General features: G+C 41.3%; 1 protein-coding gene and 3 long non-coding RNA genes across 10 annotated transcripts; 3 read left to right on the top strand and 1 right to left on the bottom strand.

Moving 5' to 3' along the window:
* The first annotated feature begins 9,848 nt into the window (after positions 1–9,848).
* Positions 9,849–15,328, top strand: LOC111946970. Its single transcript, XR_002872838.1, has 3 exons — positions 9,849–11,377; positions 13,835–13,932; positions 14,482–15,328. It is a non-coding gene; the product is annotated as an uncharacterized LOC111946970 (long non-coding RNA).
* Positions 15,329–19,080: 3,752 nt separating this feature from the next.
* Positions 19,081–27,666, top strand: gata3 (GATA binding protein 3). Of its 6 annotated transcripts, none has more exons than XM_023952072.1 (6): positions 19,081–19,394; positions 21,996–22,346; positions 22,596–23,123; positions 24,388–24,533; positions 25,446–25,571; positions 26,598–27,666. In XM_023952072.1, the coding sequence occupies exons 2-6, from the start codon at positions 22,115–22,117 to the stop codon at positions 26,886–26,888; spliced, it is 1,323 nt and encodes a 440-aa protein (XP_023807840.1). In that variant the 5' UTR covers positions 19,081–19,394; positions 21,996–22,114; the 3' UTR covers positions 26,889–27,666.
* Positions 27,667–38,770: 11,104 nt separating this feature from the next.
* On the top strand, positions 38,771–208,507 carry LOC110017623. The gene is made up of 4 exons (XR_002872815.1): positions 38,771–38,958; positions 39,892–39,950; positions 118,115–118,215; positions 207,961–208,507. It is a non-coding gene; the product is annotated as an uncharacterized LOC110017623 (long non-coding RNA).
* A 5,623-nt stretch (positions 208,508–214,130) lies between these two features.
* On the bottom strand, positions 214,131–215,763 carry LOC111946935. Of its 2 annotated transcripts, XR_002872764.1 has the most exons (4): positions 215,639–215,763; positions 215,349–215,482; positions 214,449–214,574; positions 214,131–214,155 (listed from the first exon to the last, which is right to left on the bottom strand). It is a non-coding gene; the product is annotated as an uncharacterized LOC111946935 (long non-coding RNA). The 2 variants fall into 2 exon arrangements; XR_002872763.1 differs by having other exon boundaries at positions 215,349–215,763.
* Between the last annotated feature and the right edge of the window lie 24,526 nt (positions 215,764–240,289).

The raw sequence follows: 240,289 nt of genomic DNA, 5'->3' as shown, positions 1-240,289 counted from the left end.
GTCTGTTGTCTTCAGTGTGGAGGACTTTGGCCTTTTCCCAGTCCATGATCTAGTTTTCCTGGTTGCAGTGGTCCGTTATGGCTGATTTCATATTTTCTTGAACTGCCTGTTGTCGTCTGGCTCTTGTTAGTATTTTCTTTGTTTCCTTTTCGCTTTGTTTTTGATGTTCTGTTTTTCTTGTGATGAAGGTGCGTCCTGTTTCTCCGATGTATGTTTTATTGCAGGTGTGACGTGGTATTTCATAAATGACGTTGCATTTGCTATTTTGCTCGATCTTGTCTTTGGATGAACCAGTGGTGAGTTTTTTCTACGGTTTAACTGGGGGGCTGATGTGATATTTTTTCATGGCCCTTTGGATGCGTTCTGTTATTCCTCAGATGTACGGCAATGTGACCATTCCTTTGTTTTCTGTCTTCTTTGTATTTCCTTGTATTCCTTGTATTTCTTCTGCTCCACCTGTTTTTGTCCCTTTTTTATATTACCAGCGGACAAAGGCAGAACCACAGTCACCCTGGACGCAGAAAAATGAAGGTAATTGACCGCGTTTTGGCACCGAGCGTCCAAATGGCTCCAAAGAGTGTCTCCTATGACAAATTAAATTGAACTAGGTCAGAGGTCAGGCAAACCGATTTTGTTTCGTCGAGCCTCTTGCAGAGTCTGTGTATAAATGTTAATGACTCTCTGTAAACGTTTACGTTGTTTGAAATGTGGCGTTTGCCCGTTTGCCACCAAAATGGCGGGCAATATGTGGGTCAAAGGTCATCTCCAGAATGATCTTTAATCTATGTTTGGATGTGTCTGACATGGTCAAGGGGGTTTTTACTGAAAGAAGGGTCAGATCCCTCCCATAAGCGTTTTCATTAACTCAGCGGAAAGCAGGTGTTTGACACCACTGCTGGGTCATCGCTTGGGGGGGGGGGTACTGTAAATGAAATGATGGGAAAAATTACATAAGGCAAAAAAAACTGATTTTATCTAACAATGTGGAGCAAACAGAACTAGTTTGCACTAAAAACAAAGTCCAAACTTCAACGAATTTAAGAACAAATCTAGAAATATGATTACATCGATAAACTGTGATGTATCTGAAAATATTTAGGATTAGAAATGTAATTAGTGTGGGGGATGCATTCGGGGTGTGTTGGGGAATTAAGATCTAAAAACGAACTAAATTAGCGTTTACATGCGAGAATACGCATATGTTCAGATGTTTCCATGAGTGTATTTACCTATTTACACGCGTGTAGGTAAATACATACATGTAGGTCCTGTATGTCTGACTTTGCAGCCTCATGGCTGGGAAGTGGACCCTGTTGCTGTCGCTCCTGGTATGAACAGATTCCCAAATACTGTTTCCTCCCAACTCTTCCTTAATTTGAATTTTACTTAATAAAGGATTAGTTGATTGTGTGTGGAAATGGAGGGAGGGGGGGTGGGTAAAGGGTGGACTGGGTTTCTCCTTTTTTATTGATTGATTAATTTATTGTCTGATTCTATTTTTAATTGTAAAGCGCCTCGACTTGCACAAGTATAAGAAGCCCTTTTTTTTTATAAATAAAGTTTGATTGATTGTTATATGCGTGTATTTAAAACTGAAAGTGTCCTCATTAGAACAGGGCTACAGATGGAGGGTCTTCAGTAATAAACTTGGTCTAGGACACGGTGTGAATTTATTACTTTTTACTTTTATTATTTTTTTCTATCTTTCCTTCTAAAGTAAATGAAATATCATCATCATCATTAGAGGATAATGGCTCTCGCTGCACAACTGAAGTATCAGAGCTCCAGAATCATCTTTGAGACCCCTCATATTTAGGTTTCCGCTTTATGACCACATAAACCTCAAGAAGGTGACGTCAATTCATATCAGGGTGGAACATCAATGTAGTAGACCGCTTGGCAAACCTGAAGACAGGAAATGTCCGTGTAGATTTCTTTTTTCTACATGCATGCTGTGGGCAACAGGTCCTTGTGAACGCTAACACAACACATGAGGTTGAAGTAGGCATGTCGTACCGATTTACCTATCACGTGCACACCCCGTGCATTGGTGGTGCACACCAACGTGCACACTCTCTTGGTGCGCGTTCTCTCACCTTACTGACGACTAGAGTGTGGCGTCACCTCTACACGTGACTTCCATTACCCTTACGAATATTTCACGACACACTTACCCCACGCACAACGTTCCATTATCGCGACGTCCCTCAAGAGCTTGTGACCAACTAGCAAATGTCACCTCAGTAAGCACACAGGTGTCCCTGTCGTTGGCGTTTCGCCCCGAGGTTTGTGTTTGTCGGTGTGCGTACGTTTGTCGTTTCAATCAAAACACGGTCTTTTGTTTCAGGACCGTAACAGGTTTAATTCAGCCCGGTCTGTGACATCTGAGCCCGCCCTGCGTGAACCGATGCGGGTCATTAAAGGACTCTGCGGGCCGGCGTTTGGAGTGGGCCCTTCAGCCTTAACCGTCTGTCATCGTTGCGATTACGCCTCGCTTTCGACAACAGCTCAGAAGGACATGGAAAGGAAGGGACGCTGGACCTCCTGCTGCCTGTGTGGTCACTCTCAACTTTCAGTTCCAGTTTGCTCCAAATGTGTGTGTGTTCGCTCAAGCCCCCCCCCCCCCCCCATCCAGTGGCGTCTACGGCGTACATCCGACTCAATGGCTCCAGTGTTCGTATGTGTGTGTGTGTGTCTGCGTGTGGGTGTATGACTATGGCACTTAACCCTGTGACCGGCTGGAGAATGATCTCCACAGAAATTGTGGCTAAGCCGGTCACCCCCCTCCACCCCCCACTCCTCCACGGTGTGTGTTACCACCCCAAGAGAGGCCAACAAGCTCACACACACACACACACACAGGCAGACACACAAGCGTTTTCCGTGTTCTTCAAGGCGGGCGGTGGTGGCGTACGGCCCCATGTTTAGACTCTGCGTCTTTGTTCGTCCCTCATGGCGCCTCCCATACCTGCATATGAGGGAGGAAGTCTCTGCTGTTTCCACTTTAAAGCCAGGAAGTGTTTGATTCCCTCGGCTTCCGCGGCTCCTAAAAGCCCATTTCATCTGAGTCTGCAAACCTCAGAGTGACAAAACGCTTTTATTGCCGCAGTCTGCGTCCTCTTTGTTGTGGGCTTTGATTAAACCTGCCGATGGCTCTGTTGAGCCCCGCCGCTGCACGCACACAACAGGAACACCTGCCGATGCCCCACGAGTCACAAACCCAGGCGGGTGTCCTGTTGGTCCGTAGAATCTGCAGGTATGGCTCGACCTGCAGTTCAGCTGTTTGGTTTCATCTTAATATCTCAGAAGAATTCACTTCATAAATACTGCTTGTGTCGTTGCCTTAAACATGTAAACTGTCTGGAATTTTTCACAAAGACCCCAAAGTTGAGGAAGGAGGGCCGCGTTTGATTTCTTTTTTCTTTTCTTCTTCTCTTAATTCAACTAATTTTCAAACACTTGGAATAGAAGGAAACCCAAATATTGAAGAAAGACTTTAGGCTGGATTTAACCCTTTAACACCACAGCTCTAGCTTACATTCTTTCGGCTACCGTAACTCTGATGCTGAGGGTGTATTCAGACAGGAAAAATCTGTGTGTCCGGACCGAGTCCGCTTAATTTGGCCCAGATCGAGTCATGAACCTTGCATTTGTTCTGTATTCAGGGGAGTTTCCTGTTCTGGACCAAAGCTTGTAAACAAAACCATGTGACTAAAGATCTCTTCAGTCATTGGCCAGGAACTACGAGGGCCGGTCAAAACAACTTGAGGTAGAAATTATGGAAGTCCAGCGCTTTCCAGTCCTTGGCAGGATAGTTGACACTGAATCTCACTTTATATTTCGCCGACCAATTTGATGCGTCAGGTACAACACTTTTATCTGGTTGAGGCAAACTGGCAAGAAGACGACTAAGAAGCTGCACTGATAAGTATTTATGACAAGAAGATTGTCGGGAAAACAGTGAGAAACAATGTGCGTCACGGTAAAAGTTGTTTTAATGAGCCTGAATTCATCCGACCATGTTTCAGTGAGTTGCTGTGTCTCATCGTTGTGGTGTTAAGACATTGTTTTGAGAGAATTCTGTTGAGGAACTACAAGGTAGCTTTTAGGATGATGTCACAGCAGCGCCGCCTGCATTGGTCAGAATGGTGATCCTGACCAATGGACTGAGTAACAGTTGTGCATTTCTCTATAGAAGTCTATAAAGCTTCTTGGAGCCAGCAGATACTTCCTGTTTGGAGCCCCAGGGGGGAGGGGTCACTCAGTCCAGTTCTCAGATACAGTCACTGGGAAAAGCAAGCAGCAGAAGGTAATTCAGTCCTGATTAAGATTAAAACTTTATTTCTCGGGGATTACTTTCCTATAAATTCTGCAAACTTTCCCTCCAGTGTTTTATGTTGCAGCAGACTTTTCCTGTTCCTTCACTAATCAATAAAAAAAGTCTTCTCTGCTGTTGCTGATCTATAATTACCAACCAGGAGTCTGCAGCTGACTGAGACCTTCTCTTTCAACATCGTAACCCAACTCTCCATTGATACCTTGTTAACCTAGAGCAGCTCAGGGAGCCCCAGCCCCACCTTCTAACCTACGCCCTCCTGAGGTCAGATGACTGACACTTCGACAGCCAGATGCCCCCCCCCCCCCACTCTCTGAGGATGGGTGCTTATCTGCCGCAGAGGGTCAAAGAGCTGTCAGACGTCTGAGCCCAGTGTTGTGTGTGTTTAAGTAAAATGATATGCTTGCGGCGTGATGCTCAGCTAAGGTGATGTGTTAAGCTGGGACCAGCGCCATGGCAACAAGGACATCCAGCCGCATGTGTTAAAGAGTCGTGAAATCATGAAAGTTTAGATGACTGTAGTTGGGGAAAAAGGAAGGAAAAGGAGATCCACCTGGTTGCTTCATGCAGGATTTTTTTTCCAACATCAGCAGTTGTTTGTTCAGACCTGACCTGCATTTCCATGTCCAGATGCTCCGCCCACACCTCCACAGCTCCATCAGATAAAGTCAGGTCCTATCTGCACTTTTCTTTCCTTTCCTTCCTTTATTTTTAAATCAATTTTCAATTTTTTTCTTTTCTTTTAAAGTAAATTTTATTTTGATTATTTCTATGATGTATTGTGATTTTAATGCATTTTTTTGTTTTGGGAAGCACCTTGAATTACTCTGTGTACGAATTGTGCTATACAAATAAACTTGCCTTGCCTTGCCACTGGGACTCAAAATGTTTGCAAAAACAAGGTGTAAAGAGCTCAGAACTGGAGTCCATTCAGCAAAAGTGGGTTTTTCTTTGTCTGAAAACATTTGATTTGGTGCAATTGTGTTTCCATGGTGCCAAAATTTAAGTCCAGCCAATAACCTGTATCATGCTGCTCAAAGTATTTAACTTTTTTTACTTTTTAATCATTCTAGGTGTATTTGAGGCGGTAAAACCCCTCTCTACACACTTTTCTCAGACAGACATGAACATTCTCACACTCCTCTTTCTTGTTTAAACTCTCAAAGTACAAACCTGAGTAGTAAAATAAGAATCAAAACTTATATTTATATAGTGCTTCCCCAGTCACCCACACCAACCTGAAGCCACCAGGAGAATTGTGGAGTTCAGAGTTTGACACTTCAGCAAATAGGTGAAAACTGAACCTGCAACCTTCCGATCAGCGGTGAATTTTGAGTTCTGAATGTGCAAGCGTGAAACGAGCGTTTTGACACGTTTACATTGACTTTACATTGAACAGGCTGCTTGAACTTTCGATGCTGAGGGCAGTGTGAACGTAGTTTAAGGCAGTGGAGTCGGCATCACTGTGTATTTGAATGTGTGTGGGTGAATGGGACTGACTGTGAAGCGCTTTGGGCCTCAAAGGAAGATAGAAAAGCGTTATAGAAGTATATGGCATTTACCATTTATGAAGAATTCACTTAAAGGGCTTATGTCATACTGAACCTTTCAGAGTTAACTATATCCATACAGCGGTATAAGATCATATATTACCTTTGGCACTATAAAAAAATTTAAAAAAAAAAGAGTTATTTTCGCAACTCATTTTTCCAACCCGGAAGTAAGACAACTTGATCTCTGAGGCTCCGCCTTTCCCTCCATGTGGGTTCATGACATGACATTTCACCCACGAAAGCAAAGAACATCCGAACTTTTACAAAGATGGATGTGTAGATCGTCCATTTAAAAAGAAAGTGTTTAGCCGATCACCGCTAGCTCCACTGAGAAAGTGGGCGTGTCTGTTAGCCTGGGGGCGGAACTGGCAGCACAGACTCTTTCTGGAAGGCGCTGTTCTTTACTTTGTGATGTCACAATGTGAGGACCCACTCATTTTCGTGGATTGGGAGGGGCTGATGCTCAGGTTTTAGAGGAATACTCGCAGAAGCATGAATGGATCAAAATACAGTTTGGGATTATTTATAGTGAGGAAAGAGCATTATGATCCAAATAAAAGCTCAATAAAGTTGATTTTGCATGTCCTGTAAAAGTTATCTAGGAGTCGTGTTACGCAGTTCTAACTTCTGATGGTTTGGAAAGCAACTTGCACAGCAGTGTTAGTAAGTTTCATGACTGCAGAGACGTCTGCTCACTTTGATGCTTCCAACATAAACCAATCCGACTGTGTGATGAGTTTATGCATATCAGCAGCAGGAAATTCCATTTCTTCTTTGACTTTGACTATCACGACTGTCACTATAAAAAGGTGAACCTGTCAGTAAAAGCTGCTCCCCTTTTTTGTTTTTGTTTTTTCAGTCGTGTTTGACGGCGTCCACCTCTGCTCTTTTTGCAGCACGAGGACGCTTTTCTGCCGCTGCATTTCATTCCTGACCTTCTCACTTCCCTCATGATGACTGAGGCCCATTCAATCCCATTTCTGATGCATCAGTGCTGACTGGCTGCAGACGCCATTCTGCTACGTTCCATTCTTCCGCACCGTCTCCCGATCCATTTTGTGCCACAAAAAAAAAAGGTGCTGGCGTCCTGATCTTGGCTGCGTGCTGATGACGCTCTTATTGCTCTGATATTTCTCAGCTTAATGAAATCTGCTCTGCCTCACACTGATGGAACTCTGTTAACTTTGATCTCACAATTAAGTCTGCGTGAACAGCTAATAAAGCATAATCTGCCCTGTATCTGCTTGCCTGCGCCCGAGGCTCGGGGGGCCTTTTAGCATATCTGCGCCGCTGCTCCTGACTGACACTTTGTTGCTCTCGGCTGCAACAGTGACTTATTTTATCACGCCCCAGATAATACAATCAAGTATTAAGAAGCTGAAAATCAAACCAGATCTGCATCAGTGGAGTGGCAGATGAGTGGCAGATGCCTGCAGGGCTTCTAGTTGTTCAAGTTTTTATCCCTTTACTTTTAAGCAGCTCCCCTGAACTGAAGGATGAAAGGAGGAGGGAGACTGTTTTTTTTTTGCCATCTCCTCATTTGTGCAGTTTGGAAACATTTATGCCACATATTGTTCATTACCGAAGCGCTGGCGTCACTCCCGACCTCCTGATCCCTCTCATAACCTTTACGTGCATTTGGTTGATCAGACGGAACAATGGGCCAAAGCAAGATTTGTGCTTTAGGATAAGAACAAAGTGAAATTGCAGTCCAGGACCGAATCCACGGACAGACGGTAGCAGTTTGGTTCTGGAGAATTGATAAGGAATGTTTTCCACATGAGTTTTGCTGCTGATTGGAGCTGCTGTTGTCCTCTCCTTCTAACCTCACAGTTATGGACATGGGCCAGATCTGCAGACCTGGTCGACTCTTGATGTTTGAGTCCTGTTTCCTCTTAAATTTGTCTTTCTTTCCAGGATCAAACTAAATCCTGAACTAAATCAAAGTCCTTCCTGTTTCAGCAGAGGCATAAAGAGCCTTTTCCAAATGCACTTTCAGCATTCAGTGTTCACACCGATTTGTCGCTGCCTGACACTAGCGCATGTCCACCAGCCACAGTTAGAAAAGTCTCGGTGTGAAATGTTAAAGTGGTACAAATCTGGTGAATGTTGCTTTCACAGCTCTATTCTGATAAATTAAAGGCCTCTCCAGAGGCTCCACTAAAACACGGTGTACCCCAGGGCTCTGTTTTAGGCCCTCTTTTATTCTCGCTGTATCTGCTGCCATTTGTAGGAAATATAATGTGTCGTTCAACTGATATGCTGATGACATCCAGATCTATGTTCCTTTCAAATCTGGAGGAGCTGAGGGTCTTGACAATCTACAGAGGTGCTTAGCATACATCAAATCTTGGATGGAGCTTAACTTCCTCTGTCTGATTGAAAAATCTGCTTTGATCTTCTCCAGACTGGACTACTGTAACTCTCTGTACAGTGGCATTGACCGGTCTCTGCTCCGCCGGCTCCAGCTGGTTTAAAATTCAGCGTCCCACCTGTCAACCAGACGTTGCGAGCATATTACTCCAATATTGCACTCTCCTCACTGGCTGCCTGTGTCTTTTAGAAACATTTTTAAGATTTCACTTCTGATTTTACCACATCTGCTATTTTCTCCTTGGTACATCCATGAGTTAAAAGGGTGACCATCCACGAGTCCCTGATTGATCGAAGTTCAACTGGTTTAATTTTCAATGCACGTTCAATGGCCGCGCATTTTTGTAAGTAGAGCGTGAAGGCGGACTTAAAAACCTGCATAGTGACGACGCTGGGACGCAAGAGTTTTGAAGGTGGAAGCATACACATGTCTAGAAGATGGAAGACTAATCTTCAACTGTTACAGATTTCAGCCACACGCGTGCTGACGAAGACCACGGGAACACATTACACCCTTTTTGAAATCATGGCATTCCCTGTGCATTTAATGGATTTTAAAGTTCTTTTCTTTGTTTAATAAATTCTGTTGTGGTCTAGGGCCGTCATATCTGTCTGATTGTATTTTAAAGTAGGAGCCCTTGCAGACCCTGTGGTCCTCTGACACGGGCCTTTTGGTTATTCCAAAAGTCAGAACTAAAACTTACGGCAAGGCCTCTATCAATAATTGTTTTGGGTTTTTTTAACTTTAAGGTGAAAATAAGTCATCTTTTGCTATTCATGTTTTTAAATGACAACTTGCTGTATTGAAAAAAATGAAACATTTGTTGATAATTAAATGTTTATAATCCACCACTCTAAAAAAGTCTGTATCAAAATTGAGACGGTGGGTATAAATAAGGAGCTTTTTTCCTGAACATTCATGTCAATATTTTTGCATTCTTAACAATGTTGTGAGCGAAAATGTATCTCATGAAAAAATTGTTGTTTTTTTTGTGTGGAATTTATCAAAAGATTTCAATTCCAAATCCAATTGAATTTCATGTCAATTCTATGATGTAGTGGACTTTAAAGGGTTGAAGATTTTGTGTTTTTCTTTTGTTTTCCTAACTTCAGCTGTTTTAATTAAACAGGGATAACACAAGCCTCATATAAACCAATTTCAGTTTTCTCTCTGTTGTGCTGTTTTTCTGGATATTTTTCTTTTAAAAACTGTAAAACTTTTAGATTAACTTAATCTCAGTTAACTGTGATTTTTGCTGAAAATGAAAATGTTTTTTTTTTGGTGTTTTTAACATGTTCTTGTAGCTTTTTATTCCTGACGGAGGACATAGATAAAATAATTTAGGTTTAAAACTGCGTTTCTGAGTATTTCTTTATTTAAATCGTGTTGGGTCAGGAGCAGAGGAAGAAGCTCGGGTTTGCAACTGCTGTTGATGGGCCAAAGTCATGGAGGTATTTTTGTGCCATTATTCCAAGCAGGACCCTCGCTGTTCAGAGCGTAAAAAGTTTAAAAAAAATCTGTGTGCTCAAAAATTAGCTTCCACTTAAAACAGAAAAATGCACTCAAGAGAAATTCTCTTTTCTTCTGTGCTCGAAACAAAGTGCACCATGTGACAAAAGTGCCACAAAAGTCAGCCAATCACAGACATGGACACGAAGGTGATGCTGATTGGTCAGAAATCCTTCCTGATCCCGTCTATGAGCTGATTGGGGGGATTTAGTGGCACAATTGTAATGTTGCCACATAAGAAGAGAAGTTCTCTTGAGTGAAAGTTAATTTGATTGCACATATTTTAGGTTTCAAGAGTAAAATTGTTTTGCTTGCAACGATTTTTGAGTTTCAAGTGCAAAATCAGTTTTGAGCGCACAACATTTTGTAGAGTTTTAAGCGCCAAACAGAGACAAAAATCCCATCAACTTGTTGACAAATAAATCCATGAACGTCCTCATTTTCTTCGCCCAAGCTGACACTTGGCTCAAAACTGTACAGCTGGACATCCCCGATATTTTTCTCTGTTTTTTTATGCTAGGCTAATGTTAGCTGAGGCTTGTGAGGTGTTGTAAGCTAGCGTGACAGAGTGTAAACAAAGGACTGATGGGAAATTAGTGGAGCCAATTTCAGTGGCAAAAGTCCCGCCCACAACTCGGAGGCAAATTTCTGATGAGCTCCTGCTGCGCTGCAGAAAATACACCATCAGTTTGACTAAAAATGGCATAATCTTGGGTAAAAGACCACTGGGGAAAAAATATAGCTGAAGTGGGCCTTTACTTTAATTTCCTAAAGTCTAATTTACAATAAAAAAAAATCATTATTGTCATTATTGTCTATACTGTAAATGTAGTGTTTAGATATTTAATATAAAGATATTAACCTCTAAACATTAACCAAACCCTCATTATTGCTTTTTCACTTGTTATTGTTCTGGTTTTGACAGCTCAGCTTAACTGTGTGGTTTTCTTGTGTAACTTTTGTCAGTTGTGTAACGGGAAACAGTTTTGGTAAATTGACACCGTTTGTGACAGAACTACCCATTTCTGATGCCAGGTTGTATTTCCATTCCACTTTGTGTCAGCCCTTTAAATCTGTGAGCTGCTCTCACCGTCTTCCTGCTCCCCGGTCCAAATGAAGACGCTCTCATTTGCATGTTTTCAGTTTCTGTCGTGAAACAGTGAAATTGTGAATAGAAAAAGGCGCCTCGTGGTTTGCTGCACACCAACTGTTTCTGGGTTTGCAGTTGCTGATTTCCTTTCAGCAAAAAAAAAAAAAAAGTGAAAAGACTGACCGTTCTTTGCTGGATTTACAAAACAAACAAACACAAAAACAGCAGTTGTTTTGCTTGAGAACATTTTTGTGAAGCAACACTTTCAGTCACCCACGAACTGCTGCTGCAATCTTCCTGTACTTTAGTCCCCGGCGCAGCTTTTACTCAGCCACTCTGGAGATGACTGGTTCATGCTGGTAACTGAAATTTGATGTTTAGGATTAACCTGGTTTTTAGTCACAATACCTAGAAGTTTGTGCCAGAGCAAGAGTCAAAGCTGAAGCATGAAAGAGGCGCCGGTTCCTGTGCGACGCAGAATCCAGCTCAACCCGACACAACAGGAAAACTTGAAGGTCAGTGTCTGTTAACAGCAAAAACTTCTCATGGAAGCTGATTTCCTGCAGTGAACATGAACTTTTATTTGCTATAAAACTCTAATAAGATATTGGAAAATCCCAAAAAATTATCCCTTTATTATTTTAAAAGGCTCACAAACTGTGGCCAAATGCTTATGGTGTTCATTTCTGATAAGACTACAGACCCACACAGAAGAAAAATTGTACTTTTGGTGTTTTGAACAATTTTTTCTAATGATGGACATATATAGCGAAAATAAAATTAAAATTACATTTTTTGAGTGTTTATTCAGCCGTTCAGACTAATTTTTTTTGAAAAGATCGTATGTATGACGCACAAAATTCGCCGGGCGGGGTACAGTCTCCATGCTCCGCCCCTTTCTGATCATCCACCTGCAGACAAACAGATCCATGACCGTCTCTGTTCTCCTCGTCTGAACTGGAATCTGGATCAGAACTGGACGGCTGGATAGATCCGACATTACTGCCATTTTTGTTGCCCCGCTAATGTTAAGTTGGGGGTGTGAGGGGCTGTAAGGTAGCAGGAGAGCGTGTAAACGGAGAGGGGTCCCGTCCCCAACTTAGAGGGGAATTTCTAATGAAGTCCTGCCGCTCTGCAGAAAATGTGTCCCAGAAAACTACACAGGTTTTTGGATTTTGGCTAAAAACTGCGAAATCAATTTTAAATTTAACTAGGAACGTTTTTAGAATAATTCGGAGTGGGTCTTTAAAATAAAAATATTTGTCAAAGAGTATTTATTTCAAAAAATCGGTCCAAATTATTTAAAATTGTAACCTGCAGATCTTAGAACTTTTGGATCTGCTGGTGACTCTTGAAAATCACATGAGAAGGTTTTTGTGAGTCTCATGTTATCCAAGTTTAATCTTTCTATAAAGAAAAAAATCCTGTGTTGCAGATAAAAATGTCTCCAGTGATGTAAAGTTTTCTTTGAGATTTTAGTTTCTGTAAAAAAAATTTAAAAAAAATAAAGTACCAAGGGCGCCATTTACAGATCAGTGGGAAACAACAGGTTAGCCTAGTGAAGAGGCTAGCTGGGAATTCTACTGTATTTAAATGTAAATTTCTAATTTTTGTCATTTAAAATAAATAAGTACATGTTTATTTATTGTTGATTAATGGTTCTAAATTGTGAAAGTGTGAAAGTTTGCTAGTGCGGGGCCCTGCAATAGACTGGTGACCTGTACAGGTGTAGCTGGTGTAGCTCCAGCAACCCCATGACCAAGAAAGGGATTCAGCGGGTTCTGAAACTGGATGGTTGGATGGATGGATGGCATTTTTCTACCCATGTGTCGAAGTGTCCTTGGGCAAGACACTAAACCCCACCTTGCCTCTGGTGGCTTTGGCCCCAGTGTTCAGCAGCAGTGTTTGAATGGGTGTGTTTATAGGTGAACAGGAATGTGACTGTAAAACATTTTGCGCCTTCTAAGAAGATAGTAAAGCGTGATATAAGTGTACGCCACTGAGACTACAGTCCCGTATACCAAAATGCCACCGCAGAGCGAAATGGATGCTAGTTTTTTGGCACATTAGGCAGGTGGCCGCGCGGTAGTGTTTGTAATCGGGAGGCGAATGTCACATTTGTACATACCGCACGGTCAAAGCTGTGTCTTAAAGAAAAAGCTTATAGTGACCAGACAGTTTCTAGACATCAGTCAGTGGCCGCCCGGGCCCATTTGAGGGGCAGTCCGGTGACGGGTGGTTGGTTGGCAGGAAGATAACTAACTAATAGGGGGGTCTCCAAGGTCCCCAAAATCGTCTGGTGATTGGTTGAATTCAGACTGCCACCCTACAGCCACCCCCCCACCCCCCCAGCCCCCCCACTGCCACCGTCTGATTGTGGTTGGACCGCTCGGACCTTTGTTCTGGAGCGCTGGGTTTCTTGGGAGGCGTGTTGTCTCAAAATGAGTAGATTTAAAAATTGACAAGACTGAATGTGAGCTCAAAATCTGAGTTGCGAATGACCAGTGGTCCAGAATGGCCCACTTATACCCCCGGTTATACCCCTGGGCTAATGGACGTTATATGGACGTTATGTGGACGTTATGTGGACGTCCGCCTTCCAGAGACATTTACACGCCATCCAATCAGAGCAACTGCTGGGCGGCTGCCACCGATTTCATGATGGTGTCATCCACGCCTGACAGCCGCCGTCAACATTCATGACCACGCCAACGAGTTTTCAAAAAACATGGGGTGGCGGCAGCTAATCTTGAAGATTCTGCGGATGCCTCTCCACCGGAACGTGACCGAGGCCTCGCCAGATGACACTTTGAGACTCGCCATGTTCACCTGCAGCATCCGACCGCCTGCTACCAACCTGAAGGCGCGCCGTGGCCAGGCGGCGCTGCTCATCCGTTAAGCTAGTGTTCATGTTTGTTTGAATGATGAAATTGGAACGACTTACTGGCTAAATCAGCTTTTTCAACCCACAGAATGTTGACACTGATGCCACATCCAGACGGTTTGAAATCTGGGACACCAACGCTGTGGACGACGTCCACTGAGATTTTCACAACATCTCTCACTTATTGTGAGTATTTAATGTCGGTAACTTTCTTTCAGCTGCTCAAGCAGAGCCTTCTTCCTCCTGAAATCTCCATAAAACATATTGCTTATGCGGCTAATTCTTGAAACAAAGTCCCGACCTTTCATCAGATGTGTCGACGGAGACAGAACTTTTCCCGCCTGAGAGCACGTCTATCTGCTCTGCCTGTGGATCTCCTATCAATTCTTTTTAAAACATCAGCTTTTCAGTAGCTGGTAGGAACACGAAGGGAAGTTTTTAAATACTGTTTTTTTTTTTTCCAAAGATGGGCCTACAGCATGATCTGCAATTACATTGCTCAAAAATGTTTGCATATTCAATATAATAGAAAAAAAGGAAGCAGGGCTCCTGGATGTGACTTAATTTAAACAGCCCTCATAGGCACCATGCGAACTCTACAACAATGTGCTGCAGAGAGATACCTTATTAGTCCTATTATCATTATTCCTCCTGATCAGACCCCCCCCCCCCCCCCCCCCCCCCGCCAGATTGTCGTCCCTCACCTAACTTTTCCCTTTTATCGTGCAAACACAGACCGAACGCCGCCTGCAGACGCGCTCCGCCTGGGAAGGAAGTTGTGGAAATGAGACTGCGGCCGCCGATGCCAGGACCGGCGGAGGGAGAGTGGGCCTGCTTCTGACAGACGTGGCAGGCGTGGGGTAAAAAGATGTGTGGAATTAATGAGGCCAGGTGATGGAGGGAGGCAGCCAGGCGCTCCGGCCTGCCTGCAGTTCACCTGCAGAGCTGCTCGTCTGAAAACCCGCCTGCATCTGCATCATCACTTGGCTGAAGGCGACTTAATTAAAGCTAACAAGCAGTGCATCGACGGCACGCTGACGCCGGGGGGGGGGAGGGGGGGCAGTATTGTGCATGCAGGTGAAGCACACTGTTGATTTAAAAAGTGAAGGCTGGCTGACAGCATGGCTATCAGGAAGTAGACGAGTCTTCCTCATCCCCGGAGGAGATGAAGAAGACGCATCTTTAAATGGCTGCAAATATCTAAACCTTTACAAGATGCAAACGTCTACCTTTAATATTATATCCCTTTTTATTTTCTCTAAAGATTCTCCAGAATTTTCTGTCTCTTCACAACAGTAAATGAGCCCGGGGTGTAAACACTTTCTCCAAATGGATGAGTTTTAAATCAGAGCCTCAGCAGCTGCTTTTATCAACATGGATTTGGTTTGCAGAAAGACTCACTGAAGTCTTTCTAGATGAGATTATAAAACCTGTTTATTGAATTTCTTGAAAAAATAGTGATTTAAAAAGTACAAATTTACTTTTATGACTTTAATTATCTAAATTCCAAACCTTTTTTTGCAGGTTTTTGTCTAAAATCTTCTGATTTTTCATGAATTTGATGTTGGAGCAGATGTTGTTTTTTGTCTTTTATGAATGTCAGTGACATTTATAAAATATATTTAAAACCTGATTCTGATTGTAATTTATTTTAGTTTGAAGGTCAGATTATAAATGTCTTTATTCTGGAATTAAAATCTATATTCAGTAAGAAAAGAGAGTTCAAATTTAATCTGAAAGTTCCTTGTGAAGGAGAAGTGCTATCTTGATTGAAGTGGAAGATTAACAGAATTTTAAATCAACATAATCTGACAGTCCTGAGATTAAAAAAGGTCTAAAGAGATAAATAAGCTTTGATTGGGAATGAGGTCAAAGTTCTTAATTTAATCTATCAATTATTATTTTTTTGGTGTCACTTTTGGCATTGAAGCTCAAAATGTTGGTTTTAATCTTTAAATGATCTGAGATTATTTTGGGATTCACACCTGTAATCCGTGAAAAAGTCAGATTTTAGTAATTTCATTTTCTTTTCCAAACTCAGTTTCTTTGCTGAAAAACAAAATTTTCTCTCAAGTTTGATGTTTTGGTCAAATGGGGGGGCGGAGGGGGGTGATACTGAGTAACGGTAACTGTAACGGACTACTTCAGCCTCGCGGCCTTTAAGCTGCGTGACTTTGTGACGACCTTTGCTCCCCCCCCCCTCCCATCCCTACTGCCCCCCCCAGCACTCGCTTCATTCGCAGTAAATGGAAAAGGTTTAGCGCTATCGCCGTTGCCATAGCAACCATCGGAGTGCCCCCCCCCCCCCCCCCACCCCTCAGCAGCCTCCTCCAGCGGAGAAGAAATGAGTTCTGAACAGGCGCGAGAGAGGCAAGGATTAAACATGATCCCGCGCGGACGGACTGTCAGTCAGACCCCCCCCGCCTCTCTCTTTCCCTCTACCCCCATGAAGGGCAAATAATTCTTCCGCGTGCGTCTTTTGTTTTTTTTTTTGCTTTGGAGCATCGTTGATCAAAAGGGATAATAAATGAACCCCCTCTTCTCTGTACCCCCCCCCCCCCCCTCCATCCAGGCTCGGTTCTGACTCCTGATGTGGTCGTGATGCTCCTGAGCCAAACAGTTGATGGTTCCTTTAATTAGCACGCGGAAGATTAATGACAAAGCGCGCGCGGGGGCCGCTCTGTTTCCACACTGAGACAAAACTGGAAGTGTGGCTTAAGGTAACCCCCCCCCCTCCCCCATTAAAATGAGTGGCCTCTGCTGCAGATTTTCTGCTCCTCATTCTGCGTTTATCCCCTCAGACTGAAGCGCTTTCGCTCCTTTTCTCTGTTTATTCTCTCCGTGAAACAAAGAAAATCTAGATTCCTGCACGTGCGCGGACAGACGAATCTGTAAACAGTTTCCGGTCAGACTGACAACAAATTCTGCACCGATTTGGTTTTTAGATGCAAAATATTCCAACGTTTTTGGATTTAGTTTGAAATAACATATATATATATAAATATATAATAAATGTCAGTTCATTTTCACAGTTTTTGGAGCAAATCTGCAGAAATGATCAGAAGCTTAAAGCTAAAATCACTAAAAACAAATGGAATTATTGAAATCTGGGATTTGAAAATGTAATTTAATCTTTGAACCCAAACAAACTCGGTTCCTGATGAGAAAACAGTCTCATTCAGATGTAAATTTGAACCCTCAGTGAACTGCAGCTTTTTTTATTTTAAATCTTATTTTTCCATAAAACTCATATTCTCAGGCTTTGTTCATTGTTGTGGTTAAAACGCGCACAGGTTCACAGTTAAAGAGGAGCACGTGCCCCAGGAACCGGGTAATCACGTTACAGTAACGCAGTGCTGGTGCCAGGCTGGCAGAGAGGGGGGGGGGTGTTAATGCAATTCGATATTTGCCCCATTGCCATTTGAAGAAGGGGAGGGGGGGGACCCGATAGCGGGGTAACTGACACCCCCGATCGGCCTTGTAGCGCCACAAAGTCTCACGCAGGAAAACATGGATGTAAAACTCTCCAATTAATGACTTTTTGGTCTATTGTGGTCGCGCATGTCGATGTACGCGCACGCTCGTGTGTGACCGTGTATTTGCTTACTATTGGTGGGGGGGGTGTAATCATAGAGCACAAACAGAATCAAACAGAATAAACACAAGTGTATCATTAATAAAATAACAATAAAATAAAAATGCACGCGGCCCCCCAGCACTGCTACCTGCAGAAATGTGTGCGCGCGTGATGTTGGAGGGGGCCGCTGGGGGGAGCGGGGGCAGGATGCATGATCAAAAGTGATTCTTTACGTTTGATAATAGTTTTAGTTTCACTAAAATTTTCGAAGACTTTCTGAGGTTTCAGAATAAATTCATGAGAGTACAGGGGGCGGGGGGGGCGGGGGGGGGTGTCCATCCCCGGTTTGTTTGACATGGCGGCCTCCCCGGGTATAAAAATCCAGATAAACATCTGTTGGCGCTGCCAGGACGTTGGAAAATGAAGGATTGAGGGAGGAAGAGGAGGAAGACAAAAAATAATGAAAAAGAAAAAGATGCGGGGAGGGGGTGGGGGGGGGCAGTAGGGAGATGGTGATCAGCTAATTACAGCTGCAAATAAATTGCTCGTTTATCCTGATCACCCCCCACCCCACCCACCCCCTTCCTTTTCGTCCTTACAAATAAAACTACAGGACTAATCCATCAATTTCATTATGATCAATATTATTGCCCCCCCCCAAAAAAAACCACACTTTACAATCCAATCATTAAAGAAAACCCCCTGGACCACGTATATAGAGGTGGTGGTGGTGGGGGCTACTTCCTGATGGTTTTGTACTAACAAACTAATTAAAGTAGATTTTTATTTTTATTTATCTGATCCACCCCCCTCCCTCCATCCCTCCTCCTGCACCTTTTTAAACATGTTTTACCATTTTAGAAAGGGAGCATTTGAGCCCCCCCCCCCCCCATCAGATTCATTGTGATGTATTAGATGCAATAAATTATCCCGTGTAACAAAACATGGCGCGCTGAAAGGCTGATAATCTGCAGAGGGGAGATAAGGATTCATTATTCCGAATCATTATGAATCCGGCGTTGGCTCTGACTTCTTTCTTAATCAGCTTCTGTGATCCTGAAGGGAGCAGATAAGAGCGGACTCGTTCAGCATTCTCCCCACCTAATATTTTAAAATAAAACACACGTGCACATATATATATTTATATTTTAGAGAGGAGGGGGCAGTGAAAGAAATAAATAGATAACGCCTCCTTTCTGGCCGCGGTTTGTCTCAGAAATGATGTTTTACTGCAAAAAAAAAAAAAAAAGGACAAAAATCAGAATTTGGAGGCGCTCCTTTGACGGGGGGGGTTGGCCTCTGCGCACGCTCCGCTCCTGTGGAGGCAGAGGACCACGCCGCGCGCGCGGGAGCGACAGGTTTTAAATGGATGATTTCAGAATCAATTTCACCAAAATAAAAAGACATTTGAGAATCTAAATAATCTGGTTTTGATGCGTCAAATCCATCCGCGTTTATCAATAACAGCAGATTATTAAATCAGGGAGGGATTCAAACCCCCCCACCCGCAACCTAAAAAAAATCTGCGTAATTATATTTTATTTACTACCTAAATTGATCCCTCCCACCACACACACGCACGTATGCGCACGCAGGCGCGCAGGGTTGCTAGTGATCAGTTTTTGAGCCTCCTCTGTGTTCAATTTTGCGTCAGATGCGATTTGCGCAGAATTTGTGAAACTGGGGGGGTGGGGGTGGGAGGGGAGTTCAAATGTAAATAATAAATAAAAACAAAGAGGAGTGGCTGCTGCTGCCGCGCGCTCTGTACGCGGAGCTGGAAGAGCCGCGAGTCTATCAGGCCGCCTATGGTTTGGCCCGTGCGCGCGTGCACCCGTGCCCCGGTAGCCTGTGCGTGCTCGCGCTTCTCCTGGCGGTGACTTTTCGAAGATGATGATGTGACTCCGGGCCCGCGGGCGCGCGCACCTTCTCCTCCTCCTCCTGCAGCAGCAGCAGCAGCAGCAGCTCTCCTCTCCCCTAAAGGCCCCCGGCCCCCCACCTCCATGTCCCACTTTCTCCACATCTGCAGGGGAAGGAAACGGAAGAGCCTCGCGCCGTACAGCGTCCACACCAGGTCAGTAAACGTTTGCCTGTGAAAGTCCCGCGCGCATCCTCCGCGCGGCGGCTCTGCATGTCTGATGTTCGCTGCCGATAGTATCGATCCAGATTATTAATAATAACGTTTTACCTCCTGATCGGATTTCTGTGTTAAAGCCGCCGCCATTGTTGCCGTCCCCCCACCCACTCTTAAAAAAATAATAATACAACTCTCGTCTATGTCCTTCATTATTTCAACAATTACCCCCTCCCCCCTTCTAAAAAAACGCAAAAATGAGAGACTTTAACGAGCCATTACGTCGCGCGGGTTCCGACAGAATCTCGTGAAGCCGTGAAATCGATCTGATTACCTTTGCGCGCGGGGAGGAGGAGGAGGAGGAGGAGGGGGGCGGAAAGAGGAGCCACCACGGCTCCCTCCATCATGTCCGCGTCGATGTCTTCATGTGGCGCAGAGAAGAGAATCAAGAGGCAAATTAATATGTGAGTGCGCGCGGGAGAAGGGCACGAGCCCACATTTTCACAATAATAAATATGCTTTTTTTTCTGCAGCTTTGAACTTAAACGCAAAATTTGAACGACACAAATGAACCCTGAAAATGTGTCTGCTGACTTAAACAATGTAACAAATTACTTTGTGGGAAAAATGACACATTTACGTAGCTTTTTTTTGTTTCGTTCCCTGAAAGAAAACAGAAAATAATTTATTCTGTTTGTTTGAAATCATTCTAGGAACCCGCGCAGACTTTCACCCCCAGTTTTGTTCTGAGAAGTCGGCTCGGTTCTCATGCTGACAGAACTGCAGCCTTTTTCTTGAAAAGATCTGCAGGACACAGATGACTCAGGATGATGGAACAAATAGATTACCTGCGGTGCCACGGCGGTTTCGAAATGCATGAAAGACTCCCCAACCCGTAAAATAATTCACTTTTTGTGTCTTTTAAGTCGCTTTACAGCTATCTAAAAAATTCCGCCTCTTTTTCTCTAAATTTGAAACATTTTCCTAAATTTCAAATCTAAAAAATATGCGCAAAAATGTTGATCCAGAAGCGAAAATTGTTCTGCGTAAAAACGCAAAATTAGATCGTTTTTAACTTGTGCTTTTACTGTAATTTTTTTAATCCTCTTTGAGTGATGTTGGTTTTTTTCTCTTTAGATTTTTATCTCCCCTAACCTTGTATTCATCAGCTGACGGAAGGAAACTTTTATTTAAAGCAAGCACACGCGCACGCGGACAGACCACTAAATCAGATTTTGGCAGCAGAAGAATCTTCTATCCGGTTCCGACTTACAAAGCTTCAAAAAAAAATATATACATATATTTTTTGTTTGAATCAAACTGGACCGAGCACAGAGTCCACGTCAAATGAAATTTTGGAGGCCTTCAATAAACCAAAATGAAGCACAAATTGATTTAATAGGATAAAAATATTTCTAATTTTACTGTAATCCTATAATTTTTTGTTTATTAGTAAACAAAATTAATTTGCAACCCCCACGTGCCACAAAACAACTAATAAAAAGCATTTCTGCGCGCGCGTGTGGGAATAATTGAAGATGGAGGCGTCAAATGGGGCCGCGGGCTGGTTCAATCTCACTCTGATCCACTCTCCTTCACCTGACGTGGGTGCCACAGCGTGCGCGCTCCCGCGACAAGAGGCTTTCATTTCCTGGCTTTGGGCACAAGGACGTGACGTCACATCCAGTGCCACTCACACGCCAAAAAAAGAGATCATTTTAACCACAAACTATTAGTTTGACTAAAACAGCAAAAGGCGCACAGTCAGAAAAGTACGCTTTCTTTCTTTTTTTGGAGAGTTTGGAGACTTGGTCGCGCGCATTTTAAAAATGAGTAATCTGCCTGTTACCGCGAGAGGACGCACTGCCCCAAATTTAAGAGCCGCAGAGCTGCCAGAGGGCCTCTGAGCAACAGGCTCCTTCTGCAGCCTTCCGCCCTCTTTTATGTGCGTCAAAGAAAAATGATTTTAACAAAGTTTGGATGATAATTTTAAAAAATATGTTTAAACAAAAAATTATTTTACAAACGAAACGTTTAAAGTCAGCACTTCTGCATCTCTCCGGTACCCCCTCCCTCAACAAGCTTCACTCAATTAAGGCAGGCCCCTCCCCTAGCTGATGACACTGACGGACCCTCCTTAAGTTGCGTCGCGCCGCAGCTGTCTGCGAGCATTGAGCCGCCTGGCGCCATCCTGAAAGAATGCCTTCACTGTAAAAAAAAAAAAAAAGAGTGAGAGAGCTACAGGGCACACAGGAGAGAGAGAGTGACAGAGGGGGGGCAGAAAGAGGAGTTAATGGAGAGGGCTTCAACTGCGCACCAACTCAGATTTGATCAGAGAGTTTAAGTTGCTGAAGCTGCGCGCTGCACACGGGCTGAACCGGGCCGAGACAGTCATCTGTTTGTGAGAGGCGAGCAAGATCTGGAGTTCTGCTGGGACCGGACCTTTTCCTTACTTTATTTTTGGACGGATTTCTGTGACACCTTCGCCTCACGTGTAGATGTTCGTAAAAAGCCGAAGTGAAGCGAAGCGACGCGCGGTGCTGCACGCGAACTGAGCCCAGAGACCCGCACGAGCTCTGAAACTGTGCCCTCTGTCTCCAGGTTTTTCGAAACCCGGCTGTGGATTTATCGCAAAGGGATTTTTCTGGTCTCGTAGCTGCGCGCGGCTGCTGCGGCGCACATGAACATTTGCTGAAGAGGCAGAAGACGCAGAGAAGGCGATGGAAGTGAGCGCGGATCAGCCGCGGTGGATGAGCCACCATCCGGCGGTGCTGAACGAGCAGCATCCCGGCTCCCATCACCCGGGCCTCGGCCACTCATACATGGACCCGCAGTACCAGCTGCCTGAAGATGTGGATGTAATCTTTAATATCGATGGACAGGGGAACCACGTTTCTCCTTATTATGGAAACTCAGTCCGGGCCGTCCAGAGGTATCCTCCACCTCCGCACAGTAAGTCAGCTCTTTTGGTTCTTTCCATTTTTCACATTTCATAACAAAGCAACTGTGCGTAATTTGGGTATGGGTATACCTGACGCTGTGCCATGACTTCCTGATCTCCAAAGGATTTTCAAACGTGTTTTTTTTTTTGTTTTGTTTTTTGGTAAAATAAACCTTGAGCTGGTGCGTAAAATGCGCCGTTTGGGGGCCTCTCGCCGGTTCAGTGATTGTGATCTGCATTTGACATCTCCTCCGCCGCAGGTAGCCAGGTGTGCCGTCCCTCCCTGCTGCCCAGCTCCCTGCCCTGGCTCGAGGGGAGCAAAGGAATCGGCCCCCACCACAGCAGCTCACCCTGGAACCTGAGTCCCTTCCCCAAGAACCCGCTGCACCACGGATCCCCGGCCAGCCTGTCCGTCTACCCCCCGGCTTCCTCCACCTCCCTGTCCACGGGCCACTCCAGCCCGCACCTCTTCACGTTTCCCCCGACCCCTCCCAAAGACGTGTCCCCGGATCCAGGCATCTCCACCCCGGGCTCCAGCAGCTCCGGGCGCCAGGAGGACAAAGAGTGCATAAAGTACCAGGTGACCCTGGCCGACAGTATGAAACTCGAATCCGCACACAGCCGGAGCGTGGCGTCAATCGGAGCAGGGTCAGCCTCTGCCCACCACCCCATCGCCCCATACCCACCCTATGAATACGGGCCAGGCCTCTTCCCACCGAGTGGCCTGATAGGTGGGTCATCTTCTAGTTATGGTTCCAAAACAAGACCAAAAACAAGGTCCTGTTCAGGTAGGCGTGCGCTTTATTACATTCCCTTTTGATCTAACATGATTCCCCAGATTTACAGCCTCGACACTTGTTCAGTCTATAAAAATAAATTAAAGATAAAACAAAAAAAGGCCCAAACAGAAAAATTCTCCCACAAACGAACAACTGCTGGTGAACAATTTTGAACAGGCGCAGCGTCAGCAACTCACAGAACAACAATTCCAATAAATTCAAAAATATTCAAAACGTTTTCTGATCATAGCAAATATTTAATTTAATTTATTTTATAGGTTTTAGTTCATTTTCTTGTTAATATCTTTACATTTTATCCTATTTTTTAAATTTAAATTAGGGGAAATCCAAAAATAGAAATTAATTTAGAAACCAAATGTTTTTCCGTCCCTCCTGAATTTTCCTGCGCGCGCTCAGGCACGCAGAAAGGAAGTCTGCCCTCCGTTTATGTGTTTAAGTAATCCCATTACTGTCAGGCCATCGCGCGCCACAGTTGCATTGTTTACCCAGCGGCGGAGCAACCGGACGAACGAAGCGCGAGCGTCGCGGCGGCGCAGCGCGCGGGGAGACAGGCGGGTGTTTGCGGGACTCTTTTGTGAACAACGAAAGAGACGTTTTAACTAAAAAAAAACTCTTCATTGCAACATTTTGAAGGTATTTTATAATTTTAAAAGTAAAATGTACTTTAAAAAAGTAAATTTATGTTTTGTAATTTAAATATTGCGGAATAAAAAGCACTAAAAACTGGATCAGTTCCTGGTTGGTTGGGTTTCAAAACTCTCCTCTTCTGTGCCAAAACCAGAGCGCTGCATGCAAGTGCCGGCCTGTTTCTTCTTCTTTTTCTTCTTCCTGTCTTTTTGCTCTTTTTTTCTTCTTTTTTTTTGAGAAAAAACTGCAGCGTGAAAAATAAAGAGGGAAGTGCGTGAAAACGCTTATGTGATCACACAGGCGCGCTGCGTGGACCTGGGTTTCGTCATGGGCGTGCACGAGCGTGACTGTTGTTTCACTTTCACCCCCCACCCCCTCCCCCGAAAAGCAGTAACATGCTAACACAGGAAAAACGGCGTGCGCTTTAACAACAAATCTGTTGTTGTTTTTTTAATTATGAAAAAATAATCGGTTGCTGAGATAAAAAATAAAGAAATAAATAAATTGTTTTTATGGACCTTCTCACATTTATTCTGATATATGTTTATTTTTCTGCATTTTTTTAATGTGTTGTTGTTGATGCGTGGGTTTTTGATCGTGTCTGTCCCTGTGTTCCCGCATGCAGAAGGCCGGGAGTGCGTCAACTGCGGGGCCACGTCGACGCCGCTGTGGAGGCGGGACGGTACGGGTCACTATCTGTGTAACGCCTGCGGCCTGTATCACAAGATGAACGGGCAGAATCGCCCTCTCATCAAGCCCAAGCGGCGGCTGGTATGTCCCCCCCCCAACCACCTGACATTTCCCTCCAGCTGATGACGTTTCCGTCTCTCTCTGTGTCTGTTCTTCCCCCCCTCTCCAGGAAGAAGTATTAGCTGCAGGAAATTGACTCGACAAGTGCAGGTCTCTGCTTTCAGATACTACCTTAGCAAAACTGCACCGTTTCTCTTTTGCCTTTTTATTTTTTTTTAAATATATTTATGATTTGTGGAAATTGTCGCGCGCATGGGTGTTTTTCTGCAGCTGCAGCTTAACGCGCAGCTGCAGCCTCACGCGCACAAAAACACCATCCTCTCTAATAGCAGCATTTTTTTGTTGGTTGCATTTCTGTGCAGGTATTCATGCAACCTTAATTTACAGGAGCAGTAGGGCCCCCCCCCCTTCCTTTAAAATCTAAAGAAGCCCCCACTTCCCCCCTTTTTTCAATTAAAAAAAAAACTTGAAGCCTCGACTCCCCAGGAAAGAGCAAGATCTTAGTGCGCCTGCGCCATCTCTGCATGTTTGTGAATATTTGTGTTTCTGGAGGAAATCTTCAGCGGATGATTGACAGCTCAGCTTTATTTCAGGGTTGTTAGGCCGCCACGCGCGCGCAATTGGGAATCCTTTGGCGAGATAAGGTGGTCCCGCGCGCTCTCTTCACGCGATGTATTTTCAGATTTACAGATTTAAAGATGAAGAATCCGTTTTGTGTCTTCTGTCATATTTGTGTTGTTTAGTCTCTTTGTTAAAAAAACATCTGGATTTGTTTGCAAAAAAAGAAAAGAAATCTTTTATCACGACCTTCTTCTCCCTGTTTCCTCCTTTAAAAGATGATGTCTTCCATCCTGATTGGCTCATTTCTTCAGGTGACGTTTCCTTCCGTTTTGTATTGACGTGTTTGTTTGTCTTTTGGCCTCTTTTCTGCAGTCTGCAGCCAGGCGGGCGGGGACGTCCTGCGCCAACTGCCAGACGACAACGACGACGCTGTGGCGGAGAAACGCCAACGGGGACCCGGTGTGCAACGCCTGCGGCCTCTACTTCAAACTGCACAATGTAAGTCAAAGCCCCCCCCCTCCCACCCACCCCCGCCCTTTTATTATTATTTTTTTCATTTCTCCGAATCCCATCCAGACTCCTCATCTGACTTTCCGGAGCAGACAGATAACAGAATTAATGTGATTCATTGGCAGCAGGAGGGAATTTAAAATGTGCAAAACCTTAGTGAACTATGGCTGCTCTGGATATGAATATTAAATAAGATCTACGAATGTGTGTGTGTGTGTGGAGGGGGGGGTATTAATTTTAATTCCACTAATTTCTAGGCCCTGTTTTTATTTCTGCTTTTTCTCCAGTAGAACCTTTCAGCAAACTGGATTTCAGGCAAAAAATGTAATTGTAGCACAATAATAATAATAATAATAATACAATTAATGCTTAATGGGTCACAAACGCCCCCACATTTATTTCTAAACGCTGCAGTTTAATGATTATTTATTTTGATCCGATTTCAGTCTCAGTTTAATCGTCACACAATCTCATTTTGATGAAATCCAGATTTTTGTCTCCTTTTTTCGTTTTTTTTCACCACCTTGCTGAGCTTTGACACCTTTGAGGTTTCAGCGAAGGAGGATGTGAGTCCACGCCCCCCCCCCCCCCCCCCCCCCCCTCTGCGGCGGTCATTGACTCTAGCATTTTGGCGAGGCTTTTTGTTTGATGTCGTGGGGGGAGGCCGGCATCAAAGACAGCAGGCCCGGCTGGCTTCAGAGCTCCGCGGCGTGGAGCGTAGTCAGCAAAAAGCGGGCAGAGAAAGCCGAGGGAAGAAATCCCTGCTCCCATTTCGCCGGGGAAGAATCCTTCACTCGTAATCCAGGCTCAAGCCTCCTTTCTCTCCCTCCTGGCTCTGACACAGTCCAGCTCAGACTCCCATGTATAAACAGCCAGGCATCTCCTCGCGGGTCTCCGTTGTGTATCTTTGGATCTGTCTAAACGCTGAACTCTTAAAAGCTTTTCCACCAGCCACTCGGGGAAAGGGGGAAAACCGGCTAACGTGAAATCTTTTCTGTCCCCTTTTGAGAGCAGATTAACCGACCTCTGACCATGAAGAAGGAGGGCATCCAGACCCGGAACAGGAAGATGTCCAGCAAGTCCAAGAAGAGCAAAAAGTCCCAGGACAGCATGGACGACTTCTCCAAAAGCCTGATGGACAAGAGCAGCTCCTTCAGCCCGGCCGCCCTGTCCCGCCACATGTCCTCCTTCCCGCCCTTCTCGCACTCCGGCCACATGCTGACCACCCCCACACCCATGCACCCCTCCTCCAGCCTCCCCTTTGCCCCCCACCACCCCTCCAGTATGGTCACAGCCATGGGTTAAGCCCCCCCCCTCCCAGCTTAAACACCTCCATCTGAAGGCTCCTTTTCCCTCCGCTGTATTTTAGTTTTTCTACAAGGAGCTCCATCTGTGTACAAAATCCTCCTCGAACCCACCTCACCCTTCACCTGTGTAACAGGACCCCCCCCCCCCCCCCATGGGCCCCCATTTATCCCAAAACTGGGGTATTAAAGAGAGCGGGGGGTGGAACTGAATATATTTGTACAAATTGTATGAAATACATGAAATGAAGACTTTTTAATTAAGAAAAAAAAGGAGACTTGGCCGTGGGCAGCTAACGACCAGAAGGGTACGAGTCGCAGCAGGATGGGACTTTTCTGGAAAGGGTGGGCCTCGGATTCGCCTGCGTGAATTGTGTTGCATTAAGTTTGCAGAGAGCCGTCTCTCTCCTTCTTCTTTTTTTTGCAAAATTATTTTATTTGATTTTTCTGGATGTGCTATAAGTCTCGGGCAGATGTGTTGAAGCTCACATGCACGTACGTGCACACACACACACACACACACACACACACACACAAAGACTTTCATCCTGCCCTCAGATTATATGCATTGTGAGAAAAAAGTTCCTGTATTTGTTATTTGTATGTATAAAAATCAGAGTACCAAAAATACAAAAGAAGCAAAGATGTTGAATTATTTCTTTATGTTATGCAGACTGAATAGTTGTAAAAATTTAATAATAATCACTAGTGTAAAATATGACTGCTTCTTTTTTCCTCTTTGAAAATAATAAACTAGTTTAATCTCTGTTGACATGCTAGCGTTGTGGTCGGCGGCCGTCTTTTCTGTCTCTTTTGCACCCCGCCCACGTACACGCCCTCTACAACCACAAGCTTTGATGCTTCCAACTCCGCCTCGCCGCTCGCAGGACCAGCTCTGACGGTCAGTCCAGCACAAACAGGAAGACACAAAATAAACGACGGAGGAGCAAATCAAGACGGCGTTTGCTTCGTCCTGTTTACCCCCCCCCCCCCACCACCGCCACAAACAAAGGTTGGAGGATCAGACTGAAAAGTTTAAAAAAAAAAAAAACGCCTCGAGAGCTCAGCAGCAGGGGGAAGAAAAAAAAGAAGCAGAACCTGCAGAGTGGACGCAGCTTCCCCAAACTTCAGTGATGCTCCTCGATGGCAAGTCAGACTAGTGCGGCTGTGAAATGAAGCTGGGGGTGGGGGGGTGGGGGGGGTTCATCAGTTTGCATCCGAGACAAATATCTGCAGTGAACTGACATAAACTAATCACTAAGAAAATAACAACAAAAACAGTTTAGAAGATTCAGGGCATTGATAAAAGATAAAGAATCACAAGACGGGAATGTAGATCAACTAATCCTAGCTTTTGTTTTGCATCATCCACACTGTTATGTTCCTTTTCATTTCTGCAAATGACCTTAACCCTTGTTCTATCTTAGATGACCCCCCCCCCCTTACATTGACCTGTTCTCCCTACCATGACAAAGGTGGATAAAGGTGGAAAGATTTCATGTAATCTATGGACACCAGTGAAGATCACAAATCATTGAAGAAAAAAGGTTCAGAGCACTGTATAGTGGGTCTAGATGACCCAACTCCCAACGTGAAAGTGCCCAGGATAGCATAAGGTTTACAGATGTTTTTTTTTCCCGTCTCTAAATGATTGTTTGGACTTCAGCTGCAGAAAAGTGTAAAATCCCAGAACCTGTCTGGTTCTGGGCTGCAGAGGAGGCCAAACAGATGTCAACTATTTGACATCATTTGTTTTTGAGCCGCTGTGACCAATCGGGAGATTGGCTCCTGTGTTTTAAGAGGGAGGTCAGCGGGGCGGCAGGATGAAAACGGGAGCCGTGTGCATATGAAGGGATTGAGGGGGCAGCTTAGACCCCGTGCTGGGACCCCCCTGGCCTCTGGCTGACCTTCTTCTCTCAGATGTTTGGCCGTCTCAGGTGAGGATGGAGCTGTGTCTCTTCTGCCTCTTGCCTTTCAGGTGAGGATGATGACGGATTTGCGTTGCAGCGGTCCATCCTCATTGGTCGCTATTGGGTCAAGCTCGGGGTCATGAAGGAGACGACATGCGAAAAAAAGTCCTCTCAGAGCTGAAAACGATGAACATCCCACCACAGGAAGCAGGAGTTTATTCGAACAGGATGTGTCAGACGCTCCACCACAGTCTTCTCTGCAATACTTATGGTTTCAGTCAAACTTTTCATCTCGCTTTAGGTACGCTCCGCTCTCTTTTCATGTGCGAAATTCAGAGGCTCGAATTAGTAATACTGGTTTGACGAGGGACCGATCTGTGTCAGTGTGGTCATGTGTGGGGAAGCTGGTTATGTTTTGTGGCCTAATGATGCTTCTCCTGTCCCAAAATTCAAAAACAGCACAGCTGAAAAGACGGCCACACGAGTCTGCAGAAGCAGCTCTGACGACGTTTACAGAGGACGGCGGCGGAGACGCGTCAGATTCACCCGAAGCTCTCCAAAAACATGAACTCCGTTTGATTCTGATTTAAATGAAAGGCAAGCTCCCTAAATCAAAAAAGCACTAAAGTCCTTGTAGAAAAAAATTGTCCAATATTAATTTTTTTCACATTTTCTTCTGACTCAAACAGGAGAAACTCAATTTCAAGTATTTTTCACTGGAAAACACACTACAGACAAAAAGCAGGAGTGAGAACTTGATGCATAGATGACGTAAAACTCAGAACAAACCCCCAAAGTACTCAAAATTCCACCAAAGCCTAAGAGTTTTCCACACCAGAGCAGCTTGAATCAAAGTTTTAAGAAGTTCTGAATGTCCTCAGGTTTTACCACAGCATATATACCCCCCCCCCCCCATCACCTCCTCTTGACCATTTGGATTGATGGTGGCTCCATAAAGCCAACCATCATATTTTTTCATGTCCATGGCTCATAAATACTAGGGACGCCATAATTCTTGCTTTAAAACCAATGTTACACTGTTGCTGGGGAAAGTGAATTGTTGCATCCCTACTGCACAGGTTATACGCATACATATGTATACATTAAAAGTGTCAAATAAGTGTGTGGTGCTAAATCTAACATATTCAGTGTTATTTTATCACATTGGAATGTGCTTGGTATGAGCCAACTGAAGGGTTTTTCTTCATTGCTTTTGGCTTATTTGCAAAAAAAGAGTTTTTTCGGAATTCTGAAATTTTTGTTGTTATTTTGTAACACGCCAACCATATATTAAACCAAAACAAAACCCAAAAATCAAAGTTGGAACCAAATTGCGGGGAAAGTGAATCATTGCATCTTTAATAAAAACGTCCACCTTTTCCCACTTTCTGTTTTTGTTGAGCAGATGTGATTCCAAGAGTTCCAAGGATTGTGTTATTCCTGATCTTCCTGGCATCCAAGAAAATGAGTTTATGAGATTAGCTGTTTATTAGCTGTGATCATACTGTGAACACACTGAGGTCTGGTGTGAATATCAATTTTCTAACGGTTGCACTTCCGTGTCTCCAAAAGGACGGCATCCATACGTCACTACAATCTCTGAGTCCCTGATTGGTCAAAGTTCAACTGGTTTTGTAAGTGTAGCCTGAGTCTTAGCGATGCTTAAACGTTAGAATTTTGAATTTACATAGACATTTCATGGCTGCACTGTGGAACAGTGGTTAGCGCTCTTCACAGCAAAAAGGACCCCGGTTCAAGTCCCGGCTGAGGGACCAGAATACCAATGGGGGACCTTTCTGTATGGAGTTAGCATGCTCTCCCCGTGCATACGTGGATTTTCTCTGACTCCGGCTTCCTCCCACCGTCCAAAAACATGCTTCATTGGTTAATTGGTGACTCTAAATTGTGTGAATGGGATAGTGCATGGGTGTATGATAGACTGGCGACCACAAGCGGCTGGTGATAGGCTCCAGGAAGGGATAAAACGGAATAAAACGGAATAATGACTGATATACATTTCATTGGTCAAAGGCTCAAACACATATTTCCGAGCCCGTTGTGAACGTAGCATGAAGATGAGTCTTTACATCATGTCGCTCTTTGACTGGTGACTCTGGAAGGTCCAGAGTCACACCAGTAAAGGATCTGTTCCAGGACTTCTCATGGCAAACCAAGTACAGTTCGATTGATTGAAAGATTGCAGGTTTGGTTCCCGCTATGTGTTGAAGTGTCCTTGGGCAAGACACTAAACCCTATATTGCCTCTGGTGGTTATGGGTTGGCGTCAGTGTGTGGATGTGTGTTGGGACTGGGACTGGAAAACACTTTGGGCCTTCAAGGAAGGCAGAAAAGCAGTACAAAAATATACGCCATTTACCGTTGACCATTCGTTTGGTTGCTGTGATCGCTCTTGTCACAAGGACATGGACAACTCCAACAACCATCCACTCATCAAATCTAAGAGGCCTTTAGTAGCTAAACACCAAAGCTGGGGCAGATATCAACGTTCTGGGTTGATAGTTGGTGACACCAAAGTTCTGACAGTAAGTTTAGTTTTATTAGATTAACCCTTGTGCTGTCCTAGGCACTTTACCATTGGGAGTTGGGTCATCTAGACCCACTAGACAGTGCTCTGAACCTTTTTTCTTCAATGATTTGTGATCTTCACTGGTGTCCATGGATTAAATGAAATCTTTCCACCTCCATCCACCTTTGTCATGGTAGGGAGAACACGTCAATGTAAGGGGGGGGGTCATCTAAGATAGCACAAGGGTTAATGGGAAATGATCAACACTAGCTGAACCCCCACATGCATGAATGAATTGTGCCATTGTGTGCAGCCCACAATTCTGTGAGATGACATCACAAAATATCCTCTAGAATGTTTGAATGGAACGATACCTGCTCAGGAAAATGACAAAATTTTTGTTGTCAATCAGATAAATCAATCAAACTGTGGTTGGACAACAAGAATTCAATTCTTTTTGGGAGACTAACCAATGTTTTCTTAACCAGATTCCACCTTCGTCATATGCACCCATACGGGCGCATATGACGGAGGCTTTAGCCTGTGGGCTGCTGCGTCTAATTTTGGGGTTGTCCAGGTCCATGGAAGGTCGTGAAGAGGAGTGGGTGCATCTTAAGAGGAGCACAGATGTTTTTCAAGGCTTGTACAACCACCTCAAGGGACGTCGTGAAAATGGAACGTACCATTGTCAAGTGTGTGGTAAGTGTATCGGGAAGTATTTGTCAGGGTAATTGAAGTTTGTCGAACTTATGATGGGTAATCTTGTCGTATGTTGTCCTTATAGCACACTCTAGCCTTTAGTTTGTTGTGGGTACTGGCTCCTGGCTGACCACACTTAAATGCTGCACACACAGGGTGTGCATGTGATATAGGATGTCCACACAAACTACACTCCGATTGTCCAGTTTCTTGCATCGTCAAGGAGTGCGCTCTTATCGAGTTAACGGCACTGACAGGCCCCCTGTGGAGTCTGCAGGATTTTGGGGGGGGTTGAATAAAGGAAAAATTCGCCTGTGTGTTGTGCGGATTCACTGCGACCTTTTGCGTGCGGCATGCCCCAAGAAGTGCGCATGAACATCAATGCTCAAATTTTACGACCTTTGAATTTCATGTCCCGTACGGGTTTGCCCAATTTTAGCCTGCAACCTTTTTATTCTTAGCAATGATTTAAAAGTTAAGTTTTCCATTTTTAATTTAAGACACAAAATTGGCAGGCTAATCGCTGCGTTTTTGGATTCATCGAGTCTCTTTTGGTTGCAACAAAATGCTAAAGGAATAAAAGCAAATTTGAAAAAACAGACAGTAATAACAGTGACCGAGGCCACTTTTATTTACCGAGGCAAAACTAATCGAGAGCTTGGCTAACTTTATGCTTTAATTCAAAATAGCCCACCTGCCTTTAAAGTCTCTGCATTTTCAGGTTTCTGTGTTTTCATAATCATATTTCAGGTCGTAATGAGGATTTTTGAGTTATAAAACCAGAAGAAATACACCCAAAAAAATCATTGTGGGATTTGTGTATCGATGTAAAGCACCCTTTGCCTGATCTGTTTCCCTTTGTTATTAAGACCTAAAGCCCCTGAAACATGAGGAAAGGGCTTCTCAGACAATGTGGGAGTTCTCTCACATGTTCAAGACCCCCTTGCCACTTTGAGAAGAGCTGACTCGTGCTGCATTGTCTCCTTAACAATCGTAAATTTGAACCATAATCTCCCGTCACAACACAGCAGATAAAAGATAATTATCTCTTTTACTGGGGTGCCCTGAAGCTTCTTGGACGGCCTCGCAGACAACGTGCCTAAACCCTGCCCTCCCACACACACACACAAACATACACACACTACAGAGGCAACGATTCCCTGTTATGTACACATCAACAGGCTTGGATCTGGTGGAGTCAGAGCCACTGCCGAGCCTACCTCACAGTCTAAATTCAAGTGATTCGCTTTGAAAAGAGGCGTGGGCATGTAAAGAAGCCCAGTCATGACGGCCAAAGGAATGAGAGAGTGATGGCTGGAGACAGTGGAAAATGTCAGAGGTGAAGCGTTTAAGGGAAAGGTTGAGGTGTGGCAAGAAGGATTTGGGTTAAACGAGGTGGACTGGGGAATGCTCACTTCAGGGAAAGTTGCAGGGTGAAATTGGTCAACAGCTTGAGAGCATCGACGTGAAAACAGTTGGAGGTAAGCAGAAGTAAAAAGCCATTTGCATACAACCCCCTTGTTCAGGTTTTTAATACAATGGAATGGCTGCAGTGCCCAAGGCTGTTTGAGTTTTTGTGTCATTAGGTTACAACTGCGCCAAAGCTCTTTTAAAAACAACAACAGTTCGGTTCAGTTTGACTCCACTGCTGTAGGGGGCGATAGTGTGTGCAGAGTGTGCATGACAATGCACCAAAGTCAGCTCAGGCTAGGCGTCAGTCACGTTACTCTAAAAATGACTGAAAATGACTTGTTACAGTTGTGCAATGTTAAGGCAGCTGCAATAATACAAAATGAGCCCAGAGGCACAAAATGCCTTCTTGATGATAGCAGGAGCTTTCTTTAAAAGTCATTCAGCGTGATATTACACACATTTTTACATCATTTAATTTTTTTTAAACCCTTGTAATTTACCTGAAATTCTCTGCATAAAAATGCAGAAACGTCTGTTTTAAAAAAATGAATTTAGCAACATGTTTGTGTGTTCGCAATATCAGAACGGCTGCTTAGAATTCTGAAAGAAATGATCGAAATGTAGAAACATCTCTGAGCTTCTTTGTTGGCCCAAAACATGAACAGAAGTGGATGTTTGCTATGGACCTCTAAGTGCTGCAAACACACGCTTTTATTGTGTTTTTTTACACATTTGTCACAACCTTTCAGACCAACAGGAAGTGTTCATGGAAAACAACAGTAACTTGATCCGAACGGAGATTTTAAACTGATTAATGAGGAGAAATGGGTTGTTAGTCAAACCATGAAACACAATGTCAACCAGATTTTAACTTTAAAAAGACAAATTGATCCATTACGAGTTAAACTTTTAGAACCATTATGATCATTGTCTTACAGAACCTGAGTTCTCATGTACTAATGGTGAGTTTTCAAGAGCACAGAAGTTCTATCAAAGCAGCTAAAACATTTATTTTCCCAAAATTATGTGTTGGTTTAAGACCAGCTCCTAAAAACGTGTTTTTAAAATGTTCTTGTGGCATCTTTCTGATGACGGAGGACATATGTTAAAAAGAATCAATCTCTAAACTGCATTTCTGTGTATTTCTTTATTCAAGTCGTTGTGAATAAGATGCAGATGAAAAATGAAAAAGATTGTGATAGTGACATGGAAAATACGCTGGGCGGGCCACAAGCTTCCTGCTCTGCTCCATTCTGATGCGTCCACTTGCAGACAAACAGATCCATGAACGTTTTTGTTTTCCTTGTCTGAGCTGGAATCTGGCTCTAAACTGTACAGCTGGATGGCTCAGAATTTGCTCGCCATTTTTGTTGCACCGCTAGAGTTAAGGTTGAGGGTGTGAGGGGCTGTAAGCTAGTGGGAGAGCGTGTAAATAGATGGGTGACGGGAAGGGGGATTGTTGATGAACTCCAGCCGCTCTGCAGAAACTAAGTTCTAAAAACGACAGGTTTTTTACGTTTTGGCTTAAAACAGCATCACCATGATTAAAAGGCCAATGGGAACGCTTTGAATATAGATCAAAAGATGATTAAAGTGAGACTTCAAGTTCAGATGGAACAGGACCCACACCTATGTAGAGTTCCTTTTGTATCCCACCAATACATGGAACATTTGTCCAGATGTTTTGGAGAGGATCCAGATGTTTCTTTGTGTTGTTGCTCACCAGCTTGTTTCTCGTGAACACTTCTGTCACGGTCTTGGTTTCTTTGCTTTTGTGTTCTAGTTGTTTTTTGTTCTGTGATGCTTTGAGGTAACTTCCTGTTTTATTTTGTAGGATTTCCTGTTTTGTGTTGGTTTCAAGTTTGACCTTTTCCCCATCTGCCCTGATTGTGTTCACCTGTGTCTCGTCTTGTCTGTGTGTATTTAAGTCTTGTCTTTCCCTTCCTCCTGTGCTGTTGTATAGTTTGTTAATATGGTCTTCCCCTGTTTCGAGTGTTATGAGTGTTTCAAGTTTTGGTTTGTCTGCTTAAGCACTGGTTTTTGATTTGTAGTTTTGTTACTTTACTAACCCATCCTGACACATACTGTGGTAAAAAAGTGACTTTGTTTAATCCATGAAAGTCAAGAAAAGAGCTGGAAATGCCGCTATTTAGTTAGCTAGCATGCTAACACGGGAGAACAATGGTGATAGTTTGTCATGCAACGTCTTACTTTCTAACATCTTTTTTCACAACAGCTACTGGTGGAGCTCCTCATCTGACTGTGCTGGCGTCCTCTGGTTACATAAAGTACACGATTGATATTTTAATATAGTAAAAGATTTGAAAACATGAAAAACTTACCGGCACATTCTAAACTGGTCTGTTGACGTAAGACTCTGTGTTGTTCGGTAGCCTATGAGCTTCTGGATGTGGGGATGTCCCGCCTCCCCTCCCCTTGACGGACATGTCGATGTTTTTATGTGTCGACAGGTTTCAGAATCAAAAGCGCAACTCAAAAAAGACAATTTCGAAATAAAACTGCAACTCAAAAACAGGATTTCAGAATGGCGAGAAAACAAATCGGGAACTGAGAAATAGGATTGTGCTTTGGTTATAGCTTTTGGTTGCAAATTATGGGTTTTGGTTTTCAATTTATGAATTTTGATTCTCAGATTTGTGATGCGCGGTTTTACTGTTTTGCTGCGCAATTCTTTAGGTGCTGTATTGACACCATATGGAACCTTCTGCCTCCTCTTCGTCTCTGCGCCTTTGTACTTTCTCAACCCCGGTTCGTAACGCTCTTCCATGGATCCTTGTTTGTCTACAAGTCTCTTCCTCACGGTTGAATCATGAACTCCGACCTGATCTGAGTCAAGTGATCCCTGCACTTTTTTGCATCTTCTGTATTTGTTACATTTAAATTTTATTATGATCTGATTAACCTAAGTCAAAGTCCAACACTATCTCACATTTGTTTCTGTAGTTAGTTTCAATTAGCATAAAAAGATAAATAATAAAGATACAAACTAGCTGTGTACGTTATCCTAATGCCAAAAAATGGGAGATAAAGCAATCTGTGCCCCCAGAGAATAATGGAAAGGCATTTGGAATGGTTGATCTGAAATATGACAAATTGCTCCATTCTGTTTTTAAATGTATAACATCTCTTTACTTCACTTTCCTTCTCTCAGCACCTTCAGGTTCTGTCTAGGTTCACTGATCTCCACTTCAGGGCTCTGTGGGTACATTTTACAGGGCCGTCCCATCTTGGCCCAGGATAACGGACAGCCATCTCTCCCAGCCCCCAGGCAAAACTGAACATCTCCTGTCAAAACCTCTGCTGCACATTTGCATGGGCTTGCATCCACAAACTGTCACTGGGATTTACCCGACCCCGTTCTAAAGCTTCGGCAGCTCTTCACACGGAGCGGAACACGCAGCCAAATCACCTGAGCTGGGCGGCAGTCGACTGATAGCTGCCTGGCACATCTCAGCGGCATCACAAATCCACAGAGAAGTGGAGCAGACAGGTGTTTGTGTGCTGTTCATCTGGCTCCTCTGCCAGGGAACACGCACTAGTTAAACTATGTTTGATGACATGATCTTGGCAGCGCTTGCAAAGGCCTGTTTCAGGAGGCTGCATTGCATTGCATTTGGTTTATATCAGGGCTAAGCTAATTACCTTTATCTAAATAAGCTAAAAGTTGATATTTTTGACAAATCTCTGTGAGTCATATCTTCAAAAAGGTGAAGTTTTAGGTATAAATGCGGTCTTTGCATGAAAAGTTTGTCTAAAGACTCAGTCCGATCATCTTTTGATCTCTTTTTAAAAGCGTTCCCAGTTGTCTTTTGATTATTATTATGCCTTTTTTAGCCAAAAAAAAAAAACCTGTGTTGCTTCCTAGGACATAGTTTCTGCAGAGTGGTAGGATTTCATCAGAAATTCACCTTTGAGTTGTAGGTGGGACTGTTGGCAAAGACTAACTCCACCCCCACTTCCCGTGACCCAACTATTCATCCGTGTTCTCTCTAGCTTATGACAGCTATGACATCACCGGTGCAACAAAAAATAATGAGCAGTTTTGGAGACTGCATCATTGGGAAACTGCAATCAGACGTTTTATGACACCCCAAATCACAAATGAGCAGACGCCGGTGCCTCAGCCACGTTGGAGAAAACGTGCAGACACTAACGTAGATCATTCCCATAACACCGACTCAGCAGGAATGGGAAAAAATTGTGAAGGAAAGAAATGTGACTGAACTGCTGGATCATGTGACAGGAACTCAGGGAGAACGTTTCCAAGAACAGTGGGAGAAATAGATTATACACATCATAAGGACTCTTCCATGAAGACTGTTCCAAAGACTTACTTGTACAGCCAAGGCAAACTGCTGTGTTATTTTTGCTCTGTTTTATGTTGCAGATTTGTTTTACATTTTTAATGTCCTTTTGCAATTTGTCAAATATGTGTGTCTGTTTCAACTGTGTGTTAAAAATACAATAAAAGAAAGTGACAAAAATAAAAAATAAATAATAAGAAAAGGATCATCAATATTGGAATCTACAGTTTTCATCCAGATTCTAAATGAGGAAAACCAAGACGCACATGGATCTAGTCCTAGACAGGGTAGATGCATCAGAAGGGAACAGAACAGGGAGCTTGTGGGCTGACCAGGGTATTTTTGGAGCCACAAATACAATATTTTTCTTAAGGCATTTTTGTCTTTTGATCTGGGTTCAAACCAATTTAAATAAAGAAATACTCAGAAATGAAGTTTTGAGCTTAATTTTATTTGTAAAACCTTAAAATGCCACAAGAACACGTTAAAAACATCAAAAACACAGTTTTCATCTGAGTGGGACTTTGAAATTAAAAAAGGAACAACAACTTGTTCTGCTAACCCTTTCACTTTCCTATATTGATAAAGGCCCCCTTTTCAGAAATGCTTATTTTTGTCCGATTAACAAAAAAGTGAATTATATATTAATAAGGCTGCATAAAAATTGCATATAATTAATTAAAACTGTTGCATTTGGTTCTTTCCATCAATAATTGAACAGCCAGTTACTTTAGCAAACACTCATCAAGCGACACTTTCACTACAAAAAGTACAGGCGATACATTAGAACATTTTTCTCTTTGGAGTTAAGATTTTTAAAATTTTTATTATTTTATTTTATTTTATTTCATGACATAAAGTAAAAAAAAAACAAAGAACAAAAAACTGTACATGTAAATCAAATTTTCCTAGCACTTTTGATTTTCATTTCCGGTTTCTGACTTCATGACGTCATGGAGAAAAAAAAACGTTTGTCAATAAAGTTCTTTGAAAAAAAGGGGCGCCTTTTAAATGTCAGTATGGCGGAGCGAAGAGAATGCGCAGCAAAACTTAAACAAACACAGATGTGTTTTTATGTAGACTGATAGTTTTACAGTAAAATATAATTAGAACGAACTTCTTTCAATTCTATAGCGACACTGAAGGTTTTTGGATGATTCCAAGAAGCATCAAAGAGAAAATCGAATGGCTATGCTAGGTAAGCTAACGTTTGTTATGCTAACATTCTGCAGCTGCTACTTGTTACTTAAGTTTTGCTTTTAGTAGTACTAACTACAAATATGCGTTTTTGTGAGAAGATATACGAACATTATAGGTTTTAGAAATGTTGGGTTGTTAAATGACTTTTTTTAACCTAATTATTGTGCTTAAGTTAATGGAAAGTTTTTATTTTTATTTGTTGTGGCTATTCTAGCTATTTCTAAAGTTTCACACAAGCCAAGTATAGTATTAGTAAAAGACAAAAGCAACTGAATTAAAATGCATCATAAGTATGATAACTATATATTTTCCCAATAATATATTCCTAAAAGCTAAACAAACAGATAAATAAATTCCAATTACTATCAATTTTGTTTTGTATAAAAATATATAAATAAATGCTATTTGAATGGCTTTTTCTTTACTGCATTTGTTTAATAAATTGATTTGGCTTTTAGTGTATTCTGTATTTGTTTGTTCCATCTTGGTTTCACAAATACTTACTCCATTTTATATATTTTTTACTTCTTTTAAATGTACGCATATTTCCAGTTTTCGGTTCTTTATATGTTTTTAAACAGTTTTTAAAGTTTAGACTTATATTTTACTTGAAACGGATCACATTTAGCTTAATCTAGAAACTTTAGTTTTTTTTTTTTAAATGAGGACTTAATAAAACCAACAGATTTCTGTGTCCGTATGTGTTTCTTTTTTCCTCAAGACTTAATTTTGTAAAATATTTATTGACCCTAAAGTGAAAAAAAAACAAGTGTTGTCACCAGTTCTTATAACTTTATTTTTGGATAATTAGAGATAAAGAAACAGTTTTTTTTTCTTTTACTTTTTTAACTAAAATGTAGACAAAAATCCCAAAAGTTTAATGATAAGAATGTGAATCAATATGATCATAATTCTGCTGCCTTCATATCAGAGGCCAGAAGGGGAAGAGCAGCTGGGGAGAAGAGGACGGTGAGAAGTACAAACTTAAAGGTAAGTCTTCTGCTGTACGAAAGACCTGGGCTTAAACATAATTAATGGAAAGAAAACCGATAAAGTAAGAAAAAAATTACTAATCTTGAACAGGTTTGATTTCTGTCCTGGAGTCGCTCCAGGACAGAGAAACGTGGTCTGCTCAAGACTTTGAGGTATATGATGTTACATATGTGTAACGTGTGTACATCACATTACATTAAAGTTTAAAAATGAAAAATAAAAGGTTTGATTAATGATGGTTATCTCAAAATTTGTTAGAGCGTGCAGCATGTTAAGAATGGTTTTCTTGGTTTGGTCTGTTCTGGGTCACCAAACTGGAGCTGCTTGAGTTCTTCAGAAATATCAGTTTTAAAATCTAAATTTTAAAAAGATGTAGTATAAAGCTTTAAGACTTGTTTGCTTCTCCACAGTTTAACAGATGATCCTAACATGTGCAAAATTTTACTTAACCTGTCCAGCCTTTGCATAGAACATTAAAGTCCTACTTCCAATCATCTTTTTATCTATTGTAAAAGCAGGCCCAGCCTTTTTTTTTTTTTTTTTAAATGATAATGTAGTTTTCAGCCTAAATCAAAAAAGCCGTTGTTTTCTAGAACATGCTTTCTACAGAGCGACGGGAGTTCATCAGGAACTTTCCTCTGAGATGCGATGGGAATTAAGCCTCCGTTTTTGTCCAATGATCCCTTTGTTCACACTCTGTCCCGCTAGCTTACAGCTCCTCACAAAGCAAGGACGAAACATCGTCCATTATGAGAAAAATGCTACAAGAACATGTGAAAAACTCAAAAAAAACCTTCATGATTTAATTATGTGAGCTTTTGCAGAGTTTGTTTGCTCTTTGTTTTGTTCTGTTGTGTTGTAAATTTAGCAAACATAATTTTATTGAAGTTTCAGCTTCGTTTTTCACATATGATTCAGTTTTTGTTCCGCTTGTTTTGTTTTTCTTTTTCTTTGTTTTAATGTTACTCAATATTGTTTAGTTTCCAGGTATTACAGCGGTGTTTTAGCAAATTCAACATAAATTTTAACATTGTGATTACTAACAAGCTTAAAATGTTTTGTATTTTTAACATAAATGTATTTTATTCTTTAAAAACATAATTTTGAATTATAGTGTTGCTCAGCAGCAACTTTTAGCATACATGGTCTGTAACTCCTTTATTTATTTAAAAAGCATTTTTAGGTAAATGTAAAGCAGTAAAGGCAAAAAGTCCATTGAAGCCCTTTATATATTTCTTATCTATATTATGAGTACGCTTTATATTTTATTGTTAGGGCATGAATCACTGTCCGTTTTAATGTCAAAGACAAATGGAAATAAGTAAAATGTATTGGACGGCAACAATACTTGTCGTTTCACACAAATTAGAATTTTTATTCCAGACATTTATATCAAAACTTTAACCAAATGGAACTGTAGTCTCTGGAACCAATGTGCCAGTTTCATTAGTGAGTTTAAACCAAACTTTTTTTTTAAACATAATAAACAAGGATTCATCATGTATTAAACATCCAGCTTTGTGATGCAGAGTTTTCTGCTACTTCACAAAGACTCCAGGCTGATTTTAACAAAAAAAAAAAAAATCTTCTGCAACCCAAAATCTACGTTATGTAAAGATTGGCACCAGATGAAGAAACTTTGATCGGATGCTGTATGTCAAATTTGATAAATTTGTAGTTTATTGCATTGTTTGCTATTCATTCATTCCTCTTCTAAACCAGTGTCATCCCTTTTGGGGTCACTGGGCTCCTCGTTGGCAAAGGCAGGGAACATCCTGGATAGGTCGCCAGTCTGCAGGGCCACAAATCACACACCCATGCACTCTCACATTCACACCTAAGGGGCAATTTAGAGTATCCAATGAACCAATGAAGCATGTTGGCTTACAATATATATCTTAAACCTAATTTAACTTTTAGCTTCCTAGGACAGCTTACTGGCTGAGATACTCCCTCATTTCCAGCTGTACGCCGTAAAACCCACTTTAACTCCGTCTGTAAGTGCAACCAGTGAGTGTGTGTTCATGCATGCACTGACTGCATAGAGTGAAGAGCAGCTCCTTCCTAACAAAGGGACTGCTATGTTGGTCGACTGTCCAGAGCCCTGTGGCTGTTTGCACAAGCCATTGTCTCATGCGGGCCAATCAGACAAACCTTTTAGCTAAATAAGCTTGCAGGAACCAATCGCTGGCAAGCCCACAATCTGGGTTGTTTATCCACACCAATCCTGGAAGTTGGAGAAATAATGAGGAAAATGACAATACACATTGCGCACACTATTTTTAAACTGCTAACCCCCCCCCCAGCTATCTGCCTCATATCTCCAAGGTTTAATTCATGTGGTTGACTCTGTTCTGATTGTGAGGTCGATATCTCTCTGCTCGCTCATTGTCTGTGGACGATGGATTTCACAAAGCGGTTTAAGCGTTGTTGATTACAGATGGAACGTTTGAAGGAGGGGAAACACTTCGGAGAAGCTCTGGCCAACACAGACGCGTGTTTTACATGTTTCTTTTTAAAAATTTTAAACAAGGAGTGTTAAAAAAAGATTGTTTTTTCCTGTTTTTTTGGTAGGAGCTTTGAATGAGCTACTTTAAAACAAACATAAAAACATTCATGTTCTTATGAAGAAGCAGAAAAGTTAAACGATAACCAGGTAACTATTAGTTCGCCTGCAGACCAGTGGTTTAATCCAAATTGTATTGCTTTATCATGTAAGAAAAGTGCTGTCAGAAAAACTTTGCTCATCTGAATAAAAGACCGATTAAAGCAAACAGGAACAAACTAATTTACTAGTTTAGATGTATTTTGGAGATTACCCTACAAAAGGCTTATCAAGTAAAGTGATGATAAATGACCAAATGGGATCATAAACTTGAGTGTGGCGCCATTTCCTGAGCATCAAGGTAGATTGAAAGGATTCGGTCAGCATGATTTAAAGAAATGAAATGCGTCCATGTTTGGCTGTAAACATTCTGAAGTCTGTGTATGTAATGTGTGATTCATGTAATGGAATGGAAAAAAAACTCATCACTAGAATTGGACAATAGGACGTCATAGAAGCTTTCTCAGAGTTTACCAAATTGTTTGTATGTTGTATGTTTTTGATTAAAAATCCACTCCAATCATCTTTTGATTTATTTCAAAGTGTCCCAGTGGTCTTTTTTTAATTACTATTTTTTTAGGAAAAATAAAAAAACTAGTTTCGTTTTTTGTTTGTGCAGGGCGGGAGTAGTTCATTAGATTTGCCTCCTGAGTTGTGGGTGCAACCCCGCCACCCTTTCCTTTTAGTATGCTCCACATTTGTTTACATTTTTGTTAAAACAGGTAGAAGGAATAAAATATGGAGACTTCATTGAAATTTTAAAATTTGGTATTACCGCGAGGAGTTAAAGCAATTGGTGGAGTCTGCGATTCTGAAATTTTCAAACCAAGTTATATTTAGATTTTTCTACCTGATCAGGGGGTCACTTTTTGATTGTTTTTTGGGAAAATAAGTTAAAAAAAAAGTGCAAATAATAAAAATCCATACAGTAGTTAGTTGCAGGAAATGTTTTTTTAGCTAAGTAACAACATTACAGAATTCATCCTTTTTGTGTACAGTTTCCACTGGCCACTCAATTGCTGCTCCTTAGAAATCGGGTTTTCCCCTCATCATTGAAGCTTGTCCCCCTGTCATGGTTAGCGTTGTCCAGTCGACCCAGTGTTTGTGCCCGAGGCATCCAACAGGGACGGCTGGTGTTGGTAAACCTTGCTCCTGACGTTGTGCAGGCTTGACTTGACCAGGAACGTGTGTGATCACAAACCCGTAGAACTTTAGAGCTTAATGTTTAGCAGCTAATATTTGCCCTGTGACTGCTTCCAGATGCATGGCGTTTACTGACCTGCAGAGTCAAATTAAAGCAATTAAAAAACATTCAGGAGATTATCTTCTAACCTTTTGGGTCTTTTTTTTCCCCAACTAAGTAAAATGTTCAATTAAGATGACGTTTCCGTTAAGTACACTTTTAATCTGAGAGTCTTGTTTTTTTATTTTTATTTTTAGAAAATGCACACAAAAGAAATTCAATATTTTAACACATGAAACAAAATACATATAAAGTGTTACCTTAATAAATATTTAAACAATTTAGGTTGCGTTTTCAGGCAAACGTTTCAGAACCCCCATGCCCCAAGGAAATCTTTACAACAAATCCTCTTCTTAGTTTGTTTGAGTTTGGTTTATTTTTTAAGAGTTAAACAGACTTTATAATCTTTCTTTACTTCAGATACAAATATAATGCTGAATAAACCTTTTGCTCTGTTATGTGATTCATATTGAAGGTTATAAAAAGTTCACGTCTATTTTATTCATTTCAAATGACTTGTCAAGATTGTTCAGATTAATCCAAATGTTTACATGAAGCAACTTTTTAACTCAAATATTTACTTTCTTCAGTTACAGGAATTTTTTATATTAAAGCATTTCAGTTCTTAACTTGATTTGTTTTTAAATTAAGTGGTAAATAAATATATCTATTGTTGTTGTTGTTTCTCTTTCGGCTTTTCCCATCTGGGGTCGCCACAGCGAACGAGTCGCATGGGAAACTTGGCAATGTTTTACGCCGGATGCCCTTCCTGACGCAACCCTCTCAAAGCAACCGGGCTTGGGACCGGCATAGAAGTAGAGAAGGGAACAGGGAGCAGCCCGGAGTTGAACCTGGGTTTCACGGATGGAAGGCACCGCAAACCAGCACGAGCTAAACCGGCTCCCGGCTCTCTCTATTACTTTTATCAATTACTTATATAATAATTCTTGTGCATGGACTAAAATTCTTGAATGCGGGTCAGAGGTCGCTGTGTACATAGCTTCAGAGTTATGACATCATGAGTCTTGTCCTGTCAAGCAAACAGATCAGAGCTGAAGGCCTCTTGTGTTGGACATACTTTACTGTTACATTAAGGGGGTTATGAATCTTCTGACACACGAGGTGTATATGTGTATAAACCCCTTTTGTATTTGAGGTCAAACTTTATGCATATTAATTCTATTTGTATACATTTCTTGTTTGATCGGACAGAAAAGACAAGAGAGAAGGATAGAGTGGGACGTTAGAAATGGGGGATGGAATGGAATTAGAAAAGGAGGCAACACGTTGCTGAAAGTTTCATCATTACTGTCAAATGTAGATGTAGCTTTAGGACAATCTTTATATCCCTTGTGCTATCCTAGGCACTTTAACATTGGGAGGTGGGTCATCTAGACCCACTAGACAGTGCGCTGAACCTTTTTTCTTCAATGATTTGTGATCTTCACTGGTGTCCATGGATTACATGAAATCTTTCCACCTTTATCCACCTTTGTCATGGTAGGGAGAACAGGTCAATGTAAGGGGGGGGGGGGGGGTCATCTAAGATAGCACAAGGGTTACCCCTTGTGCTGTCCTTGGCACTCTAACATTGGGAGTTGGGTCATGTAGACCCCACAAGACAGTGCGCTAAACCTTTTTTCTTCAATGATATGTGATCTTCACTTGTGTCCATGGGTTACATGAAATCCTCTTCACCTTTGTCATGGTAGGTTTAACACGTCAATGTAAGGATCGGGTCATCTGGACCCCATAGAATAGCACAAGGAATATTATCAAAAAACGAAGTTTGTGACCCTTTTGATGAATAAGCTTGAAGGCTGAGTAAAGGTAATTCTTTAAGTCCTTTTTGCACCTGTACAGAAAGACAGGGAATTATACACCATCATCATATTTAAGCTTTGAGTAGCATCTCTACTGTTGTCTAAACTTAAAGGAACCTGGGTTTCCAGTGAGGAAGGACAGCGCCTGTTAACTGTGGCCTGTAATTTATGTAAGTGCAGTTTAAATAGTGAGGCAGAGATAAGAATGTTGCTAATAGACCTTGACCCCTAATGACAATTGCGCCAAACAGGCAGACAAAGAAACCTTCGTTACGTCTCTTTAAGGTTTCTCCTCGAGAATAGACAGAGCGCTGAAAACATGAGCCCTCCTCAGAAGCACTAAAACATTCTTTAAAGTCATTAGTAAGTTTGATTTGTAGGCTCCTTGGGCCCCTCAGGCCCAAATGCCTTTGATGATTCACCTTGGTTAACTTGCTGTTAACTGGGTTCATAGAATTTCTTACATCGGAGTCTTATTCACATTAAATAACAGTGGGTGTGGTTTAAAATTTAATAGAAAAAATGTAATCTCTTTTCTGCTTTAGGGAAGTTTTTTTTTTTTTTTACTTAAGAATTGTCTGCATAAAAAAGCAAAGACTAGGACTGCAGCAGAAATGTGGGCAGAGCTGCAGTTCAGTTTGGAGTTGCGTAAGAGGAGTGGATGGATGGAAGGCGGGAATACCTCGCTGTCAACACCGAGCCAAACGAGACTCAGTTTGTTTATCTGAGCTCGCTTCTCGAACGCCGGCCGTGAACCAGGAAGCGGCAGGTGCCTCGCTCCAACGGCACAGCCCTCATTGTTGGCAGTGGATAAACAGGTTACGATGAAGTAGCTAAAAGAAAGAAAGAGGCTGGGGGGTTATTGGGAGTTAGTGTTTTGCCCCAAACACTGAAAACAGAATTAGCTTTGACTAGTACAGTGTAAAATTTGAAAAGTGTTTGTTTGTTTTTCTGCGGCTGCTGTTTTATTAGTGTTGTCTTATTGTGGCTCCGCTGAACAGGCCTGGCCTGCATTCTCGTCTGGCAGGGGCGACAGCGGGATAAAACAACCAGCGAGGGGAGATGGTTGGCATTGGGGGGGAAGGAGAGCCTCCATTGTGTTGCCATTGTGGCTCTGTCACTCTCTGCTGCCCTGGCTGCGTGTCCCCTTTAAGCAGCCCGTCCATGTCAGCAGAAATGAGCTTTTTCCTCCTCTTTCATCATGGCCCTTTTCTTTTCTTCCTCTGCAATTCACTCGGCTGTTTCTTCAAATGTCTTAAAAAAGCCGATCACACAGTCTTAGCGCATCTGCAGCTTAACCTTGAGAGCTGGCCTGTTGTCACCAAGAGCAGCGACACAAACAGAAGTTTGGATTGTCTTTCTCATGCATGGGTTCTTTTTAGGACTAAATTATTGGAAATCCTCAAAGAAACAAAGTTGTTTTATGTAGAAACTTTCGCTTAATAGCAGTCTTTGTTTAGGTACTGTTTCATCACTGCAAAGCATACTGCTCAAAGCTCCTTCGGTTTTCCTTGTTCTTACTCATAGTGCCAGATGGAGGGGGAGGTTTGCCTCGGGGCAGGTGAGCAAAAGGGGAGATGGAGGTGGGGTAAGATGAAGGGGAGGACTTGGCTGACCAGTTTTACCTGGGCTTGACTTGAGCCCGTCCGGACATGCATACGACCATCCAGCCTCGGGGGGAGGGGGGCAGGAAAGAGAACAGTAGCTTGAGTCTTGAGAGGAAGCAAAAATACCAACTATACTTTCTTTTTTTTGGCTTTCTTTCATGTTCTTATTGTTATGTCGTTCATCCATTTCCATCAATTGATTAGGTTTCTGTTTAGCTCGGAAACTGGGTTTTTTCTTTTGATACATTTCCACTTTTCCCCTCCAATCAGAACTTTTTTTTTTAAATGCCAAGAGTATAAAAATGTTCCTCCAATTGTTAGCTTGCCATGAAAAAAAAGCTGAATAACCCCCAAGTATTGGCTAATGGTCAGATAATTAGTTGGTATCAGATTAAATGTTCACACCAGGTAGGTTTGTTGGTGTTCTTTTGGTAGTTTGCTCTTTTTGTTTGGTTGAGTTCCTATTCTCACTGCACTATTTGCAAGTGGACTACATTTTGTAAACATAGCACATGTGTGACTATTGCTGCACCCATTGGCTAAAAATCTCAGGGGTGGTGCTATTTAACTAAGCAACAGTCAACCATGAAGATCCTGAGTGCTACTCCTCTTGGATCATTATTTTCTTTTTATAAATGTATTCAAACGGAGCGTTGTTAAAGTCAGCTTTAGCAACGTTTGTGGGCAAAGCTTCGTCTGGAAGGCTGTTGGTCTCTACAATATCTATGGGATGAAAAACGGGTTTTGTTTCAAGAATCCTATCAAGTTTGCCAAATGATGGGCATTCTCTGAAGGTTTTATACCTTTTATCTGGGTTAGACAAAATGTTTTCACTTCAGTGTGGCACTCTTCAGGAGTTTGAAACCTTGCGTCTTTTTTTTGCCAAACAAGAGAAATGTGTCGCGGTTAACCGCGACACCGTGACTCCTCCTGCTGCTTCATCACCATGGTGATCAAAAATCCCACACCGTCACAGCTCTACATTTGTATCTCCTGCCCCTGGTTTGTCCACGAGTCCGATTTTAGCTTCGCTTTTACAGTTCTTTATTACTTAAGAGCTCTGCAGAGCTAGTACCAAAAAATCTGATAACCTTTGAAGTTGAGCTGGATTTGGGCTGGTTTATATTTAAATTGTTAGTGAACTAAAGAGAAGTTTGTTTGGAAACAGACAGACGCAACCTTTCAGTCGGCTTTTTTGGTCTGGACCAGAGCTCGCGTGTATTCTATTTTCACCTGTGTACACTTCCCACAGAGAAACATGAGAGGTGTGGGAAACTATACAAAGTAGGTGTGAAAATAGCAGGCATCTTAAGTTGTGGATAGTGATGTTTTCAAACCTTTACTGACACATTACTACTCTTAGCCTTAGTCACTACTGCCCTTATGGGTGGATACGAACACAACATGTAAGGGTAAGTCGGGGAGACGCAGGTGTGCCTTACACATTTGTAATTATTTCCACTCTCACCCTCCAAAACCTTTAGGACTGCGCAAGGAGCCCAGTAGTGCTGTTCATTATCAGGCACAGTCACAAAGGGGCCAGTACTTGCATCCTAATGTCAACTAGGGTGTGCAGTAAGGACACCGTAGAGCAGCATCACCCGTACGCAATACATGCAACTTATATCAGCCTTACAGATGCTTAAACTGCAAGAACTGCAAGACACACCAGTGCCCCCACTAAGATATGACTCCTCCTCTCTATGACCCTCCATCGATCTGGACACCTCAAAAACCTACAGTTCCTGTAGTGAAAAAAAATTACAGATACGACGTTATGATAAAGACACTAGCCGACACCTTAACATTAGGCCTGACTAACATGCAATATGGAAAAGAAAACAGAAGAAAAATAGACAGTGACCCCTGAAATAATAATGAAAACACACATACAGTATAGACTGTTTGTGTTAGAAAAAGGCTTTGTGCGTTAAGGAATGTCTCCCAGCTGGTTAAGCCTATGGTGGCAAAACCAAAGGTATCATTGAGTTTTAGCTATGTATTTGCTCCAAATTCCACACAGTGTTGTGCAGTTACTTAAACTGTTAAGCTGCAAAGACGAGTGACATCATCTTCCCTGTTTCCAGGTTACAAACAAAAGAAAAATACATTGATGGGAACTCCAAGAAACTTTAAACACACCTCTTTCTGTTAAGTACTTTCGTTTTACGACAACTTGCCCATTGCTTCCTGTTCTTTATTCATTTTAAATTTAATTTATTGAAACAATCAGTGAAACCTTTATTTAAAATCTTAAATAGTCTAATTTTTTAGGTGCTGAAAGGTGGAATTCCACACGCTAAACTTAAAAAAATTGACTTTTAGTATGTACAGTCTTTTTTTACTTGTGATTTTATTTTTTCCAGTTGTTATGTAGACTACTTGTATTTCAATTGCACATTTGAAAGAAAAAAAGAAAAAAAGTGAAACCAATATTTATTTACTTAAAAAGTTGTAAAAAGTATTTCAACACATGATTACTTGCAGAGAAACAGAATATACTTTGAGGGGAATATCCAGAGATTTTTGTCCCCCATATCTCTGCCGTTCTTTTGTTTAAATGAGCAAGTTTTTTCGAGCCTAAAGAAATGTCATAATGCAACATAAACAGATTTTTTCAAATTAAGAAAATTGAAAGATTGTGCTGGGGTTTGTCTTGAAGGGGCTGAAAGTGGTAGGATAACCGGTGAGGCAGGTTACTTATCAAACAGAATAGTGATCTGGCTCACTGATTTGGTAGCTAATGAGTTTGTCAAGTTCATAATCAGTTGCAAGCACAACTGAATAAACTCTCCTGGAGTATGTACAGATTTTACCCATGATTCTCTGTACTATTATCTTTCCATCGGTTTGTCAATTGGATTTTGTTTTGGTTACTTTTGGTTTTGCTTTAGTATTTTCCCCTAATGCAAGGGAGTTTTGAAATAAGAGTCATCATAATTGCGTGCTACTGACTGTATTTACATACTTTTTTTTAATGTTAAAATCATTTGTGGTTTGTCCGACATTGAGTTAATGTTAATCTTATATAAACTCCTTTTATTTATTCCTATTTTGAATTTGCTTATATAATTTACTTCCTGTGTTCCTTTTTGTTTGTTTTCAGGTGTAAAAGTTGTATGAGTCTTTTATTGTTTTAACTCCTTTAACACCAGAGCTATAGCTCCCGTGTTGATGTATTTTGAGTTGTTGAACTTTTGCATATGAGCCCAAAACATGTTAGCTGTGCAAATGTTTCAAGAGTTACAGTAATTCAAACAGTGTGTTATTTCCTGTCCACGAGGACAGCTGCGGTGTTAAAGAGCCAACCAGTGAGATGGCAACACTAAACCATGGGATTTTTAGTCTATTGACAACATTACCAGGTTAGCTGTCATGATGGCCCTTGAGTTAGCCACTCAGCTAACCTGCTTAAGAACAAACCGTCTGTGGCTAGTCATAGTAGTAGGTTTTGGGGCTGTCATCTGGACTTGGTTTTTAAAGTTGAAAGTTCTAACTTTAAAAACCAAGTCCAGATGACAGCCCCTAAACCTACTACTATGGTGGAATCAACCTATGAGAGTCTTCATAGAGATGTCTGTGGCTAGCTAAAATAATAGCAAGTAAATTGGATAACTTGGTAGATAGCTTGTTTCTGACATGGCCTTCAACTTTAGGTCACAAATTGCAAGCTTTTAAAAAATATTAGACCAAGTTATATTAGTTTTTTTTTCAGTTAGTGTCAACATTATAATTTTGGCTCTCTTGTAGCATCCCTGTCACATGGCTAGTGTCACAACTATCCATAAAAAGGTTCCCATACTTGAGTTTAATATGTTGAACTTTGGTTATGATGTTTTGTCAGGCAGAGAAAGTAAACCTATCTGAACTTTACTTCACCTGAACATTAAAACCTCGTGGCATTTTTATAAAAAAAGATGGAGTGAGATATTTATGAGCTAGTAACACATCTACAGGTGCTATATAAATAGATTTTCCGTGCTCAGTTTCCTGCTAACTTTTTGAGAGCAATCCCACCTCAGCTTTCACCGTTAATGCCTCTTCCCTGGAATCTAGCTACAAAACCTGTTGAGAATCCTCCCCCCACTCCTTTCCAAGTCACAGTTTGAACAGTAGAATATGTGGATGAGGCTTTTTAAAATTAATTTTAATTTGTTTGCCCCCCCCCCCCCCCCCCCTGTTTTTTCCCTCACGCCTATGCAAACAAGAACATAAAGTGAGATTACTGGGATCTGGTGGTCAACATCCAGAAGTTTACATGGAAAGAAAAGCTTGTTTTGCTATGCGGTTGCAACGACAGAGGATAGCATTTTGCTAAATGCAAAAATAAAAGCAGCAGCCCGTCATGCTCAGCTGCCCGTCACCTCCTCCCTCCAGGTAAACTGTAAAAATGTGCCTTTCAGTTGAAACATTACTCAATCGTAGTCTAATAAATGCTTTCAGTGCTTGCAGTCTGAGTGGAAAATGTGACATGGAGATGAGATTTCTTCACATTTGTTGTTGGATTGGAAGGACATGCTGTAGATTGTATTTCCTGTTAGGTTGAATGTTTGTTCTTTGATGGACAAATATTTCATGTCTTGTGTGATTTTTGTAAAAGTTCCACTCTGGTCATCTATTTTGGAAGTGTTCCCAGTGGTCTCTTAATTATGATTATGCCATTTTCAGCCAAAATATAAAAACCTGTGTCATTTCCTAGGACATGGTTTCTGCATTGCTCAGTTCATAAAAAATTTCGCCTATAAGTTATGGTTGGGACCATTGGTGCAGAGGAACCCCACATCCTTACCCCTCCCCAATTACTGAAGGCTGTCTATTTTACTCAATTCCCAGCTAGCGTAACCCCCCCCCCCCCCCCCCCCAGCCTAACAGCGGTACAACAAAAATAGCAATATCAGAGCCATACAGCCGTACCGTTTAGATCCAGATTCCAGCTCAGACGAGAAAAATGAAGACCTACATGGATCTAGTCGTCTAGTAGTGGATGGATCAGGATGGGGCGGAGCAGGAAGCTTGTGGCCCTCCCTAGTGTATTTTCTGTGTCATGAATTTGATCTTTTCCATACGGCATTATTTCGTCTGCCCTTGATGACAACAATGTGAATAAAGCAATATTCAGAAAATCAATTTTGAGCGTAATTTTCTTAATATTTGTCCATCATCAGAAAGATGCTATAAGAACATGTAAAAAAAAAACACTAAAAATTAGATTTTTATCAGAGTGGGTCTTAAAAGTTTCTGCATTGTAGAATAGCAGATTTAATTAGTTGCTTCAGAACAAACTCTCTGCATAAGTGCATCCACTTGAAGTCCTGTCTTTGGACTACTACCATGAAAAGAGCAATTCTAGTAATCCTATACGTGCACTTGTCGGCCTGTCCCTTGGGGGCAATTTGACACTGAGCTCTCTGTGAAGAAAACATATTTGTTGTATTTAAATTGTGTCCTTATAGTCTGAACTGTTAGATTGATTGGGCAGTGAGTTGTGAGTCCCCTGGGTGTTATTTAAACATTTTATTTTTTTTGTTACACAATAAACCCATGTGTTTTGGGGAGAATGTGGAAGCCTGTGTGTGGGAAGTATGTAGGTTTTTGAATGTGTACGAGAGGGACTGATGCCAAAACGGACTTAAATCTATATTTTCCCACCAAATCTGCGTTGGGTAATTCCAAAGCGGGACATTAAAACCGGATCGACTAATGAAAATGCTATGACAAGTTTCAACAGCATTAGTTTGTTTGTTGACATACTGAAACATCTCCACACATGCTGCTGAGGGTTGTAAATTCCTGCTTGTTCTATTAAATTAGAATGGTGAAGCTGGAACAAATGACTTCCACTAGCACAAAAGGGAGGTTTAAATCTTGTCAATAAAACAGCTCACGGCCCACCCCTCCTGCATCTCTTCGTTCTGCTTGGTCGACCCAGTGTGACCAGGAGGTCTGGAGAGCCAAGGTGGATCTGGGATGAAAGCTGGGATTGTTACTGGATGGGGCAGGTTCCTGTGTAGCACCTGGCCATCTGGACATTACATACCCCTGAGCCGTAATGGATGCCCTCCTCCCCCTTCCATCTCCTGGCTGAAGACCCATAATGGGCACCCCCGTCAGCCCCTTTGGGACTTCAGTTTGAGAGGTTGCACAACTGGACAAAAGCTCTGTTCATGGTGAGATTGGAGAAGTGCAGGGGACTGAGGAGTTGACGATGGTTGGGACTTGATTGTCAATGACAGCTCATACCATTACCTGCCTTCTGCCACGGTGGAGACAGGTGTAAAGAGGAGGGGCTTAGGGTTCAGGTTACCTAGGCAGGCATGCTAGCTGATCGCTTAAAAACATAAACAAAATTAAATCTAAGCTCTTATACATCCGTTATACAGGGTTCGTACAGTCATGAAAAACGGGGAATAGTTTGGGAAAATGAAAATGCAATTTCCAGGTCCTTGAAAAGTTTGTGAAAATCGAAATCATGAAATTTTAACATTTTTGATGCAAAAAAGCATTTATTCAAGATGAAACACTCAGTCTGTATTGGACCTGGGACAAAAACAAGACCCAGCTTGGACTTAAAAAAAAAAAACAAACAAGCAAAAAAAAAAGGTACATGGCTAGACTTGACATATTGGATTTAGAGAAAATGATTTATGAAATCTTGTGATATGTGCCAATGAACGGAAAGTAAGATTCTATTTGAGTCCATCTTTCCATCTTTAAGTAGACATTGAAATCATGTTGTTGGATAAAAGAGGACATTTGTTTTCTTCTGAAACCTTTTAGAACTTCTTGTGAAACATTGAGGCAAATCTAAGTGGAGAAGTTTTTGTCTGACACTATCTGATTTAGCAAACTTTTTGGTAAGCTTTTATTTTATGAAGTGCAATCATTGTTAAAGTTGTAGAATCTTTTGGGCTTCACATTCCTCAAGAGGTGAAACAGGCGAGGCAAGATTTGACGTGAAGTAAAGCAAAGCAAAGCAGAGAGGGAGGCTTTCCCTGGAAGAGATAAAGTATTGTCTCTTTAATTAATCCAAACACACACTATCTACTTCAGGGAGTTAAGTTGTTCATCTCACCTGTCTGGCCCTACACCACCAGGATGAGCAATCTCACTGCTTCACCTAATTGCTGAACCTGTCAGCTTTGGTTTGAGTCGCACAAACTCAAGCCAGCTACAAACCTCGAACCCACCAAGTACCCCTAAAGTTAACCTGTAACCCACTGTTTTATTCACCATCACATTGACTGATATTTAAAAATGGCAGTCGTCTTTCATCTTTAATGGATGATCGCTTACAGTTAAAAGTTAAGTAAAAGAAGAATCAACGGAAGAATTACTTGAAATATATTAAGATCTATATTTTGAAAATGAAATGGATTTTTTTTTTTTTATATATATTGCCCACAGGCTGGGAAAAGTAGTTTGTCCAGCAAAACCATTTCACACCTGCCATGAGTCTGTGACTGTGGAGGATCTTAAGAAGAAGCAAAGTTTTTTATTTTTCTAATTTTGAAAGTTGATAGAAACCCATCTAAATTGAAAGACACACACCAGAGACGTTTATGTTGACTAGAATCATGACATTTCTCCTTATATTTTGTCACTCTAACAATTGTGTTTTGTATCGCACTCTACAAAGTTGAAGGGAAAAAAAAAAAAAACATTTTTGCTAACAGCCAAAGAAACTGGTAGCCACGTCAGTCACATCAAAACATAAATCTCCAATAAGTTCGTCCTATGACATCGTGGTATTTGTGGAGTGGAGGCAAATGTCAAACCTCTTGTTATACTACATTGAATTTTTACAGTCATAGAGGATTTTTTTTGTAGAATTATTGACCACTAATCTTAATTTAGATACATAGACCATTATATTTTTTAAAGAATAAGACATCACTCAATATATCCATGATGACATCACAATGGCATCTAAGTAATTGTTACAAAATACTGACCAACAGACATGAAAGGTGGTACATACATTTATTAATTCCAACAAAACAAAAAAACAATGGTTGTTTATACTGGAGTTGAAATCATAGTTCAGGTTCAGTGTCATACCTGTGGCTTATATTACGTAAATGAATTGCACAAAGTGTGGCAGAAGAGACACTCTGCAACAAATTCAATAACTCCAATTTAATTATCCAGGAAACTGCAGTTTCTTAATGTAAATGCAATATTTTTCTTAAACCAGTAAAATCTTTATTTTATTTTATTTTTTTTAACTTGTCCTGTCCAACAGCTGGGCAGGCATATGAGAACTGAGGGCCTCTTGTGTTGGACATATTTTACTTTAACAAGAGGGGTTGTTAATCTTCAGACAAACCAGAGGTATGTCTGAATAAACCCCTTTTGTAATTGAGGCCAAACTTTATTAATTTCAATCATGTTTGAAAATCTTTGGTGTTGGACCGGACGGAAAAGGAAAGAAGGGAAGAAGAGAGAGGGATGTTAGAGGGGGGGGGGGGGGTGATAGTGAGAGGGGGGGGGGGGAAAGACCATGAAGCAGCATAGATCAACAAGTTTACTGGTTGTATATCATTACGGTAAGGTTCAAATGTAGTACTAAAAGGGCGGGGCCTGTCCACACACCAATCAAATGTTATCAACACACCTGCTAGCTGCAAAAATGTCCACATGTCAACATGTACACAAAACAGATAGTGTCCACACACGCATACTTATGCCTTCAAACCAACTAGTGTGAAATATTTCATTCGTTCAATCATGCAAACTATTAGTGCAAAGGTGAACTAAAAAATAAAAATACAAAACCAGTAAAATCTGCTTTCTACAATTGACTGTATATGAAAACTGTACCAAGTGACTTCCTGGCCCTCGAGCATTCCAAATAGGAAGTACCTGGTGGAAGCATTCACTCAGACTAACTAGAATTGATCACTGCTTACTGATGATTTCTGGTTCAAACATATTGCGAAAAAATGGCGACTAAATTAACTTCATTCCACTGGAGCAGGAAGCAAGCTATTTTTTATGGGTGACGTCACACTCATACAGTCAATGGTTCCTACACATCGTCAGTTCTTCACTGTTCTTTAACTTTAATCTAAATTTTTTTTTAATACCAGTGATATCTTTGTAAATAAATATTTAAAAAAAGCCCATAATAACTTTCTTCCATTTGCTGAACGTCTAAGTTTTTACCTGGAGCTAGATTCCTGCACCTTTGTGCATCTGTGTATGTGTGCTTCCACCTACATCTTGTAAACAATGGTTTTTACACTGCCTCACCTTCTCAGATGCACATTTTAATTTAAGATTTAAAACCTGCTGCATGTTTTGAAAAACCTTAGTTGTTACATAAAAATGTAACTTTTGTGTATTTTAACCACATTACTGTTTATTTTAAAGGACATTGTGCTGTATGTTTAAAATAACTTCTAAAATTGTTTTATACTGTCCTTGTGTGGACAATCGTTTAGAGAGGGAAAACATTTTAGTTTCGTTTTAATTTGTCCTTTTTTCTACTGTAGTAAAAAACCATAAGGCCACTTCCCTCCAAGAGTCTAAGATGACATGTTGGCATGTCAAACTCTTGGCGCACGCCTCTAAAGTTTTCCTGACACATTTTGTCAACTTTTCTGGGGCAAGGTGACGCTATCAGTCCAGGAATCTTATCAGCTGTGTAATGTGTAATAAGTGGTAATGTAGCTGAGGGAGGTGTCTGTCTGCTTGAGTTGGGCAGATGTGTGGCACAGTGATGGTGGTGTTGATAGTCGGGATAAATGTGTCAATGTGCCACTCATTACTGATTCCCCGCAGGGATGACAGATAAATTCATGTGGGAGAGATTCCATCTACAAACAAGGAAAACATTTGATTTCTGATTTTGGAGGGCTGCCATTTGTGATTTCCTGGCATTGACACTTGTGCAAAGTGGCAGAGGGCAGGAAGAGCAGGGTGTTATTTTATTAACTTGAATGTCCAAGAGGGCAAAAAAGGCAGGTCTTGCATGGATTAGATATAAGCAGTTGTCTTCCCACTCCTTGCTTTAGTGCGAGGAATGTTTCTGTACCTGCATGAACAGGTCGCTCTTCTTTTCTACCTGTCAAACCCGCGGGGCCGGGTCAGGGCTTGGATTATGTGTCTCATGAGGCCCAATGTGTGTGTGGATGTGGACTGGAAGATGTTTTCAGGTGTGGGTGCTCTTGATGTAATACTGAGGTACTTTTGCCTTTGAGATGCTGTTGAGAGACACGTTTAACATACTTTGCATTAAGTTTAAATCAAAAAGCACAAGCTGAAACTAAACTAATGTATACAAAAAAAGGAGAGCTTTTTAAATGTTTGGCTTAGTCCTGGCTTCCTGTTGCATATTTGCATTGAGGCTAGGTCTACACAATAACTCGCAAATTTATCATTATCGCAATATCAAGCTGTGCAATACGCATATCGCAAAAGATGGCCAACATTGCAATAAATGTTTACCTTAAATGTGCTAAAACAGTCTACTTTTTTTTTACATTTTTCATTCTTGTATAATTGCTATTCGTTATTTTACTTTATTACTTTATTTATTTTATTTCCCAACTAATGAATCATCCGCGATGATCCAGTATAAACTGAGGGAAGTGACTTTAACAAAAAAAGTAACAAACAAAATAGACAAGAAGTGGTCCGCTCCCGCACTTAACTAGTCAAGTGGACCGGCGGAGCGCGGACTTACAGCTTTGTGTTTGATGGGACGGGGGGGCCTTTGTTACATGAGCGGTATGTGTGGGAGTTTTAAGACTGCGATCCGTCCCGCAGCTCTAGGGGTACGAGCTACGGAACTCAGAACCGGGTCTAAAAGTGTGTGTCTGAGCACAGCTCGGATCGTCAGCACACACACACAGCGGTTTGAGCTTCAAAGCAGAAATGTCGCTCAGTCCTTAGAAAACATTCAAACAATCACGTGGATTTGTGTTTCCAGTCGTGTCCCGACTAAATAAAGGCTGATGTTATTCCCACATGTTTACATGCAGCCAAGATGCAGCGCCACCCAAAGCTAATGCTAATAGCCCGTGTTATACTGCTAATTCCGGCTCCGTTCTTCGACAGAAAAAGCACTGACCACGCGGATTAAAATTCAAATGATGAGCGAACAGGTGTTTCATAATAACCGTAACATTATTAAAAGGACGTTTAGAAGATCGTCTCGTATGTTACCGAGCTGACATGTCAATGTATATAGCCGCTCGGCGCTGTTTAACATTGTTTTGAATTGAATTGTTACATTCAATAAAGTTTGAAAAAAAAATAGCCGGTCGGCCGAACTTGTATCCTCTTACGGTTTTTCAAACCTTATTGCGCATGTGCCTATGATTTATTCCGACGGAAAGTGTGACCTTAGTGAACGTTTGTTATATTCTGAAAACATTTTTCTGGAACCACGTACACAGTTGGATTCTAATCCGACCATTGATCCCATCAAGATATTTTTCACATGTAACCGCGGCTTATGGTGTCGACTCGCAACTTGCCGGGGGCGTGGCATCACGATGGAGAGACACCATCGTGATGTCACTCACCCATCACGATGGACGATGGTATCGGCCATCGGCACAACCCTAGTGTCATGGTGACATTTTAAGGGGTGGCGTCAAGATCCACGTCTGGGTAACTTTTACATAGATTTTTGTTTAAACCTTATGGTTCGTTTTAAGTCCACTAAAGCATGAAACATGGTCATTGTTTTTTTTTTTTTTTTTTTTTTTTAAAAGAAAAAGACATGAACGTTTAAAGAATATATTGTACTTTGCTTTTTTAGTATTGAGTAACAGGTGGTGAGTATGTTGCAGAGGTGCTTTCAGTTTCTTCTACAGCCATCTTGAGTTTTTAGTGTTTCTCTTTCAGGGATCCAGTGTTGCTTGCTCTATAGACAGCCTTGTTTCTAGACATGTATTGTCTTACCGGATCGCCCATTGTGCTCTCAGACAGATCGGGGTGGGGATGGGGGTGGGTGGCCTGGTGCCAGTTGAAGCCAAATTAGCTGCCAGCCTACTTGCACACACATGGAAACAGTGGAACTGAGAACCCCTAGAGTGAACATGTACGGCCCATGGATGGCTCCAAACCAGCACATTTGCAACCAGGACTGAGTCACAGATGCACAAAAGAAATAGACCCTTTCTCAGAAAAATTCTTGTTTATAAACGCTTCAGCAAAGTTGCAATGTGTTTTTGTCCTTTAACTCTCAATATTATTGTCTGATAAATAGCTTCTTCCAGGACAACAATATTTTTACCCCGTAAAGATGACTTTCTTTGACGTCATTCACACTGCAGTAAAGATTCTGGAACTCAGAGCTGCTTATGGCTAATTTTAGATCATAGTTTCTGTAAGTAAGTTTTTGAAAATCCGCTTTCATTGGCTGCTGCACAGTGTTTACATTTTTAAAGACCCACTCGAATCAAAATCGTGTTTTTAACAAATTTAACTTTAAATTGTGTTTCTGAGTATTTCTTTGTTCAAATCGTTGTTAATCAGGAGCTGACGAAAAAATACTGTTGGAAAAAGCCTGTAGCAGTGACGTAGGCGCTACAGTTGGTAACATCCAACTGATGCATCCACTTGCAGACGACTAGATCCATTTACGTCTTTGTTTTCCTCGTCTGAGCTGGCATCTGGCTTAAAAGTGTAAGGCTGTTTAGCTCCAATATTGCTCGCGAGTTTTGTTGCCCTGGTTGGGGTTGTGAGGGTCTGTAAGCTAGCGGGATAGAAAGTAAACAAAGGCATGATGGGAAATGAGCACAGGCTTACTCCGTGCATAGGGGAGTTTTTAATGAACTACTGTTGCTCTGCAGAAACTATGTCCTCGAAAACGAAACAAGTTCTCAGATTTGGCTGAAAACGGCAATATCAGAATTAAAAGACCACTGGGAACACTTTGAAAATAGATCAACAGATGATCGAAGTGAAACATTAACATTCCTCTCTGCAAACTGCCTACCAATACAGAACAGCTAAAAATGTATCATTTAAAATGGCATGAATTGGATGAACTAACTGTTCATCCATCCATCATCCGTCTTCTGTTCCTGCTTAGTCTAGCGGACCCTATCCTAGCTCCTGAACGGTGAAGGGGGTGTCCACAAATACCGACTCGCATTAACTCATAAGGGACTGTTTATACATCGAATAGCTTTAGGCTGTTAGAAAAAAGCCAGAGTATCTGGAGAAAATTCACACATGCACAAGAACTTTATACAGAAAAGACCCAGCTGGATTCAAACCAGTGCCTTATGGCTGTGAAACAACAGTAGGCACCCCTGAAAGTTGTCTTTTAGAAAAAATTACTACATAACAAATTAAGTTTAATTTTATATTACAAGATATTTAGATATACAAGGATGATCTTCACTACATACACCCATAACACCTTGATTACTTAAAGGCTGCAATTGGCACTTTTGGGAGACATGTTTTTATATTACAAAATAATCTAGACAGGTGTGGATTTGTCAGATAAGCTAACCCTTTCTTAATGAAGAGTTTTAATGTCCTTTTTTTGACAAAAAAATGACCTGTTTTTTAAGTCAATTTTAATTAAAGAGTGAGAAAATGTAATCCAAAAGGAAATGACCAAAATTAAGTAAATACATCTCCAAACTACAAGGTGCAAAAGTGAAGATTACATGTGAAATTACAATAAAGTGTAAAATTAGTTTTGCATGTTGTCACACTAAAATAAAGTTGAAAGGAAGCATTTACTTAACTCCTTATGAAATATCACACTTTAGTCATCCAATAAATTCTTAATTTATACTGCGCATTTTTAGGCATAGACCTAATTATTTCCCTAAGTCAGTTTTTTTTTTCCCCTATTAGTCAGTTTTGTTTATAAATTAATGCAAGTATGGAGAAAATGTTATTTATTCTATATTGACCCACTTCAATACAAATACGCCATGCATATCCTCTGTCCAGTGTAAACAGCCCGTAACAAAGACTGGTAGTGCCTTTTTTTAATATCTTGTTATATCTGAGGACCCAAACCCGTTTTTAACAGAAGTCTGCTTTATTGTGTATCTACATACAGTGGGCCAAAGAAGGATTTAGTCAGCCAGCAATTGTGCAGATTCTCCAACTTAAAAAGATGAGAGAGGCCTGAAGTTTCATCATAGGTATACCTCAACTATAAGAGACAGAAAATCACATTGTCTAATTTTTAAAGAATTTATTTGCAAATTATGTTGGAAAATAAGTATTTGGTCACCTACAAACAAGCAAGATTTCTACCTCACGTTTTTTCCCCTTTAATTGTACTTTAAATATGTAACCACTTTTATTTAAATAACAAAAAAACTTTTAACTTTAAAAAACTATTTGATGTGTGGTTTTGTCTAAATATGAAAAAAAACATTAAAATAAGAAGTCCAAACCATCCTATCAAAACATTTTTTCTGCTTCAACTTCTAGCTGAAATATGATAGATTGTGTGTCTGAGTGGGAGTGTGGGAGGTCTGACTCATGCAATCAAACATGCCAGGTTTTATTAGGATTAATAAAGATATAATGATAGCCTTCCTGCAATGGCAAAATACCCGGTTTGGGCAATGTTCCAGAGGGAATCTTCCACTGACAAATCATTGTCGAGTTACATGCAGCGATCTGTCTGTCACTATTCATTTTCTACAAACTCCTTTTTTCTTCAGACGACTTTGATCTTCCTGTCACTCTGTCTTTGAGATTACTTTCTCACCAAGATGGAAGGCGGCTTCATCTTAATGAAACTGGACTGTGATGTGATTCAGCAGAAGCTCATTCGAAACCATGAACGATGCTTGTCTATCATTTCTAGTTTCCACCCTTTGCGTCGTGACATATGCTGTCTTTTTTTTCTCTCTGTTCTAAGCCTCAAACCCTGGCAGCTTCTTCAAAAAAAACGTTCTTCTTTTAGCACACTGGTAGGTGTAACTACGACAGGTTGTTGCTAAAATAAGGTTTCTTGAATGTGCTTTCTTCTTCCACAGAAGGAACTTGAATTGAGATGCAAATAAGTCTGTAAAGATAGAGCAGAAATGACTAGGGAAACAAGCTTGGGCTGGTAGATGGATTTTGTAAAGACAGATTGTTGATTGATTACTGAAAAAAATTAAGAAGGTGAAACTGCAGGTGTGAAATAATTTTTAACTGTAAACTGAAGAAGCAACTTTGACAAAGTTGAATCAAGAGAAAAAAAGGACATGTTGAGAATGGCAGTTTAAAGTGAAACACAACAGAAATATAATTTGCAACGCTTTTTAATCTGTGTGCAAACATGGCAGAACTTTGAAAGAGCAGAAAATATTCAAGATTGTGTTTGGAATTTTGTCTAATAAAACAATACTAATGGTTATTTATAGATGATCAATTCTGCTGAAGATATTGACTTTCTTTGTTGCAAGTTTAATTGAAATACAAAATCCTTGATGAAGTTACTCAAGTCTTTAAGAGGCAGAAGTGCATAAATGGCCAAGTCTATTATCACTACTTTAAGTCTACTTTTTAAGTATTTTAGCTATACTCCAAGATTGAAGTCACCATGAATTGTTTTGCTTGCTTTCCATCCACCAACATATGGAAATTAGAAACTGTTTTAAACCCTTGGCCCCTATTGCATGGAAAATTACAGACCTGTTTTATTCCATTTGTAGCCGAAAGTTGTAAACAAGCTGAATTTAACCAACTTTCACATTTTTCTGATGCTAAGCAACCTCTTTGATGTTCCCTAAAGTAGATATATCACAAAAACTGTCCTCTTTACACAGTTAAAGCAAGAACTGTTGGTCCTAAATCCTTTTTGGTTTCTATATCTTTCAACACAGGAAATCACCATATCTTTTTTTCTAGTCTTTTTTTAACCGGGTACGTGTAGCACAATTGTAGACCGGCTTTTAAGCAAGGAGACGATTCCCCATTCTCTTCTTAACCTAGATCACACCTTCTTTGCTCTCAAGCGTTTTGTTATAATTCTATGCTGATGACACACAGCTCTTCCTGTCTTTTTCACTAGATGCCGTGACATTGTCTCTACTTATATTTTCATGTCTCACAAACATACACTATATTGCCAAAAGTATTCGCTCACCTGCCTTTACTCACATGTGAACTGAAGTGCCATCCCATTCCTAACTCAGAGTTCAATATGATGTCAGTCCACCTTTTACAGCTATAACAGCTTCAACTCTTTTGTGAAAGCTGTCCACAAGGTTGATGAGTGTGCTTGTAGGATTTTTTAACTTTTCTTCCAGGCCAAGTGATTAGGACACCTGATTCTGAACATTTGGATGGGTGAGTGAATATTTTTGGTATTATAGTGTTTTTGCTAACAGAAAAAAAAACATTATTTGTTTCATCCCTCAATGACTGAAGTCCGGATGTTTCCAACCAGCCATACACAGCTGCAACGTCAACAAACGAAGCAAAACAAAGAGGACACTAAAAATTGAAATGGTCAGCATCTTATTGGACGGGTAGTACAGTCATAGGACATTGACCAACAACATTAGATCTGCACACGTGCCACGGTATCAATATCAGTATTTTTATTTGCCCTTTGTGGAGATATGGGGATGGCTCATTGAACAATAGGGATCCACGATAACATGAATGAGGAGATCTTTTGAGTCCCACAGTTTGTACACATCTACTGTTAACACAATGATTGGACAGGCTAGTTAATTGAACTGTATTAGAATTGATATAGCTTGTAGCTATAGTTGTATAAGGTTGCATTCTTCAGGCTGTTCACTTGCGACCCTTTCTTGTTGTACTACTCTTGTGTGCATCTTCTTTGGTGGTAAACTATAGCAGTAATAAAGAAATCTCTTGACTAACGGCTGAGAAGCAAGTGAATGGTTTCTGAGCGGTACAATAAACATGTGAAATGCTTGCACAATAAAGCACGTCTAAATCTGCGCTTGGGGGCAATGAGGAGGTGCAAAGAGCTTGGCAGACTCCTCTTTTGTCTCATCTTTCTCATTTCTTCGGTGTCTGTGCTTTTTTCTGTCTGGGTGAGAGTAACAGTGATAGATGAGCCTGAACAGAGAACATAACCCTCTTATAAAAGAGAAATGGAGGCTGTGAACCTTGGAAAAGTTTGCAGGTCCTTGTGCATATGTTATGTGCTGGGGTGTACTGTGATATCCTTTATAGAGATTGCTTTCACTATGTACACACATGTATTTGATTTGTTTATGTACTGATTGGTCTTTCTTCTCATTGGTATTGAAAGACCATTTATAGTTTTTCTTTTAAAACTTACATATTCCTAATTTAAAACTAACAAGTACTATGTATATATTAAAGATGCAAATTAATGCATAATGCATGCCTTGAGAAGAGCGCACTTGGATCTTTCAACCCAGCATGCAAAAATAATGAACCTGAGGAAAACTACTGCAGCCAAACTGGTAAAAAACACACCTTCATGCAAAACCTCAGTGCAACTGTTTCAGGTTATCAGCATATTTTTCTGAGGGACAAATATTTGTGTTCTTCGTGCTCAAGCACTGACAGGAAGAGACTTTTCAGGGCTGCATTTCAGGTGCTTGAGAAAAAAACAGACTTCACTGTTATCAAGATGAGTCTGCCGTCTTTCTTTAAATAGTTCACAGAACTTTAATGTGGTTATTATACATTCATAATGGGCTTATCTGTCATTGCACATGTGTATGTACTTGACATTTTCTTAACAGCCTACTGTAAGGTAAGGCATATTTGTTTGTTTTTATCACACTGTTTTCTTGTAGGACAACAAAGATAAACAAATATAATTAAAAAGTTTGAAAGGCATTTAAAAAAACAAAGAAATATTTGTATAAATATTTTTGAAATGGGGAAATAAAGGTTTTGAGTTCCATGTATGTCTGCATTAGTACAAACATTTTGTATAAATGCAGTTGCCAAATGTTTTCATATTTTAGTTTTTGGGTAAATAAAGAGAGTCTTAATCCGTATTTCCCTTTATACAAATGCATTGAACAGTTTTTGAAACTTGAACTTCAGAAGCACATCTGAAGTTCACTAAGAGCACAGAAATCAAAGCTTCAGTGGCATACAGATGTGTTTGCTGCAGAAAACAACAAAGCCTTTTCAAGGAGATTAGAATACATGTGATGGAGGAAGTTGTGGGATCTCTATCCCGTAGAACCTCATTCAAGCGCCATGTAAGACCACATTGTTTTTGGTCTCACTTTCACTGATAAAGATAAAAAAAAAAATCATAAACAAAAATAGTATCATGTAGTAAGGAGAACTGCAAAGGGAACAAGCTCATAAAGCCAATGATATTGCAGTTGTGGGACATATGTCTTGGCTCCTTTAGTTTCACATAGATTATATCTTGCATGCTCAAGAACATATAAACTACAACTTTTTAAAGCCAATTTGTCTTATTTTCCAACAGTCATAACTGCTGTTTCACTAAATCTCATTGTTAGATCAATTTAAGGTGCTAATGCTTATAAAAGTTAGATATTTTTCAAATACTTTACAAGCAAATGTGAGCCTAAGCAGTGAAATTTAAAAGTCAGTCTTATCAAACAGCTATTTAACATTTTTGGACAAAGAATAGGATAAAAATATAGGATAGAGGTGTAAAGATTAACTTGGGTAGTGTAGATCATTTACTTAAGATTTGAAGTTGAACTTTTTGACCATAGCTTGATGTCTTAACTTAAGGTAAAAGTTTAGAGGACTTAAATTTGGTGTTGTATAATTTTATGACTTTTGACAAAAACGATGAACTGGACTCGGACTTGCAACTATCAAGAATCCATTCAGTTTTCAATCCATTGAGTTTGCCTCTCAAAGACTTTGTTTAGACTTCATATTCATTGCTTAAAACTTGACTAAAGCCTCGAGATCATAAAGTTAAGACTTGGGAAAGACTTGTTATCTATAGATGAAGGTTCTTTATTATCCAGACAATATTTCATTGAAATTCGACCTAGTGTGATGTAGGGCTGCACGATATGAACAAAACTTGCGATATACGATATTAGTGATCAATATTGTGATAACGATATAAATTCCGGTATATAAACAAATGGCAAAACAACCAAAAACAACATTACCATTTCATTGCAACAGGTTAAAAATTATACTCCAAATGGCCCTCGTTGACGTAGGAGGAAGACATCTAACATGAAAGGGCTCATCTGATTGGTCAACAACATGAAAGGGTCCATCCAATTGGTCAAATGCATAAATGGATTTGATTCGTTAAATGCTTCAAGCTGCCATAGGATGTTTTAGCACATCTAAGGTAACCATTTATTGTGATTTTTGCTGACTTTTGCGATATGGATATTGCGCTGCTTGATATTGCGATAACGATAAATTTGCGGTATATTGTGCATGCCTAGTGTGATGAAACACTTCACGAAAGATTTTAAGTCCAGATGACTTGTTTCCTGGTTCAAACTTGGCCTCAATTTGTTGCAATAAGACTTGTGTTGTGACTTTTAATCTTGATAATAATTCTAAACTAATGGTAGATGAAAGTCTTTAACGTTGAGTTCAACTCTAGTTCAACAATTTGGGAGTATGTTGTCTTTTAAGACTTATGATGATTATGTTAACTAGCCCATGTTGTTCCAAACAGGAAGTGCCTGCTGGCTCCAAGAAGCAAAAATTCTATAGAGCTTGTAGAAATCTGAAGGAACTGTGTTTTTGTTTTGAAAAAGTCTAGTTTATAAACTAAACTCATGTTGCATCACCAAACATGAAAAGTTTTTTATTTTTGCCAAATAAACTGAGATGTGTTTTAGGCATCTCTTCCATGAACATTCCTATAAACCACAGCCATGTCAGTGCCTCCTGTTTGACACTCCAACATTTGCTGTCTTTGGCCAGAATGCTTAATTACAGGTGTGGATGTTTAAGTGATTGATGTCTGAGTGTCCCTGAGTGAGGGATCAGCCTGTCACTTAAGCACTCTAGTTGCCTTTCACCCATTCTCTTTAAGGAGGCTGCTGCTGTTGCTTGCTTATTGTCTTCTGCACACTCCTCTGGTTAGTTTTGCAAACTTTTTTACTTAAAAATAGAAGCAGATCCCTCCCAGGCTTACTGCTTCGGTGTGTGGCTCGGCCTGCATCAGAGGGGTGTCAGCTTCCATAAACCTGGCCTTAGGAATCCAGCAGACTTTCCACATGGTAACACAACACAGTCTAGACACACTAGCCTCCACCAGCTTTAACAATATGGATCCTTCCTCCAAACCTCACATATAATTTATTAACAGGCTGAGACTAAAGGCCGCATCGATGCTGTGCTCCATGCAGAAAAGAGGTCTCCTCTCAGATGACTGGGTGTTTGTTATGCTGGCTAATCTCTAAACTGAACTTTTTAACCGCTGTGGAGGAAGTCATTGTGTTCAAGAAAAAAAAAAAAAAGGCCACTCAATGTAAATGAATGGGGGATCAGAGTTAACCACCCCAAGCAAAGCTCTGTGTGATGAATGCATGTGTGTGGATCTAGTTCAGCCATCTTAATCCAGAAACCAGACTCTTGGCTCCTTGGCTCATCAAAGTGGGTAGCCCAGATTTAATCTTTGAGTGTTTGTGTGTGTGATTGTATTTGTTAATAGTATTGTGGCCTTTTTGTACACTTAGAGGCTAAGCGGTGTGAAAGTAAACATGTCTTTTCAGGATTGAAGAGAGAAATGAACTTCCTAAAAGACTGTCTAAGGTTAAAGTTGCATATTTTATTCCTAATAAATACAATTAATCCCAAGGCAGACCCTTCTTTTTCCTTTTATTATTAGATTTGTCTTAATAATTAAAAATTAAGGTAAAAGTAAAACTTTGAATCTAACTAAATTATGAAATTTTTCAAACTTGTTGGTTTAAGTTTTAGAAATCCAGAAAACTGTTAACATCCAAAAAAATCACCTCTTCATCTGGACATTAAAAGTAAAAAATAAAATGTCGCAAAATAGTAATTAACTGCTAAGGTTATTGGTTATTTACTAAAGAAAATTGCAATATTTTAAACCATTCAATCTAAGGTGCGATTTTTAAGACAGGTTTTCTTTTCTTTTTTTAAAATTTATAACACTAAATCTTTCATTCGTTTTCTATACCATTTTTCCCTTTCGGGGTCACGGGGCTGCTGGAGCCTATCCCGGCCACTTGTGGGCGGAGGCGGGGGACAACCTGGACAGGTCGCCAGTCTGTTGCATGGTAGAATGTCCACAATCACACACCCATTCACTCTCACACTCACACCTAGGGACGCTTTAGAGTTGCCAATTAACCTATGAAGCATGTTTTTGGAAGGTGGGAGGGAGCCGGAGACCCCGGAGAGAACCCACGCATGCACGGGGAGAACATGCAAACTCCACACAGAATCCCATTGATGTTGTGTTTTTCATGTCCCCCAGCCGGGACTTGAACCAGGGGCCTTCTTGCTGTGAGGCAAGAGCGCTAACCACTGCCCCACCGTGCAGCCCAATACACTACACAACAAATCTGTTTTAAAAAAACTCTAAAGCTATGGTCACACCAAACGCCATTTGCCTGTCAGGGGCGTTCGGTTTTAATGTTAAGTCAATGTACAGACACGATAAAAGGTCTTGTGACTCGTTTTGGGCGGCGTTTCCAGAGTTCAAAGATCTAAACTTTGGCAAAGAATTGATGTTGCATGAACTCAGCTTTGGCCAATGATGTGTTGATAATATGATCAGCGGGTGGAGTCCAACACCAACATGGAGGAGAATCAGATCGTTCTCCTCCCGAACTTTAATTTATTATTTTGCTCTAATTTTATTCTTATTCTACTATTCCTTATCTTTTATGAACACCTGATTTATTAATTCCATTTCTTCTTGTGAAAATATTATAATAGAAGGTCCGAATTTGCAGAGTAGAAGACAAACGCAAACTTAATTCAGATGGATTTAAAGATGAGGACTAAGGTACTTGATATGCCGGCTACGCAAAAAGCAATGTTAAACCCAAATACCTAAAAGATCTTGTGTTCATAATTGATATGATTTGATATGTTATGAAAGGAGAAAGGTAGTTTGCCATCTCTCGGTGGGTGGAGTGTCCTTGCCCCAGTTGGAGGAGTTTAAATACCTTGGGGTTTTGTTCACGAGTGAGGGAAGATCGGAGCGGCGTCCGTAGTTATGCGGTCGCTCTATCGGTCCGTCGTGGTGAAGAGAGAGCTGAGCCGAAAAGCAAAACTCTCAATTTACCGGTCGATCTACGTTCCAGTACTCACCTATGGTCATGAGCTATGGGTCATGACCGAAAGAACGAGGTCCCGAATACAAGCGGCTGAAATGAGCTTCCTCCGCAGGGTGGCTGGGTGCTCCCTTAGAGATAGGGTGAGAAGCTCGGTCACCCGCGGAGAGCTCGGAGTAGAACCGCTTCTCCTCCACATCGAAAGGAGCCAGTTGAGGTGGCTCGGGCATCTAGTCCGGATGCCTCCTGGACACCTCCCTGGAGAGGTGTTCCGGGCATGTCCCACTGGGCGGAGGCCCCGGGGAAGACCCAGGACACGCTGGAGAGACTACGTCTCTCGGCTGGCCAGGGAACGTCTCGGGGTTCCCCCAGAGGAGCTGGAGGAAGTGGCTGGGGTGAGGGAAGTCTGGGCATCTCTGCTCAGTCTGCTGCCCCCGCGACCCGGTCCCGGATAAGCGGAGGAAGATGGATGGATGGATGTTATGAAAGGATTTAATTTCCGACATTTACGTTAAAGGAAAGATGGGACAAGGTAAAACGATTAAAAATATATATATATATATATCTGAAATGAAACGCAGCCAAGTCTTTGCAAAACAAAACAACATTTTTTCGGACACAATATTATACAAGATTAATATGTCAAAAATTTCTTTGCATTTTTCCTTAGCCAAAACAAAAAAATCAGCAAACTAAATTAGAAACCTTCATAAAACCAAGATGCCGCTTTAGCTTTTAGTGTTTTGTGGCTGCAGGTGTGCTGCAATGCAAATGCAAATGCTCACATCAAGCATTTCGTCATACTACGTAGTTGCCAAGATACATAGATCACTTTATATTAAATTTCCCTCCAGAGACCTGACACACAGCAGTAAATCACAGCATGAAAGGAGCTAATCTGTCTGACTCATTTTTTTTTTTCCTTTCCACAACTTTAATGTCTTTTAGCCAATATGCCAAATATTCAAGAACTGTTTTTTGCATGTTGAAGCATTGGAGTTTGTAAAGGTCAAACCACTTACAAGGTCTCTGATTTCTTTTTTTAATTTTGTTTTTTGGTCAATTTTGGTGTGGTTCCCTACTCTGACAAATTCTGTCTGCCTTTTTGTCTGCATATAATTAAGTTTAAAACATTTGGGTTGAAATGTGCTCCGTTAACTTCCCAGCATTCCTGAGAGTGCAAGTTTTTGCAACTTTCATGCTAAAACTTCAACAACAAATCTTGGTCATTTAAATCAATTATGGTGTACAGAATACACATTTAAAAAAACAGGAGGAAAATGTTTAAGAGACCTCTATAAAATAAGTTTCAATATTTTGCTGATTAGGATGGATCCATATATTATTTTTTCTTTTCATTTTTTTGGTTCACCTTTTTTACTACAGACAAATTAATGTGGTAGAAAATGTAAACGTTGCAAATAACCAGATGTTTTTTAACAACGAGGAAAAACAGACATCAGACCAAAATGTTGGTGCAAACTTTTGCAGATGACTGTATTCTGTGTAAAGACAAATACCAAAAACATTCTAAATCATATACGGTTTGCAAATCTAAATCTTTTTATGGTGACACAAAAAGAGTTAGAACATTGCCAATGGTGTCTGTAGAAACTATTTGCTACCTGACTTTATTTATTCTTTATGAATGCTCTTGTTTGCATATTTACGCTCTGTGGAAAATCATGCCACTAGAGAGTTCCTGCTTAGTCTGTTACTATGGATGCAGGGTAAACGATGAACTGTAAACAATCAACTGCAGAGACATGAAGTTCTTGTTCATAACAAAGCAGACTGTACATTGATGCAAAACTACTTTAGGTTAGCCAAAGACCCTTTATCTATTATGTATTGAAACCTAAATTACAGATCTGCTGCTCATATCTTAAACCTGTTGGATCATTTCCACGTTTGGTGGCTTCTGGTCTTTTGTTTGCTCCCATTTTTTCCCCCACTTGATATCTGCATCTGATGACACTTCCGAAGCCCTTATCTCCTCGTCCAGGTTGTTTTTCACTCTAATGAAGGAAAGCGGTGACACAAAGAGCACGCTGCTATCTCTGATTCCCACCTCTTTGCATCCAGCTGTTTTTAAAGGCTCATTCCGTTCAGCATCGAACCTGTTGTCAGGCTCTCCCTTTCTCCAGAGAACTGTTTGGGGGTCCTGGTTCCCAGCCCTTCTGATGCTCTCTGGAGACCACTACGGACTGATGGCCAGATAACATGACCACTGAAAAGAGGGGTGGGAGGGGCAGTTAATGAGACTCAATGAGGGCCAGAAGAGGCTTAATTGAGATCAAAAGACTTTAATACATTTTTGTTTTTATTTTGTATTGAATTTACCCGTTTATTTACTTATTTTTGACATAGTTCACATCGTAAAACCAGGTGAATCATTTGCAGATTTTTAGTTCGGTGAAAATGTGTAAATTAAAAACCTCTGAGAAAGTCATTTAATGCATTACAATTCTAATTTAATTAAAATATTCCAAAAATATTCAATGATACTTATTCGTGCTGCCATGTTTTCATGATCAAATATAGTTTTGATAGAAGATATGGCAATGTCCAGACTCGCATTCCAGCTTTCTTGCTGTAAATGAACAGGTCACCTCTACAAACCATTAACCTCATCAGTCTACATCACCTATTCATGGGGAGAAATTAGTTTCTTTTATGAAGGCTGGGGCACAAACGGGCATTCTCCGTTGTGACTAGACTCCCGTGTGGTCCCAGTTTGTATCGGGGAGCATTCAGAGCTCCCAGAGGACCTCCTCGTTTGTCGAAGCTCAGAGGAGTTAAATCGTATATAAAACAAATTAATTGCCCCCCGTTAGATCACTCAAGCACTCACCCAGGGGAGCATGTGCTTATCACACACTCGGGGCTCGCACACAGACACACACACACTGTTGGCGTTCCTGCGCTTGCCAGCTACAGTCCTCCATGGAATTGTGATGGGTGTGGGAGGTGTTACTCCTCTCCATCTGTTGGCCTCCTCAGTCCTGACTCCTGCTTTAATCACACACATCCTTCTCTGCTGAGCACATCGCCGCGGTCCATCTGTCCCGGCCGCTGTGGCTGATAGGGACCCCTCCTGCTGTTGTTTATGGGGCCAATCCTTGTGGCTCTTTAGAGTGGAGTACAGTGATGGGGAGGGATTTTACAGCCCCTTCATTCAGCCTGGTTCTGTACTGTAGAGGTCACTCTGATTACAACCAAACGCTAACGGCCGTCAGAGCGGGCCGTGCAGCCGGCCTGCTCGCTGCTGTTTATGGCCTGCGTGTGCATTCGGATGATTGTGCTCTTCCTTTGGTGCCTGTTGAGGCGTTTATTACCTTGTATAAGAGTGTGTTTGACAGAATGAGGCAGATGTAAGGTGTACAGATAGGTGGGGAACCTTTTAAGCATTATATTGTACCAACTAAACAGGAAGCCATCTTCAATTGAACCCATTACACTTTTAGACTTATATGTAATGCCATATTGTATGAGAGGAGCCAGTGTAACTGTATATATTAGCTTTGTTTAAAGACCGATAAAGTGTCGCCTATGCAAAACATTTTGAGTTTCACTTTTCTATTTGGTTTGGGTGAGAGACTATTCAAATATAGCATCCTAGTCTAAAACTAATTTTTAATAAAAATCTATAGTTTTAAACCATACTAATATATTATACTTTTATAACATGCTTATTCAAATACATGTAAAATCAATGGCTGAAATTTAGAACTGGAGAAACTGTAGTCACCTGTGGCCCCCAGCAGGACTAAACAAACTCCCCAGTCAAAACCTTACCAATGCAAATGCATGTAAATACCATAAACCTGTGTATACTAACCTACTAACAAAAGGACCTGCCCCAGGGGGCTAACATACCCCTGTAATCAGCTGACCCTGCAGTTGTGTTTGTGTGTGTGTGGTGGGTTGGGGTGGGGTTGTTTCTATGTTTGAGTGGGTGTGTGTGTTCCTGCTTGCCTAATAAGCTCATTTATCCCACAGGCCATGAGCTGGTGCTTATCAAAGACATTCTTCTGTCTCAACCATCCATTTCTAAACTCTGAGTCTTTAGGAGAATTTCAAACAGATCAACAAACAGAAGGCACAACATCACAGAGGCTTTGAATGAATGAATGTTTGTACATTCTGATCCCAGGAACCAAAAAGAAATTTGAAGCTGCCCAGAAACCTGAACTACAGTACAGTTTTCCCTCGTGGAAGGTGTGCTCTAAAAATAACCCGAGATAGGTGAAATCCACAAAGTAGCGTTTTGAGGTTGTAAAACCCCTTAATATGCACTTTCTGCACTATTTTCAGACATTTTCATATGTTTTTCTCTTGTTTAAACTCTTAAATGTGAAACCATTATAGAAAAATAGGTCAAGGATTATAAAACGAAAACAAAGATTTGCTTGTGATGAAAGATTTGGAGCATGTAGATTTCGCAAGCTGAACACATCCTGTACAGGACACACGGCAGAAAGGAGATTGATTGACAGTGGTCTACTGCCAATCAGGATGCAGAACACAAGGTGGTTAACAAAAAAGCATGCAAAACTGCACTGAAAAAAATCTTTGAAACAGGACTAACAAAGGCAAAACATGAGATTGTGAGGTAACACTATACATTGAACTGGTCTGGTTGAGTTTGAAATCATTGATTGTCTGTGCTGTCCAATCATTCTTTGTCTGAATGATGAAATTGGGCGGTATAAACTGTATTTCCTAAATTGACTGATGCCCATGATTACATTCTGGTGTAAATATGTCTTTTATGACAAGTTGATTGCCTTTTACCACTGTTACACTATTACTATTACTATTAATGTTACCTTATTGACTTTACTTTTCATTTATAATTCTTTTTTTAATAACAGGAATGCAGATTAAAATCGTCGTCAACCTGCTTGCTTCATTAGTTAGGAATAAAGGAAATATGGGAACGGTGTGAGGAACAGTAGCGTAATTTGGGATTAGGGCAAAGGTCAAATGTTAATGCCCCGCTTTCTGTTTTAAAGCTGCACACATGGAAGCAGTGTGTGTTTAACTTGACAGGCTAGTTTTTTGCAGGGAGGGGTCTTGGAAGCATGTTCCCCGTAAAGATTCTGGATCACATGCCGGAATGTGAGTTATTAACTTACCTGTGCTGCCTGCAGGCGGTAAAGCAGGACGGAAATGTTACTGCTTATGACTTTTTTCTATTTTGTGGAGTAAATAAACTAAGACCAACTTTCTTCCTCTAAAAACAAAACTTGTATGTCTTATTTGGCAAAAAAAAGCACAATTCTTATACTTCCTGTCGCTTCAATATATTACAGATTATAATTTTTGTTTAAGTGTTGCATGCAGAATTGCTCAACTTTGTCTACATTAAAAAAACAAAAAAACTTTTCTACCCTAGGGCACTTTTCTCACCTCTCATTTCAAAACAACCACTTCCTCCCAACCATTTATAGACCTGTTTTCATGTATAAATTGAAAGGTAAAAGCAAAGTTGGCACAGTCAGTTGTAATTCTTATTCTTTTTTCATTTCTGCTGCTTTCAGTTCTATTTGCATTTGATTGACAGTCTCTGCATTAAAACCACTACTGATGTAAAACTTAATCTGGTTGTTATAATCTAAAGTAAAAGTAAACACTTGAACTGTTGCCAAAAATATTTTGTTTTATTTTGGCAACACTTTTTCAGTATGTTTGTACAACACGCAGTTATGATCTTAAATGGAGCTTCATTAAAATAAAAAAATAAAAAATCGAAGGAAACAATATAAACAGATTTGCCAATTGGTTCGCTGTCAGGACATAATTGGGCGTGTTTAAATTTTAGCTGTGGGAAAAAACAGTATTTCTAACACACACAAAAACCTAACTAAAGAAAGATCAAACATATAAATGAGAATACAAACAATAAAAAACCCTTAGTGGTTTTAAAAGAGCATCGACAATTTATAACCATTCAATCTCATAATATACGTCATTGGACAATACACAAGTCTGTGTCATCAATAAACAATTAAATGAACATTTCAATAATGAAAAAAATGTACATAAAGGAAAATTATTCAATACGAAGTAAAGGACTAGAAATGACATTCTGAGCTGTCAGCGCAGTTATTTGCAACTCCATTTTCCATCCTAACATTTATGCTAACACTCTGGGCGTGCTAGGAGGTTATTGAGGTCTTCGGGTGAAAACCTTCTCAAAACCTCTCTGTGTTGGTCCACGGCATCATGATCATAAGATTAGCCAGCAACAGGCAATTTCTAACAACTAGTTAACCCGAATCCCTGTCATGAAGACTCCTGGTCTCCAACATTGAGATTAAATGGAGAGTGAATGAAGATGCTGAAGAGAGAAGTGCAGGCAGATTAAACTTCAAGATAACTGGTAAGGGCAATAATGCCAGAGATGAGTCAGTGAACAGAAGGCCGTTTAAGGAACACCGGTCAAGACGTAAAATAGCTAAAAGCAACACAGCTCAAACTCTTTAACACCAGAGATGTCGCTGGTTACACCTAAATTACACGCTCTTTGAACTACTGTAACTCTTTGACCGTTCAAGCCACCAATGTGAATCGTCTGAATCCAACACAAAGAAAAGCAGCTATGCATACCTGCTATGCGCCAATATGCATCAGAATGAGTTGATGTACGTTGATTGCGTAAGCACTTACCTAAGATGACACACTAAGTGTTGATGGAATTGCGTATATTGCGTAAATGGTTGAAGAGTTGTGGTAAAAGAATACAGTAATTAAGAATGTCTGTATGGGAAATAAAGCTCAGGTGTTAAAGGGTTAAACAACCAGCTGGACATCTCTTCTTTCCCCAAAACCACCAAACCAAGTAGATGAACTAGTGCAAAAAGAATCACAGCTTTATTTTTTATACTACTAATAAAAACAATTCCACTTTATTGCAAAAACACAAGAAACTAAAAGATGATAAAATAAGCCCTTAGAGCTGAAATAGTTAAAAGATTTTTTTATTACTTCTGATTTATCCTTTACACTAAATAGTAGATTTCATATATCATTTAATTTTTGACTTGATCTCAGTCAGAAAGGCTTTTCCTAGTCGCAGTAGACCAAGAACTTGGACTAAAATACTGTTCATGTTCACACTCTGCACACACAGTGGTCCTTATCATACAATTCACTAACAACTCAATTAGAATGGAAAACTTATTATCACTCCCATAATGTTTCCAGACTCAGTCAGACTCATGATTAGTATATAACTGTGTCTCGGTATGTCACTTCAACTATATTTTTTAAAATCGTTCCCAGTGGTCTATTAATTACTATTATGCATTAATTTTAGGACATTTTCTGAGCAGTAGGATAAATTGGGCTCTGAGTTGTGGGCGGGACTGTTGGCGTAACCCTCTAGCTTAAAGCCCCTCACAACCCCAAACTAACATTAGCGGTGCAACAAAATATCAAAGACGTACAGTTTTAAGCCGGATGCCGGCTTAGATGAGGAAAACGTAGATGTTAAAGTACTTGTCTGTAAGTAGTTGCATCAGAATGGAGCAGGGCAGGGAGACTTTGGCCCGCCATTTTAGTTGATGCGTCACAACGGAGAGCTTTTTCAAGCGGCGGGTTTTGTTCTGCTTCTGATTGGAAAAAAGAAATCCTCAGAAATGCAATTTTAATCTTAAATGCTTTCACACGTCCTCCATCATATAAATAAATGCTACAGGCACACGTTAAAAACCACAAAAGAAACATTTTCAGTGGAGTGGGTCTTAAAGACTCACAATAGGAATTCTGCTCATTTTTACACATGAATTGGATCTTTTTTTATTTTTTGGTTCTTTAACTTTTTAACATTTTAAAAGTGTTTAAAAGTTTTGACTCGCATATCTTGCGGTCTAAATCATATGTTTATCACCAGTTTGAGTCACAAATGGGACATAAAACTATGAGTTGGGCTTTAACACAATTAAAAAAACAAAAACCCCTATTTTTTTTTTTACTTGTTGAAATATTGCCTGCCTTTTTTCAATCTGTTTCATCCTGCCCCCTTGCTTTTGCTAATCTTTCCTCCCTTAAAGCCCTGGTAATGACTCTGAAAAACCCAGATCAGAGACAAACAAGCTTTCCCATGCACCCAACACGAACCCCACTGGACCTCTTCATCCCCTCCCCATCGCTCCATCCATCAGCCCACTGAGGAACAAACCGCAAGTTGCCTCAAAGCTTCCTTCCTTCTCTTCCCATCTTTCTGTAATGACCGTGATTATCAATCCAAACAATTGTTACAATAATTGCGGCATTAAAGAGTAGCCATCTCCCAGGCACTTCCTGTTTGGGGATGACTGACATGTGAGCAACTTCCTGCTTCCTCTCTGTGTGACTGGGGGCACAGGAAAGGGCGGGTCCTTCCATGACTAATCGCTCTCACTGTGAGAAGGTAATGAGCTAATGAGTTTCAGTAATGTAGCATGGCATTATGTCGGTTCACAAATGCAGAGTGTGAAATGGTCTTATCAGTTTTGCAGCTTTCAAGGATTTTTTCCCCATCTAATTTACTTCGAAAGCGGCTATATTTCATCTGTAAAGTGCATCATCTTTATCTTGTTTGATCCCAGTTTCAGGCTAATGATGGAAAATATAGATTTTTGTTTCCAGAAAGTCTACAGTGCTTGCATTTGGTCGTTTTTTTTTTTTTAAGTGGCTGTCAACAGAGTTGTAGAACAAAAAGATCTCTTGGAGTCTGTCTCTCTGGACAGACCAGTTCTCAAAGCAACGTCCGTAACCAATTGCACACTCACAAATGCGTTGAAGGTAACCTGGTTCATCATTAGCTGATATTACCCTGAGAAACAAAACAAGAGCCCCTAGACGTCTTGCACTTAGAGGCTTTCTCACACTTTCTGACATGTTTGAAATCCAAACAAAACAAAAACGAGCTGCTGAGAACAACTTGAGTCAGCAGCTCGCCCGCTTTGCTGAGCCTTCACTCATCTTACATTCACCAACCTCACCGCTTTTAAAGATCGAGACAAATGTTAACACACCTTGAATAATTAACTAATGCACGTTCTTCAGTTCATCTCAGGCATCTGCACGCCTTTCTGTTGGCTGAATGTGTTGGTCCTGAAGTGTTGCATGGTCAGAAGCTGGTGCCTACTCTTGAATGCCATCATGATGTAATGGCAAGGGCACAAGGGGATTAATCACTCTTCAGCCTTCACAGGAGCATGCAGGAAGTGCTTGTAGAGTGTGTTTTACTTTGTAAAGAATGAAGCGCTAATTACAGGAACTGCATACGCGAGACAACAGACGAGACGAGAAGAATTTCAGTACTAAAAGTAAGGCATACAAGTTTTGTGCTAGAGGTACTGTCTGGCATATAGATGGGAATTTCTATTTAATTTAAGCATTAGACATTTTTGAGAACAACCACTTAGAAAAAAACTCAGAATAAAATAAAAAACCTTTTCATTGTGAAAATTTGCCAATAAACAGTGATTCACCACTACCATAAGTCAGAAAAATGAGTGAATCTTTAATGAAGTATGTTGGTCTTTTTGGGTTTAGTACTTTTGGTATTATTTCATTGAGAAATAAAAAAAATTGTTGTTGTTTTGATCAGAACTGATCCATATTATTTCAATTAGACTAATTTAAATAAATGCATTTACACAATGGTAATAATTGTTCATAAATGGTAATAAATGTTTGTGTGGCTTGCCTCCATGCGTCCCTCCCACAGTCCAAGAACATGCGTCATATGTTTGTTGGTGACTCTACTGTCCCTTAGGTGTGCATTTGTGTTGTCTTCGGGTGTCTCTACAATGGTCTGGCAAACCCTTTGGGGTTTACACACTTTTGCCCTTCAGTAACGGGATTTGGCACCAGCATCCCCGTGATCCTACACAGGAAAGATGGGGAGATGGGTTCTGTGTGCTAGTTAGAACTACAGAAGAAAAACATGTCTAAATATAGGGGAAAATTAAAAAATACTCTAAAAAAAATTAAATTGACATTGATCCAATGACCATTAATTGATTTGATTTAAGCTGAATTGATATTTAAATTAGGGGATGCAGAATTTTGTTGGACTTTAATGTTGAACACAGATATTTGTTTATTTAAATCACACTAAACAAGTTTGATCTGAATCAATGGTATTTAAATTAATTAAATCCAAAGTAAATATAACCAAATTCTACAAACTAGAGGTAAACACAAAGAGCAGATCAAAGAGAACTTAACTGCGACAGACGTAGGTTGAACTGCAGTTTCCTCACTTAGACTGAAACATGCAAGTTAAGCCAGTTTACACTAGAAACAATTGAACTGAATTGAAATGATGTGAACCAACCTGAATAGTACTAAAACAGCTTGACCTAAGGCTACATTTAAAGCCTTAGTCACATGCACCAAAAAGGGGGGTTGACCAGTGTTAAATGGTGCTGTGGGTTTGTGCGTTGTCCGGGTCCGTGGAGAGGAGTGGATGTGTCTTGCACTTCCTTTGAGGTTTCTGATGGCCATCTCAAGGGCCATCTCAAAATGGAATGTACCATGGTACATGCGGATAAGTGTATTGTGAAGTATTTGTAAGGATAATAAAGTAGCACGCGCTGATGACGTATGAGTGATGCTGTCGTGCGGTGCCTTTATGCCACACTGATTGTTAGTGAGGTGCGAGTACTGGCTTCTCACTGCTGCATCCAGGGGATGTGCCTGTAGGATGCTCACACAAAACTACACTCCAATTACATCATTTCCAAAATTCACGTGAACAGCACTAACGGGCTCCTTGCGCAGGATTTGGTGGGGTTAAAAACCTGTACGACACACCTGCGTCCCACTTAATTCACTCTTACTTACCTTTAAGTGTTATATATGTGTTTACTACAACCTGTCCCCAGCAGCATGCCATTAAAGAAAATTTAGATTAACATTTTCCCTTTACAGGTATACAAAGCCGTCTATGACCTTGATATTTCCTGCGTGCCCCATACAGGTTTGACCATTTTTGCCCGCAGACAGCCCATATCCATCCGTAAGGTCAGTTGTGACCAAGACCTAACCCCAAAACTGAAATGACCCTAACGATAATAAATGGACCTGATGTGCTGTTTTGAGGTTTGCCAAGTATAATCAGCCTTTGAGCATAATTTGATAGAAACTTTTCAAATGAATAAAACTAGGTGCAAACCAAACGTTTTTTTAATCACTACGCAGTGCAACTTTCAGTACGGTATGTACAATTTTTATTTCCTAAAATATTGTTTGCAGTTTTATGTTTTCATCCCTTTTATCCACCCATTTGTCTTCCAATAATTTCTATCGGAACAGTTTTGGGTGATTTTTATTGCAGCCCAGCAAGGCCCCCCCCCCCCCCCCACTACATTGCCCCCCCCCCCCCCTCTCCTAAACAGCTTGTCTGCATTCAGGTTCTAAGTGGGGTGTCCAGAGTATCGCATCACATATGATTACCGACTAATCTTGTTCTTGCTCCGGGTTTCCTCGTGCGATCTGACCAGAGATAACTTGGCATCATGCTACCGTAACACTAGTCACCCATTTACCCGTCTGCAGTGTCATTGAGTCAAACCGGCTCTACCCCCCCCAGCCCTCCTCATCCGCTGTCCTCCTTCCTTCCCCATGCTTCATTAACCATGCAGTGTACAATAGAAAGATCCGCCACTCATGTGTCATCACTGCTCGTTGACGAATTGCTGTTTAACTTCAACATTCCAGAGACATTTTTTCTGTGCCAATGAAAACAAACATTTGAGTGAGTCTTTGTGAAGATTCCTTCTTGAGGCTGAAACCCTGCATATGAGGCAGCCTACATTATGTTTCACTTTTTTACAGATTTGCACTTGACTCAGCAAGGCTGACAGGTATGCAGTTGTGCAAGCCAAGGTACACAGAGCAGTTGGTGCTGCCGTTGGAAGAGAATTGTTAAATCCTGTAATTGGCTGCTTGGGATTGTTGTCTAGAAATACACGAGTGCAAGGCAGCGCGGTCGCTGCAGACAGTCACTCTGTAAACGTGACATACTTTAAACTTCCTGGTGCTTGAGACAGGGTGGGTTCTGTATTTGCAGTTTGAGCCATTTATTAACCACAGCAACTGGAGAGACTTTATTCTTGGGTTTCAAGAACCTTGGAAGGCCTCAAGGTGATGCTCAGAAACGAACAAAACTTGAATGAAAATGTGTGAAATGGAACTTTTTTTTTTCTTTCGGTCTCGCGTGCAACATCTGTTCGTGTGGGTTGCTGGCAAAGTAGAGCAGTGCACGTGAATATACTGTACAGGCGTGTGTCTGTAAAAAGGGAGGATGGGTAAGCAGTGGGAGTTTTAAAAGCATGCGTCGGTAAGAATATCAACCTCCAAACCACACCTATTTTTAGAGTGGCGTAAACTGAAAAATAACCAAGCTAGCAAAATAGAAAGTATATCAAAGGCAGTAGCACAGTCTGCACCCCAAATTCACCAAAAAAACAAACAACCCACAACAACATTGCATCCTTTATTGCCATAAATAGATTAATACAGAGGATGTGGTTTGTCTAAAGGAGAAAACGACAATTACACGACAAACACCTAAAATTAGCCTAAATGTCACAAACAACAATAAGCTGCAAGTTGACACTTGTGAATTTTTGAGGCCAACTTCCCATCATTTTCTATTCATCTGACGAATCTTTCTTTATAACCTTCATCCACTCTGGCGTGTCTAATTCACAGTACAGTAGCAGGCGCAGCGAGCCACTTCAATGAGTGTGAAAGTGGCTTTTGAGAGAAAAAAAAACTTCCATTCAGCATCTCAGACGCCCCGTGAGTGTCAAAAACCAGACTTCTCGACGTTTTTTTCTACTTTTTTTCTTTGCAGGAAGTTGTGGTTGAGTCATTTTCTTCAACCTACCCTAAAATCTTTTATAACAGTAAAAACTGTCACCTGTATTTTACAGTACCAAGACTGTACTGTGAAATATTTTGAATTTTTTAAGCATTTCTTAATTATACTGTGACGAATTAAATGAACAAGAAAAAAAGCAGCACCTGGACTAACTTCGAGTCTTTGTATCATTTTTTTCCAAAGACTGCACAGATTAAGAACCAGAATGGGATTGTGATATTTCTGAACATACTCCTCTTGTTGGTGTGTGGAGAAGGCATTTCCCTATAAACTAATGTGGACTTAACTTGAGCAAATACAATTTTTGATAAATTTTAAATCTGGCCCAAAAAAACACAACCATTACTGCATTAATTCAGCAGCTTCTTTTATAATAAAATTGCCTCATCAGCCTCACATCATAGTTCCTCTGTAGTTTTTAAGGAAAGTTTTCTGCAAGCACAGACGATGCTTTTCAGAAGTTGGCACTGTTTCTTGAGGTCTTGATGTATGTGACCTGGTTTGGTCAAAGAAGACCGCAAAGTAAGTACAACAACGTGCTTGTCTGCCATCCCTTTATAGTATCCGGTTTTGGGGGTTACTACCTCTACCCCATCCTGTTATAAAATTACATCAGTTCTGACTTTTAAGCTCAGAGTTTCAATAACTGTTCTCTATTAACTTTTACGGTTTTTTCTACTGACATGCTAATGTCTACTTTTTACTGAGTATAATTAACACTATAAGTAAAAAAAAAAAGGCTCCTATTTTAAAGTCTAAAAAGTAAGTATTGCTGAATATCCAGCTCCTGACTATGGACGGCTGCATTGAAGTATCTACATCGTAAAAGATCATTACTGAGCTGATTGTGCCCAGCTTTAGTTGGACTTTTTTTTTTATCACAATCAGCTTTGTTTGATTTCCTGATACACCTAAAGTTCACATTTTACCTAAGTAATGCTAATCTACTATGCTAACAGATGCTCACTAAAAGTCACCCCTTTAACATTAGAGATGTTCCTGGTGATTCCTAAAATAACACGTTCTTTGACCATTCACACGATCCCTTTGCAATCAAATGTTGGATAAATGGTCAAAGAATTACTATACTTTTTACTACTGTAAAGTGTTTCATAATGGTGCAAAGCTTCTATTCTTAGTGTCACAATTAGCTGATTAACAGTGATACGTTTTTGTTGTGGATATAGTCATAGCAACCACATAAGGCCTTTTATTTTTAAATGACAAAACATTTGTTTGTTTTTTTAGTGGCTGCTCATACACACAACTCCTGAGGACCGGTTTTTTGAAGTTTGTCTAAATTTGCAGTGAAGTAAGCTGAGACACAGTATGTTAGCAGGGGCAAATATTTGGCATTTGCTTTGAAGACTTGCTGTCTGTTATTTGTACGGATAGATAGACAGATGGATAAATGGGTATGTCTTTTTTTGTAACTGCCCTCATGTACAGTAAGATTAAAAGCTGTCATCTGTTCCGTGCCAAATAAGTACAGAATATAGATATAAACATAAAACATTCAAAATGGTCTTGTTGTTTTTTTTTCCCTTCAAACTTCGGCACCATCTCAATGTGGTTGGGCTTGTTATAGTAAAGGAGGGAAAAGTCAAACACCTTCTCTTGTCTTCTGCTCTCATCGTTGTCCGTAAATCAGTTCAACTTGGTTTGGTTGGAACCGAAAGTTTTGATTTACTAAAAAGAAAAGGTGCAGAGCAGGATGCTAGCTTTTGCAATTGCTTTAAATTCAAGCAGATTTAGACTGTGCTGCGCTGACTCTATGCTAATAAAAATTCACTTGTCCTAAGCAGACCAGGGTTCACTCGGTTCAAAGGAAAGCAAATCAATTTTGTATTTTGGTTGATGTAGTCAGCCCTCATCCTTCTACAACCACTTATCATAGCATAATTATTTCTATGCTTCCAATTTTGATTTACAGCTGAGTTTTTGTTTCTATGTGTAGAATGATGTCAATGACAGCTGTCAATCAGAGGCCATGCTTTGATATTAAATAAAAAGATGTGGTTTGAATTTTAAATGTGCCATTTTCTAGCAACCAAAACACAAGAGATTACATGATGGAAATGAGAACCTCAGCCAACATTTGACAAACTGAACTAAACTGTGACTGACTGGAGATAAATATGGGGATTTTGACATTGCGTGCATCACCAAACCCAGGAACGTGTTCACCTTTTGGTGTTGTATCCCAGTGAAGCGTTTAATGATCCGCTCTCATGAAAATTGTGTTTTTAACATGTCCTCGTTGCATTTTTGTCATAATGGAAGACTATTTTTAAAAATTAAGCTCAAAATTAGGTGGCTGTGGTGCAACAGTAGAGTGATCGACCTCTCATCAGAAAATCACAGGTCTGTTTCCGCCCTGCCTGCCTATCAGTGTTGAAGTGTCCTTGGGCAAGACACTGAACCCCACATTGCTCCTGGTGGTTATAGGTCAGCATAAGTGTGTGAGTGTGAAATTTATCATTTTAAGTATTTATTTTTCAAATCACTATGAATCAGGGGCAGACAAAAAAATTAAGTTTAAAAAAAATTGTATTTGTGACGTAGAAAATACATTGGGCTGCTTGCTCCGCTAAATCCATGTGCGTTTTTGTTTTCCTTGTCTGAGCTGGCATCGGAGTTAATTTGTACGACTGGATAGCCCCAATATTGCTGGCCATTTTTGTAATAGCGGTAATGTTAGGTTTATTTATTTATGTTTACCAGGAAGTCACGTGAGATAAATTCTCTGTTCCAAGAGACCTAGCCAAGAGGCATAGGCACACACAAAAACAAAGGCTAGAGGTGTAAGTGGCTGTAAGGTAGCAGGAGAGCATAACAGAGAGCTCTGTTATGGGTGACGGAAGGGGGGGGGGTGAGGTTGCTCCACGCCAACGTTCCCACTCACAACTCTGATGAACTGCCGCTGAGCTGAAACTGTCTTTGAAAACGACAGGTTGTTAGATTTTGACTGAGAACTGCACATAGTTAAGACCACTGGAAAGGCTTTGAAAATAGATCAAAAGATGATCAGAGTGGGTCTGTAAAATCTATCTTGTTTACTGCAGTGTTGGTACTGTTGACATTTTAGCTTGCTTGATTGCCTTTTTAATAAAGCAGAGCTTAATGATAATTAATTGCCTTTTTAGCTTTAAGTTTTATTCCAGAAAAAAGTCAGACACTTTAGGAGATTACATATTTAACGTTGTAGTGTATTGGCATTTCTGATGTAAACTAATCTGTAACCAGAACGTTGTTGCGCCTTTTTGAGTCAAATACATGGAACATGAGTTTAACTTTGCCAGTAAAGCTTAGTGTTTTTCCAAAACCAAAAGAAAAAGTAGATTTATTGTTGTTAGTTTAGGAGATTCCAGGTCAGGAATATCCCTCAATAATATTGAAGTTCCTGTATGTGGATGCATGCATCCCTGCTGAGTACAAAGAGACAAATTTCCAGCATTAGTATGGTTGATGTAGCAAAGCCAAATCTCATAGAGACCGAGTCCAGTGAAAGAGGAAGAGTGATATAGATGAGGAGGAGGAGAGGCGGGCATATACGGAGAGCTTCAGAGAAATTAAAATAATATCCGTCTCCCTCAGCAGCGGCTGATATTTCATTTACCAGCAGGGACTGAGGTGCTGCCGCCCCCTTCCACACCCCCATCGCCACCACCACCACCACCCCAATGGCTCTGTCTGTCAGTGGCCGGACCCGACACTCCCCTGCAGGTGATAACAGATTAAACCTATTCCATTTCATGCCTCAGGCGCCCAAATACAATCCATGTGGGGCTTCTGCAGGCCCTCTGGCTCCCCCATGTACCCTCCCTCAGGGCCCCCCGCCCTGGGTAGAGAGCTGGCAATGGCTGCCCCAGTCCACTGGGCTAAGCCGGCAAGATGGAGGGCTGCAGAGATTACAGCCCATCTGTGGAAATGACTGTGTGTGTGTCTGAGAATATGTGTGTATAATGGGGTTATGTCAGCTTAGATGGTCGACTTGCAGCATTTAGAGCCAAATTCACTTCTATTTCTAAGTTTTTAAAGTATCTCAGAGACGTAATTGTGTCTGCTGATTGTTAGGTGCCTCCTAAGAGTGGCAGTTGTGGTCTGCTGTGCTGATGTCTTATTTTTGGGAGTCAGGAAATATTCACTGGACACTGCTGAAGTACTTCCCTGGCTGCATTCCTGCACCCCAACCAGGAACGGTGTCAGAGGAGGAAATGAGAGAAATCGAACCCACAGAGCTTCCTCAAAAGCCGGCTTCCTGAGCACAGGAAATGGAATGGCCCCCTGGTGTTTATAGGTAGCCCTGAGCGATCGGACCTCTCTGCTTCCCTGAGGCCTCTTTGCCCCTTCAGCGCATTTGGAGCGACATCAAAGTGTCAAAGTGTTAAGAGAAAACACATTATGAAAAAAAATGAACACAAACTGATGCCAACCAACTTTTCCAATCCTTTTTTTCCTCTGATTCTCCTGGACTTTGTAGGCACGTCTATCTCCTCCATCTATCCTGGTCAGGTTGGGGATGTAATTTGTCACGAAGTAGGTGTTGATGATGGCGACAGATAGCTGGCTACACAACTCAGATGTTGTCAAACCTTATCTCACATGAAACTCAGGCGTAGTACTAAAATATTGCACTTAATTTATTTATTTTACAAATAATCCTCTCTTATTTATTTAGGAGTTATTAACTTTTGGCCAGGATCAAAAAATGTGGCTGTAAAGCGTAGGTTGTGACCAAGTCATCCTCAGACTTCATGGTTTTTAGGATTTTTGGATACTAAAACATATCATCAGGTTTGGTTTTGAACATTTAATGAGTGGTGCATTGTATAGAAGAGAATTGATCACGGAGGAGGACTTGTTAATCTCGGTTTGTGCCCGGACCGAATCACGCGACACCTCGTCTTTCATGTATCAGAATAGATCTGTGAAAGAAGAAGCCTGGAGCAAGATTCACCAAATTTACACTGCGACGACATTTCGCACCAAGCCTCTTGCAACTGTGAGTGTACAGGTACTAGTATTGGGTAGCAACAGTCCAGTGTGAAGACCAATACTGAATGCACGTTCTTGAATGCGTGTAAAATGCCGTGTGTGTACGTAGCATCAGAAATAACGAGAAAAAACGATTGCCACCCAAAAAAATACTGACATCTAGACGAGATTTAGTTCCTTTATTAAACAAGAGTAAGTTCCTGATGGTTAGGTTTGAACAAAAACAAATGCATGTAAAATGTAGAAAGTATTGAGATGTCAAAGTAATATGTTGGTGACCTTTCACTTCCTGTTGTTTTTTTTTTGTAAGAATAATAGTAACATTTAGTCCTTTTTATACTATGAAGTCCTAAAACACAATTTTAGTACTTTTGTACTCTTTAAGCACTTCAGAAAATCTTTTAAAGTATTTCCATGTTGTTCCAGTAACTCAAACTTTCATGCATCACTGAGATTAAAACCCCATCATGCCAACACAAAGAAAACTGTTTCCACTTCAGATCAACTTTCTGTGAATGCCAACAGTAAAGAAAATATTCTTAACTGGTTCTGATGCGTGAGATTAAGACACCAGTTTGGAGTCTCCAATGGAGATGGGATGTTTTTGTTTTGGATTTCTAAACAAGCTCCCCTTTTTACTTTTTCGTAGTTCTGCAGAGCTTTAATTCTGAAAGTCATTGCACGATAACAAAAATGTTGAACTACTATTTTTACTGGAGAAACAGCTATTTTCCTCTACGCTCTTTCGTTTCCTTTTAAAGACACGCCTTGCTGGAGGTACACAATAGCAGGCTTGGGTAAACCTGCTCTGTGCTTCTCAAGAGCCAAGCACCAATTCCTCCAATGACCCTTTAATCGCTCCAGAAATGAGAAACTCCGATTACGGCTATATTTACAACTTACTTATCCCCTTTAAGTATTAGCAGCCAAAAGAGAAATATGAGAAAATATAGATTTATTGCCTGCTTTGGTAACCAAGCCTGGATCATCTGTGATTATACCATATTTCTTTTACAAGCTGGAATATTGCAGAAAATACCCATTTTTTTTTTTTTTATTATTTGGAAGGGAGAAAAAGTTCAGCTGTAGTTTGGGACCAAATTTATGCGCAATATCCTGCAAGGAAGTCTCTCAATCTTTGTGTGCATATGTGAGGAGAAAAACGAGTGAGCTCTCCACAGCTTAAAAGTCTTCAGACAGAGAAGCAAGAAGCAAACACTTCCATTTCTAAGAGGCTGGGCATTGATGTGGGATTGTGATGTGTAACTGCAGAACTGATGCATAACTGAGCGGAGTGGAAAATAGCGAAACGGAGGGAAGATTTAGAAAGAAATCAAGAAATGGAGATGTGTATTTATACTGTATCTCAGCTCTGCACATTGGAGTGTGTTTGTGAGAGTGATTTCTCTCATGTATCGCTCACACTAAGAAGAGCTGGCTGATGATAAACAGGATTAGCGGATTATTAGAGGGTGCTGAGGTGTGTGTAGTCTGAGAGTGAGTGTGTTTGTGTCTGTGGGCATTCGCAGTTTGCCTATTTTTTTTGCTTTTCCTCAGTCACACCCACACTAAACTTGTCCCACTATCAATGCGTTTGGAAAATCCCTGGAAATAACTGTCCAATCAATGCTTGACCCATTTCTGAATCAACCCTACGCATCTACTGCTGCTCTTTTCTAGCCTGCATGTTTTATTGAAGTATCTGTGTCACTGGCCTAGCACCTTCACAGAGGAACCCCTCTCAGGAGTCTTAAAAGAACCGTGAAAAAGATAATTGAGTCATTGGCCTAACCTGTATTTTTTTCCATCATCCTTTACTTTTACACCAGTGGGAGAGAAACTATAACCAAATTTGCATTAACTTCACAGATGGGGAGGATAGGTTGGGGTGAGAGCAAAGATCTGTTCATTACCAGGTAATGGAGAGCGATGAAAGGGAAAGTGTGAAATGGCAGATAGGGATTTGGTCCTGCGCATTTAAGGAAAGAAAGAGACAGGCTAGAGGGAGGACGGCGGCTATCGCACTCTGATAAATGACTGATCGAAACTCCGTTAACTAAAACCTCACAGAAACTGTCATGTTGCGCCTCAAGTGATTGGGCTGATGTGGATTATGTGAGAAGGTATTGTGCTGCAACCTACATGAGTAAAATTACTGGATGGTAATTTGTGTTTTTTGTTTTCATAGACTGAACTTAATGTATGGAAATTCTTAAAGATCAATACTAGGTATTCGTAAATACATAGGTTAGGTTGTAAAGCATTTTACGTGAAACCTTAGACACAACTGCCCTCATGGGTGGAAACGGTGTGTCTGCATGAAAAACATTGGCAAACCAGTTTGGGGCACGCAGGTAGAGCTATAAAAGTATACGCCATTTACCATTTAGGTATAAAAGTACGCCATTTGTGTATGGTCAGTACTTTGCACCTTACTTAGGGGATCATATATCATCAGTGCGTGTAACTTTCATTGGCCTTACAAATACATCACGATACACTTACCACACACACGACACACAGTCACTCCTCTCTACGACCCTACACAGACTCAGACAACCCAAAAACTCGCAGCACCTGTACGGCTCATGCGACTAAAGCTCCAACTGGGCTTTTTTATGATATAAAGCAATTCAACTTTACTAAAAATCTGAAATTATTTTATTTTTTTTTATAGTAAAGATGAATGAAGCTGTATTGATATAGAACTTTAAAACTCTTTCAGGATACCAAGGTGGTGGACAATAGAAGAAAGACAAAAGAAAGTTTAACATTTTGCAGATTAATATGCAAAGGTTTTTGTTGTAGTTTTAAACTGAGCAAGTAGGAAATAAAGTTACACCTAAATAATATGTTAAATTGTTTGCTAATGTTTAACATTAGTAAATAGTTGTGATTTTTATCCAAACATTATCTGCTAAAAAAATTAAATAATTGTAAGATTTGAATGTGTACGGTAGCATTTTTTGTGTGTGAATGAAAACTGGCATTTTCACTTGCTAAAAAGGGCTATTTCCAAAATATTTATTTAAATTGGATAAAACAAAAGCACGAAGTGGTAACTATATTTATATTTACAATGTCGTTCTTTACCTTTTTTAAGATGGGTTGGTCCACAATAATTGGGTTTTTATGCTCAAAATGAAGACGTTCTGAATGCTTTAATGTAAATGAGTAGCTTTGAACTGAACTATCTGCAGGTTTTAACCCATGGTAGTAGTCTTCATGGAGTTTATCTCAGTGTGTTAAGTTTTATAATATTCAACGTATTCTTTCTTCTATAATTGAAGGCCTAAAAACCTAAAAATGAGAAAATACGAAATAAATGATTTTGATTGTCAAAAGTATCCGTCTGGTTTTAAGATGGATTGCGTTAAATAAAAGTACATTTCTAAACATGAAGAAAATCTTGCGAATAAAAACCAACCGATTATTTTTTTTTTACGTCGTATCTTCGTATCTTTAACTGTGAATACAATTTTCTGAGTGCTAAACGTCTGTAGTAGGTGCAGCTTCCTGATGAAATGTGGTTTTGAGAACCATGATACAAGTAGCGGCAAAAGCACACATTTGTGTCGGGTTCTGATCTTAATTCATTATAATAAAAGTAATAATTTAATGAAAGCTAATGTCACAAGGAGAAAAATGAAAGCTTTATAATCTACTTTTTGGGATTCTTGCCAGGATTCAAAGCAGTTTTAGGTTTTGGCAAATATTTAGCACGCACACTCCAGAACAAACACACACGCCTGCATGGGAAACCAGACTTTCAGTTGGTGGTCTTTCCTGTCTGTGCAGCACAGGTGTGTGTGGTGTGTGTGCACTCTCCCTCTCAGTTTTGAAGCTAATTATACCACAAACTGACAACCGTACATCTCTCTCCAGTGCAGCGCAGAAACATGGAAACATCTCATCTGTAACTCGAAGTCCCGAACACTTTCTGAGCCACCATGAGCCTGCAAATCTCACAACAGTCAATGCTGCTGAGTGCAGTTTCCACAACGCACACCGGCGCTCTGTGGGCCCCCCGCAGACTCGCAAACACCCACAGTCCCTCTCGCCTCTCAGAGCATCCTGTTCACAAACACCTCGAGAGCAAAGTTATTTTGTGCTACTCTGGCTCACTCGTACAAAGACCGAATTAGGGAACTTATTTGTGTTGTAGCGTGCGCTCACTTCTACAAAGGGGGAATTAGGAAGTTATTTGTGTAGCTCATGTTCACTTTTTAAGAGAGCAAGCCATCATTGGAGCTGTTTATCTGTGCCTGTACAAAGCCAGGATTAGGGCCTGTCTTTGAGGCCTGCTCCGTAATCCCTTTATGGATGTCACCTGTCATCTCCCACTAATCACCCTCCAACTTTCTCCACCTCTGCTTCCACTATCTGCCCATCACGACTGCCTTTTACTTGTTTCCCTGGGACGAAGAAAGGAAGGCGAAAAGGCAGAGTTCAACAGTGAAGGATGGCGAGAGATTTGGGAAATCAGATTTCACAGAAGGAGAGGAGTGTGGCAGAAAGACGAAAAAAGAGGAAAAAAAAACCCAGCCTGGCATCTAGCCTAATACCCCCCCAGGGCCATGATCTGTCTTTCCTCTTCCTCTCCATCTTTTTTGTCTCAGTCTTTTTCCTCATCTGTTCCATCACCGTCATACTTTGTTCATTTCAGTGTGCTGTACATGCCCATCTTTCCATCTATCTATCCATCCCGTCCTATCTGTCCATCCATCTCAGCTCATCTCCTCTCAGCTTGCATGTTTAATGTGATGTATTTATCCTGCATGTAATGTAAGCCGCAGCTGGCCATTAGTCAATTATGAAATTTAATCGTAACAATTATGAGAATCCATAACGATTAACGCAGCATTTCCTCTTTCATTTACCCCCTGATAATTTTGTAGTGAGGCCATGATTTCTAACTTCCTTATCTCTGTCTTCTTTTAAAAATCCCTTTCTTTTCTTGAAGCACCAACTTTTCCCCAACAAGTTCTCAGTGCGAGCTCACAGCCAGCTGGACCAAGCTGCGAGTGAAAGTGCAATTTAAAGAAGCAAAGGAAAAGTGTATCTCATTAGGCCTCGACTGGCCTCCATCACATTAAGCCTTTTCCCTGTCTTTCTGTTTATGGGCAGTGGAGCAGCGCAAGACTGTGTGCAGGGCCAGGGACTGAGGAATCTGATAGGGATAAACCAATTTACCGTCCACACAAACATCCCAGCAGGCGTACACCCCGCCCTGGCTCCCATTGCTCATTTAAAATGGTGGTCGGAGAGGCCAGCAATTAAGTTTTAATTAGGTGGGGTAATTATTGCCGGGCAGGAAGTATCAGACGCCAGGCTGATTGTTCTCTGGCCCGATGAGGAGGAGATGCAAGCTAATGGGGGCGAGATGTGGGGCAGCAGGGCCGAGGAGTTGAGGATTGGGGGACCCCTACAGCCCTTCTGGTCTCCCTTTACCACTCCAATCCACACTGTTCATTACCTTCAGTGCTTACTGCAGGTGAAGGTTTCCCTTTGACAAGTCAAGCTTCTGGATGCAGTACGACATCCTAAAGGATCCCTGGAACAGCTGTAAGGGGTTGATGCATAATATTGGTGATTAAAGAAGACATTTGTTAGATATTAGAGTATTAGAAGAAAGGTAATTTTTGCTCATATTCCTAAATACCCTTGGAAAATAAAGTTTTCTGGAGAACTTGTCTTAAAGAAAGCCATCTATATTTTTTAGTAAAAAACCCCTTGATTCATAAGTAATTTACCCAAATCTTCACTGATTTCTTCAGATACTTGTAATAAGCAGCTGTTTAAAAGTAAATTTTTAAAAAAGTGAATCTGACCAGTTAAATAAAGGTTTAATTATAAAAATGTCCGCCTTTTTCTTTTTTCAGAACCTGTTTGTAAGTGAATGTGAACTTGGACATTTGTTTCATTCCAGACTGACGACATTTATCACATCAAACTGATATTTCATTAAAGGTCTCAAATACTTTGAAATACTGTTAATTCTTAAACTAGTAGCCTCAGTGTTTTTCTACCATTTATATTTATTTTAATTGTTTTTTAAATATTATTTTGTGTTTAATGATTTTCTATTGTTTTAACTTATGTTTTTATGTCTTTAATGTCAAGTACCTCTGGTTCTTATTCATGTTGACGAAAGGTGAACTGCAAATAGTTATTGATTGATCGTTTATGCCGTTTTTCAGTCTTAAATCAGCTGTTTGTTTACTGGTCCTTGCTTTTTTAAATTATTGCCAAATATGCTAGCAGTTTTACTGACAAGTCAATGGCTCCAGTTTAGAGTATGAGAGGTCTGTCAACCTACGTAAGGAGAGATAATGAAGAACAAAGAGCATGTTAGGTGCAGTTTGAAGACACAGAACATAGAAGGGGACTTGGTATTTTTTGTGGAAAAAACATGGAGATGGTAGAACCTCAAAGACTACTAAGTATTCAAATACTTTTACTAACAGGCAGATAGACATATGTTTAGTCTGTGATCTTTCTAAATGAAACCGATGTTTCATAACAAGTTATGTTAATGAATAATTACGTTTCAAACACCGATTGCTTTAGAGAAACATGGAACATTAAATATTAGCAATAAAAAAAAATTAAAGACCAACAGACAGACGGACAACAGACAAACTAAGAGTAAATTAACATGAAGTGTTTCCAAGAATTGGAAAAGAAAAAAAGCATTAAGTTGCGTATTTTATTTAAACATAGAAAAGCTACTCTAACCTCATTTTGGCAATTTTGTTCTATTTAAATATGTCTTTGGCAATAACATAATGTTAGTCATATTTTAACTAAATGTACTAAACATGCTGCTGTTGCAGTTGCTCTTACACAATCTTGACAAATAAAACTTTGATTTCTTGAAATAAATCTGTTAAATAAGGAATTTTCTCTGATGTTTAGTTTTTTAGGCTGCATAAAACTGTACTTCAATACATTGAGGGCAAAAAACACCAGTTTTACTACTCAAACTTACACTGCAATTTTTTAGAAAACCTTTTTTAGAAAAGGTTTTTTGTCTTGCAAAAAACATAAAAAAACGCCCTAAAAATGCCAAAGAGACTGATTATAGTGCAACATGCAGCTTCATAAATTAGAAAAGACAGAAGGGCTAAAAAAAAACAACGCATCAGAAACTGGTACAAGTAATCACCAACCTTAATTTTGAAAAAAAATGTCCGGTTGTTTTGGCCATATACCTTTTATATGGCTACTAGGATTGGGCGATATCCCTTAAATTGGCCGTTGACGATGTTTGCTGTCAGCCATCGGGATGGACGATGATATCGTCGGGGGGGGGCTATTTTTAAATTTTTCGTTCTTATATAATTGCTATTCGTTATTTTACTTTATTACTTTATTTATTTTATTTCCCAACTAATGACTCATCCGCGATGATCCAGTATAAACTGAGGGAAGTGACTTTAACAAAAGAAGTAACAAACAAAATAGAAAGAAGTGGTCCGCTCCCGCACTTAACTAGACTAGTGGACCGGTGGAGCGCGGACTTACAGCTTTGTGTTTGAAGGGGGGGCTTTGTTACGTGTGCGATATGTGTGGGAGATTTAAGACTGCGATCCGTCCCGCAGCTCTAGGGGTACGAGCTACCGAACTCAGAACCGGGTCTAAAAGTGTGTGTCTCAGAGCACAGCTCGGATCGTCAGCACACACACACAGCGGCAGTGTGAGCTTCAAAGCAGAAATGTCGCTCAGTCCTTAGAAACTGTTCAAACAATCACGTGGATTTGTGTTTCCAGTCGTGTCCCGACTAAATAAAGGCTGATGTTATTCCCACGTTTACGTGCAGATTGCAGCGCCACCCAAAGCTAATGTTGTTAGCCCGTGTTAGCATACTGCTAATCCTGGCTTCTTTCTGGCTCCCTTTAGAAAAAGCACTGACCACACGGATTAAAATTCAAATGATGAGCGAACAGGTGTTTCATAATAACCGTAACATTATTAAAAGCACGTTTAGAAGATCGTCTCGTATATTACCGAGCTGACATGTCAATGTATATAGCCGCTCGCCGCTGTTTAACATTGTTTTGTATTGACTTGTTACATTCAATAATGTTTGAAAAAAAAAATAGCCGCTGGTCTGAATTTATATCCTCTTACGGTTTTTCAAACCCTACTCCGCATGTGCGAGTGATTTATTCCAACCGAAAGTGTGACCTTAGTGAACATTTGTTATATTCTGAAAACATTTTTCTGGGCCCATCTACACGGTTGGATTCTAATCCGACCTTTGATCCCATCAAGATATTTTGCAGATGTAACCGCGGCTTATGGTGTCGACTCGCAGCGTGCCGGGGGCGTGGCATCACGATGGTGGTCTCTCCATCGGGATGTCACTCACCCATGATGATGGATGATGGTATCGTCCATCGGCACAACCCTAATGGCTACATCTACTTTTAATCAAAACAATATTATTTCTATAAGAGAAGATTAACAAGTACTGGATTAGGGTAAATCTGGGAAGTCAAAAATGCATTTGAGGCTAATGAGAGCTTGATGTTATTTATGCATTTGGTGGTCATACCAAAGTTTTTATTTAAATTCCAATTAACAGCCTAAAATAACTTGATGCATGTTTTAATTGTGTGCGTAGCTTTAAAATGGAGCAAAGACTTTAAAGTCGGGTATCTAGGAGAGAGTAATGCAGTGTTTTTTTGTGTTAAAGGAGTCTAGACTTTTGAGTGATTGATACCAGATTAACAAGGGAGGGACATTCCTAATTCTGCATAAATTTGTTGAATATAATTTAGCAGAACATACAAACAAAGGATACGTATGTGTGAGCTCATTCTCACACATGTAAAAGGGGAAATGGGGGGGCACCAATCGACCTTATTAGTAAGCATCATCCGCTGGGGAGTGGGGGATTCATCTACACAAGCCCTGACAGCCCCCCCATACCATCTCTTATCAGCACACAACACCAACTCTCTCTAGACTCACACACGGACCATCAATGATGTCACGAGGCTAATCTCGTCGCGCCTCGGAACCCAATTAAAAACAGAGATGTGTGGCTGCCAACATCAGGAATCTAATCACATTCCAGGAAAAGGCGCGTAATTTCCTTGGCTTTCTGCAGGGGTCGAGATACAGATTGGGGAGAGGAGCGGGTGCAGATCATCACACTCCAGCCCCAGAGGTAGGCCTGACAGGTGCTGGGCTCCAGCTCGGGGTGTCTCTGAAAGCACGAGTGTGTATTTGTACGCAAGTACAGAGGAGAAAGGAGGGCTCAGAGACGCTGCCAGGCTGAAAAAGAAACGGAACGAGTTAACAACAACAACAACACATTAATCCATCTCAACAGCCCACTCACAGGCACAACAATTGCAACATAAGGAGACAGTAATCCATAGGGATGCTGCATTTGAAAGCAGTGGAAAGTTAGAACGCAATTATTTTGTTGATAGACCATTAAGAGATTGGAAACAAAGATAATTGTGTTCATGAAAATGTTTGAGGTTTTTTTTGTTTTTTATTCATTTTCATTTGTAGCCAATCCAAAATCCTAAGTTATTATTATCAATGCATTTTTTGTGATTACCACCACAGAAGACTAACAGGAGGGTAGGAAGCATCAACCAGTTCTTCAGGTTTTTTTAATAATGTTTACAGCTGTTTTTAACACTACACACACATAATCTGATTAAAAGGAATAGTTTTTAAATGAAAGATCTCATTATTAAAAAAAATCTGTACTGGCCCAACCAGAACTAAAACTTCCAAGGAATGGCTGGATAATTAAAATGAGTCCAAAAATGTTTTTTTTTATTCAAACATATTAATAAGCCATGAAAAGATTCGTCCCTTGAGATGCCACATCTACTTTTCAAGGGGTTCTTTATAAAAAAGATTTATAAAGATGACAAAGTAGAGTTTAAGAATAAACAAAGAGAAACAGACAAAGAAATTACAAATTATGAGATAATTTAGGTATTTAACCAAAACAAACTCACAAACGCACACACATGCACGCACATACACAAAAATAGAGCAAGGAGTTCTCCAATAGGACCATGAAAAGCAGAAGAACATGGAAAAAAATGCAAGCCTTACTGGTCTCAGTTAAGATCGGAGTTCTTCAATAAAAACTCAATACTTTTGGAGAAAATTGAGATATGGAATAGTTTAAGGAGAAAGTCACTGTTGAGCAACAAGAACACAAATAACATCAGGGTTCTCCTCAGAACTTTTGCACATATATTAAGTAGACAATTGATACAAAAAAGATATTTAAAGGAGTGTGTTTGTTACATTTGTAATAAATACCCGGCGTTTGAAGGAAACCATGGCAACAGAAACCTGGTGTTGATGTGATGGTATTATTTTGCTTTGTCATAGTTGATGGAACCCTATCAGCAAAATTCAGCACATACACATTTTGTTCAGTTTGCTCACTGTAATTTAATTCATATTTTTGGTTTAGTGACATAATTTGTGTACAGTAGTCTCTCGTTTATCACGGAAGTTACATTCTAAGAACAACACACAATAGGTGAAATCTGCAAGGTGGATATAGACGCTTTATGGCTGTAAAACTCCTCATTACACACTTAATTTTTCTCAAACATGAACATTTTTACACTTTTTCCTCTTGTTTAAACTCCCAAAGTTAAAACCTTCGTAGAAAATAAGTCAAGGATTATAGAATGGAAACAAAGCTTTCTAGCTGGGATATGGCAAATTAAACACATTCTGTACATGATGGCACAGAGATTGATTGACGAGGTCTACAGCCAATCAGGGCTCAAACCCAATGAGCTGTAGAAAAAAAAACCATGCAAAATTTAACTGAGACAGATTTACGAAACTGCAACAGCATGAGAAGTGGACTGCCATAAAGCGAGGGACCACTGTATGTTTTATTTTAAAACCTGAAAACAGTTTAAAGCTGTAAAGTAATACTGTGGTTTTTGATAACCCAGTGTTTTGTGTGATGATTAAATAACCCTTTAGACAAAGCAGGAGGTGCAATATCCTCCAATGTTAGCATAGTGCAGTGCATAGTGTATATATATATCTATATATATATAGATATAGATATATATCTATATATAAATATATATCTAGATATAGATATAGATATCTATACATATAGATATATAAATAGATATATAAATAGATATAGATGTATAAAATTGGACCCAAGATGGGGCCCTCTACAAAGAACGGGGTGACAATGATGGTAGTCTTCAAAGTACTGATGTGACAAACGTAACACTTACGGTAATCAATCATTAAATTTATCTAAAAATCAATATTTCCTCACACTTTTTTGATTATTGAGTATTTTAAGAAGCTTAAATTGGACAAGTTGGGCCTTTAAAAAAGAAGTCACGAGAAGAAATTAAAATATGACTCATCATTTTTGCTTGGGCCAGAAATATTAGCTAAAATGTACTGTCCAAGTACACGAGTCAGCAAATAGAGAAGGTAAATTCTGCTGCCTCAATGGGGGTTTGGTTTTGGCTTTAGGAAAGCTTTTAGTGGTAAAGGTGGGCAGTTCATGACCTGGTCAGGAATGTGGTCACCCTTTGGTGGACGGCCACAGGGATTTTACACCAGGGGGGAAATTCTAAACCTCAAGTAGAAAGCCTGTCAATCACCTCTGAGTCTTGGCAGAGAGGCCCAGTTTCCCATGTAGACAGATGCAGACCAAACGGAGTCGAAGAAATATCCGTCCTCTTGTTCCTGATTTTCAGTGTTCAGAAATGTACTGTGCACTGGTTTGAGTTTGTCTTTGTTTTTGGTGGTGGGGGAAGTTGGGTGGATAGCAGTTGCTTGCTGAGATGGGGCAAACATAGTTGACAGCTTCCTTCCTCACCGTAAACATTGCAGCGCCACTTAGACATGGGTCAGGGACAAGAACACCCATGCACCTCCCACCCACTGCCCTAGACCAGAACGGAGTCTCTTCAACATGCAACCCGCCCTCCACCCTTTTACAAGTTCAGAAAGGTAACCCTTCCTGGCTCTTCGTCATGCAGCCAGACATGTGACCTGATGGTCTGCATTACCTTTCATGTCTCCACAAACAAACCCCAAGAATCACCCCGTATCTATGCACTCCCTCACCTCATCCATGTACACTCTCATTAAGGCCTCTCAGCTCAGCCTCAGAGAACACTAAAGAGTCTTTCAATGGATGAATCAACATGGTAAGAACAGCTCTTAACTGAGCTGAAAGATGCTAGAGATGTGGGCTGCTTTGTAGACGAACCCGTTTGGATGCAGATGCTTTTTGAGTAGCAAAGTTGCATCGTTTCTAGAATCTAAATAATGCAGGTAATACAAATTTAGAAATAGATTCTGAAGATGAAAAAAGTCTAACGGAGGTTGTGTTACAAGACAGTAATCAACATTTTCATCACGTAAGAAAATAAGCAGATCAACTGGATCCTTGCCATTTGGAATTCTGTTGCAAGAGTTGATATGCACTGAATAATTTCAAAGTGACTAATACAGAATGTTTAGTTTACTTTTCCTGGGTAATTCAGGGTGTACTACGCCTTTTTCCGACACTGGTTGGCAGCATCCTTGTATTCTATAATACTGGACTGATTTTACTATATAGGTTTGAACTCTGGGTGTGAAAATGTTTATGTCAGTCTGAGAAAAGGGTATAAAGTTTGAAGTAATGAGTTTTACAACCTTTCTTACTATGTGGATTTCACCTATCACAGGTTATATTTAGAATGTAACTCCTGCGATAAATGAGGGACGACTATGGATAAAAAGAAAAAGAAAACTCTTCTCTCATAACAAAATGTTTATTTAGCATTTTAAGGGTGTAAATTCTGAAGAATAGAGACCTGAACATCGGTCCATATGGGTTGCGATGTCCAGAGGAACCAACAAGAATGACTCCTCAATGCTCCGCTTAGACTCAGTTATGGAATAATGACTTTTCATGTTTCAAGATTTGTTTAATTCTGGACTAATTCGTGGATTTAATTGCTGAGCTTTCATCCTTGTTTTCAGTACAATGCTTATTTATTTATGCTGAATATTGTTCCTGGCATGTCAATTAATTATCATATTTGTTGGTAAGATTCAGTTTGTGTGGGTGTATGTGTGTGTGTATATGTGCATTTGTGTGTGTCGTTGACTGACGTTGCCTCCGCAGGGAGCTTGTGGATTGGACTGCTGGTTCTAGATGCAGTTTCCACATCCTAATTGAAGTTGGTCTTTTGAAGTAATTAAGATAAGGGTGTGGAGACAAAATAATTGGTATAATGCGACAGTAATTAAGCCATCCCCCCAGCCTTAATTTAGCAGTGCTGGCTCTTCTTCACAAACAGTACGTCATTCTGCAGCTGTTGTGTTGAGTCTGCACTTTGCTTTCATCTCTGTTTTCAACTGCAACCCTTAGATGACCCTATTGACCACAAGGCCAGAGAAATATGGAGGAAAACGGTTAATAAACATCTTAATTTTAATGTAAACAACTTTAAGTTATTTCCTGATTTACCTGAAAATTCATTTATAGTAAAACTTCTAAGTGAAAAAGTTTCGGTTCATTCTCTTAAAATCATAAATTCTTTTATAGACTGAACTCAAAAATACTTTTTTCAAGTTTTAAAGAGTCAGTTATTGGTCAAATTGTGCAGAGTAGAATGTCTTTCTATCTCATTTTAAATTTGAGATATCTGAAGTCAAAAGAAACGGGCCATCCAGCACAGCAAAGGTGTGATGACATGTGTGAAGGGATGAAAAAACAAAGTAAGAAATGTGGTACAGCTGGTCCAAGAAGAGCTTTGTGGAACAACCTGATTCCTTCTTCCTTGAAAGTTTGTCCAATCGCAAAGGCCGCATGTTTATGTAGTGCAGACCCATTCCAATCATCCTCTGAGCTTCAATGAATGGTCGACTTTCGAACGTATATCATATAGAAGGCGGACCAATCTAGAAGGCACATTAGGCTAGATGATTCAGAGATAAATCTGTCAGTCAGTCTATATGAACAGTCTAGAACAGTGTTTGCTTATTCACAATATTTGTAGCTCCCAAACATGTTTGCAACACGTGACAAAACAGAATACTGACGCTAAAACAAACGTTACTGTGACTACGTTAACTCCCAACCTTTTTACAACATAAAAAAAAAAGAAAACAGTTGTACAAATTAACCGTGTTAACGTATGTATAATACCTGACCTTGTTTGCAATCGTTAAAGAAAAATATCCGGCTTACGTTTTGACAGAGCATATTTTTTTCTGTTTTTAGACTAAGTCAAAATCCTGTGTTCTTTTCTAGGACGTAGTTTCTGCAGAGCAGCAGTAGTTCAGTAGAAATTTGCCCCTGAATAGTACTAGGACCACTGGTGTGGAGCAACCCCAACCCCCTTCCCCTTCGCCGTTGTGGAGTGGGGCAGGGAGCTTGTGGCCCACCCAGTGTATTTTATTACACCACAAATAAGATTTTTTTCATTTTTTTCATCTGCATCTAATTCACTACAATTAAAGAGATACTCAGAAATGCAATTTAAAGCTTAAGTTTCTTTATATATGTCTGGCATAATCAGAAAATTCCTCAAAAAGACTTTAAAAACTACAAAAATACAGTGAAATGGGTCTTTAAGGTGAACATGGGTTCAAATGTGGTCACTAGTTTTTTTTTAAATCAGTAAGGAGGAAACGAGGAAACAAAAGTTTGTGCTTTTTTTAGTTAGAGTAACTAACAAAAGCACATACAAGCTTCTTGTAAGGTCTGACAAATATGTTATGTGTAAATTGTGTCTGTGTATAAGTTACACTGAACTCTCTGTGGGCAGAAAAGAACTTCACTCCAAACCGCATAGCTCAAAAAACACCACTTTAAGCTAATGGTATTCCCTTTTAACATCATGTAATTTCACATCTTTCACAGGAAACTGGACACCCTCCCTAGATACACACAAACACACACGCACAGACAGACACACACAGACACACACACACACACATTTAACCTCCAAAGAAAAATTTGGTTAAACATTTTTCCTACTAGATTATGTCTAAAGTGGTACAAAAATGTGCAGACTTTTGAAGGCTTATAAGTGCACAGACAGGCATGAACAAAAGCATTATTTTTGGACGTGTGTGTTCACGTGCGTGCTTTGAGAATGTGTGTGAACATTTGTGTTGGCTCAACGTCAGGCAGTCGGCTTAATCCTGCCCCCACCTCTTTCCTGAGCCTGGCCACAGCTATAACAGGTAATACACACTGTGTCCTGCTAAAGCGCCACCCTCAAGCAGAACCAAATCGTTCAAGGGTGTGTGTGCTTGTGTGTATTAAGGGTTCGAACAGGTTTTTTGGAGAGGGATGCTACAGCTAAATAAGGGGGAACATCTCACAGCAGTGCAGGTGCCACCAACAGTCTTGGACGCTGTCCAAGTCAGTGGCAGGCTGTTTGTCTCCTGTGTGTTTCTGAGTGTGCGTCTTTTTATTGCCATATGGGGCATGACCTAGCTGTGGTTACAAGCAGGAGTTGTCAGTAGAGTTAATGAAGGCTTTTGGAGCAGCATCTTCCTATGGTGGTTTGAACCCCCCTCCTCCATTCCAACCCCCCACGCATCATAGTTTTGCGTTTCCCGTGTCTGAATGTGTGCGTGCAACAGCAAGGTTCTGGTCTTCACCTAATCTGAGGTTCTGGGGGCCTCAGATTGGGTTTTGTTTCCAACCTGTTTTGATCAGTTTTAGTAGAAACTTGTCTGGACGTTTCTGACAGGCTTGGATTGATCAGTTTCATCAGATGCATTAAAAAGTTCTGCTTGTTTACCTTTTTTTGGTTCAATATTCTTGAACATTTATAACACTAAGGATTGGCATCTTTAAAACAAACTTTGGTGTACACCTACAGAGTACCTTTCCACCGTCCCGGACAGCCAAAAGTGCTTTACAGTCGCAGTCCCATTCACGCACTGATGGCGACTCCGCTGTCTAAAATTGGCGCCATCCTATTACCACCAGGGTTCAGTGTCTTGCCCAAGGACACTACAACACATGGGTGTGCAGAACAGGAACCAAACCTGGACTCTTCTGATCAGATCGTCCGCTTTACCTCTAAGACCTTGTTTTTACAGTCTTTACCAACTGTAACCCATTTCACGATAATTGTTTTTCTCTTGTTGTTTTGCATCCTGTTCACTTCAAAGAGTTCTTTATACACACAAAAACACAAATCCAAAGCTTATGTACACAAACATTTGTTAGTATGCCTGAACCTACTCACTATCTATCAGTTAGGACATCTTTCTCTTATCTTGTTTTTCTTCCCTTAGGCTCAATGATGGTAAACCGAAAAAGCCGCGCTGAAAAGTTTCTTGATGCCGCTAATCAGAAATGATTATGCCCCCCTAAAAAAAACTGTTTGGCTGCTTGCCTCCAATGCATTTTCCATTTCTTGCTTACCTGAACAGGTAGCAGCAGGGCAAAAAATGCAGCTCTGCCTGCCTCCTGCAGCTCTCCATAAATCATTGTAGAATAAAAGAAAACTGTTGGGTAACTTTTAGAAAAACCACTGCTGAACCCTGGAGTGATGAATCAATCCAAAGTAATAGTTTTTTTCAAAGCTACTAAATGATAACACAGCATTAGCAAACAGATTAGAAGTAAGGGTATAAAATAAACACCTGCAGTGCTTAAGTGGTGTGTAATTATACAACATACGTTTAGTGTGAGAACCTACAGCACCTGGTTGCCTGTTAAGATTTATCGCTGTAGACTTTTGTAAGTGTCTTTGATGTTCTGATGAACTGTAATAAACATGCAAAAGGTTAACAAACAAATTTAGAATTAAGGGTCACCAGCTACCCCTTCGCCCACATGACTGTCCGATCTCTATCTTTCCTTAGGGTTACAGCTTTAACTGATTATTTTGTAACCGTATGTGTTTTGGACTACTGTACTCTGTTTGGATTTGTTTATTTATTCAGTATCCTAATGACATCTACTAGTCGGATGATTCTACACTCATTGACAATACAGTAACTAGAGCCAACATTGTACATCTTGGGCCTTTTGCCAGCATATCACATGTCTATCATGTGAAGAAATGACAAGCAATTGTTTAGCAATTAAGTTTCAAATTCTGGAAAAGGGTATTTATAATTTTTGCCCTAAAGTCTTAGTCCCAATTTTCTTTACGGGTGGAAACAGGTTGTCTGTTGGTTAGAAATGGGAAAACCTGAATGGGGCAGGCAGGTGGCCCGCAAAAAATATCAAGATCATAGACATAGAGTGTAAATGTTTATGTACACTGTTTTTTCTTTGGCAAATGCTGAGGGCGACAGGTCATAGTGAACACTTACACAATAGGTAGGGTGAGTAAGGGTGAAGTGGATGAAATGCAGGCGTGTTGTACGGATTTTCATTTTTCAACCCCCTGTACGGATGCATACGTCTAAGGCTTTAATTCATAGCAAGTTCTGAACAGTAAATTTTTTTTAAGTATTTGAGCCAGTTTTACCATTTTACTGGAATACCACAGTTAAGCACAGAAGTCTGGAGATGTCGAGCAAATGTTATCCAAATAGGGTGCAAACTGATAACGTGTTTTGTTACATTGCGTTTTGGTTGTTGCTTGTGGTGTAACAATTCATTTTAACAATTCTATTCATATAATTTGTGGTTGACCATACGATCCTTGTCGATTTTGTTTCATTTTGAACGATACGTTTGTGTACTGAACAGTGCAGGTGAAGTTTTCCAGCCCGCTGTTGTTTTTTCCACATTTTCCCCATCCAAAGAAAGAATCCAAAGTGAACATTCTTAGAACATTTTTAGCACACTGTATGGTCACGTGTTTGCTAAATTCAAAGTGTTTCCACACATTGGACTGGAATGATGGTTGATCAGTGTTTGCTGTCATCACGTGTTGTCTGCCGTTGTCCGCTATAACCGATGTATTTCTTTTCTTTCTTTTTGAAACGATTTTATAACTATATAGTTTGATTCGATTAACAGCTTGCCTCAGACAAATTGATCTAGTTGGATAAATCGACTCATTGATTAAGTCAATTTATCGTTACACCCCAAGTTTTTAGCCATTTTTGGGGCAGAAAAATCTTGACTGATTTTTGTCTCCATTTAGTTTAGTTTGATAGCAAGTTTACCAATTTAAAAAGTTGCTGTCACACCACTTTTTCTCTTTGACCTGTGACTGTGACTCCTCCACCGTAGATCTGGGTCCCCTGACTCCACATTTAAAACAGGCTGGGCTCTAAAATGGTCATTGATTTAGAACCTCAGTGTTGAATGGAGATCTGTGGTAAATGTTTGAGGCAGTTAGTGAAGGTAAAGCCATTTATATCAAAGTAGCAGTTTGAGACAGTGATCAATTTTTGATTTGGACTACTGGAACTTTCTTAATTTCAGAGTAAGCAAGTCATCTCTCTTGCGTCTCCAGCAGGTCCAGAATGCTGCTGCTTGTGTTCTGGTTGGAGCGCGAAGGAGAAACCTGCTTCTAATAGACAACTGGATGCCAACAGTTTTGGCTTTTCTGCAGTATGCCCAGATTTTTGAGTAGGAGATTCATTTTTCTTTCTGACAATGTACAGATTTACTCCTTGTTTGAGAGAGACCCATCATAAAATATTAACCATGCATTCAAAAACCTTTGCTAAACAGTACATTTATCAGACAAATCATTTGAGAGTGTTTTGTTTGGATCCAAGGTTCTTTATGCAATCCAATAATTGAAACTGTAAAACAGCGAATTAAAGACGAGACACAGTACGTCACTTTTGTTGGTCTAAATCCAACTTTTTGTGTTGACATGATGAAAGTTGATATGACATTACTTTAGGAGGACACTCACCTCACTATGAGACAACAGAATTCCAACCATGTAAGTGAAAAGCTAACCTCTTATGTCTCATCATTCTTTATGGCCGGGTTCTTTTGTTCAAACGTTTAGCAATTGTCATCAGCACTTCACTTGCCCGAGGTTTTATGAAGATTAATACACTGCTTAGTGTATCTCCATGAGGTGTTAAAGAGCTCCACTTTCCTTTGTTACCGCCACGTCAATGTGAGAATCAGGCAGCCAGCCAAGCCGCGATCCTTGCACCTCCCGACTTCGTCAGAAATTAGCATGAAGAAGTCTGCTCTCTGGAGAGGACGATCCGAGTGCATGCGGTGCAGTTAGGCAGCAAGGCAGCAGAGGCATGCATGCAAGTGAGCGTGAAGTGATGATGTCGAAAAACGTGGTTGTTTTTTTCCTTAATTTTTTTTCTGTACCTCTGGGTCTCAGCGTGTGGGGAATGAATAAGTAACAGCACTAGTTAATTCCCACTCTGAAAGGTGCGACATGTTGAAATGTAATGACTTGGCTTGCTGAACTGAAACCGAACACTGCTTTAAACCACAGAGGTGTCGTGGATGGGAGCCGAGAGAGAAAGGGTGCACGGAGGCAAAGGTTTCTTATCCAAATTAATACAGAGCCTCGCCTTTCATCAAAGGCTTTATTGAGTAATATAGACTGTTCCAACTCACAATGGCTCTTTCAACACTCCCTTGGCAATAGGCAGCTGAAGATTCATGTCCCCTTTTTTTATTCACTCCAAACATTTTCCTTATTTTGTACTTCTATCTGGTTTTTTCTGCCATTCATCTATTCCCCTCACATCTCGCCTTTCCCGAGCCATCTTTTCACGGCCCCTTCATTGACAGTCTCCCACTCCGCCACCTCCCCAGTCACCGGGGAGCTCATTCTTAGTTGCACAAAAAACGTCCGTCACGGATTGCCTTCCTACCGTCCGCCTGCGAATTAGCTGTGTGATTACACTGAGCTGGTGGGGTAAAGCCCGCGCTTGGATTAGGGAGCTGCACAGGCTAAGGCGAAGCCCAGCAGAGTACAGACGGAGCGACCGACAGCCGCCTGAAAGCACTGACGGGCTAACTAGCCACAGAGGAGAAGGAAGCACGATCTGCATGCAGTTGTCGCCTTGGCACATCGCGCTGATACTGGCTGGCGGGAAAGGCCAGCCAGATAGTCGGTGCCAGGAAGCTACAGAGAGAACAGTGTTTGGGCTTTGATTTGTTATTTTTGGTTTTGGATGAGCGGGAACAGGGGTGGGGGAGCTGACATTAAGTTAAGTGGAACTAGATTCTTCTGTGCAGTGAAGTTTGTCCTATAAACTGGTATTGTTTATGCCCCGTCATGTTCAAATGTCAACGTATGATAAACAGTTCTGTTAATAAAGGAGCTGCTTCTGTGGACAATTTTCAATTCCATTCATCATGTTCTGGTGAGACCTTCAGGTGCTCAGAATGGAACTGTTTTCTTTTTTTTTGGCTCAAATACAAATCTGATTATGCACATTAATTTAACATTTAAGACATTTAAGAGTACTGCCAGCAAATATCCTTGGACATCTCTGTTTTGTGTTTTATATGACATTTTTGATTAGATTATTTTTGTTGACAAAATTGAAGTGCATCAATGTGGGAACTTTGAAAATATCTCTAGATGTCTTTGTATTTTAGCGTGACTTGTGGAGTCTTGCCATCTTGTGATAAAAGTTTGCACAACAAAATTTTCTCTAAAAAGTTCTCTTTGAGGTCACATAAATTCATTTGAAATATCCTTAAAATTGCAGACACTGAATTTGCATTAAAAAAGAAACACAGATCTGTTCAAACCTTAAATTTGATACAAATTTAGCAACTAGATCTTAAGTTAATAGTAGTTGTAAAAAGTAAAAATTTGTGTTAGGCATTGCCAAAGTGATCTACCTTTTTAAATGGTACCATACAATAGTTTTTAAACTTTTGAAAGTGCAACTTTGCTATCCACATACTTTTGCAAAAGTGTCAATTATATAATATGTTATAAGTTCAGAAACCAAACTTGTGGAAACCACAAGAGATTTTATTCTGAGATGGGTTTAATGGAGGCATTGTTGAAATACGTTTGGTAATGAAAATCAAAATATGTAAAAAACAAAACCTTTCAAGGAATTTTTTCTTCCTCAGCGAAGTTTAACAGCATCATATTTTCCTGTGGTGGTATTTTATTTAGGGAACCGCACCCCAACTCACATGTGGTTTGTCAAATCTGCATGAGATCCCTAAGCTAAATAGATCATTGAACTTCATTACAATAACAAAGAGGGCAAGGCAAATGTCCTTGGTTCCTAGTGGATATCTTAAATTAAACAAATACCCAACATACGAAAATACAGTTTAGTTAACCATTTACCTATGTGGAATTGTTTACTTCAAAATCAAAATGGGATTTTCCTCACCATTTTAGGCAGCTTTCACACTGAAGTCCAGCAGTTTGAATTGGTAGAGAAGACTTTTAAATGTGACAGCTTTATCTCGTTTGGTTTGCGTTTACAAATGCAGCGTTTTCACAAGCAAACCAAAGACCAAAGTAGACCAAACGGCGGGAACTGATTAACACCTGATAACACAACTCACTTAGAGGTGATATTTCCAGACCAAGATTGGAAAAGAAAAAGATCAGGTAAGCTTTCACACTTGCTAAAAAAGCAGACCATGGTTTCAATCAATCATGCCAGTGTGAATGTGCTCTCAATATGGTTTAATAATAAAACTTATTTAGTCTACTTGTATTGTAATATATACATTTGCTCCAACAGTAGCCTACGCTGGACAAATTTAAACCTTTGTCACATTTGCCAGTACGGTTTCTCATGGATGCATCTTAATGGATGTTTTTTGCAGTTTACTTGAGGCTTGTAAAGCCAACTGTTTGCTGTGCATGTGGTAATTGTATCATGAAGTATTTATATGGTTAATGTATGTTTCACAGTTGTATGGGTGATGCTTTTGAACTGTGTCCTTACACACCAGTCTATTGGTTAGTAAGGTCCCTGGCCTCTTACTGGTTGCGTACACACAGGGTGTGGTTGCAGGATGCCCAGGATGTCCACACAAACTGCACTCAAATTTCCATTTCACGCATTTGCACTCTTTTCCATTGAGGAGCGTCACTCGTCACGCGAACAGCACCACGGCCTCGTTGGGGGATTGATTCTGTCTAACCAACTTCACCTTTACTTGCCCTTACATGCAATATAAGTGTTTGCTATGACCTGTCGCCCACAGCATGCCCGTGGGGGAAAAAAAAGTGCATGAACTTTTTTGGTCTACGGGTTCAGTGAGCGGTCTACGGCCTGGATATTTTGTTTAGACCTTTTGCGTGTCCTGTACAGGTTTGTCCATTTCTGCCCACATCCATGAAGGCAGTTCTAACAAAGGTGTTAAAAAAGAAAAGTAGGACAGCAAACCTGCAAACGGGTTGTTTTTAGGATTCATTTTAACCATAAGCTCAGCTTAAAATAATTATTTGGAGGAAAAATACCAATTTGTTGTGTTGGTGTAATCTGAAACAAGGTAGAAAATGATAATAGGCATACTTCTCCTTATGACCATTCTCCATTAAGTAAATGCAGACAAGAGGCTCGCTCAGCCTTTAAGGAAGACTCTCTGGGCTTCCTCTCACTATGGAGTTATGTTTTGACATGTACAATCTAAATTTAATGACCGCAAACTCGGTTGACAAATGAATTTCTGTGTTTGTCTTTGCCGGCATGTGTGTGTTTGAGCAATGGAGGCTAATCCAAACATCATGGTGCTGACATCCTTGAAATGTGTTCCTCGCTCACTTTCATGCTGTCGCTCTAAGTAATCTGCAAATACAGAGGGGGATTCTGGGAATAAAAACCTATGCTGACCCACCTGACCTTGGCTGATGGAGTGGCTGGCGGAAGAAAGAGAACGCAGAGAACAATGAGGATAGAAATAAGAAGAAACGGAGGAGGACAAAAAGGGGGATAGATGGAGAACGGTGGAGGAAGAAAAGATATAAAGAGCCAGAAACTGTTGCAAAGCAATAACCACAAAATCATTCCTTTAACATCAAGGGCAACAGCGATTATTAAGCTTTCCACTGCTTTGGCAGCATAGTTAAGTCTGTGTAGAAGTACAATAAAGATAGCGAATTATGACTGAGATGTATTTGTCCCTGCTGAGAGCGGGTATCAGTGAGGAGTCCATGAAAAGCCGCGCTCATTACCTTATGCAATTTGATTTTTGTGAAATCTAAGCAGAATTTTTAATGGTGTGCCACACTGCTCAATAATTCCACCGATAAGAGCCGGGGAGAATGGGAGTGCAATGGCCTGTGTAAATCTGTGACTGAAGACATTGTGGTTATCGCTCTCCCTGCTCTCCTTTTTCCTGCACTCATCCTCTCTTCCCCACCGCCGATCTCTCTTTGTCTTCATTTGCTTTCTGCTCGTCTTTCTTTTCCATCCATTCCTGCACTCCCTCCTTTCGTTCCCGCGTGAACTTCCCTGTGATCGATTGTCCGTGCCTCCAGACGAGCACATTTAAATACATTTTTATCTCGTCTGAAGCGTTTCCCGCTCCTTCTTGTCCTTTTTAATAAAACGAGATAAAGCCAAGCTTCATTAAAAAGGTCGCTGTTTGTTTATGCCTTGTTGTTGCTGCCGCCGTGCGCAGAGACCTTGGACTTATATCGGTGCTCATCAGGAGGCGGACCTTTCATTCCATTTCTATACTAATAATGTTAAAGCGCACACAAACTGAGATAAGGCTCCCCTTTTAAAGCAGATGCATTATTTAACACAGCAGCTAATGGTCCAGATTGTCCTGTAACAATTGAATAACACAGGCAGATAACGGCGAGCCTTTGCACCGCACCTTTTAAAGATCCAGGATCCCAGATACTGGCCATGGAGGCCTGTATCTGTGCTGAGCTATCGCACAAAACATTGCTCCAACAAAAAAATAAAAAGCGTCACCGCCAGGCGTCCAGACCACAGGGAAGAAAAAAAAGTGGAAGGAGGAGGAGGCAGAAATCAATAACATGTTGGTCAGTATTAATCTGGCATCAATATAGCCTGTATCTTTTACTTTTCATGGTAATGGCTCCAGTGATCTCCTGAAGTGCCTCTCAAGTGCTTAGAGCGATACCGATAGCATCTTATCAGGGCCAAAGGAAAGCACAGGCCAAGGAAAGACGGTGAGCGAGGTGGGGGGAGGTTGTGGCATCAGGGTCCTGGGTCAGTCAAAGCAATGGTAAGAAATATGTGTCTGACTGAACCCTCAACATCCAGCCTTATGAGCGGTGAATATTACTTTTTTGTTCCATTGTACAATAAGCCTTAACTTCCAGGAAATGGGTGTCTTTTCTGGTTTTAGCAAAAACTGTCAACTTCAACACAAAGTCCCTGGACTGGTTTGATCCAACAGCAACATTTTCAAGAAACCTAATGAGAAAAAGCTCTTCATCTATAAACAAAAACATAAACCCAACTTTTAATTTAATTTATCAAACATTATTATTATTTATTAAACATTTGTGTTAAATCCTTAAAACTCCTACTTATCCTTTCCATGTCAAAACAATAAGAAACATATATGATGGAAACTGGATGAACTTAGGCAAAAATCAACCTTTGCACAGACAAAACGCAAAAGTTAAACCAACTTTTTAGATTCAAATTAATCCAGAGATGAAATTAAAGTCATTTAAACTTCCTTTAAACTCAAAATATTCACATCTGGTGAGCTTGCAAAACTTAGTCTGATTGCTCACACAGTTTGATTTCCAGTTTCTTGAGTTCATGACTTAAAAAAAATTGAACTAATGTGGGGAAACTTGGTAAAGCGTAAGCAACAAAAAACTAAAGTGAATTACAGAAACACCTGAATATTATATTTCTTCAAATAAATTGTTTTAGCCCAGTATTTACTGTATTTTTATGCAGCAGTTGTGAATAACTTGTCCATTGTCACCTTTAAAAAAATAATAGCTTAGTTCCACTTGTCTCCGACAAGTAGGGATCTACTGAAGTACTGTGCTGTACAACTATTGACTGTATATGAGAACTGGACTGAGTGACCCCTCCCCCCTGGCGTTCCAAAGAGGAAGTGGCTGTTGGTGCCAAGAAACCAAAATCTAATTGACTTGAATAGAGAAAAAAACAGCCGTTACTCAATCATTCTATTGGTCAGAAGAACCGTTCTGGATCTGATACCTTTTTTTCGACATCTTCTCGATAATCGTCATTTTCATGATATATTTTTTATTGTTCAAGTTATTCAAGTTATAAACTGGACAATCAAATACTTCAGTAAAAGTAGGTGGAGCCTGCTGGACCCCACGTCCAACGTTTAAAACCTTGGACAGATTTCTTGCAGCCCGCTTTCAAGTGGTAGGGACTCCCAACGAGCTCACGCCTGATTGGCCTGAGTGGTTGCCTTAGAAATGACTGACTCGGACCAATCACCGCTTATTGACAAGATGTGGTTCCAAAACGGTGGCATCTGTGTCACAAAAAAATGGGGACTGAATTGACTTCATTTGGTTGATGCTGGAAGAAAACCACTTCCTACGGATGACATCAAACTCGCTCCAGTTCTCAGATACAGTACAATCCTTAGTGATGATATTGAAGAACCAGGGATTTTATCAGGTTCTTGATGCACTTTAAAAAAAAAAGTTTACGGTTTTTACGCCGTCCAACCCCTTTAATTCCATGATCTTGCATTGTTTAGTCAGTAACGTTTAGTTGCATGGATTTGCACTCGAGCTTTCTCATTGAGTCGGGGGGGGGGGGGGGGGGGACTGCAGTCCACCCTGCGGGGCATGTGAAGGATTCCTTGAGGGGGAAAGGCGGGGCAGATAAAAGCCGTGCGAGTGTGTGTGTGTTTGCTTGGCATTGGCAGCACGCCCTGCTCACTGATCCTCCTGGATACCTTCCATTGGCCCTCTTCCTCTGAACTCCCCCATTCCTGCCTGCGTCTTTTTTATCTCATCCGTAGTTCCAAGCAAATTTTCCACGATGCTAAACTCTGCATCTGATATGACGAAACTGCAGAAAAGGAGAAGCATTATTTTAATCTCTGCTCGTCATAGGAGGTGGGAAAACACGGCTGCTCGACATAAGCGACTACAAAAGACAACATTTATCAATATGTGCTTGGCCCCCCCCCCGCCAGTTTAAAAGCAAAAAAAAACGCTGAAGGTCCGATCCCAGCCGGAGGAATTACTTCTTCGTCTTTTGTCTCTTCAAACATGGAGAAGTGACAGTGAAATGCCCCCAAAATACTGTGTATCTAATGAAAATGTTTTAAATCTCTATTTGGGATTATCCAATATCTTTACAAATAGAGCTGATTATCCTATTAAGCTGAACTCTTACTATAAATAGCTTTTTTAATACTGATGTAGATTTGAGGGGTCGGAGCGGAGGGGATAAGTGTTTCTAGCAATGTGTTTTTTTTCTCATCCAGTGCCCCTTACTCCCTCCCTTTTCCGCATGCTCACAAGCTCTCTCTTGCGCCTGTGGTCCTTTCTGTACACTGAATATTTTACACTAATACCATTCTCCAAATGTCAGAATGGGAGAGCATAAAAACCTTCTGATTTTATTTTTACCTCCAGAGAAAAAGTCCAGGAGAAGGGCTTTCCTTTTATTCCTTCTCTCCGTCTCTCCGGTCTCTCTATTCCCGCTTTATGCCTTTCCATTTATTTATATTCAACAGTCAATCATTTTTTTAAAGGAGAGAGTGAGAGCGAGGCAGCAAAGCAGGGAGAAATCTGAAGATTGCAGATGGAAGTGGTATTTTTTTTCTCTCTTCTTCTTCATGTTCTTATCCTTCCGCATTTGAACCGGCGATGTGGAAAAGCGCTAGGAGCGCCGCTTTACATAGCAGCCTCCCTCTCATCAAAAGCTGCCAATCGGGCCTAAATCAGCATGCAAAATGCCACTCAACCCTGTAGCCTTTATTAAAGTTTGCAGGGACTCAATTTGAGATAGCGATCGTTCCTATTAAAAAGCCAAATGTAAGATATTTTTTTTATATAAATCTCAGGGTGGAATGGAATTGTTAATCAGCATAGGCTGATGTGATTTCTCTGTCACAAATCCTGCCCAGAGCTCAGTGGCACACCAGCTTTACCGTAACTTCGGGCTTAGCAGTCGCCACGGAAACCAGAGGAGGAGGGTAAGGGGTGGATTCGGGTGGAGTGTTTGCGTGCACAGAGGGGTGAGGAGGGGGGGTGCTTCTTGGGTTACCCCCCCTCCACCATCAGCACCACCACCACCACCATTCTCCATCAGCAGCCTCTCTTGATGAGAAGGGAGCTGATAACGGATCTTGATTGGATTGGAGGTGAACTGCTGGAGTGTGTTTCCTTCTGCGCACCTCAGAAAGTAAACCGACTTTTCAACATTTTGTAAGTTTGGAAAAACTGTCCGTATTTTTAGACTATAAGTCGCACTTTTGGGACAAACAACAAAAGACAAGAACAGACGTTTAATCTTAAAGGGGGAAAACTACATCTGTACGCTTCACAACATTAACCAATTGATGTTTATTTAGCTTCATGAAACATAGGAAGAATCTATTATATTAGCGCAACATATGAACAAATATTTAGATAACTAGCATAAAGAACATGCAAACTAGTAACCTAAACTCTTTACATCATTTCCATAGAATTTTTCATCCTCTGTCGCTTTTGAACAACTCCTCCAAGCCTACTCTATAACTGAGTGACGCTTCTTCTTCTTCTGTCGGTAGCAAATACTGATACACTCAGCGATATTGCCCTCTAGCAGTGATTGCTATTTATTTTAAAAAAAAACACATACAGCGTAAGTCGCACCTGAGTATCAGTCCCCCTCCCGGCCGAAAAAACATCGACTTACAGTGTTCCCCCGCGGTTTTAATATTTGCAGTTTCACGTATTTATGGATTTTTTTCAGTTCCGTGACTCCTCCGGTTCATCACAAAAACTCAAATCAAGACGCTTGTATGAGCCTTTTGCGTCCGAAGGAGTTGCTGCGGGGGATGAGGGGAGCGGAGACGAAGAGCGCGGCGGCTCGTTGGCATTCTTGCTGGCTGCTAAGGAACATTTCACAGCTGGTTCCACCAGTTCCTGAATCGCTATAACCGAAGTTTGGGCCCCTGGATGGAGATACACTATGGTACTGTCTATTGCTCTGAATTAAAAAAACAAACTCTGTTGAGCAATACTCCAATGTTCTTTAATAAATGTTTTACAGAGTTAAGAAATGTTTCAGACGTGTCTGAAGAGTAAGGGTAGAGTCTGGCGATACAATACACATCGCGATACATGTGTCATTATATAGGTATAGCAATACATTTCAAGTGTCACTCGTTCTAATCTGGAGCCCACTACAAACACCCACTATCTGCGTTTTCATATGGTACTTGCAGCAACATGGCGCAGAGTTTTTGTTTGATATGCATCCCAAGCAAAAACTTCGTAGTACATGTCGCATAACCACAACTACAAAGCTGACTAAATATTTAGCATTGATCACAGGCCGATTTCCAGTTGTTTTGGTGCAGAATAGAGCTGTTCAAAGAGGCTCAGTGTGCTGTGCTGCAGCTAGCAGTTGGGGGTCTAAGTGCATAACAAGAGTCAGATGCTGAGGGACACTTCCAATAACTAAATAAATATTGTCTTTCATTCGCTGATACAAATATCGGCAAATGAAATATTGTGATATATCACTGAATCGATTTTTACCTACAGTCCTATCATTTTCCGGGTTTTTAGCCACACTCCAGTTGAATTTTTGTATGTGCCCCCCCCCCCCCCCCAGTGTCACCTGAGGTCTGTCCATGTCCCACCAGCCCCACCCCCACGTTTGCAGCCAGAACCCCCCCCCCCCCCCCAAGCTTTCCTGGATCGGTATCGACCACGCTTAACCTCACAAACCACACGTATGAAACCAGAGTGTGGGAGTGGATTAAAGAGCGCACACAATGAGGAGTGAATGAGTGCAGTCATGGCCTCGTGGTACAGTGTCCTCCTGTTGCAGATACGGAGGCAAACAAATAAAGCTTGAACTCAGTTTGTGGTTTGCATTCACTGGATTCCTGCAGAGATGAAGCCGAAACCGGAATGGACGTGCAGAATCAGGCATGCTTTCCAGCATATGAGCCGCATTAACCAAGTCTGTCTTGACTCTCTGTAATTGAATACAACTTTAATGGTGAGAGGTTTATTTGCTGTTATCCAACACTAAAGTAGATAAAAGCAACAACCGTCAGGATGATGCTAGGCGTCAGGATGATCATAACGTCCAGAAAAGTTTTCAGAAATCAGTAGACATGATCTTCATCTGGCCTTTTGGGTCAACAGAGATTATGAGTGTTTATGATGATGCACATTCCCTGCCTTTGTCTCTGTTTGTGTTATTGCAGTCTGCGGTCTGGATTAACGGCGCTTCCCTACGCTGCCAATGGAGTCGGTAGGCGTCTCTGTCTGATGATGTCACAAAGCTCTTAGTTGATGGTTATCTGTCGGTTTGGCTGAGCCCGCTGAGTCTGGCACAGCCGCGGTGTCTTGTGGTGCGTGCACCGCGCTGCCATCATCCAGATGAGTTATTGGATGGATTACAAAAAGGAAACCATCTCTTGCGGAACCAAAACACTTGGCAAAGGTCAAGATTGAGCTAAATGTACCCAGGTTTCTCCGTAAGGCTGAAATCTGGAGGACACTGAAATTGAGTTTGTTGTTCTTGAAAGAAAGTAAGGAAGAGGTTTTCTTGGGGACAAGTGAAGAAGAAAACTGAAATACTTTTGGAATTGAGTGGGTTTTCTTTTTGTTTTGTTTTTAAATCACCCTTGTTTGAAATATTGTAATTTTTCTCCGCCTTTTTCTCCAACATTTAAACTGGAGCTTAGTGCACTGTTTTATAATGGCAGCAAGGAGGGATTAAAAGGAAGGGAAAGCAAATAACAGCCTTCGTGACCATCATACACCCTGCCATGGCGCCTGCTGTTTGTCAGCATTGCTGGCATTGACAAAAGCATTTTTGTACCCAGAAATAAAAGATGGAACTAAAGAGTAGAAACCTTTATTGGACTTTACATTTTGTTTCTAAAGCTTTGTTTACATCGATGTGTGTTGCAGGGGCGTCAAGTTTCAACGTTATGTCAGTGTACAGATGTGATCAGTGGTTGTACGAGGAGTTTTGAGTGCGGCGGTCTAGTGGCAGCATGCTTCAGGCGGCAACACCTTGGATGTAAAAAATTTGGATGCACAGCAAATATTTTGCTGTGGGATGTTTCCAGAGTTCAAATATCTGAACTTTGGCGAAGAATTCACGTTGCGTCAACCAGTCAGTGAGTCAACTTTGGCCCTTGATGATCTGATCAGTGAGTGGAGTCCAAAAAACCAACATGGAGAAGTTAATTGTTCTCCTGAACATCGATATTTTTCTTATTTACATCTAGACAATAATAAAAGAATGTCCTCTAGCTTTGTTTTTGTTCTTTTTTTCATTGGACGATTGTATGCCAGTCGTCAAAAAGACGGAAGTACAGCTAAGAGTGGCCATCTCTTAATGATCTCATGATCGCAGACATGGAGACGTGATTACCAACTCTATTGCAGAGTTCTTCAAAAATGAATAAATCTGATCTAACGTCATCCATGTCTTCCATGCATTGACTGTAAATACTTCCATGTAGCCATGAGGCTAAAAAACTCTCGCCATAATCCTGTGGAACCAGCGATGCATGGATTATACGCCCTTTATATGTAGCGTCAAGTTTCAGAATACATTTCTGGAGAAGCGTTGAGCAGCGAATTTGCTTCGATGGTGGTGGCTGTAGCGACCTTCAGATTATGGTCTTGGCATGACATATGATCATCTACATTTGTGCGTCTATATCAATACATGTCCTTATGTTTGTCAGACCAAATTTTAAACATCACTAACTATACAACAATAAACCCAAATTTTGTTGCTTTCAGCTTGGAAAAGGCCTGATTCCTAAACAGCATGACACTGATGGATGTTTGGCTACCTAACCATGAAACCCGCCATCTTGACAGCCTTGCCACAGGAAACCCCCGTGAGTATTCCAACTATTTCCAACAACTTTTAATGACCTGAGTCTCCAGATTAAGCTGACCCAAGGACAGGTCTGCAAGGGTAATCCTGTAGAATCCTGAGTGGCAAGAGTTCAGTTAAAATTACTCAGGCTGTAAATATATCACTCAACACAAAAATCAGAGATTATTTTAGTAATATGGGAAATAATTTTTATGACCTTAGGGAAGAGACTTTTAACTGACCCTGGAAGTATTGGTGGTGCAGGTGTAGTCTGTAAACGGTTGTCATTTCCAGCTGACCTTAAGTGTGTTTCTGTTTCTGAAAATCTTTAATAAGTTGAATTAGGGGTTAAAAAAAGTATTTTTTTCTTCTGTTTGTACTAGGAAAAAAAAGGTTTTCTCGTTCTTCCTTAATAACAATTGTTTGTTGCCACATCCTGGTCCTTCAAAAAAAAAAACCTACTACCACAGTATCTGTATAGGACCTACTTTAATCTGATGTAGTGTTGGGCAAATACAAGTGTCTTAGGGAGGACGCCATCACGCCAATGGCACCACAAGCAAACTGTTTAGGTAAACAGAAGCTGTTCTAGAACTTTTAATGGGACTTATTTCTTTTTCTAGATGACCCAACGAGCAGTCTGTGGCTGTAATTGTCTAAAGATGTTTTAGGGCAGTAAGAATGCATCTGTTTGGGGTGACTTGGATCAGTGGTCCGCAACCCCCAGGCTGTGGCCTGGTTCTGGTCCGTGGGACAGTTGGAACCAGGCCACTGAGAAAAAAACACAACCTACATTTCTTTACGTTGTATTTATTATCTGATTCTGGCAGAAGTTTTATTTTGAAAAGGTGCTGAATTGTTCCAACTATGTCCGACTCATTCTTGACGTGTGTCAAGTTGCTCGGTCATTCGCTGCTTTGGTTAAAGCAGCTGTGCCAGCCGTTACATTTAAACCCCCAAGCTAGCAAAGTTAACAAAAAAAAAAAAACTATTTGGAAAGTTTCTTTTGGCAGAAAATAGATAGTAACGAAACAGAAGAGGAGACTTCAGTTTCAAAATAAAAGCAATCTGCATTTAACAGAGAGAAACCTGGAGTCGCAATAAATCCAAATATGGATATATTGTAACAGTTGTTTTCACAAACCATAGCAATAATAGAGAGTATTCAGCAACCGTCTGTCAGATGTTATAGGGATGTTGCTAATAAAGTTGTTGAAATGGTGGATTCATGTTTATTAGTATTATATTTAGAAAAAAAGTTTTTGTTTTTTTTTATGTATCTGTTGTTCCTTAAAAGTTAGATGAGGCTGAAGGCGTTCAACATTTTTTTTTTTACCTTTCACTTTAACAGTTATGGGTCAAGGGAGAATCTATATCAGTGTTTTTTCGTTGGTTGCTGCACAAAACCCATTGTAAGTTACGGTTAAAGCAGCTGCAGATGTTGTACAGAGGACGATTATAAACTTCACCCTCAAAAGTTAAGGCAAACTAGAACCAAAAATAGTCTGATTTTTTCCTTGTACGGGCCGGTCCATGAAAACATTGTCAAACCTTAAACCGGTTTGTGGTCTGAAAAAGGTTGGGGATCTCTGACTGTTTTTGGGGAAAACTTTGGACGTGAGCTTTTTTATGAAGCTAAATAAATGGTGAAATCCCGTTTTCACTCTATACTTCATCATTTTTTGAATTAAGACATATGTAGAAGCAAATTTGAAGTTTTGTTTGCTCCACCAACTTTGCAGAGTTATGCTATGTAGTGATGCTTTGTGTGGGGTAGAGTTTATGAAAATATAGTTTTGTTTTTGAGGTGTAAACCTTAATGAATTTTTACTACTTAAACTACTTGTTTAAGGATAATATCTGGCTTTTTGCCCTCTTTTTTTGCACAGAATAAACTGTCAGGTCTGGTTCAGCATTTGGTCAAAAGGTCCTACTTCTTTAGCAGAAGTGCAGGAAGAAGGCTGCCAGGGAGTCGCTGGTGCCGGGGTGAGCGACCCAAGCGGAGCAGAGCCTCCAGCTCTGGGCTGGAGGGCAATCTTTTGTCTTGGGTCTGAGGCAGACACACGTTCACACTGGTGAAAATGGCAGCCAGACAAACCCCACAGTGTTGTCGGAAGTCTTGTTGCAGTATATTTCCTCCTCGTTCTCCTCCGTATGATATGTTTACCAAATACCTGTTTAGAATGCGGCAGCGGCGGCGGCTGCGCCACGCGCTCCCTTCCAGTCCCCGAGGATGCTCAGCAGTAAATGGCAGTATTATTTGTCAGCTCTGGCAGTGTCTTGAGGCTGCTTCAGAGAGATACAAGGAGGCAACTGATAAGGAGAGCATCAGAAGGGCAGTTAATTGCCTCCAGTCTCCGGGAGCTGGGGAATATTTAAAATCTATGGGATTAAAGACAGATTAAAAACTGCAGAAGCAGTGGGCCCAATGGCGCTTAAAGATTGCAATCAGCAAGGGTAATGGCGGAGAAGAAGGAAGGGAGGGGAGAGTGAGGGAGGAAAAGGAAGAAAAAAAAACACTGAACGAATGCAGTGGTTGGTGGAGGAAAAAAATGACAGGAAATTCAGATCCGCTCCTAATGCCCAGGGTTCCATCTTGTAAGCACGATTCATCTACGTGTAAATCGTTTTTTTTTTTTTTTCTCGTCTTTTCTATTTTTTTGCCTCATCTGAGGCCTGCTTCGCCAGCGTTGCTTCTCTGGCGCTTTTCTTATCGGTCCATCTGTGAATTAAAAGCGCTTCTCCCCGTGAGGATTAAGGGGGGCGGGGGTTGATTGAAGACGGCATGAAAACTAGCTAATAAGTCGAAAATGTCAGAAGGGCACTTTATCGAAACTGTGTACTTTTCATATTAAAGCTGACAGAGAAAATATATATATTTTTAAAAAAGGGAGCCGGGCTGAGTAAGGAGGGAAAGAGGAATGGAAGTCACATGTGATGGTGTGGCATCAATCGTGACAATCATGACGAAGAACAAAGAGAGGGCCGGCGTTTGGACGCCTCCACCAGAACGTGGAGCTTTCCTCCGCCAGAAAAAACAACCGCGCCGTGTGAGAGACGCTAAATGCCGTCATTAGCAATATTAATGACATCTAAATCTTATCGGAGGAAATCTGAAGGCATCAAAAATTACAGAAGAAAGAACAACACGGCCCACATGCGCCGATACGTCTCTGTTTGGGTTAAAGAGGACACCGTGTGCCAAATCCCGAATTGTTTTCCCACCTTATCAGAAGCCCACTTACTTAATCCTGTTAATGACTACACGAGATACTTAAGGTATCATGGCCAACATCTGCTTCACCTATCAGCAAAAAATATCAGCTTTTTTTTTAATCCATTTTTTCCCCTCCCTCATACTCCTCTCAGTCTGCAGTCTTTCGTTGAAAGATTAGCCTTATAAATTATGCATTGCTGGGTAGTGGGGGTAATCCGAGGCAGAGATAGAATCGCCACAGCGTTGAAGGGGGCATCGCAGAGGCAGCGCCGCCATCATAAATATGAAACAGATGTTGGGTGACATTTTAAAAAAAAGTGCCTCCAATCCCCTCCTCTGCTGCGTCTGGTGTTTTGAACAGAGGAACCTGACATCCTTCAGCTCTCCACTCTTCCCTCTCTTTTCGCCTTAATCCTGTGGAACCAGCGATGCATAGATTATACTCCCTTTATTTGGCATGTGTCTTATTGGGTGATGGAGCCAAGAAAAACCTCTAAATACCCGCTCCATCCAGAACATCTGATTTGGCATCTAATCTACCCTTGTGAAAGTCTGTTTTCAGCGACCCCCTTTAGGAAAATTAAACGTCTTGTCTTTAAAAAAGGTGGGAAGTGCACATGTGAGCATGAGAATCTGAGGGTTATATAAAGATGTTTGATAAGAGGGAGATGTTATGATTGAGCAGCTTTTCAAAGAATATGGAAAGCTTTGACGGAGCTCTCGTAATGTGTTCGGATGGGCGGCGTGGTCACGGCGTGCAATTGTTCCTCGTCTGGCAGCGGCCCTGAGGACTCCTTCTCGCCGGTGTCTTTCACAACGCAAGGAGAAAAGGCGTCACAATGAAAATTGTCCTTCTCATCCCGCTTTGTCTCATCTCTTCTGCCACTTCTCGCAGCATCCTTGGCTCTATTCTGCCGCTCCTCATAAAGACTGCAGTTGTTGCGCTGCATTGTCACCTATTGTTTGGTGGCAGAAAAAAAAAGATAATGCTTGTTGGAATGGTACTCAACCTTTTGTTTGCATTTTACTTATCTTGCATTTTTTGTGTTTGTGCTACAAAAAGACAAAAACTGTTCAGGGTCAAGTTTTTGGTGATCATCCAAACTTAGCAAAGTTATGGAGTTCCGTTACTGATCAAAACCGTTTACGACAAACCTGTTAACTAATTACATCCAGACTCTAAGCCGCAGGCTGAAGCTCTCCAGCGTGTGTTTGAGAGTTTTTATCACAGCGATAGAAACTATACTATTGTCATTTGAGCCAATTAGAAAACAAAGGAACTGTACTGTAGATGTGAAACCTGCTTCCATAATCAGAAATTTCTATCAAGAAGAACATTGTTGCTTTTCATAATCTGCCCAAAGGACACATTTTGGGTTATCCGATGGTCTGAGCTTATGATTTTGACTTTCATAGAAAGGTGTGAAAAGCAAATATCCTTTAAAAGTTAAATGTAGGCCTGCAGCAAGAAGCCAAAACCCTATAGACCTCTATAGAGAAATAAGCAGGTGCTACTCATTCTATTGACCAGAATGACCATTCTTTCTATGATGATTTTAACGTGATACCTATCATGTTTCTCTTTTCTTTATTGGCAGGCATTCAAGTTATAAACTGGTCAATCAGATGTCTCGATAAAAGTAGGTGGTGCTGGTTGCCCCCCCCCATCTAACGTTCAAACCTGGCAGATTTCGTGTAGCCCACTTTGAAATGGTAGGGGTGTGGACTTCCAACAAGCTCATTACTGATTGGCAAGAGTGGTTGCCATAGAAACATTGACTCAGACCAATCACTGCTTACTGATGATGTCTGTCTCCAACATAGTGGCCTCCTTATTGTGATTGAAAATGCGGCTGAATTGACAACATTTGGTTGGAACCGGAACTAAACCATTTGATTTCACATCAGCTCGCTGCAGTTCTAATATACAGACATTTGGTGAGCCACATTTGAGTAACGCAGGTTCATAATTAGATCATGTTTGATCTGATGGGCTCTCAGACAGATATAAGTCTTTACTTTTGTTCAGGATTTGTCAAGATCTTCGTGTAATTTTGCTTCATTCAGGGATGAATCTGCTGCTGTGCTACAAAGCAGCCCCATACCATAACACTACTACCACCAATGTTGACTGTCGTCTCTAGAAATTACTGAACACAACTATTTAAGAGTTCGTCTTGTATTTCATCAGTCCACTAAGTCCAAAAGATTTTGGGGCAATTCAGATGTTTTGGTCAACCATGATGATTTTTTGTGTCTTCCTCCTTGGATCCATTTTCCCTTTAATCATGAACTTCACGTCAAGCGAGGCCTGCCTTTCTTCACATGCTAATCTTTTGGATTTGTATCAGTTTTGCTCTTGGAATCATTTTGGTCATTCACTCTGGTAGAATCCCCAACTTTTGTCTAAAATTGTATTTAATGGCTGTAAATGTTTTTCTTGGTACTGAAACGGATCCGTTGCTCAGCTGTTTGTTGATTGCTTAATTTAGCATCACGTCTTAACTAGCTTTAACTCTTTTATTTATTGCTACAATTAATTGTGTTTATGAAAATCATCCTTAAGTAATTTTAGTTTTATAATCTGAATCATGACCTGCCATCAAACAACTTCTTTGTTTGGATTCTCAAAGTTGAAAAACTTTAATTTTTCTTACAAGATAAAAATCTAAAATATCTCAAAAAGCATTTGATAAATAAGGTTTTTAATTTAATTGTAAAGTCAATTCAAACCCAATTATTTCACAGAAGGCAGTATAAGAGGAAATTGTATTTTTATTTAAATAAATGATTAATCAGAATTAGTTATAAAGTAAAAGTAAAAAAAAAAGTAAGTTTAAGTGTGTTTTGTCATCAAACTACATACATTTAGTGTATATGTGAATATATGCTGTACAATGTACACATTGTATTTGTGAATATGAAAACTGGCATCTGTCAGCATTGTGGTTCTGTTTTTTTTTAGTTGTTTATGACTTTCACTCAAAGAATAACCTCAGGTAGAACCTCAGGCTGAAGCGACGAGGAGTTTCGGTGTCAGGTTTCATAACTAGACTTGTCTTTTTGCAGATGATGTGGTTTTATTTGCTTTGGTCTCCATGCTTGTTTGCAGCTCATTAAACTGAACCCAGTGAAAGTTCCATTTATTAGAACACAAGAAACTGAATGAAGTTTTAGTACGCAATCGGTGAAATAATTATTTTTGGATTTCTCAAACATAGAAACACGAAGTGTCCCTGATAAGAGGAAGTGCAGCCATGGGACAGAAGAGTTAAGGACGGAGCGGAAAATACATGATGGAAGTAGAAAGGGTTGATAGAAGCAGGTGACAGAGGGAAAAGGGGATGATGGAGGGAGAGACGGAGAGCAATGGCCTCCAGAAAGTATGATAGCAGCACCGGTGAGTGATTGAAGTAGAGGTGTGTGTGTGTCTGTGGGCGCTCCGCAGAGCCCTCCCCTGGCCTGTCAGTCAAAAAGGAATGAGGCGGTCTTATCTCTCCTGCACACGTGACCCCCTAACCTGACCCCCCCCCCCCCCCCTCACTACCATCTTCCTCCCTCCTCTCCCCGATTCAATTCACATTACATCCATCTATCTCGCTTCCTTCCATATTTTGTCTTTTCATAGAATATTTTGTTGCAAAGAAAAAGAGGATCAAACTAAATATGTTACAACCATTGAATCAATGACAATAAGAACCTGCGGTTCTGTTCTCCAACATTCCTGCAGAGCACACTCATCTTAAAGGTGGGATAAAAGCATTCAGAGGGTTATGTACGTCACCAAGAACTGTGCATGTTGGCGTCCCCATGTTTCATTCTTTACATCAGCATTCTACATTAGCTACAGCAACAGGACATTCACAGCCTGTTTCAAGAATAAAATAAGACAGTGTTGCTAGTTCAAGACCTGGTTCTGATACGGTGGAGTCGGGAAGGTCGTTCATTTTAAAACCTCTACTAAACCGGCAAAGGAACCAGAATGAGTATGTCAAACTTACATTAAAATAAATAACCTAAAGTCAACTTAAAGAATCACAGGGACAGAATGGAATTCAATTGAACTTTTATTGATCTCACAGAGGAGAAATTAAGTCGTCATGGCAGCTCTAACAAAAAACAAATCACAGATTACAGACACAGTCAGACATAGAGCTAAAAAAAAAATTGAACTTAATGTTTTGGATTTAATAAAACTTAATATTTTAACTATACTATACCTATACACCAGTTTCAGAATATCTTTACAACATAAAATAAAACATTGCACAGAGACACAGGGAAATTTGATTACATAGCACATTTTACGTAAAAGGCAATTCAAGGTGCTTCAAATAAAAAATTAAGAGAAACAGCAACATTAAATTAGTTTATATAAAAATAGAATTGACAAAGAAATACATTACAAATAAGATTTGGATCTAAACTTTTGGAAATGCAAATGCAGCTGAATATGGGCGAGTCTTTAACCTGAATTTACATAATCTGAATGTTACAGGTGATCCAAGTCTGTACAAGACGAGACAGTTCCAATGATCTTCATACAGTCTGACTTCATGGGACAAAAAGGGAAGGGTTCATTGATTTCTTAATTCAGGAGGCTGCCAGTAGGTTTTCACTTGTAGTGTAGACACCCAGTAGCACAAAAAATAAATTAAAAGTCAGATCTGTTCAGAAGTATTTAAAGGTGTCGATATGTAGCTTGGATAACAAAGTTAGCTTAAGATGATACAAATATCTCAGGTAAGTTGGGCGAATCCAAACAATTTTAACGTTTTGACACTGAAGACGTGACAACTAGATAACACAGGCTCTTCAAAATACCGTAACTCTTTGACCGTTCACGCAATTATCGTGAATAAGCTGATTTTGATGCCGAGAAAAGCAGTTTTTGGCCATAAAAGTTCAATGCCGTTCAATGCCAGCACCTAACTACTGTAAAGTGTTGTACACCAGCGCAAAGCTGCTTTTCTCCACTTCAGAGTCCACTCGAGTTACTTAAACAGTTGAAGAGTTACGGTAGTCGAAAGAATGTCAACAATGGAGCTAAATGAAACGCCAGTGTTAAAGGGTTAAGGCCACAGTTTTCTTACTTATTGGTTTGGCCAATGTTAGCTGGATTCAGAAGAAATTGTGGTGGGTCACATGTAGGAGGCAATATTTTCAAATCTGCAATGTTTTTAGTTGTTTATCTCAGGAGTGACATTCTCAACATAAGCTGCAATAAACTGAAGGTTTTGCAATAATCATAGAGGCAGTAAAACCCCCTACTACACTCCATACACTTATCTCAGACAGACTTTTCTCTGGTTTAAACTCAAAGTTGAAACCTTTGTAGAAAAGTCCAGTCTTAAAGAATAAAAACAGTGATCTGATCGCAATTAAAGTTTTATGTAGAACTGGTGAACTGAATGCAATCGGGATGCAGAACCCGATGCACTGTGAAGAAAATATACCGGTATATATCTACTGTATAGCGAAGGGACCACTGTATCCTAGTCGTTTACAACTGAGTTTAACTGTTGCAGCTTTTTTTGGAAAAAGATAAATATACGCTTTGAATGCTTGGTTTATAGTAGATCTATTGAGCCAACTGTCATCAAGGTTATTATGTTTGCATGTTGAAGCTACATAAATCAACGTGGCTTTGCACATCAGTAAACTATGAAAATCCAGTCAAACAGCCTCAGGGCTTCATCTACACCTGTGCTCTGAATGCAAGTGACAAAGGCAGCCGCATTGCCTGCATGCTTACGCACGTTGTCACCTGTAGAGACGCGTGTGTCACTTCAGCTAGATGTCCTATCGGAGTCTGATAACAGGTAATTATCCTAGAGGTGGTTGAGAGCAGCAAGGGACACCTCCAGCCCGGAGGCCCCTGTCCCTGTGCTGGAGCGTGATTCCAGTTTAGCTCCAAAGTTTATTTCACGAAAGGAAAATAATTCTGGAGATCTTCGTTTATGGTTTGTAGATTTCTTGGCTCTTGTGTTTTGCTAGTAAAAATAGAAACTTGATCAAGAAAAGTGGATTTGAGTGTTTTGAAGTTTATCCTCGTAGCTCTCTTGGGAGTAAATCAGAAAACACTCTACTCCTCTTCCTCACCTTGCGGCCTGAAGAAGTGTTGGTTGGGAGTCAGCCTGGGATTGTACGTTTGCAGCTCGCTGTCATGCCTTTCAGTAACGTTTTTCGCTGAAGCACTGAGCTCATCACAAGAGTTGGACAAATCGTCGAATTGTTTGAACATCAGCGCAGTTCCCCGTCCTTTGTGAGAATTACCAGTGAAGGCTGTAACTCAGTGGGAGCTTTTTCACTCGCTCCATTCTTCCCTCCCAGTAAAACAAACATTTGAAAGCTTTTGTGTCTGTATTTTACCCCGTTTCAAAACCTTGTCTTCTTACGGGTGATCTAAACTATAATCACCTTGACATCCGTCAAGCTTCGGCAGGAAACAATGCCGCCTGGCTGCTCAGAACTGAACATCAATAAGCTTAGAGGCACGCTGCCTTTCCCGACGATTTACACTTTAATGCAAATAGCTGGCTTTGTACTCTCCATATGAAAGGTGTTATTAAATCTTATTTTGCATTATTCTGGGTTTGGGGGGATAAATCTATCAAAGGGTTCAGAATTCAATAACTTCGGTTTTTTGTCGTTGTTTTTATTTATTCAAAATTTTAATTAAGTTTTGATTCCAAACGCTTTTGGGGGGGGGGGGGGGGGGGGATTGGCAGCTTTTGACAGGAGAGAAAAGGAAGAAGTCCCTGTGAAGTTTTTCCCTCCCTGCCACCAGTCGGCTCTGCCATTTACAAGACCTCCGTCTATGGAAGGGGGGTTGCATTTTTTCCTTAGGGGTGGGTTGGGGGGGGGGGGTCTTTAGTTTTCTCAGCCGTTAGATGAGAAAATCTGTAGGGGAGGCTGGGATGAGGACAGTAGACGGTTTTGAGGCAATTCAGACAAGCTTCAGGTCTTTAGGTCAAGCAGGCTCAATCCCTTCAGTAAAAATATTACCCCCCCATCCCATCCTCCCTCCAGCCCCACCCCAACCACTGTAGGAATTATGCGTTTGCCCTGTGGCTTTATAGCTTAACTTAACTTTTCTGCTCTTTTCATTGTGGCTGTGCAGGTAAGAATCCACTGTGTGTCTATTTATAGTTTGACTGTGAGGCTTAAACTGCTCAAAATACACTTTGTCTTTCATATTTGACAACTTCATTAAAACCAACTCATTAGCATTTGGATTTGCAAAGAATTAAAATAAAAAATGTCACGCTAGAGCTAAAAGCAGCATCAAATGTTCCTCCCTTTTGCTTCTGCTGCCTTTTTAAGGCTTTCGGAATCAAAGAACAGGAGTTTTTTGCAAACAAATACAATAAAATGTTCTGTGTTGTGGTTTTAAAGCAACGATATAACTTTTTTCCTGCTAGTGTTAATAAATGTTTTCTCATTTCTGCGTTTTGGTTCAAATCTTTTTTTTTGGTGAACAAATGTTTTTCAAGGTGAACAACAATGAAATTTAACTTATATTTTGACTAAAAAAAAGACATGACTTTAATGCTGTAGCAAACAGGTATACTCACTAAAAAGTATAGATGTTTTTTTTAAAGCTTTTTCCAAACTTTACTTACGAGGTACAGCTCTGGTGTTTGGTTGCTTATTTGAATGACAAAAACATCATTTCATTGATTACGCCCAAAGAAATCAAGGAGGATAAGTTTCAAATTGGAAAACTACCTTTAAGTACTTTGTTTTATATTTTTAAATTTCTAAATGGGTCAATTTGAATTTAAGGTTTGTGCTGTTACCATGACAACTATTAGAGTTTAGGAGATGAATTTCTGTCAGTTTTTTTAAAGTTAAAATTTAAATGAAAAAGCAATTAAAAAAAGGTAAAGTCTCCAACTTGTCAAACCCTTGTTTCATTGGTAAATGACACACAGAGGGCCGAACTTGGGACAAGGGGGCAAAGTTTGTTGGGTTTTCACAGAGTGAAATTAAAGCAGGTTTGTTACTAAAAGAGTGTTGCATGAAAGAAAAACTTTAGTGTTTTGAGGAATGACCTTTAATGACCTTCCCCCCTTGGATTAACTAGATTTAGGAAGACCTCTGTATATTAAATCCTTTAAGATGATTCAGTCTTTTAGTGTTAATTTTTAGTTGGTGAAGTCATCAGGACAAAAACAATTCTATGAGACACACTTGCGTGTAAAATCTACTTTTGTTCAGTTTGATGTTGGGGAGAACATTTCTCATTTGTCTGTCATAAAAATATTTTAACATATATTTTCTTCAGATATTTCTAGTATATTTAGGTTTTATGGTCTAAACATAGAGCTTAGTTGAAGTTCAGAAATGGAAAATTGTGAAAAAATGTGTTTATTATAGTGTTCTGTCAGTGTAATCCAGTTAAAGTGAGTCTTCATTCTAGAAACTATACATTCAAAATGTTATATTAAGAATGCCTAAGTTGTGTGGTTGAATTTCAGGATTGTTTTGACAGTTTTGAAACAGTACATCCGTCGCTTTCATCCCTTTACTTTGCTGAACATATGTCAGCAATTACTTGATAAAGCATTCAATTTAATTTTATCCAGTGTGTGCTCAGGCGACGACCTGGGCCACATCCTGTAAAACTGACTGTAGATGAAGGGTGGAGGAGTTTTAGGAAGGGTAAGGAGGGGAGGGCTTTTTGATTATAGTGGAGGTGTCAGATGTTGGCTGCAGTCTCTGAAAACAGTCCTAAAAGCCTTGTGCTTTCAATTAAAACATCCATCACGGATTACTCACACAAAAAACATACTTTCATTGCTTTAGGAGTGCTGCCTGTTACTTACAAAGGGCTTACAAATCCCACCTCACTGCCTCTGGCGTCTCACGAGCGCACACGCTCGGCCCTCCTCTGCCTTTTTACAGCTGTCCATTCATTTGTAAAATAATGACCTGCTGAATTAGCCGATATTTGAGGCTATTTTGAACTTGTTGAGTGGCGCCCAGCTCTGCGCAGGAATGCGGTGAAGCTTGTGTCGAGCTGTCCGACAACCTGGGAAACCCACACCACTTTGGAGAGACAATACCTCCGACTCTCACTCCCTCGCCTCCCTTGGCGCTGCCAGACAGGCGGTATGAAGCCGTAATCGAACCCCTGGATGGTGAGTGTGTGGCAGTCATGCCTGCCACAGCAGCCACCAGGATTTTTTTCCCCTTCCTTTTCACAGGGGCTCAGGTAACCTTTCAGGCCAGAGAATGCCAATTTAAATTAAAGTGTTGAATACCTCCTGCCTCTGTTGCTGCCTTTGACCGCACCCTTTTGATATGTCCACTAGCTGCATGCAACACAGTTCACCACTGGTAGAATCAGTCGATACTGGATGGGATTGTGTCTGTAAGAAGAGACTGAGACATCAGGTTTGATTCAAATCGTGGACTCTGTTAAGCTATTAGATCCTTAGCAGCCATGTTTATTTTTAAATTCTGGAAATAACATAAAGTTTATGTAACATTTGTGGACCATACCTTTCAACCAGGTGAATCAAAGGACACAGGTGTATGTAACTCACATCGCTTAAATGGTGATGCCGCTCCTCTTCACATGTTGACAATGTTTTATTCTGTTTTATGAAAGATAGGGGGGTTCAGTTGTTTAGAAACCTTCCCAGCTTGGGTTAGACCCTCACAGGTGCTGAGAGTTTTTGTGTGGATGGTTGTAGAAAATAGTGGTTGGATCTTAAGGGGAGCAGGTGTCTTGAAGCTTCCTTGAGGCTTGTACAGCCACCTCAAGCAAGAGATGTCATGAAAATGGAGCGTACCATTGTCATGTGTGTGGGAAGCATAGTGTGAAGTATTTTAAAGGATATTTGAAGACGCACACACTTACAACGTACGAGTGATGCTGTCGTATGGTGCCCTGGTGTCCAACTGTGGTAGTCGTGCGAGCACTGGCAGCTTATTGATCATGCATGGACATTCTCTCTTTTTGGGTTCACCAACCGGTCTACAACCTTATTTCGTGCTGGTCACCTGTACAGGTTTGACCGTTTTTCACCCGCTGACAGTCTGTATCCACCCTCAAGGACAGTTGTGACCAAGACTTTTCGGTAAAGCAGTCCGTTGGAGTCAATATCTCTACTTAGTGTTGCAGCAAATTTTGCTACGTTTGACGTCCCTACAAGCGTGACATTGTTTGCCCAATTCACCGCTCCCCATGGTTTCCCTTTCGGCTTTTCCCATCAGGGGTCGCCACAGCGAACGAGTCGCATGGTAAACTTGGCAATGTTTTACGCCGGATGCCCTTCCTGACGCAACCCTCAAAGCAACCGGGCTTGGGACCGGCACAGAGGTAGAGAAGGGAACAGGGAGCAGCCTGGAGTCGAACCCTGGTTTCACGGACGGAAGGCGCCGCAAACCAGCACGAGCTAAACCGGCTCCCCATAATGCCCCCTTAATTATGTCCTGTTTGCTAACAAGTATCCAAAAGGCGTTTTTGGCACAATATCACAAATATTGCAGTTTCGGTGACTCTGGGAGGCCGATGAAATGCGCTCAGCTCCGCCGACGTAAGCCCATGTCGGGTGAGTTCTGTGTTCACAGGGTCACCTGTTGAGAGAATTAAAAAGAAATGGCCGTTTATGTGTGAGGAAGAGGAGGCAGAAGGAGAAGGAACTGACTGTAGATGTGAGGAAGTAAGAAAAAAGGTTTTAACTTGAATCCTCTCTTCTCTCTAGTGGTCTCTCCTCTTTTTTCCCCCTCACTGTATCATACCCATTTCCAGATAAATGTGCTCTGAGGCTGCTGTTGGACTCACTGATACTCTCAAACTGGCTTTGAGCACAGACGCCCGTCGATCTATTCTCCCTGAAAACCTTCCTCTCAGATCAGCCCGTGTTTACATAGCATTACCATATATTAAGCATTGCATTTTCATGCACAACGTCCCTGTCGCAATCCTGACAGCAAAATGAAGAGGAGAAGCAAACTCGAGGCCCAAAGGGACGGGAGCAGCACCGTTTCTTGCCATTGATATTCATTACAGTCGATCTACAGAAGCTGAATCTGGCTCCCACCCCCTTGGGGAGAGAAACATTTTATGTCCTTATCAGTGTTGGGAACAAGGATTTTCTCCTCAGCTAACAACAACAGTGGCAGCGGCTACGCCGGCTCTTCCTCTGCCTCGCTTTCTTTAGTTAGCGTCGCTTGGAAATGTGTTTAATCTCTGCGAGCACAGCCCACCTCGCTGCAGATAAGGTGAGGTTGGGGCGACAGCAGATGACCTGCACCACATCCGCCCTTCTCATCACTTTCACTCTCTCCACGCTGCAGTGCACATCTGAGACCCGCACCGATCACCCATAAACGTCCTGGCTGTTCTGAGTTTGTGCACATCGGGACGAAGAGTTGGTTTCCCCCTTGACGGGGGAGGTGAGGAGTGGCTTTAGTCAAAAACAACAACTTGTTGAAATCAGAAGCTTTCGGAGATCCGCTTTTAGATGATAAAGGTCAAATGAAATAATTCAAAGATCTCATGTATAATCATACTTGCCTGTTTCACTTTATTATTAGATTAGGATGGAGACAAAGTCTGTGGAAATTTACTTTTCATATCTCTCCTTTTAGGGTCTTTAACATGACTCAAAGGTTGTGTCAGAACCTACTCATCTACATTTTTAAAATCCGGTCCCCTGGACATTTCCCGAATGTCTTTGCGAAAACTGTGGATCAATCCGATTGACTTCATATGAGAACTCGAACGAGAAAAAAAGGGTAAATTCAGTCGCCATTTTAACGTGATACACATGCCGCCAAGTGGATACCAGACAGCGTTAGTAAGCAGGGATTCTATGGCAAGCACTCTGACCAATCAGAAGTGAGCTTGTTGGAGTCCAACCCCCTTCCACTGAAAGCTGTCTCGTGAGAATCTAAAATATTTAGAATCTTAAGCTTCAGGACCAGCAGGGTTCATATATATAGAATATAGAACACATTGCATTGTGTTTGGACAATTTGTCATTTGAAAAAATGGATGTAAAGTATAAATCATCCAATAATTATAATAATCCATTTTATTTAAAAGCACCTTTTAAGGAACCCAAGGACACTGTACAAAACAAAGGTCAGATGTAAGATGTTTATATTTTTTAGGTTTTTGGTTTGGCAAATGGATTATTTGATGTTTAAAAAAGAGAAAAGCGTCTGAATTGGATTAAAATGAAGGACACTTGATAGTCCCGCACTGTACAGTCAGAAATGGCAAAACAGATTTAAGATAAGAATCTTTATATCCGTAAGAACTTAAAATGTCGCAACGCTTTCAATTCAACAAATAAAACAGGCATTTTACTGTCCCAGTCAGGCAGAAGAGACTTTTTTCCTCTGGTCCTTTGACCAACCAGGAACTTACTTGGTAAATAATTGTTGATGATATTTTAGACCTTAAGTAAAGTTCTAAGAATCAAAGATACATTTAATATTATCCTATTGAAATATATTTGTTCTTTATGTAGATATGTTGTTTCAAGCTGCTCCCACCAAGAAAAAAAATCAAATAAGTACATCTAGACATGGGTGGGGGTAGAGGGAGATGTGTGGTTGAAATACTCACACTCCTCATAAACTTGTTGAAAAAAATGCATCTTGAAAACACACGTATGGTGAGCAGAGACAGCAGGTGGTTGTTCACCTGCTCTTGACACCCACTGAGGAGTGTGGCTGCCTGTGGTTATCTGTATGTGTGGTTTATCAGTTAAGCCCCAAACAGGGAAAGTTCATCCTCTGTATAGATCGTATCTGAGAGTGTTGACAGCAGCGAGTCTAAGGTAAGCTGCTCTATGAGCTCATGATGAACACTGTGACTTAGCTTTGTGTTGTTCTAGACAGATTTCACAATTAATCATCTCCTGGCTGGAGATTCCAGTTATGCTGGAGCTTCTGGTACACAAACCTCCACAGCAGATATCAACAGTTCTTTAAAAGGCTCTTGCACTGTAACACTCATTAATATCAACAACTGTAAATGATTGATTACTTGTAAAATAAACAATTTCCTTTAAAAAAGTAACATTCTACTTAATGACTAGACACCCTAGTATTGGAAAATTTCCACTGGTAATCGGGAAGAAAAACCAGTGAAGATGACTAAAATTTTGATGGTTTTTGCCATGTATTTATGGCAAACAACCAGAGTGTGTCCAATAACTTTAAAAACAACACTTTTATTCCTTTATCTTTTCAAACTATGTAGTTTTTCAATAATTATTTGAAGTTCCAGCACGAAATTTCCAAAATATGCCTCCTCTTTTCCCCTTGTTTTGTACCAAACTTTTTTCTTTGAATCTTACCCCTGTACATGTAGGCCTGCTAATTTTCTTTATTAAAATCCATATTTCCACCTACCTAATGATCTATATATGGAACTTTTTATTAGCAAAAATTGACTTTCTGCTTTAATGTGCAAACAGAGACAAAATGAAAGATCTCTCTTTGTATGGAGATCCCCATCTTGAGTCAAAGTGTGACACAAAACAAAAATGAACTGCCAGCATTTTCATATTTATTAAAGCTTCTTCAATGGAGTTGTAATCATGGACTAGTAATTCAGTTTTATTTAGAAATAAGACAAAGACTTGGACTTCACATCCTATTTTAAACCTTTACATAAACGCTTTCCAAATGGTGATCCTTCAAATAGTCATCTTACTGTTAAACAAAAGAAATTGCGACCCTGAAACGCACAATCCATTGATTAATACTACACCAGAGGGGATAGAAGTATTTCCCAGTATAAAGACATTGATCTAACATTCTTGTGTGGCTAACTGGACGTTTAAAGGTTTACCTCTACTGTACATAAAGATAAAAGAATTACTTTTTTGTCTTTATTATATCTAGTTTTTTTTAACCTAATTTATTTGTAAAACTGGACGATTAATCGACTAATCGAATATAAAAACGCTAATTTGGTGTTGTTGAGATGGCCCATTATACAACTAAGAAAACCATTTACGGTTGGGACGATTTAAGAATTCGTTAGAGTCCAGTGACTCAGCCCCTCCCACAGGCCGGTAAACAGGCCAACACACAGATATTAAGATTTCTCCAGTTGGGGTAACATTGACAGATAGATGGTAGAAAAGTTTATACCTTTTAGGTGATGGTGAATCAGTAAAGGAAATATGACTAGACATGCAGACAAGTTAGTTTATAACGAGTGGATGTTTGTTAAAGTCCAACAGAACTTTAATACAAAAATATCCCAATAGACCACCATGAAAGAAGCTGTGTAGCTTCTTGCTTTTAGTCACATATTACATTAGCCACAAATAAAAGGGGGTATGCCTATAAGATCAACTTCTAGCCTTTAACCCCTCAAATGTCTGTCAGAGGATTTTATTTTCTTAACATGTAAGTGTTTCTGTAAGAAGAGTAACTCCTAAAGAAACAAAATCCCCCATATTACTAGACACTTTCTTCTGAATCTCCTCTCAATGTACCACTTGAAAAACTAGAGTAGTAGTTTGTTTTGTAGCATTACAGCATAAAAGCAGACCAGAGCAGAATCACCCATGCTTCTTGTGAGGTGACAGTGTTGTGTAGTGGTTAACAGTGTCACCTCACAACATCAAGTGCAGAGGGTTTATGGGTTTTCTTGGTGGGAGTATAAAAAAAAACATGCAGGTTAGATAAAACTTCCTGTGTTAAAATGTCAGCACTTTGACCAACTTCTATGTCCAGGATGTACTCTGTGTTCTGCCCAGTGTCACCTTTAGGTCTTATCCATCAATTTTAACAAGTTTTACCAGAAGATTTAATGATTGACTTGAGTAACAACTGGTAATGATAGTTTTTAAAAAAGCTAACATTGTGACATTTTCCGCTCATCCCTTTAGCCATCTATCCATCCATCCATCCATCCATCCATCTATACCTTTAGGGGCCCAGGTGGAAACAAAAGACAGACAGGATAGTTGTTTTAAGAGGAGGATCTCCACCCAGGGGAGGACACAAGCCATATTATTTGCTTCTGTCAGCCACAAATTACCACAGATTCCCTTCATCCACTTCCCTATGCATGAATGAACAGACACAAGCTGTTCTCTTTATAGAAAGCCTCTTTCTTTCTCCTTCTGTAGGTACCTGCTTTTCTTGGCTCACATCAAGGCAGCAAATTCACAAGCAGCTTCTAGTAAAGCGTCCAGACATTTAAGGGGAAAAGTTTCAGTTAAAAGGATTGTCCTTTTAGAAGGGAAGACTCACCAGTCCACAATGTTGCAAAATTTTTGCATATATATTGCATTTTTTTTATGTTTTTGGGGAGGTAACCCAACACTTGCCCATCCTCGGTGGCCCTAATTGGCCCTAATGTTGTTCTCGGTCTGCACTGCTTTCATGGTTGTAATTAGGCTAATGGAGGGCGCCAGTGCCAGACTGTGAGCCACAGCGAGGGTCAGCAACCAGCGGGCCGGAGAACTTCAGCCAGGCAGCCATGAAAGAACAAGAAAGCCTTTGCTGGCTGAGCACAGCCCTAATGGCCACCGTTAATAGACGTAGTGACAGTAGTAAGGGAAACTGACTGAAAGGGGGGCAAATGTCAGGGAAGGAGATAAAGTGCTGCCTGGTGATGACAGGTGCAACGCCAAAATGGCATCAGTTTCCTTTCACAGGAATCAAAACTATGGGGTTTTGTTTACCGCTATTTATCCTGCAGCCCAGCACGGCCCAGCTATGATGACATCTTCAGGATTTACAGCAGATTCAGGGTCTAGACTGACCTTTTGCATTAGATTCATTACTTCTACTCCTAGGGGCACCTTCAAAAAAGTTAGTTAAACCCACATTTTTTTACCCATGTTGCATTTTACAGCACAACTTTACACAGTCACCTTAATTGCTATCCAGTTGTAGCAGATACGAAGAGAGAACACTCGGGCATTTGTCGCAACATGAAATGCACTTCGTTGATGCGTCAAGTTTTTCTGTGTTTTGACTCCAAATGTTTTAAAAGAAGTCATAAATGCACTATTGCAATTGAATTACAACCGACTGCTGGCCTCCGGACCACATCAGGGACCTGCTGTGATCGATTACAATGATTTCCAATGGAAGCGCCACGACGATGCGAAAAAACGCGTTCAGTGGGTCCAAGTAGAAAGAATGTTGATTTAAAATCTTCTTTCAACATCTCAGCCTGCATGCGCTCTGTTTTTGACACGGCTAGCTACTTGCCTCCCTAAAACTGCAACATTTTTAAATGGAGCCTGCAAACAGGCCGAATCAAAGTTGCTTCCCTACACCAACATTTATGTCTCCTAGCGCATAGTTTACTTGATGATGTCATCAATAGTCGCCGGTCCTCTACGTCAGCGCGTATCTGGCAGCGCTGGCAAAATGCATACATCGCTTTTACAACTTTAAAAACTCATGCAAAAACCAAAACTCAATACTTAACATTTAAATATAAACTTCAGCCGTGTGAAAAAAGGTTTTGGTGTTTTCTTGGCATATTTTCTGTGTTGAGGCAGGAGTGACGATTGAGGGGCTCAAATTAGCACTGCAAGACTTGCGCACTGCTACACCACAGAAAGCATCAGTGCAACCCCCAACCAGGTTTTCAGGGTTTGTGCTTACAGCACTGCAAAATGACGATTCAACTTGCCCCCACCCCCCTGAAATATTCATCATAGTATCATCATGTTCTACTGATTGAATATCCAATTTTAATTAGCTTATCTTGGCCACCTGGCTGTAATGACTTTCATCTATCGTTATCACATTTATTGGCTGACCTGTCTATCGCTGAGAAGATGGAGCCGTCTTTGGTGATGCAGGAGAAGCACCGGAGGCAGAGGAGATGGGGGGGGGGTAAGATAACTAAGAAGAAGGAGGCACAAGGAATATTTCTGCCAAAGCATAAACAGGCTCTGGTAATAAAGTGACCAAGAACTAAACAACAAAAAAGCCCCCCCAGACCTGAGCTGCCCCATCGTTTGTTCTCTACCCCACCTGCTTTGAGCCATCTGTGCCCCAGTTGGTGTTGTTTTTGAACCCGAATTCAACTCGTCTTATAATTTAGCTGTGAATATAGCAGGAGACGATGAAGAAGGGTAATAAATGTTAAGGCCCAGTGTTGGGCAGGTCTTAGATGCAATAAATTAACACATTTCTGTTGAGAGCCCAATGAGTAAAAAAAAAGAAAAGAAAAACTTCCTTTAGCTCTAAAGGCTGGAATGTAATTCCAATATGTTATCTGTTGTCATTCAATGAAAGCCAAAACTGAAACTAGATTATTGCAAATGTTAAGTTTGGTCTATAACTCCAAATTAATTTGGATAAATATGAGCTTGTTGTTATTAGTTTATAAGCATCATTGTCATTCAAACACTGGATTTCATAAATACAGAAGAGAGAAAAAAAGGAGAACAAGTGGTTGGAATGGTGGGATATAAATCCAGGGAATGACAAAAAGGAAAACACAAAAAGAAACAGAATGCTTCCTTGTGTCTTCTGGCGGTTTAGCTTTTGTTTGAAATGAAAATTCAGAGTGTTTGAAGGATTACAGTGGATTGGCAGGCCCATGGGAGCCGAGCGGTTATCTGTACAACAGTAATATGGAGGGTGGTAATCATCACGCACACGAATGCGTGTCCTCTTATTATGAAACAAAAGTGGCACTTTCAAACACACGATCAAAATAAAGTCAAATAAGCTACGTTTCTGTGTGACCATTGGTGCTTCCTACGACTGAGTATTAGGGCCACCTGAAAAATGAAATAAAAAATGTCAAAATAAAGCTGAAAGAAATGTGGGAAAAGTTGTAATTTTACAAGTAAAAGCCGAGCTTTGTAAGAAATAAAGTTGGAGTCTTCAGCCTCTATCCACATTACCTGCCATTTTAAATCCATCAATGCAGTCATTTATGGCGATGCCATTAGGCTTTAGTTACCTTAGGAATCCATGTGCCAGAATCCATTTGGAGCTCTGCAACCATACTGCTGATGGCATAAACCGAGCACGGAAATCCACTGCTTGTGGGTCAAAAATATTCTGAAAATGTTTGATTTCTCATAATTTTGTTACAATATTTTTGACTTTTTTACATAATGTTACAACTTTATTGTAAAATTCTGACCCGTTTCTCATAATTTTATGACTTTATTCCTGCAAAATCAAGACTTTTTTTCTCACAGTTTTACATCTTTATTCCTGACTTTTTTTCTCATTGTGCTACGACTTTATGCTTGTAATATTACGACCCTTTTCTCACAACTTTACGATCTTATTCTTGTAAAGTTTTTCCCCTTTTCTCAGACCTTTACAACTTTATCCTTGTAAATTTTTTATTTTTATTTTAATGTGACCCTAATACTCTGTTGTAAACCTGCATGTTTGGTGGAAATCCACAGAACCAGATTTAGTTACAGTCACAGCGTTCTGGCTGGGTCACCTCCTCTGCTCCTCTGCCCCTCATCCATACATCCACCACATCATTCCTTTGCCTCCCCTTCACCCTCGTCCGTCACGCACCATTGCTACTGAGAGGCGGTAATTTTCGTTTGTGTCCGACTTCTGATTTATGTCGGTATTTTGACATGTCGTTCTGAGGGTGCAGTGCCCCTCCTTTCTTCTGACTGCTCGCTCACCTTTGCTTTCATGGGGTGGGTTCAGCGGGAGGTAATGTTGTGGTTGACACATACCTGTGGGGCTGACCTGGGTTTGAACGCAAACATCAGCTCTAACTGACATCCTGAGACACATACGCGCACTCGTCCCATTTATTCACCCCCCTCTGATTTGTGAAACGGAGACAATGAAGCACATTTTAGCGATGAAGCAACTCTGAGAAATTATTCAACATGGGGGAGGAATTTTTCTGAGTTCTGAAAGCCTTTAATGAACTAAGCTGTCAGGATAAGGCAGAAGAGCTGTGATGTTATTGCTGAATTATAATTATTTTTCTTTATCTTACAACTCGGCCAATTTTGAGGTTCTCATAATACGCAAAAACTCAATTAACTTGGCCCAAAACACCTAAAGCTATAGGTGTTATGTTCCCATGGAAACAGGGATGTTGTGGCCAACAAAGCAGCCAGAATTAGAAAATATGCAGTCATAAAAATCTCTCAAGATAAATAAACAAACACCAGTGTCATCAAAAAGTGATCCCAGCTGTTTTGTAAGGTGGTCGCCGTAAAAGCTTTTCCACCGTCAGAGGCGTCGGGCTGATTGTGGGGCATTTGAGCCGAAGACAAAGTTTAGAGGTGTTGGAGGCTCTTACAGAGGTTTAGGAAACTTCTGTCTGCATGATGCTGTAGTTTTAGGGCTGGGCAATTATTTGATTTAATCGGTTCATTCGAATTTGGTGTTAAAGACATTTTTGGGAAAATCAAGATTTTAGTTTTCCAGCTTTCTGCTGTCTTGCGCTTCCGTTTTTTGGAGTAAATCAGTCCGAGATCGTTTGTTTCACCCTCCTAATTATTGGTTTGCCCATTTACATTTGAATGAAAACGTTCTTTTCTCGTTTTACACTTTACCTATTGGTGAAATCATTGAAACATTTTAGACTATCTATCTAGAAATTATTGCCGTAAAGAAAAATATTTCACTACTACTTCAACAAAATCATGCAGAAGTGGTGTCTGAAAGACAAATTTTAGCTATGATTCATGTACTTTTAAAACCACGTGTAGCCGCATGTCTCATCTGTTTTGACATTGTTGGGGAAGGAACTTTGGTGCAGTTGAGTTTAACACCAACGTTTTAAATTTGTCTTAACATTAAAGAAAACATTCCAAAAAATAACCACTTGATATTGTTGAAAAGCACTTTGTGTTTGGATGTCAATATGCTGTAAGGATAAAGCCCTTTTTAAATCAAATTCTGGTTCTTGAGTTGTTCTAACAAAATTGGAGACACAGTTGGGAGCGGAAGCTTTCTAACCGTATGGTTCCCCTTTGACTCAGTTGTGCAGTCTTTTTGGTGTACAACTGTTTTTACACATTTAGTGACCTCTTCCTTTTTGATGAGAAACATTTTCACAACTCATGAATCTTCTCTGCATTCATTCCCCGTGTTTGCTCTTTAGTACGTTTGTCAGTGCTAGTCTTCTGTCACTAACCTAGCTACACAACTTTACACTAAAACTGATGGGATTGTGGAAATTCCTCTTTTCTGTCTCCAAAATGTTGTCTATAATATAAAAGTATGCTTTTCATTCAACACAGTTTTTATGTTATTGCATAAACACAAGTCGAGATGTCCGGATATACAGTGATGCAAGGTTGCAAATGTTGACCTTTGCAATGAAAGGTGATGCTAAAATGTACATTTCTGTTCATGGTACAAGCAGCTCTTACCTGTCTTGTTATCTTCAAAAGCACGTCTTGACAATCTGAAGGTGTTTGCTGTCATAACTGATCCACCATTGCCTGCCAACATCAGCACAGCGTATTGGCAGAGGTGATCTTGTTACACTCCTTCAATCTGCAGCTCACGAATGCTTTCCAAGAAAGCGGTTGCTTCGTGTTGAAAGGACCAGGACTAGACAGTACCTTAAAGACATATCTAGTCAATAGCGTGAGTCAGGAAGGGGTTTTATCCCAAACATTGGACCAACTCAAGAGCACATGAAAGTTTGCACAAACTCTCCATGTCCATCAGAGATTTGGAAGAGACCTTCATTTTCTTTTCACCAAAGAAGTGTTGATGGTCACTTGGTTTTTCTGGCCTCATTCTCCTGTCTTGTGCATCTTGTCTGTGTAAAAATATTGAGTTGATGTGGCTTTGAGTCTTAAATTTTCTTCAACGAGGAAGGAGTTGCAGCCAGATACGAAACTGGTGTAGCTTAAAAAGGTTTTTAAGACCAGCGATGGTTAAATGCGCTCTTTAGGTCTGTATAGTGTTACTGCCCCACGTGGAGGGGTTTTAACCATTGATCTTCAAGAAAGAGTGGGGCAAAACACCCAGTCCGGTGTCTGCAGTCATGTCTCGGAAAGAGAAAGCTGAAGTATTTGTTTTGTCTGTTTGTATCTTCCCAAGCCATACAAAGCACTGAGGTTATGAATTTGCTTTCTTTCTCTTGTTGCAATACTGCTAAAGCCTTAGTCACAACTGCCCTCAGGGCTAAATACGGGCTGTCTAGTGAATAAAGGGGAAACCTGTACAGGGCACAGAAGTGACCCACACAAAATATCAAGATCATAGGCAGCTCAATGAGCCTGTAGAGCAACATTGTTCATGCACAATTTTTTATCCCACAGGCATGCTGCAAGCGACAGGTAGTGCGACAGGGGTTAGTCATTTTCAATCCCCTCCAAATCCTGTGGACTGCACAAAGAACTGTTCACGTGATAAACGAGTGCTCCTTGCACGCAGTCTGACTGTTAGAAATGAGGAAATTAGACAGTGAAGTTTGTGTGGACTAGGGGTGTGACGAGAACCGCATCACCGCACATTTTTTCTTTTTTTTTTGAAAGTTCTGCATGTGGTGCGTGATTGGAACTATAATCAACACACTAAACACATTCATCTTTGCTGATAGTTTACTTTTTCTGTTAGTCCTGTGTTCAGACTTAAAGGGCTTCTGGGGGAAACCTTTTATTACTGTTCTCCTTCACTCCCTCTACGCTGCATGCACTCCCTGTACTCACACACACACACACACACATGGTTTCAGAAGCACACACACATCCTCATTCTACAACAGAAGTTTCTGTCTTGCGAGTAAATACGACAAATTTATTGTGTTCTAATTATTAATTTCCATTATATTCATTTTTCTTTGCAAGCTGCGTGCGTTCTTGAGTGCAAAGTTACGTGTCTGTATAAACAAAAGCGGAGCGTTCTCCATGGGTGTCAGGCTTCATGGCTACCGGAAAGGTAACAAAGTGTCTGCAGTCTGTTTAAGCGGCTGGGTAGCTCGGTTGGTAAGGTGAGAGGCTACCATGCAGGAATCCAGGGTTCGATTCCTGGAGGGGAATGAGCACTGGTACAGGGGGCACTTACCATATCAACAGCGAGCAATTAACGTCACTCTGCAGAAGAATAAACATGCACCCCCAACACACGTGTGTGCGCTCCTTCCTCCTACACACACAGCGCGCTGACACACACACATAGTCATTCTACAACATCTATATAGTTATTTCATTATTTAGATAGGTAGTAGTTAGTTGTTACTGTTAATTGTTAAAAATTAACAGGATTTTGTTTGCCGGGGGGAGGGGGGGCGTGCGGTTAACCACGACACCGCGCCCCCTGCTGGTTCATCGCTGCGCTGATCAAAAATCCCACACCGTCACAGCTCTAGTGTGGATGTGCTTCAGGCACTTTGCTGTCACATTGAATTAATTGAAGATAAAACAAATCTGACATCCAACCGAGGAGACAAAAGTATGAATGTGAACCTTATCGAGCAACATGCAACATTTATGCTTCAGTAAATTAGTGTGCATTGCTTTGGTTATGACTTTTTAAGAAGGTGTGTCGACATCAGAAGCTTTGGTCTCCTGCCGTCTGTCACTGAAAGCTGACCAAAGCCGGGGGGTCGGAGGTGAAGCAGTAAAGACTGTAAATGATTAAAGTGGCTGCAGAAATGCAAGAAAGCTCACCTGAAGCACTTTATCTCAAACTCTGGAATGCATAGATGCCCGTGTTTGATCTTTGGCAGCAGGGCTGTGTTGACCAGGATTGAAACCCTTTGAGAAGCGGGACAAAAGCTTGTGCCTTAAAGCTGCCGTTGGGTTTAGTTTGGTAATTACAGGGCTTGTTTTCTGATTTTTGGAGCTAGTCTTTGTGATTATCAGGGCTTATGGGCTCTGTCTGAAATCTTATAGACTGTACATCAGAAACGCCTTCAATAGTTTTTAGTGCATCACATGATCAAACTGCCGGGGCTCCTAGAAGAATGAGTGTGCAGGTATGTGAACATGCTGAGCGTGAGTACAGGCCACGCCCTCAGCTCTCCTCTGGTCATTAGACGTGTGTCAGTGAACAGAGAGCTGATCAAAGCGTGAACGCCGGTGGGCCGGCAGGCTGGACGGCAGCAGACTCGTCTGTAATTGGCCAGCAGAGGACACTTGTAATGAGAGGCTTTCAGCCCGCTCAGGCGCACTCTTCAGACATTGCCCCCCCCCCCCCCCCCCCCCAATTTTGGGGTTAATAGACAGTATTCTCCTATTCCCTTTCACAGATTTAAAAAAAAAACTTTTTTAAATATGTCTAAAGTTTGACACGTGCACTGAAGACCTTTGAATTGTCATTGTCACTTTTCTTTTATTTTTTATTTTTTTTTTTTTTTTTTTTCAACTTGTCCTGTCCAACAGCTAGGCAGACAGATGAGAGCTGAGGGCCTCTTGGGTTGGACATATTTTACTTTAACAAGAGGGGTTATTAATCTTCAGACAAACCAAAGGTATGTCTGAATAAACCCCTTTTGTAATTGAGGCCAAACTTTATTAATTTCAAACATGTCTGAAAATCTTTGGTGTTGGACCGGACGGAAAAGGAAAGAGGGGAAGAAGAAAGAGGGACGTTAGAGAGAGGGGGGGTAGGGGGTGATAATAGGAGGGGAAAGGGGATAAGACCATGAAGCAGCATAAAGCAACAAGTTTACTGGTTGTTAATCATTATGGTAAGGTTCAAATGTAAAAAAAAAACAAAAAAAAAAGAGCGGAGCCTGTCCACACACACACTCAAATGTTATAAACACACTTGTTAGTTGCAAAAATGTCCACCTGTCGACATGTACACAAAACAGATAGTGTTCACACGCATACTTATGCCTTAAAACCAACTAGTGTGAAATATTTCAGTCATTCAGTCTGTTGAGCTGACACCTGTGCTCAGGTGAGTGTTTATGTTCTTCTAAAATGGATGGTGGAACGTGAAAAGAAGGAGGGAGAGTGCCCAGCCATCCCCACCCCAAGACCCCCACCGCACCAGCAGCGGCAGCCGGATTCCCCCCAACACCACACAGGAACCGGCAGGGAACAACCGCCGCCCGGGCGACCAAGCCCGCCACCCAGGCCAGGGCCAGCAGGGCCGCCGCAAGGCCCCCAGAGCCAGAGAGCAGGGAGGCACGGAGGGAAAGAGGGCGCCGCCCCAGCCCAACCAGGAGAGCAGCCCCCCCGCCGCGCCGGGAGAACCCAACGCAGGGCCCCACCGGAGAAGGACGCCCACAGCCCCAGACGAGCACCCCACCACCACCCAGGAGTTCCGGGCATCCCCCCGCCCCAACCCCAGGTACGGGCCAGGACCCCCCAAGGGAGACCCACTCCGCACTCCAGGCAGCCATCCGCCCGGCCAACGGTTGGTCCAGGGAGGAGCGAGGCAGGGGCCCGCCGCCCCCGCCCAGGAGGGGGGAACCCCGGGGAAAAAAGAGGGCCCACAAGGGGTGTTGTAAATATGGCCCGACCAGGCTCGGCCACAGTTGGAAATTTGGCGGGGCCCAGCACTCAGGAGCAAGGACCAGAACCCACCCCCCAGGGACACGAACACCCCCGGCTCAGATGTAATGTGAACCCCCCCACCGCGCGGAGAGAGCACCGCCGGGCCCAGGAAGCCAGCACCCCGGGGACACAGCCGCCGTTGCAAAGGGGCCCGTACCCCCCACCAGGGAAGAGGCAGGGGACAGATGGTCCTAGGTCCCACCTTCCTTGCAAAATGTGTGTGCGTGTATGTGTGTTTGAGAGAGTGTGTGTGTGCATGTGTGTGTGTTTATGTTGGGATGTATATATTGAGGGGGGAGGGGTGTGTGTACTAAGGGGGGTGCGGTTAAAATTGGCGGGTAGGGCACTAAGGGGACGTCTCCTGATTACTCACAGTGACGTCCCCTCACCCTCCCCACCAAGGGGCCCTAAATGTCTAAGGTGCGGTTAAAATTGGCGGGTAGGGTGCTAGGAGGACATCCGCTGCTTGCTGGCAGTGATGTCCAAGCACCCCCCCTACCAAGGGCCCTACATGTCTAAGGTGCAAATAAAACCGAAAGAGGGGGGGCCCACTCCATACGGCAACCACAGGAGGGGGGTCACTGCCTAGTAAACCCCCCCCCCAAGGCTCATCGCAGGCTAAGCCCCCCACCCCCTCACCCTATTATGAGGTTATATGAGGAAGGGGGTAAGTTGGGGACAGATGATAGACTGTCCCCCGGTGGTCAAACAGCCGTCCCCCCCCCCCCCCCCCCAGCAAGGGGGCCAGGCCCACCCAGCCCCGGGGCCCCACCCCCGGAGGCGCAGAAACCCCAGGCCCAGCACCACCACCCCCACACAGAGAGAGGGGAGCCAGAAAGCGCCGGCCCCCCCCGGAGCAAGCCCAGGCCCCCACCCCCAAACGCCGGCCCTAGAAGAGCTCTGGTCAGGCCTCGACGGGACCGAGGCAGCCAACCGGCCGGGGAAACCGCCGATGGCCTCAGCGGAGACCCCGACCCGTCAACCCCCCCTGCCCCGTACCAATAATAATATAAACTTTTTTAAATATGTCTAAAGTTTGACACGTGCACTGAAGACCTTTGAATTGTCATTGTCACTTTTCTTTTAACCTTCGATCACTTTGGCCGGTCTATTTCTATCCGTTTGAGAGTCCACAGCGAGAATGGCTGCTTTCTCTTTCCGCGGACAGGTTAAGGTGTTAAAAGAATGAATGAACGTAACCCTGCAGTTTTTCTTCTCTTTTTTTCTGTGAAGCCACAAAGGTAAGGAGATGAAGGTCACCCAGTCCGTGCTGCCTTTGTCACCCGTCCAGAAAAAGACAAAAAAACCAGCAGGGAAAGAACAAGAAAAAAGGAGTTCTTCTTTGGTTCGTTCTCGCTCCGTCTGGCCCGCCTTTGTTCGCCTCTCTGGAGTTATATATCATCTATGCGATGCATGAAGTTCACCTTGTCACAGAACCCAACACAACCCCACTGCCGTCGGTCGCTGTGTGTCTGCAGGCCAATTATGGAATTCATAATATAGCTCGGGTGTGAGGCAAGCCTGTCATCACCCCCATGCCCAAGATAGCACATGACCCTTTTGATTCCTTATTTTACACTTACCTTTTTCCCCTCTTCTTTTCTTCAAGTCTCTTTGAGCGCGTCTACATGCATGTAATCTGTGTTGATAGAAAGCTTCGCAGAGATCTTCACGCTCGCCCTGATCAAGAACGCCTCTGCCGGGCTTCGCCCACAGTTAACCTGATGCACAGCGGTCCCGCCGGCCGCACACAACCTCTCATCTTCCTTCAAAAGTGACCTGGATTCTCCTTCACACTCCACCAGAGCTTCGTTTTGTCCAGGCAATCTTCGGAAAAATAATAACTTTTGGATCTGAAAGTCCTCGTCTGCCAGATTTAAAGGACAGGAGGATGAAAGAGTTGGTTTTAAGATCTGTCAAACTCAGAAAGGTGTAAATTTAAACACTGCAGGGTACTTTGTAAGATGCGTGAACCTGCATCACAAAGGCTGCAATTTTTTCTTCAGTCCACAATCAAACGACGGCAAAAAGGATTGCCTGTTCCTATAAAGAGAGGCCACATGAGCTACATCCAATTTTCCTGAGGGAACAAAAAGATTCTTTTTTTGTTTTTGTTTTGGAAAGTGTTTGTCTAAAAACTCCAGTAATTTTCTTCTACGTTCTGAATATGATGTAGCACAAAAAAAAATGTAGTGTGGTTTCCACTAAAGGGATCATTGGAGTACTATAGGTCCTACAAGATAAATAGCTTAACCCTCATGATTCAAACTTTATTTCTTAAAATGTAATTAAAATGTGGTCATGTTTTATTTTATCTGTTTAATGCAGCAACATTGAAATTTCCACATTGCAGGATAACGAAAAGATTATTTTATCTTATATTCCACATTTTCTGGGTCAATATCTGATCCCTAGTTTGCCTTAAAAAAATAAACCTCTTGGTTCAGTTGCCATAAACTGTAGTTGGTCTTGGTTTGGACCATTGAGCAACACCATGAACCCAGGAAGTTCATAAAGTATCCACCAGTTGGCTTTTTATACAAAGAAGTTACTTCTTATACATTCTAAGGTAAAACTGTACTATTTTATCACAAAAATAAAAATCTTAAAGTCTGGTTTTATGTAGAAATCTAATCAAGTGAAATTTAGATCAGGGGGGGTCAAACTTATTTTCACTGAGGGTCACATCAGCATAGCGGCTGTCCTCAAAGGGCCAGTTGTAACTAATACATGTAACTAAATGTAATGAAAAATAAATGTACCTACTCCTTAATGTTAAATAACTCATTTATTTATTTATTATAACTGTTTAAAGTGACAATTACAGTTGCATCGAAAACATATCTTTACTTGTTACTCTAGCATAAATCCTTTTAAATGTTGTCCGCTTATTAAAATCCACATAACTACATTAACGAAGGATCAAACTGTCCAAGTGAAGAAAGAAGAATATCATAAAACTGAGCTAGAAAGAACATTTATTACACGGAACATTTTACCAAAAAACAAAGCTGCAGACCCAACTGATGGTTTGATGACAACAGTTTGTCTCCATCCACACATAAGACCTGCAAACATTGAATAAATACAACAGCAGCTACACATAAATAATATTGAATCAACTAAAGAACATTTTTATTTAAAGAAATTAAAAACTTGTGCTCTCGCGGGCCACATAAAATGACATGGTGGGCCACATTTGGCCCCCAGGCTTTGAGTTTGACACACGTGTATTATGGACAGAAATCAAATCGAGTGAAATTTAGATCTTCACCGAAGGGCGTGGGAATTTTGGATCACGGTCACATGCTAAACTCCAGCAGGTACAATGTAAAGTGAGACGGACTCCCCTTTAAAAACAGGAAAACGGTATTTCCAACAATGTCAACAGTGGAGCCAACGCTCCGGTGTTCAGAAGATGCAGACAATAACTGCTATATGACAATCTGCAAACCAAAGTGACTTAAGAATTTTCTGTTTTGTCTTTTCCTGTTCAAAGCTCTTTTTAAGACAATAACGCCCCCAAATGAGGATCAGTTTGAACTGCAAAATGGTTTTCCTTTGTGCTTCTGTCTTTGATTTTCTCTGGAGATCATGTTAAAGCCCCAAACCAGAAGAATCCTCACACTGAGGAGAGGGGAAGCAGCGTTATCTTACTTTTTTATGGAAGATCAGGATGGATACACCTCATGTTTTGTCATCTAAACAACCTAAACGGATTTGTTGTTTTTGTTTTTTTTTGTGTGTGTGTGCGACATTGTTCGACATTGTTCTTGGTATTGCAGCAGCTTCATTTCTACATCAGCATGAAGCTGCTGCTTCTTGAAGCACTCAGATCTCAGAGCACGACCTTCAATAAAGTTCAGGAGTGTCTGTTTTATCAGATGCACCTGCTCTGTCTGCAGATGAACAGAAAGTGTCTGATTTAAGCTCCTCTGGCTCGTTCTCCATCTTCCAGGCACACCTTCAATGTTACATTTCATGAGTAATGCAAGTCTACGACTGGATTAGATAAAAACTTCACAGTGATGTATAAAGGTTTTTTTTAACATTTTGTTAAGCAAATTGATTTAATTATAATCATAGGACAAATAACTGCCATTAAATTAAAGGTTAAAGCATTAGAACTGCTCCATATTTTCCGTCTGAGTGCTACACAGCACTGAGGACATTAAAACACGCATGCAGTTGCACACCAACCTGGTGCAGGTACGGCGAGCGCACAAACACGCGCAGGTCCACAATAACGCCAGAAATTCTGCTTCAGAAATCTATAGCCACCGAGGCCTGCTGCCTTTCAGATGGAAATATGTTTGTGTGTCATCCCGCCACACAAAAGGGGAGGAAGGTGGGAGCGTGAGCGCGGGGGTCCGACCAGTGATTACCTCTTAAATACATATAGATGCAGCTCTTTGAATGGCTGAATATTGAGTGGGAGATTGGGTTAAATTAGATGTTAATCAGTTCCGTTTTCCTGTCGGTGAACTGATAAGAGTCTCAGGACCACCCCACCACAAGCCACCAAACATACACACACATGCACACTTTCTCCTTTTTTTATGGTAATGCAAGGAGTGCGCCTCCCCATTTAGATTTTCGACTCACTCTGTGTCCCTTAGAGAAGCGCCGATCGTTCGCTCGCTGCGTTTAATAACAAAGCAGGAGATAAGTTGTGAAGCTCAGACTGAAAGCAGACTTTTTTTTCAGAGAGGCTGAAATAGCCCAAGTTAAACCCGCAGAGGAAGAGAGGAGGGAGGGGAGCAAAATACAAAAAATCATCACCAACTCCCTACCTTTCAAAAGAAGAAATATTGCAGCGCTGAAAAGGCTTGTATGAAATCCTTCAACTTCTGAAAGACTCGTGGACACAGATGATTGTGCTCCTGGATTCTGTTGCCTCATTCAAGGCACAATCGAGAGCTTTTGCCCGAGGATGACATATTTATGTGTTGGGACCAATACGCATAATATAAATATATTGTAGGGCGTTCAACGGAATATAAAGTCATTATACTAGTCCCCGAATATGGGCGTGGTCGGCTTGAATCGCTGCGAATATGAACGTTGGATTAAAGAACATCATTACACCGCTCAAATGAACCAGTACCATTATTGTGCTCTGCAAAGTGAGGCGTTTGAAAGCCGAGAGGCTCTAAAACCAGCATAAAAAAGTGGAAGACAACTGCAAGGAACGGGGATAAACCTAAACAACACTGTCAATGTGCTGAACGGGGCTAAGTTTTATGCTAACAGTTGAAACAAATTAAGGAAATTTAACGGTAATGAAAAACCTCAAATTTAAGGCTGAACTTTGTGCTTGACCGAAACCCTTCAACACCGAAGCTTTATTTCTTTGACTTATTGCAGCTCTTCAACCAATTCATAAGTAGCTTTGTGCAGATATGAAGCGATTTACGGTAGTAAAGTTTTTACACAATTAATGGTAAATCAGCTGATACTGATGCAAAGAAAAGTGGCTTTGCACCGATACGAAACACTTTTGAATAGTAGCCTGAATCTGTTGGGGAAAAACATTAATTGCAAAGAGTTACGGTGGTTTAAAAAAGGCTCTTTTTCTTGCCGGTGACAGTTTTGTTACTAACCCTTTAATAACGGAGACGTCGCCTGCGACACCTTAGTAACGCATGGTCCTTGACATACCGTAACACTTCCACCATTCATGCGATCAACTCGAATCAGCTGATTGTCACACGCAGAAAAGCGGCTTTTCACATCGATTTTGTACCGTTATGTGTTATTTGTGTTAGTAAAGTGTTGCAAAACAACACAAAGCCCCTATTCTCTGCGACAGAATAAGTCGATCTACGTTGATTGCGTACGTTTTTCACTACTGTAAAGCGTTGCATATCGCTGCAAAGCCGCTTCTATCGGCTCAAGAATTACGTTCGTTGAGAAACGGTTAAGGAGTTACGAAAGTCGAAAGAATATAAAGCCCTGGCGGTTAAGGGTTGGCAGCAAAATAGAAAACCCAAAACAACACATCAATGCTAAAAATGCAAGTAATTTTAAAGTGCTTATATAAAAGTATTAATATTTATATGAAATACCCAATGAAAAACTCAAATTACTATCAATTTGTGACAGCTATATTCAAGTTAAAAATGGTAAATGATTAACTGTCCAAAACATTTAAAAAAATCTAAATAAAATATTTGGTAACGCCTTATTATTAGAGTCCTTAATAAACTATTTGTCTTGTATCAAAGAAGTCTAATATCAAAAATTAAACAAAAGGACTCTGGTTTACTTTTAAATCTCTTGCTCATTTTGGTCACATTTCATATTCATAAATGTAAATTCTCTGGTCGAAAACCCTGTTTCATTGTATTCTCTTCTGAACTAAATCAGTATATTAATAGTATTTGTGATTCTGAAAAGTAAAAAGCAATTAAAACCTTGTCTGTATGTCATAGATTCAACATTTTCTCGAGTATTTCTATTTCTATTATTTTTTTAATACATATGTGTATTTGATATTTGCAATTATGTTCTTATTCCATACATGAAAGTGAATCCTAGTAAAATAGCATGTGCAATAATGTTTATAAATATATATATATATATATATATATATATATATATATATAAATTGCTTGTATGGGGTTAATAAATATACTAACAGTTCCCATGTTAAACTGGACTTACATTTTTTAAGTCCAGCTGATGTGACTCAACCTCCAGACTAAACCACCTGGATGAACGAGAACCTTCATTGACAGTTTGGGTGTTTTGCAGCTTCCTAAAGTGTGGGCTACGTTTTGCCACAAAGAACCACAAAGTACAGAATATGAACAATGACCTTTATAACACTAACCATAGCCACAAACATAACAACTCTTCAACGCATCACAACAACTATGGGAAAGAAGCGAAACACGTACTGTCCTTTACAGATTGGGCCTTATAACATTTTGAACTAACGGTATTTCAATAAACTTCTAAATGTTTGCACTGAGAATCTGCCCTTTCCAAGGGGCAGTAACTGTCCACAAGCAGTTTCTAAATGGCTTGTAAAGATCACCCTATATTTGGTCATGCTTTAGATTGGGGGGGGGGCTGTAAAACACTCAATAAACTGTTAAGAAAACTGTTAATATTTTTATTAATCCCATACAAGCAATTTATAAATAGCTCGTGAATAGGATGAACAGATGCTAATAAATGTCTTTATGAGCAGCTTAAGACCACATTACTCATGCTCGTTAATGTCTTATAAGTAGTTTATTAAGGTATGTGTTAATGTATTTATTAACAGCTTATTTAAACTTGTAAGTCAGTTGTAAGACATTTACAAATGCTATTTAATATACTTATGAACAGCTTACTAAAACATTACTAGTGCTTGTTAATGTCTTATAAATAGTTTATTAAGGACTCATTATAAAGTGTTACCTATTTTTTTATATTTTTTTTTAGGGTAGAAAAAATTAGATTCAAACATTTATATGTACATTTATGCAAAAGTGTATTTTAATGTCTAAGTGGAGCTAATTAAACTATTGGGGTAAATTTGTCCTAATCCAAGCCTGTTGCTTTAAAAAGCTAATGTATTTGACAATTTAAAGCTTTATTTATTTAAAGTGATTGAAACCTTTCATAGATTTATTAAACAAGCAGTTTGGGGGTTGATTGTTGTAAGAAATGTGATGCAAAAAAAACCCTTTTCCGAATGTTTCAACAGAAGTGCAGTCGACTTGTTCAGCACTGGCTCACCTGCTGATAATACAAAACTGTTTTGCTTTCACCAATAACACCACATTGATGTAACAAACATCTGCTATTTTGGAAAAGGCTTGTTTCTGCACACACTTCTTTCCATTGGAGGATTTTTTTTTTTTTTTTGCCCAGATAGCAAAAGTGCGGTGGGAAAAAAAAAGAAGAACAAAACTGGTTTCAAGGGTTTCTGATGGGCTTTTAAGGTGGCTGTTGCGACACGCTGTTCAGTGTTTGTGTGCGGCAAAACCCCAGATGAAACGGTGCGTGAAGGCGCAGGTGCAGGGCACGAGTCAACGAACCCGGCACCCCCTCAACGCTGCCGCATTTTGTATTACGCCACCAATGCATCATCCCCAAGACACAAGAACAGCAAACAAACCAAACCGTTTCACATCAAATTCAATACAATTTGGCTCTCTAAAAGTTTAGTTTAAAGTCATGTTTTCTTTTTTTAAATGAACTGATTTGGTGCGGTCCTTTTTCCGTCTCCGTCCCCATCCAGTCATGGAGTATGGTTGCCCTTATTCACTGTTTTTGCTGGAGGTTCCTGATTGTTCCTGTCCTCGGTAGCCGACTCCGTACAGGACTTATGGAAATGAACCAGACTGAACTGGCTCTTTTTGATAAAACTGAAGCTCAAAAAGAACTGAATTGAAACTAGTAAGACTAGTGTGAAAACGCCTCAGGAGTTTGTGTTGCAGTTGGTCCTTTTATACTTTTAAGGCAAATCACTTCTGATCTTGATGTGCCTTATTATTACACCTTTGATGCCACATATATTGCTGGCGACTCAAAATAACACACGCTCTTAGAATTACCCTAACTGTTGACCATTAACGCTGTCAACATAAATCCATTCGATTCTGACGTAAAGTTTACTAATTACTAACAGTGTTTCATGTCGGTGCAAAGCTGCTTTAATTGATGATGACGCCAACGTCTCCTTTGATAGATGATGATGAGCACTAGTGCCGTGGTGGAAATGTGAAAGTATCTGCTGTCAAAGTTTTAACATCCGTCAACGTGTTTCTGAATGACTTATCATGTGAGCTGGTTTGTGTTTTTTCACATCATTAGGATTTCATAAAAACAGTAATTGGTAAATAGTGTGTTTTTAAAAAAAACCTTTTTAAACGCATGCGCTCGTTTGATGAAACTGCAATTATAGTTGAAGGATTGACACATAAAAAACTGAACATATGAACATGTTGATATGTGGTGGACTGATCTGACTAAACCAGTGTTTTCAACCTCTTTTGAGTCAAGGTCCACATCTTCTTATAACAAGACACATCACCAACCGAAGACGAATATAAAAAAAAAGACTCTATAGTCAGTAGAAACAATATACATTTTTATCAAAATTTCTTGATTTAAATTTCAATAAACGCAAATAAAAAAGCATTTTCTGATCTTCCGTATTACTGTGTGAAACCTGGACCTGATATCCTGGCAGTAATGGCAATGAGGTGAAGTTTCCCATGGCACGCTAGTGTACCACAACCAGTGTGTCACTGGTTACAAAACACTGGAGTAGTGAAGGTAGCGTTTACCAGCAAAGGTTAGCTTCAGCTGCGCTAAAACAGTTATTTTGTGATTGAAACTATTAAAACATTTGGCACACGTTTCTTCCCTCGCCATTTTTCTGCTTTTGGATTCACCTGTTTGGCTGAAGATGGCCTTTAGGGTCTTTAGAGCCCCTTCTCTCTTCAAACTTTACAATCAGGAAGTAGATCGAGGAGGTTTTCATGAAGCAAAGGCTCCTTCACTTGACCTAAATCCAAGAGATTATGAGAGCACAAAACCTTAAGAAGACAAACTCATATTAATAAAATAGATTTACAAATTATTTATCTATATGTTTTACCATGGTCTGGGTGAATACTCAATTCTGATAAGTTGCATGGACAGAAAAGAAGTTCTGGTCTCATACGTTCTATGTTATTGCACTGGCATAAACACCAGTTGGTACCCCAACAAACCTTTTTTTTATATTGATTAATGAAAGAAATAGTTTGTTGATACATAATTATTGATCAGAGTTAATGGTGGATATTTCTTCAATTAAAGCGACCTAGGATAGACTTTGCTTCTCCGAACCATCCTTCAGCTTTTTTATATGGACAAAAAAAAAGCTCTAAGAGGTAAACTTTCCCTCTGAAATGATGCTTTAGATCAGTGTTTTTCAACCAGTGTGCCGCGGCACACTAGTGTGCCGTGGGAGATGGTCGAGTGTGCCGTGGAAAATTGCCCTCATTAACTGATCTAAAAACATTTCCCATCTCCAGGATTTCAGCTCTGTGTTCATCCAAACAGGCCCTGATAAAACACTCAGGAGTTAGGAATATAAAAGATCGTAAAATACTTTTTCTTTGCGTTTATTTTATTTTATTAAAGACATTTTGATAAGAATGACAGTACCACGATTCAGCTGCAGCTCCGGCTGTGTTTGGGAAAAGTCCTGTTCCTTTGACTGTCTCCACCAATCATTCTTGAGGGGCTTAATCACATGTAATCAGTCTGACCAATCAGAAGTGGTTAAAGTCTTCACTTCCTTGTCCCGATTTAGCTCGTAAAGTCGCTCAGTTCTAACAAAAATACCAGCTAAAGCTCGTCTTTTGCGCTGTTGCTTTCCACAGAATCCGGTGTCAGACCGTGGAACAAGTGAACAAAACAATAAAGCTCCGAAAACCGATCTTCGGCCGTTTTATGCACTACATCTCCCATGATGCATTGGGTTGTGAGAGTGACAGCACATACGGAGATCTGTTGTTAAACGTCTTGAAACCAACGAACACGCATCAAACTATTTTTAAATCTTCTAACTTAACTTTTATTGAATCTTTTAGGGAAAAAAAGCTGCAGTTTCCAGCTTTTTCTGCAAGAATAATCTTAAAAATGCATGTGAAATTGTGGAGGGGCTGTAGATCAATACATACTATGAGTTTCTCCTTCTTTTTTTTAAATTTTTGGATGCTGGTGTGCCGCGGGATTTTTTTTAAGGTTAAAGTGTGCCGTGGCTCAGAAAAGGTTGAAAAACACTGCTTTAGATCATTTAACCCTTGTGCTATCTTAGATGACCCCCCCTCACATTGACGTGTTATCCCTACCATGACAAAGGTGGATAAAGGTGGAAAGATTTCATGTAATCCATGGACACCAGTGAAGATCACAAATCATTGAAGAAAAAAGGTTCAGAGCACTGTCTAGTGGGTCTAAATGACCCACCTCCCAATGTTAAAGTGTCTAGGATAGCACAAGGGTTAACATGACGTCTAGCATATAAATCTCTTTCCTCCACTGATTAGTCCTCATCCACTCACTGCAGTAGAGCGAGAAGCAGGTTCTGTAGCTGTTACCATATCAATAAGTTTTTTTCTTAAGGAAAAATATTTCAACGTAAAAAAATGTTAAAATTGAAGCAATAACAACTGATTTATGTATTTCTTTGGGGACAATGCCCTTTGAGGCGTCCATTATCAGAAATGAATGGACTTTAATTTCTGATAATAGACGTGTCAAAGGGAGTTATACCCTACGTATATAGATATTTAAATTGTTTCAGGTATCATCTGCAGTTTACAATATTTTTTGTAAATGAAATTGCAGCTTCGTGTCATACTTCCGTAGGTAAAGTCATGTAAAGTGTCATGCACCTGAGCTTTGGTCCAGCATCTTCTTAGTTTACCCACTCACATCACATATGTCTGTTTTGGGTAATAACAGTTTAATGTGAACTCGTCTCCACATTCAGCGTCACCTCAGCTCTGTGCATTTCGACGCACTCTCTTAGCTTCAGCATCAAGCGCCGCAGTTTGACTGTTTCAGGTCAGAGAAGACGAGATAAGAAGAGCGGATTTTTCTTACCTTGGTCACCACCCTCTGAACACCCCCGCCTCCTTTTGCAGCCCCCAGACGGGCGCAGTGACAGGCCTCCGGTGTAAGCCCTTTATTTACATTGGCCGTAATACTACAGGTGATCAAAACAGCAAGGTCGTCTCCCACGATTAGCGCCTGAAATGCTAGATGTGTTATGACAAGCTTTACTCCCACCACACATTTATCCAGCATCTCAGAACAGGCCGAGGCGTTATCTGAACATGCTGGCACTTCGTGGGCATCTGAGCACGATAAAAAACCTCTTTCAGAAAAATCAAATAACTGCTCCAATTGCAGCTGAATTTTTATCTGGTTTTCTCTCGACATCACAGATTTACACGACTTTTCATACGAGTCACTTAAGCTTCTTAGGAACCTTTTTTTGTCTCGCGTCTCCTGAAAAAAAAAAAAAAAAAAAAAAAAACGATCTTATTTTCCTCTAGAAGTAAAGAAACTATTGATAAACTTCCAAGAATCCAGAAGCTTTGCAGAGCATGAATGTCAGTTTCATGTTACAGCAGACAGTAAAAGAATGAATGATTGATTGAAATTAAAAGCAAAAAAAAGACACTTCTAAAGCGACAAGATACCAAATTTTAATTTGAGTTTACAGAGGCGTGGAGCAGAAAGGCAGAGAGGCTTTGATACCCCGCCGAACTGAGTCCTTCCCCAGCTGCGTTGGCTAATTTGTTCCCTCTGTCCTATCTCAGTCCCCCTCCCAGCCTTCGTTTAGCAATATTAATCAAATTACACCCACTAAACTTTCTTGTGTTATTGAAATACTTCTTTTATTTATTTTTTACCAAACATTCCTCTAAAAGCGAGTCTGAACTGAGACGGAAAGAAGAGCTTGGGACCTGTCATTCAGAAACACTAGTATCAGGTTAATGATTTAATTTTTTTCAATTAAGATAAAGAAACCCTTTCCCTCTTGACCTGCAGGGCAGCACAGTACATCAAAGCAGCGCTGCTTTTAATTGTTTTGGTGCTCAAGAACATTATTTCAAAAGATTTTTGCGCCTTTTCCACGTCTGCGTATGCTTTTTCAGTCATCTCCACCCACATGTGGCCCCATCATTTCCATTCCTGCCACCACCTTTTAGACCGCATGACGCTGTTCTCAGCGACTGTGCCGCACGCCATGGCTGCGTTTATGGTTTGAAATAAAAAAATCAATGAAAATGAACCGTATCAAAACCATTTTAAGCTCAGGCTCTATCAAAGTGAAACATCTATTGCCCTCTGCGCTTTCTTCCCTGCCCTGAAGTTGAGGACGACCCTCATCTAATTAGGAAATTCGTTTGATGATGCTAATTTAGGACAGATTAAAAGCCGCTGATGAGAGCAGATGCAGAGGGATACCGACAGAAGGAAAAAGGCCTGCATGACGCCACAAACATGGGAAAAATCACAAAAATGTTCTTACACGTTTTGGCTCCATGTTGATGCTTTTATGCAGACAAGAATTGTTCCAATCATTCCTGCTGGTATATTCCCATAACGATAAAATTATCTAGATTTTCAAAGTCAGTTTTTAGGACCTCTACTAACCTAAAGGTTAAATGAGATTAATAATCAATGCAGACTCATTATAGGCTGTCATCATGGTCAAAACACTTGAATCTGCTGCAGGAGCGTATGTAAAAATAGTTTAAACATAGATGGTCTTTAAGGTAAAATGATCCTATTCTTTATTTAAATATAAATCTTTTAAATCATCTCAGTCCTTTGATATTTAAGGTTATTTAAATATTCAGCTGTTAAGTTTATTTTATGCAGTTTTGTTTGAACATTTGGAAGGAAGAATGAATAAGTAAAATATTTACAAATCTGGTGCAGCTACATAAAAAACTCTGATGCCCCCCCCCCAGCCATTCAAAAGATCAATAAGTCAAAAGATATTTTCATTGGAAACAGTGTTAATATTATAGCCCTCACCCCACACAGACTTTTGGTTTCTATTTCATTTCAAATGAAGCAAACATTTACTCCAAGTCAGGAAACACTTTAAGTATTAATAAATGCTTTAAACAAAGTTCAAAGTTGTAAACTTCCAGCTGAATTTCTGTTGACTGTAAATTATCTTCAATAATTGGCCTTTTAAAGGAATCAGATGATTTGTGGTGTTTACTAACATCACCTCAGGGCATTTTCCAAAGCTGCAAATTGATGATTTTTTCCCCTTTTTGGATGGGAAAACCTTTGCCTCCCAGCTTTTTCCGTCCAGGTCTGGCGGGTTGTGACATCACAGACAGTTGGTGTTTAGACGCGTGAAAGGTTTAGTGATTAAACTAGCAGATACTAGCTGACCAGGATGAATCCAGACTCCTTTAGGTAAATGTTTTTAGTAAAACAAAAACCTGTACGAAGTTTTGACACAAAAAAACCCCAATAGAGATGTGTTCCTTTTTTGTGTTGTTGTGATCGATCCAAGACTCTGACAGTGTTGTTTCTTCAGTCCAAACCGAGCTGATGCAGCGGCACAAATGAGCGTCAGACACGCTGGAAGAGCGAACATTAAAGATGCTCGGCTGGCAGCAGACGGCCTCACATCTCTCTGTGTGCAGCCTAGCATTGCCCCCTGCTGAAACCTGACTCTGACATCCAAGCTGCCTCTGCATGCCGTTCCATTCACGCTGCTGGTAATTGTTCTGCATTCATATATAGAAAGGGACATTTTTTCATTTGAGAGCAGATAAAAACATGTCCTTATGTTGTTATTTTTTTTGTTGAGTTGCTGATATTTTCTGGATGACCGCTGTTGAATGTTTTTTGTTTCGTTGTCCCTCCTGGACGTCAGAATTTTAATCTGGTTCAGAATATCTGTGATGGATCCTTGACACAAGGATTTGTGTGTCTGAGTGTGTGTGTGTGGGTGTGTGTGTGTGTGTGTGTGTGTGTGTGTGTGTGTGTGTGTGTGGGGGTGTGTGGAGGCTGCTGCTGGTTAAATCCTCAAAGTGGCCTGGCCGCTTCCTGCCAAAGCTGCCCGCCTCAGTCCAGAAGTAATCCACAGCAAATTCCTTCAGCCTCAGTATCAGAGGCCCGCGCTGCCAGGGCGCCGCACGACCGAGCACAGACGGCGTGATGGGCGCGGGGGGGGGCATGTTTGCTTTTTGTGTGACGTGCTGCCGTGCGCGTTTGTGGACGCAGCGGCGACATCACCGGCCAGCTGACTTTTTTCTGTCCTGGCTGCGTTCGTGGCCAGAGTTTTGCTGGCAGGAAGGAGGCCCTTCGTTCGTCTGCTTCTGCATCCGTACGAGCTCGCCCCCCTCAGGGATGAAATATTCGCCCCTCAAAGAGGCAAACAGAAGACGGGCAAGTTCGCCACTGATCCCTCTTGATCTGTGGCAACACTAATAAGAATAATGTCCTCGTGCCTCTGGTCTGTTCTGTCTGTGAAAACGCAAATGTTCCACCTTAAACAGGTGAAAGTGGTTTTAGTCTGCAGACTTTTGTCACTGAAACGGACTCAAACGCCCAACAAATCCATAGTTAGGGTTCAAGTTATCCATACTAGGATTGTCTGTGGGAAATTCCAGAATAACATCGTACCTTCATCCTTCGTTTCAATTTTTATTTTTATTTTTACTTTTACAAACAGCACTTTTAAGCCAAAGACGGAACAACCGCCTGAAAATCCCCACAGTTCCGATAGCTGCTTATTTTGGGTGATTTATCCTGAGAAAAGCTTGGATCAGCTTTTTTTTTTTTTTTTTTCCCACTGCCCCCCACAGTCTACTACACCTATTCATACACAAGAGGCTTTAGATCGTTTTCATAATTTACAGCTGACCTGCTTTGTTCTTTTTTTTTCCTCGCTGTTTTTCACTTCAAACATGGTTGGGGTTCTCAACTAAAGCACATCCTTAGTCCCAACTGCCCTCACAGGTGGAGACGGGCTGTCTGCGGACGACAGGTCGTAGCGAACACTTAGACAACTTAGTCAGAGTGAAGCAGGTGTGTTCCAACGATTATTTCATGTCCTTTAGAATGGAGGAGATCTGCTGAGAAGTGATGGTGAGGGATGGAGACTGTTGATATGTGGAAGGGGAAAAGATTCTGAACCAAGGGATTTTATTGATACAGGATTGGATAGACAGAGTTCTGCCAAAGATGATACTAAGAGAAGGGGGAGAAGAGTTGATACTAGAAAAACGTCAAGCGTCAGAGAGTTCAGATTTGGTTTTATTGCTCTTCAATTAGAATAACTTTGAGGTGAACCAGGATTGAATCTCAAGTTAACAGTTGGTGACAAGGAAAAATACAATAAAAATGGTCAGAAAAAGTCCCCTTACTAAATAATTTAATAGAAATTGACTTAGAACATACTTGGTCTCCATGGAAAAATTAAAAAAAATTAAATTCTAAGGTTTTCCCAGTTCTCCGGAGACAGGGGTCTTCAGCAGGACCGGCTTCCACCATCATGCCCTCTCTTGGTGGTTAAATGCTGCAGAAAAACAATGCAACAAAGCAGACGCTGACCGAAAGTTATCGAAAACTTTATTTTTTATTTATTACGTTTAAATAGCAGACCCCTGTTTTGTCTTTTTTGTTCTTGTTAATGTTTTATTGGTTATTCTATTATAAGATGCCCTTCCTGATGCCACCCTGCATTTTATTGGGGCTGGGGGCTGGCACGGGGAGCCCATACTTGGCCCCCCTCATGGCTACATAGTTGGGCAGAAGGGTCTTGTCTAAGGACCCACTGGATGAAGCTGATCGTGCCTTGTTAAACAGTTTTATCCTTTCATTTGCTACATGTATGGTTACATTAGATTTGCAGTATTTTGAATATTGCACTGAAACGTGTTCATGTTAATAAAAAGCAAAGTTGGTAAAGGGGGGGGGGGGTGAATCATAGAGCAGGGTATCATCAGCAAACCTGTATAGATGGATGTTACATAACCGTTCTTCCTGACCAGTAACAGTGAGAAATATTTGCTGACCAGCAGCAAATACTTCTGAGGTTTTCCCAGTTCTCCTGAGACGGGGTCTTCAGCAGGACTGGCTTCCACCATCCTGCCCTCTCTGGGTGTGTAAATGCTGCAGGAAAACAATGCAATAAAGCCAACGCTGACATTTAATGAGGTGTGTTTTCCTCCCTGCTCCCTCTGTATTGGACTTAAGCTGTTTGGTGGGAAATCTTTGAAGTTACAAACAAGAAACCTGGACATTATTGAATCCCATTTGGGAGGGCCTGGATTGAGAAAGCCTTAAAGACATGCAGGAAAGCAACTCCCAGGCTTCTGTGCCTTTTAATGTTCACAGCCTCCTGCTGCCTTTCATGTTCACGCTATCTGGAATTAATTGCTTTTTCATAGTCCGTGTGTTGGTGTGTGTGCTGGAGCACGTTGGATTTTCAGCACCAGTTTTCATTTTTTTGTTTGTTTACAGTTTGGTGCTCCATGAAAATGTTTTCACGCGCCAGAGGCTTCGCTTTGTCATGTAACCAGATCACATTTAGTGCTTAGGCTAATTTCCTGCTTCTGTATTTGATATTTGACCAAATCCTTTGGACTTCCAGTTTAAACTGTCAGACGGAGTGACCGCAGCACCTCGTGACGGTCCCCATGGGAGGCTGAGGGAGCAGTGGGAGGAGGCTAACACAAGTCAGAACCCAAACAGACTCTGGTGAGAACCAGGGAGCCCTCCGCCGCTCCCTCAGACTCTCCATTTTCGCCGTTTTTGTATAAGATGTCGGCTAATGCAGTGTGGAGTGGCGCCAGCAGTGTGTATGGCTGTACGGTGGTACTGTCGGTAATGTGTTTATATAACGTCGCTCACATTCCATACTAAGAGCCTTCCACTCGCCCAAGTTCATTCAAGCAGGACACACACACGTATACACTCAGTCTGAGCACTTGTGCTCAGGAAACTCTGCAGCGCATGCAGACTCCAAAAGGACACGCACGTTCTCAAACCCATCCTCACATTCCCCCTTGGCGTTGTAGAGGCGGAGCCAGTGTCAGCATGCGAGCTGCAGAGAACCAGGACGGTTGGTTTCTGAGGACGTCCATCATCATCATCACAGAGGCCTCATTTTCTGACACCTTCTCTGCAAAAAGGGGCGGTAACCTTTCATCCAAACCAAATGAGCTGTGATCGTACAGCCTGCTATGTTTGGTGGCGTAATTCACCTTAAAAGGGTAGAGTATCACATCAACCAATCAAAAACTCAGCTTTGGCCTGTTGGTGTGTTAAGGGGGTGGAGTCCAAACCGACATGGAGGAGAATCTGATTGTTCTCCTCATGGCTTTTATGACACTTTTCTTATTTGTGTGGAGATAAGAATATAAAGAGCCTCTAAATTGATTCCCTTTTTTTTTGTTTTGTCCTCCTCGGACAAATGCGGGACAGTAAGTTTTCCATCTGGGTCACATCGAGACGGAAATGGCGCTAAAAGCGTCAGCCGCTGCTCCTGCAGTAGATGGTGAAGGTCACCGTACTGGGAGAATATCTGAATGATGTCATGAATCCAGACTGATGTCTTTGTAGAACTCTTTAAAAATAGATAAACCTGATCTTTCACCATCATCCATGATTTAAAAAACAAAAAAAAACCTCTTGAAGGTAGCTCCTCCCACATGCGGGGGAACCGGCAGGTTTATGAACATTCTTTCGTTTAGTAGCGAATCTGAAAAATCAGAGGTGGCGGTCAGAAATTTGACGCGTAATTAGCGTTGGGGGTGAATGTAGCATAGCACTTACACATCTTGTTGCACCTTTTGTTGTTTATTGGAATTTGTTTCAGTTCTTGGAAACGACCATTTAAAAAAAAGGCCCACTTAACCTGTTTTTTTTTTTGTTTTGTTTTGTTGGGTTGCAAACTGTTGAGATGGTAAATACCAGAACCGTTCACACATGTCTGTGAAAACAAACATTGACTGTAGGTGCTTTCTGAAATGCTGAAGTAATCGTCTGATGGGTCAACTGGAAACTTCACATCTGATTTATTGCAATGTTCTTTGGCAACAGAAGGATAAACTTCCAACGTTAGCTCCTCCCACCCACGGTGAGATACGCAGGTTTATGAATACGTTTCTGGACAGGTGTTGAGCAGCAGATTTGTCGCACATGACGACAGTTGCGGTGGCCGCACAAATTTAGTTTGTTTGGAGCTTTCTGAAAACTTAGAATTAAGTTTTTCCATTTTCACTAACAAATGCTCAGCAATCATTGTGCACTAAACCAATAAACTATTAAAGTATTAAGTTACTCATCAATTCTGTTAAATCCAAAAGCTGCAATCACACTTTTGTGAAAGGGTTGTTGACAAGTTAGAAAGGACAAGTTGGAAAAAGACAAACATTTGTTATCAGCGGGAACTTCCAAATATGTTAAAATGGAAGTGTTTAACCCTTTTAACCCAATTAACATAATTTCAGTGAATTCTGAGGTGGTAGAAAACCAGCTTTTTGTCGATCATATCGGCTCTGCTTCTGTTCAAAAAAGCCGCTTTTCTTCGCATCAGAATCAGCTGATTCACTTTAATCGCATAAACGATCTTAAAGTCACGTTAAGTTGAACACCGAGTGTTGGTTAGGTATTGCTGGTGACTTCTCTGGTGGTAAAGAGTTAAGGATAAAAACAAACAAACCTTATAAATAATTTCCGACCAATCTTCCCTGGTAGTCAGAAGGACATCTGTGCTGGACAGACTCTGCGACACGTCAAGTGAATACAGTGGTCCGGGTTCATCGCTGTAGTTAAGTTTTAAAAATAAGCCGCAATAGAAGAAATCCACTAAGGATTCATCTTTATTTAATTCCAATTAAACAAATGTTTTATGTCAGTAAAACTCCTCACTACACACTTTATCCACTTTTCTCTGACAGACGTAAACATTTTCACACTTTTCTGTCTTGTTTAAAACTCTCAAAGTTCAAACCTTCATAAAAAAATAAGTCCAGGATTATAGAATGAAAACAAAAATCTGCTTGTTTGAAGATTTGTGTAGATTTGACTACATGATCGCATTCTGTACAGGACCAATGTCATGGAGGAGATTGGTTGATTGACAATGGGTTACAGCCAATCAGAATGCAGATCACAATGCACCGTAAAGAAAAAACAACATACAAAGTTGCATTTAAAAAAAATCAGTGAGACAACAAGATTGCAAAAAAGGGAAAAGGCGTTATTGCAAAGGAAGACAGTATTCTCTTTTTTTTGTTTGTTTTATAAGAATATTTTGTTTCTAACGGGCTTCAATTAGATACAAACTCACATTTCTGACTAAACTAAAAAGGGTTTTAGAGTGCTTTTTATAAAAATGTTGAATTGATGATTTTAAATCCAATTTATTTATTGTTTTTAACATGTTGTGATTTTATTGTGTTTTACCTCTAACTTTGTACGGTGACCTTGGGTGTTTTGAAAGGCGCTTTTAAATAAAATGTATTATTATTATTAAATATTTTCAAACTTATGTGACATGACAGTCAGTCCACTTTAGGACATTTTAGAAACTGCTCCTCCTCCACTGCTGAGCTTTCAGGGCTTCAGGGCGTACTTAGTTTTAAGAGCAGGTAAGGGTCTCTAAATGGATCATCAATGACTTGGAGGTTCCCTTTTCAACACCGTGGAAACCTTCTCAGTTGATCCAAGTGCTTCCCTTCAAATGTCATGTTCCACTCGCAGGAAAACACACCTGCATGTGAGGTTTTGCGTCTGAAGAAGTGACGGCTGCTCAGCACCGAAGATGGAGGGAAAACCCAAAAGCAATGTTGCAACTTTTGCCAATTCAGTGTCATATAAATCAGTGCCAGCAACATAATAGGGCAGCTGTTCATCATGCATCTACAGCAATGTTCCCAGCAGCGCACGGGCCTGTGGAAGGAAAGCCTTTGATGGCATGTCTGCCAGCGAGGCGTGGAGCCCAGCCGGTTCGAGAGCCTGCTGCTCTTTGTGGCGCTGCCAGGCTGCGACACTCTTTGCCGCCCTGCCAGGTTCTTCCTGCCGAAGATCCACGAGCTCTCCCCGGCTCCATCTGTTGCTCCGGAGAACACCTCCTCTGTTCCCCCGGTGCCTCTTGCGAGGAAAAGTCGAGGGCCTCGCCGGAGGAAGGTGCCACTGAAGTTTCTGCGGCGATGGAAGTGGGGAAACGGTAACCCCGGCAACGGGATAATCCCAGTCGGAGACGAACTTTAACAGAAAACTGTTTATTCTTTTTAAATGCGTGTAAATATTTTTCAATCATTTCCTGACTGATACGTCAAATTGAACGGTTGACAATAACGGACGTCAGAGCCTGTATTTTGTCGAGGGAGGTGTGCGAGTCAAAAGGCTTTGAGTCCCCCCCCCCCCGGCCATTGTGCTGGTTGACACTCTAATCCGCCTCGGCAGCCATGCAGGTGTTGTGCGGCATTCAGGTCTTTGAGGCGGCTTTCAGCGCAGCCACAGCACCTCTGCATTCAACGGGATGTCTCTACAAGAAAACAGTGGATCAGTGTAAGGGGCGACTCGGCGTCAGCTGTCATGCAGCCACTGTGAGAAGCACATTTACAGCACAAAGATCGCCTTAGACTGTCTTTGTGTCAGCATCCTTTCTCCTCCACCGTAATGACGGCCGATTAAATCCCGGTCCCCTCCGTTCGAATGCTAGGTGTCAGTCGAGCAGGTAAACCCCGCTGCTGCCGAGAACGGCGAGGGAGGTGGAGCCCAGAAAGTATTTCTGATGAGGGTTTTATCGTTCTGCCGAGGTGTCAACTACAGAGGGAGCCAGGCTTGCAGGATAATATGGATCCGTTTATTCTATTATTCATAATGTATCTTTCTCTCACCCTGACACGCTTAGAATGCATGTCAACCACCGGTTTGCCTTTTTTCCCATTCAAGAGCTTACAAAATGGATGTGTTTACCTTCTCCCAGAACGCGTTGAAAACCTGCATGTCTCCGATGAAGCTTATTAAATTTGATGAGTTAAAAAACCCCTTTATCTGCCCTTTGCGTCGTCCCGTTGGTATCTACCCCGAGCCAGGCTCTCTCCTCGGAATGCCAATAACGACGGCGCAGATAACCAGGCCGTGTTTTCCTCATTTCACCCCCTTTTTTCTCCTCACGATATGCAGTGCCCCCTGATAATAGTGCAGAAATCCTGAACAGAAACTCTGGGTTTGCCGTGTCTGTCTGCAGAAGCCTGTTCCGATGACGCCTTCTGGATTTCCTCCTTTCTTCTGAGGGTTAGGTGACAGATGTTTGACAGTTTGATCTGACACTCGGCGTCTGAATACTTTGGAATCAAAGGAACTGAAACGTAAACAGACAGGAGTTATTTGTGAGCAAACTGACTCCTTTTATTCTGAAATGAGCTACAGAGGGACAATCAGATCAGTTTTTTCAAAGCTTGGGGTTGTTAAGCTTAACAAGAGTTTGTTGGGAATGGGCTAAGCCTTCATACTAATTGTTAGAAAACAACTCATTCATTTCAAGGTCTCAAATCCTGTCATTTTGTCAGGAAGGTGACATCTCTGACATCTTGTATCCCACAAATAAAGGCGGAGGTGCTTATGGCATCCGGCCTTGATTGACACCTCTTGCTGTTGTTTTTGTGGACTTTTTCTACCATAACTTGTGTTGATCAAATGCATTCCTGTGTGGGTTCATGTAAGATCCAACAGTCGGTTGTTTTTTAAGTTTTAAAAATGTAACCAAACCTTTATTCAAATTCTGTTCATTTTATAAAATCTAAAATATTATGTTTTAGCAAAGATTTCTTACACATGTCATAGGTGTTAATAAGATGCTTAAAAAACATTTATAAGCATTTGGAAATGTCTTACAAACGTTAAAAATTGGTCCGTGAAATAAAAAATCTTTACTGATGTCCTCCATCATTGGAAAATGCCACAAAAACATGTTAAAAAAACAAAGTTTAATTAGATGAACTATACCAACAGGGACTGTACATCTCAGGACTTCCATTATTCTTTCCATTCTTTGCCCCCAGTCTCGTAATTCCTGGCCAATGACTGAAGAGATCTTTAGTCACGCGGTTTTGTTTACAAGCCTTGGTACGAAGCAGGAAAGTCCGCTTGAAGGCAGTCTGAATACAGACCAAACGCAAGGTTCAGGACTTCATCCGGACCAAATCGGCTTGTCCACCACCGACTGTTGGAAGAGGCTTGGTGTGAAATGTCAAAGTGCTACAAAGGCCTGAGCCAAGGGAAGAGCTGAACATAGTTGTCAAAAAATTAAGATTAATCACAATTCATTCAGTGTTAATTAGAGGTTAGATAAAGATGCAGAAAAGTAAAGATTTTAAACCTAACTTTAAACTTGTTTCCTATAGAAGAAGAGATGGACATGCTGGACCAACTCTGAGTTCAAATTGAAAGTTTTTGTTATTCAAAGCTAAATCCAAGGGCATTCAGACGAAGTTAGCCAGCGGGGGCGGGTGGGTGGGGTGGGGGGGGGGGGGGATCTGTGCTGTGTCAGCAGTGTGCTTAAACCAACTCCAAAGATTAATCACAGGAAAACACATACAGCACGCACACACACACGGGCGCACACCCGCAGTTGTATATCTCCCATTCGCAGCAGTTCAAAGTGTGGTTGGTTTGAAACAGATTAAAAACTGTCTATGAAGTGATGCATTGCAATTGTCATAGAAGGGGTGGGAGAGATCTTTTTTGCATAAAAATCCCTTCTTTCTTCCCACCGCTATCAGCAAAGAGATGGAGAACTCACTAATCCTGCCGTGGTCGCATTTGCATCGGTGGCAAATAAACAAAAGCATGCCATTTTTCATCTGCGGCTCCTATATTAAAAAGGAGATGGAGGGGAGTACAGGAGTGAGGGGAACGGCGGTGGCGGGGGGGCAGCCAGGCGGACCCTTTGGTGTCAGAGATATGCTCACTGATGTTTGGTCTTGGTAAATGGAAACCACTGTGGCGTGTTCGATGCATCAATCCCTCCTTTCCCATTCCAGGTGAAGACAGAGGAACAGATGGACTGATATGGGGGTGGGGGTGGGGGGCATCAGTGTGACGCATGAAAGACGAAACAAATAAAAAAATCTGCAGAGTATCTGGTGGGAAGAAATGCTACAGATGAGACGGAGCAAGACCACCCTCGCTGCTCTGCATCTGATGTGACTGATGACAAATACATGTTCAGAAACTGAATCTGCACCACAACCTGTTTTTGGGACACCCCAGACAAGATGGGAGATAGAGTTGCTGGATGATTAGTGGGGGAAAATTTTGTGAAACCAAATATATTTTCTCTCCTATCTATCATAACTATCAAAGTGGTTGAGACTTTTGGGTATTTTAATGCCTAATGGTAGCTGTTAGCGTTTGAGATGTTTGATACAATCGGCTGCATGCTGAAGTAAATCATTTACTTAGTCATGGTTTACCACAGGGCTCTGTGCTTGGACCACTATCAGCATATGTTTCCATTGTTAATTTACATACATCTCTATAAATATCCTGATGATGGTTATCTTTCATATGCAGGCATTTTGGTGCCTATGTATTTGCCTCATTGGTGTCTCTTCAAGTCTTAGTCACAGCTGTCCTTACCGGTGGATACGGTCTGTGTGCAAGTGAGTAAACCTGTACGGGGCATGCAGGTGACCGGCAGGAAATATCAAGGTTGTAGACCATTCGGTGATCCTGTACAGAAAAAAATATTCATGCATGTTTTTTTCTTCGGGGATGCTGCGAGCGACAGGTCGTGGTGAACACGTGTACAACGCGTTACTGTTTTCGACCCCCTCCCAAATCCGGCAGGCTGCGCAAGGAGTCCATTAGCGTTGCTCATGCGCTTCTTCCTTTTAGGCTTAATGTAAAAGACGAGGAAATTAGACAATCAAAAAGTAGATGGTGTGGACATCCTACAGGCGTCCTACAGACACTTATGTATCACCTGCACACCCTGTCTATGCCCATTGCACAAGTCAGTAACTTTACCAATGACTAGAACGTGGTGTAAGGACACTGTACGACAGCATCACCCGGAGGTTGGGGGTTCATGCAATTTCTCTTAGGCTTGCAATTATTTCACGGTACATTTGCCCCCCCCACAACTGTACAATTGCACGTTCCGTTTTTATGACAGCTCTGGAAGTGTTTGTATGAGCCTGGAGAACTGAAATACACTCCTGCGCTCCCGTTAAGTTGGGCCCTGGACCTGGTTGTTTCTCTCAATGACCCTTCATTGACCCGGACAACCCACAAGCCTGCGGTGGTATATGGGTCAACTCCCACACAGGTGCACGTGGCAGGGGCTTCAGCTGGTGGAGGCAGATGGATGCACAAACTGCAGCTTGTATGTCTTTGGTGCAATTTATACTTCTGCCCTGAAAGAGAAGTTGTACCTTTGTGAATGAAGAGCTGTAATGCCTAGAAATTGAGTCATGTTTCGAATGAACGTTGGTTATTTGGTTTAATCGATTAACCCTGATCTCATCACTCTACCAAATCCCAAACCTTTCCATGGGAATGAGTACCAACTTTTGTGAGACGCAGTTTCAGATCCAACACTGCTGTTTGATCATCTCAGACGGAGAACAATTTCTCCATTGGCTCTGGTTTAACCCGCTCCCTTTGGTTCCTCAGGGCCCGTGTGAAAAGAGATTAGCTATTCAAGGCAGGCAGCAGAGTGACAATCGCCACATCAGATCAATATTACTTATCTGTCCCCCTTTCCCTCTCTCTGCATTACACTGCTGGTACAGTAATACACCTGGAGGAAGCAGTGAGTGTGCCGTGATTAGATTAGGCCTTAACTGTACACAAGCATACACACAGATAAGAAAGAAGCCGCTCTGCCTCTCTTACAGCCGCTGAGTGAAGTGGAGAGGATAAAGACGACATGCTTAGGCTGTGGGAGTTTGCTGCTCTCTGGAGAGGGATGCAGAGTTGCTTAGTGTACTTGATTTGTAAGTTTCATTGGAGTTTGGATCTCACAGTGGACTCTTGGAGATAAATTTGCTGCTCAAAGCTGAAGATCTAATATATTTGTCATAAAGTTTCATAAACTGCATTTAAGAGTCATGAAAAGGAGCTAGAAGCTTTGTTTTTTAGCTCAAGAAGAAAAGCCGTTCACAATCTTCTACATTAACGAATGACATTCTGTACTTAACAAGAAGAAAAACCGTAAAAACTACATCTTCAGATACTCACACAAGGGTGAAGTCGACTCTTTTCTCTTTTTATACAGATGGGAATACCTTTAAAAACCAATGACTCCTTGATGATGACTTCATTTGACTCTTCCTTTTCTTCTTAGTTTTAGGTCTGAACACCTTTTCGTTCTTTGCCTCTCGTGTTTTTCTAAGGTGTGGTACTTTAGATGAAGGAACTGTGCTGTGGTCTTCATATCAGCCTAGTAAATAATTGAAATTTCCTGGATGTGTGCATTGCACAGACACTTCCATAATTACGCTGTCAGTGCAACAACTGATTAATGCCATTTTGGGCAATATGGCTTCAGCTGCAGCGTGCCTGCATTTAGAAGCAGAAAGTGATGAGTTTACACTATCTTGAGTTTAGTTTTACGGTTTTCTGTTGCACGGACTAAAGACTGAGTAGAGTCTCAGATTTGGGGTGTTTCATAATCGCGACTGACTTTAGGAGTCAGATCATGGGATTTGCCTGACACTAAACACTCTTGGATACTAAGCCTTTGTCCCAACTGCCCTTAGGGGTGGATGTAGGCTGTCTGTGGGTAAAAAAAACACAGAAATATCAAGGTTGTAGAACGTTCAGGGAACCTGTATAGAAAAAATGTTTATTCGCATTTTTTTTCCCTGGGCATGCCGCGGACGACATGTCACAGTGAACACTTATGCGACACCAGAGGGTGAAGTAGGCAAAACGCAGGCGCCATGTGTGGATTTTTCATTAACCCCTTTCAAAGCCTGCAGACTGCGCAAGAAGCCTGTTAGTGCTGTTCATGTGATAGGTGACAGATAGGTGTGGCAGAGTGTAGTTTTAAAGGCATCCTAGGGGCACTTGGATATGACGTGCACACCCAGTGCGTGCACATTTGCGTGGTCTGTAAGGAGCTATTACTCTGACTTAATGACGACTAGGGTGTGGTGTAGGGACACCGTACGACGGCATCAGCCGGACGTCACAAGTTCTTGCAGCGTCCTTTAGCCTTCAGAATACTTCCCAATACACTTACCACACGTGCAACAATGGTGCGTTCCATTTTCATGACCTCCCTTAACCCTTGTGCTATCCTATGGGGTCCAGATGATCCCACCCTTCCATTGACGTGTTCCCCCTTCCATGACAAAGGTGGATAAAGGTGGAAAGATTTCATGTAATCCATGGACACTAGTGAAGATCACAAATCAATGAAGAAAAAAGGTCTTAACCCCACTCTCAATGTTAAAGTGCCTAGGATAGCACAAGGTGGCCATACAAGCCTCAAGGGAAGACGCACCTGAGCTCCACCCAATATGCAGCCACTGCTCTATGACCCTCAACACACCCAGACAACTCGAAAAACCCCACCGCCATATAGGTTAACTCACATACGGGTGCATCTGGCGAAGGCTTAAACATTCGTCTTTTTTACACACAAAGTTGGTATATCTTTATAGTGCTTTGCAATCAGTTTGAAAGTCTTAAAGAGTACAGAGAACTCTTCCTCGCATGAACGAATCCCGCAGAGAATCTTCAAGAACTTTTTCTCTTTTATCCCGGATGATCCATGAAGCTCCTCCAACACTGAAGGCAGTGATGGATCCTTACCTCTGACCACACGCGCCGACTTATCGCCTCTTTGACAATTTACTATATCGTAAATCTGGGCGGAGCTCCACCACGGGCAAGTGTGAAAGAGGAAGATTCTTTATTTTTCATCCTCTTCCCCCCTCCGCCTGCCTTTCCCCTGACCTTGCAGCTTTACGAGTGCGGTAATACGCTGCAGATGAAGAGAGTAGCAAATCCACCGAAGATAATAGACAAATCATCTCCACTAGGTGGTGGAAGAAAAAAATCCCCAGACAAACAGACAGCCTGTGTGCTCTTGGACACCCCTTTAAGGAACTCCAGTGTTGATAAGTAATTATCCCTGCCCAAAGGCATGATGGGATTCAGAGAGAAAACATCTGTATGTTTGCGCTACAGTAAATCTTTACAGAACGGATTGCAGATTAAGAATCTGTAGATCAGTAATTAAATTAGTCATCACAAATGCAGGCTTTTTTTTGTGAGGATCCTTCATGCATGTGTGTATTTAACGGCAAATGCATTTATTTTGTGGGGAATGCATAATACCACTTAGCAGAGTCCATCTGTGGATTTGCCACTGGCCTCCCTCCTCCACAATCCACTTAGATTACACAAGAAAAGAGAGTTATTAAATTGGAGTCATTCCACACTCTAAATATGATCAGACAGGATAATGAGGATGAGGTCTCTGTCGGTTTGAATCACTTAATCAAAGTTCGGAAGACTTGAAAAGTAGGCAAGTCTCTTTGAGATGAAGTACTTGTTTTTAACAGAGTTGGAACATGTGTTGCAAAACACGGCAGGCTGACGCTTCTGAACCTGCAGTGCCGCCTTCATCCAGTCACAGCTGACTGAAGATGAGGATGGTTGCACAAAAGTATCACATGACTGTTTTCTGTGCCATGACCTCAGGCAGGTAGGGTAGGGCTGACCCACGCGCACCTGCAGGAATGTGCGGCACGGCGAGCGGCACCTTAGTGCTGCAGGTACATGAGTGGGTGGGTTCCTCCCTGACAGGAACTTGTTGTTGGTGCAGAGTTGCGTTTGACACTTTTTTTTGTCTGTGATGACAGTAAATTTATGTTAAGGCCTATTCATTGTACTTTTTGCAGTTCTTTTGAGGTGCACCTCATCTTATGCTATTATTAGAACATTTAACCACCCATATTAAAACCCAGATTTCTTTTTAAAATATACTTTCTCCATCATTAAAAAAAATGCCACAAGAACATTTTCATGGCAGTGGGTCTTTAAAGGCGTCTAAAATGCTCATTCACAACCAGACCTGACACTATTTATGCAGTAAAAAAAATAACTGTACTTACTGCAAGGTCAGCAAACCAGTTTCTGCATCGTTTACATTGTTTAGAATATTGTTTTTGTAAATGGTTCCATCACAGTATGAACCAAAAAACCCTTTAGAGACCGAATGGAACCACTTTTCTTCCAGTTCGTCCATTGACTGTGTGTTTGTGAATTAAGGTTAATTTAGCTGTTTCACACAGATAAAACATCAGATATATGGTGGTTAACGTAAAAATAGTATCTGTTTTGAAAAGTAAAAGACACTTGTGAGTTAAAATAATCCTAAATTCCAATTATCAACATGATAAATCCAAATTAAATGGGTAAAACAATTCCCCTGAACACACAAAAAAAAAGCTAATAAAGTTTTATTTTGAAACGGAGTATTTGTGTTTCAAAAAAATTACTTTTTTACTTCAAGTGAAGGAAGAGTAATGATAATTAACTAGGGTGTTGCTTTAACAGATTGGGATTTGTGGGAAGTGGCCAAGAAAATATGCCCCCATCTTGACCTGAAAGTCTTTTCTGGGAGGGGGGGGCTTTAGAAGAGGAGAAATGAGGAGGCAGGAGAAGGATGGGTGTCAGGACGGGGCTCAAGGAGCAGTTAGGGAAAATAAACAGACAGAGCTTTGAGGATATTCTATCTGAAGCTTAGTCCTGTTGAGTATAAATATGGCGGCCGGTAAGCCGTGTAAATAGGCCTGTGTTTACCTGTCTGCACGGCCCAAATTAATCACCCATGCCGCCACGAGCCGGGAGGGGGGGAGCGGAGAGGCGGGGCGGTGCAGAGTCAGGAGTGTAAACACAGCTAAAAGCTACTGGTTGGCACCGTTTTGTTTTGGTTAGGATACAGAGTGAGTGATTAGGCTACTCTGCTGTGATGAAGGGGTGGCAGCAGTGATGGAGCACCGCGCCGCGGGTTTGTGAGGGTTTGAGTGTGCGCACTCTGAGGAGCAGGCCGCTATCGCACGGCTGTTAGGGTTCTAAAATCCAGCACTTGTAGTTTGAAGGCTCTTCTTTCACGATTACAGGCGTATATTTTCTACAAAATGAGTTCCACCGTGTTTAATAAAAACACCAGCAGTGACCCCCAGTTTATCACAGGAGTTACGTTCTAAAAATAAGTTAAAAAACACACAGGTCAAATCTTTGTTACATTAAGCATAGATGTTTTAAGGCTGTAAAATCCATCACTGTACACTTTGTACATTTTTTTCATACAGACGTGAACATTTTCACATTTTTCTCTCTTTTTTAAACTCTCAAAGTTCAAACCTTACTAGAAAAATACGTCCAGGATTATTTAGAACGGAAACAAAAATCTGATCCTGATTATCTAAATTTGACAAACTGCACTCATTCTGTGCAGGAGACACGACACAGAGGAGATTAATTGATGATGGTCTACAGCCAATCAGGACTCGTAAAAGCAAAAAAAATAAAATAAATTGCACTGAAAATTAGCAAAAATCAACATAGCGAGGGAACAATGTTTTTTTTTCGGTTTGCTACCATGTGTTCTTCAGAAAAACTGGACCAACAACCTTCAACTTCCAGTAAGCATGTCGTTTCTCATTTATCCACAAGGGGCTGGTTACAGATGTAGGCCACCCAAAAACCATATCTTTTTTGAGTAGACTGACTAATTAATGGTGATTTTAAATTATTTAAACCTTAAAATAGCATGTTTTTAAAAATGTGGTTTATAGATGTATATGTAACTTACATGGCAAACTGTACATCATTATTAAACTTTAGTTATCTATGTGAATACACTACCCCGAGATATTTACAATTGTTTAAAGACGGTAAAATGTTAAACTTCACCAGAAGTAAACAAAATGGGTACGAAGAAGGAAACTTTTATCCCGCCATCTTTTTCACATCCTCTGCATTGAAACAATAGGAAGCCAGAAAGGTGCGTCGCTGCAGTGAAGCCAAAGGTTCACAGGTTGCTGGAGCTTGTTATAGATCGTCTGTAATATGATTTGCCATGCAGATGTCTTTTATTTCAATCGTTAGAATCCAGCGGGGATCAGGAGGCTTTCAGGTGCGGGAAGGTAGAGCGGCTGTGTTTGGATTAGCGGTCCAGAATAGAGGCTGATCATAATGCCGCTCCTCATACCTGAAACGATTATTGCAGTTTTTTTTTAATCACATCTCCTAAAAGAAGGAATGGCTTAATTTAATATATGCTTGGTGTTTTATCATAAGCTCTGACGGTCTTTGAGGAAGTGATTTTACTGCTTTGGAAGTGATGTCAAGTTTTCCCACAAGAGCTAAATGACTTAACCGTTCCTCATATTTGAATGAAAAAAAAAATCATTTTCTTTAAATGAATGAGGTTTTGGAGGGACAAAGGTGCAACCTCACATACAGTGGGTGGAGATTCTGTCTAATTTGATCTGTCCAACACCTCACTTCTTCTCCTGAGCCTCAGTTTTTACGACACACAGTACTGGACACGTACAACACAAGCCCACATCATAACCCTTCCACCACTGTGTTTGACAGTGCCAGGGACCTCAGAGTTTTCATAGTTGGAGGCTACTGAGGAAAACGTAGGAGACTGCCACTTTAAGGGACCTCGTAAAAATGGAACGTACCATTGTCATGCATGTGGTACATTGAGAAGTATGAAATCTGTCATGATACATGCTTGATATTTGTAATTCATAAGATCTTTCTGCTAAAAAAGGTGCTTGGAAGGCCCCTCCACTCAGCTTTGGTTTTACCCAGCTGACATGAAATCCATAAGACATTTTATAGATAAATTATGTCCCATTCTTAAAACAGCTGAATGTTCTCTCATAAAATACGCAAAAACTGCGTAATTCAGAAAAACCAACCAAAAATGTTGACCGGCCCAAAACCGAATTCACGTAAAGATCCGTCAGCCTAAACCCTCGACGGACGAAAGCAAGAGCCACTTCTGAATGATGTACATCACACACGTGTCACGAAAGACCAGAAACTCATAGGTAAAGAATGTTTACAATGAACGTAGTCGCTGTGCGACGTGGCCTTTTCACAGTTTGTGCAGATCTTGTCTCAATAACACTTGAATCCAAGCAATTTGTGGCAAACTTTTGAACAGTGGGAGGAAGTGGGCGGCGGCTGGAGGTAGCGACGCCGCACCGCCTTCCTGGAGGACGGACTCCGTCACACCTCGTCCCTCATGTCCCGGCTTTGCTCTTCTCACAGGGAAAAGGCCAAAGGGTTTTTCCATAGCTGCTGGGAGAGGGAGAGGGCTGTCATGGGGGTAGGGGGGGGGCATCAGCACAAAAAAAAAACCTTCATTGTGTCTCAATAACTTTAAAGAGGAAACTAATCCATTCTGCTCTTAATTGCATGCCACGTCCCTCGATGTGTCTTCCCTCCCCATCTCCAGATTCTCATTTCAAATGCAGTAATGAGTTTTTAAAGGACATAATGGTCTATATTATGTTGTGAGTTCCTAACAGTAGGAGGTGAGGAGAAAACTGGGGTTGCAGAGAAAGTGCGTGTAAACTGAAGGATTAAATCCCAATTTCTCCTGTTCTTTCACCCAAACTCTGGACTTTTAATTGCACTGCAGTAATTACAGGGGGGGGGGGGGGGGGGGGGGGGGGGGGGCAGGTTTTTCTTTTGGAAAGAAAAGACGTAAAGTTGAGTCTTGCCCGTCTCATTATCAAAGCTCGTCCCCATTCGGGTCAGATCAGAGATGCACAGTAATTAAGTCAAAAGGCTTCTGTACAGCAGAAAAGAGCCAGATTATTTGACAGGAGACCCCTGTCATGGCACTCCTCAAGCCATGTCCGGCCGAATCTGCACTTGCTGACATGCGGCACTACGCCTCTAATTTTCACATTAAATTGCATTAGCTTCACCAGGTTTTAGGAGGGGGGGGTGGCGGCGATGCAAGAATCGTTTTATGGCGTTCAGCAGGAGCTGCGATTTGGGCTCAGGAGTCAATCTGGCGCCCGGTGATGATGGCGGTGGAGTTAGCGGGTTGGCAGGCCTGATTAGGCCGACTTAGGCTGGGGAGTCATATATGTGCAATTTCGCTGATAGGCTGCGAATCTGGATTTCCTGCTCCACTGCGCTCATGGAGCTAAACCCATCCAACCGAGGAGGCTAGGCAAAGTGGGGAAGGTGATTTCCTCCATCTCCGCACACACACACACTCGCTCACACACAAGTGGCCCGACCTCACGAAACGTTTGGAAAACGGCCGTGTTCATGTGAGGATTCTTAATCGGAGGAGAAATATTGAAAATCTTCCATTTTCGGAACGTTTGCCATCTTTCAGCTCCCATCGTCTCTTCGTCCGTCCGTCCGTCACCCGAGCGGTACTCCTTCGGGCCTTTCGGCGAGGACACAATCCTGCGCTTGTCCACGCACACAAATGCGGGACAGTAGGGAAGCCTCTTCACCTGCCCCCCCGCCCCTCCAGACCCGCTCTGTCATCCCAGGCTTGTCCATCTCAGCCCGGGGAACAGTGGAGGAGCTGTGTGTGTCGGCTCTTCCCAACAATTACCTTCAATTACGGCTCACTGCAGTGTGGCCTAGTGAAAGGCTTAGCCATTAGGAGCCCCCCTGCCGCACCCCCCCCCCCGCCCCACACAACACACACAAACGCACATCCACCCCTCGGTTCTGGAGTGTGGCCAAGCTCCATGTGAAAACAGCCCAAATAGCCCCCCGCTCACTTTACACGCCCCGCAGCTCGCCTTACGTGAGCGAGCCCCAACCTTCACATCTCCCCCAGGTTCTGCTTCTGCCCCCCCCCCACTGTCTCTTCTGCACAGTCGTCTTCTGTTGGGGTTTGTTTGTGTTTATGGAGACTTTGGGGGACAAAAGATGGCCAGTTTACGTTGTTTAGGCCAGTTTCTCCTCCTTCCTCAGTTTGACTTTTCTCCTTCAAATCATAGTTTTTAATACGTCCTTTTACCGTTTGTCTGATGATGCTTGAAACATTTATAGCAAAAAGTTCATTTTAGAAATAGAGAACATATGCTGTAATGTCATCGAACATAAATGTTTTATTTCAGAACTGCAGCTCTTGTTCTCATTTTAGTGCCAATCGCACCAACAGATTGCGTTCATGCGGTGTCGGAATAATTGGAGGAAAAAAATGACGACCAACTCGGAAAACACACACAAACGTTAAAATCTGAACAAATCTTCCAACGGCAAAACACGTGTCTGCATGTGTTTGCGGTGCACCGTCTCTGGGGAAACACCGGAACGTTAAACATGAATACGAGTTTCAATATAAATGATTCCAGGTTGGGGGGGGGGGGTCTGTCCCCGGGCCGTCGTCTGCCCACCCCTGGACTAGATCCTTGAACCTGGTGTGACCTGGAATCTGCCTCTAAACTGTCGCACCGCTTATGTTATTTAGCAGGAGAGAATGTAAACGGAGAACTTTCAGCGGCACCAAGAGTCCCGCCCACAATTCAGAGGTGAATTTCTAAGTCCTTTGTTTTTTTACTATGGCAAAAAATGGCATCATTATAATAAATAGATCACTGGGAACTCTATGAAAATAGATCAGAAGATGATCGGAGCGGCTCTCCCTCCCACAGACGTAGTATTTTGTGTTTTGTTAGGCTCCCCGCAAACAAATGTCTAATTTTCTGAAAATATTATTACAAATTTTCTCTATCTAAGGAATAAAAACAAAGACACAATAATGTTTTATAATAATTAAGTGCACTCGATATAAATCAATCAATAGGTGATCAAAGTGGGTGATCGTATCCCCCCTCCCCCTCCCTTATCTGATGACCCCCGCTGGACTTTATCTTCAGGTGTTGCATTTCTGACATCGTTGGCTCTCGTTTGGATGAGGAGAACAATGAGCCCCCGCCTGTTAAACCGCGGCGTCCCGGCTGCAGCCGTGTGTCTGGGATCACACTTCTCTGTTACAAGCACGGCTGGGGGTGGGGGCGGGGCGGGTGGGGGTTAGAAACCATACCGGAACCCCTTCCGTGCTCAGGAAACCCCTCCAGGGCGTCCAAACCTGGGCATCGTCGGCGCCGCCGTTTCTGCATCCTCCTTTCAAGGCCGGCCAAGACCCTCTCCGTGTTGCCTGAGCACAAGCCCCCCCCCCCCATACGCACACACCTTTGGCTGTACTTTAGCCTCAGCATTGTCTGAGTATGTGTGTGTAGCCGCGCCGTACGCAGCAGGAAGCGTGTTTCACCTCAGACAGTCTTGGTTCTGGCATTGCAGCCGGCGGACGCTCCTCAGCCAAGCTTCCCCTGGACGGGCCAACCCCCCCCCCATCCACCGAGAAGCATGCACTTAACCGCACCCCCAACCCCGCAGCCTTGTAATCCCAGCCCGCGAAGCACGGTGAAGGAATACTTTGAGTCGATCCGACAAAAACAAGGCGGGTGGATGTGCAAGTGAACACCTGCTGGATGTTTTCTCACCGTCTCTGGACAGATCTGTGACAGCTTGGCGGCTTTTGGGGATCCGGTTCAGCATCCAGCTGCAGCACACATGCAATCACCAGCTCGGATCGCAGTCTGTCCCTGCAGCTGTGATGCTCTGCCAGGCCTGTCAGCGCGCTGATTTACGGCCGCAACGGCGGGATGAGCGTGCATGCGAAGACGCCACCCAGTTCGTTTGTGCCCCGCGAGCAGATGAGCGGCCCCTGAGCGGCGGCAAAGCTGTCGCACGCGCTGCAGACGACGGGGCTGGAAGCTGTCTAGACGAGTCCCGTAAATCCCCCTTTATTAAAAACACCGGTGTTAATCACACAGCTGTGCATCCACCTGATTTATGAATCTGGATGAGCAGAAAGGAACTGTCTGGCTTATTCTTGAAGACCCACTACAGTGAAATGAAAACATTTTTTTTGAAAATTTTCTGATAATTAAGAAAATATATTTAGAAAATGAAGATTATAACCGCCTTTCTGAATTTTTCTTGATCTGGAGAAGATGACAAAATGCAGTTTTGTGACGTAGAAAATACGGTGGGCGGGTCACAAGCTCCCTGCTCTGAGCTCTCTGCAACAGGGAGGGAAAAGGGGGGCGGGACTGCTCAGTGATGAGTTTCTGAAGAACTCCTGCTTCTGTGCACTAACTGTCTTAGAAAACGATGAGCACTGAGAGCGCTTCATCAAAAGATGATTGGAGAAACGGTTGCTTCTGGAAAAAGCTGCTTCAGGTCCTCAGTTAGGTTTTGAAAACACGTTGCAGCTGCTAACGGTAAACCCAGAAAAATCCAGACGTGATTTGCCGTCAGCTTCTCCTGGTTCCTTTCCAAGCTCAGTCTGACGCTGGGATTTTTGTGGTTTGGCGATAAGTGGCGAGTCGGGAAAGTTGAGATGAGAATCTGGTCTGTGTTCTTATTTGTGCTGTTTTTTCAGCCGTGTCGCGCAGTGTAAACACGCAGCAGCGCCTGTGATGCGGCTGCGGGGGTTATCAGATCGGTAATTGTCTGCGTGGCTTTTCAGGAAGCGCCGACCATTCTCCCAGCAGTATCTACAAACGTAATCCTCCATCTGACTGCATGTTCTCCAGCTGGAGCTCCGTCTCAGAGCGGCTCGCAAACACAAAAAAACCTTTCCAAGCGGAGCGCCGGCGTGTTTGCATCAACCGGTCCTGATAAGATTTGAAGTTTTTCTAATTAGAAGTAGCTGGAATTGGGATCATTATTGTCCTCCATTATTTCCCCCTCAATTAAATGATACAGCCCCCCCCCTGCAGACAGAGCTTCTAATCAGTTTGTAATTAATGCCGAAGACTTTTCCTTCCCGCCTGCTTTTCTCCAATTCCCATTAAACAAAAACATGTTCCTCACTAAAGGTATTCAATCTGAAACCTGCAATCGAGCCGAGGAAGTGTCACATTCAGCGTTTCCATGGCAAAAGCGTGGTGGTTTTATCGTTCTTATCAAAAGAAACACGTTTTTGAGGAACAGAAAAAGAAAAAACAAATCTTGTTAACATAAATGTAATTGTTTTGTGCTTTAAAAGTGGTTTATGTCTCCTAAAAATCAGATGTTGGTTTACCGTAAAACATTTGGGGAGAGGATCCCTCCTTCATGCGGACATCTGAGTTTTCTTCTTTTTTTTCCTGGAATCCGTTTTTTTAGGACATTTTCCTCATGGAGAAGGAGGGTCTAAGGGCACAGATGCCCCAATTAGTTTAGTTTAGCAGCTATGGCATTTTATAACTGATTTAATGTTTTGTACGATTAGTGAAGCCTGTTGGGACGACTGTGTTGTAATATTGGGCTAAATAAATAAAACTGAATTGAATTTGGGTTCCTCCCCTGAAAATGTCTCCTAAGTATTTGTAAATCACACCCACCTGTCAATCCACATTGAGATTCTAGAATCTTCTTTTATTTTTTTGTATTTAAGTAAAATCTCTTATTCTGAAAGGTCTGAGGTCCAACATTGCCAAAAACAAACTTCACTTCCACTCATGGACTGTATCAGAGTGTGACGTCAGCCATAGAAGGTGAAAGGCCACGCCCCTTCCACCTGAATGGGGGCTACACAATGACTCGTTTCCACAGAGCGGTACAGACCAGTCCAGTCTGTTATTGATCTATTTTCTCTTTTTCTAACTTGTTCTGTCCAACAACTGAGCCAACAGATGAGCGCTGAAGGCCTTTTGTGTCGGACATATTTACTTTAACAAAAAGGGTTTTTGAATGTTCGGAAAGCCAGGGTGTAAATGTGTATGAACCCCTTTTTGTTTTTTATTATTTTTTATTTATTTGTTACATTTTGTGTTTAAAGTATATATAAATATTCTTTTTATTAAAGGGGGGGGGGGGGGGGGGAGTGTGCGTGTGTGTGGGGTGGGGGTGGGGGGTAGAAGAAAAAGAAGTAAAGAGGGAGGGGGAGAAAGTGAGGGGTTACAAGTGTCAGTTTGCTAATTTGAATGATTTTAAGCTGTGAGACATTTACACTACATCTGCAGAAAGACAAATATTACATCCAAACGGGAAATTCTGACTCCAAGATGAGCGGAAGACATCTGTCCATCAATCTACTGTGGGCCCGCCCACCCATCCAGCCAGGAGCAGAGAGGCCCCCTACAGGGGCCCTCCGGCACCGGGAGGCATAGCGTCAGGACCCCCATGCCACAGGACAGGCGTGCTCTGCTGTACCGGGCGGCAGCCATGGGGGCCACCGGGCGCTGGACACCGAGACGCGGGCCAGGGATGAGGCTAGGGCCCAGAGGACCACCCAGCCGGAGCCTCGTCACCGCAGGCCAGCCCCGGCGCCCGACCCAAGCAGCCCAAAGATCACAACCACAGCTCCGCCCCACACTACACTACCCTCTACAGCCCCCCTCACCCAACACGTCCCTCAACCCCAGTCCTGTCTGTTATTTTGAGTGTCTCCATTATACAATGGACCCATTAAGCTGGACTGAACTGTACCATCTTTGGACCCTCAATGGTTGTAGGTATATAGAGTAATTGAACGGACCAGTTAGGCCGGAGCTACTGCTGAAACCCGTGGATTGGCTGAAGGTCATGACGCTTCCTCTTCGTCGCCTGCAATCTTCTCTCAAACAACATTAAATGCTTTGTTTCTACAAAGACCGCCATTGTTGTTTTTAGCTTCACCCCGCATCCAACCGTGAGTGGAACAGTCACCTTGACCGGACCGGACTGGACTGGACCGCTCACTGGAAGCGAGGCTAAAATCAGTCAAACGTTGGAATTAACAGGCTCCGCCTACTTTTACTGAGGCATCTGGTCTGTTTATGACTTCAAGAACTTGAACTACAGAAAAAAAATCATAAAAAAAAATGTCAAATTATCAAAAACATGTAAAAAAAAAAGGCATCAGATAAAGAATGTTTCTTCTGACCAATAGAATGACAGGAACAGCTGTTTATTTCTCTGTAGACGTCTTTGGGATTTTGGCTTCTTGGAGCCATCGGATACTTCCTGTTTGGAACGCCAAGGGGGAGGAGTCACTCAGTCCATTTCCTATGTACAGTCAATGCTTCTACTATGGAGTCAGCAGATCCACAGTCCAAGTACGGTTACAGTTACTTATGGAAGCTGAATGTATCCCAACCAAAAAACACTTGATGTTTTCCAAACAAAAGCAACTGAAAGCAGAGAGGATGGATGGTAACCAAACACCAAACATGTCTAAAAACCACAATCAACACAAGCTGGGCCTCCAGGCTGCAGACTTCCTGCCAGCATTCCCTCCTACTGTTCTTCTTGTTGCTCTTTAGGAGCTTCTAACCAATCTAACCAATCTGTTGGGTCGGTTTGTCCTAACAAATTGGTTCTTCCTTTCATTTTGACACATCCTGGAAATTAAAAACCAAATCAGTTTAAATCTAGAGATTTCTAAAAAAGATTGCGTCTATTTGTCTTTGCAGATTGCACGATTATCTTTTCAGACTAACACTATGAAACGGACAAATTCCTGTGAGGTAAAAACTTTTCTTTGGAATTTAAAAATACAACCACCTTCCATCCTTTATTCTTCTCATATTGATCTGAATGCTTCCACAGCTACAGACACTCTGCAGGATAAACAAAAGTCTCATGAAACTGTCAGTAAAAATGTCAAGGATATTAAATCATTAATGATTTAATGTTGCGGTGAAACGGCTGAGTGGTCTGGCCAGAACGTGGTGCAGGGAGGAGGCCGGAGGCAGCAGTCGTTCTTTAAAATCCCGAGCTTGAAAGCTTTCTTTTTCCATGATCCACAAATTCACAAGCGATCCTCAAAAAATTCCAGTTTGGGTTTTAAATGACTTTAATTACAGAATCATTTCATTACACCTGTCCTATTTGAACGTAAAAAAAGAAAAACGCGGGAAATCACCCGAGGTCACTGTAATGCAAACAGTCTGCCAAAATCAGTTTTGCTGGTTATAAAAAAAAAAAAAAAAGTTGGATTTGAGTTCTAAGATGGCGTTTTCCACACATCTGAGAAAACAAATGAACGTCTGAGCTACACAGGCTTCCACATGCCCCCCCATCAGTCATTTAGTCATTCTGCGGATAAGAATCTGGATGAGCTCAGGTGATTACGCTCTTTAGGCCAATGCTAATTGCAAGGTCTTTGCTCTAAGTATTGTAGAAGTATTAATTAAAGCAGAGCATTAATCAAAGGCCTTTGGCAGCCAAACCATGAGAATGACAGCAGGGAGGGAGGGGGGGGCGGTTTTCTCAGAGCCAGCGGAGCCTCTGTGGGGGCGGAGACAGACCCCGGCCCTCGATCGGAAACCTCTTAAGTGCCCAGCAAAGGAAGAAGGGGAGGGCTGGAGGGGTCATGAGGTCGTTTCAGAGATATCAGCTGGAGCCAGGCCTGCGTGTGGAAGACATGACTCAGATTTATGGAAAAACAGGGGCAGAGAAAAGTGGGATTTATTTCAAAAGAGTGTCCCCCTCCTTCCTATGAGTGATCTATGGAGTGAACTATAAGTTTCATACATATTTACTATTGTAACCATAAAAAAATGAGTTGTTTTTTTTTGTAAAACTGAAATAAAGTTTTTTAAAGGCATTTGAAGCAGTACTACAGTACCTTAAGTACATTTACTTAATGTAAGTAATGTTACGTCAGTGCACCATCTGACCAAACAGATCAGGCTTGTCTGCTGGTTTTTAGAGGAGTTCTGATGGTTTGCTGTAAAATACTGCAGAACAGCAGCAAAGTTGGAATTAGGTTCTTTCTGTCAATCAAACAAATAAAAAAAACATGTATACATATGCACCAATAATGAAAGCCAAAAAGTGAATATTGATTGTTAAAAAGATAGTAATTATGAATTAATAACAATAATAATCACTCATTAATTGGACATTTTTAAAAGTGAATAAATTAAAAGATAAAGAAAAAAAACAAGTTTATATTTATTTCAAGCAATCAAAACAAAGGTTTGAAAGAATGCAAACAAGAGCGATGCACCCCTATGTATAAGTATATCAATTTGTTTATTCAATTATTGAAAACAAATTTCAAAGTAAAAGAGATAAATATATATCTATATTTATATATATAGAGAGAGATATAGATATATCTCTATATATATAGAGATATGATATATCTCTATATATATGAGGTGATAAAAGGTTAGAAAAGTTGGAAAAGGACAAACATTTTTCTGTTTTTGTCTTTAAACTCAGGAATAAAAAAAAACGAAACTACTTTGACCCAGAAAGTAATCCGAAAAAATATTCCATCATAAATAATAAGAGTAAATACATAATTTTATGAACTTTTAATGTATGACTTAAAAGATTTTTAAAATTGAAACTGACAGTTTAACTACAACTGTTTTTTTTTTAAAAGATTTTTTTGAAAAAATTAACAAAGAAAACAAGTTCTTTTTCTTTTTCCTCCCACTACAGCCAGAAAAGTTAAAAGTTCCACAAAAGACTTTGATTCTCCTAAAAATGCAAATGTTTCTAAAGAATTAGAGAAAGGTTTACTTTGAAAATCCAATGTTTCACCTCAGCATCCTCCTTGAGCGAATAGCAGCAGTTCATTCCACTTTCCTTTGGTTCACAAGCAGCCATCATCCAGAATAATTGACATGGAGGACTTCACCTCCGCTCTCTTTCCTGTTAAACCTCACTTTGGCCAAACACAATCATGTTTGGACATGGCAAATATTCATCATTTCTGCAGTTTTGCGCCCAGACTTGAAAGTTGAAATTATACGCCACTTCTTATTAAAAGCTGAGATTATTGCTTTGAGCCTTAATTTATCCATATGCATGCATTTAAGCTCTAAATATGCGGCCGGCGTGCGAGGAGGGAAATCCTATTACCGCCTACCTGTGAGATGTAAGGAAGTAAGCCCTCTGACTCGCAGCTGAACGGGAGACAAAAGGCATCAGTGCTAAACGACGGAGGTGATTTTAATCACGCGCTCTTACGGAAAGAAAGGCCCGAGACAAAATAACATCTGAAAACCAATTCAGCGAACAAAGGCCCGAGTGTTCCCTGACGGCGGGATAGAGGAGGAACAGAGGACGGGTGAAAGAATTTAAGCAGAGAAATGAGGTTTTATCGCAGACTAAAGGTTGGGGTTCAGAGAGGAGACCAGGGGAGGCAGTGGGGGGGAATTAAAAACTCCCTTTTAGTCGGCGGGGGTATTTCATTTCTATCTCTTTCTCCACATCTCTACCAGCCAACATTATTTTCCTGTCTGTTCCCACTTTCTCTTCTTTCCCAAACTGTCATTTACAAAATGGCCGTTGAGAAATGGAGGATGATGCTCAATTTGTAGAGCGTCTAAAACGTAAAAGAGACTGTGAGAGGCGAGGGGGGGGGGTCGATGCTCAGGTTTCCCTAATGGTTGTGCTGGGATCAGGCGCTGTTCTGATTGGACCGCTAAATGATTTTCCGGGCTGAGAGCCAAGCCAGGACTCTGTCAGGTTATGTCCCACGACAGACGAACAAAACGGGTTGGGAGGAAGTGCAGCTCAGACAGAGGAGCTCGTGAAAGGGGGGGGGGGGCACAGGGTGGAGATTGATTCTCCAACTCCAAGTCGACGGCAGGAGGGGTCAGCTGTCCAAAGCAAACAATGATGGGAGTCTTCAGTTTGCAAGAAGAGGTGATGAGATCAACGATTTAACCCAGAAACGGAATGCTAAATCCAACAGGGTGTGAGGTCAGAGGTGGAGATTTACACATCTACTGGAAAAAAAGAAGCAAAACCCGAAAGATGGAAAACATGTAGTGGTTTTAATATCAACTCCACTATTTTCGTCCTTTGAAAAGCTCTTTGAACGTTGAAGCAATTCATGTCATTCCAACGGATTCTGTAGTGGAGAAAAGCTGATTTATGCAACACGTGACATTAGTAAAGTGTTGCTTATCGGTGCAAAGATTTACTTTGCTTTGTGTCAGAATCCATAGGAACTACTGTATAAACATTCGAAGAGTAACAGTCCTCCAAAGAGTAACAGTCCTCCAAAGAGTAACAGTACTCCAAAGAGCGACCGGATCTCTACAACTGTTAATGCTATGGACTTCATTCCAGGGGATTCTGAAGCAGATAAAGCAGCTTTGTGCCGACATGCAACACTGTACATCATTAATCTGTGCAGAGCCGATATGTGAAGCCACTTTCCTTTGAGACAAAATCAACAAATTCACGTCAAAGGCACAACGGTTGAAGAGTAACGGTAGTAAATACGGTAAGACATAATCTAAAACAAATTTAAAAGTCCACTGACATCAGGTGGAGGGAGATGTTCAGAAAGAAAACAAAAGACGACGTGTGTCAAATTTTGTGTTTTTTGTTCCCCCCCCCCCAGCACACTGAAGCTCTATCTGAATTAAAATACGATTTCTTGAAGATAAAAACAAAAATCTGTCATTTCAGCTGCAGGAATTTAGGCCCTAAGATGAGCAGCCCTTTCACAATATCTTAGTCGACCCCAGTGGCAGACATAGAACGTTTTATGTTGGTGGTGGTGGTGGTGGTGGTGGGGGGGGGGTTAGTGGGGCAGAAGACCTAAAAGGGGTGGCAAATAAAAACAGTGGAGTGGTGGAAGGCCATTACAAAGGAAATATTAAAAAAAATAGTTTTATCAATGTAATCAATATTGACACCTCAATCCTTTTAGCTGAGGTGCTACTTCCAGTGCATAAAGCAGCTTGTATTGCTGATATTTGTAAACCTTGGTCAATAATGACACCAATATTTACTTATTACTTATTTTGCCGGACGGGCAGCGCCCCTGTCCGTGTCCCCCTGTAGCTCCGCCCCTGGCAGACCCCAAAATACGTGTGATGAAAGGTTTGTGTGAATGCGGACTCAAATATTGGACTTTTTGGGGGTATCTTCTCACTACTCTGTGTGTGACGCCTTCTGTTCTGTCCCAGATGTAACCCCAACTGTAAGACTTATTCCATTTTTAATCATCACGCCGTTCTCTTTTACAAACAGAAAGCCAGACTTTATCTTGCGTTTAGTTTTGCTGTGCAAAAAAAGCTGTGGTTTTGTGTTTTTGAAAACGATTTCTAGATTGGTCGAACGCTGCAGACACAGAAATAATCTGACTGAACGTTCTGAAGATCTTTTCTTAAATATTGCTTTGATGTTTTTGAGCAAAGGGACAAACAAATGCATTTGAATCTGTGTATTGGAGAGCTTAGAGATGCTTTGACATTCTTCCATACAAAGAGGGTAGATGGTTGAGGACAAATTCTAGAAGACGTGGTGCTTTGATGGAAAACCCCCATCTCTTGTTTTTAGGCTGCAAAATCTTCTCTCCAGGAGGCCAGCATGCTCAAACCCGGCACGTTTAAAGGAAAAATACCACTTAACTTTTTTAAAAGTGCAATTTAGTGCAAATGTTGAGTGGGATGAAAGGCAGCGTGAGAGGAGGAACAGCCTGCTTCGGTGCAGGCAGACAGAGGTGCATTAACTTAACTTATCCACGCTCTTTCACAATCCTTTCTTCAAGGTCAACGCAAAATTATCTAGCAATGTACACCTCCTCCAGCAATTGCTCCTCTCAGTTCGGAAAATTTCTTTTATGCAGGAAATTGTGGGTGTGAAGAGGAAGAACTTAAAAAAAAAAGGCCCTAGCAGACCTAGTGTGTGTTTTTTTTTTCTTCTGCAAAAACGGTGCCGTTCACTGTGTTGATAATATGAAGAGTTCTCACTTAATTAAACATCTGCTGCAGTGCAAAGTTTAAAATGAAGAAGAAAAAAAAAAGCACTCATGTCATGCCGTGACAGTGGGCAAATTATCAAATACAAATTAATTGGTATTTTGAATCCACATTCAGAGCAAAGAATTGCATTTGGAAAATTAAAAAGATATGGGCGTCTCCTCACTCTGGCTCTGCGAGTTTATCATTTATTACTAGAGTTCAAAAAAGGCAAAACGTTGCCTACACAGCACTGCTCTCATATTCAACATTAGGGTAGTGGAGTGAAGTTATCCCTTAGGACAATCCTCTGCTGAATCCGAATTAAAATAAATATAGAAATAGTCACAAGTGAAATAGATAGACATCATGTTCGACACAGGAGGCTGAGTTTGGCGTGGCCTGGTCCTTCCTAATTGAAAATAAAACGGAGTGCTTTCTTTATTCAAGTCAACCCAGTATCATTAGTGAAATAAATGACAAACCGGACTTTTAAGGTTAGCAAGAAACAATAGAAAAATAAAAAATCACCAGGTTTGACATTACCCAGCATAAATCCCTGTGGGCATTTCTACCTTTTTTACCCTTGTGGATGTAGCATGTGGTTACGAGCAGCACATTGGGATTTTATTTATTCCATTAAAGACGTAAACACAGTAAGGCTTTGGCACACGCACCGGTAAAGGGAGTCGTTGACCCGAATGGGGGCTGCTGGTCGTTGGGTGGTCGGGCCTGGGGAGGGTCATAGAGAGGAGCGGCCACATCTTTAGGGGAGCGCAGGTGTGTCGTAAGGCTAACAGTTCGCAGGTATGACGTACGGGATCCCATCTTACACCACACTCTAGTCGGCGCTCTTTACTCCTTACTAACTGCGTGCAAATGTGGACACACGGGGTGTGATACGCAAGTGTCCACACAAACTACGCTCTAATTCCCTCATTTCTAACAGTACCTGAACCCGTAAGGGCAGTTGTGACTGAGGCTAACCTTCACACTGCAAAGGTGACTAGTCTTCTCTGCCTGATAGTTGTTTACCTTTGTTGTTTTAAACAGCTAGCTAAACAGTTAGCATGTTGAATGAATTTGAAATGGTAATGATTGGTTGTGTTTGTGAATGTCACACATCTGTAAATGTGTAAAAACTACACCCAAATATATCAGGGAAATCTGATGAGATTACTTTTACGTTGCTGGAGGTACTTTTAAGGGATAATTAGCAACCGCCAATGGAAGCAGCTGAAGGCAATGAAGCTAAATCCATTCTAAAGCTGCGGCCGTACCAAACACAATCTGCACTACAGGGATGTCCTGTGGTGCGTTCAGGCACTGTGGTGTAGCTCCAGCGTGTTTCGTGGAAATTTCAGGGCGGAGTTAAAATATCTGATAGAATTGCTTCACGTCAGCCAATCAGGAACTCGCTTTTGGCCCATGACATGTTGATGATGTGACCATAGGGTGGAGTCCAAAAGCAACATGGAGGAGAATTTGGTAGTTTGATAAAGTAAAAAAAGTTAAAGAGTTCCTCTCGTGTTTTTTTTTTCCCTCCTCGGACAAATGCGGGACGGCGAGTCATCACACTGGGTCACAGAGAGACGGAAACACGGCTGAAAGCGGCCGCCGTTCAGCTCCTGCAGGAGACGGTGAAGCTTATGAACCCAGACATGGAGACGTGATTACCGATGTTTCTGTAGAGCTCTTCAAAATCAATCAACCTGATCTCTCTAAACATCATCCGGGTCTTCAATCATGTAACGACGAGGCTAAAAACTCTTACAAGAAGCTCCTCCCACCTGCAGGGAATTTGGCAGGCATTGGTTGCGTGAACTCGTTCGGCGTGTAGCTGTTTTCATCCTTTGAAAACATTTGAAAAAAGTCCCAGTAAACCAGTTGGTTTATTTTGTAAGTTGCTCTCAGGGTTTTTGTTGAGATGGCAAAAACCAGAACAGTTCAGGGATGACTGTAAACGTAAACATCAACTTTAGTTACTTTCTGTAATGTTAGTAGTACTTGGCTGGTGGAATCGTAACAACTGCAATGTTTTTCTTTGGTAACACAAACGATGAACCTTTCTGTGGCTTGATGCTAATGCAGCATTCAAATTACACTAATGTAGTTACTTTGATGTAGCTGGAGCTAACGTAGCATAATGTTAATTCAGAGTTTTTTTTTGTTCCTTTTGTCATCAGATTTAAAAAAAACGTCAGTTTTGACATTTGACATAAAAAAATGAGAATATGAAAGTGAAGGCAGACTCTCAAAGCCAGAGTCTCCTCCTTTCTCATGAAAGGTGCTTCACCTAACGTCATGGATTCTCATATTGTTCTCCAGTCACCGTTTTCTCCGGCTCTCAGAAGCTCCAGGTTTTGAGAGCGAGCTGGGCCGCACTGGCGTGGAAGGTTGAGTGAGCGGAGAGTTAATTAACGGCACGTCGGAAAATCAGACATAATAGTACACCTCGGAAAAAGACTTGACACCGAGATGGACGGATAAGTCATTAATTGGTTTTCTTATTGGTACAATGGCAGGAAGGAGGAAGGTCAAGGAGACTTCAGCAGGAACCACAACTGTATCATGAGCGAGGAGTGGTGGAGTATGAAAAGGGGGGACGGATGCAAAGTCGATGGGAGATAAAGGAAGCTGAGAAACAAAGTAATTACACCTGAGATGCTGCTGATGCAGGTCAGGCTTTACAATCCTCAGCCGGAGTCTGCTCCTTCTCCCTGCATCTCCATATCTCTCCTCCTCCTCCTCCTCCTCCTCCTGTTCTCCTCTGGGGGGGTTCTGTTCGTCGGGGATGTGTGGTGGCACCCAGCTGAAACGCTTATAATTCCAGTGCTCAGATGAACGCGGACGATAGGGCGGGAAGGGGGAATACGGCGAGATAATTATGGGCGATACTCGTGATTGTGTGAAAAGGTGGGCCGCCAGATAAAAAACGCTCATCAGAGCAGCGGCGAGCAGAGTGGTGGGCAAACAAACGGCGAGAAATGTGGAACAAGAGCGGGCGGGATGGAGGGAGGGAGGGAGGAAGGGGGAGACTGGCAAGGTTAAAGGAAGTTAGCATAGTGACGGGATTCAGATAGAGGAACGTATCATGACGCGAGGTCAGGACGGTGGAACGCAAATGTGCAAGCCGTGACACTGGAGATTTAAATCTCCTTTGAGTTGTTTTATCCCTCTTGTTGAAACGGTGTTTTTTTTTTTCATAAAGCAAGCGAAACTCTGCGGAGAAAAAGCCTCCAGACTGATTTTCTGTGAACTTTGTCGACGCAGCACTCAACAAGCTGCAGAGATAAGAGCGTGTCAGACCGGTGGCCTTGTTTGATACGCGTCGTCCACTCATACAGGTGTACACGCATGTGGCCACAGCAGCAGGAACAGGTGATTTTTATCACCCTTCCTTCTCCTCGTCCCTGCGACACTCTTCCTCTCTCGTGCAGAGACGGGCGATAAGAGGCGCAGATAGCACTCTATGGCGTGAGTGATGAGGAGATACCACTCATGCGTCCAATCAGGGGAAAAAACAGCAAAAACCCAAATGAAGGCAGCCTTATCACCAACATCTGACACTTAATGCAACTCCTTTTTTCAAGTAGTATGTGCTTCGCTGTGGCCCTAATGGATTTGAGATTTCAGGGGCTTTTTGAGTTTATTGATTTATTTCGTACACTTTGTCCTCTGAAGGATATTGCCTGAGATGCTGCAGATGCTGCTTTTATGAACAGTTTGCTTGTTTTTCTCACAGTGGCGAGCTGCAGAAATCAGGCGTCCAGGATGCGCTCGCTCGCTCGCTCGCGCGTCACAGCCCGATCCGTCCGTCTCTGCTGAACGTTTTCCCCTCAGATTCAGCGTTCGTGCCTTTATTTTTCTGCAAATTCCACCGTTTGATAATAATCGTTGGGGAAGAAAAAAAAACAATTAATTCATCAAACTGTCCTGAAATAAATGCGGCTGTCACCGGCGTGTGATCTCCGTGGCAGAAGCCCGATGCAGCATTTATTAAAAGCCGCGGCGCTCTCTCATCCTTCCTCTGCAAATGCATTCATCTTTGTGACGCGGGAATATGAGTGAGATCCCAATCGGGGCTCCAAGGTGCTTTATTGAGTCATTTTACCTGTTTTTCCCCGGCCGACTGCAATCAGGTGGGCTTTCAGAAATAAGTAATGGCACTGCAGCCATTGCGTATCTGAAATATACAGGTTATAAATCATTTTTAAGGCCTTTAAATATTTGACTCCTCTTATATTTTGACCTCACAGGGTGGTGCTGCTGGGTTTGTTAATAAAATATCGCGACACAAACGGCGTCACAACCGTAACCAGCGGCTCTAAAGGCCTCCGAACGGACCACCAATGTTTTTACGCAGAGCCTTGCCGATCTGCTGCGTGTGTATTTACATTTTCACCCTTTTCCTTGTGTTTGGATAACGTGCAGCAGCTTACAGCAGCCGAGCGACCGTTTTCCACTGGAGAACTCAGAGACAGATGTGCACAGGGGAAAGGAAAGAAAAAAACGGCTAACCCATCTAGACATTATCTAGCTCAGATCCAAGCCTCGGACCCTTGGATAAACAAGTCCTAGTTCCGACTCGTGTTTGGAGAGGGACTCGTGCCCGCCGCGCAGCAGCCGTGGACGGTGGTAGAGAGGGTCCACTTTGGGCGGATATGAGGAGCAGATGTCCTGTCTGCTGCTATCCAGCTCCAGACAGAGACTTATGCTGACTGAAGATGGAAAGTGGAGCCCAAAAACACTCCAGAAGAGCTCTTCTTTTCTAGCAGGCATTCTTTTGTCTGAGTTTCCACACAGGAAGTCACTGTGTTTAGTTTTTACAGAGTCATAATCTCTCACTGTCTAAAAGCCGGCGCCAAGTTTTTGCCTTGGAACTTTAAAATTTGAGAGAAAAACAGATTAGCCAGTTAAAAATCTTCCACTTTTCTAATTAGCATTCTCCATCTTTTCTGTACGCTTAATTAGAAAAGGTTTTCCGTCCATTTGCCTCCCTTTGTCTTCACAGGATTGTCACCAATCCCCTCGGAGACGCCGTGGCTCAAACTTCCTCCATCCCTCCCGTCCCTCCCTCCCAGTACTCATTTAAACTTTTTCTTCATATATTTTAGAATAATACAGATTTTTATCTCGGTCATAATTGTGGTATAATTATGGGAGGTGATTCTCCCACGGTGCCCAGCCAGGTCCACTGAAACGACGTGAGCAGAATCTGCTCGGAGGTTGGAATCCTGATGTGAAATTGAGAGGAAGAACGATGAGGACGATATCAGGAAATTAATGACGAGTTAAAGGGGTGAAGAAGTGGGTTCGACCTTCAAGTTCTCTCGTCTTCTAGGGGTGGAGGAGTTTTTCTGAGAACTTTGGAAAATGTCAGCCCCCTGCAGGTATTTCCAAATAAATATGAAAGATTTCAGTGAAGTAAGAAATGACAGTTTAGTCATTTTTCTGACCTCCACACGTTTGTATTTGTTGACTCCTTGTCTTTCATGTTTACATTTTCTTTTTTATTTCTGCCATATTCACAGTAGGACATCCAAATAACCCTTTAACCCCGACCGTTTAAGCTTTAACACAATTCCAATGGGTTGAAATGTAGAAATGTAGACTTTAATTACAAACGTTTACTAACACTTCATTTTTGAAAAGTTTGCAAAGTTTGCTAATCATTTCTATTTGTAAAGTTAACACTTTAAAGTTGGTAAAGTGTTAGTAAACGTAACTAAAGTGTTGGAAATCGGTACAAAGCTGCTTTTTGGAATTACATTACTTCCCAAAATGGTCAAGAGTTACGGTGATTCAAAGAAAGAACACGCTGCAGCTGAACCTTTTGAGGTTCAAAGGTCAAATGTAGTCATTTCAGTTGGTTTGGGTCATATTCTTTGTGGTGAGTTCATGTTTTAATCTGTCTACATTCAGCTCCTGGGTTTTTCTGGCGTGTAGCACAAAAACGTAGTCTTTAAACTAGACAGTGGTGTCATGAAAAAGAAAACCTGTTTTCCATTCATTATTTGGACTGCCTTGAGGACCTTCATCTTAACTCTATTCCACCACTAAAGATGTTTGCAGTCAAATGACGAAGCTTCCGTTTTTTTTTTTTGTGCGTTTGATGCTAACAATAAACAAAACGGGATCCACACTAAACTTTAGTGAAAAGTGCTTTTTATGGCACTTCCTGTCTCTGCACTTTGATGATGATCATAATATTTTGTTTCAAACTTATACTTTATTGAACAAAAATAGGAGAAAAAAAAACCCAACAGATATCCAAAAGAGAGCGACAAGAAGTAAAAGTCATGTAAATTCTCTCCTCCAAGGCCTACATCAGTTTTAGAACTGAAGCCAACACTGTCTATTATGTTCTCCTTCCTTTTCTAATGAAATCCCATTCAACACATGCAGGTAAATAATCACAGAAACATGGAAACAGCCGACACACTTTGTCATGGATAAACACATTTAATTGAATAGAAATCTTAATTCCCAACACCTTCAAATGCATCCCCACCCATTTAAATAAATATTTACAGATATTTCACATCACTTTGACTCTCTTTGGTCTTTTTCTGCTTAACCTTTTACTCACTTTTGGCCTAAAAAAACTAAAATATCGATGAAGTGAAATTCTGAAAACCTCAGTATTAGTACTTTTTTCATTTTTGAATTATCTCTCAAGATATTTTTTTAACCTGTCCAACATTTGAGCAAACAGATGAGAGCTGAAGGCCTCTTGTGTTGGACTTATTTGACTGAGTCTTCTGACACAGTAGGTGTATATTGGAATAAACCCCTTCTGTAATTTGTAACCGTTTTCTGTTGGTCCGGACGGAAAAGAGAGGGAAGGAAGAACAGAGAGGGATGTTGGGGTGGGGGTGTGATTATAGGGGGGGGGGGGGGGGGTAAAATCATAAAGCATCACATTTTTTTTTCTTTCTTTTTCCATTCATTTTGTTTTGTGAACAGCTGCTCCACCTGGTGTCAAAACCAGAAACTAGGATTCAGTTGTGCAAAAACTTGAACCACATTTCAAAACCTTTTAAGAACTTTTCTTTGGAGTTGTTTACTATTGTTATTGTTTTATTAACACAAGCCCTGTGACAATTTTTTTCCCCAAAGTATTTGACAAAACTGTATGGAATGTTTAGTGAAGGTCCATTTCCATTGAAATGAATAGTTTTCCGCTCGTGCGAGTCACCTGTTACAGGTGCCTCCATGCTAACTTCCGTCCTGAGGCTGAATTATTACATTATTAAAGCTGGAGCGGCGAGTCACCTCCACCCTGTTGCAGCTGCAGCCCGTTGTTGTAAAGGTGGAGCAGGGATGTAGGGATGACCACAGCACAACAGACAGAACAAACACCCGCTGCAGCCCCACAGAGGTTGGAAAAGTGCTGCAACCGACTCCTACCCATGTGGCTTTTTTAATCATCAAAAAGAATCAAAGAAAGTGGCTCTCCATCAAGCTGCCGCACTCTTTTCTCCGTACTCATGTGTTTGTGATTCTTAGAGAGGCTTTTGAAGCCTCACAGCCGTCTCCCCCAAAATGGCAAATTATTCATTCAGAAAGATGGAGGTGGGACGCAGAAAAGGGGAACGTTCTCTGAATCTCAGAGCACGGCCTTTTCCGAGTGTCTGTCGGTCTGAACGCATGCCGCCGGGGCAAAGGGGAGTATTCCCCTCTCCACTTCTCAAGTTTTGTTCTAAGAAGCTTTCTGTGATCTGCGTGATTTTTTTTTGTTTTTAGCTCGCCTGCCCCCTCCCCCTCAACCGCACCGTCTCTCTTTGATCACAAACCCACTCAGCAAGGCGAAAGAACGCAAAAGTCACCAATCACAACATCGGTTTGGACTCTTTCGCCCCCAACTTTCCTCAGGTTTTTTCACAGAATTTCAAGGATTTGCACCTAAAAACGGTTCAGAGAAATAAAAATGTGCGTCTGAAGCCAGAGGTGATCAATTAGTTGTTGGCTTTTCTATAACCTACTTCTCTAATTAGCCTCTCTCCCTTTAGTCTTGACGATTCTCCTTCAGTGACACTAACTGGAAGCCTGCAGAGAGCCATCGCTTTTAATTAGAAATGCAAAGGTAAGCCTCGGGTTGTTGATAATTCTGTCTGAAAAAAAAAAACCTGAAAGCTTTTTGTTTCATATTTCATCTCTGAAGAAAACTTTAAATTGGAAAAATTAGAGGCATAAACGCTGTTGTTTTCGGTTTCCAAATCCCAGCCTGAAGCGGCAGCTGAAGCTTCAGGAGTCGTCCTTCCTCCTCCTCTTCCTCCTCTTCTGTTTCTGTGACAGCTCAGAGTTTGCTCCGCAAAGGTCGACCACGGTCTCAAGTTTCCCCCCGATAAAACACCAGCAGCCGCTTCCAGCTTTGTGCCCGTGCGTTCCACATACGCTTGGCGCTCCTTGGCGGCGCAGCGGCGTCACACAGGCCAGGTGCGGGCGGGAGAGCAAATGGCACCGGGGCAGGAAGTCCCCGGTGACCTACATTCAGCAGAGAGGGAACGTGATGAAGAACAGAGGAGAGGCACGCTGCCACTCATGCTCAGCTTTAAACTACACATTTGACCCACAGCAGAAACCGAGACACAGAAAATCCACAACCTTTCTCTCATTTGTGTTGGAAATGTGATTTTTAAAATTTATTTTGACTTTAAAATAAAAAAAAATAATAAAATGAAAATGTTAGCCCCTAAAAAACCCAACATGTATCATTAAAAGTAATGTAACCTTTTAAATGAATCACTAAAACGGGTCAAATAAAATGACTAAGAACGGTTACACGCGTTCCTTCCATCAGAAGTTCTTGGATTCAATCTAGAATAATAAATTATCGGTATTCTTGTCATATTTCTCTGTGAAAAGCCAGTTCTTTCATTGAAAAATTAAACTAAACTCAGCATAAATACGTTTGAAGTGGTGCCGGGGGGGAGACGTTTGCGCCTCCTCCTCCTCCTCCTGATGAAGCACGCACGGGGCAGCGCACCATCGATACAGGAGATGAAACCGCCTTTGAACTTCTACTTCTGTTTCTCTTTCCAGCTTTGTCTTAGGTCGCAGCGCCGCGGCGTTCACGTTGAAGTCTCTGTATTTGAATAATCTGATGAGCTTCTATTTATTTCTTTTCTCAGCAAACAGGTTTTTTTTATTTACAGACATGGCTGCTTGAACTCGTTGCTAGGAGGCGGCGTTTCCTCTCAGTTTTGTTCTGCTATATTTTTGCAGCTTCTGGGGGATGTTAGAACGGAGGAACGGCGGTCAGAGGATCGTTGTGTCGATCTGTTCACCCGATCTGAGCTGCATAAATGAAGCCGATGCGTAGCAGACGCCTCAAGCATGGCATCGGACCTGGGGGGTGAATGTCCACCCTCTTGCTTTACAGCCCCCCGTGGGGGGGCTGTAAAGCAAGAGGGTGGGCATTCACCTTCTTCTTTAAAGACCCACTCCCACGTTCTTGTGGCCTTTTCTCATGATGGACGTGCAGAAAGAAAACTATTTTTTATTCAAACTGACAATACGCTTGGGGGCGGGGCCACCAGCCCCGCGCTCCGCTCCATTCCGATGCATCCACCCGCCAACAAATAGATCCATGGACGTCCGATGTTGCTCGCCATTTTTGCTGCACCGCTAGTGAGGTTGGGGGTGTGGGGGGGCTGTAAGCCAGCGGCTGTAAACGGAGAGCTTTCCACAACAATGAGGGGAATTGGGGGGGCCGTGGTTGCTCCATGGCGACAGCCTCACCCACAACTCGGAGGCAAATGTCGAATGAAGACAGGTTTTTGGTTTTTGGCATCAATAGATGATCAAATGTGTACTTTAATGAAAAAATTGAGTAAATTTAGTTTTTATGTTTTGATTTTTTGTTGTTTTGTGTCAAAAAATAAACTACAGAGCAATTTGATGAAAAAAAATCATCAAAAAGTCCTAAATAATGTTCTAAAATGAAGCATCAGATTGAGTGTGATCTGTCCCGACCACTTAGGTAAAAGTGAAACATTTCAGTGATGAAGGTGTTCGTTTCTCACACCAGCTGCTCGCACGAGCGCATGTACAGTACTGCACGTGGTTTTTAATAAGTATTGGTTATTGACAGAGAAAGTGTCTGACAGGGTTGACTGAGTGGAAAGTGATGAATAGATAAGCGATGGGCCAGAGGAGGCATTCGATCTGCACATCTTGGTTTGTGGTGAAGAGCGACTTCACGCAATAAAAATTCTGCACGGAAGACGACGTTTCTGCTTCTTTCTTGCAAAGCGCTGCAGCTAAGAGAAATAAAGTTTTGACGACGGCATTAAAGCGGCGTCTTTGGTGCGCGCTCTGCACACGCAGCACTGCCTTGCTCAAGATAATTAAGGGTGAAAACTCCTTGTCATTGCAGGGAGAAGCTCTTTAGGTACCAATTCACCCTGATGAATAAAACCCTAATTAATCCAGTTAATCTGCTGCATGAGATTATTCCCATTTTCGTGGCACTGTACGCTGCCTGTTCTGAATAATAAAAAGGTCTAACATAAGTATGTATAAATGCAGATGGAGGATATTTTTCTTCCAAACCTGTGTGATAAGGTCTTGATCTCTCTGTTATTTTTGCCCCTTTTTATTTTATTTTTTTAAAGTGTGTCATCAGAAGCAGCAGCAGCAGCAGCAGAGGCCAAAAGATCAACAGTAATGGTACTTGTCTGGGAGGACCTTGCGGCGGCATTGTGCTGCCCTCCAACGTGCAGCTGCAGTCATTTTTCACAAAAGCTGTAAATATGACAGAGCCGCTTTGCAGCAGCTCCGTGATGCAAAGCCTGAAGTTCCTGCAGACACTTTACTTCTGTGTGGAGGAGGTTAAAAGATTCAAAACAGACCTCAAATTGAAGTGAAACAAACAAAAGAAACTCCTGTTATTTTTCAAAGGACACTGCAAGAAGAGATATTCTAGGAAAGGAGAAGAAAATCCCTAAATTGATCTAAAGAATAGTTTTTTTGGTGCTAGTTCTCATCAAATGGTTTGTATCGTTTTAAGAACCGCATTGTAGTTTATTACAATTCCAACTAGTGTAATAAGTAGGAACAACTCATTTTAGAACAATAGGAGATTCTTAGTACAGGTTAATAAATCCTCACAGCATCTAAAACTACGTCTTGTTTCCAAAAGAATGACGGTAAAAGCTGTTAAACTTTAAAATTACAATCGTTAAATTTGAATTTATAAGTTACAGTGGTATTTTTGAGTCTTAAACTGTGGTCAGTAGTTTGGAGCAACAGGATTTGGATTCATTTATAATAATAATTTTCTTATTTTTAGATCTTAGTTTTTAATGAGACGATAAATTATCAAATGTTCAGAAAAGCCTGGAAAGAGAAGCTAAAATATCTAGAATGTCATAAATGGATCTAAAATCATTTTTAGTATAAAAATGCTAAATCTACAGCTAATCTTCTTGGTACTTTAGAAAAATATCTTCTAAACATGAAATGCATGTTTCTGCCAATGGAACCAGTAGTGTTGGTCTTGGTGAGATTTCTTACTATAAGTTGTGATGATTTGTCCTTTTAAGATGGAATTAAACCTTTAAATTATCTATAAATATGTTTTAAAAATAATCCTGAAAAGAGTTTTATATCTTTATAGTAAGTAAAATATATATGCTTGTACTTTCCCCCCATATATAGATTTAAGCAACACAACAGTCCAGCTATCCTCATTTCTAGACCATAATTACCCATAAATAATACTAGAATAAACACGTTAGGATCAACTCAAAAAAATCTACAAATTAAGAGTCAATTCCTTAAATAACCAATAAATAAAACTTCTGCTTGTATAAAGATACAACTTTTTTACTAAAACATAAAATGTTTTTAGGATCAAACAAGATTTTCTGAATTTATCGTCTTAAATCATTTTACTGAAAAGTTCCTGTTAGGTCAGTTTTGTCTTCTATCAAAATAAGATTTAAAAAAATAGATATTTAAACTAGAAACCAGACAAAATACTCAGTGGGATTTTGTTTTTACGTTGTGGCTCCTTCCAGTGATTTTTGGTGGCAGATTTCATAGAAAACGCAGCGTCCGCCTCCTCAGTAGTGGGCTTAGTCACCTGAACCAGGGAAGCAGCTGCGTTTCCGTGAACGCCGGCCTTTTCAGTGGCATCTCTGCATAAACGTGGACCGTTTGAAAGGGACAGCTTTGTCTCAGGTGAATCCTAGTTTTCTCACAACTTTACCAGGCTGGAGCTTAAAGAACCGCTCCAATGACGATGGTGCTTTGAACGATGGAGCACATTTATGAAGAAAATTTAGCCCAAAACTGCATGTTTGAGGATTTCTTTATTGTAATCGCTGCAAATCAGGAGCAGACGGAAAAGAATCCAGTCTAAAAAGGAGCAAAAGTTAAGTTATGTTGTATCACCCTATTCAGTTCTTCTGTTGGTAAGAAACATAATGCATTGTTTAAATTTAGAAAAGATTACGTTTCCATTGAGACAGCAAGAAAACCTTTTTTATCAAACATGGCAACCATTTATTGATTATTTCAACGGTATTTAAACAAGTCAACCTCTACTTCAATGTTTAATTGTAGAATCTGCAGGTACTTTGTTTGTTTTTTTCTGCATTGTTTGAAAAAAGAATAAAAAATAAAAAGGAACAAAATACGCTCCATTGTGTCTCCTGCCGCCCTGCAGAAACTATGTCCTAAAGAAAAAAAAGACCCAGGTTTTTAGATTAGGATCCAAAACAGCCCAATCGTTATCTGAAGACGCTTTGAAAACAGATCTAAAGATGATCAGATCTTTAATGACTCATCAAAATGTTGACGCCGCATCTGATGCACTAAAGTGTCTAAAAAAAATGCTGCTTTAAAGGAAGGTAAAGAACTTTTTTTTTAAATTTAGAGATAACCTCGAGTACAATTCTGAAATCTTTCAGTCAGAACAGCCGTTTTCTGTGCAGTCCCACCTGTGGGGGGGTTGTTGTGTGCACCTTCAGCGTCTGCAGTGTCGGTGTTTGTGCCTGCAGAGTGCCGGATCTTATCACAGCCGTGTAAACATATTTTGTGGGTTTCTCCTCCGCTGCCGAGCTGATAAAGAGATGGGCGACGGTCCAGCAGCGACACGCCGGCTCTCTGCCGGGTTTACAGGCGCTCCTCGCTACCCGAATCTCCCCTTTCTTCCCACAATCCCCTTTGACAACCTGTTTGCCTCCAACTTGTCTGTCTCTTTTTTTTTTTCATCCAATTGCATTTAATCGAGCGGGGATGCTGCATTTAAGGAATAAAATGATGGTTGTTAGTGGAACCGGCGCTTATCTGCCCTGCTTTTGCACATTTGAAGTGCAACAATAATTGAAGCGCAAATATATTTAGAAAATGACTATTATGTCTGTTCTGTTTGTGTCCTAAAGGAAGGAAAATATATCTTTTAATTATTATAGTCGCTATTGTCTTTTGATTAATAATCATAAATAAAAACAAACTTGTTTGTATTTGAATTTAAACCTCAGTGTTATTTGTAAAATATTGTTCTGCATTTTAATAATTTGAAACATGGTTTAGTTTTCTTTATCAGACGATCAGCGCTGAGTGAAGACGGCTGGTATGGGTTTAAAACACCTCCTACCGCTTTAGTCACAACCGTTTAATGTGCTTTAGAAACATTTTCCCACTTTGGTCAAATATCTTGATGTGAAAGAAAATATTTCTGACATTTTTAAATTGTGTTTCATTAAAATAAATGCAGTTTGTTTGGATTTTTTACCCCAAAAAAGGACAAAATTCTTGAGCTAGGATCACAGGTTCAAAGCAAAATAAACTTTTCGTAGTTTTTCTTAATCTTTTTTTTGTTTTCTTTTTAAATCCCTGCAACAAAAACATCTGTGTTTATCTAATTGTGAATAAAGTGAATCCGGCCCAGAATGCTTTGCAGAACGGAGCCTTTAGCTCTGCAGAAGAGCCCACCGTGGTCTTCATCGCTTTTTTGGTCTATTTTCTTTACCTAAACCACACGACCTTATATGGCAGCTCTCTGACACACTCCAGGACCTGAACACTTACAGATAAATCTGCTTTTTCCCCTCTTGCTTCATCTAATCTGTTCAATCTTTTTTCTTTATTTTTCTTCAGTTTTAAGCCGTAAATGAGCCAAGTGGGTGAAAACGGGAGATACGATCGTCCTGATGAGAAAAGTTTGACAGTCTTTAGTCACAGCTTCAACGTTTGCTCTTTCCAATCTCAGCAGTGTTTTCACGATGTGTTCGAGGGGCGTCAGGAAAACGCTCTCTTCTGTTTCGTCCTGATGAATTTTAATGTCCGCCCATGGAGTTCAGACAATAACAGAGAAGAAAAGGGAGATTTGACTTTATGGTGTGATGATGTGACGCAGTTTGACACGTATGCAGGAGCGTTGGTGCGTACGCGCAGCTGCTCACGCCTTATCGGCGGTGCAGATTAAACGCAGAGGCTTAATGACGTCTGGAGTCGTGCGGAGGTGAAGCCCTGATGGTGGTTATAAGGTTGGGTCAGGAAAGAGGACTCCAGGTAAAATAAGTGACCCTCTTAGTGATGGGTCGTCATCATCGCTCTGCTCTCTGACTCTACTTCAGGTCTGAGCAAAGCTCACACTGCTCCTCACAAACCAAACCTTTGCACCAAATGATTCCTTTTCAATTTCAATAAAAAGATAAATCCCACTTGATTTGAGAATGATGGACTGAAAAATTCAGTATCAAAATCAGTTTAGGACTTTTTTATGTTAGAATTGACTTTTCAGCGTCCGGCTTGAAGTTCCCAAAACAACCTTATGCCGATCAATAACGGTTATGAAACAACTTGGATGTGAAACCTAAAAGAAATCAAATGTAAATGTCAAAGAAAGCATCATAATGAATCAACCCGTCTTAAACGCAGATACAAGCAAAACTACGGATGGAGGGATGGTCCAAAAAGCTTCAAACCGCATACACTGACCAATCAGATTACAATAAATAACATACAATTTTAATATGCCCTTGTTAGCATGACTAACACAGACTTAACTAAAGGTAGCACTGATATTTTACTGTAAACTATAGCTAGAATAACTTTACTTTAGTATAGTACTTTAGTTACAGTACTACATTAGACTAGAAAAATATAATGAAATGGTTTCAAATCTACTTTGTAGCGTTCCCTGCTCGGTTGTAGGTTTGTAATTTGGACTTGTTTGATATAAAATGTAAAAACAGATCTATCTTAGTTGATTCAGAGGTCTTTAACACATTACTTTGAAATAAATTAGACTTAAAACTCAACAAATTTGACATTGAGTGTCCCAATGTTTTTTTCTGAACTGGTTTGCATCTGACACATATATAATTGTTTGTTTTGTGTTATTGCTTTGCTTCTTAATAATATATAGGTATCTATGAGGGTATTTGTGAGGCAAACTAAGCAATACTTCGATATATATATGTATGTATATGTATATATATATATATATATGTATGTATATGTATATGTATGTATATATATATATATATATATTATATAGTACTTTTTTGTAGTAATCTACTTGCATAACTGCGGTTTTACAGATTCCCCAGTTTTAGTAGACATAAACTTTTTTTTTGGCAATTTAATGAACTTTTTCAGCAGTTAAGTTTTTTATTTTTATTGTACACAGCTAATCCATCATTTAAGCATTTTTAGAGTACATTATTGTATCTTTTTTCAATTTTACTTTAATTTTTTTGATTCCTCCTGATTAGAAATGTTTACAGCGTTTTTGGTAAGAAATTTGGAAACTTGTGTTCTGCAGTAAAAATAGAACATATTTTTTCTCTTCATGCTACATGATTAGTTCATTCAACGTTCATTACTATATCCAATCGTAACCCTTTGATAGTGACAGACAATGTATATTGTGTGATAGAGCGGATCTCAATTGGCTCCTTATCAGCAGTACAAGATAAGCGTTTGTCCCGTCCATCGTAAGACACTGAGACGGTTTTACTGTCGTCCAGACGGGGATTTTTTCCTGTCATTTGACCAGGACTGAGCTGCACAGAAACCAGAGCTGATGGCGGCGTGTTGGCTTTCGCTCACAGCTACCACCGCTGGCAGCATCCCGCACAAGTCGGATGATGTAGCTTTACAAAAGATAAGCATCTCCTCTTAGATTGGACCAAGCCGCCTGCTTCTTATGTTAGTGTTAAGAGGTAAAGCCGCAGACAGATAAAAATAAGAGAACAGACAGAAGAAAAAAAGCCAAGCTACTGTCACGTATGTGTTTTTGATGTATGGCAGCACACGTGAAGCGCAGAACTTCCCACATGCTTGTTTGTATGAGTGGGTCTCCTCAAGATAGAATTAGTCACAATTTCAGAGTAGACGTTTCAAAGTGCTGTGACTCACAAATATCTGGCCGGTTACACGTTCTTAGAAGAAGGTATCTGTGAGGCAAACTAAGCAATACTTCGAAATTGCAAGTCATTGTTGAAACCCCAAAATGTGTTTCACGTACCGAACAGGAAAAGACTGAAAGCTGCAGGAAGCCGTGCAGTTTGGAGGCTTTTCACCAGGAATTCCTCCTCACTGTTGCTGTTGTATGATTTGTGTTTTCTAAAACATAAAATATTTCACAAAAACTGCAATAGAAAGGCTTTTTTCTATTTAACTGAGTCACATGACCGACACCTGGATGACGCTTCTTGGATGGAGCTGGCGGCCTTGGTCGCTGCACAGCAGGCGCCACCAGAGGTCACACGGCGTCCCACCGCGTCACACCGCGTCACACCGCGTCACACCGCGCACCTACGGACACTGAAGTATCACATGCACACCCCCTATTCAGCGATGGCATACGGTCAGTAAGGAGCTGTCACCTTCCTGACTTAGCAACGCTACTTACACAGTGTGATGTCATCCGTGCGTCATAATTGCAACACTGTGCAGTTAGTTGATGTGTTTCAGCTAACATAATGCATTTGTATGTGTAGATATGCGTTTGTAAGCATGTAAATGATCACAGTCAGTGAGTTTTTTTTTCTTCAAATCCACTCACCATCACAGGAAACGGACATGAAAACCTTTTATGGAAGGAGACTTGGGGAACTTTCGGTTGGGGAGATTCCCTCCCAAAGTGAGGACAGCAAAGTTTCAGAAAAACAGAGAGGAAGTGGAGATTCATGAATCAGGTTATGAGCTCAGGGTTCAGTGAGGGATCAGTTGGAACAGTAATTGCTGTACGTGCATGCATACTGGTCCTATAGCAATTAGAGTTCTTCTTTTTTTTTATTTTTTAGCAGAAAATGCGATTTTCACCTCTGCTTTACACCTGATGGCAGCTGCTTCCTGAAATTCCACACCCAGGAAAGGCGATGAACCCTGGAGAAACGTAAAAATCCTAGTTTATGGATATAATTTGTTGCTCTGATGTTCCATGTTTGTTTGCTACTTTGTGTTTGTTGTACTGTAAAACTTCAAATCCAATAGAGTTGATGACCATCTGGTGCTTTTACTACTCTCCTTTCCCAGTGTTGCCTTGAAGCAACACACCATTATCTGGCTGGGGGAGGGATCCGTTTCCTCCAAATTATATAAGGGTCAAATCATGGAAATGCTTGACTTTATTACATCTTCTGCTGTGGACCAAACAGACGCCACACTTGCATTAGAAAGAAGCCTAGGGTTTGACTAGGGTCTCTCAGACCCGCCTGTATGTCAGAGGAGCTTTAATACCTGGAGCCGTGAAGGCATCAGCATTGACTGACTCACAGAAAGTGCCGACCTTCAGATGTTCAGTGCTTCGTTTTCTCATTTTTACCAAGCATGAAACACAAATATTTTACCCAGAAGCTTCATTCCTGTGGGTTCAAAGTGAACTTTTCAGTTTATGAGAGTCTTGTTTCAAATTCTAGGGGGAAAAAACGGCATAAAGCACCACGAAAGGCAGGAGGGACCTTCAACCATCAGCAGACCGCGCATGGGGGCGGCGAGGGTTTTCAGATGGAAACGTGTGGGTATGTCGTGAAAAAGAAGCTGTGCTGGGTGAAAAGGCCTTGCCAGTCATTTGGATGGAGCTTTGCTGTCTTCCTGTGACAGGCCTGGTAGTTTCCTCACTATTAATGTGGTTGAAACAGGAAGCAGAACGGTGACAGATGCACCTTGGTGCTCCTCTGCAGCAGAGCGAGCTTCATTAGGCCGCTCCGCGCTGTCACCTTGATTTCACACTCTTATGTTCGACAAAAGCGGCTTTGACTGGCGTGTTAAGCTACATGTTGGTGATGACACATTTAAAAAACCACAATTTAGTAACTTCTGCATTTGAAAATCATCTTTCATAAAAGGCTACTGTACATTTGAATGATTCGTGCTTCCTCTCTGTTTTATAGTCTTCTAAGAATTTATTCTACTAGAAATGCAATCACTTCTGAATTTTTGGGGAAAACCTTATTGGTTAAGATTAAAAACAGCTTTATATATATATATATATATATATAAGAGTCTTTATCTCAAATTTGCTTCTCAGTATGAATTCTATTTGCTTTATTTCATTTTTTGTAATTTAGCTTTAAAAAATTCTACAATTCAGACTCTAGATCTTAATTATAAAATAATAAAAAAATATTAAACAATCTTTTTTCTCATTCATTATTTTCAGCAGCTTTATTTTGTATTTTTAGCATCATTCAACCACATTTCTTTGGTCATGTTTTTATTAGTAATTGTTTAGTATTTTTGACAATTGTTCAGGTATATTTAGCAGTTTTTTTAAAGGAATGTAGCAGCAAACATTTGATTTCTTTGATATAATTGTTCATTTTTGCTTTTCAACACTAATTTATCCTTTCAATGTCCAGTCAGGACTTTGCCTGGTCTGACAAATGTTACCCAGAGTTCTGTTTTCTTTTTTCATGTAGTTTCACTATGCTACTTGTGAGCTTTTGACACTTTCTCTTCTCATGAAGGATTTGGCTTCACCTCATTCAGGATCGTCATGTCTTCATTAGAAACATAAAATGGTTTGATCCGAATCGGGTTGTTTTTTTTTTAAATAAATGGAGTCACACAGAACGAGACAGTTGAAGGCCCCCCTTCCTTTGAGGACAAATAAATAAATAAATAAAAGCTTAGCACATATTTGAACGCATGAAAAGTTTCTTGATGTCAAATTAATGTTAGCATGTCGGTTCTAAACGGGTTTTGGAAGTTCCATCACCTCCTCCTTTGTTAAACAAACCAGGTTCACTTCTTGACTAAATCCGGACGGGTTCTGGATTTGCTCGCATGCGGCTGCTTGGTGAAGCCACCCACGACCGCCACCGGCTGGACTGCCGGGTTAGTGGAGGGGGTGGGCCCCCGACGCCTCTCCGCCCCTTTACCCGCCTCTCCCAGAGGACCGGCAGCGGTGATGGTGATTATGTCACCACTTAGTGAACTAACTGACACTGATGGGTTTGAAATGCACTCTGCGTCCCAGTGGGCCCGGGACCTCCCCCGCCCCCCCACATCCACGGGTCTGTCGGGCCCCTCTGCGCTCGGTGTTTGGTTACTCCAGAGTGACGGCAAGGCCAAGTTCAACAGTGCAGCCGGCAGCTCTCTGAAGTGTGATGGCGGTGGGTGGGGCCACAGCCTCCGTTCTGGACCCCTTTTGGTGCCACCCTCACCCCCCCTTTTTACCCCTAAAGACCCTTTAAGTTCTGACCACTTTGTCTGAGACAAACATTTTCATTTATGCAGGATTAGTTTAGAAATAATTCCCGTGATGATTTCAGTTGAAGCTCCTAACATTCTAAAATTTCTTCAAAAGCCTCAAATATTAAAATAATTTTAAAAAACGATATTTGTGCTAAAACTTCCGATTATTTCTAGAGGTTGTTTGTGTTAGTAGGAAGTTCTGTTACCGTGTTCTGATCCAGCAGAAAGGAACTTCTTCTGGTTTCACAAAATTATGCTTTTAAAAGCAAACATTTCCCTTAACGTTCTCAAGTTGTGTACTAAGTATTTTTTAGAAGGGATGCCACAGAGTGAACCGAATGTTCCACATTAGCACTGCATTGTGGGGAAAGTGAATTATTTTATTTATCTCATACATGTTCATTATGCTAAATGGACGACTAATTAGAGAATTAGGCTTCCTTAAACAGACACTTTCCATTAAAATATTGTGTTTTTGTATGAAGAAAATTACGCTTAAAATTGCATTTCTGAGTATTTCCTTGAAATCATCGCGCAGACCAAAAAGCCTTTAGCGGTGACGTAGAAGCTACAGCTGATGGGCCAAAGTCTCCATGCTCCGCCCCTTTCTGACGCATCCACTTCCAAACCGATCCATGCTGGTCTTTGTGGTCCTGGAATCGGGATCTAAACCAGATTAATGCCAGCTTTGGGGGTGAGAGGGGCTGAGAGCTGGCAGGAGAGAGTAAACGAATGGATGATGGGAAGTCAGGGCAGGCTCTGCACCAACAAGCCCATCCACAACCCAGAGTTGAATTTCTGATGAACTCCTGCCGCTCTGCAGAAACTATGTCCTAAAAAAGCGACACAGGCTTTTAGATTTTGGTTAAAGAAACCAACTTCACACTCAAAAGACCACTGGGAACGCTTTTGTGGGACATTAAAGATTGTCCAGCATCTAGTTTTGTTGCTCCTCCTCTTAACTCCAGATCTTCTTCTTGTTTGCTAAATACTACTTAAGGCAATTGTTGTTCATCAGTAATGAACTCAGAAAACGAGTCCAGAAACGTTAACTAATTACAGGCCTTGTTCTGGTCTCCATTGTCTTCATCTGGGATCATCCACACTGAGCTTGATGACCACCACGATGGGATGAAAGGAAATTCTTTGGCACCAAATGCAAGGATGGTCATTTCTTCAAACATCGTTGCTCCTTTCTGGTGTCTTCTCAGCAGACGTTAAACCTCAGGATTTATTTTGTCTGACTAAAACCTGAACTGCACGGGGTTGCAGATCTTCCCGCTCTCTAAGTTTTACTTGCGGACTTTCATTGGAGGCGCTCTTGAGCCTGAACCACCACAGTCCTACTCATCACAGGAACACAGTCACTCACCGACTCTGCTTTTCACTCATCTACTGTAGTTCAACCACCTGTGTTTTGCCGCATATACCAACCAGACGTGTAACAATAAAGGAGAGCAGAACACGCCGATGACATGATGGCGTCTGCAGGTGACGGGAACGGCGGTCTCACCTTGGACTTTACTCACCGGTTTCTGAATCCAGAATTCACTTCAGGTGACGGATGAGGCTTTTAATGCAGTAAACACCCTAACCCCAACTCCCCCGCAGGATGTTATTTAAGAAAGAAAGAAAAATCAACAGTTTTTACAAACGACTGCACTTTGCATAGGATCTTGAAAAACTAAAAAAAATCAACTATTTCCAACCAAATGTTGTGGTGTCGACCACAATTTTGTTATTGTGAGAAACAGAAACTGCCTTTTTTTTCCAGAACTCTTACGGATGTGTGAACAAAAAGTGGGCGACTCTCTTGGTTTCAGTCATTAAATGTTTGTGATGCATGAAGTTCAGAAAGACGCTGCAGCCCCCAAACGGTGGCCAAACGCAGCGTTTCGTGTTATTGTCAATTCCCTTTAACCATTAGGAAACGTTGACAGGCCAATTATGAAGCCAGCCTGGCCGTCCACCCCCCACCCCCTTCCCTTCTCATCATGGGGGAGACATATGTGTTTAGTCTATTAAAAGAGACAGCCGGCATGCTTTGGGGAGGTGACCCCGGGGCTGCATGACAGCTTCAGTTACACTAACACATGAGCTCTCCCTCAATCCCCCATCAGCCCCTGAAAACACAGTCAAACCTACTAAACAGTGAACTGATCTGTGGTCCCTCACCTCCGCCACCTCTAACCTTGAACCCCTAACCTCCCATCTCGGCTGGCTTGGAAAGGGATCACCAGTAAGTGTGTTTTTCAAAAGGGGAGCAGAGAAAACGAAAAATAAAATCCAAAGGAGATTGGTAGTTGTCGTAGAGTTCTCGCTTTTGGCTCCTGTTTTCGTCTCGTTTTGGATTTGATTAAGTTTAGGAAATGATTGAATAACTCCGTCCAGAGTCTGCGGTCAAACGGAGGCTGATGCTTCCTGCTGATGTGCTGAACTTGAAGTACCTGATTCTAACCTAGAACCTCAGGATCGAGGAGAACCAGCACTGAATCTGCAAGAAAAGTCTGTCAAATTAAAAAAGAAAAACGAAGCAATGTTTAGTCAAAATTATCTAACGTTTCATCAAGTGCGCCATCTTGTGTTTGACATCGAAATCACAGCAAATTTGTATTTTTACTGCCCACCAACTGCTACTACAGGATCCTAATCCAGACATTGAATAACCCTTTAATGCTACAGAGAATGTCTGAACTACTGTAACTCTTCAAGCGTTTACACCATTAACGTAAATCCAAGGGATTCTGAGGCGGAGAAACGAAGCTTTGAGTTGACATGCAACACTTTATGGTAGTAAACTTTACAGGCAACTTTACTGCAGTAGCAGAGTGATGCATATCAGGGTAAGGCTGCTTTTACTCTGCGTCAGTCAGTTATTTACGTAAGCACTTCACTTTCAGAACCGGCTAAATCCCTTTTCATGGGGTTGCTGGAGCCTATCACAGCCACTGTTGATCAAAAGCGGGGTACACCCTGCACCGGTCCTGATGATTATCCAACTTTTTAAATCGCTTTTAATACTGAAAAACACCAGATCATTGTTCAAATTTAAAAAAAAAAACCTCACTTCCTCAGCGGCCAACAAAATGGCGCCTTGAAAGTTAAAGCCTGCAGCATTGTTATGTTTTTTGTGTTTGGACAAAAGATTGCGATGTACCAACAAAATATGGTATCTGGCTTGTAACAGTAATCCAGGAAAATTCTTTCTCTTTGGCTGCTTTTAATGCTCGATTTTCACGCTCTGCACGGTAAAGCCAGATTAGGACCCATCTGAGCTCCGTCCACCAACACTGATCAAAATGATCCTCGGTGGAAGTCTTAACGGCTTTGTTTACTCTGACCTTTTCCTTACAATTACCAAGAATTTGATGAAATTTGGGGAACCAATGGAAACCCAATTGATATTTACTGTCTGGGCGTCAGCATTTTTGTCTTTCAAGCCATTTTGCCTTGTATACTACACTGTCAGAAAAAATGTGCAAAATTTGTACCTTTAGAGGTACAATGGCTTGTCACTGGGGCAGTACCCTCAAGGGTACAAATGTTGTACCCTTTCATATAGGTGCGTATCTGTACCCTTTCAGTATGTACCTTTCAAAGGCAAATATGTACCTCTGTGGACTAAATTGTACCTTATAGTGCTATGGTACCATAATGTACCTTTAAAAAAGGTACAAATTTGTTCTTTTAAGGGTACTGCCCCAGTGACAAGCCTTTTGTACCCTTTGATGGCAAATTTGTACCAGATACAGCACATTAAAAGACCAGTATACTGTTTATCACATTTATTAAACATTCAAAACAATTACAATTCTGACAATTCACAGTATGAATGTTTTAAGCTTCACAGTGTCACAACAGGATGCATTTATTTACAATTATTAGCAATTTTACAATAATGAAAAATCTATATTTTTCCTTCAGTTCACATTGCATTCATTGTAACTATAACCTTAACATTTGATCAATTGTAAACAGCACTTCAGTTACCATTTTTAAACCATGAAATAAAACTTGTGACATTAACAAAAGAAGCACTAGACTTCATTTTAAGTACATCTTTCTACTGCATTCTACATTTTCTAAAAATAGATAAAAAAAAAGTAAACTTATAACCAAGTTTAAATCCATAATTTAAATAATAAAATGCATAAATGCGATAAGATAATATTGATACAAATTCTAAAAAGAAGAACTATAAAACACACTAAAGATTACCAAGGATTACGTTTATGTCAATACCTAGTAGATCCTCTGCAAGCTTCTCTTCTCTTGCTTCTTTGGAGACTTTGGCTAATGGAGCTTTTCTTTGAACAAGCTCAAGCACCTTTGGCACAATACTGGTAAACGCCGTCCTTGAAGCGCTGGCTTAAACTGACAGGTGATGGATGCATTCGGTCAACATCATCAAACAACTGAAAATTGAAAAAAATTAGAAAATTAATCATTCACTTCAACTAAAACAAACAAAAGACATAAAACATTCTAATATTCTTTGTTGCCTCTTTCATTGCCTTTTCCCTTTAGTGATCTCATTGTATAAATATTACTTGGCTTGAATGACTATATATTTATATATGAGTTTAGAAAATTACAATGTTTTTACAATTGAGTTAAAGCTGTTAATGTTCATTTTAGCAGATGTCTCAGCTTATATTGACATTCAAAATGTATTTTAAGCTGAGAACTGATTTAAAATGTCACTGACCCCCGAGGTTGTCTTCAAGAAAGGGTACTTCTTTAGTATATCCTCTCGCACCTTGCTGTACTGGATATGCAGGATATTCACATGACCTTCAACGGATGATGCATCCTCACCAATGACAGCAACCACCTATTGGATCAAATTTAAAAGTCCATATTAATAATAAAAAATACAACTGCAAGCACTGATTACTAGGGTTAAAGCACTTTGAGATGATGTTTAAAGACAGTTTGTGCAGAGTGGTTTGGAGTTGATCAGAAATTAACTTCTGAGTTGTAGGCGGGGCTATTGACACAGTAGTTACCTTCTGCTGATGTCCAATCATCCCTTTGTTTACGCCCTCTCCCACTAGCTTAGTCCTTCCAACCTAAAACTAACATTAGTGGTGAAACCAAAATGGTGAGCAATATTGAAGCTTTCTGGCCATAGTTTAGATCAAGCTCAGACAAGTATGATGAAGATGTTAATGGATCTGCTCGTCTGCAAGTGGACGCATCAGAATACGGCAGAGCAGAGGGACTCGGACCAACTTCATTTCATGTGGTGCATCACAATAGAGACCTTCCTCAAACTGCATTTATTTTGTCTGTTCCTGATTCATCCCAATTTGAGTGAAAACTCAAACCACCTGAGCCACTGTCGCCCGTATAGTCAATATCTTGTTAATTATGCAGAGCTTTGTTGAAGGGAATACAGAAGAATTATGTTTGTATGATAAGGACAGTATTCCAGAATGTATTCAACGTGTTGTGACTTACTCGGTGCAATCTGCTGTTTCCCTAGAAAACCTTAAACTAGTTTGGATGATCTGCCTTACTGCACTGTTTGACAACTAAACTGAATTGGAAAGACAGCCTGACTTTGAATGCTTGAAATGACTTTGTGAATAGATTATTTACTTACTTTGGCAAGAGAGGTGTCTTCAACTCTTCGTCTTGTTGTAGGACTGAGTTGTAATATTATGGTGTCATCTGAGTCCACTTCAGTATCTCCACTTGAACTGGTATTGCAGGTTTTTGCAGGACAACTCGGCTAATCTGTCAAAGTATTAAAGCTTTCAGTTACTGTAATATTTAAATTAGTATGATAGCAAAAACAAAAAAAGTAAAAAAGATTTTTAAATACTGACCAACTTAACAGTTTAGCAGATTTATCATCTTGTCTAAGACAGCAATAGGATAAAAAACTCATACTTATTTGCCCGTCTTTTGTTCCCCACACTATCCTGTCAAATAAATCATTAACCCTCAGACTCCTATTGATGCAAATACATAATCAAAACTCTTCAGCTCAAAAATGTTCTTAATTTAGCATGTACTTGAAAGCAAAAACACAGATTATTTCCCTTGGAAATAAATTCAGTCATCAAAGGGGAATTTACCCAAAACCATTCAAAACAAAATAGATAAATTACAATTTAAAAGAAAAACTTCACCTTCTGGATTTGTATCTTCGGCCAGACAAATTTCCAACACACCAAGGTTTGGGTTTTTCAACAGGAGATCAAAAACCTGCTCATCAACTTCTGTCTTTGAGTCATCAAACACTTTCAAGTCCAAGGTTGGGATGTTGAACTTTTTGGCAGCTGTGAACACAGCAAAATTATGTTTAGAATACAGCACAGAAATTATCTTTAAATTAAAAAGCAATTAAAAAAATCTGTTTGCATCACAGCTGACAGTTTATCCACAAAGTTGACTGATTCCTGTAAAGAAAAATGCTGGAAATTGTGATGTTTCCACTCACCGCATTCCCAAAAGGATTTGAAGGTCAGCTGAACTTCAAAACATTTTTTTTTTTTTTTTGGTATTCGACATGTTCACTCACAGCTTGCATCTTTCCTGGTGGGAAAAAAAATTATATATTACAAAAAAGAAAAAAACATTACAACACCAAAAGGTACCAACACAGCATTTATTCAGATCTAAGCCCTGTTCCAAATAAATTAATACATTTTAAAATAGTGATGGGAAATATACAGTTCACACTAGCTGCCACAGCAATGTTGCAGAATTTGCAGAACTGCTAAAAAAAAAAAAAAAAAAAACACTGACGACAATGCACTGGCTTGTAAGGGCCTACAGATTTATTTCTTGGAAGTTCATTAAAAAAATTATTTTTTCCTGGTTTAGATGAGTTTTTGGTATGGGAAATCGTGACAAGTATCTGGAATCACGGACCTCCATTTAAAAAAAATCTCTGCAGGAGAATGATCAAAATCAACAATACACAGTGTAAACTTCGCTTGACCAACAATGAGCGATCATGACAACCTAAACAGTCTCTGTCACTGTCTTGCATTCGAGAAATGGTGGCTGCGCGCGCACAGCAGCTAAGGCAGGCTGACATATAAATGGGAAGGACCGCCATACTGCGGTGTAAAAAAATAAAACGTAATTGGACTCCTACACATTACAGATTAAAATGGTTAACGCATTGAATTCGACGGACCTGATAAATATCAGCAGGAATTATGGAGCTGGTCGTTTCAAAAGTAGCTGGCTTCCTTACTAAGAAAGACAGAAAGAAAAAGAAAAGGAGGGGGAGGGGGTGGCAACAACAACCGGTGCATCAACGCCAGCGTACATCGGTAAAACGGCGACAGAATTATATAGTGAAAAAATGTATATATTTCAATGTATTTAACGGAACGCAGTACAACACCAATAAAAACAACAGCTTAATTTATTTAATGGCTGCATTTAGCTGAACTTCAAACGGCTGAGGCTAACCGTTAGCAAAACTCCCGCTCGTAGTTTGCAATCTCCTCACAGGCACATACACGCTGGAATAGCAGCATTCCACTACACAAAAGTTATTCCTTACAGATAAAATAACCGAACCCGATAAAAACAAGCTTCCAACTTATTTTTGAGCAATTAGCAGACTTACCTCAGTCACAGCCTCTATCTTCCTCCGGCCGCTGCGGGATAACAAAATGGCGGAAGAAACGAAACTTAAGAAAGTAGAGTGGGCGTGGTCTCGCTGGTTTACTCCAACATATTTCCTCTACGTTTTTACACCTACTTAAATAAAAATTACTGATGGTAACTCCGAAAAAAGTACTCTCTCATTTTTCCTGTGTAGGTAGAAAAGCTAAAAGGTACTAATATGTACACTTAATGTAACGTAGTAACAGAGAAATTTACTTTTTTATGAGAATGTATGATTAGAAAAAAAAATAACTTAAATTAACAGCTCAAAGACTAGAAATTTAAATTGAACTTAGGCCAAGTTAAAGTACACCATATAAGGTTAAAAACATCAAATAATTTTGTCTACATTGTGCTTTTGCTCTAAATTAAAGGCAAAACTTAAAACAGCTCTTATATAAGTAAAAAAAACAAAACAGGCTCACACTAATACATGTTTAAAAGTTATTATCTTGATGCTCTGCACAATCAAAATATAATGTGCTTGTGTACTGTTCAGAACTAGTCATAAAAGATGTGTGGTCTCTTAAATATATTTGGTTATTTTGTGCATTTTTTCCAAATAACCAACAACGTATTAAATGATTTTGTGTGACGTTTCATACACTTTGAATTACTACTTTTGTCACACAAGTGATTGTACCTTTGTTTGTGGAATAAAGGGTCCAAATATGGGCCCTCTGATGGTTGGAAACATATTTGTACCTTTTTTATCCTTAAATGGTACATATGAGTACCCTAAGGTGTAATTATGACTCACTTAGGGTACAAATTCATCATTTGTACCCTAAGTGTTCACAAACGTACCCCAACCGTACCCTTTTTTCTGACAGTGTATGGACTTGGAGATTGAGATGTCTGGATGTGTTGGTTCTACGTCAAACCGTGGGAGTAGGAACTAGATCACGTTGGATCCAACAGAACTGGGGATCTGCTTCTCTTTGGAGCTATTTAGTTTCATTGAAAGTGTGGGTGTAAACTACTGGTTTGACCTTGGATCAGAGGTATTTTGCTGAAGTTCAGGTTAGAAAATACACAGTTTGACCTGTTTATCTGTACAGAGTTTTTACCCACCTCACAGTATTTATCTACAGAGTATTTATACAGATATCCTGTATAAAGTTATACTCTTATTCTTCAAATACTCTAACTAATTGCCATCCTTATTTTCTTAAACACCAGTAACTAAATTACTAATACTTTGACTAACACTCAACAGTTTTTTTTTTACAAACTTTGTTCCTCTTAATTCACTCACGCCTGCTGTGGTGTACTTTGATGGCATTATGGGACTTCCCCCCAAAGGGGGAAGTGTTGCTTTTGTGGCTTCAGGTGAAGTAGTAATGGCATAAACAAGCTGCCCCCTGTGGAGAAATGAAGTTTCATTATTAATATTTGAATGCGTTCTGGCACGCAGCAGCGGGTCTACCTTGAATGCAGCACAAAGAGGGTTCTGGTGAAATTCTGGGCTCAAACTTGACAGAGATTTGGTTTTGTGACCTTATGCAGAGGTCCATGCTGGAATCCCTCCAGTGGGTCTGAACTCAAACAAATGTGTAAAAACTAAAGCCACCCACAGACATAAGAAAGTCTGTGCTTTCAGGGAAGGAACCACTGAGGTTCCTCTTTGTCAATCCATCACTCAACGACAAATGGATCCTGTTCTGTGCAAATGATATTAAGATACCCCTAGAGGCCAAAACATGTGGTATGTAAGGCGCATGTGAGAGAAGTCAAACTTTATTTTTACAGGTTTGATATCCTAACTGTGTTTCTGTACTTTAGACTTTGAGACATGAGAAAGTGTCTGCATTTGTCTCAGGAAAAGCGTAAACATGAGCGGGTCGCTGACAAACCTGGCGTGCTAAAGACACAAACACGGAGCGAACCGCTGCTGATTTTATGACAAAGCAAACATGCAGACAGACAAACAGCAAAATCCAAATGTGACGTTTTGGCTCCGCCCCTTCATTTTGATCAAATTCCTCCATTTTGCCTCTTTTTTTTCTCGCGATTTTTGTGACATTTCTGGACAAAACATTTCACACGTCGAGGCAGATCAAAGGCGCTTTACGACAAGGCCACTAGCCATTACAAACATCTGGCTGCGGTTGTTGCTGACAAAAATGGCGTAAGTAGTTGAAAGGTGGAGTGGGCGATGACCTCCTTACACATTTTACAAGCGTTGTATTTTCTGGAGATTTACCATCCACTGCATCTGAGAACCGAGCCGAGTGAGGGCGACATTTCCCGCAGTGTCTAACAGAAGGACGTCTATTCAGCCGCCACGTTGAAGCCAGACGTCGGTCTGTGGCAACCACTCTCACCAATGGCGAGTGATCTTGTTGGAAGGCCACAGCCCCATCACTTTAAAGGGTGCTACATGAAATCTGTCATTTTTAACGACGGACGGACGACGGGCCAGCCGGCTCCACCTACTTCTATTGAGGCGTCCGGTTGGTCAGTTTATGACTCGAACTACAGAAAAAAAATGAGGATTATGAAGAAGATCTAAAAACAAAAAGGTGTCGGAGAAAGAATGGCTCTTCTGACCATTTGAATGACAGAGTAACAGCTGTTTATTTCTCTGTAGAAGTCTGTGGGATTTCGGCTTCTTGGAGCCAGCAGGTACTTCCTGTTTGGGGTCACTTAGTGCAGATGTCAGAAACAGTCAATGAGTTTTACCTTTTTGGATGTGATGACTACCCCAAAAACAGAATCAGTCTGAGGAGTAAAGTGTTCCGTTCCATCTTCAGGCTCATAAATGTAAAACAGAGCCGAGGCTGTTCAATGCATGTGCTGTTTAATCCCTCTATCATATACCAATGAACCCCAACGAGGGTTCCTTATCAGACCAAAGGACACTTCCACATGTGAAATGGGAATGTTTTATTCTTTGCCGACATATTAGGTAAATAACTCAAGAGAAAATACATTTCCTCCGTCTCAGTGATCCATTGCATCAATGGTAGCCCATTGGTTGACAACAAATTACCACTTTAAGCCTGGAAGGTTAAACCCACTGAAGTTCCCTCCAAGTCGGTGCCAGAAGGGACAAACTGCATGATGGAAAGAAGGAAAAAACGACAACAATGACAAAACCAGGCTTTACTTCTTTACTTCGCAGCGACATTTCTTGGGTATTTAAGCGCGAAAGGGGCTTAGTCTCTCCGTAAGGCTGAGGTCTGGGTTTTGACTGTGAGAGAAGAGACCAATTAGGCCATTAATGTGAGTGCTGACGGGCGGATTACTCCCCCGGCGCTGCGGCCCCTCCAAAAACAGTCAGTAATAACAATAAAGCCAGTAATAACCAGGCTGTCAAAGAGACAGCTGCAGCCAGACGGGGAGTTTGTCGGAGTCTCCGATGTGACTGTAAGTCGTCTCGGACTAATGTCCTTCACAGCTGGCTTCACATGTTTGAAGCTGCCAGAGCGGCTTTTGTGCGTTTCCTGGGCCCTTTGTTTGAACTCTGGACTCTGGGACTATTGTTCAGTCGTGCAGGAAGTTTAGCATTTTTAATCAGCACGCAGTGCCTTGAAGCTGGAAGGGAAACAGATTCCACATGCAACACACCTCCAGCGTGTTCTCACGCACACATCCCATGACAAACCCCGCGTGCACTTGCTGTCTTTAAAGTCCCACTCCAACTTTTTTCTATTTTTAAAGCATTTCCCATGATCCTTTAGCTATGAGAACGCCGTTTTTAGCTACAATCACAAATGCTGTGTCGTTTATTAAGAAATAGTTTCTGCAGAGAAGCAGGAGCTCATTACACATTCGCATTTGTGGGCGGGACTGTTGGCGTGGAAGTTAGCCTAGCTAATTTCCTAGAAGGTCTTTGTTTACACTTTCTCCGGCTAGCGACAAGCACCACACAAGCCTAAGCTAGCGTTAGCGTAACGGTAAGGAATATCAGAGGTATCCAGTTTAGGGCCAGATTCAGGCTCAGACGACCAAATGAAGACCTTCATGGATCTATTTGTCTGCAAGTGGAGGATTTAGAACAGAAGCAGAAAATGAGAAACTTTAGCCCGCCCACGGCAAGTCCAAGCTTTTTCAAACATCCTGTTTTCATCTGCTCCTCATCCGATGCGATCTTAATAAAGAAATATTCAGGAAGGCAGTTTTTACCTTAAAGCCTTTTATACATGTCCTTCATCATGAGAAAAATGCTACAAGAACGTGTTAACACCAAAAACACCATACAAATCCCACTTCGATCATCCCTTGATCTATTTTCAAAGTGTTCCCAGTGGTCTTTTAATCATGATGATGCTATTTTTTAACCTAAACCGGTCGTTTTCCAGGACATAGTTTCTGCAGAGCGACAGGAGCTCAATAGTAATTCACCTCTAAATTGTGGTGTGGAGCAACCCCACTCCCCCTTCCTGTCACCCATCTGTTTCGTTGCTCTATGTTTAGCTTATAGCCCCTCACACCCCAAACATTAACATCAGAGCCATCCATCCAGTTTGGTTCCAGATTGGACGTTCATGGATCTGTTAGCCTGACAGTGGATGCATCAGAATGGAGCTTGTTTTCTATCTTTTTTGATTTGAATAAAGAAAAAACTCACAAATACATCTTAATTTTCTTTATACATGTCCTCCATCATGAGAAAAATGCTGCTAGATCATGTCAAAGTCACCGTTTTCATCACAGTGGGACTTTTTGTCAGTTTTCTTTCTCTGCCGTTTGTCCAGGGCCCACAGGGCTCAGATGAAACATCTTCATCAGCTTTGTTTTCACCCCTCATCACTTCCCCTCCAATCTCAGTTTAGTCTGAATGCTCCGCCTTGTACAGCCTTTTGAAACCAGGACTCTTTTTTTCTTCTTCACTTGTTTTCAGTAATTTGCTGTATTCATATCTAACTTTCTGCTTTACCTCTCTCTAAAACAACCCTGTTTTGGTCTGAGTGGGTCTTTGAACCCATCGCTGGACCGCATCCTCGCTGTCTTCCAGCAGTTCCAGGTTTACAGTTACACGGCCGAGGTCAGGAGTGTGAACCTCCAACAATCATGCAGGTGCACCATTGAGCTCCTTTCAGCTGCAGCAGGAGGACACCCACCTGCGTTCTCAATTAAGAGGACAGATCAACAAACACGCTCTCACAAATGAAGGCATTCACATGCACCCGCGGTCATGACCACTCCCTGGACCCCGTGTAGTTGAAGTATTCTCTTACTGAGCAGCGAATAGCAGCGAGGAACTCGAGCAGCCCTGCCATCCGGCGGACAAAAGGACGGATGGCCCTGGGGCTCGGGATAAGGAAGCTCCATGTTTGGCCCGTGGACCTGGAGGCCCTTGAGGAGCCCCCTTAAAGCAGGTGTTTCAACAGGAGAGACTTTGTGAAGAAGCTGCAGCAGGAGAACAGAGGTTTCGTTTATAAACTCCTTAAAACACCACTACAACCTGGAAACAGTTGATGACATCATTCATCTGCCATCTTGATGGGGTTTTTTTTTTTGGGTCTTGGTTCCACCCTTCTATTGCGTGATGATTTAGAGTAGCTTCACAGGTGTTGGAGCCGGCCCTCGGTCCGTTCCCACACGGCGGTGAAAAGCCTTTTGGTTCATCCACACTGTCATGTCGCGGTAACACGAGAGCGTGAGGCACAAAGCTGGATTCTTCATGTGCTAATGAGTGAGGAGAACAACTCCTGAAGCACCTGCGGGTCCCTGAAGCCGCTCAGGCGGCGCTGGGACTGGCTCCAGAACGAGGAGTTGCACCGAAAAATGAAAGTGGACCTGCAGCTGGTGTTGACCTAACTTAGTGCTCAGAAAGACCCAAAGAAAAGTGGAGAGCAGACTCTCATATCTGCAGGATATGAGAAATAAATCACACTTAACTTGATTTTTTATTAAAAACCCGACGTCTCTCTTTGGTTTCAGGAAACCGTAGATCCTGATCTCCGTCAGCGTCTGTGGTCACGTCTGCACCAGCTTGGACCAACGCCCGGGTCAGAGGTCGATCGGTCGTTTGAACTCGTCTCTGCTTTGTTGGAGCTCTTTTAAAAACATTCACATTCTTGATAAATAACTCATAAATTCCTCCAATCAACAAACAAGCCAGACACTTCTGTTACAAACCGTCCTAATGACGTGTAAACGGACACAAAACCTGCTGCTCAGCGTTCTCTGCTGCGGTGCTCTGGTCGGACGCTCTACGCCCGTACCACCACCTGGCTCGGTTAGCGTGTCACATCCTGACTAATCGTATTCTGCTAATCGCTCCCAGATCAGCGGCCCTGACCCCCGCGTGGCCCCGTGCCCCGGCCAGGGAACCCTCACACGGCATCAGAACCAAAACCCCACCCTTACTGTCGCATGGGGGGGGGGTGTAGAACCACAAACTGTCATGGCAGCCGAAGCCAAAATGATTAGAAACGTCAAACAAACGTTGATCATTGTTTTAGTGTTTCTCTCTTTTCATCGTCTTTAGCATTTAGCAGGTTTTCAGCATCTCAGGTTCTCTTTAGCCTCAAGCTGTTGTTTTTCTGATCAACAGGTAAAACTTTGAACCTTTTGGGTTAAAGGATTTCACTGCAAACTGATTTCTCTGCAGTAAAACACAAACCCTTGGAGAACCCACAGGGGCATTTACTTTTTTTCTTACATTTACTGTCTTATTTTAAAGTTAATTTGATTTTATTTTAAACTTTTTTAGCTCTGGTAATTTCTACACTAAAAGTGTCTAAAGTGGACGGCAGTTTAGCTCAGGTGGTAGAGCAGGTCATTCAACAACCGAAGGGTTGGCAGGTCAATCCCCGCTCTCCCCAGCCAGCCGTCGCCCCCCCGAGCACGGCCAGCCCGCAACCCACTGCCCCCCCCCCCCCCCCCCCCCCCCCCCAGGGGCTGGGCCAAAATGCAGAGAAGAATTTCTCCATTGTGGGATAAATAAAGTAAATTATTTATTCATTTAAATGAATAAACACCACAAAAAAAGTCAAATTTTCTTTATAAGCCCAAAAAGTCACAAATAACATTAAATACCGGTAACCTGTGTTTCAAAAGTAATCCTTAATAGTAACTGATTACTTTAGTAATGCAGCAGGTTTAAGAAATACTGAACTTTTGTTTCCTTTTATGGATGTTTAGTAACAGTTGGAAGACAGGAGTTTTTACCCAATTTTGAATTAATTTGTGAAAATAAAATTGATAAACAGAAAAAGGAAGAATCTATTTTGTCTTTTGGGGAAGAAAATAGGAAAAATTACTTGAATTGAAAGACTGGAGATGATAATAAAAACTCTTAAACTTCTGCTGCTCTACTAATTTAACCACCACCATTCACAAGAAGAAGAAGAACAGAGGAAACTTGCTCTCGTGTTTCTTCAAACCCTTTTCTGCATGCCTGTTTTTTCCAGAAACCTCTTAAATTAAATTGAATGCAATAAAATAAAAAAAATAAAGGCATCTTGCAGTAAAAACACAAACAACATGTTCATTTCTGTTGCAGCTTTAGAGTTTCCATTTAGCCCTGATGTGTCTAAAGTAATTTAACATAAACTATTTACAGATAATCATCAAACTAAAAGTCAGATTATCTGTGGTCCTTTTTGCTGAGAGAAAATCAGCAGATTTGTCAAAGTTACTCAAATATGTTACAGGAGTTTTTTCAAAATAAAATAAAATGTTAAGGCAAGGAATTAATTTTATGTTACAATATTTTTTTAAAGCAGATTAGGGAAGTTTGGAAGCAGCTAGATATACTCAGCTTTTCACAATAAAAGCATCAGAGTAAGAGTCAAACATGGCGGTATTAGTGTGATGGTGCGGGGCTGGTACCCAGGAAATCTTGAGGAATGTCACACAGCAGCACTTGGGTTCTGCGGCAGAACAATCAGCAGCAAATGAAGGTTCTGAAGGGTTCTACTCACATTCTGAATCCGATCCAGATTGTTTTTATTGACCCTAAACCTACAAAATCCTTTGACGTGTCACAAAAAGCAAGTCTCGACTTTTACTCGCTCATTTTACTTTGAGTAAAATGTGTGAAAACTTAAGCACAACTACAATGACAGCAGGATTATTTCAGTGTATTTTGCTATTGCAGTTTGCTTTCCAAAATAAAATCACACAAACATTTCATTTAGAGATAAAGCGTTCTGCTGAGACCAAACCAAAGCGAACTAAGCAGCTAAAAGCACTGTGCAGACCCCCCGTCCTCTCTTTTTCCTCTGTCACAGAGGATTGGTGGGGAGGGGGGGGTCAGGCGGAGGTTACTAAAATACAGTGGGCTTTGCCTCTCCATACTGTCCATTAACTATCAAAACAGGTGTTTGAGCCCCCAGCAGGAAAAGAGCGCCCCGCTCCGGCGGCCGTTTTTTTACCTGCGGACACTTTTGGTAGATTTTTGGAAACTGAAAAGTTGAACCAGACGCGCTAACTTTTCCAAGAACAACCTCATTTTCACAACTTCAGATAAGCCGTCTTTGATTTAAAGGTAACCAGTGCACGGTAGATGCCTTTGGAGAAGATTCATTATGTTTTTCAGTTATTATTTCTTTCCAGCAGATTCTACCTGTTTTCCCAATTTTATTGTATTTACAAGTTAATTAAGATACATTTTTATATAGACAGCATTTTTCACAGAACTCTTCCGAATACTGAAGATGATTTCAATATAAAATTTAAGTCAAACTGATTTATCAGAGTTTGTGAAAAGTTCTTAAAAAACTCTCCTTTTCTCATTTGGACGGTGTGAAAACACAAATACGGGCAGCATGTGGTGTTTGTTTTCCGCCTGGTCTCATTGTCAAATACTTAGGAATCAGCAGGTTAGACAGCATGCAAACCTGAGCAAACATTCTAATGTAACATCTGCTGCTTCCAGCTTTTTTCCTGCTGACCTGTATTTTGTTTTTCACTCAGCTGTAAGTTTTGGGAAACTGTGTAGCTCCTCCCTCCGCTGACCTCTCACCTCCCTCCAAAACCCAACCAGTTAGCAGTTTCTGTTCTTGAAGCGTCTGGAAGAAAAGCAGGAACCAAAATGTTTCTCCAAAACAGCATTGGTAAACAGCTTTCTTAAAAATCCACTGTTAGAAAAGCAAAGAAAGCTCCTCAAAGCTCTCAGCTTAGGGTTCAGTCAGCATTGTCTTCACGGGTGGAGACAGGCTGTCTGCGGGTGAAGATATACAGAATATCAAGGTTGTAGACCGTTTAGTGGCCCTATAGAGTAAATATGTTGGTGCACATTTTTTTTCTTTAATCATGCTGTGGCTGACCCTTTGAATGCAACAATTGCATGAGGTTTCGTAAGGGGCCAGTACCAATGACTAGAATGTGGCGTCAGGCCACTGGACAACAGGATCACTGTACGTCATGGGTATTTGCAACTTACACTAGCCTTACTAATACTTGATCATGCACTTATCTCACAATGGTACGTTCCATTTTCTGACGTTCCTTGAGGTGGCCGTACGAGTCTCAATGGAACTGCAAGACAACATGTGCTCCCCTTAACCCTGTGACATAACAGCTGTAGCGCCAGTGTTGACATTTTTTCAACTACCGTAACCATTAACGGGATCAATGTAGATCAGCTGATTCTGTTGCGGGGAAACGCGGTTTCACGTTGTCATGGGAAGTCGCTTTTTTGTCAGAATCACATGATTCACGTTGATCGCATAAATGGTTTAGTGGATTTGCGGTCGGCCAAAGGACGCGTGTTATTTAGGTTTCACATCTCAACAGCATCTCCGTTGTTAAAGAGTTCAGAAGCAGCCGCTCCTCTCTATGACCGTCCGCGGTCCTGGACCACCCAAAAACCTGCAGTACCCGTACAGGTCATGTGACTGAGGCTGTATACTGAGGCAAAAGTACGACTTATCTATGTGGTTTATTTTCTGAATGCAGGAAAAGCGTATCACAGTTTTCATAGTAGTGTCAGGATTTCATAATGTTTGGATTTGCAGAGTCAAAGATTTTTCTTTGATGATTCGGGGGAAACTAGAACGTGTGCACCTGGAAAGAAATATTCAGATCAGTTTGTATATAAATGTGCAAAGTTCAAAGGTCTATAGATGTCAGATTTTAGAGCCATTCCCTAATTTGTTTTCAGAAAAGGACATTTTCTCTTAGTATGATGAACAGCAGGTCTTCCATTTAGCAGCGGTCCTACTTTTCAGCAGAGCTCCAGTAGAACTCTTAAATGTCAAATATGGGTGCCTCCAAAAGCCCCGCCCCTTTGTGCAGACAGACATGCCGTGCTCCTACGCCGCCCCACTTCCGATCTCTTGAATGTTTTTCAGCCATAATGAATCTGGCCCTGACTTTCCAAAGCAAACAATGCTGTGGGGACTGAGTCCTCCAAAAACACTTTGTCAGTTCCAATCAGGCCTGAAGTATGACTCAATTGTCTGTGCCTCCCTATGCTATGAGTTACCCCCCCTCCCAGCACCACCTCTATTTCCTCTCTTCAGCCCCCCCTCCTCCACTTGCCTGTCTTTCATTCTCTGACAGCTCCTACAGGAGCTACGTCTTTGCAAATATGATTATTGATTTATTCATTTTGCACAGGATGGGGTTTATGTCAGAACCGCTCATTATTGGGCTGCTGTAGATGGGAACGTTGTCAAGTACTGAAAACTAGATTCTCATTCTGACCATTTGAAGGCCACGTTCTGCAGTCATTTCTCCCTTTAAACCCCAGTCCGGTTGAAGTCTAAAGCACTTTGAATTATAAACGCGTAAAATTGAAAACATTTCTATAAAAGGATTGAGTCTTCTGACAGATGTTTCATTGACTTTTTCAAATTAAACACGATCTCCTCCTAGATGTACAGTACAATGGTCCAAAACCAGAGTTTCTATAACTCCAAAATAAGATTGTTTTAAGATCAAAGCTGAGGCTTTTTGTGTTGGACATCTTTTACTGTTTCAATAGGAGGTTATGCATCTTCTGACACACAAGGTCTACAGTATATTTGTATAAACCCCTTTTGGGTTTGAGGCTAAACTTTATTTATATTAATTGAGTTCTTATACATTTTTTGTTGGGCTGGACGGAAGAAGTACAATTAGTTGATTTGATTTGATTTTGATTTGAAATGGTTTATTTCAAGCAATCAAATAGAAATAATATACAAAAACAATACAATCATCAGTTATACATTCATACAATAACTAATCAAACTTAGGATAATTAGACATATTAATGAATATTGCTTGAAAGGGAGTGGAAGGAAGCGGACTTATATAATCCCACCCGTTCTACCGTAACCATTTTATTACATGATTTATCATTATCCGGTTCCTAGCTTTATCAGACGGAATTAAGAATCTTGAAGTATCAAATAGTTTGGATGGTATCATCACTTCCTTGCCTACTCGAGCATCATCTAGCTAACCGCCTAGTGAGGTGACCTGAGTGGACCTATGTGATCCTTTGTGTCCTGGATCAGTTTCTGAAAACATAAAACCACAGAGCAACTAAACCAAACTACAGACCAGGAACTGTGACTCAAATGACCAAAATCCCCACCTTTATCTTGGCCCTGGCCTTCAACCACTACACTGAAAAGAGCTGCCACTAAAGGAACTTCCTTAAGTCAAGACAATTGGGACTGAAATGACTATACCTCATCTAAAAGAAAAGAAAACAATAAACCATTTAAAAATTACCATCTTTGTAAAAGGAATCATCAAAATGATCACAGGAAAAAGCCCAGACTAAATGTTGTCTGGATGTTGGAGACTATTTTATGTCTCAATACAGTTTTGTGTTGTTTGTTGAATCATCTTCTAGAATAATACTAAAAAAGAAAACATTTTGAAACAAATTGTTGCAGCTCCAACTATTTTAGACTTTTGCATAGTTCCTGTTCAAATCTACTAGTCCAAATCTTACATTTTCTTTTATATAGACATTTAAAAAAGCTACAGATTGAGATTTTGCCTACGTGTATGAAATGTTGTTGTTCTATTTTTATTTAAAGTAAAATTGATTTTCTTTTTCTAAAGTCTGAAAGGCTTCCTCTTTGACTGCTGATTGGTTGTGATGTTTTACTGAGCACTTCAGGGTTTAATGCTTTACTAGAACCATAGGGATTGGCAAAACCAATCTGAAAACAAACCATTCAAAAAGTAGAAATGTGCTTCTATGATTTGTATACTTTTCTATCCCTCGGAGCGATCTTCACCTTTGGCTGGTGGAGCAAAACTCTTGTAAAATTCAGTTGCCTTGAACCCTTCTACCTTTGTAGTCATGGTTGAATGAGTTGACCCCTTCTATTTATTATTTGTTGAGTTTTCTTTCTACTGCATTGGCCCACGGCCATGTTAATCTCAGCTGCCACCTCCGTCTTAATTCCAAGGCCTCCATCCCTTACAGAGACTGAAGGAAGCCATCAGGAGTGATGCCTGCTCGGCCACAGAGTGAGCATGTTCCCTTCACGCCTGATTAACTCTGTTGAGCACCGGGGATAGACCACCTCAAAGAGAGAACTGCCCCGACTTCAAAGTCTCACCACTGAGAAAAGGCGCCTGTCCTCGCGTGTGCACACACACACACACACACACACACACACACGGCCATGACCTAATATAGCATGGCCATAGCCACCCGTGTCAATACACACGCACCTCCACGCGGAAATCTGCAGTGCTTCAGGGGGGTTGACTGGCTTTATTGGGGAGTGATTGACTGGTGGTGAAGGAGTGCAAATCTCCTTTTTTCAAGTATCAGCTGTCGACACTTCGCTTTCTGATCCAACAGGCTGTTTGCATGAAAAGATTTGACTGTGGTTTCAGACGCCTGCGGTTTCAACGGAAATAAAAACACGTATTTCTGATTACAGGAGGTTTGACTAGAGATTAAAAACAAAGTTCCATGAAATCAGATAATAAATAGTGGTAGATGGCGAACTGAACGGTCCTTGATGCTAAATAAATTATTAGTTTTAAAGCATTTACTGTGGCAACTAAAATATTAACCAACCGAGATAAGAAAATGTACTTTTGACCACGATCTCCATAATAATAACAAAAAATACATTTGATACATTAAAAAAAGATACAGGTTGTGTCCAAATTTCATCTCTTCCCCCTCAAACCCCTAAAATCCGATACAGTGCAGGACTTTCCAGTGGCCTGTTTTTTTTAACCACCACATATGATGTCACCTGTTTGCCAAATTAAAAACCAAATAAATGTAAATGACTTACAATGACTATTTATGTCACTGTGTTCTGATGATGAAAACTTGGATGATTTAATAAAAAAGTAAAATTACATACTATTCTTTCAAATGAAAAATTGTTCAAATGCAATGCATTGTGGTCTATATCATCTAATTTAGTGAGCATTGTTGCAAACTAGTTTTTCACGGAGACTTCTAGGAAATTTCCAGGGCACTGGATTTTGGACTTGAAGATTCGGACACCCTGAAAAAAATGTCAGGCCCTTATATACTGTAGTGCACCAACCCGGGAGTAGTGAGGGAATTCACATCCACGTGTCTCAAGTGATTTTAGTCACCTTACCAAATGCCTCCGTCCTTTACATTGACACTGGAGATGACAACGGAAAAACCACACGTTCTTTGTACTACCATAACCCTTTCACCATCCAACAAATTCTGTTTTTGTTTTACTGTGTTACATGTCAGCACAGAAAGCTTTTCTAAGCTTCAGAAAATATTGGATATACGTTGATGTCGTACATGGATGAATAGTTGGGGTAGTTCAAAGAGCCGCTAAGAAAAGCTTGAAATGTTAAACAGACGTGAAATCCATCCGTCCATCTATATTTTCACAGCTTCAATTTGGCAGACGACACTAAATGTGACATCAGCTTTACCGCGTTATAACATAACCAGGCGTTATGTGGAAAGATCAACCTGTCAGATCTTCCATTTATCAGCCAAATAGTTAAAAGACAGGATTGTTTCAAAAGTACCAATATAAATGCCACCTTAACAGCCTGGTGGGAATTTCTCAAAATATCAAAATCATCAATTCAACCGTGCAAAATGACACCCATCTGGAACAACCCAGACATCCTCATAAACAAAAAGATTATCCACTTCCCAGCTTGGCAAGCAGGGGGCATAAAACAACTAGAGCACATAATTATTGATAGAAGATTCATAACTCCCCAGGAACTTCAAGACAAACATGGAATATATAACTTCTTGGAATATCAGCAACTTAAATCAATTATTACTAAAAAGTTTAAATACAGAGACAACGATTTAAAGCTACCAGATGTAGTTACCACTCTGATCAATTTCACAATGAATAAAACTCTCTCCAAAATATACAAACTTTTATGTAACTTAGATAATAATATTTCACTTCCGACAACAAAATGGGATGCGGATTTGAGCATCAGCACAGATGAAAGCTTTTGGTCAGAACTTTGTCTAAACACCTTTAAACTGACAAAAAGTCCAAATCTGCAGCTAATCCATTTCAAAACTCTTCACAGAATTTACTACACTGGACAGAGGATGTTCAAGATGGGTCTCAGTAACTCAGACATTTGTCAGCACTGTGACAGTAATCTACCCGACAATTACATGCATGCACTGTGGTTCTGCACGCCTGTCCAGGCTCTCTGGCAGCAGGTATGTGCCGATCTATCAGTCTGGCTTAAGGTTTCAATCACAGCTTCACCGTCACTTTGTGTGCTTGGTGACATGAGTGCCATCGATGTAGAAGGAGGATTAGGCTCTATCATTTTCATAACTCTTTGCATTGCTAAAAAAACTATTTTAATAAATTGGAAAAGCAAGAAAAATATAAATATAAGTCAACACAGAAATCTGCTGCTTGATCATATCAGCTTGGAAAAAATGTCAGCCCAAGGTTCAAGTAACTTTGAAAGAACTCAGTCTCTCTGGTCTCCCATAGCTAACTCCGTGACTTAGGGGGTGGGGGGGGCCTGGTCGTCGCCGCTCCTTGCCCTTCTGCCGTGGGCTGGGGTGGGGGTCGGGGCCTCCGGTGCCTGGCGGGGGGTGGTGGGGGCTCCGTTGGTCGGGGGGTCGGGTCCGGCGCCTGGGTTGGGCGGGCTGGGGCGCTGCGTGGTCCTCTGGGCTTGGGTGTGGGGGTGCGTGGTGGGGGGGTGGGGTGGTGGTCTGGCTTGGCTTGGGGGGGTGGTCCCTTTGCCTGTGCTGGGGGGGGTTGGCGGGGGGCGCTGCTCGGGGGGGGCCCAGCGGCGCTGGATGGGCTTCCCACCTACACCTGGGGCTGGGATCGGCCCTTCCCTGGCTCTGGGGCGGGACGGGACAGCCCTCTTGGGGCCCCCGGTCGCTCTGGGTGTCATCCGCTTTGGCTGCGGGGTCTGGGGGGTGGTGGGGTGGGGGGTCTTGTCGGCCCTGCCTTGTGGGGGGGCATTCTGGGGGAGGGGGGGGGCTCTATTGGTACGGGGCAGGGGGGGTTGACGGGTCGGGGTCTCCGCTGAGGCCATCGGCGGTTTCCCCGGCCGGTCGGCTGCCTCGGTCCCGTCGAGGCCTGACCAGAGCTCTTCCAGGGCCGGCGTTTGGGGGTGGGGGCCTGGGCTTGCTCCTGGGGGGGGCCGACGCTTTCTGGCTCCTCTCTCTCTGTGTGGGGGGGGGTGGTGCTGGGCCTGGGGTGTCGGCGCCTCCGGGGGTGGGGCCCCTGGGCTGGGTGGGCCTGGCCCCCTTGCTGGGGGGGGGGGGGGGGGCAGCTGTCTGACCACCGGGGGACAGTCTACCAGCTGTCCCCAACTTACCCCCTTCCTCATATAACCTCATAATAGGGTGAGGGGGTGGGGGGCTTAGCCTGCGATGAGCCTTGGGGGGGGGGGTTTACTAGGCAGTGGCCCCCCTCCCATGGTTGCCGTATGGAGTGGGCCCCCCCTCTTTCGGTTTTATTTGCACCTTAGACATGTAGGGCCCTTGGTAGGGGGGGTGCTTGGACATCACTGCCAGCAAGCAGCGGATGTCCTCCTGGCACCCTACCCGCCAATTTTAACCACACCTTAGACATTTAGGGTCCCTTGGTGGGGAGGGTGAGGGGACGTCACTGTGAGTAATCAGGAGATGTCCCCTCAGTGCCCTACCCGCCAATTTTAACTGCACCCCCCTTAGCACACACACCCCTCCCCCCTCAATATATACATTCCAACATAAACACACACACATGCACACACACACCCTCTCAAACACACATACACGCACACACATTTTGCAAGGAAGGTGGGACCTAGGACCATCTGTCCCCTGCCTCTTCCCTGGTGGGGGGTACGGGCCCCTTTGCAACGGCGGCCGTGTCCCCGGGGTGCCGGCTTCCTGGGCCCGGCGGTGCTCTCTCCGCGCGGCGGGGGGGTTCACATTACATCTGAGCCGGGAGTGTTCGTGTCCCTGGGGGGTGGGTTCTGGTCCTTGCTCCTGGGCGCTGGGCCCCGCCATATTTCCAACTGTGGCCGAGCCTGGTCGGGCCATATTTACAACACCCCTTGTGGGCCCTCTTTTTTTTCCCCGGGGTTCCCCCCCTCTTGGGCGGGGGCGGCGGGCCCCTGCCCCGCTCCTCCCTGGACCGGCCGCGGGCCGGGCGGATGGCTGCCTGGAGCGCGGAGCGGGTCTCCCTTGGGGGGTCCTGGCTCGTACCTGGGGTTGGGGCGGGGGGATGCCCGGAACTCCTGGGTGGTGGTGGGGTGCTCGTCTGGGGCTGTGGGCGTCCGTCTCCGGTGGGGCCCTGCGTTGGGTTCTCCCGGCGCGGCGGGGGGGCTGCTCTCCTGGTTGGGCTGGGGCGGCGCTCTCTCTCCCTCCGTGCTTCCCTGCTCTCTGGCTCTGGGGGCCTTGCGGCGGTCCTGCTGGCCCTGGCCTGGGTGGCGGGCTTGGTCGCCCGGGCGGCGGTTGTTCCCTGCCGGTTCCCGTGTGGCGTTGGGGGGATTCCGGCTGCCGCTGCTGCTGCGGTGGGGGTCTTGGGGTGGGGATGGCTGGGCACTCTCCCTCCTTCTTTCCACGTTCCACCATCCATTTTAGAAGAACATAAACACTCACCTGAGCACAGGTGTTAGCTCACCTTTGCACTTACAGTTTGCATGACTGAATGACTGAAATATTTCACACTAGTTGGTTTTAAGGCATAAGTATGCGTGTGAACACTATCTGTTTTGTATATATGTCGACAGGTGGACATTTTTTGCAGCTAGCAGGTGTGTTTATAACATTTGAGTGTGTGTGTGGACAGGCTCCGCCCTTATTGTACTACATTTGAACGTTACCATAATGATTAACAACCAGTAAACTTGTTGCTTTATGCTGCTTCATGGTCTTATCCCCCTTCCCCTCCTATTATCACCCCCTACCCCCCCTCTCTCTATCGTCCCTCTCTCTTCTTCCCCTCTTTCCTTTTCCGTCCGGTCCAACACCAAAGATTTTCAGACATGATTGAAATTAATAAAGTCTGGCCTCAATTACAAAAGGGGTTTATCCAGACATACCTTTGGTTTGTCTGAAGATTAATAACCCCTCTTGTTAAAGTAAAATCTGTCCAACACAAGAGGCCCTCAGCTCTCATCTGTCTGCCCAGCTGTTGGACAGGACAAGTTAAAAAAAAAAAAAAAATGTGACATCAGCTGGCGCTTCCAGCTTTATTAGCGTTGGATAGGGACCATTAGCAGTAGAAAGGCAAAATAAACAAATAGAATTACCCCCCCTTCTTATGCCACCATGTTTGTTGGATTCATGATGTCACGTGTGTGCGGTTGGTGTGTAACCCTTCTTCTTTCCCATCTACCCGTCTTTGGGGATATTCACATAAAGAAGCCGTCAGTTGCCATGTCCTCGGGCTAAATTCCACATTCTTGCTGAACACACACACTGGCTCTCACAGCGCAGCAGTTACAGCTTTCTAGGAAATGTACGTTGACCTTTCCTTTCCTCACTACACGCTCCGATAAATAGACAGAAAGGGTTTGGCCAGTGAGACAGAGTCAGTGATGCACCCTGTTCTCCATTTTGTAGGGTTTCATTATTAAGCTGCTCATCAGTAGTTCAGAAGCTTACATCCCATAGTTTGTTTACACCGGCTTTGATAAAAAGTTGATCGGTCAATGAAGAGCTTCTGTAATGAAGTGGTTTTAATACGGAACTGGAGGATAAAGCAAACATACGTGACATTTCAGAGAAATGTACAAGTAACGCTCGTGCAACGTACGGCTAATTCTCACCACTTGTGGACCCTTGTCTAAAAGTGTGTTTGTGACCTTGCCGCTGCTGCCGCCACGTGTGGGAGGAGCTTATGTCAAAAGTTTTTAGCTTAATCTCTACACTATGGAAGGCAGGCATGATGTTTAGAGATCAGGTTTATTTATTCTAGAGCGGTGTCAGGAATCACGTCTCCATGTCTTGTTCAAACACATTTAGACTGAAATGAAAAGAAAACTTTTCTTCCTATTTTCAGCATATTTGATACAATTCTTTTCTCCAAATTTGAAAAATACTCTGAGAATACATTTAGAAATGTTGTTCTAGCTCTACTTTTTCTCCTGGAAATACATTACTCCTGTTAATCATACATAGAATCATAAATCCTTTTTTGTTTTGGTTTGATGTTGATTTTGAAAATAGGAGACTAAATATGAATACAATGTTTATAGGAAATATACTTTTAACCAAGAAAAATTGACTCATTGTCTTTCCTCTATTCTGTTCATAAAGAGACTTTTTAAATTGATTTTTGGCTTGGATCAATGTATTCCTCTTTTAAAAGTCTTTTAATGTATTAAAAGTATTCATTTTTAGTCTTTCAGTCTCGTTTTGCATTATGAATTTTGAGCAGATACTATAGTGTCTTATTTTCCAAGTAGTCTTACCCACAAACAACAGATTACTCTATCCTGAGGCAATTTGAATGGTAACAAAAGTGAGACAATTTACTTTTACCCCATAAAAACTGTTTCTACAGTGAAATGTTAACTGTATCTTGATCTAGGAAAGCATCTCAGTTTACAACTCTCAGTTCTCTTAGCATCAGAACCCGCTAAACCCAGAATGCCCCTCCCCTCCTCCATCCCTTTTCCTAAACCAAACATTCAGATGCAGCCAATCAGCACTGAGCTCTGCGCTTCCTGGATTACAACACTCCACCCCTTTCTGCCAGAGAGGTTGTTGCTTACATAACCTATGACCCTGCTAATGCATTAATTGAGAGGGAAGTATGTGGGGGTCCATTTATTGTGATGGAGAGCGTTGGTGATTGCCCACTGACCCAAATGCTCTTTTTCACCATCTCCCCCTCTGGCCTCCAATGATGCAGCATTGTGTTATCGTTTTCCATGACGATGGCCTTTTTGAAAAGGTTCACATCTAAAGTGACGGTTTTAGGTTCCATTACTGTTGAATGTTTATTATTCGTTTCAAATTGTCCAAAAAAGTTAACGTAGCCCTTTGGCTCCGCCTCCTGCAGCTGACAGCTAAGTATGGGTCACAAAACCTTCCATAGACATTTAAATGTCTTAATTTTAAAGTAAATAAATTCACTGGTAATAATCCCTCAAGCAGTGGAATTGAATTATTAGAAGTTATTTCAGTTATGAGTGATCTAAAAATGTTGATCAGTAGGGATTTCAGGAAAGGAAACCATTCCTGAAATCCTTTTCAACTCCATAAAAAACAGTTTGAAGACACAGTTCTACATCTGGGTCAGGTTTACAGACAGTAACTTCCTCAAATTCTTCATTTAAAATTTTAGTAAATATTCTTTACATGCCGGCCTGCATCTTACATTAGTGGCGAGATTCAGACATTTATGCCTCGTTTCCACTGAGCGCTACAGAACGGTCCATTATAAAATGGACCCATTAAACCATCCCATTGTTGGGCTCCTGTTGGTTGTAGGTTCATAAAAAAATGGGAGACTGCTTAGGGAGGAGCTACCGTTGAAGCCCGTTGATTAGTTGAAGGCTAAAACAACAAAAAGCAACTGTTTTCCTCTTTCCTCTTCAACCAGCAAGCAAACAGTAAAGGCAGGTTATAAATTAGTTAGATAGGAACTCAAACAAGCTTAAAATTAAATAAAAGATCAAATCACAGGAATATTTGAAACAGAGTAATACAAATACATTTAAAAAAGAAAAAGAAAATATGTTAATTTTAAAAAATATATAACAGAAAAACAATACCAAATAAAGGGGAAAAAAAAGAAAATGTACTTACTGGTATGCATCCATCCAGTTATAAAGTCAGTGTAATTCCTGAAAGAGCCAAACAGAGCTCTATGATATTGACATTTTGATAATAGGTTAATAACTATCAAATACAAATAGCCATTGTTACAAACCGGGCCCCTAAAAATAAATAAAGGTTGTTGGGGAAACTTCATCTATGAAACGTTTGAATTGTTATACAAAAAACAAGGTGAAAAATATTTATGAAAGAATCCACGTCATTCGTTTTCAGAATCCAGAACAAACAGGCCTAAAAGCTGCAGCTGTACCCAGATGTTAATGATGGATGGTGAGAGCAGAAAATGTGTCAGTATTGATTATCATTACCAGGTCCCAGAGAGTCTGTCGATCAATTAGGCGTCGGCCTCCTTCTGGCTTCAGACATAGCAATAACAAACCTATGAGGGGAGGAGGAACTGTTAATTAATGAGGGCTTTATTTTCCTTTGGAAGGCAGCCGCCATCAGCAGCACACAACCTGGGCCACAATCACACAGTCAGGGACAAATAAAACCAGACCATTTATGGAGAAGGAAATATTTAAAAAAAAAACAACACAAATCTAAAGACATCAACACAACTACAATTACATGCCATTCTACTCAGTCTTAGTCAATCCTATTACCAGAGTTGTCAGTGTTCCCATGAGGCCCACTCTTGAGGACAGCCCCCATGGGATCCAAAATGCATTAAGAAATTAATGTTCAGCCTGGGATCTTTCCAAAACCCCAGACTCAACTAGTTTCTGCGTGAGCTGAAGGAAAGCGAGAGCCCAAATGAGTCAGGAGGTTGACTCTTTGGGTCAGTAATTGATAGGCCGTCGTTTTGACCCCCCCCCCCCCCTACTTGGCGCCTTCTTTTTTCCAAAGACAACTGGCCTTAAATAGCTGTCTGAAAAAAACATTGAGTGCCATTGGGGACACTCCTGTAAGTCAGAAATCCTCGTTCTGGTGGGGGCCACATTTGGGTTCTGCTAAACAAAATAAAAAGCCTCATCAGACAACAGGAAGTTGACTTTTGGATAAGATCTTTGTAATATGGTTTGTAACAGACACATTTCTAATAACAGCAACAAAAATAATAATGGCAACGACAGTTGGCAGCAATTTTTGGCAGTAAACTGATTGATTGTGTTGTGTTATTGTTGGCTTTTCCTCTGGGAATTTATGGGTCACTGATTGTTGTTAATGAAAAGTTTTGAGAAAATAATAGATATGTTTCTTGGCAACCGGCAGAGACTTAGGTAAGTAAGTGTTTTTTTTTGTTGTTGTTTTTTTTGGTGCAACTAAAGAGTCTTTGATCATTTTAAACCCATGTATTTTAGACACATAAACATACTGAATAATGCTAGTATACACCAAACAAAGCCCATACTTTGACATTCCCACAGTGGTCATGGAGCAATATGTAATCATATATTTATCAGTATTTATCAGCTCGGTTTAATTATTGCTAAATATTTTTTGTTATCTTGGAAAACAAGTAAATCCGTAAAGGCCTTACCTCATTTCTGAAAATAAAGTCAAAGGTAGAGCCCCCAGCCGCCCCCCAACCCCATCTGGATGAAACTCATCTGCTGGACTATTCAAACAAGTAGTTGTAGCGTTAGATAGGCTAATACTTTTCTAACAGTCCTGGTACATCGCCTGTCCGTCCTGGGGGAGGATCCCTCCTTCATGTGGACACCCCCGAGGTTTCCTCTTTATCTTTCCTGGAATCTGTTTTTTTTTAGGAGTTTTTCTTGACGGAGAAGGAGGGTCTAAGGGCAGGGATGCCCGTTTTAGTCTAGTTGAGCAATCAGCTGTTGTATTTTATAGCTGATTTAATGTTTTGTTAATTAACCGATGTGACGCCCGTTGAGACAACTGTGTTGTAATATTGGGCTGTATAAATAAAATGGAATTGAACTGAATAGAATTAGCCTCACTCCATTCACTGTTACTATAGTATTCCATTTACAACCCAATCCCAGTTTGACCCAAATGTACTTTAACTTGGCCAACATTTGTTTTAAAACCTGTGATTTATATCTGTGCATTGTTTTCCCCCTATACATCTATAAACTACTAGTCAATTGTCAGTGGAGTTGGCCAAACATTTTGTCCTGCTTAGATGATTTGTTTTGTTAAGACGTTAAACACAATGTGTCTATTGGTGGTTCCTAACCTTTTTCCGGCTGCACAACGGTTTAATGTCAGATAAAACGTTTGCAGACTAGCTCGTACCATCCTGAAATGGGCCTCCGATTGTTTAGTTTCTTTTCTATTGCAGCTTCCCTTAACTTTTGAGGGTAAAATATCTGCAGCTGCTTTAAACTTGATTTTTTTATGAGATTTAATGTAGGAACCATTCAAATGGGATCCAGTATCTGTCAAAGTTAAAGCTAAAAGATCAAAGGCCAACTTCAGTTTTATCTAACTTACAGGTATTTAATCATAAACATGAATCCACAGTTTGAACAACTTTATTAGCAGCATTTTTGTAACATTAGACAGATGTTTCCTGATTTCTATTGTTTTTAAGTCAAAGGCTGTGTCCTCACTCGAACTTTTCTTTGAAACAAAACTTTACATACGAGTTTGTTTTTTGAGAACTTTGCTAGCTTGAGAGCTTCAGTTAAGCGGTCGGCGCGGCCACTTTAAGATGGAATTTCAAAGCCGAGCGACTTGACATGCGTCAAGAAGGAGACAGATCTGGTGGAGAGAATCCAGTAGTTTCCCCAAAATAAAACCTCTTTTAGAATCAGGTGGTGAAGCAAATGGAAAATATTGGG

Source organism: Oryzias latipes, chromosome 23 (assembly GCF_002234675.1).
Source record: "Oryzias latipes chromosome 23, ASM223467v1".
Taxonomy (NCBI): Eukaryota; Metazoa; Chordata; class Actinopteri; order Beloniformes; family Adrianichthyidae; genus Oryzias; species Oryzias latipes.
This window is presented reverse-complemented; position numbering and strand designations above follow the sequence as displayed.

Bases quoted from the DNA above. Each gene is read 5' to 3' on its own strand.
- gata3 (XM_023952072.1), top strand. From the start codon at position 22,115: ATGGAAGTGAGCGCGGATCAGCCGCGGTGGATGAGCCACCATCCGGCG. The intron at 23,124-24,387 runs GTAGGCGTGCGC...TCCCGCATGCAG, and splicing joins AAAAACAAGGTCCTGTTCAG to AAGGCCGGGAGTGCGTCAAC. The intron at 25,572-26,597 runs GTAAGTCAAAGC...TTTTGAGAGCAG, and splicing joins TCTACTTCAAACTGCACAAT to ATTAACCGACCTCTGACCAT.